General features: G+C 31.8%; 13 protein-coding genes and 1 long non-coding RNA gene across 24 annotated transcripts in view; 6 read left to right on the top strand and 8 right to left on the bottom strand.

The window, feature by feature from the left end:
- Positions 1-33,766: 33,766 nt before the first annotated feature.
- Positions 33,767-76,160, bottom strand: LOC115879755. Its single transcript, XM_030896739.1, has 4 exons — positions 75,974-76,160; positions 39,430-39,663; positions 39,150-39,373; positions 33,767-34,720 (listed from the first exon to the last, which is right to left on the bottom strand). Exons 2-4 carry the CDS (start codon positions 39,653-39,655, stop codon positions 33,845-33,847), a joined length of 1,326 nt encoding a protein of 441 aa, XP_030752599.1. The 5' UTR covers positions 39,656-39,663; positions 75,974-76,160; the 3' UTR covers positions 33,767-33,844.
- Positions 76,161-83,265: 7,105 nt separating this feature from the next.
- Positions 83,266-83,715, top strand: LOC115879783. Its single transcript, XR_004049754.1, has 2 exons — positions 83,266-83,367; positions 83,458-83,715. It is a non-coding gene; the product is annotated as an uncharacterized LOC115879783 (long non-coding RNA).
- Positions 83,716-90,067: 6,352 nt separating this feature from the next.
- LOC115879753 (acyl-CoA dehydrogenase family member 9, mitochondrial) lies at positions 90,068-105,033 on the bottom strand. The gene is made up of 9 exons (XM_030896737.1): positions 104,529-105,033; positions 104,153-104,468; positions 103,407-103,626; positions 102,647-102,843; positions 100,265-100,369; positions 96,821-97,006; positions 92,497-92,666; positions 92,305-92,441; positions 90,068-90,377 (listed from the first exon to the last, which is right to left on the bottom strand). Exons 1-9 carry the CDS (start codon positions 104,888-104,890, stop codon positions 90,154-90,156), a joined length of 1,917 nt encoding a protein of 638 aa, XP_030752597.1. The 5' UTR covers positions 104,891-105,033; the 3' UTR covers positions 90,068-90,153.
- Positions 105,034-105,537: 504 nt separating this feature from the next.
- On the top strand, positions 105,538-106,551 carry LOC115879802. Its single transcript, XM_030896800.1, has 4 exons — positions 105,538-105,766; positions 105,847-106,007; positions 106,066-106,197; positions 106,247-106,551. The coding sequence occupies exons 1-4, from the start codon at positions 105,682-105,684 to the stop codon at positions 106,520-106,522; spliced, it is 654 nt and encodes a 217-aa protein (XP_030752660.1). The 5' UTR covers positions 105,538-105,681; the 3' UTR covers positions 106,523-106,551.
- A 10-nt stretch (positions 106,552-106,561) lies between these two features.
- On the bottom strand, positions 106,562-115,110 carry LOC115879804. 3 transcript variants are annotated; one of them, XM_030896804.1, is made up of 4 exons: positions 114,942-115,110; positions 114,682-114,856; positions 106,835-107,083; positions 106,562-106,758 (listed from the first exon to the last, which is right to left on the bottom strand). In XM_030896804.1, exons 2-4 carry the CDS (start codon positions 114,834-114,836, stop codon positions 106,698-106,700), a joined length of 465 nt encoding a protein of 154 aa, XP_030752664.1. In that variant the 5' UTR covers positions 114,837-114,856; positions 114,942-115,110; the 3' UTR covers positions 106,562-106,697. The 3 variants fall into 3 exon arrangements, with proteins under 3 accessions (XP_030752664.1, XP_030752663.1, XP_030752662.1); XM_030896803.1 differs by having other exon boundaries at positions 114,682-114,889; positions 114,947-115,110; XM_030896802.1 differs by having other exon boundaries at positions 114,947-115,110.
- Positions 107,594-112,424, top strand: LOC115879800 (E3 ubiquitin-protein ligase parkin). Of its 2 annotated transcripts, none has more exons than XR_004049760.1 (7): positions 107,594-108,041; positions 108,101-108,376; positions 108,437-108,833; positions 109,029-109,124; positions 110,387-110,576; positions 110,765-110,961; positions 112,181-112,313. XR_004049760.1 is itself a non-coding variant. In XM_030896797.1 (7 exons), exons 1-7 carry the CDS (start codon positions 107,783-107,785, stop codon positions 112,337-112,339), a joined length of 1,470 nt encoding a protein of 489 aa, XP_030752657.1. In that variant the 5' UTR covers positions 107,594-107,782; the 3' UTR covers positions 112,340-112,424. The 2 variants fall into 2 exon arrangements, 1 of the variants encoding a protein (XP_030752657.1); XM_030896797.1 differs by having other exon boundaries at positions 110,387-110,472; positions 112,181-112,424.
- Positions 115,111-118,221: 3,111 nt separating the features above from the next.
- LOC115879806 (U7 snRNA-associated Sm-like protein LSm10) lies at positions 118,222-119,047 on the bottom strand. Its single transcript, XM_030896805.1, has 2 exons — positions 118,551-119,047; positions 118,222-118,492 (listed from the first exon to the last, which is right to left on the bottom strand). Exons 1-2 carry the CDS (start codon positions 118,750-118,752, stop codon positions 118,278-118,280), a joined length of 417 nt encoding a protein of 138 aa, XP_030752665.1. The 5' UTR covers positions 118,753-119,047; the 3' UTR covers positions 118,222-118,277.
- A 558-nt stretch (positions 119,048-119,605) lies between these two features.
- Positions 119,606-122,282, top strand: LOC115879801 (polycomb protein eed-like). 2 transcript variants are annotated; one of them, XM_030896798.1, is made up of 10 exons: positions 119,606-119,976; positions 120,032-120,177; positions 120,233-120,404; positions 120,468-120,549; positions 120,612-120,750; positions 120,804-120,882; positions 120,944-121,134; positions 121,194-121,395; positions 121,448-121,992; positions 122,042-122,282. In XM_030896798.1, exons 1-9 carry the CDS (start codon positions 119,905-119,907, stop codon positions 121,646-121,648), a joined length of 1,284 nt encoding a protein of 427 aa, XP_030752658.1. In that variant the 5' UTR covers positions 119,606-119,904; the 3' UTR covers positions 121,649-121,992; positions 122,042-122,282. The 2 variants fall into 2 exon arrangements, with proteins under 2 accessions (XP_030752658.1, XP_030752659.1); XM_030896799.1 differs by having other exon boundaries at positions 122,049-122,278.
- Positions 122,283-122,294: 12 nt separating this feature from the next.
- LOC115879803 (protein NDUFAF4 homolog) lies at positions 122,295-123,178 on the bottom strand. The gene is made up of 4 exons (XM_030896801.1): positions 122,996-123,178; positions 122,857-122,942; positions 122,574-122,799; positions 122,295-122,516 (listed from the first exon to the last, which is right to left on the bottom strand). Exons 1-4 carry the CDS (start codon positions 123,138-123,140, stop codon positions 122,359-122,361), a joined length of 615 nt encoding a protein of 204 aa, XP_030752661.1. The 5' UTR covers positions 123,141-123,178; the 3' UTR covers positions 122,295-122,358.
- Positions 123,179-123,407: 229 nt separating this feature from the next.
- LOC115879720 (ubiquitin carboxyl-terminal hydrolase 1) lies at positions 123,408-131,126 on the top strand. 3 transcript variants are annotated; one of them, XM_030896681.1, is made up of 8 exons: positions 123,408-123,892; positions 124,210-124,341; positions 124,396-125,399; positions 125,459-125,600; positions 127,903-128,069; positions 128,129-128,278; positions 128,912-129,157; positions 129,693-131,126. In XM_030896681.1, the coding sequence occupies exons 3-8, from the start codon at positions 124,443-124,445 to the stop codon at positions 130,044-130,046; spliced, it is 2,016 nt and encodes a 671-aa protein (XP_030752541.1). In that variant the 5' UTR covers positions 123,408-123,892; positions 124,210-124,341; positions 124,396-124,442; the 3' UTR covers positions 130,047-131,126. The 3 variants fall into 3 exon arrangements, with proteins under 3 accessions (XP_030752541.1, XP_030752539.1, XP_030752540.1); XM_030896679.1 differs by having other exon boundaries at positions 124,119-124,341; XM_030896680.1 differs by having other exon boundaries at positions 124,089-124,341.
- A 5,835-nt stretch (positions 131,127-136,961) lies between these two features.
- On the bottom strand, positions 136,962-178,902 carry LOC115879725 (aminopeptidase N-like). Of its 3 annotated transcripts, none has more exons than XM_030896685.1 (16): positions 178,710-178,902; positions 164,068-164,230; positions 158,782-159,022; positions 153,397-153,598; positions 150,311-150,628; positions 146,418-146,515; positions 146,189-146,364; positions 145,978-146,129; positions 145,742-145,922; positions 143,157-143,361; positions 142,814-143,091; positions 140,783-140,988; positions 139,791-139,958; positions 139,589-139,729; positions 139,442-139,523; positions 136,962-137,385 (listed from the first exon to the last, which is right to left on the bottom strand). In XM_030896685.1, the coding sequence occupies exons 2-16, from the start codon at positions 164,227-164,229 to the stop codon at positions 137,233-137,235; spliced, it is 2,763 nt and encodes a 920-aa protein (XP_030752545.1). In that variant the 5' UTR covers position 164,230; positions 178,710-178,902; the 3' UTR covers positions 136,962-137,232. The 3 variants fall into 3 exon arrangements, with proteins under 3 accessions (XP_030752545.1, XP_030752546.1, XP_030752547.1); XM_030896686.1 differs by lacking the exon at positions 178,710-178,902 and adding an exon at positions 166,539-166,829; XM_030896687.1 differs by lacking the exon at positions 178,710-178,902 and adding an exon at positions 164,513-164,606.
- Positions 178,903-189,518: 10,616 nt separating this feature from the next.
- Positions 189,519-207,670, top strand: LOC115879782 (trithorax group protein osa-like). The gene is made up of 8 exons (XM_030896769.1): positions 189,519-189,565; positions 198,955-199,185; positions 200,482-200,514; positions 202,264-202,292; positions 203,057-203,561; positions 205,662-205,748; positions 205,804-206,502; positions 206,562-207,670. Exons 3-8 carry the CDS (start codon positions 200,487-200,489, stop codon positions 207,560-207,562), a joined length of 2,349 nt encoding a protein of 782 aa, XP_030752629.1. The 5' UTR covers positions 189,519-189,565; positions 198,955-199,185; positions 200,482-200,486; the 3' UTR covers positions 207,563-207,670.
- Positions 207,671-208,946: 1,276 nt separating this feature from the next.
- On the bottom strand, positions 208,947-226,125 carry LOC115879770 (glutamate dehydrogenase, mitochondrial-like). Its single transcript, XM_030896757.1, has 10 exons — positions 225,841-226,125; positions 224,097-224,293; positions 222,272-222,469; positions 222,131-222,217; positions 221,256-221,434; positions 221,089-221,205; positions 215,975-216,155; positions 215,759-215,915; positions 210,533-210,698; positions 208,947-209,082 (listed from the first exon to the last, which is right to left on the bottom strand). Exons 1-10 carry the CDS (start codon positions 226,041-226,043, stop codon positions 208,966-208,968), a joined length of 1,602 nt encoding a protein of 533 aa, XP_030752617.1. The 5' UTR covers positions 226,044-226,125; the 3' UTR covers positions 208,947-208,965.
- A 3,940-nt stretch (positions 226,126-230,065) lies between these two features.
- LOC115879784 (glutamate dehydrogenase, mitochondrial-like) overlaps positions 230,066-263,025 on the bottom strand; it is a 40,791-nt gene continuing 7,831 nt past the window's right edge. The window contains exons 3-10 of one of the 3 annotated variants that reach the window (XM_030896771.1): positions 254,046-254,246; positions 252,216-252,392; positions 251,056-251,270; positions 250,827-250,985; positions 246,521-246,725; positions 244,989-245,134; positions 233,673-233,817; positions 230,444-230,581 (exon numbers count right to left, since the gene is read on the bottom strand). In XM_030896771.1, coding sequence (XP_030752631.1) covers positions 233,701-233,817; positions 244,989-245,134; positions 246,521-246,725; positions 250,827-250,985; positions 251,056-251,270; positions 252,216-252,392; positions 254,046-254,246 — 1,220 coding nt within the window. In that variant the 3' untranslated portion in view covers positions 230,444-230,581; positions 233,673-233,700. Of the gene's footprint in view, positions 230,582-233,672; positions 233,818-238,772; positions 239,006-244,988; positions 245,135-246,520; positions 246,726-250,826; positions 250,986-251,055; positions 251,271-252,215; positions 252,393-254,045; positions 254,247-263,025 lie in introns of those variants that run through there. The other 2 variants (XM_030896770.1, XM_030896772.1) reach the window with 2 other exon arrangements.

Raw genomic sequence — 263,025 nt, 5'->3', positions numbered from 1 at the left:
TCGCCATTTCAGAGCCTGCTGTGATACCATTTTTGATTCGATCTTATGACTAGTGATGGGAAAAACCGATTAATTTTAATAATCGAGTACTCGAGTATCAAGCGATTGCAATAACCGAGTGATCACTCGAGCGAAATATCACTCGTATTTAAAAATACGGTTTTTTGTCCGTCGCATGTTGTAAGTCAAATACGTTTAAATAAAATATACGACGGCCTCCCCATAAGAGCAATGAGAGGATTTACGTCCCAGTATTGAAGAAGGACAGAAAATCGAGTCGAATGGTTTCAAGACATAGGCTCATCCTTGTTTAGTCAAACCTCCTACAAACCAAGGATAGACTTATGTAGGAAATGCATTGAAATTCTATAGCCATCCTTCAATATCGGGACAGGAATTTAAGCGGTACCCTCCGTATACTTTATTTTAAACGTATTTGTTGTAAGTAGTAAGTACTCGTTAACGCCAAGCGCCAAGCAGTAAGCTGCGTGCGCAAGGCACATATTCTTTCGGTAATGAACGGCAAGTAGTAAGCGGCGAGCCATTCGCGTGATCGCCTGATTTAGTTTATTTCGAAGCATTGTCGATGTAGGTCGTAAAATTTTGTCTCTCAGATACGCAACGGATAAATATACCGGATGCGTCTCAAAAGTGGATCATCCCTATAACTTTTTATTTTTTCAGATAAAACAACGAGATTTGGTATGTTAGTATACGACATAAATTAGAATTGATTGACATATTCAATCGTTTTCGGTCACTTCCGGTTTCACCGGAAATGACTGCAACTTTTGATTTTTAAATCGCACTCTCGGTATATACTATATCACATGTCAACTTTTGACATTCTCGCATATGGTTTATTTGAAATTGTAACATGCGGTTCATAACGATAAATTTGACTCGAAGTACCAAGTGTGTGGTATCAAATTATTCGTAAAAAAATTATTTTTCGAAATATGCTAATCATCCACCCTCGTTCCATTTGAAAAAAATTGTGATATGATCAAAAATACGATTTGAGCATATTTTAACCGGCCAGGGCAAGACACTAAAAACATTAGACGATCAAATCTATTTTTCCAAGGCTCCTTGATTAAAAATTAGTGTTTTTAACACAGCCATGGCACTCTAGATTGAAATTTAAAATACAATTTGTTTTTAAGCGAATATGTCAAAAGTTGACATATGATACGTCATTCTATTTAGAATGTCATTTTCTATCGAATAAAGTAAAAAAATACCGAGGATGCCATTTAAAAATCAAAAAGTGTAGTCATTTCCGGTGAAACAGGAAATGACAGAAAACAATTGAATACGTCAATCAATCCTAATTTATGTCATATACTAACATACCAAATCTAATTTTTTTTACCAAAAAAAAAATAAAAAAGTAATAGGGGTGAGCCACTTTTGAGACGCACCCGGTATATACGGCGTCGTATAAATTTGCTACCTGCAATGTATGTAGAAAATTCGCTCGGCTTTTTATCGAGTAGGTCAGATTAAAATCGGATTTCAATTTATTTCATTCTAGGATCGCTTGCGTTCGTCGCTTGGTACTCGTCACTTGCATCGCTCGTTCATAATCGAGCGATGTCGGTTATTTCAATAATCGAGTACTCGAGCGAATTTTCGCTCGAGTTATCCCATCACTAACTATGATACATTATATGAATTTAAAAAAGGTGCAGTGGTCAAAATATAATCTTTTATTATACGTTCATTGTGTCCTACTACATTCGTATTTGTATAATTCTACCAGTAGGTAATAATAATGTTATACCTTGTATAGTAAATAATAAAAGCTCGTATATTAAAATGTACATATTTAAATAAAATATGAACAAGAATTAAGTATTTATACATATAAGCATTCCTTACAAAGTAATAAATATAATATAAAATGATTGTAATTAATATCTTGTTAATAATACCATGTATCATTTGTAAATCAATTTCTCGATAGGTTCACTTATTAATATGTAAGTAAAAATGTTTTTGAAGTATGTATAGGTTGTGATTAAAGATATACTCAAAATATTTTATAATAATTTACGAAATACTAGTCTAAAATTAAAAATAAATTGTATGTTATATCCTTTTGATATCATAATTTTATATAATTGTGTCATATATTTTTTCTAGATTATATTGTTTTCTTATTTTTAACCTAAATCATTATTAAAGAGCAAAATAACATCATTGGAATTCTAAGCAGCAGTAAATGCGTAATATAGCTTTAATAATAATATACTATAATATATAGCATGCCAAATAAACTTTTAGTCACGTGATTAAGCTTGGCCGGCACAGCGTCGCCCACTTTTACATATTTTCTTTTTATCAAAATATTTTAGAAAAGAAAAATAAATTAATTATAAATATATAAACAGTTATTATTTACATCAATAAAACTCACCTTCTTAACAGCACTTAAAGGACATGAAGGGCCATTGCTACCGCTTTCCTGTTCAAAATATTCTAATAAAGTTGCGATGAGTTTTTTACGGCTATCAAGCTATCTTGTACATTTCGCAATAAAAGAAGTTCCAAAAAGAACAATGTTCGACTGCAAGGTCTGCTAGTAAAAAAAAATTAAGCTTAATTTAAACTATTACAACACAATGCATTTAAACCAAAAAACTAAAGTGTCAAAACGAATGACAATGTCAAGATAGAAAGAAATAAAATAAATGTGGCAACTTGACATTTTTTACATCGTTTTACAGAGTTACCAACTGAATCCCCAGCGGGAAATTTAAATTCCAGTTAATGAGCCCGGCGCCGAATACGTCCATGATTGGCAACAATGAATTTACGTAACTAAAAGTTTAATTGGTATGGAATATAGTAGCACAGATTATACAGATTATAAACTTTGTTTTTTCTTTATTGTTTTTCGTGGTTCCAATTTTACAATCGGGCACTAGTTAGGTTACTAGTTTGCGCACATAGCACGCCCATATACGTATTACTTTTTACAAATATACTCAGGTTCAAACCTATTTAACCCCGTGTGCAATTTCTGTGCCGTAAGAAAAAGACAACATAACCCAGCTCCATATTAAAACTGCATAAGTCTATTTCACCCGGATATGGATTAAACTGCGATTGCGCCAAACTCCGATTGATTGTTGTTTTAGTTCTGTTTGGATTACTTTTTATTTATGCGCGTAAAAGAGTGATTTTGTTTAGTTTATTGTTTCCAACTATTTTTTGATATTTTTCCAACTCCATGATAATGTATTATAAATAATAAAAATATAAATAAAATTGAAGGTTAGGGGAAATGTCAGTCAACCACTTCCCTTTAAAAACATCGACCAATGAAAACTTCTTCAGGTGAGGCATGCTCAGTTAAATGAATATCCGGGTGAAATAGACTTATGCAGAATTCCATATTGTTCTTTCACTGTTTGGGCTTCACTTTTTGGAGATTAGGCTGAATATATTTGTAAAAAGTAATACGTATATGAGCACGCCCACTTATGGCCTCTAAAATTGTACACAGCGCCTGACCGGCACAGTTATTAGAGAGATATCGGAAAACCGAATAGCGTCATGCAGTATTTACGCGTACCTTATCATATCATGGTTACGATATGCGCGAGTCAATTTTTAACGCATCGCCCGCTAATAACGTTACCGCCTGACGTAATTTGCGGAATGGGCATGTGCGGGTATTTGACAACCGGGGCCGACCGGCGAGATCTTTTATTTTAGGTTATGTTTGAATTGTTTTGAATTATTGCTTTAGTTTTATTAGATAATTTGATATTTAAGTAGCTGGGATTAGTTATAATTAAATAAATATGGCCCAAAATATGGATTCCACCTCTTCCAATATTAAAGAACCTATAATGAGGCTTAGGTTTACAGCAGATGACGATTTAGCTTTTGTAAGAGAATTTAGGAAAGAGATTTTTCTTTCTAAGAGAAACCCCTAAACCCACTGGCAGACGTTGAACAATAAAGCACTGGAAATAAGCACTTTAGCCCTTTAGTTTTAAAATACCTAGTAAAAACAAAACAATTTCAAAGTTTTAAATTCAAAGTTCGGTTAAGTTTAAATAGCGGACTCGACGCGAACAGAATTCTTTCCGATCCGATAACTATAAATGAAGAGAGTCAATACCACCTCACGTAAAGGAAATAACACCTGGCCTTATTAACGTCCATGCACGCTATTCGGTTTACCGATATCTCTCTATTACGCTGTTTATTGTTATTTTACGCGAGTTTATTTTTGCGCATAGGAAATTTTACTCGTTTGCTCATCTTCATAAAAAACAATTTTCGTACCACGAATTAGGGGTAAGATTTTTATCTGTATACATATAGTATACCTAATCTGTGATAGTAGAATGTATATGGCATATTATTTTTATTTTTATAACAACATAAGTAATATTAAATTATTTATATTGATTATATAACAACATAAATAATATGACATATATGTACATGCAATGCCACACTGTAAAAAAAAATGAGTGAAATTTCACTCAGATTTCACTCAATACTTTCTCAATTTCTGTCCACACCCGATTGAGTGAAATTTCCACTCTACAGAACCGAGTGAATCTTCAATTCTCAGAGTGAAAAGCACTGAGTGTTTTCACTCAATCGAGATTAGACGAAAGACTCCTTTTTTACTCATTATTGTTTACCTTGAGTAGGATTTTGATCGATTTTGATAATTTATTCACTTTAAAATGAGTGAACTCACTAAGTGTTGAGTTCAAGACACCTTTTATTGAGTGACTTTTACTCAAATTTGTGTTACACTTAACTCGATTAGTACTCATATCTGAGTATTAATTTCACTCAGTATTGAGAAATATATTCTAAATTATTTTTTTAAAAGCTATATGTAAGCTAACTTGTTATTTTATAACAGGTGGGCAGGTGCCTTTCAAAGGTAAGTTTCAGTTTAGGACATGGTCTCGAACATGTCCATTTCCTAAAATTCACTTTTGGGAGGCATCTGGTCACTTGTAATAAAATAACAAGTTAGCTTACATAGCTTTTAAAAAAATCATTTAGAATATTTCGTTTTTTTTAACAAACCAAATAAAAAACTGTAGAACCTTCAAAAATATTTTTATTTGTCATTTTTATTTGACAAAAAAACAAATAAAACCAAATATAACACTATTATTATAATATCAAAAACATTTTAAAAAGTTTTCAACTCTTTTTGGAAAAAATACAGGAACTTTTTAAGCTAGATGTCTAGAAAAGTTGCATCACATCGCAAAAATCCGCTTTATTAAGAGCATTCGTCAGCTCGGCTACCAACATTCTCGAATATTTCTAATTTCTAAACTAACTTTTAATAACGAAAATCCTCCGGAAAATCCAGATACTTTTCCTCCTGAAAATTAAAAAAAAATGTTATTCTGCCAAATGTTCCAGTTCCCAGTTCCAGATTGAGGGAAAGTACCTAGATTTTCGCTACGCTAATTAGTCCAGGAAACATCCGAGCATTGCGGCAATCAGTAGACGCAGTCGAATTTGAATATATGTTAGGCGGATTTCTGCGATGTGAAAAAAAATGTTCTTAACATAAAACATATTTAGGAGTTATGAGTTCGTATTCGCTTCACCACGCCACGCGGCCACTGTCACACTTTACATCACACACACATACACTATGGACTTGTAACCTGGGCACCTTCGAAGGAACAAGACAACCTACGACTCGAACAGATAATTAAAAACTGAGGAACAGGGAAATAGCTTATTCGGTATCGAAGAAGCGCGTATGACGTATGATTAGTAATGAGCGAAAATACTCTAAACTGGGTGATTTCACTCAAATTTTTTTGTGTAAAACTATAACATGAGTTTTTAAGTGAATTTTTCTATTCCATTACTCAAAGATAGGGGTTATAACTCGAACATGAGCTTATTCAATAGCTATTGATTAAATAGAGATCATATTTGAGTAAAATGATGAATTTACTCTATTTTAGATAAAAATGTACTCAATTATTTCACTCAAAAAATTCACTCCCTGAGAAATATGTGTTCACTCAGGCTGATTTTTTACAGTGCATATACAATGTTATTTTAAGTTATATTACATGAAGTCATAGTAAATAACAAATTTATCATAATAAAACCATCGCAAAATACAATATGGTAACAAATAGAAAATAACTCTAATGTCAAGAATTTGATGACACTCCTAGATAATAATCAATATAAATTTATCAATGAAAAGGTCAAACAACGAGTTTACCCAACCCGAGATTTTATCTCATAAAACATATTTCTTCAGGTAATAAATATCTAAATTTTTTATTAGACAGGTCTTCGTCTCATAATTTATCTAAAACATCCCCTCCTATTTCTTTTCAGCGGCGGAAACAGAAATTGTGAAATATTGGGTAATAAATAATCCGTCTTCAAGCGTCATTTTACAGTTTTCTAATAAATCCTAAAATATTATTGCATAAACAATATACAGGGTGGCGCGGCGCCTCTCATACGACGCGGAAGCTCCAAGTATAATGAAATATACAGGGTAGTCCGAACTGTATTCCGGAAAGTTCGGAAGCATATTCTGCAGATAAAAATAATTAAAAAAGTTCCTATAAATGTATGTCCTAAAATGCTTAGTTTCCAAGATACAGGGTGTAGAAGTTTAATTTTTATTTCAATTTTTTACAAATAATTTCTGAAGGAGCGTCAATATTTGGATAAAAGGTGGTGTCTGGGAGTTTTTTGACCTGATAAATTTGATTTTGATGTCAATATGACTCCTACTTGTAGAGGGCGCCACTTACATATTTTTTTACTTGGTTGAAGTGTAAGAACTCTTTGTCCGTACCTGTATAAAACTGCCGAGTAAAAAAATATAAATTTACCACGTTTTTTACGTAAAAAAAGTCTCTTGGTAAAAATCGCTACGAGTAATGGTTCTCCAAATATTTAGAATCGAAATTATCAATACCTGTCATCATTGACATAAATTAAACATGTTGACTATAGAGTTATTAGACATTAAAATCAAATTTCTCAAGTCAAAAAACTTCCAGACACAAATTTTCATCCAAATATTAACGTTACTTCAGAAATTATTTGGAAAAAAAACGAAATAAAAATTAAAGTTCTACACCCTGTATCTCCGAAACTAACCATTTAAGGACATACATTTATGCGAACTTTTTTAATTATTTTTATCAGCAGAATATGTTGCCGAAGTTTCCGAAATACAGTTCGGACCACCCTGTGTAGGGTTTTACAGGATGTCCCAAAAAAAGTTACGCATCAAACTTTGTTTTTTTTTGTTATAGAACACCCTATATATTAAGTGATTTTCGGATTCGAGGAAAAAAATAAAGGTGAGTTTTATTAAAGAAGCTTATGCCTAAAATTAAGGTTTTTGTGTTATTTCAAATTTTGTGAAAATAAAGAACAAACACTAAATTTCAATAACAATTACCTAAATTGTAATTTACCTTGTATAACCTGATATTTAGTTAAAATAATCACTGTATTTTAAGCCAAATTAAAATTTGACCCCGAAAGTTATACAGGGTGAGACAAAATTAATATTGAGCATTGGTTACTTATAAGTAAGTTACTCCGATATTTTAAATGGATCACCCAGTATATTATTCCGACATTCAATGGAGAATTCATGTATCTTCAAAATATTCTTAAAGTTGCCTACCCCTTAGAAAATAAATTTCCTAGATATTTTCATTTTTATGATTTAACGTTAACGGATCGTTATTATCTGATAAAATCTAGGTGGCTGTGATAAAAATTAAAGAATGTAGAGTAACATATTCAACGCTAATATAAAGATACACGTTTAAAACATAATATTTTAATTATTACAAAGTTGAAACTAGATATAAATGTGGCAAGAGTTAGCTAGATAGAATCAAATTATCAAAACGCTTCCTTTCCTGTTCACTGCATAAAATGATTCTCCTTTCTTGTTTTATGATGGCCTTGCTACAAGGCAAAATATTATATTCATTCTCCTGTCAAAATATTTGTTCATGTTAAAAGGCGAATAGAGAATTAATATTGATTAATTCTCTATTCATTAGTTTCCATTTTCTGCAAATTTCTGAGACTTTTTTTTGTTACTACTAGTGGAACTAATTTGACAACTATGTTGAAGTAACGTGACGCATATCACAAGCACCTAGATTTCATCAAATACTAAAGATCTACTGACAATAAATCATAAAAATAAAAATATTTAGGAAAATCTTTGTTTGAGAGGTAGGCAACTATAATAATATTTTGAAAAGACGTGAATTATCCACTGAATATCGGGATAAAATACGGGGTGTTCCATTTAAAATAAAAGAGTAACTTGCTGTTGAGGTGACTAATGTTAAATATTAATTTTGTCTCACCCTGTACAACATTTTGTGTCAAGTTTTAATTTGATTTAAAGTACCTACAATAGATATTTTAACTACATATTAAGCTATAATGGGTAAATTCCAAGATAGCTTTTATTGAAATTTAAAATTTGTTCTTCATTTTAAATAATACAATATAATAAGTAATAATACAAATCAAATACAGTAGAATTAAGTACAACTGCCGGAACGTGTGCAAAGTCGACACCGATTTTGCCGGTGTGTGTGCAAGCGCTTTGAAGGAGCTAATTTATTTATATTGCAATAGATTTCAGCACTGGTAACAGCACCGATTTTGCCGGTATGTGTGAAAGCGCTCTTATAGTTGAATTTTGCAAACATTATTACAGATAGATGCATTGAAACATAAAAAATAATATCAGTTATCAATAATTATAAGTTAATAACTGGAGGCGCGGCAGTGCCTCCGCCAAGTCGAGCACAGCTGTACTATTCTTTTCTCCAAGGTAGGTATTAACGGCACTTTTGACCACCCTGTAACTGTGGATAAAGCGAGAATATTAATTTTCACTAAACATGAAGACATAACTATAGTTGGCTAGGTTAATAAAATATCTAGTAATTATACCTCATAGTTTATGATTTATCGCTTGTCAAATTTCTTTAATTTTGACATTGACTCACTGACAGATCATCAAAATTCTAAGATACTTCTAGATGTGTCACAAACTTCAAATTTCGAATTTTAGGTACCTTTAAGCTTATAATGGAAGGAAAAAATGAAACAATTTATAAAGTATGTGTAAAATTAACAAAAACATAATTTTGAATAAGCAATGGTAAAATCATAAATTGGACACTTTTAAAGTTGATATTTAGGTTATAACCAAAGTCGGAAGCACAAGTCGTTAGAAAACTAGAATTAATCCATTCGATATTATCTCACTTTATACGATAATTCAAAGTCCATTGCTGGAAGTACACACTCGCCAAGACGACCCGAGGCGCGACAAAAAAGGACGGTTCTAACCAAAAGCCGCACGTACACCGTTAATTTTTTGTCGCGCCTCGGGTCGCCTCGGCGAGTGTGTACTTCCGGCATATGAATTGTTGCAAAATATGATATTCTATTCTAATTAAAAAAAAATATTTTTAAGGGCACTGTTTAGATTTACTTAGTAATCGAGATGATAGATTATATTCTTCTATATAATTATTGTGCTGTGCAATTGCCAAATAATTATTATAATTATTACAGAAATAAAGATAAATAATATTCATGCTAACAATTTGTAACAAAATTGTTGAATAGGTGCTTAAAGAGAGCATAAATAAAATAAACTGACTTGGTTTTACATGAGATCTCACAACTTTTATAGTGAAAGAATTGTGTTGCTAGACTTTGCATTTTTTACATTCTATGTTTTTGATGGGATTATAACTTACACGAATATTTTGTAATTTTGGTATTGTTCAAAAATCAATAAATGATGCAAAATTACCATATAAAACACTAACACAAACGTCCAAAGTAGTAATGAACTATCGATCCCAAAATTTAACGGTAATATGGTTCCGGTGAGAGTCACTCCGGGCACCGTTGCCACGTTTCATGCAAATCACTGTTAGTTCAGGTTATCTAGAGCTTTAAAATACGTACGAATCTTGTAAATATTCACACATGCTCTGGATTTTATGAATATGGATAAGCAAATATTAGAGCGGTTCAGCGATCAACGGTCCGTTTGAAATCAGACCTGCGGGTGAATAAATAATTTTGCACTACAACATAAAACTGAACGTCATTTTTAACTATGAAGAGACTATTTTGAAATAACTATACTGGGAGATAACACAATTCGTTGGTTGTTTAATCTACTAAATAAAAAAAACTTTTGTTTTCAAAATACAGTTCAACCAAACTCATAATTTACATTTAATAGAAATTGGGTCTCATAGCTGATTGCATTGTGTGAAACTAAGCAAAAAAAATCAGATAATATACAGGGTCCGGCAATAGTGCGTCGGTATATACTAGGATGTATTTCAGGAAAATATTTTAATTTCTATCGGGTGGATCAAAAAAGTATGAGTGGATCGGGATGTTTTTTTTTGAATGGAACACCCTGTATATTATTGCATTTTTGGCTTCCCATCAGATCACCTTACATCCTAACCTAAGATACTAAAAATACAAGAATTGTCCTGAAATCAAAATTGTAATAAAATAGTAAATACTAATATAATCTATACTAATATATAAAATCCTTAAGTGACTGACATACTGATTAATCACGATCCTGCTCAAACCACTCAACGTAAGAAGCTCAATTTTGGCATACAGGTTGATTCTAGGGTGTAGAGGTTCGATAATAAGGGATTTTTCGAAATTCCAGTTCCAAGAGGGTGAAACCACCCCTCAAATATTACAATATTTTGTATTTAAAAAACGGTCAAGTTTCCGAAAAAACGCTTAAACACGGATATTTTATTTTGTTTTTTTACATATTTTAAGATTTTTTAAAAATGTATACAGGGTGTTTCGAAAAATCTGGTCATTGATTAATCACGATCCTGCTTAAAGCGCTTTGACGTAAAAAGCTGATTTTTGGAAAACAGATTGACTTTAGGGTGTAGAGGTTCGATAAGAAGGGATTTTTCGAAACTCGAATTCTAAGGGGGTGAAACTATCCCTCAAATATTAAAATATTTTTTTTAAAACCGGTGAGTTTTTCGGAAAAACTCTTAAACACGTATATTTTATTTTGTTGTTTTACATATTTTACGATTTTTTATAAATTTATACAGGGTGTTTCATAAAATATGACCATTAAGTAATCACGATTCTGCTTAAACTGCTTGACGTTTAAAGCTGATTTTTGGCAAACGGATTGACTTTGGGGTGTAGAGGTTCGATAAGGAGGGGTTTCTCGAATCTCAAATTACAAGAGGGTAAAAACGCCCCTCAAATATTACAATATTTTTACTTAAAAAACGGTTAGTCTTTCGGGAAAACGCTTAAACAAGCATAATTTATTTGTTTTTGTTTACATATTTTGAAATTTTTTAAAAAATCATACAGGGTGTTCCAAAAAGTTGGGTAATTTCTTAACCACGATTCTGCTTAAACTGCTTGACGTAAAAAGCTTATTTTTGGCAAACGGATTTTTCGAAAGTCAAATTTTAACGAGATGAAACTACCCCTCAAATATTACCAAGTTATATAATAATATCGCCATATTGTTTTTTCTCATGCTGACATAAATGTGAGAAAATTTTATCCAGTTTGTATGTTAATGGAAATTCTTGCTTTGCTTTATCATCATCATTACAAATGATTAATTCGACGCGAACGAAGTCGCTGGTACACGCTAGTAGTAATAATAAAGGACTTTATTTGTACAACAGTGCCATATACAATTATTATAGAAGAAAGAGAAAAAAAAGTAATAAGTGTACAAAAGGGCGATGTTCAGTTGAGTAGATTAGATATCTGCCCTCTGTTCAACTAACCCAAAGAGAAGAAAATATTTGTTAACAATAATAAAAATTAATGAAACTAAATCTTAAATAAATCTACAAATATGTAACCTTAAAATTGCATAAACAGTATAAAAATACATTTATTTACGGCATGAAATACAATAAAATTTATATAGAAGAGAAATATATTAACAAAAAAAATAATACAAGTAAGTAAATTTAATAACATTGAACATGCTCATTATAATTATAATCCATCTATTTATGCTGTCCTACCATGTGCTGAAGAACAATTCTCTTAAATGTAGCACTAGACATCCTGTTAATATTTTCGGAGAAGTCGTTTAAATATTTTGCGATTAAATAAAGAAAAGGATCGTTCATACAAAGTTACTTACTATACTAGGTATCTACTTTGGATGGTCTATACTTACTTTGCTATAGATAATTATGGTAATCGTAAATCATACAGGATGTTCATAATTCTACGCTAAACTTTCCAAAATATAAAATAATTTATCTTTGTTTTTTTAATGGAACACCCCGTATATTATTTTTTCAATAGATGGAGAATTAAAAAATAAACATTTTTTGTGTTATGATTATTTCAAAACGGTTTTGCAGATATTCGGTTTTATATTTCATGGCATTTTCCACAGTAAATTTTTACCAAAGCCAGCCAGTGATTTTTCTCGCGTATTTTACCATTAAAAGTGCCATATGAAAATAATACTGCGTGTATCTGCGAAACCATTAAAAATTTTGAAATACTTTAAAGGCAAAAAATGTCAATTTTTTAACTCTCCACCTAATAAAAAAATAATATATAGGGTGTTCCATTTAAAAAACTATAGAAAAAATATTTTACATTTTAGAAAGTTTGGCTTAGATTGTTGAACATCCTGTATGGTTTAAGGTTATGATATTTATAATGAAGTAAGTATAGATCATTTAAAGTAAATAGCTAATATAGTTTTGATTTCAGGACAGTTCTTGTACTTTTAATAATTTTTTTAAGAAAGGCTGAAAAAAAGTATTATTTATTTATTTATTAATATCTCTAAAACTATCGAAATATATTTACTCATATCTTAGGATTATGTAAAGTGATCTAAAAAAAGTCAAAATTATACTGGGTGTTCCATTTAAAAAAACATACATACATTCATACATTCGATCTACACACACTTTTTTTGAGCCACCCTATAAAGGTTACAATATTTTCCTGAAATACATCCTCATAGATAGGTACTTTATGTGTGCACTTAAACAAAATTCTCAAGTTTTTTTATTCTAGGATCTACAGATGCCCGACGCACTATTGCCGGACCCTGTTATACATGGTGTCAAAAAATAGTCTGTATAGTCTTCGGTGAGCGATTCCACAGATAAAAATAAAACAAAAAGTTCCTATGAACATATGCTCTAAAATGCTTCTTCAAAAATTTACAGCGTTCAAAAGGGTAAAATTAATATATTTTGATTATTTTTAAGAACATTTTTTGTAAACCGTATTTCATGAAATTTGTACCCTTACACACATTTTATGATCATGTCACGATAACTAGATAGTATAGATATAAATACATATAGAAATAAAAAAATCTGTTTTATTTACAATTGTTTAATAATTTCTATAGTTTCAATAGTACATATTTGTTGCGAAACTTTTGGCGGTCGTTGTATAGGCAATCAGCAAACCGTAAATAGGCATATCAGAATCTCTGGAGCGCGATGACTGCACAATTGACAAATCCTTATTGTGTCGGCGAGAAGAGTGATTTTTCAGAGGAAAATCGCCCCACGGCAAAGCTATATTAAAATCGGGGTGCTATTCTGAACAGATGACTCTCTCAAAGAGAACCGAATCCGGTTTAATTTGGAAGGGTGACAGAAAAGAGATCGAGAATTAGTAATGCGCATGAGTGCCTTGAAAAACAAAATAATTTAATTCAAGGTTCAAACGTCAATTTTTTTCATTGCAGTCCTAGCAAAAAATACAAATTTATAAAATAGTTAATTCATAATTACTATTTTGAATAAAATGCCATTTATATTATTTGATAAAAATAAAAATAAGTACCTATTTTGTTTGGTTATTTTTAAATAAAGAAATTTAAGAAAGGAGCAAACAATCGACATACTTGGGTAATTCCGGTTTATCAGTATAAATATAGTCTGGTCAAACGACAAGATCCTTGACAGTGATAGATGTGTCTATCATTTTATTTTCAAAGTAATTTATTTTATTTTACAAAGAAATAAGTTGGTACAACTGGAATGCATAGCAGGAAATGAATATATTCTCTGATATATCTGGATATATATTCAAAATTCGACTGATAAGTGATTACTTCAAAATATTGTGAAAAAAAAAACTGTATAAAACTGGAAAAAAATGTAATTGAGTTATTTTATTTAATTTTTTTTTATTAATAATAACTCTTACCAAATGTTGTGTCCATTATTTACCTATCGTGTGATGTCGATATTTTAAAGCTACTACAGAACTACAGTAGTATATGTTTAGTACGATGGTATACAAACTTTATTGATGTATATTTTTTACAGACTTTATTGGTGTATAAGACTTTCTGCCTGGGTACCGAGTATTAACTATAAACTGTGCTCGGGGTCTACAGTTAATTTTCCTCGATTTTTCCTCCACTTGACTTCAAAAGACACAAAACACACGTAATAACACGAATCAAAATGCATTATCTTCCAAAACGCAGATATTTGACATAAGTTGACACAAAATTATATCCTATAATTTGGAGACTTTGACAAGCCTCAAAAATCTAAAGGCAAGTTCATATGCATCGGCGGCGGCGCCCGTTTGTCGTTCATCGTTCCTTCAAACCAATAAAATTGAAATATGATCTGTCATTTTTGAAACAAACCAATAAAACTAGTTAAAAACAACAAGAGACGACGCATGACGGATTTATATTTAAACCCATCCATAGTTAACTTAAAAAATATTACAAACTTTTTTTAGTAAAATAAATAGATTGGTATGGGACGTCATCTGCTTTTCTTCTGTCATCGTCTCTCGAAATCTTACCTGAAAAAAAAACAGAGTTGATTGCTTCGAATGTCTTGAATTTAGAATTTTTGTAACTAGGGCAACATCGCTTAATATCGTCGCACTGCGCAAGATCGCCGCGGGGCAGTTTTAAAGAACCACTTAGCTAAGTAGCTAGCACGTGGCACTCGGTTGACAATGGCACAGGGTTGTCGATGAAACGTAGTACTCGCAACTCGTAACGCCAAGCAGTAAGTGGCGTACGCAGAGCACATATTCTTTCGGTGACGAACGGCAAGTCGCAAGCGACGAGCGACGAGTAATTCGCTTGATTTTTGATTTAGTTTAATTTAAAGCATTGTCGATGTAGGTCGTAAAATTTTGTCAGTCAGATACGCAACGGATAATGTCGTCGTATAAATTTGCTACCTGCAATGTAGGTATGTAGAAAAATACTCTAATTACTTCCTAATGAAAATTTACAAACGATCCTGTAACACAATAAGTCATAACACAATATCTTTCAAAATATGTCCACTTTGCATAAAACCAATTAAAAAATTAACAAAGAAAAACTATAAAATAAAATATTGTGAATGAAAAATAAATTAGAAAAATTTGCTATGATATTTTGAATCGCTAAACAAGTTTTTCTTTTGTTCAAACAAACAATTTGGACATATCGCAAAAAAATCAGCTATAAATTTTAGAGCCAATCATGTGCAACCTAACGGAAAAACTAGTAGGCGTTTTTCGCACCACCAGCATTATTCGATTATTGTTCAATCGGCTATCGGCGAATTTATACCAATGAACAAAATGATAAATAAAACGCGGTGTAATAATTTAAATAATGCCGAGCTAATCGAACATTAATTTGGATCGCGAATAGATAATCCAACTCTAAAATAATTTAATAATTTGTTCGAAATCAAAATTCATTAACAAAATTTTTGATACACACACACAACCAAACTTATATGGAATCATCTATTATTTTTCATAATTTTTGAGACGTATGAATAAAACTCAGTTCTTACCAAAAACTTTTAATGAAAAATAATCCATATAGCAATAAAAAAAATTAAGCAGGTCCCAAAATAAACACAATAGTGTTTTTTTGGTTTCTGAAACGAAATGAGATTTAAATTTTGAATGGTTAAAAAGCAAAAACAAAAAGAAAATTGATAATTTTAATAATCCTTTTGTTACCTCTAGCCCTTATGCAAGCTTCTATCCGCGCTAGCATGCTTCTTATTAAATTATCAACGTTGTCTTGGGGTATGTTTTCTCATTCTGCTAATGCTGCATCAATAAGCTGTGAGAGATTTCCTGGTTGTTTCGACGGGATCTAACCCTTCTTTTGAGCTGGTCCCACAAGTGATCGATAGGGTTTAGATCTGGTGAACATGCATGGCCAGTGCAAAACCATGACACCTTCCGTTTCAAGCCATTCTTTAGCCACTCTGCTGGTATAGGGAGGTGCATTATCGTGCATGAAGTTAAAATTATGCCCAATTGCCGCTCTCCAAAGCCTAACGATTGGTTCTAGCACTAAATCAACATACCTCCAACCCGTTAAAGTGTGTTGAAGTGATAACAATGGAGTTTTTTTTCTCCCAGCATAATACCTCTCCAGAACATTACAGTTCATCCTTTTTATCTTGGTACAAATCCGTCAGCCTGGAGTAGAGCTCCAGGAAGAAGAGCGAGAAGAGCGCTCTTCTTCCTGGAGCTCTGAGAACCCGAATTCGATGGTCATCTGGTTTTAGGCCAATTCTGGTCATCCAAAAAAAGACAATTTTGCCAATTCCCAATTGTTCTGTTTTGATGTTGAAATCACAAATTTAGCCGCTCAATTTTACTTTGCCGAGGTAACTGTGCGACCCGTATCTCTCTCCTACTCTATAACTCTCAAGCACAAAGCCTTTTTCTTATGGTTTCAACTGAAACGTTTACACCTGTAACTGTCAGAAGTTGTCTTTGTAGCTGTCGATGAGAAACATTGGGATTTCTTCTAGCAATTTGGCACACAAAGCGGTCTTGTTGTTCTGCACACAAAGCGGTGCTGTGACTCTTTGACGACTTTGTCTGGGCCTGTTCTTGACAGTTCCTTGTTCCAAGTACCTTACATATGTTTACGATACAACACCCTCGGTAACGCCTACTATCTCTGCTACCTCTCTTTGGGCAGCCCCGGATCTAAGGGGGGGCAAACCGGGGCACCTGCCCCGGGCGCCAGTGGCAGGGGGCAAATCATAATATAATATGGTTGAAAATCACAAAAATTGCTCCACAAAGCGACCAGTATGCACCTTACGTTCTTCTATCAAGTATTCATTTAATTTTAAAACGTCCAGTTAGTTTTTGAACATATCCTAAAGGCTCATTCTCTCCCGTTTACGAAAAATGCCTACCTATATTTCATATCAATTAAACTTTTAGTTACGTAATTGAGAGCACGATTTTTAAATTCATTGTTGCCAACCATGAACATATTCGGCACCGAGCTGACTAACTGGAATTTAAACTTCGCTCTGGGGATTCAGGCGGTAGCTCTACTGTAAAAAATGTCAAGTTGCCGCATTTATTTATTCATTTCCTGACATTGTCATTCGTTTTGACACTTTAGTTTTGTATTACGAGTTTTTGGTTTAAATAAATAGTGTTTCGATACTTGTTTCTCGAAAATGTTTACTATTTTAGCAAACCTTGCAGTCGAACATTGTTTTTTTTTAGAACCTCTTTTAGTGCGAAGTGTACAAAATAGCTTAATAGCTGTAACAAAGTCATCGTAAATTTATTAGAATATTTTGAATGGGAAAGTAATGGTAATAATGGCCCTTTATGTTCCTTAAGTGCTATTAAGAAGGTGAGTTTTGTTGATGTAAATAATAACTGTTTATATAGATATCTATAATTAATTTAATTTTGTTACCTAAAATATTTTGATTAAAAGAAAATATATAAAAGTGGACAAAGCTGTGCTGGTCAAGCTTAATCACGTGACTAAAAGGTTATTTGGTATGAACTGTATATCTAGATGGGGTATTCCTTGTAAAATGAGAGCAATAATTCTTCCCCTCTGTACATCTATTAATCCAACATAAGGAATTTTTTTATTTTTTTTTGGATGAAAATTACCGGACAATCGTGATTTTACCACTAAACAGAAAATTCACAAAAAAAATAAATTGCAGCTGTCGTTTGTTCTTTATTGTCATACCAGTACCCAGTACCTCTCGCACCAGCAGTCGACACACTCCTACTGATTATTACTTCAATACATATATTAATAATCTTATTTAGTACTAACCCTAATATTTCTACTTATTGTTGGGTGAATATTATATAAAAATAAGTCTCAGAATACAACTAATTCTTTGATATAGGTCTATTTTAGAGAACCTCTAGTTAGATTAACATTTTTTTTCCAATATTAGAATCTGTGTATCAGGTCCCAATAAATTATGTTAAGTTATAAATGTAAATTATTCTTATCCAACTTAGGTACTAAAAACAATTAAAAAATTAATCTCCAAAAATGTTTTTTGAAAAAAAGAAATTTGCACACATTTATCTATTTTAACTATATAATAGAGAAATGTGTGTCTATATTTAGTGAGAAAGAAAATTTACCAAAAGAATGAAAGAAAACCGTCTGACGAATAAATTTGTCAAGTGGGAATGACAACCGATAATAATTTTGGCGAGGTCAATCTCTTGACTTTTATTTAACAAAAATTGACATAAAACTTGTAAAAAATGGCACTAATTATAGAAAGATTAAAAAAGGATGGAACGTTTCCAGACACACAACTCGAGTTTTAAACTACATACACCATTTAAAAATAATTTTTATTCAATATAAAAAGAAATTACAACTTTAAACGCCATTAAAAAATAATGAAAAGTACGGCCTCAATAAATGACGTCTAGGGCTTGGCTTCGCCAAAATTATCATCGATTGTTATTCCCAGCCGTGTTTGACACCGTTTTTTCGATCGTATGGTTACATAAAACAACAAAAAACCAATATACAGGGTTGTTCACCACATACGACACGGAGTATTGTAGCTAAATGATTAGATTTTTGCAAATTCTAAGTGTTGGGTTCGTTGAAGGACTATTAGAGCTACAATTTAAACATATTATTAAATTAATTATTTATTTATTTCTATATTTTTACAAGTTACAGAGTGTCCCAAATAAATTCAGTACATTTACAATAATTTGTACATTTTGTACATTTGTGGCTTTAAAAACAATCTAGAATGTCAATATTCCATGGGTATATTGATAAATGAGGTCTAAATTATAAGAAAATGCATTTTCTACGAAAACTTGAAGGGATAGGTAAAAATTCCATAATACAATTTGATAGACAATTTGATAGACAATTAAATTGTGCATCTGATTCTCCTAAAATATACAGGTTGTTCCATTTAAATTAAACAAGTTATTGCCGTTTAAAGCTAGTAATTATTTAAAATAATTTTTAGACGCTCTGTATGAGGTAGTATTATTTTTATTATTGCAATACAATAACTGATAATAAATAAACTTCAGTAAATATTTAGCATTAAAAGCATTGATACCCTTGGAGAAATGGAAGCCTTAAAATTTTTACTGCAATTTCACAAAATTGAAAATATTTCCAAAACGGTAAAGTTTAAGTGTGATAAATCTTAATCAAATTTACCTTTATTTTATTCGTAGGAACTAAAAATGTAATAATATACAGGGTGTTCCATTTAAAAAAAATACAACTTGATACTTTTTATTTATTTGGGACACTCTGTATCTTGCAAAAATATTTTTAAAATTTACTGTCTGTATTTATAAAATTAAAAAAATTATCAAAAAATTTTAGTCAAAACCGAACACACGTTATAAAGATGATATTAATAACTTAACAAAAAAAAGTCTTATAATATCAAAATGTTTTATTTTCTAATTTCCCCTAACCAGCAAACCAAGTAATTAAATACAAAACATCGGCGCTCCGTGGCGTTAGTTTTTATTTTTCTATACGTACGTGAGCTGCTTTAATTGAAAAATCCCCCATAACCGATACGAAATGCACAAAAACAATAATATTAAAGCTCAAAGCTTTTTCCACCCTTTTGAATATACATATTTTTAGTAGAAACTGGACCCGCAAAGGGTTCAAGAGTTATCCGATACGGAATATCCAGCCGTTGTATAATGTCCTCTCATCCATATTCATCGGGCTTTTGGATGAAGTGTGTGAAAATGTGTCTGTAATTTTTTTTTGTCCGTGAGCACAAAAAATCTGTTATGATAATAAGAAGACGTATGAAGAATTTGAATGATGTAATATAAATATAGTTTAATTAATATTGCTTGAGCATTCAGAAATCAAAATTAGTGGTAGTAATTTTCAATTAGTAGAAAAACTTTAAAAACTTTAAGCTTCATTCAGAACCTCGCAATTAGTGGAATAAATTAATGGCTTCAATTAGTAGAAGTTTGTTTCTTTAATTTTAATGTAAGCACTCCGAACGTCAAAATTAGCGGTAGACATTTTCAATTAGTAGAAAAAGGTATCAAACTTTTAACTTTTCCACTAATTATACTTCAAAATTTGCGAGGAATGCCATTTTGGCCTTTGATTATCTTCCGTCAAAAGAAATTGTTGTTAGAAATCAAAAGTTGATTAATTGTTTTATAAGCTAAATATTTTTCAGTATCGCCATTTGATTTAGGGTCAAAATTTATGGCAGAGGATTTTTTTTCGAAATTTTATCTCGTTTTTTAAGCCTACAATTTTAAAACAACCGTTTTTTAAATTCACCATTTCAGTGCCCCTAACTCCCTTAATATGCATTTTCCGCCCTATACTTATGGAACTTTTTTTACTATTTTTAGGAGTACTATCACCCATAAAATAATTAACTAGAAAGAAGTGTCAACTCTGTGTTAAATCGTGGAAACACGATACGCCACCGAAAGCCTTCGTTGTCGTCTGGAGAACTAATTTTCAATTGACAGCTTGACATGATGGCTTCATTTTTATTTCCGTTTCCGGTTATTCAATGGCGGGCACCTCTTTTAGTTTAAATGTATTTTGTACTTTTTCTTATCATAAATAAAACAAAATAAAAATTTATTCAAACATATTTATTTGAAATGTGAGACAACGTGACTAAATAAATATAAAAAAATAAAGAATTGAATGATTTCTATATCAATTACTTAATTATATGCAGTTTTAACGTAAATTAGTAAGGTATAAGCATAACTTACAGTAATTTGTAAATAAATACACGTATCACAGCCTTCAGAAACAGAAAACGGGGGCAGGAACATGAAAACGGGAGCCTTATACCATAACAAACCAAACCTGAAAACAGAAAAACACATTTTTTTATACTAAAATTAACAATGTAAAAATATCAATATAGGTATAAAATATAAATATACTAATTAAAAAAGCTCCATTATTCCCAAAAACACCTGGTTTATGAATCCAAAAGAAGTAAAAATAGACTTTTAATCGGATAACAATCAGATTGTATCAGACAGATTTATTGTATTATTGACAATAAATCGCACATATTGGAGATAATTAATATTGGCTATAGTTAAAAATGATCTTACCTTGCTGTAAATTGTTTCCATTTTCAATAAAATCGTCGATCATAAACATATAACAAAATTTTCTTGCATCTAAAAAACATGGAAATAGTGTTTATTTACTACCTATTTTTAATATACATGGGACATACCTAGTACTGCAGAAACGTCTTTTTCTCCAGGATTTTTCATGTAATATATATTTTATATGCTTTATTACCTTTATATTTATAAATTTCAGGCGAAATATCAAATTGAATTTACAAATCAAAACTAAACGGAGAGAATTAAAATAGCGTCGATATTTATTCGATTTGTTCTAGAACAAATCTGTCAATTCTAAACTGTGAAGTTAGACAATAGTTAGACAGAAACATTGTTGTCCTTGTCTAGGCGGCCATACTTGTCGTCAGGAGATGACAGGAATGACACTAATGACTGTTTCCAATTTTCCTATTTCACTGTCACCCCCCTGCTATCCCCCTCCGATTCTTTTACACCATTTCAGTGACACCCTGTATATGGTTGTTATTAATTTTAATTAACGTCATATTTTTTGCAACTGTTAATGTATCACATTTTCCGATTCACCCTTTCCGTAGCATTGAACTAAATAACTTTTGTGCTCCTTTAACATTTTAAAACAGCAAAATATATGACGTTACTTATAATTCTGTCAATAATAATATATCAAAGAATTGATTTTTTTTAAGTTCACTCACAATTTCCTTCTAGATTTAATACCTTTAAACAACTATCAGTAGTAGAATAAATAATAAATAACATAAAATAAGTTCAGTAAAGACTAACAAATTTACAAAATTTCAAATCAAATTCAAATGTGCCAAATGAACATCCAAATGAATAGTTAAACAGAACTGTCAAAGATCCCCACCCTAGGGAGCTCTCTCTGTCTACCATGCATGAATACATTATACACCTTACAAAATAAAACACTAAATCACCACAATACACCAAAACGCTTTACTTTTTTTTTAATTAAAACTCAAAAAAGTGTTTTGGTGATTTAGTGTTTATATTTTGCTGTGTAACAAGGTTCCAACCTCAACTGTAATTATACTCCTTCCTTAATTTTTTTATTCAAAGATTTATAAGCTGATTATTAGGCTTTCTCTATACAGGGTGGTCCGAACTGTATTCCGGAAACTTCGGCAGCACATTCTGCAGATAGTAAGTAAAAAAGTACGTATAAATATATGTCCTAAAATGCTTAGTTTCGGAGATACAGGGTGTAGAAGTTTCATTTTTATTTCGATTTTTTCCAAATCATTTTTGAAGTAAAGTCAATATTTGGATGAAAATTGATATTTGTGGGTTTTTGACATGAAATATTTTAATTTTGATGTCAATATGACTCCTATTTGTAGGGATCGCCACCTACATATATTTTAACTGGTTTGAAGAATAATAACTTTTCGTTTGTACCTGTATAAAACTACTGAGTGAAAAAATATACATTTCCGTGACTTTTTATGTAAAAAATGTCTTTTAGTAAAAATTACTACGAGGAACCGTTCTCAAGATATTTAAAATGGAAATAGTCAATACATGTCATTATTGACAAAAAATAAACCCGTTGAGTAGGTAGTTATTTGACAGAAATAATTAATTTGGAACATTTTTATTTTTTTAAATTAATCAACAGTTTAAAACAGTTTCTGTTGAACAAGCACAAAAACATTTCAAATTTATGATTTCAGTCTAATAACTGTTAGCTGTTAGTCAACATGTTTAATTTATGTCAATGATTATAGGTCTTGATAAATTCGATTCCAAATATCTCGAGAACCATTACTTGTAGCGATTTTTACCAAGAGACCTTTTTTAGGTAAAAAATGGCGTAAAATTATATTTTTTTACTCACTAATTTTATACAGTTGTGGACGATAAGTTATTACTCTTCAAACCAGTTAAACAATATGTAGGTGGCGCCCTCTGCAAGTAAGAATCATATTGACATCAAAATAAAATTTCTCATATCAAAAAACTCCCAGATACCAATTTTCATCCAAATTTTCATCCACGTTAGTTCATAAATTATTTAGAAAAAATCGAAATAAATATGAAACTTGTACACCCTGTATCTCCGAAACTAAGCAATTTAGGACATACATTTATAAGAACTTTTTTACCTATTTTTATCTGCAAAATGTGCTGAGGGAGTTTCCGGAATACAGTTCGGACCACCCTGTAGATACCTACAACTGATTACCGCAAGCTCTATCGGCTATTAATTTTAATTGTATTTTTAGATATTGTAAATGATAAGCCTGAGTTATCCACCTTATTGAAAAAAGCCTAAGTATGTTAAGCGTTAAAGTAAAGAAGCCAATAACATATAAACCATAGCATCTGCAGCAATTCAATTATTGAAATTTCGAAGTTGGACGAAAAGTTGGCAGTTCGTTTTACGTTCAGCGGAGTTCAAAGATGGTCAATGTTTATGTCGGCAGTTGCGGGCAGTTGGCGACCGCTGGCGACGTTCGGCGACAGCCAATGAATAAGCGCCTGTCGATCACGTGAAGCACAGTACCCCGGTGCATTGGAAAATGACCCTTATTGTTGTTTCATAATTTCTGTTAATGTAATGTTTATATTTTGCGTAATCTTGGATTAATGTGTTTGAACTTTGACAAATATCAAAAGTATTTTTAAATCGAAAGAAAAACGTTCGAAATTTTCACAATTACAAACCTAATCTACAACCGAAACTGACAGTTTATAAATGCAAAAATATTGAACCTCAACTGTCGCGAACATCCAACTGCAACTGAACCTCAACTGAACACCAACTCCCGAGTTTATAAATCCAGCTTATGTGAATGACTGTGCACACGGTCCCACCCTGCAAAGTTGGTTACGACGTTTCGTTTACATCTTCATCAGGGTGGGACTAAGGATTTGATATTGAAGAAAAATGTGGGTCGATTTCGGCATAATTGGGGAGGGGCTACAGAATGACAACCTCGACGATTCGAACCGATGCCTCTAAATGGACGAAATCGTCAGGATTTTTCTCTCTTAATTATGGGTCGATTGGAACCAAAATCGACACATAGATAGAGGTACCCGAATGGAGTCCTCAGACGGACAGACGGTCATTTTAACACAAATTTTGTGAAAGTGAATTAAATTATGTATTACTTTTTCAACATTTCAAACTACATTTTTTCAAACATGTCCTTAAAATACTACAGTTTAATAGCTGTCAGTAAGAAGTTTCACTTCAAATATGCGCACATAGTGCACACAATTTTTTTTTAATGTCAAACAATACCCGCTACTTGATCTACACGCTGTAACAATATTTCCAATTGCAGTAGCAAGCAGATTTTCAACGTAATTTATGCAACCCTGGGCTTACGCATTTATCGTACGTCACCCAGAAGACCCAATGCACAATGGGCCGATGTCACGTCGTCAAGTCTAAATTGAATAATGCCCTCTGTCCCCCGAACGCAAGTGATTGGCATTGTCGGCAGCCCGATCAGAAAGGGGGAAGGTTAATTTTTAGACGCAGATATCACGTTACAACATGACCGCATCCATTCAATTTTTGATGTTCGACATTATCGGTTTAATAAATAATGGTTGGTACGAGTAGCAGTTATCCCATATATGAAACTTTGATTTGAAGATTCCATCTTTTTTCTGTATAGTATATTTTTTTTTCTAATAAATATCTTCAGGCTTTTATACACAAAAAGAGCATAGTACCTTTAATAAAACGAACAAATTATATTGAATACAAACAAAAAGTTTTTCATATACAGGGTGTCCCAGGCTAAGCGTGCATTAAAAGTTTCTAGAGAACTACAATATCATCTAAATCGAAGATTTTTTGCAAATAATTGTTTCACAATGAGATCTATCAATTAAAAATAATTTCAATATGGCGGCACTTCCGGAAATACCGGCAGTTGACAGCAACTTTTTTATTTTAAATGGGTACCTACACCAATTTTTTACTATATATTAAATATTATATATTTAAATTCTCTGTAAAATTCTATGTATTTTGATATTAAACACTCTATATCTAACATTAACCGTTTTTGAGAAAAAAATATTTAAAATTTTTGGACGAAAAAAGCTACCTGTCAAAAAATGTGTATACCCTAAACGTCAAATTTAGTTATTACCACAGCCACTGTGACATAAAGAGAAAACATGTGGTTATCTATTCCAAAAATTAAATTGTTCGAATGTCATATGAAGGTGCGTCCAGACTTGTGACAGAATCCCGTGTCGTAACACCGCCGCGAACATTTTCCAGATAGGGTGAACTTCGTCGCGTGTCCTCGTGTCATGACATCGTCGCGTACATTCCTGCGAACTTTTTAGTGTTCCGCTCAAAACGCAGTACACAGTCATCATGGATTTTTGCTGTCCCATGATATTTCTGCTTTCCTATACATGTCAATAAACTTTAAAGTGAGCTCCTGTGTCCAATCTATATTGTTATTTTTTCCACTCCACACACCACCTCGAACAAAATGAAAATAAAGCGAAAATTTCGTCCAGACTTGCCGTACCAGATAGCGTGTAATTTCTTTGATGCGACGCCGATGCTGAAAAACCGACAACGCATGGAACGGTTGGGACACGCTGCAAACCATAGACTTAAAATAAAATATAGACTGAGCATCTCATTCATAAATAGCTGGAACATGCGGTCAGACACTGTCTTGTTATTGTTGTGTTATTGTTTTAGGTTATAACGAGTGCGACACGAGCGATAGATAGGTTGTCTCTGTCGTAACGGTCGTTCCCTGACGACTCTGCCGAGAAACACAACACTATCTTTCGTTTCTCAAGTACACCTGAACTCTCCGTATCATAGCCGGGTAATTTTTTTATTTTAATGAAGCTATAATTAAATTAAAAATATATCGTATTTAAACTTTTTTATATTTTATTAAGATTTAGGACAGGTTTTTTAAATAAAAGTTTAGAAAAAACAATTTCCAGAGTCCAAAAAGGATAAAAATAATAAAATACACGTTATAGAAGAAATTTTATAATCGAAATTACGTAATTTTTGAAATTAATAATAAATTATTAATTTTAGTCAAACATTTACAACCCCTAATATTAATCAAAACAGGATCTATTCCACAGATATAATAGAATCGGCGACAGGGAGAGAAAAAAATAATATATGATTGTTGTAATTTTTTTTCTGGTTAAGTTATGTCTTATGTAAATTAGAGAAAACATAAATCCAATCCATTAAAGCAAGGAAGGTGATAGGAAGTGGATAAAATGAAAACTACAGTTATTTAACTCGGTACTGTCTTTATTATATACCCGGGTGCGTCCCAAAAGTGGCTCATCCCCATAATTTTTTTATATTTTCAAATAAAAACTGAGATTTAGTATGTTAGTATATGACATAAATTAGGATTGATTGACGCATTCAATTGTTTTTGATCACTTCCTGTTTCATCGGAAATGACTATAACTTTTAATTTTTAAACGGCACACTTGGTATATTTCTACTTTATTCGATAGAAAATGACACTCTGAATAGAATGACATATGATATGTCAACTTTTGACATTTTCGCATATGGTTTAATTGTAATTGTAACACGCGGTTCATAACGACAATTTGACTCGAAATACCAAGTGTGTGGTATCAATATATTCATAAAAAAATGCTTTTTCCAAATATGCTAACGAGTCACCCTTGTTCCATTTGAAAAAATTGACATATGTATGATTAAAAATACGATATGTACATCTTTTAACCGGCCTAGACAAGACACGAAACCTATTTTTCCAAGGCTCCTTGATTAAAACTTAGTGTTTTTAACAACACCATGGATTGAAATTTAAAATAGGATTTGTTTTTAAGCGACAATGTTAAAAGTTGACATATGATATGTCATTCTATTCAGAGTGTCATTTTTTATCGAATAAAGTAGCAATATACCGAGGGTGCCTTTAAAAATCAAAAGATGTAATCATTTCGGTGAAACAGGAAGATACCAAAAACAATTGAATACGTCAATAAATCTAATTTATGTCATATACCTACTAACATACAAATCAGTTTTTTTTTTTATCTGAAGAAATAAAAAAGTTATAGGGGTGAGCCACTTTGAGACGACCCGGTATATTAAAAAATATTGTTTCATAATGTAATATCATTTTAAAATTCTTGTATGTTATTTTAGATTTTGAAGATAATTTTAGAATAAACCGGAATATATTTTTTTAATAAAAAACATTATTAATTATTAACAGGGTTATAATTATGATTTTGTTACAATGTAAGTAAGTAAATAATTTAATGTAAGAGAAAAAATTCAGATTTTACATTTTACTAAAATATTATCTAAATAAGCGCCTTTCTACAACAACGCCACTGACTCCCAATGGGTAAATTGAAAGTTGCCTACCGGTCAAAAGTCGTTTCAAGACTTAAATGTATTATTTAAGTCAAATTTCTTGCAAATTTGGCACTGGCAAACCATATTTTATAGTTCTTGAACAGAAAAGTAAGAGACAAGCTAAGAAAATGCGTTAATACAGCCGGAGAGATAGCGGCAACAAAGCTTTACCGCACACGTGCGACACGTACTACAAGGTAATAAATGAATGAATAGGCTCCCTCCCCTCTAATCGGTGTTGTCATATTGTCAAGAACTTATCCTTTTTAAACAGTATCCGACTTATAATTTAGTAGTATAAGGACTATTTAATACATCTATGGAATATTAAAACCTACTTTATTAAACTGTAGTATTAATATCTCAATATATGTGTATAATAAGAAAAAAAATATTGATAATATTAAAGACGTGACAACATAGGCTGGATGAGGAAGGCTCGGTCGACTGTACCCAGAAGTAAACATGTGTACAAAAAATATTGTTTGTCCGCGTTGAGATGTAAATAGTGTAGTCTATATTTTATTTTAAGTCTATGCTGCAAACGCACCGATGTAACGGGTTGAAGTTACGGGGCACCGTCCAGACCATACGCGACGAGGTTCGCGGCGGTGTTACAACACAGGATTCTGTCAGAAGTCTGGACGCACCTTAATAATGACCGCAGCAGTCACGGAATTGAGCGATTAAAACATTATCATAAATATTTTTTTTTTCAAACGGGCACCCTTTTTTTATTTCCCTAGTGAAAAGGTTTTTTAGTTCGTTACTTTTTGCCTATACATGTTCATATATATGTACCTAAAATAAATCGTTTTTAAGTTATTTAGACTTTAAACGTCAACTGATGTAAAACAATAGATCTGGTCATGTCATATTGTGACACTTTGTTTAAAAAGCAGTATGTTATCGATCATCATTTCCAAGCCAACTTTGCGAAGTTTTTTTTGGATCATACGGCATATTATTAGTAATATTAACTATTAGATATCACTAAAGAGCGAAAATACGAGATATATTATGATAAATATACTTTTTGAACTCTTAAGCAGCAGTATTTATAATATAGGAAATTCAAATAATTCGTTTTCTGACAGATGGAAATAAATTGCCTGATTGTTTGACACTTATTGTCAAAGAAAGGTAAAAAAATGATTTATGGTAATTTTTTAATCTCTCAATCCCATGACAGCTACCGCCATTATTATATGACATTTGAACAATTTAATTTTTGAAATAGATAGCCACATATCTTCTCTTTATGTCACAGTGGCTGTGGAAATCACTAAATACGTTTAGGTTTTTGACATTTTTTTGACAGGCAGTTTTTTTCCTCCAAAAATTTTAAATATTTTTTTTCTTAAAAACGGTTAATGTTAGGTATAGAGTATTTGAAATCAAAATTCATAAAATTTTACAAATAATTTAACTATGCAATAAAAGATAAGGGTACCCATTTAAAATAAGGAAGTTGCTGTCAACTTACGGTATTTACGGAAGTGCCGCCATATTGAAAATATTTTTAATCGATAGATCTCGTTGTGAAATAATTATGTGCAAAAAATCCCCGATCTAGATATTATAGTTCTCTAGAAATTTATAATAAACGCTCAGCCTGGGACACCCTGCATACTCTCTCTAAAACATACTTACCAATAAGATATTTCAAATTAGCGATAGGCTCAATGGGACCTATGGCGGTGACAAGTCACCCCTTATTACAACCACAGTGAAGATTTAATAATGAAAAGAGTGTGGACAATAGGGTAGACCTTGCTGCACCCTGTAACATGTGTCAATTACACGTGTGCGCTTTATTAAAGCAGTGAGAGTCACGCCGCAAAACTACTAAAACTAACTAAACTACTTAATACCATAGATTTCACCACTTACGAAATAAAACCCAAAGATGCAAATAATTAATTTTAATACAGATTATAATTACATCAACATTGACTAGATTAATTGTGTTTAAATTCAATAAAATATTAAACTAATTAAAAAGTATTTAATTTAATGCTTATTAAGTACTTATTTTTATATATTAGCTTAAAATAAATGGTGTTTCTAAAAATCGATCATCAACAAAATCTAATTAGATGATACTATTGAGATCAAGACAATATACTAGGAATTCTTAGGTAAAACAAAGAGATTTAAACTCTCTTAAATTGTTAATATTTCCAGTATTTTTATTTGAAACAATCGGACATTTAAAAAAAATCGATATAAGTGAAAAATATTTGTTTAACTAGCATCTGAAGAACATTTAGAACAGTTACGTATACAGGGTGTTTAAAAAACATGTACCATCTCTGGTGTGGAGATTCCTCACGTAAAAATAAAATTTATTTTTCATATCAACATAGACATAGATAGATTCTGATTTATTTTGTAGCTACAGGGTGTTAGAGTCTTAATATTTTCTCGATTTATTATAATTTTCTCCCAAGTACTTTTAGCGTTTCGAATGAAATTTTGAGGGTAAAAGTTACTATAAATGCGACATATATTAATGCTAAAAAAGTGTCGACATATTCACCAGGGATGGAATAGATATGGAATATCACTAGAATATTTTTCTAAAAAAAGCATGTATGCTACTGACTTTTTTCTCTTGCGAAATAGTGTAAGCGGTTTAATGCCGATTAAATGTTGTCTCTTGATATTTTGTCGATTTCGGCCTCCTTGATGAGATAAACGCAATTTTATTAATTTGCCTTGATCCAGGACTAATAGCAACCTTTATAAAAATTTTAATATCATTAACTTGTAAAAGTTTTAAATAAGTACTCATTGATTCTTCATCAACTTTTTAAGATTAGGTTGTAGTTATCTTAAATACCATTATTTTTTTATTTGAAATTGTAAGTTGGACTATCTGAACTGTAAGTTGGACTATCTCATCAAAGAGCCCGAATTCAACAAAAAATCAAGAAATAACTTTTAATTGGCATTAAACGGCCTACACAATTTTGATATCTAAAGAAAAAAGTCAGTGGCGCACATGTTTTTTTTTGAAAAATATTCCAGTGATAACCCATATGCACGTCCCTGTTGAATTTAACGACACTTTTTTAGCATTAAAATATGTAGCACTTATAGTAACTTTTACCCTCAATATTTCATTCGAATCACTAAAAGTACTTGGAAGAAAATTATATAAATAATAAACCGAAAGCTTATTAAGACTTTAACACCCTGTACCTACGAAACAAAGCAGAATCGGACCTATGTTGATATGAAAAATAAATCTTATTTTTACGTGAGGCATCTCCCCACGAGAGATTGCACATGCTTTTTTAAACACCCTGTATCTATATAAATACATCATCGACGACTGATATGCACTTCCACATTTATAACATACCTTTTTATTAATAAAAATCAAGCAAGGATAAACAAAACTTAATTTTAACTATATTCACAGTCAGTTTCTATCCAATACCGCAGACAAAATAAATAAAATATAAATAAATTGATAAATAAAAAGGATTTAAATTAAATAGAATAAAACAGGACGGTATCCAATTACATCAATATTAATGTGTCAAATTCTTAATGAAAACAAAAATGTAAACTTTCTCTAAAATTAATCTCTGCCTCGAAGGTATAACGGGTATAACCCTTGTACAGAGTGGCCTATCGAAAACGTTCCGCAAGGCATAACGGCCAGGGTATTTTTTTTTTCAAAAAATCCAAAAACACGTCAATTTTGTTTGTGAGGGGGACAACTATTGTCCCAAAAATGATGGCAAAATCTTCAACCCTCTAAGCGGGGATGTCATCCCCCAACTTTTTTCAAATGCGAAGGGGAGTCAAGTGGCGCCGCAATGAAAAGGGCTTTCTATTTTCTATATTTCCCCGCTTGGTTTTTAAAAATCGGTCGAGTCATTTTGAAAATATGAAGAATTGAAATTTGAAAAGTACTTTTTGCATAAAAACGCATAAATTGAATTAATTTAAAAAAATTTACCTTATTAATGTAGCAAACGCTGAAAATATTGCCCGTCAACCCTCCATATAGTAATACAAATTATTTTCAAACCGTTCTCGAACATTCTGAAGAACTTGCGGGGTCACTTCGCGACAAACATCAATAATTCGTCTTCGCAGGTCTTCTAATGAGGCGAGTGGAGTGCTATACACTTTACTTTTTATGTGTCCCCATAGAAAAAAGTCTAAAGGAGTCAAGTCGGCTGACCGGGGAGACCACTCAATTGCACCCCTTCGACCTATCCAACGACCGGGAAAGTTAGTGTTTAAATAATTACGCACATCTTGAGAGTAATGTGGAGGTGCACCGTCTGGTTATTAGTTCCGCTTCAACGTATCCAGAATTGTTCTCTATGATGTCAGTTAGAGCTGGGTCGATGGCATTTTCCAGTAAATCCAAGTACATATCACCTGTTAGATTTCCAGGAAGAAAAAAAGGACCTACAATAGAATTTCCAAAAATACCAACCCACACGTTGAATTTCTGAGGGTTTTGTGTGTGCACCGCGTGAAAAACCCTGGGGTTGTCCAGTGCCGATAGTTGTGCCGATTAACTACACCGTTCAAAAAGAAAGTACACTCATCCGAAAAACACACATTAAATAGGAAATTATTATCATTCGCCACTCGTTCACTCATAGTTTCACAAAATTGCAAGCGACGATCAAAATCGTCTTCGTTGAGTTCTTGTACCAACTGAATTTTGTACGGGTGGAACTTGAGTTTTCTTAATATCCAGAAAAATCACAGATCTTCCTGGGTCTGAGTAAGAACAATCTTCGGATTGTCACGGGGTTTTTAACAGGACACTGTCTCCTCAATGAACATCTCAGTAGATTGAAACTAAGAAGAAACGGCGAATGCAGATTCTGTGGGGAAGATGGGGAAACACCAGTACACCTCATCACTGAGTGCGCCGAGACGACAACCATTCGTGCCATGAATTTTGGTACGACTGATATTGGAGATGGAGAACTACCCTCTATAAACCGTCCCAGATACTGGCTTTTGTAAAAGCCCTGGGACTGTATGATGAGTTATGATTCAAGAGAGGGGGACACAATGGATCTGTAAGGTCGAAGTGATTAACCCCCCTCCCACTCATTCTAAATTCTAAAAAAAAAATTCTAATATCCTTTGGACACTTGTACGATTCACGCCGGTTTCATTGGCTAATTATTTCCACTTTTCCTGCAAGTGAGTTCACAATAATTGTTAAAAAGTTTAATGACATTGAGAATAACTTCAACGCACAAGTCACAAAACAGCTATCTAGCAACTACCGCACCTGATCGTTCAACCTTGTGACAAGTGAAAAAATGCGTAAACATCTAGAAATAATAAGAAAAAACAACAAATTGGTTGAAGGAATTTATCCTTATCATTTACTCTCATAAATGTTTAAATAAACTTTTCAAATTTCAATCCTTCATATTTTCTCAATGACTAGACCGATTTTCAAAAACGAAGCGGGAATGTATAGAGAATAGAAAGCCCTTTTCATTGCGGTACCACTTGACCCCCTTTCCCATTTGAAAAAAATTGGGGGATGACACCCTCGCTTAGAGGGTTAAAGATTTTGCAATCATTTTTGGGGAAAAGTTGTCCCCCTCACAAACAAAATTGACGTGTTTTTGACTTTTCTAAAAAAAAATTACCCTGGCCGTTATGCCTTGCGGAACGTTTTCGATGGGCCACCCTGTATAACTAACATGAATCAAATAAAATATTCTAAGAAAAAAAATGGACAAAGAATAAAAACCTAACACAACATTGCAGTCTTTTAAAAAAATTAATATCAAAAAATAAAGAAAAGAAATCTTTATAGATATATATTTTGACTACTTCTCTAAAAGCAATCTGATTTTGTTATACTTCAGTTTTAAAATCTTTTGGAGTATCAAAGTGCTACACGTTTTAACAACTTTACGATAAATATGACATTTAGATTAACATGGCCTAAGCATCATCCTGGATATCTACAACTTCAAGTGGTGGACTACCAATACTTTCAATTTCCGAAGCACTAGCTTCCCCTTCAGAGTACGAAGAATCCTGATTGGAAAGCGGTAAAGGTTTCTTATGACTCATATAATCAACAACTAATTCTAAACCAATCAAAGCCCTTAAATCTTTGACTCTTTTTTCCTTTTCAGCTTCCGTTTCCGCATTCTTCTCATTAATTTTTTCATCATTTCTTGTGGTTTCTAGATTATTTTCTGTAAATTTGGCCGACGCATTGTCATCTAAATCTGTTTGGTTATTTGGACTAATACTGGCCTCCTGTTTGGACGAACATTGCTGAGCGTTATTTAGTTTTTTATATATTTTATTGATATTACCCATAACGTAGTTTATACCGGTTGGATTCGGTGTCTTATCGAAACCCATGGCTTTAACATCAAAGCTTTTCTGAAACTTCTCGCTCGAACGATTTTTCATTAGTGTATTGGCATTTGGTACTGAAAACGCAGAAGTGTTACGTCGTTGCTTAAAAAAATCTATATGCGATTCTTCAGATTTGACGTTTTTTTCTTGAAAGTCAGTTTTCTCTATTTGTTTTTCACTAACAACCGTACTGGTTGTGTCGTTTGTGTTGTTAACGGAATCTTTGAAGTAATTGCCGTTTTGTCTATCGTAAATATGGCCCGAAACTCGCAAATCGATAAAAAAATGCAGGGGATCGATTCCGTAGGGTGTATTTGAATAAATAGGTGGATACCAGAATGGTGGTGGTGGTGGCAAAACTAGGTTAGTTGAGTTTTCTGGCTGAGGGGCGTATTGAGTGGATTGTTCTTCGATTTTTGGAGTCTTCCTTTCCCCGTGTTCTGCAAACTATATTTCAATAACAAAAATCTGCACTACTTTTAATTATCGCACTGGCTAAACAACCACCGGCGGTATTGTTAGTGTATATGTTACAGTGAAAGTCCGAAATTCAGTGAAATGTTGTTAACATTCACTAGGAAATCTTAGCAATTACGCATTGGACAAGTGAATGTGATATTTTAAAGAGATTTGTCGATATTTCCTAATAATTTCTAACATTCACTAGTGAAAGTATCATTTACTAAAGGTTGCCAGTAAAAGTTATTCCATTTTACAGGGCAAGGTTTTTCAGTGGTGAGGAAGAATGTTGATGTAAGTTAGAACAAATAAAACTTTTAAGAAGATTACCTCAATATTCAAGCTGATCCACATATCTTAAAATTACAATTTACTTCTTTAGTATATTTACTAGTAGTGGGAACTATCGAATGAATACTATCGAAACATTCGATAGTTGCAATTCATTCGAATAATTCGATAGCTAGTAAAAAAACATTCGTCGAATACTATTCGAATAAAAATTATCGAATAGATGCGTTATCTGCCTTGAAATATTGTATTCTAGTAATTCGGCAGCAAAAACCATTCATTTATAAAATTCATTCATTTATCAAATTCATTTATTCGTCAGGATCGATTTTAATGAAATATAAACTGGATTTTAGTTGTCGTCCGGCGAGGTAGGTTTCTTTCCTAGAAACCCGACAGCGCAGCGGTCGGTGGCAATGCTATGAAAGAAGCCGGCATCTTTGATTTTTTGGGGAGTCAAATAAAGATAAGGACACATTATTTTTTTATTGAGGTGCTAGTATTTACACAGAAAATACATTATGAAGGGCGCTGTTGCCATATATTCGTATTAGTTGGTATTAGCAAAGAATATTATTTTTTAGCATTAGTTAGTTAGGGATAGTATGTCTAATGTTTTGCATTTTTTTATTAATATTCTGTTATTACACTGCAATAATACTTTTTATTTTAGATGTAGGAAAATGATTTTTAATGTTTTTAAGCAAAGACTGGTTTAATAGATAATAATAACAGTAATAATTTGTTATACCTATTAACAACAAAATATAAAATCATTTAATAATATAAACATTTTTTTTAAGTAGTAGCAAAATATCAACAACAAATAGAAGTCAAAAGTATTTATATTAGATCCTATTTAAAAACAATATAGTCTCTAAATGGCAACGTTGGTTTATTAAATAATAATAATTACAGAACTAATTTGTTATATTAACAAATTTTAAAATCATTAAATATAAACATTTATTAATTTTCTAAGCATGCAGTGTAATGGAAGGAAAATATAAATAAAAAATTAGAAATCAAAATTATTTATATTACTTTTTATTACTATTTAAAAATAATATTTACTTTTGCTGGCATTTACTTTAAAAAATAAATGACATATTTCTTCGCCAAAAACTACATGTAAGAGAATTAGCATAAACAAAATACAAACATTGTTAACTTTTTTTTAAATTGGCACGTGTAAAACTTTCAATTTAATTTACTCACCCCAAAATTTGAGTTCGATAACCATTTACCTAACCACATTACTTAAATATTATTATTAAGTTCAACTAATTCATATTATTAAAACATCTAAAATACAAATATGTATTTTTAAAATTAATTGTAAGTTCATCTCATCTCTCTTAAAAATTGCTACTTCTCAAAATTTCCCATAAAAAAAATGCAATCTAACCTAACCATAATATACCATATAAAATTAAATAATTGAAAGATCGGGCTACGGAAAATCACACAAATTTTCGGAAAAATTTTGACCACTTCGCACACAATCGTCAATTAAAAAAAACCTACTATTTTAGTATTTTAAATATTTTAATAAACGCAAAAATAGCATAGTATTTACAAGGCGAAGTTATAAAAATTTGGAAGAACTAATAATGCACTGACGCACACAAAAATCCAACGAATACTAAATTTCATTTATCAAAAACATTCGATAGTCGTGGCTCGTGGCGCAACGATAACCATTTAGTCGCACGGCGTGGTTGTCACTTATGCTTTAGTATACAAATGAATGAATGATTTTATTCGAATAAAACCATTCGATAGTTGAAATCATTCATTCAGTAACCATTCGATAGTCTAATTCATTCGATAGTTCCCATCGCTAATATTTACTAACAATTATAGAAAATAGCGACTAATTTAAAATTCTAAATATTAAAAAGGAAAACATGGTAAAGATTTTAAAGTGAAAAAAACAATTAAAAAAAAAACATTCACAAGCATAAGATTACTTTTATTGGTATGAGGTTTTTTCAATAAGGTTCTTCATCGTGGATAAAATAAAGATGCCCGAATTTTCTTCAATGGAAGTGTCTTCAAACGCTACTTCAAGCATATCAAAACATTTAATAAGTTCATAGTCACTAGGTTCGTTAATATATTTTTCTCTTGCATGCTTAACTGTTGCTATGACTTCATTATATTGCAAAAATGAAAAATAAACTGTATTACATTCTTGCGAGTGCCTAGTTTTCCATAATTTTTTACAGGAAATTTCTTCCTTAGGGAAAGTACCGCACAGCATTTTTTACAACGATAACAAAACAATTATACATAACCACAAAAAACAAAGTGAATTTACGTGTTGCCAACGTTTAGCCCAATTTAATGCTATCCTTATATTGCCTATTATTCAACGTATCCCTATTTATCCTTATATTTTACAACATGTGGCAAATTCACTAGTAAAAGTTGGTTTCAAAAATAGCTGTTATTGGCGTAGTCTTAGCAAATCAGTGAATGTGAGCTTTTACTAGTAATTGTTAACAATCACTGATTTCCAACTTTTACTGTAACATATACAAAAGAATACCGTCATCCGACAACATGATATTTGTCTACACACAGATGCAAAAACGCAACGGAATCATTTTTGGTCAAGTTTAAAATGTTATATTTTTTTTTTATTTTTAGGCCTATTTCCTTATTTTAGCAAGCTGTATATAAATATATCAACTTTAATTCGTAAATTCAGTTTATTATAAACTTTAGTATTTGACTTATTGTACAGGGTTAATCGACGAGTTATTTTTTACCTTATGTTTAAGCACCCTGTGCTATCATTTGCAAATTTCCCTAAAACATTATTTTTCGGTCAGAAACATATCTCCGAAATATTTTCTTTTTGACTCATGCCTTGGTTAATTTTTAAGAGCAAAATTAACTTGCCACAAACATTTCGAATTTTTTTCTATTATTGTTACTTTTTGATGTTCATAATGATTTCATAATTCATAATGACGGGGTGACTGGTGATTATTGTTGTGTACGATTGAATATGGCCCTTAGTGTGGAAGATTGTACAAAAGTCATTGATCTTGTTGAAGATAGCCAAAATTATGAATATGCGCTTGGTCCTTGGAGAACATGGTTCTGATCGAAAAATAATGCTTTAGGAAAAATTACTTGCAAAATTATTGCATAGGGTGTTTTAAAATTAGGATAAAAAACAACCCTTCAATTAACCCTGTTTAATAAGCCAAATACTAAAGTTTATAAAAAACTGAGCTCCATTATTCAGATTATTTTTTTTTTCGTATATATATCCACGTATTGTTTTTCTTATTATATTTATAAGGATAATTTTAAAAATTACAAATTTTTCCATTGAACTAGAGTAGTACAAGCGTTACCGAAAACTGATGCAGCTTGCACCTTTCGTGGAACGCAAAAGAGTGTCATTTACACACAGCACAGCCATTTGAATTTTTTCTACTGTCAATAATATACGAAAAAAAGCTTGCAATAAACTTAGAAATTCATAATTTAGAATATCTGTTTTGTTAAAACTAAAAAAAATCCTTTCTTGATATTGCAGGACTGGTATAGAAATCAGTCCGACTCCCAGCAAATAAAAGGGTGATTTTTTTATACTTGTATCAACATGCATTAGTGATTTTAATTTTATTAAATTAAAAGCGGAATTCCGTGAAACTCATTACTATACCTCATTATGAAAACAAAATAATCAACCAAAATAGTGTGTTCCAAATATTTTATCTGTATTCAAAATAGTTCAAATTTATTATATTGATGTTATTTAATTATACTACATGTCTGTAGCTATATTGTCAATAATGATAATTAATTTTCAAATGGCTGTGTGCTGAGTGTAAATGACACTCTTTTGCGCTCCAGGTTTGTGCTTCCCAGAAAGAGCAGACTCCATCACCTTTTGGTAGCGCTTGCACCGTTATAGTTGATAGGAAAAAATTATAATATTTAAAATTAAGTCCATAGATTTTATAAGAACGACAGTGAATGGATGAACATACGATAAAAAATATTTGTAATTTAGAATTTTGTCAAGTTAACCATAGCATTTTGCCGTGTGTGGACCGGCAGTAATTTAGCCAGTGTTTAATTAAATATTGCAAAAACATACTTGTTGACCGTGTATATGTTCTTGCGTTAACTCTACAGCAACATCTTCAGATTTTCGCATGCTTTTTATCATCCATGGTTCGTTATTATCATTTTTATCATTAGATTTGTCTGTTTTGATTTCGACAGAGCTAGAGCTCTTGGGAAATATATCACGTCCAATATTACCCCAAGTACGTTTCTTGGATCTTCGAGGTGGCTGACCAAAATACATATTCTGATTTCCTATTAATCCAAAATTTTAATATAATCTGAAAATAATGCTAAATTTGTTAACGCACCTGTGAATCCGAGAGTATTACGTTGATTATTCTGATCATTTTTAGCTTGCACAAATGATCGTAACATTTCGCTAAAGAAATATGTATTTGACAATAAAGACATGTTGTACAGATATGGAGGAGTGGCAGCAAGCAATCTTGATACTAGATCAGTGTTCCTAAGATCTAGTGGTGAAAGTTTTGTTTTGCTGGATTGGATTACATGAGCTTCTTGCGTCGATGACATAATGTAATCTGAAAAAGAAAACGAATATGATTTAGAAGAAAATCTTGAAATAATATAGGGTTATTTAAACATACGACACGGAGTATCGCAGCTAAACGATTAGATTTTTACAAATTGTAAGTTTTGGGTTCATTGAAAGACTACTAGAGAATATTTTTACAAGATACAGAGTGTCCCAAATAAATAAAAAATATCAAAATTGTGTTTTTTTTTAAATAGAACACCCTGTATATTATTACATTTTGAGTTTCTACGATTAAAATAAGGGTAAATTTGATTAAGGTTTAAAAAATTTAATCTTACCATTTTTGAAATATTTACGTTTTTGTCAAAATACAGTAATAATTTTAATACTTCATTTCTCTAGACGTATTTAAGTTTTTAAAACCAAATATTGTGAAGTTTTTCTATTTACTAAATTTTGTGTTGCAATAATAAAAATTATACTACTTTTACCTTATACAGAATGTCTAAAAATTTATTTTAAATAATTACTAAATTTAAAAGAGAATCTCATAAGAGCTCATAGAGAAAAGCTCATGCAAGAAAACGCCTTTCGTGACCATCTTCTGATGCGTGTCAAATACTCGTCAACGAGTAATGGCAGTATATACAGGGTGGTCCGAACTGTATTCCGGAAACTTCGGAAGCATATTCTGCAGATTAAAATAAGTAAAAAAGTTCGTATAAATGTATGTCCTAAAATGCTTAGTTTCGGAGATACAGAGTGTAGAAGTTTCATTTGAATTTCGATTTTTTCCAAATAATTTCTGAAGTAACGTCAATATTTGGATGAAAATTGGTGGATGGGTGTTTTTTGACATGAGAAATTTGATTTTGATGTCAATATGACTCCCATTTGTAGGTGGCGCCACCTACATATGTTTTAACTAGTTTGAAGAGTAATAACTTTTTGTCGGTACCTGTATAAAACTACTGAGTAAAAAATATACATTTGCGATTTTTTTACATAAAAAAGGTCTCTCGGTAAAAATCGCTACGAGTAATGGTTCTCGAGATATTTGGAACCGAAATTATCAATACCTGTCATCATTGACATAAATTAAACATGTTGACTAAATAGTTATTAGACTGAAATCTTTTTGTGTCAAAAGTTCAAAAGAAACTGTTAAATCATCTTTTTTTCATAGAGAAACTTATGATTAATTAAATAAAAATAAAAATTTATTATTTCAGTCAAATAAGGTGTGCTTATGTGTTGTCAATAATGACATGTATTGACTATTTTCATTCTAAATATCTTGAGAACGGTTGCTCGTAGCGATTTTTATCAAGAGACATTTTTTACATAAAAATTCATGGAAATGTATATTTTTTTAGTCACATGTATGTGGCGCCCCCTACAAATAGGAGTAATTTTGACATCAAAATCAAAATTCTCGTGTCACAAAACTCCCAGATACCAATTTTCATCCAAATATTGATGTTACTTCAGAAATTATTTGAAAAAAATCAAAATAAAAATGAAACTTCTACACCCTGTATCTCCGAAACTAAGCATTTTAGGACATACATTTATACGAACTATTTTACTTATTTTAATGCTGCCGAAGTTTCCGGAATACAGTTCGGACCACCCTGTAGATTTAAAAGGCAATAACTTCTTTAATTAATAGAACACCTTGTATATTTTACGAGAATCAGATGTACAATTTAATTGTCTATCAATTTGTATCATACCATTTTTTACCTATCTCGTCAAGTTTTCGTAGAAAATGCATTTTCTTATAATTTAGACCTCAGTTATCAATATACCCATGGATTATTGACATTTTAGATTAGAGGTAACAAATAATATTTTCGAAGAGTATAAAAATCCAATTCGCTTATTTCTTTAAAAATAAAAAAAACTGTTTAAATATTTATTAAAGAGGACCAATTAATATGATGGCAGTATTCAAACTACATTAATTGACTGTTTGCTGTTTCTGAGTGGTTCTGGTACACAAATTTTCCTAATCAAAGTAAAACACTTAATGGTTTAAAGAGTAAAAGAATAAAAATATAGAAATATAATAATTCCATATTAAAAAATATTTTATCAACACTATCCATACTTATAAGCCATATCTCAAGTTAAAAAAATGGTAAATTCAAACTTTACATACTAACTTTTAATATATAAACGTCAATTCAAACACTCTCTAGAATTAATTTATCTATGAATTCTTAGACAAGCTCCCCGACATGTAGAAGACAGAACATGATATCAAGGACTTGAGCAAACAGTCTTAAATTAATTGCTATAGCCCTTCCCTGAGACATAGCATACCACTGCGTTCTAGAATGCATACTAGTTCTACGAGTATATTATCTAAAATAGCAAACTCATTGTCTGCATTTACATAACTTTGATATAATTCTTTGTTACATTTATTCTTGTAAAGTAATGTTCTTATTTAAGATTTGTACCATTAAGTCGGTAAAATCACATCCTTTAAATGAAAATGTACTAATATCTTCAAGTATTATCATAATTAAAAGAAGATAATGTTAAAAATTTCAAAAATAGCAGGTCAATAAAGGACTTATTACGTTTGAGAATAAAGAAAGAAAAAAAACTAAATTCGCAACACGTATTATTAACGAAGTATTAATTTTTAACGAAGAAACCTGAAACTATAGTTCATATCAAATAAAATTTTAGTCACGTGATTAAGCTTAACCGGCACAGCGTTGCCCACTTTTACATATTTTCTTTTAATAAAAAACTATTTTAGGAAACAAATTAACTATAAATATATAAACAGTTATTATTTACATCAACAAAACACCTTCTTAACAGCACCTAAGGGACATGAAGGGCCATTACTACCGTTTTTCCGTTCAAAATATTCTAAGTTGCGATGAGTTTTTTACGGCTATTAAGCTCTCTACACTTTGCACTAAAAGAGGTTCTTAAAAGAACAATATTTGACTGCAGGGTCTCCTAGTAAAAAATTCTAAGCTTAAAATATCAGAATACATTTCATTTAAACCAAAAACTAGCATACAATATACAAATCAAAATTTATAGGTAAAATTTTAAATTGCAAAAATGTGAAGGGTTTTCGGAATGCAGCTGTAAGGCATACGGTATGCGTGCGTCTCAATCTTAAATCCATTAAGTGAAATTATTGCACGTCGGGACATTCGAAGATATTCCCTATTGAATTCAAACGCAATTTTAGGGCTATACTCGTTTCGTCAAATTAATAAATCATTTGCAGAGTTGTCAGACTCGGCGACAACTTCAAGTCCTCGTACCTTATGGTATCTATTGTACGTCTAAGAAAATTAATATCAGTAAAGTGATGAAGATGAAACCAATTAGTATGCTGCGGCGAACAGATTAGAAAGGATTTAAAATTGAATGGATAAAGAGAACATTTTCTATCTAAAATACAGGGTGGTCCGAACTGTTATTCCGGAAACTTTGGCAACATATTCCCCAGTTAAAAATAAGTAAAAAAGTTCGTATAAATATATGTCCGAAATACTTAGTTAGAAATATCATTTTTATTTCGATTTTTTCCAAATAATTTCTGAAGTAAAGCTAATATCTGGATGAAAATTGGTGTTTGGGGTTTTTTTGACATGAGAAATTTGATTTCGATATCAATATGACTCCTAATTGTAGAGGGCGCTACCTACATGTGTTTTAACTGTTTTGAAGAGTAATAACTTTTTGTCTGTACCTGTATAAAACTACCGAGTGAAAAAATATACATTTCCGTAATTTTTTACATAAAAAAATGTCTCTTGGTAAAAAACGCTACGAGCAACCGTTCTCAAGATATTTAGAATGGAAATAGTCAATACATGTAATTATTAACAAAAAATAGACATGCTGAGTAGATAGTTATTTGACTGAAATGATAAATTTGGTAACTTTTTAATTTTTTAAGTTAATCATAAATTTTTCTTCGAAAAAATGATGATAAAACAGTTTCTGTTAAACTTTTGGCACAAAAACATTTCAAATTTATGATTTCAGTCTAATAACTATTCAGTCAACATGTTTAATTCATGTCAATGATTGCAAATATCTCGAGAATCATTACTGGTAGCGATTTTTACTAAGAGACATTTTTTACGTAAAAAATGTTGTAAATGTATACTTTTCAACTCAGTAGTTTTATACAGGTACGGGCGAAAAGTTATTACTCTACAAACCAGTTAAAAAATATGTAGGTGGCGCCCTCTACAAGTAGGAGTCATATTGACATTAAAATAAAATTTTTCATGTAAAAAACTCCTAGACAAATATCGTTCTTTTTTACTTATTTTTATCTGCAGAATATGCTGCCGAAGTTTCCGGAATACAGTTCGGACCACCCTGTATAAAATTCTCGTGTCACGGTTTTAGTTACCGTACTTCTCCGAAACGGCTTGATCGATTTTGATGAAATTTTATATGTATATTCATTAGATCTGATTATAAGAGTGATCCACCCCATTTTTTTTTTTAATTTTTTGTAGAGTGGGACCGTCTGCACCGTCGCTCACATAGCCTACCCACCAAATTTGGTAGCGATCGGACGATATCAACTTTTGACGTTTCTTACGTCATAACTAACAGTCACAGTGACAGGTGTCTGCACGGTCAAGTTGGCCTTGGTTCAATCTATCGACATACCAAATTTCATTTAAGTGGGACGATTTATTGATCTGATTAATTTTTCATCTTATTGATGATGGGCTTTCATAGTACCATGAAACGTCGTTAAAATATCATGAAAAGATAGAGATCATGTAGATGCAATGCTTTGAGCCCATTTTCAACACTTCTCATTTTTCATTTGTTGAAGTGCGTACTTAATTTCTGCGGTTAATATTTCTGGCATGTCTTCTAATACTACGTTTGTAATGTTATTGTGCTTTCTCTTTGTTTGGTATAACAGTTTAATTTTCGTATATTTATTATTTCTAAAAATAAGTTTTTTCGTCTGAAAATTTGTCTTATAGCATCTCGAAAATTATTCTCGTTTCAGAACTGCCGCTGGATCTTGCCAATTTCCATGATTTCTCTCCCCACTCGGCCAGCATCTGAATTTTAAATGTCTTTTATTCTCCGGCTAATTTCTTATGGCCGCGTTGTCTCTGTTTCTTTATTTTCGTAAAAGTTTACTGGTGGGGCTTCGAGGCGAGGATGGTTTTCTTTTAATTAGAAATATTGTTTTGTCATTTTCGAATGGAACGAGTTTGGAGATTCTGAATGGACGAGTTTGTACTTAGATTGAGAGCTTTTAACAGCTTGTTTGGGACGGGCGAAGGATTACTTAATACAGTAGAGTAAGGGAGATAAATATGAATATTTTTTTGATAAAAAAATTTTAGAGATAATTATTTGTTGGTTAAGCTTCATTCAGAACCTCGCAATTAGTGGAATAAATTAGTGGTTTCAATTAGCGTAGTAGTTTGTTCCTTTCATTTCAATGTAAGCATTCAGAACGTCAAAATTAGTGGTTGACATTTTCAATTAGTAGAAAAAGTTGTCAAACTTTTAACTTTTCCACTAATCATACTTCAAAATTTGCGAGGAATGTCATTTTCTCCTTTGATTATTTGGTAAAAAATAAAAAGTTGATTATTTTATAAGCTAAATATTAGGCTCTCTTTATGGATACAACTGACTACCGCAAGCTGTTGCTAGAATAATCTATTAATTTTAATTATGATCGTAAACTAAAAAATATAAAGTGTAAATGGAACCACTAATTTATTGCACTAAGTGCGAGGTTCTGAATGAAGCTAAAAAGTTGTTAATTATGAATTATAATTTGTATTTAAACAACAAACAGTTTTCCAAGCTCCTGAGCTAACAATTATTTCAGTATTGTTTCCCTCAATGACCATTCTAATCATTGTCACACATTGGCATATCTACCGATCATAATGTGCAGTGGTGTTAGGTCCAGAATGACCTCCATTGTTGCTGTTGTATATGTTATCATAGCTCCTGTGATGCAGATGCATACCAATCTTTGCAAAAAAAATCCACACCTCCGTCTCGTCCCAATAAATGACATACCAAGAATTTAAGTAACACCCCACTATAGTGTTGAGCAATAAAAAGGATCGGAAGAGAGAAACGTTTGCTCTACAGGTAAAAGACCAAACCATAAAGTGATATACTGATGCTTCCAAAACAGAAATAGGAATAGGAGTATTTGAGCCCAAAACTAAATACTCTGAACCAATGGGCACCAACCCCAGGATTTGTACAACTTATCTTAGATAGTAACTATCGGAAGCAAAAAATAAACATCTTATCCGATAGTTATAAGCAGCATTTAAAGCGAAAAAGCGAACTCAGTAACCATCAATTCGAAGGCAAAGAAAATAATGTCCCCCTACTCTGGATACCAGCCCACCAAGAGATAGAAGATAATGAAGAAGCAAATGATCTAGCTAAAAAAGAAGCGAATATTCCACTAACTTGACCAGAAGCGGAACTCAAGATCTGGAAGACTCCATCCGTAACCTGGAATGGGAATGCTCTAACGGTCTAAGACACTCAGAATTTGGGGAAAAATCAAAACAAGAAAAAAAATATTTTCTTTGATTAAGTAAGAACAATCTTCGAATTGTGACGGGATTTTTCCTCAATCCTTTTTCCTGTTTCCTCAATGAACACGTCAGTAAATTGAAGCTAAGAAACAACGGTGAATGCAGATTCTCTAAGTAAAATGGGGAAATAACAGAACACCTCTCCACTGAATGCGCGGAAACGTGGTAGAATCATAAATAAACATCTGTAAATCCATCTCAGAAATCTGTCTGAGCTTTTGTCAAAACCCTGAGACTGTATGATGAGTAATAACTCAATAAAGGGTGAAATCGAATTTTTCGATTAAACATATACAGGGTGTCCCAATATACCGTGGACATAGATCTACTACCTATTTTTGGAATCAAAATGAGTTCGTTAGGGATGAGGGTAGTTTTCACCCTTCCCGTACATTTTCTTGATTTTTGCAAAAAAGCGCTTAGCAAAACATAGTCACCCAAAATCTCATTCCAATCGGAATAACAGTTCTTAAAATATCTTAAAAAACGTGTTTATTTTTATTAAAGTTTAATGCATGCCCTCTAGGTGACAAATGAAGCACTTTTGTATATAGGTAAATTGTGTCCAATAAATTTATTTTGATTCCAAAAATACGTAGTAGTTCTATGTCCACGGAATTTTGGGACACCCTGTATATTAATACAAGGAAGACCGAACTGTATTCCGAAAACTTTGGCAGCATATTCTGTAGATAAAAATAAGTAAAAAAGTTAAGTAAGTATGTTCTAAAAGGCTTACTTTCGGAGATACCGGGTGTAGAAGTTTCATTTATTTCGGTTTTTTCCGAAAAATTTCTGATTTCCAAATGAATTTCTGAAGCAACGTTAATATTTGTATGAAACTTGGTGTCTGGAAGTTTGTTGACATGAAAAATTGGATTTTTATGTCAATATGACTCCTACTTGTAGAGGGGGCCACCTACATATTTTTTTCACTGATTCGAAGAGTAATAACTTTTTGTGCGTACCTGTATAAAACTAGTGAGTGAAAAAATATACATTTCTGTGATTTTTTACGTAAAAAATGTCTCTTAGTAAAAATCGTTACGAGCAACCGTTCTCAAGATATTTAGATGTCAATACATGTCATTATTGACTAAAAATAAACATGTTGACTAGATATAGTCTGTCCAACGAGAAGATCCTTGACAGTGATAGATGTGTCTGTCATTTTAATTTCAAAGTAGTTTATTTTATTTTACAAAGAAATAAGTTGGTACAACTGAAACGCATAGCAGGATATATTTAAAATTTGGTTGACAAGATGACAAGTGATTACTTCAAAATATTGTGAATAAAACTGTCAGAAACTGTATTTAATACAAAAATCAAACATCTCAAAAGATACTACATACCAAAAACCAATATGAAAAAACTATTATTTACTTTCAAGCTTTATGAAACTACCCGAAATATTTATGATTATATTTATCAATATTAACTTATGTACAAATACAAATTTGTAATATTCCACAGGAATAAATAAAACAACATAGGTAAATAAAACAAACTATTTTATTAATAATAACACCTACCAAATTTTATACCTTAAAGGTTGATTAATTAACTTTAATCTTAATTTTTTTAAACCAGTACCTTTTGACATTATTTTTCTGCAGTACTAAAATCCATTATTTACATATCGTGAAAGATATCGTGTGATGTCGATATTTTACAGCTTCTCCAGTTTTTAGTATGTGTTTAGTTTGATCCTTCTACCATATACGAGATGCACTTATCTACGACGAAATGGTATACAAACTTTATCGATGGCAACTTCATTGGTGTATAAAACTTTCTGCCTGGGCAGCGAGTATAAACCATAAACTGTGCTCTGGGTCTACAGTTAATTTTCACTCGATTTTTCCTCCACTTGACTTCAAAATACACACAAACACACGTAATAATACGAATCAAAATGCATCATCTTCCAAAAACGCAGGGTGATTCGGACAAAAGTTGACACAAAATTCTAACCTATAATTTGGCAAGACTTTGACAAGCGTCAAAAATGACAAAAATCTAAAGGCGAGTTCATACGCATCGGCGTTCGTTTGTCCTTCATCGTTCCGTCAAACCAATAAAATTGAAATACGATCTGTCATTTTTTAAATAAACCAATAAAACTGGTTAAAAACAACAAGACACGACGCATGACGGATTTATATTTAAACCCCATCCATAGATAACTTAAAAATTATTAGAAACTTTTTTAGTAAAATAAATAGATTGGTATGGGACGTCATCTGCTTTTCTTCTGTCATCGTCTGTCGAAATCTTACCTGAGAAAAAAAACAGAGTATAGTCATTTGATTGAAATGATAAATTTGGGAACTTTTTATTTTTTTAAATTAATTATAAATTGTTCTTTGAAAAAATTATAAAACAGTTTATGTTGAACTTTTGACGCAAAACAATCTTGAATGATTTCAGTCTAATAACTATTTAGTCAACATGTTTAATTTATGTCAGTGATGACAGGTATTGATAATTTAGATTCCAAATATCTCGAGAACCATTACTCGTAGCGATTTTTACCAAGAGACATTTTTTACGTAAAGAACGTCGTAGATGTTTATTTTTTTTACTCACTAGTTTTATACAGGTACGGACGAAAAGTTATTACTTTTCGAACCAGTAAAAAATATGTAGGTGGCGCCCTCTACAAGTAGGAGTCATATTGACATCAAAATCAAATATCTCATGTCAAAAAACTCCCAAACACCAATTTTCGTTAAAATATTGACGTTACTTCAGAAATTATTTGGAAAAAATCGAAATAAAAATGAAACTTCTACACCCTGTATTTCCGAAATTAAGCATTTTAGGACATACCTTTATACGAACTTTTTTACTTATTTTTATCTGCAGAATATGTTGCCGAAGTTTCCGGAATACAGTTCGGACCACCCTGTATTTATTTTCTTGTCTCCCACACTTAGATTTTGAAATAATGAACACCGTCATTTTATTTATTCGTGCCGAGGTGAAGTTAACTCTTCCCGTTTAAGTGGAAAAAACAACAGTTGCTAATCCAACACAATACGTCTTCCGCCTCTTTATACACACCTGTCTGTTGATTAGTGTTTGCCGAGCCGAAAATAAACCCTCTTGGCAAACATATTATGCCGGAAACTTTATATTTCCATCGGAAAAGTTGCGCGCGGAAAGCGGCATTGAAAAGCGCGGGGCGACGAGAATCGGCGCTATATGCAGATGATAAGTCGGTCTTGTTTTCTAAAGGATGGCAACTTATTAAAATTAACGACGCTTATTATTTCTGGTGCCAGGCAGCGTACAGCTCGCGGCGAAAAACTCGTCTCATTAAAGAAAAACGTTTTAGCGAAGGAAAGTCGATGCAACAAATGACTTTAAGTCGTGTTTACACGTTTTAGAGTAATTGAAATTAAAGTTTGGAGGTAGATGGAATAGCCGATATATTTTTTTAAAAGCTAATTTAAATTATTTCTCATAAGTTTTCTAGTACAAAATAATACAGGTTGTCCCAATATTCCGTGGCACTTGAACTACTACGTATTTTGGGAGTCAAAATAAGTTCACTGGAAAAAATCAATGGCAAAGAATACAAGGACTAGTAATACCCGAGACCAAGGTTATTAAACAGATTGCCTCGTAACTTCCCAAGTAAGAAAAATATCTCTGTAATGATCGTATATCACGCTATAAAACAAAATGTTATACAACAGATTTGTTCCCAAAACATGATATAGTGCTTTATACGACATCTACCGAAGCAAAATAGGCCCAGGTTTATACAGCTCTACAGTTGGCATAGGCTTCTGTAAGCATGCTATACACATATTATAAAATAAATATTGATACGCTTATACAGCTATTATAAGACAAACTTTTTTCTACTTTATGTAAGACTTATGTCTGATAAGGGGGTTGTTAGGCTATTATTATAGAATGACGACTAACAGTTTTTAGAATATCTATAAAAGCCTTAAAAATCAGTTGCAAGAATGCTATTTAGGTTGCTATACAAAACCGCTAGAAACGATATTCGTTTATCCTTTTTGTCATCTTAAAAGAACCATTTGGTTCATTTTAAAATAACTATACGATAAAAATATTTCCTAAGCCAATACCTATACGATTCTTTATTTCTTTACATATTCTATAAAACTGTCAGAAAATAATAAATAAATGGCGATGGCAATTAAAAATAATATACCACCATGATGAATATACCTACTATCTAACTTAAAACAGAAAATAAATAGGTTACAAGTTATAGATTCTTCTGCGCAACACATTTTTCTGATAAAATATATATACATTTTAATGCACAAAATTGAAGCGCCTTCTCTTTTTTATCATTTTAAATATTCGTAAAATTTAACTATATTTTTTTTAAAAACCTATTAGAAAAGGTATGAAACCTTTTCTAATAATCAAATTAATAATCGCCTTTTGCAAGAAACACTTACTAATTAGTTGGTTTTTATGTTTTTAGTTTGAATTGAGAAAATTTGCATAAGGGCGTCAGAAATAGAAAAACCTATATTATTTCTAATATGGAGGACATAGTTACAGAACGAACATTCGTTACAGAACTCTTACAGAATCTTTTGATTCTGTAATGCTATTTAAGCTATACCTTAAAAGATGTTTGTTGACATTTAAATCGAAATATTGAGTTTGATTTTTAGACGTTGTCAAATTTCGACCAGAAACTTAAAAGAGTTTTTGGGCGGCTTATTTCAACCACATTACCCGTAATCCGTTATACTTCTCATGCGCAGTGATAAAAAAAATAACCGATCCAGCCTTATTTTGATAGGTATGACACAGTTTATACCGTATACGAATCAGTTATTTAACTCTATTGGATATGGTGAATCCAGATTTGATTTTTTATCCAAGCCTCGTATTTCGCGCATGCGCTTCATGGGCTGAAAATATTTGCGGCGATCATGGTAATCTCTCTTGGTTGTAAAGTAATAGAAAAAGACAAAACTACACCGAATACCGGACCAGAGCTGTTAACCTCCCCACATTATTTTGAAACCATACTATCCAACCAATAGGAACACTTTCCTCATATTTTGCATTTAATAACAATTCCGGTCCAGTATTCGACGTAGTTTTCTCTTTTTATATTACTTTACAACCAAGAGAGATAAACATGATCGCCGCATACATTTTCAGCCCATGAAACGCATGTGCGAAATACGAGGCTTGCATAAAAAAATTAAATATGGCTTCACCATATCCAATATAGTGATTTCTATACGGTATAAACTGTGGGTATGATGTACGTATATTTTAATATTTAGTGAATTGCAAAAATTGTACGCGCCCTTTAAGTAACGAATCGATATTATTTTACCAATATAGAATACTTTTATTACAATCTGGCAACAATGTGCCGAAAGTTTCTTTGACCATCCTTTAACGCGGCGGTTTTCAACAGTATACAACAAAACGGTTCTGTAGTGTTTGTTTCTATATTATTATACGATAATTGTAAATGCGGAGTGCAACGTTATATTATCAGTACTATTATAAGCATTATGAAACAAAATATAACCTTAAAATCAAAACAGATTTTTGCAAGTTTATTTATTTATCCCAAAATGTTTAAGATAGTGCAAACAATAGAACGGGGAAAAGATACATTAAAGATAGTACCAATAGCCTGGGAACTGGGAACAAAAGGAAATTTTATTATGGACTAAGACTGGGGCATCAAAACTACAGAAGGAAAAAAATTCTGTCTCTGATGACATCAGAATACACAAACTCTGAGTTCTTTGTGTATTCTGATGGTTTGTTCAAAAACAGATATATCTTCTTTTATGATGCCTTCATCCGTATTATTATTTGCTCACTGATGGTCGGTTGGTATAGCAGACGGTGGTAATATATTGAAGTCGGTTGGAAATAAAAACTCTGGCTTATCTTCGGTGTTTTCTTCATATGTATTTAAATTACCTTCTCTCTCAACACTAACCGAGATTGAGAGAAAAACTGGAATTATTACCTATTTTTAATAATTTTAGCATACCTACTTATTTGCAACTTTAAGTTTAAAATTTCCACTTTGCTTAATTTTATGGCCGCAAACACCATCAAGATTCATGTTAAAACTTATTTAAACAAATACAAGATTTTACTGTGATTGTTTGTTTTATTAAGCAGCGTTTAGAGACATAAGACTTTTATAGTGCAAGCATCCAACTACGTTAAAATCCACATCATAAATATTTCTATAACGTATTTTTAAGGTATTTTTTAATCAATGATATAACGCTGCTATAATATAGTTCTAAAAATACTTATACAATGTTTTAATAGAATACCTACACAACTATTTAAAAGTTTTTGTATTACAGTTCGTGAGAATAATTATACAACGTTTATAAGCGCTTTATATGACCACTATAAAATTGTGTTATAGGAAGTCATAAGAATATTTATACAACCTTTATAAAACTTTTAAATTTATAGAATAAATTGGACTTATAATTCAAATTGTAAGAATATTCTTACTGCAGTGGTATATCACAGTTAGGTTCTCTTAATAAATTAGTCCTAATAAAAGCGCTAAATGATAAAATTATGCTATAAACAACATTAAAAAGTACTAATACGATAATTCGTTCCTTTAGTGATTCCAAATTGTTACTTGGGTTTGGACCAATCACAGTATTTGGCGCGATTACGTCAGCTAATGGGATATTTAAAATAATTATTAACAAAACGTTTAATAATAAGAACAACTGCACAAGTTAAATTGTTTTTCTATAAAATCTTTATTTGTTTTTCTCAAATTTTGCTAACATTTAACATTTTTAAGCAATACTTGTATTCGAAAAAAAAATAGTTTTAACTTTTTACCATGTTAAAATATCGAAACCTAGTCGTAATAATTTATTATATTATATAATTATTTTTATATTATTCAATAATGTTTGAGACATATATTTTATATGTTTTATTGTCAATTATTATTTCCGTTTGTATTCTTTATTTATGTGTATTTTTTATGATATTAAATATTAAGTTTTCATATTCCATTTTAACAATGTTTCTTGCCTGCAAACTTTTGTAACTTATGTTATTCGAAACAAATAAAAATAAAAAAAGTAATGTATGTAATAACAAATAGATACGTATTTATATTTTTTCAAATGATATGTTACTTAAATAACTAAAATCATTTACTTTATAAACTTAAATCATTTACTTTCTGGGGAATATAAAAGAAGACTTGATAAAATTCTAAATGTTGTCGGAATATCACTGGCGATGAAAAATCTCCATCTCTTATGCAAATGTACATTTTCTCCCCCAAATTATTCTAAACTCGATCTGGGAGATTTGTAACGGTGTATTATGCCAGAAGTGGCTTTTCTTGTATAGGATATTTGGAGATAGCTGAGAAAATACATATGTCTTATCACTTTCTTTTTCTTCTTTGCATCTTTCCATTCCCATTACGGTATTTACCTAGACAAAAATACGTGTCTTGCGGATTTCAGAGACGGGAACGGCTTTTTTACATGTAGAGATAAAAATGGCATTTTTAAATTGATTTATTTTGATTTGGTTTGGTAATACACCGGAGATGCAATAAAAATGCAACAGAGAAAATGTTGTCAAATATTTAAAGTGATATATTTTTGTTATTTTTAGCCCTATTTTTATGAACTTTTAGCAAGCTGTATATAATTCTATCAACTTTAATTCGTTTACTCAGTTTTTTATAAACTTTAGTATTTGGCATATTATACAGGGTTAATCGAGAGGTTGTTTTTACCCTAACTTTAAAACACCATGTGCAATAATTTCGTTTGTCAATTTTCCTAAATTATAATTTTACGGTCAGAACCATGTATCGTGAGCATTTTGTTTTTTTGATTTATGTCAATACATACAATACATGTTTTGGTTAATTTTTAAGAACGAAATGAACTTGCCACCAACAATTTACGGGTACTTCTATACTAAATTAAAAAGACCAAAACGTTAAAAACTAACGATACAGTCCGGGTTTTAATAAACATTAATAACAATAACAGAACTAACGATATTAAAGAAAAAATATGTAATACTCATGTAAACAGAAAACAAAAATTGTAAAAATTACCCTAATACTTTGTATTGCCTCTCTTGGCTGCTATAACTGCCTGTATACGTTCGTTCATACTGTCATTGAGGCTGCATATATCATATTGCGTTATGTTGTCCTATTCTTCTTTAAGAACCAAGCGAAGTTCATTCGAACCGATGCCTGTAAATGGACGAAATCATCAGAATTTTTCTAAATTATTGGTCCATTGGAACCGAACTCGGCACGTGGATAAAGGTACCCGAATGGAGTCCTCAAACGGACAGACGAAAGTAAGAAGAAGTTTCACTTCAAATATGCACACATAGTGCACACACAATGTTTTTTGTTGTCTTAAGCTTTCTTCAGTTGTATTAATCCACGTATTAATTAAATATACAGGATGTCCCAGGCCGCGCGTGCATTAGAAGTTTCTAGAGAAGTACATTATCTAGATCGGAGATTTTTTGCACGATATTGTTTCACAACGAAATCTATCGATTAAAAATATTTTCAATATGGTGGCATTTCCGGAAATACCGGAAATTGACACCAACTTTCTTATTTTAAATGGGTACCCCCATTTTTATTATACACTTAAATTCTCTGTAAAATTTTATGAATCTTGATATCAAACACTCTATATCTAACATTAACCGTTTTTGAGAGAAAAAAATATTTAAAATTTTTGGAGAAAAAAACTGCCTGTCAAAAAAAACTGTATAACCTAAACATCAAATTTAGTGATTACCACAGCCACTATGGCATAAAGAGAAGACATGTGACTATCTATTTCAAAAATTAAATTGTTCGAATGTCATATAATATTGGCCGTAGCTGTCATGAAATTGAGCGATTAAAAAATTACCATAAATCATTTTTCGAAATGGAAACCCACTTTTTTTATTTCACTAGTGAAAATGTTTTTCAATTCATTATTTTTTGGTTATACAAGTTATTTAAGATTTAGTTTTAAAGCGTATTTTTTTCTTGATTTTATCTAGCTTCCTTTGACACAATAAGTGTCAAACCATCAGACAATTTATTTCCTTCTGTCAAAAAAAAACAATTATTTGAATTTCGTATATTATAAATACTGCTGGACTACAAAACCTTATAAAGTGTATTTATAAAAACATATCTCGTATTTTAGTGATGGAAATATGACATGGCCAGATACGAGCCCTAACAACTAAATATTCGGACAAACAAAAATTTATTAAAAAATTTTATTTTCATTAACTAAATTATTTACATTTAAGAAATACATTTAAAATATATTAAAATCTAACATTTCTAATGAGTATTTAAATAGTTTAGTTTCTATAAACATTAAAATAAACTGTAGGCCAATAAATAAACAAAAATATTGCACAATATCGTGACAACTAAATGTTCGGACACTTTGAAAAATAACTGTTCTAATATGGCGTTACATCGGCATGAACTTTTGCAACCACTGCAAGCCTGTTTGGCATTGTTTTTATTAATGGACATGGACATTGTTTTTATTAATGACATACGCCAGAATAAAATTTTTCACATAATTCACTTAATATCATTGTCAAATGGGCAACGGTTTCTTGGGAATCGTGGCACAAATGTTGTTTTGTTTTATGCCGCATATCTCGATAACATTAAGGTCCGGACTGTGCGAAGGCCATGAGGGAACCTTGATGTTCATGTCCCTAAGCCATTTTTTAGTAGTTTTAGCTGTATGGCATGCCCCGCCATCCTGTTGAAATATAAAATTATTGTCCTGGCCTTTACCATAACAATTTGTTACAAGGACCTTTGTCCTTCCCATTTGACACAAGAATATTTTTTAAAATTTTTGATTTTTTGACGCATCAATTATGCCTTCTACCACCTCATACTTTTCTGGGCCTATTTTGGACATACACCTTCAAATCATAATGCCTTTAGGAAATTTCACTGTCCTCTTTTGAGGCAATAATCTTTATCAAATAGACACTCTAGCGGTGTTCGATTATATTTATTATATCGATATTAAGGTGGCTCATATGCACATGTAATCCGTGCACTTGCCATTTGCGATTGGAATTATTAGCGTCGGATTAGGAAATAATTAATTTTTTTACCTCTACTCATAAGAAATGTTAGATTTTAATATATTTTTAATGTATTTCTTAAATGTAAATAATTCAGTTAATGAAAATAAAGGTTTTTAATAAATTTTTGTTTGTCCGAACATTTAGTTGTCAGGGCTCGTAGAATTTAGTATTACATCGCGTGACGTTAAAGTCATAAGCTACCTAGTGATTAAAGAACAAAAAATATACCCTTTAAAACTAAATCTTTAATAACTTAAAAACATTATAACCAAAAAGTAATGAATTAAAAAACCTTTTCATTAGTGAAATAAAAAAGTGTCTTCATTTGAAAAAAAATGATTTATGATAATTTTTTAATCGCTCAATTCCATGTCAGCTACGGCCAATATTATCTGACATTCGAATAATTTAATTTTTGAAATAGACACCCACATGTCTTTTCTTTATGCCACAGTTGCTGTGATAATCACTAAATTTGTCGTTTAGATTATACAGAGTTTTTTAACAGGCAGTATCCTTGTCCTACAAAAATTTAATTTTTTCTTTCGCGAAAGCGGTTAATGTTAGGTATAGAGTGTTTAATATCAAAATTCATAAAATTTTACAGATAATTTAAGAATAGTATCACAATGGGGATCCCCATTTAAAATAAGAAAGTTGCTGTCAACTTCCTGTACTTCCGGAAGTATCACCACATTGAAAATATTTTTAATCGATAGATCTCGTTGAACATTAATGTGCAAAAAATCTTCAATCTAGATATTGTAGTTTCTAGAAACTTCTAATGCACGCTCAGCTTGGGACACCCTGTATATTTCTAGATGAAAATAATCCTATTTAAACCGAACTCGAAAATACACCCTACAAAAACAATATTTATACAGTTTAAAACGCTTATTTAGAATTACAAGATATTTCTGTATAACGTGGAAAACAATGTCGTCAAACTTGACCAGAGTAGGGCCCTTTTGTCGAGGTGTGTGTCACTTGTTTCCGGCGCGACCGACACAATAGAACCGTTTTGACCATTCAGGCTATGTACCTGGAACTTCACTGAAATTTACTTCATTATCGGCAAAGTAACGGCGTTCAAATGAAGTTTAGAAAGGCTCTTGATCGAATCAAGTTTCGTAGTTGAGGTTGATTTCGACATACGGTCAATTTCAGAAGAAAAAAAAGCTTAATAAAAACAGAGTTAAAACTACGAAATATTCATCGTGTTTTAAAGAAATATTAGGAATCAATATAAACATAACAGGGACAATTAATTTTCTTCATTCTTCAACAGAGAAATTCCATCAAAGACATAAACTGGAAAAAATGCCAATTCTCGCAACGCAGTTATTCCACTACAAAAAGTTGCGATATCTTTTGTAAAACCAAGTCACTTATTTTAACTAATGTCTATGAAAGCACCTATTCAACAATTTTGTTATAAACTGTTATACAGGGTCCGGCAATAGTGCGTCGGGCAACTGTAGCTCCTAGAATAAAAAACTTGAGAATTTTGTTTAAGTGCAAACCAAAAGTATGTACCAGAATGTATTTCAGGAAAATATTTTAACTTCTATAGAGTGGCTCAAAAAAGTGTGAGCGGATCGGGATGATTTTTTTAAAATTGAACACCCTGTATATTATTTTTTTATTAGATGGAAAATTAAAAAGTAAACATTTTTTGTATTAAAAGTATTTCAAAATGTTTGATGATTTCGCAGATACACGCAGTATTATTTCATATGGCTCTTTCAACGGTAATATCCGAGAGAAAAATCATTGGGAGGCTTTGATAAAAATTTACTGTGGAAATTGCCATATGAAGTATAAAACTGCGAATATCTGCAAAATCGTTAAAAATTTTGAAATACTCAAAATACAAAAAATGTCAATTTTTTAATTCTCCCTCTACTGAAAAAATAATATATAGGGTGTTCCACATAAAAAAAAACAAGAAAAATATTTTATATTTTAGAAAGTTTGGCATAAAATTTTGAACATTCTGTATGATTTACGATTACCATATTTATAGCAAAGTAAGTACAAACCACCTAAAGTAAATACCTAATATAGTTTTGATTTCAAGACAGTTCTTTCTTGTTCAGTATTTTTAATATTTTTTTTAAGATTTTAAGACTGTGTTGAAAACTATGGTTATAAACTTTTATTGATAAATACAACAATTTTTTTTAAAATGGATTAATAGCAATTACAACGAGTACAGTTTGTAATAAAAATCGACAATCTAATTCTTTTATTTTTTCGGAGTTGGTGTGGCTTTTTGGCGTGACTTATGTCTTTTTGGGCCTGAGGATGGAAAGTGTAAAACTTGGAAAATAAGTTCGCTATAATAGTGTTTTATTTATTAGTAATGCTAAAACACTCAATAGCATGATCAATAGTATGATTCATTGGCAAGCGATGTAAATATTTGTGATCAGGTAAAATTGTGATGTAAGAGGAGGCTTAGCTTGCCGGCGGCGGGTCAGTAGTAGACGGGCCGGCCGGCAGTAATGTTGTGTTTTGTCACCTCCCTGGTTGCATGTCGTTGACTGTAAGGCACCGGGTCTTTTGACCATTCCTTCCTGGTTGCAAGTCGACTGTAAGGCAACGGGTCGTTTGGCCATTGAGAAGAAAACCTCTTGTGACGTCTTCGAGTCTTCGAGGTTGGTCTTGAGAGTTTGACGTTTCCCTTGTCTTCTCGATTGACACGATGCGGCGTTGGGGTAGTGAGGTACCCCAATTAGCCTATTCGATTGGGATGCGAATCTGTTTAGCGGCAGATTTGCGTCCGGGGGAAGCCCCTATACTATTTCAAGTGACACTAGCTAGTTGTTGAAGATTATTAACCAATAAATCCGAATAATATTTGAATTAGATGGAAGATATAGAATGGGATATATTGAATAGAATGTCAGTGATGTCAGTGGCTAGGGGGCGGAGTACCCCCGGGTGAGTTTTACTATTTAACTATCAATTTTAACCAGATCGGTAAATGTTTGTTTTGTTATTTTCATGTACAATGAGAGAGTGATTGCCAATGCCCATCTAAATGGATATTTGAGGTGAATTTACATTGTGAGACCCGGTTGAGTAAGCCCCAGAAATAAGCGATTTTACAAAAGTAACTGATTCCCGAAATATGTTGCCCCATTTTTGAACAAATTAATTTTTGAAATAAAAATTTGAAAAGATTGGGAGGTTTTGAAACCCCTACCCCTCGTTAGAGGTTTTGCGATTGAAATCTACTCACTCTGGGTTGGGGAACGTTTAGAAGTTAAAATATTTTCCTGAAATACATCCTAGTACCTACATGTTTTAGGTTTGCACTTAAACAAATTTCCAAGTTTTTTTTATTCTAGGAGCTAGAAGTAAGACGCACTTTTGCTGGACCCTGTATAAGGTACCGAGATATAAAAAGTAATTATTATTCCTGATATTATTTCACTTATACTTTCGAAACTAGTACTAGTAGTAATAGTTGTAGTAGTAGTAATAGTACGTTCGAGACTTTTTTACTATTCCACTAAAATTGCAGGTTGACCTATCTCACTATTACAATAATTAGTAGATATTCCGATTCACTGATAATTAATTTATCAAAATTTTACAGTGATCAATGCCGCTATTCAGATTTATATTTTAAATTTAAATTCTCTACCGATCAATTAATTACTGAACGGGAATGATTTAAATTTAATCAACCGCAAATTTAATACTGATATTTAACGGGCAAACTGAAAACTTCCAATGGCGCAATATAAATCTCGACAATGAACTCGCACAGGTGTGGTAGCGAAGTAGTTTTAAACGAAATCATCTTTAAAAGAAGAACACAATGGGACCACTTGTGCGAAATGCAATTTCCAGGGAATATCTGGCAAATGGTAAGCCGCTTAACGTTTGCACAGATACGGACTCAGTAGAATGTTTAAATTTATTCAAATTCAATATTAAGGATATGATAATATAATAATTATTATTTTCGTACTTTGTCTATATGTAGGTGTCGATCAACATTATATGCAGGGCATAATTAGTGTTAAATGTGCACTAGTTTAAACGTAAGACACAGTAACAATAAGTTTGCTGCAACAAATATGAGATTGATATAGTCAAACAATAGTATATTGTTTTATTAGGAGAAAGATTAGGAGTATCAATGATACTTTTTGTGGCGACTCTGTACGTTTAACATACAGCCTAGGCACAAATAGTATATTAAACAACGAGTTTCGAAAACGACGTTTTGCTCACGAGTTCTGTTCGACAGTTTGTTGGCTCGAGCCGCAGGAGAACGAGTATACAGGGTGTCCTTCTAAGAATAGCTCTCGGCTGTATCTCGGAAAGTATTAGCCGCAGGGGCTGCGGAAAAAAATATTTATAACTAAAGAGGCGATGGAAAATTGCTGGAAATTATTTTCAAGTTTGTAAAACGACCGCTAGGGGGCGCAACTGCAATAAAAAATAAGAAAATGGAGTTTTTACACAATTTTGCCTAGATAAGGTGTACTATAAGTTATAGCTTCATAATCTTCAGTAAATTTTAAATATTTTTTGTTAGAGCCATTTTCCCCTATCTACCAAAATAAAGTGGTTGGGGAAGGTTAGGTCTGTTTTTATTTAAATATTAATAACTCTGGACTGGATGATCGGAATCCAACAAGCGAGGGCTCGTTTAAAAGAGCGTTTCTTACTCTATATTGCACTATATAAACAATAATAATAAGCTTTTGAACGTAGACGCTAGGGGGCGTTGTCTTACAACTTAACAAACATTGCGCGTTTTTTCAAAAAAATTAAATGCAATAGTATATGTAATTTTAGCTGATAGTAAAGAGTAGCAAAAGCTTAAAAAGTCAGCGAAAACCGCATTTTGATATTCAGTGAAGTCATGGTAGGCTTTGGAAAAAAGTTGGTTTTGACGTAATAGCACAGATAACATATAATTATGTGTTATCTGTGGTAATAGTATAAACGTTAAATTAGATCAACATTTTGATAGTCTTATCAGCGTTTTTTTATCTTTTAATTGCTTTTTCAAAATGCCAACAACTTCAACTATTTCAAATAATGAAGGCATTTTGAAAAAGCAATTAAAAGATAAAAAACGCTAATAAGACTATCAAAATGTTGGTCTAATAACAATTTGACGTTTATACTATTACGTCAAAAACAACTTTTTTCCAAAGCCTTTTTCCTTTTCTCAATTCCATGACAGCTGTGGCCATTATTATATGACATTCGAACCATTTAATTCTTTATGGGACAGTGGCTGTGGTAATCACTAAAATTGACGTTTAGGCTATACACATATTTTTGACAGGCAGATCTTTTCGTCCAAAAATTTTAAATAATTTTTTTCTCAAAAACGGTTAATGTTAGGTATAGAGAGTTTAATATTAAGATTAATAAAATTTTACAGAGAATATGAAGAAATATGTAATAAAAATGGGAGCATCGGAGCACCCATTTAAAATAAGAAAGTTGCTGTAAACTTCCGATATTTCCGGAAGTGCTGCCATATTGAAAATATTTTTAATCGATAGATCTTGTTGTAAAACAATGATGTGCAAAAAATCTCCGATCTAGATAGTTTAGTTCTCTAGAAACTTCTAATGTACGCTCAGCCTGGGACACCCTGTATATCGAGAAATTATGGTTACACTCCCTGAATTTGACACTTTATGTCAGTTTAATAATGTATTTTCCATAGATAAATGCAACAAGTTTAGATTGGAAAGCCCGTAAAAATTTTAGGTCGCGAAATTATTTTGGGTCGCAACCGTTATACGCGATCTATCGCTGCTATAGCGGTCGCTAAGAACAACGGCAAAGAAAAACAGAAATAATTTTCTCTTGTCAAAATCAGAATCTTCAAAAATCATAATAATCTTTCAAAATCTAAACCGCTCTCATTAAAGAAATTCCGAAAAGTGTTTATAGGGTCCATTTTCAAAGTAATTATTGCTATCTTGTGAGTTTAATTCAAGTTTTATTTACTCCAACTGCTGATAATTGTGAAAAAGTGACATTAAAAACTTAAAAAGCTGTGCTGTGAACTGTGAACTGCAAAAACTATCGTGGATCGTGGCATATCGTTGGTTTCCAATGTTTCATAGGTATTTCATACATGCGTCCTTATATAAAATAAAGTTTCTTGTATGCAACACACTGATTATTTATAAAATTAAACGAAAATAATAAGAAATTTGAATAAACAATATTTAGCGATATAATTCCGGAAAAAGCCGAACCGCTCACCGTCACCCAGCTCTCACCAAACTAGCCAGCGCGAGAAGGCTGGTTTTTCTGGTTTTGTTTGTCAATCAATGTCATTTATGTGACAGAAATCAAGCAAATATTGGAAGTTTGAGTAAAATTCTCATTTAATTTCTAAAATTTGTAATAATATTTTGTATTTACATCCAAAAGCAATGGAGGTAGGCAGTAAAGGTAAATAAATTTCATTAACTAAATAGAATTACTTTTTAGGACCATTTAAACTTATCATGCAGTCATTGTTTCTTAAAGTCAGGAACATTTAAAGAAAATATGAAAAACAAGACAACAAGTAATCGTGAATGTTTTGTACGCTTTAAAAATATAAATATTGATTAGATTTGTTTATTTCTTATTGATCTCTTTTAATATTGGACCTGCAAATCTTCACTTGAGCTGTCTAACGAGTTTAACAATTTATTAATAAAGTACTTTTCAATATTAAACTCCATTGAAAAGAAGAAGCAAACGTAAAAGCAGAGAATAGGTAGCAAAATAAAAACACTAAATCACCACAATACACCAAAATACTTTTACTTTTACACTGGACGCGCGTTTCGCTAACCATGTAAAAGTAAAAGTGTTTTGGTGTATTGTGGTGATTTAGTGTTTTTATTTTGCTGTGTAACACCAAAGGTTCCAACCCTCAACTGTAATAGAGAATAGGTACATTAAAAATGTATAAAAGATAAATTTTATAATAGAGGTAGGTATTGAAATTTAGAAAACGTCAACATTTGACTTTTTCCAATATTTTACCAAACCGTTCGGTATAAAACCGATGTTTTCCAGGATTTTAATTAGTTACTCTTTACCGTTATTTACCGGTCTGGTTCGCCTGGTTTTGCAACAAAATACAGCCTACTTGTGTGACGTTTGAAAAAAAAAACATATTTTTAGGCGCTAAATAATTAAAATGTAGTAGTATTTTAATAACGCAACAACTAAGAATGTAAAAACTAATCTCAATCTAATTTTAATAAACAAGAATATAAAAATATTTGAATTTTCAAATACGCCCAAGCCGGTCCTGCATTTTCCCTCTCGGCTCACAATTAAAATCGGAGTATGGCTACATCGAGATTTCCACCGGATTCTAATACTCGGTTAAAATTTACTCGTCAAACTTAATAATCTTTTGTTGGGAGGATCTTTTATGTTGCGTTCAGCGGCGGACATATTGTGACGTTCAAGTAAAATTCAGAAGGAGGATTTAATCCACTTCTCGAGTGAGAGAGGGAAATAAAGGGATGGTGGGGATGAATGAGGAATCGGTTTACATAAATTGTGATGATCGTGGTGGAGGAGGATTGATATTAAAAAGCACCTAAATGCAAAAAGCATATACAGGGTAAAGCTTGATTTGCATGCATCCGTTATCCGATGATACGATGATACGATATTAATTTTATTGGTTGAATATAAAGACTTCTATTGGTTAGAAAATTACGCAGTTTATAAATTTATTGCATTTTCATGCTTCCGTTCATCGGATGTACGATTTGCTTGTGATTGGTGTCATGTTGTCATTTTACATTTTCATTTCCATAACGATTTCGCTGTTTTAGTTATAATCTAAGAGCTAACAACGTTTTCGAGAGAGAATTTTAAGAAATCTGGTTCTTTAATATACACTCACCGGCAAAGAAAAACCGGCCACTAAAAACTAGTCCCAATTTCAGAGTTGGATTTCTCGCGAACCACTCATTAGATTTGTTATATGATGATGATTTGTTGATGATTTTGTTATAAATTGTAAATTAATTCGTTCTTAACGGAAAACAAAAAAACTTGATATTATATATTAGGATATTTCGGATTAAAAAAATAAAATGCTCACAAGAGATGAGGATGAGGCTACAATGTGATTTGATTTAGCAATAGCTACTACAGCTGCTGCACCCTACAGGGTGTTACAAAGTTCGGGCAAAAAACTTCGTCTTATTGTTGTGCCCTGTATATGCTCAAAATAAATTCGGAATAAAAATTTCTGACATAGCATCCGTTAAGAACGAATTAATTTACAATTTAAAAAAATCATCAAAATCTAATGAGTGGTTCGCGAGAAATCCAACTTTGAAATTGGGACTAGTTTTTAGTGGCCGGTTTTTTTTGTCGGTGAGTTTATATTTTGTTATGATCTCCTGAACAGAGTGTGGACCATCTGGCTGCCGGTATAGACGTTGCGTTCACTACTGCGCATCATATCTGTATTCAACATTTGTTCACTACTGCGCATCACAAATTCGCGCTATATTTCAGGAACTAAGGGGGCTAAGACAAACATGTGTAGCATATTTAGTTTCATAAAAAAGTAGCAAAGCAATGTGAAAATCGCATCATTGTATTTCTACTCATAAATGAGAAATTCCATAAAACACACGAAAATGGGATACCCTGTACAGATGTGATGCGCAGTAGCGAACCGCAGTAGTCTACCTACAACCAGATTTCCCGGACTTTGGTCAGGAGAGCACAGGAGAGCATAGCAAAAGATATATTAAAGAACAAAGAACCAGCTTTCTTGTTTTCCCGACGTTGTTGCTAGTTCTTGTACTATTATATTTTTATTAAGGTTAGATTAAATTTGTCAAAAGTGTCAAAATGTCCGTTATCGTACGAACTTGAAAATGCTATGACCAATCAAAGCGCCGCGCCGTCGGACCATCGTATCAACGCATAACGGATGCATGAAAATCAAGCTTTAATCATACAACCCGTCCATTCTTCTTCTTCGGGTTCCTTCTCCTAATGGAGGTTGGAAATCATCATGGCAATTCTAACTTTGTTAACGGCTGCTCTGAATAACTGGTTTGAAGTCATTCCAAACCATTCTCTCAAATTCTTGAGCCATGATGTTCTTCTTCTTCCTTGGCCCTTCTGCCCTTTATCTTTCCTTCTATTATGTTCTGCAGCAGGGCATATTTAGGTCCTCTCATTATGTGTCCAAAGTACTCAAGTTTTCTCTTTTTAAGGGTGTGAATCACCTCTTCATCCTTCTGAATGCTGCGTCGCATTTCTACATTTGTAACCCCGTATGCTGAGGATCATACGCCGATAACACCATCTTTCGAATGCCTCAAGCTTCTTCATTTCGGCCTTTTTAAGTTCCCCGTCTATTATCCATATACAAAATGGAAAAATTCATAAGAACTCATTACTCTGGGGACTATGTTGACCGTTCCCAAAATAGCTGCTTTAATACATTGATTTATTAGAAATTCAGGTAGTTTCAACTTCTTTAAGTTCTTCTCAAAATCAATGTGAAACAGACAATGAGGAAAATGCATGTTTTTAAATAATCGTTTTAAAAAATAGTTCATACAAATTGGACAAAAAAAATCGTTGATATCGGTTAAGAAATGCCTCTAATATAAAATAATTAAATATTGGTAATTTAAATGGCCGGGCAAACGCTCTCTACCGCGCATTACCGCTGTGACGTCACCCGCCGTTCTTCTGGTTGAGTGGAGCCAGACGCGTATTTATTTTACACAGTTTGCTTTTAAACGCTATTGAATCCGAGTCAAAATTTTAGTTATTTGTGTTAATTAATACATAATTAGTAATTAGTGATAATTATAAATAGTAATGGATGAGCGAAAACAGAAAAAAATGGTCCAAGGCCATGAGAAAAGATGAAAAGAAAAACGTTAAATTATCCTCTATTTTTACGATTTATTGTTGTGAAGATCATTTTGATGTAAGTTCATATATTTATGTATATTGTCTTACAGTATATAGGTATATGAAAATTGAATGTACAAGGTTATTCATTATATTTTGACACCCACATACAGCCTTAAATGCAAGTTTTAGAAGAAAACATTAAATAAAAAAGTTGCATGGTTTTTCATATACTCTCTTTTAAAATTAATTCTAGTTATACAGGGTGTCTCAAAAAAGGTGGTCCAGAAAATTGTAGGTATCTTTCGCTTTTCAACTAATTTCGTAAACATTTGAAGATAGGTATAGGATATTATACATGAAATATATCTAGAATATCTAGAAATTTCCGAAGAATCCAAAAATATATAGGGTGTTTCACTTAAAAAAGTAACTTAATTTTGGCGTTTGCTTATGGAACACCTTGTATAATATTTTCATTACTGATAAACAATTTATTTCCTATAATTTCGTAAAAAAAAACAATCTTTCAAAATAACAAGGGTAAGGGGGTATCAATATATATAAAAAAATTTTCTTTTTCACGTTATGCTCTGGAGTTATTTTATCACGTACTAAACAAATATTTTTGTCTCTTTTGACTTCTACATAACTTACAGCATTATCTCCATACGTCTCCCTACCTGATCTGAAAAATAAGTTTATAACATTAATATTTATAACTATATAAAAGTTCGTAACAGTAGGTACCTACTTATACTTAAATATGCCTCAGTACTACAAAGAATAAATGTTACATACCTCTCTGTTTTTCCTCGTAATTCAGCACCAATAAATTGGGAATTTGTATTTATAAAAGCAGCCAATATAAAAGCATCGACTTTTGGCAAGTTATCTGATTGTGCTTTTACAAACCCGGAATCTGCCATTCCTTAAAAAATTCTCAGAACACACAACACATACAAATAATAACTGCACAAAAAAGCATAAAAAGCTCTTTCAATCAACGCTAAAAGCAACAAAAATGTCTTAGTACGCCACCTAAATACGTACATAAATGGAACACGTCTGGCTGCTGCTGAGAACGGCGGGTGACGTCAGACCAATAGAATATCGTTTCAATTCCCGAGGCGTCGTTTGCGTTATCCATAGTATTTTTATAGCCCGTTTTATAAAATTGTGGTACTGCTTTCAAGAAAAAAGTTTTTTTTTGCATTTACACATATTTATTCTAATAAATTGAACAGTTTCTGGCGAAAAATAAAATATATGCATCTTCCTCATTGCTTGAAATAATAAGTGGTATTACTCAGAATTATTATTTTATTTATTAACATCTTCATAGGATGTTTATGCAGTTCTTGGTTATACAGGGTGATTCACGGCGATGGCACATTAGACGTTTTATGGAGAACCGGGGATAGGATTTTTTTGAAAATTTGGATTTTGAACCTATACCAATCTCTAATAGTTTTCGAGATAACAAATAAAACATCTGAAAAATTGACAAAAACATTATCTTGAATAAGCATTGGTTAAATCATAAATTCGGCATAGGTATTGAAAGCTAAAATGTGGTTTATAGGTTAAGGAAAGTCGACATATTCGATTTGTCTAAATGAAGTGATTGGATATCAAACAGGAAGGTGAGAAAAACAATTATTTCCCATTGTTATAAAATCGTTAAAATTATTGTTATTTTAAATTCAAGCCTATGTATATTATTTAAAAAATCGAAACCCAAATAAAATTGATTTTCAACGATATATCATGTTCCTATACCTAAGACCTAAACCTTCTGATTTCTTCAGTAAAACCATTTAAAATATAATGATTCTGTTATAGTTTTTTCGTTTAAAGGAAATCGTTACTAAATATTCAAACTTTATACCTAAGTATCAATTAGAGTTTACGTGCTAAATTCCTAAAATTGTCATGGTAACGAATTTCTTAAAATGAAACAATAATAATAGAATTATTGCAAAATAAAAACACTAAATCACCACAATACACCAAAACACTTTTACTTTTACACTGGACGCGCGTTTCGCTAACCATGTTAGCATCATCAGCAGATGATATTATAAACTTGTTTAACACCAAAGGTTCCAACCCTCAACTGTAATAGAATTATTAATTTTTAAATAAAATTAAAAAAACCGCAAGGATAATATGAACATGATACATTGTTTTTTTTTATTAGCAATTTTATTTTTTTTATTTAAAGTAATTTTATTACTTTTTTGCTTTTTTAAATAATATACATAGGGTTGAATTTAAAATAACAAAAATATGAGCAATTTTACTACAAACGGAAATAAATAAAACGGAAACTTCCTGTTTCACCGGAAATGAATACAACTTTTGATTTTTAAATGGCGCCCTCGGTATTCATAACGACAATTTGACTCCAAAAATGCTAATAAGCCACTTTCGTTCCATTTGAAAAAATTGAGATATGATTAAAAATACGATTTGGGCATTTTAACCGGCTAGAACAACACACGAAAAATATTAGACGATCAAAACTATTTTTCCAAGGCCCCTTGACTAAAAATTAGTGTTTTTAACACAGCCATGGCACTCTCGATTGAAATTTAAATTACGGTTTTTTTTAAAGCGAAAATGTCAAAAGTTGACATATGATGTCATTCTACTCAGAGTGTCCTTTTCTATCAAATAAAGTTAAAATATACAGAGGGTGCCATTTAAAAATCAAAAGCTGTAGTAATTTCCCATGAAACAAGAAGTGATCATAAACAATTGAATACGTCAATGAATCCTAATTTATGTCATATACTAGCATTTTCTCAAGACTCCTTGATTAATAATTAGTGTTTTTAATACAGCCATGGATGGCACTCTAGATTGAAATATAAAATAGGATATTTTTAGGCGATAATGTCAAAAGTTGACATGTGATATGTCATTCTATTCAAAGTGTCATTTTCTATCGAATAAGGTAAAAAAATAACAGGGGTGTCATTAAAAAATCAAAAGTTGTAGTAATTTCCGGTGAAATAGGAAGTGACCGAAAGAAATTTTAAATGTGAGCGAAAACAATTTAATACGCCAATCCAAGGGAAAGTTATGGAGCTGAGCCACTTTTGAGACGCACCCGGTATGCTGCCTTTATCCTTTATATCAATAGACGGTGTTCGTGTTCGTTATAAAAATAGGAAACAGCCTAAATCTACCCAAAAATTCTAAATGTGTAACATAATTCCCTTCCAAAAATGTTAGGTTTTAGGTAAAAAAACGACGTCACTTAGCAGACTATTTTTAAAATGTTTATATAACATTTAAGGTTCTGTCAAAGCTTAAGTATTTAAAATCAGAGTGAAAACGAAGTTATATATTATTTCAGTAACTGTAAAATAACTATCTTTAGAATTGGGGTATTGAATAGTTATTACTATATCCCTATCATTCTAATTTTCTAAGTATAAACAAAATTGTCTTGAAGCATAAGAAAAAACTATTATATTTTTAAAAACTCGATTTGATTAATCGAATTTTTGTTTTTTTAATGCGAACAATTTTTTAAATAACATTAAATCACATATTGTTATATTGGTCCACCCTTATTTTTATCACCTTCTGAATTTTTTTGCACTTACTCATTAAGGTACACCCTATAGACTCTATAAAAATATACAGGGTGGTCCGAACTGTATTCCGGAAACTTATTCTGCAAATATAAAGCATATTCTGCAAATATAAATAAGTAAAAAAGTTCGTATAAATGTATGTCCTAAAATACTTAGTTTCGGAGATACAGGGTGTAGAAGTTTCATTTTTATTTCGATTTTTTCTAAATAATTTCTGAAGTAACTTCAATATTTGGATGAAAATTGGTGTCTGGGAGTTTTATGACACAAGAAATTTGCTTTTGATGTCAAAATGACTTCTATTTGTAGGGGGCGTCACCTACATGCGTTTTGACTGTTTTGAAGAGTAATAACTTTTCGTCCGTAAGTGTATAAAAAAAACTATTGACTAAAAAATATACATTTCCGTGACTTTTTACGTAAAACGCGTCTCTTGGTAAAAATCGCTATGAGCAACCGTTCTCAAGATATTTAGAATGGAAATAGTCAATACATGTCATTATTGACAAAAAATAAACACTTTGAGTAGAGAGTTATTTGACTGAAATAATAAATTTGGTATTTTTTTTTAAAGTAATCATAAATTTTTATGCGAAAAAATGACGATAGAACAGTTTCTATTGTACTTTTGGCACAAAAACATTTGAAATTTAAGATTTCAGTCTAATAACTATTTAGTCAACATGTTTAATTTTTCAATGATGACAGGTATTGATAATTTCAATTTCAAATATATCGAGAACCTACTTTATATATAAAAAGTTGCAAATGTATATTTTTTTACTCAGTAGTTTTATACAGGTATGGATGAAAAGTTCCTACTCTTCAAACTAGTTAAAGCATATGCTACCTGCGCCCTCTACAAGTAGGAGTCATATTGACATAAAAATCACATTACTCGTGTCAAAAAACTCCCAGACACCAATTTTCATCCAAATATTGACGTTACTTCTTAAATTATTTGAAAAAAATCGAAATAAAAATGAAACTCCTACACCCTGTATTTCCGAAATTAAGCATTTTAGGATATACATTTATACGAACTTTTTTGCTTATTTTAATCTGCAGAATATGCTGCCGAAGTTTCCGAAATATAGTTCGGACCACCCTGTATACAAACTCTATATATTTAATTAATATTTCTACACAATAATATAAAAATTATCAATGTTTTATTATACAATTATTTCTTTGTTTTTACTAAATTGTATTTATTATTTTTGTACGTACTAACAAATATAAAATTACTTAAACCCATACTAACATAATACGAAATCCATTTACGAAAATGACCTTTGACAGGATTGTGGCAAGGGTGCAACCTTCCCCCTTTTGTTCACTTCCGTACGTTGACCAGTGATGTCATTTCCGCCAAATGTCTACAAATAGACGTGGTTTTTTCACCCCTCTTGGAACTCGTACATTCGTAACGGTATTGAATTAACACCCTTAACATATAAAATTCAATAAACCGAAAAGCAGACATGTTTAAGTACTGAAGGAAAATAATACTATAAATTTATATGATTATAATGCAAAAAAATCAGCATACTATGTAAGCTGAAAGATATATTAAAAAACTTGATTTAATCTGTTAAGGAAATAATATTAAATTATGTCAAGTTAGAGAAGGGACGATTTTGGATATCCAAAATTTGATGAAAATAAAAACTTTCTAAGTAGTTAATACGGAACAAATATACCGTATGATCCAAAAAAAACGGCGTTAAAGTCGGCTGGGGAATGACAATCGCTGATAATTTTGGCCAAGCCAATCTCTAGACATCACTTACTATCAAACCCAACGGAGAATGCAGATTTTCTGGGGAAAATGGGGAAACACCAGAACACCTTATCACTGAGTGCGCCGAGACGACGACCATTCGTGCCATGAACCTTGGTACGTCTGATGTCGAGGATGGAGAGCTGGCCTCTGTGGAGCCGTCTCAGATACTGGCTTTTGTTAGAGCCCTGAGACTGTATAATGAGTTATAACTCGTTATCATTAGACTTTTTTATGGTATTATCACCTCCAATGTTCATATAATGAACCTTCACAACCTCAAGCATGTACATTTACATATCTGGTATCTATCTAAATATCACCATATTATGTTATTCATTGTTCAGGTCTGATTATATTGTAATGATAATAGAAATATGTGATGTTTTTGCATTCGACGGTAAATTCATCCTATATCAAGAAGAAAAGAAGAGGTAATGCCAGGAAAAAGTGTTTCCAGTGAAAAAATATATGCGCCGCGCCGTAACTAATTAGTTTTAGTTTTACTCTTTTTATATTTTTGATCTTCAATAAGAAATTCATAACGTTACAAATATCTATATAGGGTGGTAACAATTTCGATGCTCAACATTGGCATCTCAGAAACTACGAAAGATAGGAATTCGGTTAAATGGGAATGGGACAAAAGTTGCGTAATTAGAAGTTTGACAAACACCTATGAAGAAAACCCCGGTATCTTGATTAGTTTCGGATTTATGTAAAAAAAGTTAAAATAGTACATTTATTTTAAATGACAATATCTTCAGAACTATTGTATCTATTGCAACGTAAGTTGGTAGTTTTATATTTTTAACCTCGGCCAATTAAATGCCGTTTCCAGAAAATTTCTAAGCCTTCTAGATTTCGCACAACAGTCAAGTTTTTGTTTTTTTATGGCCGCCATTTTGAATTTTTATACTATTAGATAGAGCAAAAAATAATCTATACGGTGGTATCTAATTTTTATTCATTATTATGTAAATTCACTAAAAAATTTAAATTTTTTAAAAATTCGCTCAAAAAATCAGGTCTGCCTTGGAAATTCCATTGACACTTTATATGACAGCAAGTTAATTTTTGTTTACACTATTAAGTGTCAAAATTCAAATTTCAAAGGATATGAGACAGTAATTTTAATACATTTCCTTGTATTGATCTTTATTTAACTTTACTATACAATTTTTGTTCGTCCAGATTTGACACTTAATAGAATAAACAAAAAACAACTTGCTGACATATAAAGTGTCAATTGGATTTCCAAGGCAGACTTGATCTTAGGCTGATTTTTAAAAAATCTATTTTTTTTAGTGAATTTACATAAAAATGAATAAAAATTAGATACTACCGTATAGACTTTTTTTCTCTCTATCTAATATTATAAAAATTCAAAATGGCGGTCATTAGAAAACAAAAACTTGGCTGTTGTGCGAAATCTAGAAGGCTTAGAAATTTTCTGAAAACGGCATTTAACTGGCCGAGGTCAAAAATATAAAACTACCAACTTAAGTTACAATAGATACAATAGTTTTGAAGATATTGTCATTTAAAATAAGGTATTATTTTCATTTTTTTGATATAAATCCGAAACTAATCAAGATACCGGGGTTTTCTTCGTAGGTGTGTGTCAAACTTCTAACTACGCAACTTTTGTCCCATTTAACCGACTTCGTATCTCTCATAGCACAGAATATCTAGCTACGCTATTCTGTGCTCATATAGTTTCTGACATGCCAATGTTCAGCATCAAAATTGTCATCACCCTGTACAGGTACTACGTTATTTTATAACACATTGCAACATATCTAGTTTTAAACTTTTTTTTTTTTCATAAAAACTGATTCATTATCTACCTATATGTCTTTATTAATAGAAGATATATTTAATCTGACTCAATACCAGTATGTGAACTCTGAGTTAGATGACCAGCTAATATAATATCCGATAAACAATTACTTAATCAGAAACGAAAATATATTTGGGCATCGATCTGGGGTCTTGGGATTTACAAATAAAAATATCTAAAAATCTGGTCGATAGCTGTGAAAGAAATGATGAAGAACTGATGAAAGAGATGCTGAAGGCTGTTGAGGCAGCAAAATCAATAAGTATGTATGCAGATAAAAATCAATTATTTTTTTTTAAAAACCAATTAGTTAAAATCAATCAATTCAAATTAAATATTAATTTCACATTTGTTGACATTTTTATGCAAGTATTTAAGCGTATTAAAGTGCGTAGTTACGCAGATCTAGAGAGTAACTCTAGAGATAATGATCGTAGTAGGAAAGCCGCAACTAGGGTGAAATAGATTACGAGTAATATAATATCACACAAATAACTAGTGTATTTGCATGGGTAGGCTACCGAGCGCTCCTGAAGGCATTCGTAGTTATTGCATTGTCAAAAGAGATGAGCTGTGTCAAAAGACACTTAAAGTAGTGGTACGAAAGAGTTGACAGATTGACTATGAAGGTGCAGGGCTAGACCAGGCCACACCAGCTTATTGCTTATGCTAACGATGACCGATAAAATGGGAGACATCACAAAAAAACTCGTAGAAATACTGGAATAAAACAAGAAGTTTCAAATAAGCTAAATAAAAAGCACATCCATATTGAAGGAAGAATGGATGCATTTGGTTTGTAAGATTTGTCTCATTTGTAGGCCTTACATTTCGATAATTTGACTGGACGCGACTTGACTGAATCGGAAATATCATGAGTTAGAGAATATTTAATCCTAGATTATTGTTAAAAAGATTATGCATTGAAAAGTTAATACTTTAGTGTATTTGCACTCATTCTATATCTACGTGTAACTCCTAGTATTAATATAGTGTACGCAAAACAGTATGTTTTTTTTTGCTTGCTTCATCTTGCTTTTTTCTCTAGTCCGCAAGAAAAAACTGCTTGAAAAGGCACATTACTTTTCAAGAAAACCTAATACATTTTATTTCTTAAGCTTGTTCAATATGAAGACCGTTGTTTTCGGTAATTTGACTGAATGCAACTAGACTGTAATAGTATGGTGAGAAATCAGTCTCAGAGGCCCAATGTGACCAAAAATCTCAGAAGTTTAAAGGTATGAGTTGAATTAATCACTCGCTAAGTTGATAGGTCGATCAGCTCAGTAGATTGAAGGTAAGAAACAACGGTTCTAAGGTAAGAATGCAGATTCTGTGGAAAAAATGAAGAAAATCTAGAACACTTCATCACTCAAAAACATTTGTGCCATAAACTTTGGTATGACTGATATCGGAGATGGATAACTAACCTCTGTACCTGTCGAGACCGTCTGAGATACTGCCTTTTGTCAAAGCTATGAGACTGTGTGATAAGACTAAAGAAAGGGGACACATAATTTTTAAGAGCGAAATGAACTTGCCCCCAACAATTTGCAATTTTTTCAACTATATCATGATGTTTTTTTTAATATCACGTGGTGGCTTTGGTGACTATTGTCGTAATATCATATCGACACTAATTAGAACTCAATATTAAAATTTAAAAAACGTTAAAAATTAATGATACAGCCTTGGTTTTAATAAATATTAGTAACACTGACAAAAATTATACATGTCGACTAAATGGTTATTAGGCTGAAATCAAAAATTTGGAATATTTTTGTGCCAAAAGTTCAACAGAAACTGTTTTTATCATCATTTTTTCGCAGAAAAATTTATGATTAATTTAAAAAAATAAAAAGTTCCCAAATTTATCCATTTCAGTCAAATAAATATCAACTCAACATGTTTAGTTTTTGTCAATAATGCCATGTATTGACTATTTCGATTCATGCCTTGAGAACCGTTGCTCGTAGCGATTTTTACCATGAGACATTTTTTACGTAAAAAATCAGGAAAATGTATATTTTTTCAATCAGTAATTTTATACAGGTACGGATGAAAAGTTTATTACTTTTCAAAACAGTTAAAACACATATAAGTGGAGCCTCCTACAAATAGGAGTCATATTGACATCAAAATCAAATTTCTCATGTCAAAAAACTCCCAGACACCAATTTTCATCCAAATTTTGATGTTACTTCAGAAATTATTATTTGGATAAAATCGAAATAAAAATGAAACTTTTACACCCTGTATCTCCGAAACTAAGCATTTTCGGACATGCATTTATACGAACTTTTTAACTTATTGTTATCTGCAGAATATGCTGCCGAAGTTTCCGGAATACAGTTCGGACCACCCTGTATAACATTTTAAACTAAACCGAAAATTTTTCCGACGTCTGAATGTATAAAATGGATATATAAGGTAATTAAAAAGTTACTTACATTAAATTTCAAAATACTTCACGCACTGTCGAGCTTCGCGTAAACGCGCCCAAATAACTTTAATCACGCTTACAGAGGAACTTTCAAAACAGGCGCAGCCGATGGATTTCAATCGTTGTGCTAGTTATCCCAATAAATTGGAGCGTCGCGACGCGCGGATTTTACACCGCGATAGGGGAAAAACGATGATGACGATGTTCGGCGTCTCGTCACCGACGTTGATATACGAGGAGCGGACTTCGCGCCACGTGTTCCGCCGGTTTCGAACACCCCCCTCGATGGGATAATAATGTCGGGGGTGGAGTCTGGAATAGGGAAAAGGCGGGAACAGCCACAGGTGACGCGGATTCTACGAGGCAGAACTGAATCATTTTTTTTATTTCGTACTATATCCATAGTACAGTCAATCTGGCATCAATAAAGGTCTAGACTCTAGAGGTGGGCAAAGATAGAAGAGTCGTTCATTTGAACGAGTATTAAAAATGAATCGTGAGATTCAATTCACTGCTTCGAATACGGTTCGTTCAAATGAATCGTAGCCAGCACTGATCCATACCATTTAAACGATAAGCCGTAAAAAGAATCGTAAAAATTGAATCGGATCACAGTGCGATCGTGCGTTCAAGGAGTCGTGAGAATTGATTAATTGCTTACAATACGGTTCGTCCAATTAAATCGTGGCCAGCACGGATCCATATAAGATTTGAACGATGGCCTGTAAAAAAGAATCGTGAGAATTGAATCGGATCACAATGCGATCGTTCGTTTCTACGGCGCCGGCGCACAGTAGATCGACGCAATGCATTTGCTGGACATTCAGCAATTATGCAAAATTTCTAACTTAAGACATTTTTTGAATAAATGTGATTTAAATCTTCAAATTTGTTAAAAATAGTCATAACTTTATTATAGATAACTTACTGAATAGTGCAGGGTGTTTTCCAGAATAGATATTTTATTTGAATTTCCGTATTAAATTGACTATTACAAATTAAACTGCATAATTTCATACTTATTCCAAAACTTAATGAACTTTTTATCATATTTTTATTTTATATGAATTATGACCTTGCGATTTGTCCAGTTCTTTAATACCAACATGTATTCAATAACAATAATTCCTTAATTATTGTATAGTGTATCACAAAAAAATAAATTTTAAACAAAATTTTCCATAGCCATCTTTGCTGCAAGCGGCTGCAATAAAACTTTGTATTCTTAAGTTTAGCATAAAATAGAGAAGTCATACCCACCAACAAATAATCGGGACTCGGTGGGACTTTTTGATAATTACGAAAGAAAGATGCAAACTATAATAAATTTCGCCGAAAAATGTATATTTTCACGGAGAATAGAGTTAAATAAACACCCAAGTGTTTCAAAATTTCTTTTAAATTATTCCTTAAAATATGGGCTAAAACTTTTGTATGGGGCACATGAATTAAGTCATTTATTTAATCCATAATTTGCTCTATAAACTTCCCACATATTAAATATCTTTAACAAGAAACGCATATATTGTATACCATAATAATATATAGCTTTGGGTGAATTTTTCAATAAAATTCGATTTTAGTTGATTAAATTATGGCCTTCTAAATACATATTTGAAGAAATTTGTATTAAAAGTTTAAATACGATTTTAAATGTTATGTCCAGCATCAAACATACGATCGTTCAATTGTGCGGCGCACAGTGTTTTGAAGTATAGGGGGTGGACAAAAATGGAAAACTCGATTTTCACCGCCAGAAAATGTATTTACTTACATTACTAATAAAAGATAACATAATATTTTATATTTTAAACCAATTTTTATGATATAAAAATAAACTAAAAATATTTTTGGCAAAAAAAAATTTAATTATAATTTTTATAAATATGAAAAAAATCTCTTGCAGTCCAAAGGGTAATTATTTCTCATTATTAGTAAATAACAAATTAAAAACAAAACGTTCTCCAACCCAGTGTGAGTACATATCAAAGTAAAACCTCTGACAAAGGGTAGGGGACAAAAAACTCACAATCTTTTAAGATGTTTATTTAAATTTAATTTGCTTCAAAAAAAGAAGGGGGCGACATATGTTTCGAGACTTAACAATTCCTATCTTCAGGCCCAAGAAAGCTAAAATAATTACAATCAGAATAATAAACAAATTCCAGTAGTCATACAGAGGTCAAAAAATATAAAATACAATCACAAAACAAATTAAAAGGTTATTTTTTTTCAAAAACGGCTAAAAAGTTATTTCCATCACAATTATTCAATGACAGATAACATTATGGCAAGCTCAGTATGAAAATTAAAACAATTAAATTAAAATCATAAAGGGCAATAATTTAAGTTCAACAAAAAACGAAAAAACTTTAAGAACTTTCTCACCTGGAAACGACTTTCTTCTTGTAACGAATCAACTTCTTCAGAACAATCTTCTAAATGTAAACATAACTTAATTTTTTCACAAATTTTTGCCACTCTTTCACTTTTGGCATTAATATACCATTGTTTAAAAATATCTTTTATTTTAAGTACTGGGCATTCTCCTAAAAAAAATCGAAATCTTAAAATATCGCAGTTTTCCGCAGAAACTGAAATAATGGTTTTGTACAAGTACAATACTTGGGACAACATTACACGAAAAATCTCGTCTACTATTTTATGCCATTTTTTTAAAACCTTAAATAAAATTACACTACTAATTTTCATTCAGACTCGATTTGACTTTTTGTAATGGTCATGTATATAAAAGCAATGATCGAATTCAACAACAACTAATATTGAAAAAGAATGTACTTACTATAAGCACAGAATATCTAGCTACGCAACAGAAAAATACTCGAAATGAAAGAGCTAAAATTGCACAAATAGAATACTAGATGGCGCGACAATATCATAATCAGAATATAATTAGAAATTTTGAACTTTCGGTTTTGGATCGACGACTCGTCGACGGCCTTATAGCTCGGCTAAATATGCACAGTTGCCAGATTCAAAAAGACTTGAATTGGCATCCCATTCTTTTTATTGTGTATAATGCAGTATGTGTTTCTTTCTATTCTTCTTTTCTTGTCAGATACACTTATATTAATTATTTTGTCTATTAAAAATGGTTTAAGTATATTATTACAAAACATATACATTTTTAATATACACAATACCTTATAATGTTAACTAAGAAAATACCTTTTAATTACTTTTAAAATTAATAATATACAGGGCGATTGATAGTGATATTTATTAATGCTGGAACGTTAGTAATGAAATATAAGTTTAATAATAATGGAAATAATTTATTAAAATGCAGTACAAAAATGTTAACTGACTAAAAATACTATAAAAAAAATTTCTTCAGTTTGCCACGTTATTTATATATACCTAGGTAGATTTTAAAAAGTGACACAGGTACAATTAATAATTTATTAGTTCGGCATAAAAAGTTGCTGTCACGACATCGAACAATAAATTAAAATTTAAAATAAATTAAAATTATTAATTAAACAAATCTTTATAAAGAAACGCAAGTATACCAAATTTGGGGCCCTAATCGAACTCCAGGAAATTATATCATAATAGTGTACTATATTATGGTACCACTCGATATACTTTAAGGTACCATAATATTGCAATGTCACCGAAGATCCGTAGTGTATACCAAATTTAAGAACAATCGAACGGCCATGAAATGGTATCGTAATATGGTACTATTTAATACCACTTTTATACATCATAGTTCAATCATATTACAATGTAACCGAAGATACGTAGTATACCAAGTTTGAGCCCAATCGAACGCCAGGAAATGGTATCGTAATATGGTACTATATTAAGGTACCACTTTATATGCATCATAGTACCATCATATTACAATGTCACCGAAAATACGTAGTATCCCAAGTTTAAGCCCAATCGAACGCCATGTACGTAATATAGTACTATATTACCAGTTGATATGCTTCATGGTACCATAATAATGCAATGTCATCAAAAATACGCAAGTATATATCAAATATGAGCTCATTCGAACGCCAGGAAATGGTATTGAAATATGGTACTATATTAAGGTACCACTTTATATGCATCATAGTACCATCATATTACAATGTAACCGAAAATACGTAGTATAACAAGTTTAAGTCCAATCGAACGCCAGGAAATGGTATCGTAATATGGTACTATATTATGGTACCTCTTATTATGCTCCATGGTACCATGACTTATTACGTGAATAACATAGTGACATATCACCGAAGATACGTAGTATCCCAAATTTAAGCCCAATCGAACGCCATGTACATTAATATGGTAAATATATTATGGTACCAGATGATATGTATCATAGTACCATGTTTACAATGTCACTAAAATACGTAGTATACCATTTAAGCCCCTATTGCCGCCATGTACCTAATATTGCTATGTCATCAAATATGGTACTATAGAAGGTACCACTTTATATGCTCCATGGTACCATGATATTACAATGTCACTGAAGATATAGTATACTAAGTTTAAGACCAATCGAACGCCATGTGTCGTAATATAGTACTATATTATGGTATCACTTGATATGCTTCTGAAAAAAACGTCCAGTTGATGGAAAAAGGACGATCGATGACATTTCCCATATAAATATGGAGTATAAATGACAGTGATATTAATTTCATAGCTATCGCTAACGCCGTTTTTTCCGATTATACAATATGAACTTGGTATGAACACAATCGAACGTCAGTTGCCGTGGTATCATAATAGTAGAACAATACTTATTATATTGTCGCCGAATTACAATGAAAATTCAGGATTCAATTATACAATCAAACGTCAGGAAGTGATATAGTAATTTAGCTCATAAGATTTAATTCCAACTAACATGGCAAACTGAAAAAATAGCTCTGATCTATTTTAATATGTTTAAATGAAATAGCAAATTTTAAGGTAGCAGTTTTATCAGGAAGAAATACGATATGAATTACAATACTTGGGACAACACTGCACAAAAATTCTTTTTAAATTTTGTTTGTAGAAAACTGTTTTTTAAATTTATTGCCCTCTATTATGTAGTAGCGAAACTAGCACATCAAAAAATCTGATTTAGAGACAGACTTTTAAAGCCTGTCTCCTTTTGCTACCTACAATTTTATACATGTAACGAGGCTTCTGTTGCGTAGCTAGATATTCTGTGCTATAAGTGTTTTTCTCCATTTTGTGCAGCTAGGAAATATTCTTTTCGTCTACACAATATTCACCCCAATTTAATTGAAAAATGCGGTCACTTAAACACACTTCCACTATAATAAAAATACTGATATTCAATTTTTGGTATTTGCATTGCTGCTCATGTATCAATTTTTTTCATATATTTTTTGGTAATTATAGACCTTCTTAAGGCGATAAATAATAATATTTGTATAAATGCGAAACAGGTTTTATCTGGTTTTTGTCCATAGAGCGCTACACTGTGCGGCGGTGATACATACATCAAACCACAGAACACACTAAAGCATCAAACTACTACGGGAGTATCTGTAAAGGTATTTAATTTTCATTCGTTAACATTTTTGTTAAAATAATATTACCGACTATTAAATGTCGGACTAAAAGACGAAGTCGTGTTTTTATGCAACTCCAAATAAATATTGTTGGCCTCTGCTCAATATGATAAAAAACGGCGTTAGCGATGTTATAAAATGAAGATAGCTGTCATTTTATATGTAAAATTATATGGGGAATGTCATCGATGTTCATTTCCAAGCCAACTAGACGTCATTTTTTTCGAACATGCGGTATTATATACTACCGTATGATCGAGAAAAAACGGCGTCAACGATGGCTATGAAATGAAAATCGCTGTCATTTTATATGTAAATTTATATGGGAAATGTAATCGATCATCATTTCCCAGCCAACTGGACGCCGTTTTTTTTCGATCATACGGTATTTGTTATGAATATTAAATCGGAATTAAAATATGGCTCTAAAATTATTAAATTGGTATTAAGAAATCTTTAATAAATAGTATACAGGGTGCTTCAAAAAACATGTGCCATCCCTCGTGGGGAGATTCCTCACGTAAAAATAAGATTGATTTTTCATATCAACATAGATCCGATTCTGATTTGTTTCGTAGCTACAGAGTGTTAAAGTCTTAATATTTTTTCGATTTATTATAATTTTTTTCCAAGTACTTTTAGCATTTCAAATAAAATTTTGAGGGTAAAAGTTACTATAAATGCGACATATTTTAAACCTAAAAAAGTGTCGACATATTCACCAGGGACGTGCATATGGGTTATCACTGGAATATTTTTCAAAAAAATGCATGTACGCCACTGACTTTTTTTCCCTTGTTAGCGAAATATTGTAAGCAGTTTAATGCCGATTAAAAGTTGTCTTTTTATATTTTGTTGATTTCGGCCTCCTTGATGAGATAAACGCAATTTTATTAATTTTTGCCTTGATCCCACCAGTCTAATAGCAACCTTTAAAAAAAATTAATATCATTAACTTGCGAAAGTTTTAAATAAGTACTCATTGATTCCTCATCAAAAAATATGAAAAAAAGTTTCTATAAACATGTGTATGGAAATGCATAGTTTTAGACTGACAGGATGTTAAAACTTTTTAAAATTAGCTTTTTGTAATTATCTTAAATACCATTATTTTTTTATTTAAAATTGCTCTATAGGTTAGACTAATAGTAATAATAACTAATAATAGTAATATTTAATAATAAATTAGATAAAATATATAATTTATTAATTTTATTTTTATTTTAATTTTATCAATTGTGATGAATACATTTGCGTTTCTCATCAAGGACGCCGAATTCGACAAAATATCAAGAAATAAATTTTAATTGGCATTAAACGGCCTACACAATTTTGATATCAAAAGAAAAAAGTTAGTGGCGCACTTTTTTTTTGAAAAATATTCCAGTGATAACCCATATGTACGTCCCTGATGAATTTATCGACACGGATCGACACTTTTTCAGCATTAAAAATGTAGCACGTTATAGTAACTTTTACCCTCAGAATTTCATTCGAATCACTAAAAGTACCTACTTGGAAGAAAATTACAATAAATCGAAAGAATATTAAGACTTTTAACACCCTGTAGCTACGAAATAAAGTAGAATTGGACCTATGTTGATATGAAAAATAAATCTTATTTATACGTGAGGAATATCCCCACGAGAGATGGCACATGTTTTTTGAAACACCCTGTATAAAATAAATAATTTTTGCCAATAAAAAAGTAGTTTATTAATCAAACAATACTTTGACATTTCTGTCAATTTTACAGGTTAAAGACAAATTTAATTTTTTATAGATCCGTTGAATAACAATATAAAGAATAATTTGCTATAGAAAGAGATATTAGAGTAAAACAGAGGTCAGTGTCCTCTTGCTTTTATCTTTGTAATAGTTTAGTTTAGCGCAAACTTCAGCACAGCCATTTTTTAAAACATGTTTTATATTGTAGGTAATGTCTAGATGAATCGACTCAAATTCAGTGTGATGGTTAAACTTATCTATACTCTGTTTTTATGATATATATAAGTAATACAAAATAGACATTTATGCCTGAAGAAAACGAGGATCCAGGATGCATTTTTAAAAGATGCAAAAATAAGCGTCCAGGAGTCTTCCGCGCTATTCTAATAATAACATGTACACTTCTTATTATTTCTATTGTAATTATCTTTTTCCGTTCTTAAACAATACAGAGAATAAAACTAAAGTATTTTATTAAGTTAATACCTCCCATACACCAAAAGATTTGGACTGCTGATTTGGTCTGCGTACTTGGTCCGCGGAGTTGGTGTGGACTTAGGGGAAGCCGGGGGAATTCCGCGCACATCAGCAAAATAGCTCCTAGATTCATGTTAATTTTTTTATGGGGTATTTTTTGTATGAGGAGTATTGATACAATATACAAACTATTGCAACATCGAAAATTAAACATTTTTGTTTTGTTGTACCTATTAACACAAAAAAATAGTCTGGGGGAATGCCACGCATTGAGGTATTTTAAGGCAGTTTAACTAACACTTTATTGTACATAAAATACAGGTATATAGATAACACAAATAATAAAAAAGATGCGAGTGAGAACAAAAGTAAAGATACATTATTGTATATTAACATAAAAAACACATTCTAACACAGATATTTATATAAAAAATAAACTGTTACCTAGCAACAGTAGTCACAAAGGTAGATTTTTCCTTTCTCCTTTCCACTACAAGCAGCATGGGCCCACTTTGAGCAGGAATTACAGCGATACCAGACCTCGTTGTCCCTTCCAAACTATCCGCAAATTAAACAGATGTCATCTTCATGGGTTGGGAAAGGATCAAACAATTAGACGAAAGTCATCATCAACACAAAGCTGGCGTTCAGAATAACTCTCAGGTTCAGTATCATCGTCATCAAACTTAATATTGCGAATGTGCTTTGGCTTCTTGTTGATTTTTTACTTATAATACAATATTTGCTTCTCTTTTCTGCCTTTTGTCTCTTCTCTTTTCCTTCATATTTACATTACTTGCTTCTTTTTTCTCTTTTCTCTCTTCTTTTTTCTTCCATAGTTTTCAATTCTGATTTAAGTGCATCCGCTGACCATTTGCCTTTCTCTGATGCTCTTTGGTATGTTCTGGGTATCATAAACTAAAAAATACAAGCTATAAAATATAAACAAGAAGAGTGTACATTTGGGGTAATACCGCGCAGCGCGTTATTGTTTGTTTTGTTTTTGCGCGGTATTTCCCCGCGAGCCGTTTTTTACCTAAAAATTTATTTTAGCAAAAGTTCTTACATTTTATTGGTGATCGCTTGCGATAACACTTATAGGTGAACTGGTGAGGGAATAAAATCAAGCTGCTTTTAATAATCACAGGAACTACTAATTATCAACCGATTAAATTGCCGAAAAGATAGATGAAAAAACCCATCTAGCACTAAAATACTCGTTATTGGTTAACGACTGCCGGCAATTATTCCAAACTTTTGGAGCAAACTTCATATGGCTTATACAACACTTCCAGTCTCACACCTGTGTATTACTAGTTGTACTTTTTTCTACAGCGGCGTGCGCGGTATTTCCCCGTGCGGGGGCGGGATTCCCCCGGTTTCCCCTACAGTACACGTCTATCCGTTCTGTAGCTACGGGGCATCCATAAGGATGTATTATATTAATATTACCATTTAATCGATGTTTCTAGTAAAAAATTAGACGACGCGTTTCATAAAAATTCGACAAATTTGCAAGTAGCCAATGAAACGAGTGGGCGGAGTGTTTTACGGTGACATAATCGTCCACGTGGGCTCCCTGTCGCTTCTATATAGGTTGCGATTTATAAAATATATTGCTGTTTATTTAAATGTCTTTTGTCCGGCGCATTCTTTTCTTACACACATATTTTCTTCGATTTAAGTAAGAACAATCGTCGGATTGTCACCGGGTTTGGTCACCACCAACAGGACACTGTCTCCTCAATGAACACATCAGTACAGGGTGTCCCACTAAGAATAGCTCTCGGCTGTATCTCGGAAAGTATTAGTAGCAGAGCTTCCGGAAAAAAATATCTATAACTAATGAGACCATGAGATATTGCTGGAAATGATTTTCAAGTTTGTAGGACGGCCGCTAGAGGGCGTAACAGCTATGGAAAATAACAAAATGGAATTTTTAAGAGATTTTGCCTAGATACGATATACTATAAATAATAACTTCATAATCTTCAGTAAATTTTGGATCTCTTTTGAGGGAAAATGGTTCTAATTTTCCCTTACCTGCTAAAATAAAGTGGTGGGAGGAGGTTAGATCTGTTTTTATTTAAATATTAATAACTCCGGACTGGACGATTGGAATCCAACAAGCGAGGGTTCGTTTAAAAGAGCGTTTCTTACTCTATATTGTACCATATAAACAATAATAATAAGTTTTTGAACGTAGACGCTAGGGGGAGTTGTCTTACAATTTAACAAATATTGCGCGTTTTTTCAAAAAAAATAAATGCGATAGTATATGTAATTTTAGCTGATAGTAAAGAGTAATAGAAGCTTAACAAGTCAGTGAAAACCGCATCTTGATACCTTTTTTCAAACCAACTTGATACCTTTTTTCAAACCAACCCTTAATTACCTTATTTTTCTAACACGGTATCACTAGCCCTCTTGTATGAACATTCTAATAAAAAATAATATAGAAAAGATTATTTTATTCAAAATATCGACAATGAACCAGAAAGCCATAATACTTAGGTGTATTAATATCTAATAATTAAGATACCAATAACGGTGGATAAGAAACGACACCTCAGTGAATTCATGGTAGGCTTTGGAAAAAAGTTGCTTTCAAACGGATAGTTTAAACATCAAAATATTATTATATCAACATTTTGATAGTCTCAGCAGCCTTTTTTTATCTTTTGGTTGGTTTTCTAAAAATGCCGTTCTTCAACAGAGAAAAAACGCTGCTAAGACTATCAAAATGTTGATCTAATAACACTTTGACGTTTATACTATTACGTCAAAAGTAACTTTTTTCCAAAGCCTACCATGACTTCACTGAGGCGTCGTTTCTTGTTAACTGTCATTGATATCTTAATTATTAATTATATTAGATATTAATACATCTGGTATTATGGTATTCTGGTATATAGTCGATTTTAGAATAATCTAATAATTTCTATCTTATTTTTTGTCAGAATGTTCATAATCAAGAGGGCTAGTAATACCGTGTTAGAAAAATAAAATAATTAAGTGCTTATATTTTCGTGTTTATTATAATTTTGTTAATAACTTTGGGTTGAAAAAAGATATCAAGATGCGGTTTTTGCTGACTTTTGAAGCTTTTATTACTCTTTACTATCAGCTAAAATTACATATACTATCGCATTTAACTTTTTTGAAAAAACGCGCAATGTTTGTTAAATTGTAAGACAACGCCCCCTAGCGTCTACGTTCAAAAGCTTATTAATATTATTTATATGGTACGATATAGAGTAAGAAACGCTCTTTTAAACGAACCCTCGCTTGTTAAATTCCGATCATCCAATCCCGAGTTATTAAAATTTAAATAAAAACAGATCTGACCTCCCCCCACCACTTTATTTTGGTAGATAGGGGAAAATGATTCTAACAAAAAATATTCAAGATTTACTGAAGATTATGAAGCTATTACTTATAGTACACCTTATCTAGGCAAAATTGTGTAAAAACTCCATTTTCTTATTTTTTGTGGCAGTGGCGCCCCCTAGCGGTTGTTCTACAAACTTGAAAATAATTTCCAGCAATTTCTCATAGTCTCTTTAGTCATAAATATTTTTTTCCGCAGGCCCTACGGCCAATACTTTCCGAGATACAGCCGAGAGCTATTCTTAGTGGGCCACCCGGTACATTGAAGATGGGAAACAACGGCAAATGCAAATTCTGTGGAGAAAATGGGGAAACACCAAAACACCTTATTATCACTGAGTGCGCCGAGACGACTACCATTCCTGCAATAAACTTTGGTACGACTGATATCGGAGGTGGCCTTCTGTATACAATAAGACGCCAACGCTTAGCCTTTGCCGGTGATTTAGTTATCTTAGCAAGAGATCGGAAAGAGCGGATATCGGTGACCAAGAGACTAGAAGATCAAGCGCAAAAAGTTAAACAATGAGAAGAAAACGAAATTTATGGAGTGGTCAGATAGGGATTTTGAGAAGGGAAGATGTCTACAATTGAACTCTGAGACATAAACGATACGATTGAGGAAGTCTTAGACAAGGAAAGAGAGGGGACAGGTAACACGGCAGCTGAAAGTGAGGCCACTTGTCACCACGCGAAATTCTCCAATGGCGTAGCATCAGAAATTAGCTTGTCCTAGACGATAAAAAATATTTATTAAAACGTTAATTAATAAATATATCGTTTATTTTTGAGTAATGCATATACAATTTTGTATTTTACAGTCTCACCTTTATAATATTAGAATATCTAAGCCGATAATGCAAAATTTATTTAACAGTCACAGTGAACTGATTATCAAGATAAGATAATTATTTATTTATTAACGTGTGTATAAGGTATAATTAAATGAAAAATAATGTAAATATATATGTTTTAAATGTGTATATACATATTACCGTATGATCGAAAAAAACGGCGTCTTGTTTGTTTGGAAATGACAATTTCACAAATTAATATTAAAAATTACATTATTCATTGAATCCGTAAGCAAGTGTGAAGGGGATTGGCTAGATTCATTATTATACCGTATGATCGAAAAGAAACGACGGCCAGTTGGCTTGTAAATTACGATCAATGACATTCCCCATATAATTCTACATATAAAATGACATAAAAACTATACAAAACGACATCGAAAAAAGACGGCGTCAGCGATGGCTATGAAATGAAGATCGCTGTCATTTTATATGTAAAATTATATGGGGAATGTCGTCGATCGTCATTTACAAGCCAACTGAACGTCGTTTTTTTTTGATCATACGGTATAATATAATGAATCTAGCCAATCCCCTTCACACTTGCGTACGGATTCAATGAATAATGTAATTTTTAATATTTGTTACCTTCAATCATAAGAATATTCTAATTTTCCACAAAAAAAAATAAACAATTCTAGAAGCTTTTGTATTATTTTATTTATTTTTAAATTTTTATTAATTACTTACTGAAACTGTTATTATACACCTAAATTAGCAAATTTTTTGAAAGAATATTTAAAAAAAATAGTAACAAGTATCCCACCACAAGTTTGTCCACCCTCAGCAAATCTTGGCAGGTAAATTTAAGTTTTATATAACAACTATACGTATAGATTTTTTATCACTAGAATTTTTCATTTTTTTATAGTTTACAATTATTTTCCTATTTGATAACAATACTTTATACATTTTTTTACATGTAAAATATGTAAAAAAATGTTTGTTGCAGAAATTGTATTTCTCTAATTATAATTCCCTACGCCACTGGAGAAATCCATGCTGAGTAGCATTAATTATGGTTTCAAACATTAATTATAATACAGGATATTGAAAAATACAGAATAATGAAAATACTACTTGGAATTATTAAAAATAGTTTTGTTAGGATGTGGTACAAGACATATTAAAAGCATTTAGATATTTTTACTGCTATAATGAAAAAAATGTACATTTTATGACCACATAACAAAAGTTGTGTGACGATTTTTACCTGTGAAATGTAATTCCAGCCACTTTTTTCTCGCTTCGGCATTTGTAGCCATACGCTGAACATTTCACCATACTAAACAACACAGTTTATAAATTTAAAACAAAACAGTATTCACAAAAAGCATAAATATTCGCTTGGTGTCACCTCGAAATCTTGTCACCAAAGTATGGCCGCCGATCAAATTTTGGCCTCAAAAATGTTTCACTGCAGAATATGCGTGTTAGCTGTCCCCTCTCTTTCCTTGTCTAAGGAGGAAGTAAATGCATTCACATATTTCCGTATTTCTAAGGAATCCAAATGTACTCAAGAAATTATGGCAAGAATAATGGCAGGAAATAGATGTGTCAGCGCACTACAGAAAAATATTGAGAGTAAGAACATTCCTAGAAATTTAAAAATCAAAATGTACCAACAATGAAAAGACCAATAGTGCTATATGCATGTAAAACGTGGACGTTTAATGCAACGGAAAGTTCGAGGCTAGAGATTTGGGAAAGAAAAATACTGAGAAAGATTTTTGGTGGAAAGAAGATAGACAACATATGGACCAGAAAAACAGATGAAGAATTAAAGCAACTATATCGGGCATCGAGTATAACGGGAGTAGAGAGAATGTAGAGAGATAGCTGGGACACATTGAAAGAATGGCTGAAGCAAGAATTCCTAGTATGATAATGAAACGTGAAATAGGTGGAAAGAGAAAGAGCGGTAGACCGAGAATCAGATGGAAAAAGGATGTAGAAAAGGACGTGAGAAGGATAAGATTGGATGTGTGGAGAATAAGGCGAAAAACAGAAACAAATGGAGAAAGATAACCAATCAAGCCATGAGCCTTTTAGGCTTTTAGAGCTGTTATATATAAGAAATGATAAGATATAAAAATCGATTATGTTACTTAATAAAAAGTTTTATTTCAGACATTATTTACAATAAATATATTTTGTACATCTTACAAATAACTAAACTAAGGTTAGAAATTTCTAGTTAAAGGATTTTTTATAAAGTATTCACCTCTTTTCGTCATTTGCTTGCCTACGTCAATAACATTTTGATCAATATTCTTATGAACATAACTGTAGAGCGATATAACAGTCTTCTGAACGCGATCCTTTGCCGCATTACAATATGCCGCAGCTAATAACAACTCACAATCACTATTCTGAAGTCCTATACAATATGATCTAGAAGCACGTGCTAAAATTTAAAGAGAAAATGCATCAGTAATAACACTATTTAACCTTAGTTTCTAAAATATTTGCAATGAACACTCTGGTATAGGTAAAGGTATCTCTGGCTGTAATAAATCAAAATAATAAAATGTGTTTAATTCATAAAATAAATTGATGGATTATCTTGTAGATTATTTGTATATTTTCTCTGTTGTAGATTAAGCATGTGCTCATTGCCTTTTTATATATACAGGGTGAGTCTTAAATAAGTGCAAATATTTTTAAGGGTAGTATATTTCAACCCCAGAAACATGAGTTTTTTTCGCAAAAAAAATGACAATTTGGGATTTTTTGAAAAAAAAATTGGTGATTAATTGTAACTACGGCGTGTTTTGATTGTGTTGGTTAATATCTGGGGTTATTTTTTTTGTTTAGATTGTACGCGAAATACCCGGCCCAAAACCGAGAATACGCGAAGCTTTCGGGAATATATTGTTGGGGTGTACCCAAATACGTTTAAAATAAAGTATATGGAGGGTACCGCTTAAATTCCTGTCCCGATATTGAAGGATGGCTATAGAATTTCAATGCATTTCCTACATAAGTCTATCCTTGGTTTGTAGGAGGTTTGACTAAACAAGGATGAACCTATGTCTTGAACATTCAACTCGATTTTCTGTCCTCCTTCAATACTGGGACGTAAATCCTCTCATTGCTCTTATGGGGAGGCCGTCGTATATTTTATTTAAACGTATTTGGGTGTACCTAGACGCTTGTTCAAACTAGCTTAAAAATAACGATTGATGATATTCACATTATAAATTTTCATATAAAATGGCAGCGGTCTTCTGTTAAAATCCAAATCCGACGCCGTTTTTGTATATTGTTTAGTACTTATCCTACGATATATGTATACTAAAGTCTGGCAAAGGTTAGTTTTATGTAGAGATTTCCATATGTAAAAAGAGTACAATCCGTTTATAATGTACTGAACAAAGAGAGAACGGTAAAAACGTTGCCAAACGTATGAAATAAACCGAGAAACTGCTTATAATGTATAAATAAACCGAGAAAACATTGCTGAGAGACGTGGAAGGGGATATAGCAGATTCGTCGCGATCGACCCAAATGAGTATTTAAAATTCTAGGAAAGGGTGATACTTTATTTGTTTATTTATTAACGAGTTGTTGTGATTATCCTTATATCTTGTAAATTTTTAAGTGCAAGTTAGAATCACTTGCACTTTTGGTAAAAATAAGTGGAACTGAGTTGGTGTTCGGCAGTGGTCGCGCTATTAGAACTCTGAATTCAAAAATTGATATCTCGAAATCCATTAGAAATAATTGATTGTAGTTTTTTCAAAACCGCTCTTAGTATTTCTGCTATATTTTCGTTGCAGCCAGTATGTGAAAATCTTTATAAATAAAAAAGTTACACAATTACTGAAAATTGCATTAAATGCACAAAAGTAAATGGATATTTTTTACAATTTTTTATGGAAAAAAACAAGCCATCTTGTAAAAGATCCGAATTTCAAAATAAAAAAAAAGTTTCAATATCTAAAGTAGTTCTTGAGTTATCGCGTGTTGTGTTAAAAAGTTTAGTTTTTAAATTATCACGATTACTGACGTTTTCTCGTTATAAAAAAATGGACACCTTAATAACGATTTCGTTATAATTCCATTTCAGATGCTCAAAAACATATCTAAAGATTTTATCTAGTTATCTTTTCGAAAAAAAAAATGTTTTTTAAAAATAAGCGGTTTGCGATCGTGATTTTACTTTACTTAATAGGGAAAGGCGTACCGGAGAAATGTGGCAACGCCGCAATAGCACACCGTTACATTTCTCTCACTCCGACTTAAAAAGATCCCTATGCGATTTACTTTCACACATGTAAATACCGACCCAAAAATAAGAGTTGCCAGCACGGTACAAAACCAAAACCTACCTAAAACTGCAGTCATTGCATAACACTCTATAATCACATTAGCTAAGCGACACAGATCAACATGTTCATTAATAACTTCCAATCCGTATTTAGAGAGAATATTTTCTGTGGCAAATTCCAATCTTTTAATTCCATACCTAAAAAATCAATTATGAACGAAATAGTCAATGTTTCACTTAACTTTCATTATACTCCAAATGCTCAGAAGCTGGTCCCAGAGAGGGATGTAAATAATGCTTTAAACCTAAATTCAATTTGGGGTCATCTGTCAAATCTCTTTGGCCAGCAAAAGCTCTCATTAAGGTAAATGCACCGTGGAATAGTGGATTGCGAATTTTCTTAATTTTTTCAGCGAGACTCAACTAAAATAAAAAATAAAGGATCACCATCAAAACTTTCTATAATGTTCTACAGAGTTTGGAATAGTATTTTCCTGATGAACTATAAATTATTAAAACTAAAATTAGTTAAATACAGGGTGTCTGAATATTCCGTGAAAATAGAACTACTACCTATTATTCGAATCAAAATAAGTTTGCAGGACACAATTTACCTCTATATAAAAGTGCTTGGTTTCTTCGCTAGAGGGCATCAAACTTTAAGTAAATAAACACATTTTTTCAGATATTTTAATAACCGTTATTCCGATTTGAATGATATTTTGGGGTTCTATATTCTATTTATATTTTATAATTAAGTGCTTTAACATTTAACATTTACAAAAAAAAACAAGAAAGAGTACGGGAAGGGTAAAAACTACCTCCCTTACATAAATTTTAGTATAAATATTTTCCAACTTAACTGACAACAGATTTTTTTTCGTAAAATTGTCCGTCTAGTATTTACTACATTTTTTGTCTCTTATAAAAAAATGCCACTGCGCATACTTTTTGGGGAATAAATTATTTTTCCGATGATGACTTCCAAAAAATGTTTTTTTGTCACATCAAGCTATAAAACCTATTATGCTCTAATAATCTAATTAGCGAAAATATGGTATTTTATGTTAGTATCACATATTATACTAAGGAACCAGAAATGCTGACATTTCTGGTCTTGGGTGGGGTTTTACGAGATTCTCGAAATTCGAGATTTCTCATCTCGTCTTGATTTCGAGATGAGATCGAGACGAGACTGAGAATTTTTTTTCGAGACGAGATCGAGAAAATGACTTCGAGATATTTCGAGATCGAGAAATTTTTTCGAGATTTCTCGATCTCGAAAAACTTTAGATGCTTAAAACAACTCAACAGCTCATAAAAGGCTAGAAAAATGGAAATAAAAAACTATGTTGGAAAATATTTCTTTATATGCTAATTTACATTTCTTTATTTACAATTATTACAAATAATAATAAGATAACTTCCCCAAAACTGTTCGATCAGTCGGTCTTTTCAGAATAAAGAAATGCCGTAAATATAATATATTCGTGTTCTTATGGCACCATTTTTGTATAAATTTCACTATTAACTCCTATTGAGTTAAATAAATTTAAGTAATGTCGAAGAAAAAAAGTTTTTCAATAAAAGACTGTTTCGAGTAAATAAAACTCGAGTTTGTTGCACAACGAAGTAAAAATTTTAAACTTTCGTAGATAGCTAGGTAAATTTTAAATCCATATGGATAAAAGACTAAATTGAAAAATAAAGGAATCGTTTTGATTTTCGCTTTTTAAAATAATATATTTTTATTTTTGGGATTTTGGGCCAAAGTCTGCGTTTTTTTGTTACACATGGCTTTTAGTTCATACCATACCTATAATAGCTCTGTATTCTATAACGTACCTTTTGAACAGAAAAAATTTACCCTATATTTTTTGGTGCAGACTTTATAACATGATATTTTTAGCCGACCATACCAATAGGTATGGTAGGCTATTAAGATCGGCAAAAAAAAAAGTTTTTTTAATTTCACTCAAAATGAGTTATTTCGATCATAAATGACCTAAATACAAAATATTTTCATGGTGTCTGTCTGTCTGTCTGTAACACGATAACTGAAAAACAGCTAAACCGATTTTAACCAAATTTGGCTCAAAAATACTGTGGCACCCGAGAATCTGGCCATTAGTTTTTGGTGGGGGTGGGGGATTTGTAAGAGGGTATGGGAGGGGGTTAAAAATTTTAAAAAATCGTAACTCCAAAATTACAGTAGCTAGCGAAACGCAGTTTTCAATTTAAGATTAGGAATAATATTTGCAACAAAATTTGCAATAACATCAAAATCAGTCAAAGTCGCAGTTTTTGAGATAAAAAAAATTGAAAAAATTCCTTTACTTTGAAACTAAAAGAACGGCCTACCAACTTTTTATTAACATATTTTAGTATGGGCGGCTATACGTGCCTCCCGGCGCCAATTTTTTTATTAATAATAAATCAGTTATTTATTTTCGAGAATCTCGAATCAAATTTCGAGATTTCTCGTCTCGATGAAACCCTAGTCTTGGGTGCCGATTTTCGCGTGTGCGAAGACTAGTCAACACGCTTAGTAAAATAAGATGTACTGAATAAAGACAGAAGGCAAGTATTTTTCCAAGCGCATGAAATCTAGCTGCAAATTAAGAGATTGTCATAGCGATTCACTTCTATACATATAAACGCCTACCCAAAGTTTCTCTTGCCAGCAGGGTATATGACAATAAGCTTCATAATAAGCTTAAAAAAAATAAATTATAAATTAATTAACGTTGGGGTTTATTTTCGATTGGTGCCCTCTAACGGGCAAACGAAGCACTTTTGTATAAAGGTAAATTATGCGCAATTAACTTATTTTGATTCAAAAAATACGTAGTTGTTCTATGTCCACGAAATACTGGAACTTCCTGTATATTTTGTAGGCCTGCTTTGGAAAAATAAATTCTCTAAAATTTTTTTTCTCAAAAACTATGCGACGCCGATGTGGCGTTTTTTACAGAGACGGAAAATGTAGTAAATACTAGAGGTACTATTTTACCAAAAGAAAATCTGTTGTTGCTGGAGTTGAAAAATATTTACACTAAAATTTATGTAAAAGTGGGGGTAGTTTTCACCCTTCCCGTACTTTTTCTTGATTTTTGTAAAAGTCAAATGTTAAAGCACTTAGCACCAGAGACACAGACACCCAAAATCTCAATTAAATCGGAATAACAGTTCTTAAAATATCTGAAAAAATGTTTAAATTTGTTTTAAATGCTATCCATGTATTCATGCATGGTGGGCGGAAAAAGCTCTCTAGGGTGGGGATCCTTGACAGTTCTGTTTGACGATTCATTTGACACATTTGAATTTGATTTGAAATTTTGTGGATTTGTCAGTCTTTACGGAGCTTATTTTATGTTATTTATTATTTATTCTACTACTGATAGTTGTATAAAGGTAGTAAATCTAGATGGAAATTGTGGCAGAACTTAAATTAACAGCGACACTATCGCGATTTATCGAAAAAGACTCTAAAATAGTTGGTTGTGTAGCGTGCGGTAGATCTCGGCAAAAATTGAGTGAAATAATGGAACAACTTTTCGCTAGTAAGTGACTATATAATATACATACGTGTAGTAAACCGATCATTTATGAAATTCACTTAAATTAACTAAATTACATATTTTTCTTGCATTTTAGCTTTTATTTATTACTTTTTAAAGATTAGATGTCAAAGAATTTAGATACGTTAATTTGACTTTACCTGCTTCAGTAGCGTATCGGATGTTTGTGTTAATAAATACTTATTATAACTTATCTATTTTTATTAGAATTATATATTTTTATAACAATTTTAGTAACTACCAACATTTATTCACAACGTAAAATAAAACAACAAATTATTGAGTCTACCCCACGTCTACCCTACATCATAGTTTTACATTTTTTAAATAAAATTAGAACGACACTGATAAACCGGAATTTAAGTCGGCCATATTTGAGGCCCATCGCGGTGTACCTAAGATTTTTGATATGCTCCTTCCTTAAGGTCGATTTATAAACTGAAAACGTTGCGGTTCGACGCCCGACGTTACGGTCGGTAAAAAGTTTGTTTATACGCAGGATGTTTTGTTGATTATAAATTTTTCGGTTGTTGTTGCGGTTGACGTTTTACGTCAAAAATTAACCAATTTTTAACTTCGACAGGAACGTTGACCTTGAAACGTTAGTAATAGTCAATAGAAATAATCGCAACCGCAACGTCGAACCGCACCGTTTTCAGTTTATAAATCGACCTTGAGTCTTCTTATTCAAAGGTTTACAGTTTGATGCCCTCTAGCGGACAAACGAAGCACTTTTGTGTATAGAGGTAAATTGTGTCCAATGAACTTATTTTAATTCCAAAAATATGTAGTAGTTCTATATCGACGGAATATTGGAACACCCTGTAGTAACTAGTCTTAATATACAGGGTGTCCCCGAAACAAGTGCAGATTTTTTAAAGGGTTAAAAAAAATAAACATATCTCTCTTTACCATTTTTAAAATAAATTCAAAATAACCGAGTTATTTAAATTTGAAAATGTATAATATTATGTATATTATATAAAATAGTCTTACCCCGGCATGTTGTAATCCCGTTAAAGCTATAAACAGTCTTTGATTTTCATTAGTTTCGTATAATGTCAGATAATCAATTGCCTTTTCATGAAGCGTTCTTGTCCAGTGATTTTTAGACACTGCAGATAGTCCAACGGCATCTAAACAAATAGTGGAAGCATTGTATGCTGCTTCTGATGACAACACCTATTCAGAAATATAAGGATCGCTAAATATGTAAGTTATTTTTCCAAAAATAGCAGAACTGGTTTTTAAATATATAATTCGCGCCGCTTTTTCCAATGGTGTGGTATATTTTAATGATATGTAAAAGAAATGTTACAGTTATGTAGTGATGGGCAAAACTGTTATTTTTAGATAACAGTTGAAACTGTTATAGTTATTTATAAAAAACAGCTTAAAATAACAGCTTAAAAATAACAGGTTTCTTTATTTTATTGCTAAATATCTGAAAGAGTATGAGGCGGTCACCGCCAGGCGTATTAACGCAGTTGCAAGTTGCAAACAATGACATGCTCGGTGGTAGTATTTCCAGGGTGTCAAACATTTCTAAATATCGATTGTTATCTAAAATACCTCTCTAAAACGGTGGTTGTTTACAAATAAGCGCTGTTTACAAATTGCGATATAAAAAAGCCAAAATTCCGCCACTCGTCTATACCTATACATTCCGATCTACCTACGCCTTGCCCCTCGATCCGTGTAGATCCTGAATTGCGTAGCAGTGTACAGGGTGCATCTCACTCGACGGGCGAGAAGCTCTTAGTTATAATTTTACCATTTGCGGTCAAAAAATAGCAATATATGAAAATGTGTAGTATATTCTTCATAAGTAAACCAACTACACACTAGAGTTCGAATTAATTTTACACTTAAACTAGCGTGTACCTGGGACTTCGTTCGCGTCGAATTAATAATTTGTAATGGTGATGATAAAGCAAAGCAAGAATTTCTATTAACATACAAACTGGATAAAATTTTCTCACATTTGCCAAAAATAAGCTTTAAACGTCGAGCAGTTTAAGCAGAATCGTGGTTAATCAATTACTCAACTTTTTGGAACACCCTGTATGATTTTTTAAAAAATTTCAAAATATGTAAAAAAACAAAATAAATTATGCGTGTCCAAGCGTTTTCCCGAAAGACTAACCGTTTTTTTAAATAAGTAGTTTTCACCCTCTTGGAATTTGAGATTCGAGAAACCCCTCCTTATCGAACCTCGACCCCACAGTCAATCCGTTTGCCAAAAATCAGCTTTAAACGTCAAGCGGTTTAAGCAGAATCGTGATTACTCAGTGGTCATATTTTATGAAACACCCTGTATATATTTTTAAAAAATCTTAAAATATGTAAAACAACGAAATAAAATATACGTGTTTAAGAGTTTTTCCGAAAACTCACCGGTTTTTAAATAAAAAATATTCTAATATTTGAGGGTGGTTTCACCCCCGTAGAATTCGAGTTTCGAAAAATCCCTTCTTATCGAACCTCTACACCCTAAAGTCAATCCGTTTTCCAAAAATCAGCTTTTTACGTCAAGAGCTTTAAGCGGGATCGTGATTAATCAATGACCAGATTTTTCAAAACACACTGCATACATTTTTAAAAAATCTTAAAATTATATTCTGAAAATTTTTCAGAATAAATAAACACCTAAATATTGAAACTTAATAACGTACTGAATCATACAGCGCCATAATATCTCGACCTCCGCCCTTTATGCTCGTAACAGGTTGAAAAACAATGTATCTAAAACAACTGATGCGTTATTCTCCAACCTGTTTCGAACCTCCATCGACAATCGACCGATGCAGCAGCGTTCCTTTCCCACTCCGATTATCTCGACCGTCGCCCTGTTATGCTCGTAACAGGTTGTATCTAAAATGACTGCTTCTCCAACCCGTTGCGAGCCTCCATCGACAATCGACCGATGCAGCAGCGTTCCTTTCCCACTCCTGTTATCTCGACCGCCAAGCGTTATGCTCACAACTGTTTCAAAAAACCTGCTTCTTTTATATCCCATTATTTTTAAGCTGTTGCAAACCCAATACGACCACCGACGGCGTCGACCGAAGCAGCTACGTTCGCCGTAGCGCATTCCCCACTCCGTTGCCCGTTGTCTCGCCACCTGTATCGATGGTTGACGAAATAACATGTTTTAAATCCATACTAGTTGTTTTTTGGAATTGCTTCGAGCGGCATAGAATTTCGTGGCGGTGCAGAGCGCTGACTTCATTTTTCGTTTCACGAGCGGCCGATCTCTACGTGTCGTTATTTTATATCTGTTATTTTTTAGAAGTAGTAACGGTTGCGTTATGTTATTTCTAAATAATTGTTATAAAATAACAGATAGTTAAATAACAACCCATCACTACAGTTATGTAACAGTTATCAAGTGTGCTATTAGAAATAGTAATAATTGCCTGGAATTTGAGATCTATAGGAAAAATACCACTACACGCAGATATATTCCTAATGAATCATATCATAGTGTTGAACATAAAATGGCTAGTTTAGATTTCTTAGTTCATAGATTACTTAGTTTTCCACTTACCAACGAAAGATATGAAATAGAAAGAGATTACATTAGGAATGTAGCGGAGTGTAATGGATATTCTCCTTCACTAGTTGATAAAATAATTAGAAAACGTAGGTATAGGTTAATGATTTCTGAAAATTCGACTTTTCAAGTGGAGAAAGATAGGTCAAAATATTTTTCAATACCGTTTGATAGAGAGTTATCCCGTGGTCTAAAAGGAATTTTTCAGAATGTCAATTATAAACTTGTGTATAGTGCTAATAATAAATTACAACAATTATTAGGTAATCCAAAGGATAAAACACCTCCACTGGAAAGGTCGAGTATTTATGAAATATCTTGTAAAGATTGTAATCAGAAATATGTTGGGCAAACTAGAAGAACTAGATTTAAAGAACATTTAGCTCAGATAAGATATGGTAGACCGGATAAATCTTGCGTTGCTGAACATATTGATGATAAAGAACATTGTATAGATTTTAATAATTTAAAATTAATTAAACAAGTCTCAAATTACAGGCAATTAGATGCATATGAAAGCATCAGAATTAATAAATATAAAGATAGTATGAACTGAGACAACGGTTCAATTCCGTCAAGTTCTTTGTTCCTACTACTCTAGTGGCGGAAACCTAACTGTTACGCTCGGTGGGCTCTGACTCGGTTGGCTAGATCTTGCCACGCCCACTCGGTGCCCACTGAGCGAGTATATAAACGCTCAAATTGTAGATTGTAGTTTAGTTTAATCATCTGATGATGATGCTAATATGGTTAGTGAAACGCGCGTCCAGTGTAAAAGTAAAAGTGTTTTGGTGTATTGTGGTGATTTAGTGTTTTTAATTTGCTATTTTTGAAGTGTGCTTTTTTTTATCATAAAGCTTTTTGGTCGCACAGTATATAGTTACCTTAACGATAGCGCTCTCCACAGCAGTATCTTGATTTTCGTACCAGTCTTGCAATCCAGCTGTTAAATAAGCAGCACTTTCGGCTGCATAAAGATTCGCTGCAAGCTATTAAATTATCACATAATAAAAGAAGTATTAAAAATTAAACTACAATCATTATGGCAAAAAATATTAGTTTGTGTTCACAGAAATTCAGTATCAATTGGGATTTTTTATTGAAAAGCGTTTGACAGCCGTACACCTACTTTATGTACGAATTTCTAAAAAATCCAAAAATGTCGTCATAATTGCGAAACACAATTTACCTGTCAAATTTTACATTTCTTAATAAAATGTCGAAAATTATCATCCGATCGAAAAAACGGCATCATAGACAGTTAGCCATTTACTTGGCCCGTACTCTTCTTTATTTTTTTCGCCTTAAAAAGGTTTTAGTTATTTTATTTTTCCGTTAAGTTATTCTTATACCGAGTGCGTCTCAAAAGTGGCTCACCCCATAACTTTTTTATTTTTTGCAGTTAAAAAAACGAGATTTGGTATGTTAGTATATGACATAAATTAGGATTGATTGACGTATTCAATTGTTTTCGGTCACTTCCTGTTTCACCGGAAATGACTCCAACTTTTGATTTTTAAATGGCACCCTCGCCTCGGTATTTTTTTTTTACTTTATTCGATAGCAAATAACACTCTGAATAGAATGACATATCATATGTCAACTTTTGACATTTTCGCATATGGTTTATTTGAAATTATAACTTGCGGTTCGTAACGAAAATTTGACTCGAAATACCAAGTGTGTGATACCAAATTATTCGTAAAAAAATGCTTTTTCCAAATATGCTAATGAGCCACCCTTTTTTCATTTGAAAAAATTGAGATATGATTAAAAATACGATTTCAGCATTTTCTAACTGGCCAGGACAAGACACTAAAAACATTAGACAATCAAATATATTTTTCCAATGCTCCTTGATTAAGAATTAGTGTTTTTAACATAACCATGGCACTCTAGATTGAATTTTAAAATCCCATTTTGTTTTAAGCCAGAATGTCAAAAGTTGACATATGATAAATCATTCTATTCAGAATGTCATTTTCTATCAAATAAAGTAAAAATATGCTAAGAGGCCATTTAAAAATCAAAAGTTATAGTCGTTTCCGGTGAAACAGGAAGTGACCAAAAACAATTGAATACGTCAATCAATCCTAATTTATGTCATATACTAACATACCAAATCTCGTTTTTTTACCTGAAAAAATAAAAAAGCTATAGGGGTGAGCCACTTTTGAGACGCACCCGGTATAGTAAAATTTATTTTTAATAGGTGTAGCTTAAAATTCGACAAATAATTTTTTGGAAATAGATTTGTGTCTGGAAACGTTCTATCCTTTTTTAATCTTTCTATAATTAGTGTTAATCTTTGACAAGTTTTATGTCAATTTTTAGTAAATGACATCTAGAGACTGACCTCGTCAAAATTATCATCGATTCCCCAGCTGTTTTTGACGCCGTTTTTTTTCGATTATACCTTCACATTTTTTATTACCCTTCCAAATTTTGTCACTCTACGATAATTTCTATTCTTGTCAATTTTTTTTTATTTTGAGCAGTCCCTGTATATTAAATTTTACATATCAATACTAAAATATTTAATACGACTTAATCTGGCGCACTATTATACAGTACGTCTGTCCGTTCTGTAGCTACGGGGTATCCGTGAGAGGGAAACGATATTCTCTCGATGTTTTTCGTAAAAAATTAGACGACGCGTCCCATCAATAAAAATTCGACAAATTTGCAAGTAGCCAATAAAATGAGTGGGCGGAGCGATTTTCGGTGACATACTCGTCAAGTGGACGTATAAAATATATTGCTGTTTGTTTAAATGTTTTTTGTCTGCATTCCTTTCATAGACACAGATCCAGCAGATGTACTGTACTAAAAACTATTTTCGCAGATATTTTTTAACTACAACATAACTATTTATTTTGCTAAATATAAAATATACCAAATATTTGTTCATCAATATGTAAAACTTTACAGGGCCTGGTCAAAATATTCGAAATTTTGATACAAAATGGAAATAATTGTAAAGTGGGAAAATTTGACTTTCAAGAAAAAAAAATAAAACTAAACAACTATTTGTAACAACATTTACCAAAGTTTTAATAAGGACCCTTTCCGACATTTTAATAAGAAATACCAAATTTAACATGCAAACCGAGTCGCTCAAATACAATAATGTACTTATTTTTCGTTTTTTAAAAGGCAAAAACTAACTACGATGCCTAATTTTATCCGTCTATAATAAAAAAAACATCCCATTTGATGCAGACCTTTATGTGGACACTTTAAATGGAAAAAAAAATGAAAAATACCTCTCCAAGTTTATATCTTTCAGTTTGTGTTTTGTATAACTCTAAATTATCACTAGAATCCTCAAGAATTTTGTTTAGTAATTTATTTATTAGGTTTTTCGTTAGAGTTGAACAAGCAGCCCCGCAACTTAATCGAAAATCAGTTATGATTGTATTGATTATACCTTCTGCATTATTTACTTCACCAATAACATTTTCTAAAAAAAAAACAGTGGTATAGGGAGATACATTTTAGGCAATTGCATTATTTAATTATGTATTGATTTGTACCAAGAGAACTACAATAATTGGGATTGTCAATTTCTTTGAAAAATCTATCTAATTATCTTTCATGCTAAAATCATAGCTAAAAGAAATAAATTTAAATTGGAATGCTCAGCCACTGCTTGGCTTTCCACCAAAACAGTTATTGTTTTGGATTACATATGTTACAGGGCGCTGCTATAGTAGTTGCTAAGAACAACTACAAGCAAGGACAGAAAGCATTTTATTTGTCTGTGCTTTGACAATCAAAGTCAGTAGGTATCTTCATAAATTCAAATAAAAATATCAAAAAATTCTTGTTAAAAAAATACCGAAAAGTGTATAATGCACTCTTTGTCAAAGTAATTGCTATCTTGATAAACTAACAAGTGATTGTCATAATTAAAATTGGGTTTTGTAAAGTTTCTGTCCAATGTTTCTGTCACAAAACTAATTAGTTGTATCGATTAGTTGGTAGCATACATAGTTCAAAATCCAATAACAAATTATTACATACCACAAGGTACTTCAGTATTTTCAAAAACTATATTTGCCAACTCAATATCGCTGCCCTCTATTTTCTCCCATTTAACTCCTTGAAAGTCCTTCTCAACCAAAAATCCTGTTAGTTTTACTTCTTTACCCGAATCCTTTATCACAACATCAGTAAGAGCGAAAACTATTAAATAGTCAGCAGATATACCATTTACAACATAGGATTTCTGTCCATTTAAAATCTAAAATAATTATTAAAATTCTGATTATTTGCCCTGACTGTCATTATCTAGTGCACTTACGACCAATATACTACAAACATACAAACAGTATTAAATGGCATAGGTTTGGCACACTGTTTTATTAATGGTAATATATTTTATAAGTAATGACAGCATTGGCACTATTTTGTTATGCTATATTTCACACAAAAATTTCGAAATTTCTATTATTTGAATTGAATAATTATATTTTTAATCTTTCTTAATTATAGAGAATGACTAGTTGTAGTAGAAAGGAGAGAATTTAACTTAACATCAGTGTCATGGCTATTTGGCGGAGTAGTTGTACCAGTGCTCTAGGTTTACAAAGAAGAACAAATAGAGATCATATAATAATAAATAAAGATAATTATAGGTGTTATAAGCAATTATATATACTATTTATATTTACTATAAATATGATATTACTTTATGATTAGCATTATAGCATTATGTGACAACCTATGCTGAAACATACTGGTAGTATGCCTAGATATCATGCTCTCACCCAATATTTTTTGTCTTTTGACAGTTCTGCTTTAGTATTTAAACCCTGAATATCATTAATTTTGTTTTCATTTAAACAAAAAGCTAACAACTTTTCTCCTTTTATAACTGGATACAAATATTTCTTTTGAAGCAATTCGCTACCGTATTTTACTAATGTCTGCAGTCCCAATTGTTCGTGGTGAATAATACTATCCCCTAAACGATGTTCAGAAAACACCTGCAAATATTTCATAACTTCTAATGGCGTCGATTCGCGTCCATCTAAAAACTGGGACGCTTGAAGTCCTATCGCCTTAACATCAGATAAATTTTGTCTAAAATATTTTCATGTTTCAAAAAACCAAACAAATCTAAGTTAGAGTTAAGTTACAAACCTAAAATTTTTATTAGACAGCGAATTTGCACCTATCATATGTTTCTGTTTCAAAATTTTTCCCAAATTATCAGTCTCCTTTTCCACATTTTGTACTTCCTCTTTTTCTAATTGTGGAAAAGTTAATATTTCAGTATCGAAAGTACCTAGAAGAAGATTTTTAACAAACGGTGGTCTTTGAGATTTTTTCTGCCTTGTTCTTTTCGTTATATTCGTCAAAGTTTCAAACTGTTTCAACTCTTTTTCGTAATGTTCTTCGTTTTCTTTTGAAATAGGTTTGATTGATGTCGAGTATTTAAAGAGGAAAGATTTAGGTAAGTAAGTTCTATTCAAATGTTGTCTTAAGCAAAACATATTAAACATTGATATTTAAAGTAAAAATGAACCGAAAAACACCTTACTGGTATTTTATAAGTAATTTAAAAACTCATAACCCAACATAACCTCTTAAAATGTCAGAGTTCAGAGTTGCGGATAGTTGCGGTCAGCGGCGAGTGTCATGAAGTTTGATCAATATTTATCCATAGACTATTAAACATTTATTTTTAATCGGCCTAAGCTGCTAGAACTATCCGACCTACTGTTAAAACATCTAATCAAAACCAATGAATCTGTCAAAAGCAGGGATGGCCTTTAAAAATCAACAAAGCTGACACACAGATACTAGACGGCACTACGCACTAACATTTATTTTAGGCATTATAAATGACATATTTTTCCCCTATATAATCAAGTTCAAAATACAACAAAAGAATGTAAAGTACAAACTAAGTAAAAAAATCCAGCGGTTGGACCTATTAATAATATACCAATATTTGTTTGGGCGAAAATAGTCGCCTTGGCAGCTCAGGTCATAAACTAATTATCCCTATTGACAGGTCGGATAGTCTTAGTATCTTTGATCTTTAAAATAATTAAAAAAGAGGGGAATCCATCCTTAGCAGCATACCCTTGAATCTCGGCCGGACAACCCCAGCAGCTGTGGCCATTAATATACTATAACCTTGAATTTTTGAAAAAAACCGTTATTGTATTTATGATGGACTAATCATTTTTGAGCTAATCTAATTTGATGTTTATATTTATTTTTCTGTGTTTGGTCAGTGTTTTTACCTATAATTTTGTTCCTGCCACTACTATTTATTGTTCAAAAAATGATATTAGATAAAAAGAGAATTCAAAAAGATGAAAATGAGTTATTTCATTATGGCGTTAGTTCTACACAACTGTATTTGAACTGTAAGTTTTAAAAATTTTTGTTTGAAATTAATACACTTACTTTCCTGGTCAAAGTATTAATTTAGTATATGTTATTTCAGATAGGGAATGTATAGATAAAAGACTGAAACTGGTAATGCTTGAAGTTGCTAAAGTCTACGAAGAAGAGTATTCAGAGGATTTTGACATCATAAACAATCATTTGCTTCAACAATATAAAGCCTTTTGGAATATTGCCGAATCTATTTTTCAAAAATTTTACGTATTTATCTTTTGGACATGTTTTGCTTAACAAACACTTTCATTGATTTGGTTTTCAGGAAGAAATACAAGAAATATTATCACTAAATGATGTGATTTTACCCAAAGATTTGTTAAATTCAAATAATATTCTAACTGGTACTAAACTAAGTGAAAGTGAAATTGAAAGGCTAGAAGAGAAATACTTAAAAGTTAATAATGGAATATTAAGACTAACTTATATTTATATTGTTTTTTTAGGATAAACTTTATTGCCAATCCCTAAAAGAACACAAAGAAAAAATAGAAGTGGCTTGTATTCCATTACAGGATAAAATAATCTCAGCTTCAAAACTTCATAAAGAATATATGACAAAATTAAAAAATGTTCATAAATTAAGTGAAAAAATACAAGAAACTACCGAAACTCTTACAAGCAACAATACTATATCTTGTTTAAGGCCTATAGATAGCAATGTCAATTCTGCAGTAAGAAAAAAAACATTAAATAAACTTCTTCGACAGGCATGCCAATAATTAATTTTTTATTGAATAATTATTTATAATAATGCCAAATGTATTGAGATAATTTTATTGAAAAGGTAGGTATATAATAACAATAATGAGTAAGTTTTCCTTATTCTCCTAGAGTCCAAAATTATATATTTGCTTTGTATAAAAATGTACTAACCAAAATTATTATCTTTTTATCTCAGTATAATATTGATTCTAGTTTAGATATTGCTTCCCTTTCGCTGCGTTCTAATGTATCTCTAAAAATAACAAATAAATTGTTTTATATTTTGATTTAAAATATCCGATGGCTTAGTAGGTATATTATGTACCCACCTTTCTAATGGCAAATCATTTTCGTATTCACTCTGCAGATAGTTGTCATCGTTGTTCATCAAGTGATTGTCATAATTAAAATTAGTTTTTGTAAAAAAGTTTCTGTCCAATGTACCACCATCTTTGACATTAGGATTAGGCGTTTCAGTATTCTTAACATCTTTATTAGATTCAGCTCCATAATGCTTAAAACTTGAACTGACAGAGCTAACTTGCCCATGAGCTCTCTTAATGTATAATGACGGACCTCTGATAGAAAATGAAACCATTGGCTAATATGTACATATTTTTATCATAAACGACTTTTTAAAATTCTAGTTAATAAGTGTTTAAATAAATGTTACTATGTATATTTATATTTTTATTTAAAAAACCAAGGAAAAGCTTTTATCCCATATGTAGTAAATTAGAATAGAGAATATATATATTTAAGAAAAACACTGGATTAGGTATGTTATGCTTAGGTAATACCATAAAATGGTAATACCACAAATATTTTGTGGGTAATACTTTGGTAATACTGTGGTAATATATAATCTCTACCAATCTCTCAACTGACGCTCTGCGTAAAAAAGAAAAATATGTATTATTATTAATAAATATCTCTTATATTTTAATTTACCCGCTTTTATTTCGATAAAGCACAGATAACATTAATTACTATGTTATCTGTGATAAAGATAAAAATAGGTACCTATGAAATGGAGCAGAGCACAAAATGAAAAATATGACAAAAAAAATATTTGAGGACAATTTTTTTTCCTTTGTTTTTAGTTTTTAGGGTTATGTTTTTGATTTTTGATTGTGGTTCCAGATTCCAGAGGTAGTTTGTGGTTTTTAAAAAAAAATATTTTCAGTTTAATTTTCTGGGATTATTAAAGTAGTTTGGGGCTTACTATCTAATGTATTATAAGATTTACTGTATCATAAATTAACCATTAAGCACCAATGTTAAGGTATATTTTATCATTTTTGAGAATAATAGCTACAAAAATGTTACAACTATTAAGTTCGAGAAAACATTTAATAGAAAATGTACTAAGGATATACATAAAGACTACAAGTGGAAGTACTTTATCTATAGAAATAGATCCTAAATATGATATAAAACAAATTAAAAATTTAGTTGCTTCAAAAATAGGAGCACAACCCGAAGAATTAAAAATTATATTTGCAGGGAAGGAGCTAGGAGATAATATAATTATAGGTATATTTCTTTGTATCTTATCTTTTATTAAAAATGACTTGTAACTTTAATTATTGTAGAAGAGTGTGATTTAGGCCAACAAAGTATTTTGCATGCTGTAAAAATTAAAAGGAATGTACCTACAGACCAGAGCAGTTCTAAGATGAAACCATTATGTGAAATATTAGATGACGAAATGTTTTCTTCCAATATTACCAATAGTAGAAGTAATTCTTTCTCTACAGATAATGAAGTTATTAATATATCAAACAGTGTGATGCTTGAAAACAGTACAATCAGATCTAAAAAAATTCATTTCTATGTTTATTGTCCAACTTGTAAGGATCTTAAGCAAGGTTTATAAAATTTAGAATTGCAAAATTTATGACGTTATTTTTGGGTTAATATATTTTTAGGGAAACTACGAGTTCGATGTCATTTTTGTAAAAGTGGGGCTTTTACCGTACATGCTGACCCACAAAATTGGATTCACGTTTTGGAACCGAAGCAAATTACTGGCACTTGTGAAAATAATCCTGAATTATGCAAGGACATTCTTCAGAACAAAGAGCCAACCTTTGCAGAATTTTATTTTAAATGCTCTGAACACATATCATTAGGCGAAACAGATCAGGCTGTTCCATTGGATCTGATTCGTCCAAACTTGAAACAAATCCAATGTATGGCCTGTTTAGACACTTCAGACACTATATTTGCCTTTCCATGTCCAGATGACCATGTCATGTGTTTGGATTGTTTCAAACAATATTGTTTGACTAAGCTAACAGAGAGACAATTTTGGCAACATCCAGAGTAAGTTTAGATGATGTGTTCATACATTAAATGGTGTAGGTAATTAATCCTTTTCCGCTTATACTGAGCAAATTGCATGATTAAAAAATACTGATTATTGATTAGTATTTAAAAAAAATCATTGAGTTTATATAATAATATAAATTCCTATCAAAATCGATAGACCCTTCTCTTTTATTTCATTAATTTTTCCAGATATGGATATACCCTTGCATGCCCTACTGGTTGCCCTGATTCTTTCATTAAAGAAATTCATCATTTTCGTTTACTGGATGATGAGAACTACAATAGGTAATTATACAAACAGAATTTGTTCATAAATAAGCATCTAATTCTATTTACTTAATTGCCATTTTTAGGGTTCCGTACCCAAAGGGTAAAAACGGGAACCCTATTACTAAGACTTCGCTGTCCGTCCGACTGTCACAAAGGTCTATCTTATGAACCGTTATAGCTAGACAGTTGACATTTTTCCAGATAATGTATCTATGTTGCCGCTATAAGAACAAATACTAAAAACGGAATTTAATAAATGTTTATAAATAAAAAAGTACTTTGGAGCCGTAATAAGGCAGGTTCGAATCCTAGTCAAGGCGACTTTTTTTTAATCGTTTTTTTTTTTAATTTTTACATATTTTTACATATTTATTTTTACTTTTTACATATTTATTATTGATTAATACAATTTTTAGTAATGTGTTTCTTAATTTTTTTTTAAATTACTTATACGCGCATTCAAAATTTCAGCTAAATCGGAAAAAAAGTTTATAATAATATAGTGTCTAATGTTGTGTAGAAGATAATGAATGGTACGGAACCCTTCGTGCGCGAGTCCGGCTCGCACTTGACCATTTTTTTTTTTTCATTAAAAAAGATAACATCTGCAGAGTAGTATCTAAAGAATATAACAGCAATACAGGTCTCAGCCTATTCATTGCCAGTCGTCTTTGTTATTTTAGTACTACTTATACAGTCTCAAAACTAGAACTATAGGACCTCGCGGCTGCAGTGGCCACTCTTAGTGAATACAAATACAGTCTCGATAGATGGAGCAATGAAACATGAAGTTCAGAATCTGACTTGTGTGTGTTACTTAACATAAGAGAATATCTAGATACTTAGGTACGCAGATGCAATGTAAATGATCCTAAGTTGACTGTCTAGTGAATATGCTGTGATGATACAAAATTTCATTAAATTGATTAATAATTCATTCTCTTTGCAACACCATGGTCGCCCGTTTTTTTTCCAAATGTCAATCTAAAACAACAATCCTGGAGCATAATAACAATATAAATGAATAATTGCCAAATAATTCTCTAAGTCCAGATCGATCTCTGGACCACCTTTTATCTGTGATCTGGATCTAGTTTTGCTAAATGCTGCTAGTCAGTTATAGTTAATATGTAGTTAAAAGAATAATTTCGTCCATTGCGTCACTTATTGTGTTATTTTGCGAAACACTTAAGTAGATTATTAGTTTTAGGTATTAAAAACTAAATTAAGTGTATCACTAATAATTAGAAAATCAAAGTCCCTTAATTGAATTTTAGATATCATCATTTTGCAGCTGAAGAGTTTGTGTTGCAATCTAACGGCTTGTTATGTCCTCAACCTGGGTGTGGAATGGGTATTTTAGGTAAGAGACGGCAGTATTTTCCTAAACGACTTCTAAATCATAGAGTAACGAGACTATCGCACCGACAAGCTCTTCATACATGCGTTTGCTTCCATAGAAAAAAAGTTAAGTCATTTGTTAAAAATGCACATTTTTGAAAAACACCCCGTAATTCCGAAATAGTAATGAAATAATATTCTTTAAAATGGTAACAGAAAAAAATATGTTAATATGATTAAATTATTGTTTTTTTGAGCACTCAGGCAATATGTACTTCTTACAATATTTTACCCATTTTGATCTTCGTTTTTAGCTGAACCCGAGTGTACGCGGATATCATGCCAAAATTGCAAATATGTCTTCTGTCGACACTGTCGTCAAGGTTTTCATATAGGAGAATGCGACGTTGTAGAAAATAACGACACCGCTGGTCAAAATTTCAGTTGCGAGTCGGACATGAATTATAACAATGGAAATAGTGGCGAATTAGCTTCTCGAACAACTATTAAGGTAATGTTATACTATTTATTATATTTTTAGTAGCTGTTTTTCTCTGGATTAAGTGCAAATACTTTAAGGGTGGAAGGGTGTTATAAATACAATATGATCGAAAAAAACGGCGTCGGCGACGGCTATAAATTGAAGATTGATAACATTTGAAGACATAACTTGGGCTATTTCAGCTAGATCGAAATTTTTTGAAGGTACATAATTACAATTTTAGAAGATATTCATAAAAAATTTAAGCACTAGTTGATAAAAAAAGAATAGAGCATTAATATTGCAAACTATATTTTATCCTGTCATAGTATGTCTTATTTAATTTTTTGATTGTGTAATGGGCACTTTCTTTACTCACTTGTTTCGTCGAACTGCTTGAATCCATTTTTGCTTTTGATAAAATCGGTTTGAGAAGCTGTGAAGCTATAAAATATTGATTCGGGAAAGTTGAATATCTGGGAAAGTTAAGTTATTAAATGTTATTGCACCCAACAACCACGTAATTACGCCCTCCTTTACGCGTTAACATTTTTTCGGCAATTTTATTAACATTTGAAATTGTCAGAACAGAACGGAACGCCCATTTCGAGTTATTTTTCACTTAATTTTTACGACCCGAATCAGCATTACATCACACAAACCCCGCACCTGAGTGCTTTATAGTTTCAATAACTGCACTAGCAAAAAACTAAAATACTTAAATATTATAACAAAGCCACGATTTCAATATTATTTTAATGCGATCAACATGAACTGTAACCGGGACGGCGTGAAATACATAGTGAAAACTTCTGATTTCTGCCGAACACAGCGCTGCGGTCCGTCGGAATTTTTTGAAATCAACAGAAATGCACCAAGCCTATAGAAAGATTGAAAACGGATAAATTCCGGATACAAAAATTTATTTCTAAAAAATTATTTTTTCTAGAATATCAAACCACACCATTTGAAAATCATTTTTACTCAATATAAAAGGCCTTCTGTTCTGTAACAGTAATAAGAATCATTAAAAAATAAAGAAGGACAGTGTGCGGGCCCAGTAAATGATGTAAAGCTTGACCTCGCCAAGATTATCATCGATTGTCATTACCCAGCCCTCTTTGACGCCGTTTTTTTCGATCGTATGGTATTAGTCATTTTATATAAATTATTTATCATATTATTTAAAATTTTAAGTGGTTATTTTCATAAAAGATACTAAAAAACTGAATTATTATCTTATAATTAGATTATGACTAAGCCTTGTCCAAGTTGTAAAACACCGACAGAACGAGATGGGGGTTGTATGCATATGATATGCACTCGAGCAGGATGCAAATTTCACTGGTGTTGGGTATGTCAAACCGAGTGGACTACGGAATGTATGGGAGATCACTGGTTTGGCTGAGTTAGTAATATTTTAATTGAGCTGTGCAATATTTTTTTTGTGATATTTTCTGCGATATTGATATTAAATATAGGCTCTAGTTTTACTGGTGTATTTTTATTACCACATGTTCAGTACATATTCCTAATAATAAAAAAAATATTTTGGCGTTGGTAGATCTCGATAAAAGGAACATATTTTCTCTTTACCGTTTTTCAAATAAGTCCAAAAAAACCGAGTTATTTACTTTGAAAGTTTCCAAAAAAAAATGTTTTTTGCTTAAATTTTGAGAACCACTGGAACTTTTCTGGATTTTCTTTCTTATACATTTATATTTAACCAATACCCCAATGTTGCCATGTTATCAAAAAGTTATGGTTTTTAACTAAAAACTAAAAAAAATCCAAACTTTCAATTATTTTTCGCGAAATAAACCTCATAATCGTGTTTCTTGGGTCAAAATATACTATCACTAAAAGAGAGATTCCGTGGACTTTTGATTATGAAAATATATGTTTAGAGAACTCATCACAACGCAAATAAAATAAAAAAGTATATACCGGGTGCGTCTCAAAAGTGGTAATAAAATAAATTACGATTCATTGATGCATTCAATTTTTTTCGGCCACTTCCTGTTTCAACGGAAATGACTACAACTTTTGATTTTTAAATGACACTCTCGGTATTTTTTTACTTTATTCGATAGAAAATGACACTCTGAATAGAATGACATATCATATGTCAACTTTTGACATTTTCGCTTAAAACAAAATTGTATTTTAAACTTCAATCTAGAGTGCCATTGCATGGCTGTATTAAAATTACTAATTTTTAATCAAGGAGCCTTGGAAAAATAGATTTGATCGTCTAATGTTTTTCATGTCTTGTCCTGGTCGGTTAAAAGATTATATTGACATCGGTTGACATTATGATATGTCATTCAATCAAAAGTTGTCGAAATCGAATAAAGTAACAAAATACCGAGGGTGCCATTTAAAAATCAAAAGTTGTAGTCATTTCCGGTGAAACAGGAAGTGACCGAAAACAATTGAATACGTCAATAGAGAACAACAGAATCGGCACGTATACGTAGACGTAAAGAATCATTTACGTGTAAAAATATAACAAGTGCGTAACGTTTAAGTGTTTGTAGGCTGTGCCTTTGTTCTCTAATCACTCCTAGTTTATGTCGTATACTAACATACAAAATCTAGTTCTGTAATCTGAACAAATAAAGGAGTTATATAAGGGTGAGCCACTTTTGAGACGCATCCAATATAGTGCCTCATATAAAAATAAGCATAAAGCTTGATTTTCATGCATCCGTTATACGTTGATACGATGGTCCAACGGTGCTCTGATTGGTCATAGCGTTTTCGCGCCACTTTTCATCCGTAAATATTTTACTTCAGTCCGTCATAACGAACCCGTTCTTACGATAACGGACGTTTTGACACTTTTTGACAAATTTAATCTAACATTAATAAAAATATAAGTAAAATAGCAAAATCGTTATGGAAACGAAAATATAAAATAACACCAACGTATATCCGATAAACGGAGGCATGAAAATGCAATAAATTTAAAAACTGCGTTATTTTCTAACCAATCAAAGTCTTTAAATTCTACCAATAAAATTAATATCGTATCAACGTATCGTCGGACAACGGATGCATGAAAATCAAGCTTAAGTGGCCATATCTCAAAAATGACACAGCTTCTAACGAAAAACTATTTATACGCAATGAATTCTACGTGAAAACCTTAGAGTAAGTGAAAAACCCTATGGGTTTGGTTTGAACCCTATATTATAAAATAACCGAGATACGAGGGGAGTCGAAAAATGCAACAATTTATTTTTTGCCCTCTATTTCAGGAACTAAGAGGGCTAGGGCAAATCTGTGCGTAGTATGGTCCGGCCCACAAACGGTCAAAGTGTTTATCCGCAGGCCAAAAAATCTTCTTGTGTTGCTAATCATTAAATAATAAACCTGAATTTTATTTTCACTCAGATAACTTTAAAAAAAATATTATCTTTTTAGATCTACTTATCTTAGCACATTAATAACAAAATAAAATAATGAATATTTATGTCATATAACTGTCATAAATACATAGATAAATAAAGTACTGGAAAGATTTATCATTTTAATTTAGTAATCAGTATAAATAGAGTTATGATGGATACCCATGCCATAAATCCTGATAAGTGATTTTTTATTTACATTAAAAGTGTTTTATTTAGTATGTGAATCTTTAAATTGAGAGTAATATAAAAAATGAATATTTGTAAGTTTACTGTGTTTTCATAGGGATTTAAAAACATACCTAACATTGCTTATATTATTATTGTAGGTACTTACACTTTTTTATAGGAGCTCATAGGGTCTAAAGTTTTAATTCTCTTATATAGTTTCGAAATTAGATAAAACTGGACTCCAACGGCTATGGATATAAGCAATATTAACACTCCTATTACCGAAAAAATAATTATGAGTAGGGTATTAGATATTTCCATCTTTAAAACAACTTCTCTTCCTAAAAATGATTGAACTTATTTTGTGTGTCAACCTATAAGTATAAAAAAGCAAAAATTCCTGTGTTTTTTAGAGATCTGTTTTACCTTACCAAAATAATGATCACTTATGAATACATAGAGTATAAATATATAGAATCAGTTTTCAATATTTTTAAATTCCACGATCGAAACAATAATTTTATAAAAATCAGATATTTGCCAGTGCTAGGAAGCTAATCTATTCTATTCTGAGATTAGATAAGAATGAGCCTTTAAAAAATCTTTTGTTCTTTATGCTAGATTTTTTTGAATCTTAGAATTCTTCAAATACCGTATAATCGAAAAAAAAACAGCGTCCAACGTTGGCTTGGAAATGATAATCGTGTACGTATACCTACTTCATTTATACCGTATGATTGAGAAAAAAAACGGCGTCAGCGATGGCTATATAATAATCGGCGTCAGCGATGGCTATAAAATGAATGGAAAATTATAGGGGGAATGTCATCGATGTTCATTTCCAAGCCAACCGGACGCCGTTTTTTTTTCGATCATACGGTCCGTATGATCCGTTACTTGGAAATAGGGAATGCAATCCCTCACCAAAATCTCAATCCCGCAAACCCGCGGGATTAAAGCAGTCAATCCCGCGGACTGTAAACAATAGTCATACATTTGGTTCTAAGTGGTACGCATTGTACATTTTGCATAGGCCCACAATATATTGATATAGCGTGTATCTTAAACTAGCTGTACAGAAATTGGGACCGATGTATACAGGGTGTTGAAAAAATATATTTAATATTAAATAAACTTAAATTTTATTATAATTTATCTACTTATTTTATAAATAAAAATATTATTCTGATGTTGAAGTTTTTTTAACTTGTGTTAGTTATCTGCTTTTTTTTTATATCAATAATTTTTTGGCATATGCAGAATGTACAAAGCTTTTTGTACCATTTATAGGACCATACGTATGACTAAAAATGCATATTTTTCAAAAAAAACGTCGTATTTTCCATAAAACAAAAAAAAAATAAAAAACCTATCAAATTGTTTTTTCTAATTTCATTACAGAATAGCCGTACTTGGTTTTTAAAAATTGTAAATTTGCGGTAAAAAAGATTCTTGACCGAATTTTCACACTCTTATAAAACACCCTGCGTACGAGAATTCGCTAAATATATTTTCGAAAACCATATAGCATCGTAATCACAATAGATGCGTCTAAAACCTGGTCCGAACCGCATCCCAAAATCTTTTTTAGTTCAAGAGATACCTATTCAACTTTAAATTTTATATTAAAATTTTGCTTGTCCCGATAATTACATATGTCCGGCAGTTTATTTGACGAAATTGTCCACAAGTACTAGTTAAACGCTTTTCTTCACTTACGCACATAGGCCAGAAAGAAATCTAACAAGTAACCTGTTTGTTTAACTTATTTTTAATGGCCAAGCCGTAAGGGGAATCCCCGGAGTTTCGACCGTCGACGCATCGGCCCGGAACGAAACGGTTTGACCCTGATCGAGATCAATTCGGTTACCTAGTAGTAATGGGTCGATCTCGCGGATCCCGCATGGTAAATCCCGCAACTTTGATCCCGCGGAATCTCTGAGGGATCCCGCATTTGCGGGATTGCATTCCCTACTTGGAAATGACGATCAATGACATTCCCTATGGCATTTTACATATAAAATGGAAAATAAATTTCTTGCAGTTTTTAGGTATATAATAAAATTATATAAGAGTTTCTTGCCTTGAAATGCTAATATAGAAATTAATTCCACGCTGTGTTCGTCATAATGTGGATCAACCTGCTCTCACTACCTGGGTATTTCCACAAAACGACGAACACAGCGCAGAATATATAAATACGACTTGTCGTAAAGTAGCGGTAAGATTTTAAGTCCCGCATAGCGAGATAGCGGCCTGCGTGCTATGGTAGTACTTTTGTACCACCGAGGCACAACTATCGATATTAAATAAAGGCTTTTTCGGCTAGCCCAAAATATATAATGGAAAATATTCTGCGCTGTGCTCGTCATTTTGTGGAAATACCCAAGCTCACCTGATGATGGGGTAGGGCCCCGAAACCGGTACTGAGAGCAGGTTGATCCACATTATGACGAACACAGCGTGGAATTAATTTCTATATTAGCAGTTCAAGGCAAGAAACTCTTATATAATTTTATTATATACCTAAAAACTGCAAGAAATTTATTTTCCATTATATATTTTGGGCTAGCCGAAAAAAGCCTTTATTTACTATCGATAGTTGTGCCTCGGTGGTACGAAAGTACTACCATTGCACGCAGGCCTCTATCTCGCGATGCGAGACTTAATATCTTACCGCTACTTTACGACAAGTCGTATTTATATATTCTGCGCTGTGCTCGTCGTTTTGTGGAAATACCCAAGCTCACCTGATGATGGGGTAGGGCCCCGAAACCGGTAGTGAGAGCAGGTTGATCCACATTATGACGAACACAGCGTGGAATTAATTTCTATATTAGCGAAACTCTTATATAATTTTATTATTTACATATAAACTGACAGCGGTCTTCGTCACTGACGCCGTTTTTGTCGATCATACTGTATCGGCTTGGTGCATTCTTCGCCGGTGCTGCCGCTATCGGAGAATATCGTAAACAATCGGTATATACAAATGCACGGGTTTAAAGAAGGAGTATACAAAAAATGGATTATATTTATAGTTATTCTAAAAGTGTTAGGAAGTATAATTTGTGAAAATTCTGAAAATGAAAATAAAAAAGTTAATATTTTAATATCTTCAGAAGGTCTAATTTGTATTATAATTTATTATTGAAGCTAATAAAACTTTTTAGATGAGTTCAACTACGGTAGCGAACATAGTTTTACGCACCGGTTTAGCTAGTGGGGACATAACTTCGGCTATTTCGGCTATAACGAAATTTTTTGAAGGTATACATAATTATAATTTTAGAAGATATTCATAAAAAATTTAAGCATTAGTATACCTTTTAATGGTATTACTCTTAAATTTGCTCTTTGTACTTATCACTCTGGTAACAAAATGTTAAATGTTAAATAAAGTCTGACTAGAGTTAATGAATATTTCGACAGACGACATCCAAAATATGACAGAAAATTCAATTTACATGTGAATCAAAATGCTTGTCAACATCTGCCACTGTTTCGTTGGAAAGAATATACCAATATTCTTTATCTATGGACTATACTTCCTAGTATTAGTTTAAGAGATAGGTTTAAAAGTAAGAACAAGAACAATTTTTAAAAATTAGTAATTGGGATTTTCGCCTAGACAAGAAATTTTGTCATAAAAGTGTTTAATACATATCAGGGAATACAATGTAACCTGGCAATGTAAAATACAAAATATTCAAAATACTTTATTTTGAAATTAATAGTGTTTGTAGAAACAATAATTATTAGTTATTTTCTGCTTCTATTGTAGGCTTCAGCTATTGTTTTAGCATTTTGCTTTTGGGCCCTCGAATTCTTAAATGATCGTTTAGGGGGTCCTTTTTTCGGAATCATAGGAGCCACAACTTCATTTAATAATGTAGCAACATCTTTTTGTGGTGATATATGAACATACCTGATATTCCTAGCACATAGAAAGAAACTTTCTAAAGAGGTCTTATTACCTAAAATATTTTATGTATATATTTCATGCGATCAGAGGAATACCAGCCAGTTATTTACCTGTCATATCATAGCAAATAACATCTTCCATTTCGACATTCATAAATGCATCTACTTTGGTGATTTTTCCCGTTACACAACATTCATTTCGAAGATCGATTGTCGTGTAGGAATTTTCCATACCTTTTACTAAACCAGACAAAGTATTATAAAGAAAATATTTCTCCTTTTTCGAAATCACATCTGAACGAGCTATCGCCATTTAGTGGTAAAGTATATAAACTTTTTTAATATTTATATATATGTCCTGGATCACTATCTGAACTTTTATTGGCGCCTCTGGCGGTACCGTTTTTCTTCACAGGAATCAGCAGAAATCCAAAATTATATCAAAATGTAATTTTTCAAAATTTCTCACATTTTTAATTATGCACATATTTTGTTAGGTATTCAATAAACATTCAGGTTTTTGCTATTTTCTGTTACTTTTTTAACCATATATTTTCAATTTTTGCTAGAAAATTTGCAAAAACAAATGAGTAAACAATCCGAAGTCACGTGTTAAACAGGTGTTGAGTGACATTTAAAGCCATGTTGCCAAGTCTAAATTCAGTGGGTACACGGTACAATTCCCAAATTAACGAAGGAAATTATTTTCCGCACTTTCCAAGCAATAGCTCTGGCAATAGAAAACATCCTGTTATCTATACGGTAGTTACGGTACGATCTGGTACGGTAGGCTTTTTCTTGTTAAGATCATGATTAACAAAACAAGCACAAATAGCAGATCAAAACATTGAAAGCCATTAGAAGTGCATTAACAAAAAAACAGAGAAAAACAAAAGAGTGAACCAAAGTAATCACAAAACATTTGATTGCTAGAGTTATAGCAAACCTCTAGACATTAATCTAATCCCACCAAGGAAGAGACTAATACATGCCGTCTTGTTTTTTTAGGTGTGTAAGGTTTTGGGTTACATAGGTTATTAGTGTGAATATACAATATACAAGGGTAATATAAATAAACATTTTCTTAAAAATCTCTTATCAACCGAAAAACTACAAGACATGACAACGTTACAAATATTTATCTCTCTCATTGCATAGGAGAGAGAAAGATGCATATATGAAATGTCAACGTGATATCAATCTTCCATCTTGTTTTTGTTTATTTTGTTAAAGTGTTTTCAGTAAAATTTTGGATATTTTTCTATCCCCAATCAAGTGTGGCTTTTAGATAAACTCTAATATAATGAAATTATTACTTTATACGGCTTAAATTAAGAAAAAAATCAATTGAATATATAAACTTTCGTTTTTCTGAAAACGGTGAGACCGCCAAAAAAAGTTCAGATACGGTGCATACACATTTTTGTAAAAATCGGACGATTTCCAGTTTTTCTAATAATTACCAATGAAGCAACAAGAGGTGAAAGTGAAGAGCAAAAATGACCCTAATATGATTGGGGAATCTGGTGATGAAGTGGTACTGAATTTCTAAATTTGTAATATGACATAGTACTTTAAAATAGTCATTTTAGGACGAAACTTCAAGTATAGGCAGTGCATCTACTACAGATAATACTTCCAGAAGTGCAACACCAACCAATAGAACAAGAAAAGGACGAGCTAATAAAAAAAGATTTAGTAACACGCCAAAGGTTTTGAAACCAATTTATAAATATGTGTAAGATATTGAAGATATTACCTAATAGATATTAAATTTATAAACAAAATTTCAGATGTAGCATTAAAGAAGACCATGGACAGCCTTTATTTGGTGTCCAGTTTAATCATCATTTAAAAGAAGAACAGCCGATGATATTTGCTGCTGTTGGTAGTAATAGAGTTACTATTTATGAATGCCCAGAAGATGGTGGGATCAAATTATTACAGTGTTATGCTGATCCAGATGTAAGAGTATTTAGTTGTATTGATACAATAATTGTAAATCAAACCTTTTTCAAACTTTTTCAGCTAGATGAAATTTTTTATACATGTGCTTGGTCATATGAAGAGGACTTAGGTAAACCACTGCTAGCTGTTGCTGGCTCAAGAGGTAAAGTATAATTTTATAGAATGTTTTTCAATAAGAATACTTTTATTGTATCATTTTTACAGGTGTAATACGGATATTAAATCCAACAACAATGAGCTCCCTAAAACATTATATAGGACATAGTCATGCTGTAAACGAATTAAAATTTCATCCAAAGGATCCAAATTTGCTACTGTCTGTATCAAAGGATCATTCTTTACGGTTAGGTTCTTCCAATATTATTTTGTTTCCTCTCAATATTCTATTAATTTTAGATTATGGAATACCAGAAGTGATGTCTGTATTGCAATATTTGGTGGTGTCGAAGGGCACAGAGACGAAGTTTTAAGTGCTGTAATTTATACTACTTTTGTGAACTTGTAAAACTATATTTTTAAGATTAATATTTTTTTAGGATTTTGACTTATTGGGCAGTAGAGTGATGTCATGTGGAATGGATCACTCTTTGAAGTTATGGGAGTTGGACAAAGATTATATGAAACAAGCCATAAGGCAGTCTTATAACTGGAACTCCAATCGAAGTTCAAGACCGTTTGATACCCTTAAAGAACACTTTCCATATTTTTCTACAAGAGATATTCATAGGTAATGCAATATAATTTTTCTAAATCAATTTTTACCTAACACCTTATTTTCCTTTAAAGAAATTATGTTGACTGTGTAAAATGGTTTGGCAATTTCTTATTGAGTAAATCTTGTGAAAATTTTATAATTTGCTGGAAACCTGGTAGATTAGAAGATGAACATCTAAGACAGGGCGATACTACATCAACAATTATACACAAATTTGAGTATAAAGAATGCGAAATTTGGTTCGTAAGATTTGCCATGGATTTTTGGCAAAAGGTTTGTAATAATAGGTATTTAGTTGATAATCTGAGTCTTATAATTAATGTAGATTTTAGCTCTGGGTAACCAAAATGGTAAAGTCTTTGTATGGGATCTGGATGTATCGGATCCAGCTGAAGCTAAATGTTATACATTACAGCATCCACGATGTACTACTGCCATTAGACAAACAACACTAAGCCGAAATGCAAATATACTATTGTATGTTTGCGATGATGGTACTGTATGGAGATGGGATAAAATAGTCTAAATTATAAGTGTTCATTAAGGGTATCAAACCCTTAAAAAAACACCTTATTAAGGGCATCAAACCCTTAAGGAACATTTTCTTCAAGAGATATTCATATATTCATAGAAATTGCAATAATTATGTTACAGTTTTTTCCTATCATATTGTCATTTAATGAAATTGTTTGATTGTGTTAAATGGTTTGGCGATTTCTTATTGAGTAAATCTTGTAAAAATTGTATTATTTGCTGGAAACTTCGTAAATTAGAAGATGATCATCTAAAAAAAGGGTGAAACTACATCAATGACTATACAGAAATTTGCGTATAAGGAATGTGAAATTTACCTCGGATTAATGGCAAAAGGTTTGTCATTAAAATTTGGTTGATAATCTTAATCTTATAATTAATATAGATTTTAGATTTGAATAAACAAACTGGTATTTTTTGTATGGGATCTGGATGTCTTAGATTTGGTTATACATTACAGCTGCTACAGTTTGTGTTATTGCCACAAGCCTAACATGTGAATGTACTATTGTATGGTGGTACTGTATACATATAGATAGGATAAAGTAGTCTGAATAATATTATTTTGCGTACTATGTATGCTTTTTCTATTTAAGAATAAAACCAACAATTATTTGTTATATTTATTTACATATTTTACTAATTCGAATTCTAATAAATAATAATTTTCATCTTGCTATTACAAATCTACAGACAGCAGTTTCAGCTTTCATCCTTCTTATTTTTTACTGGTGGGGGCAAAAATCTCTCCAAACTTGTCAGTTTGTAACTTTCAGGAATACTAGGACCAGCGAATTTTGCATTTGTTTTTTTATCAGGGAGATATATTTCGAAAATCCTATAATATTTTAAAACATTCTCTAAAAAGTTAAAAATCAAATGAGTATATCCGGTAGAGCAAATATGTATAAGCATACCGACTGTTTCCTTTGAAAGTTTATAATCTTCAGCAATTTTACTGGGCGAATGAGTTTTGGGGTCATTTTGATGTTGAGATATAAAAGTTAGAGCATCTTTGAGAATTACTTTACCTATTGGTACTCTGTCTGGGTCTTTATGACCAAATAAAAATGGTCCAGATTGAGTTCTGTCTTTTGGTAAAGGCCTGTCTGGGTTTTCCTTTATTTTCCAGTCGTGGACCCTCTGAAATGTAATGGTTAGCTATACCTATAAAACGATTTAGTGTTGTTTTAAACTCACGTCATTGGACACTACATATACATCTTTGAGATGCTTATCTAGTTGCTCGTTTTTCTTTAAACTCTCTTCGAACGCTTCAGAGTAGTCTAAAAATAATTAAAAAGCTACACGAAATTTTCACTTCCTTTTTCCAGCCTACCTTCTTTCAGTCTTTGTATATCAATTTCATCTTTAGCATGTCTTGGTGCAGGTATAGGTTTAGATTGACCTATGATTTTATGAGCTCTATCCTCTAAATTAAAATTACGAAACGGATGTTTTATACTTGACAAAACCTTCCCCATTTTGGGGTTAATTTTATAAATTTGGTAAGGTTACTGTTAAAAAGTTCTTCTTTTTTATTTTAACGGCTTCAGCTGCAAAAAATCCTCTTAAAGTTAACGTCCCTTTTTTGCTGCTAGGTTAATCTGAACGTGACTTAGCCTACTTTGTTTACGATTTATTCGAACTGTGGTTCTAAGACAGAAATCATTATTTATCTTATACGAACTCAAGGATACGAACTGCAGTCCTCAGTCATATAATAGCCTACCCATTTAGCGAATGTATTTGACCCTTAGGGATATCCGATCTCTTACCGGAATCTAACCGCCTCAAATCTGCGGTCTCTATCAGTTTCAATCTCAATACCATCTCAAATACAATAGATTCAGAGATTTTATACTCCTGCTCATGGACCAATAACTAAAGACAGAGCATATATTCAATGCAATTTCAAAACCTCTTACCTTGTGCGCTGGCACAGTGCGACGGATTGCTAGATCCTTTTCAAAGTTTATCTAGGCGCCGCCGGATGACGGATGACATAACCGGTTGTCTACATATGTCATACGCGTCAAACCATTTTTTTTTCATTTTCCATTATAAAAAATAAAATTGGGAATTGAGAGCATACCAGCATACTCATGTTAAAAATGTTAAATTATGGTAATCATTTTTCAATTAAATTTTCTATTTTCTAAACTAGTTACCAGAAGTAAAGAATATTTACGCGGTAATATGGTCGTCTTTTGCTGAGAGGCCCTTATACCTATTTGTAAGTATGCTTTTCAAATTATTCCTAGTAGTTTAGGCTGAGAATTGTAAATTTATTAATTGATTATATTAAACCTATATTACCAGTATTTTCTCTTGATAAATAAACCTTTGACTTTGTAAAATTTGAGTTTGGGTTATACAATGTTTGGTTATATATTTGTAAGTTGTTATTTTCTGGGAAATTTATAATAAAGATTAGGAAAGTTTCAAAATTGTTGGCATAGGTTTAAACGAAAAAGATGAGCGACCATACGAGTTTAACTCAACATTCATTATTTGCATCCAAGCCTAGATATAAATATCGAAGTTTTGCAGCACAACAGTTTGATTTTGTATTTCACGGTTTGCCTTATACTGATATAGAAGACCCAACAAGAAGACTTGTTATACATTTCCTAAAACAAACGGCCGATAAATTAGACAAAAATGTGACGGAAAATGAAATAGGTATGTATATTAACTTAATAAAGCTATATGTGCTTAAAGACATTTCTTTCTCAGAGAAAAGAGCTAAAGCATTATACAAGAAACATGGATTATCCTGGTTCATGCCAGTGGGCAATGAAGAAAAGGCTCAAGCCATCGTTAAGGAGTCTATGAAAAAGGAAAACTTTGATATTGACATTAGCGACCTCGATATAGAAGAACATCCTTCACAAGAGGTTCAAAAAAAGTTAAGCTTACTTCTACAGTCAGCACACAAAGATGAGAATTCACCAGATAAGGAAAAATTCCTGTCATATGAAGCCCCTCCAATAAAGCAGGAGAAAAAAAGACTGACAAGTCAAAGCTTTGAGGATAGTGATGACAATTCTGTCTCAGATAAAGAAAACAATTTGGAGCAATACACAACATGCTCCTTAATGAAGTCAGACACTACAAGACAATTAAGGGAACGGAATTATAAATTGCCCACAGTGCCAGAAGGGTCTCCAATTAAGAAGCTACGGCTGGATACTATGGCCGACTTCCAGGAAGACTCGTCCCATTCCTGTTTGATAAATGGAGATGGAGCAACTAATTGCAACATTGCTACGCTGTTAAACATGGGCAACACTTGTTTTTTTAATAGCGTTTTATATGCACTAAGATTTGCTCCGACATTTTTGCATAATTTGCATCATCTATTGGCAGATATTAATTTTGTGACTGGAAAGTTAAAAGAAACCAAGACTAAAACAAGTAGCTTGGGTAGAAATGGCAGTGCCATAAGTGGAAGTAGCTGGAGAAGTTCGAGTAGTAAAGATTTATTGTCTATAGGTAATAATGATGTTATTCCAAAATCAAGAGATCAAATAGTGACTGAGAAACTCCACGCGCTTTATATGACAATGAGTAATCTGGAAACAAAGGATTCTCCAGACCCTTATCAACCAGAAGCTTTATTACAGGCAATCAGAGATGCCAAGTCATTATTTGAAGGAAATCATCAGCAGGATGCCCATGAATTTTTTGTGGAATTACTTAGTTGCCTGAGGGTTACCTGTGACAAACTGAACCAACAGGTAGTTAAAAAGAAATTTGCTCACGTTTTATATTCCGTTTTAAAAATGATTATTTTTAGATCGATCAAAATCCAGAGTTATTGAAACCATCCGAGACTGCTTCAGCTAACATAAACAACAGCAATAGCAAGTTTTTTAATGTTAGGACTTCACGAAAGAAACCTCTGAGAAAGGCAGAGAAAAATAATGTGAAAGAAAATGGTAAGTGGTAACATTTAAAACAAATATATTAAACACCATATTTTATTTATTTTTAATAAAATACGAGAAGAATAACAAGACCTTAAGGCCCGCCGCAAATTGAACCCAGCCCACGCACAGCACACGCCCAACCCATTCTTGATTCCACGCACACGTTTTCCTTAGCACCGCATATTGAACACAGCCGAGATCCAAGTTTTTAGTTTCGATCATGAGTAAATACGAGCAACTTCTTGATTTAGAATCAGGATCCGAGAACGAAGAAGGGCTTATTTTACTTCATTTGCTTAATAAATAGAGAAAAAAATGTAAAAAACGCATATTTGCGAAAAAAGCAAGCAAAGGAGAGTTTAGATTGTCTAGCGAAGTTCCAGACAGTCTATTTAAAGAGTCTTTTCGATTGAACAGGAGACAGTTTTTTGAAGTGTATGAACTAATAAAAACAGACATTACCGGTAAGGAATGCAACGCCCGAAAACCTATTGCAAGTGAAGAAAAACTAGCGGTTTGTCGCAAAAGTCGCAAAAGTAGAAGGGGAAGGAACCCACGAAAACTGTGTCTGAACGCAACTAGATCCACGAAAAGGCTGTGCTAGGCGTGGAGTGTGTTTAATTTGCGGTACTCCCTTCTTTCCTGTGTTTTACAAAATTCCCCACTCATGGGTTGGGCGAGTGCTGTGCGTGGGCTGGGTTCAATTTGCGGCGGGCCTAAAACCGATTTGTATATGTCTGTTCAGCTAGAGATGGGAGGATTTTAATAGACATCTAAGATTTGATTGAAAAACATTGAGTTTTTAATTAAAATGATAAAATGTGTATTAAAAAATATATTTTCGGTGAAATGTGATAACTGCTAACTCCATTATTCCTAATTTTAGAGGAGAGAAAAGAAATAGCACAACAAAATATGTACACATGTAATAAGTACCGTATGATCGAATAAAAACGGCGTCAGCGGTGGCTATGAAATGAAGATTGCTGTCATTTTATATGTAAAATTATATGGGAAATGTCATCGATCGTCATTTCATGGCCATCGCTGACGCCGTTTTTATTCGATCATACGGTATATTCATGCGTTAATATGATAAAGAGATAAGAATAATATTTGTTCGAGAACAATAAAAACCATTTTTTTTGTTAAAAATTTTACGTAAAAATGATGTATTAAATTATTTACTTTAAATCAAAAATGGAGTTAGCACCTTATCACGTTTCACTGATGATATAATATACCGGGTGCGTCTCAAAAGTAGCTCACCCCTATAACTTTTATTTTTTCAGATAAAACAACGATATTTGGTATGTTAGTGATATAAATTGGGATTGATTGACATATTCAATTGTTTTTGTGTCACTTCCGGTTTCACCGGAAATGACAACAACTTTTGATTTTTAAATGGCACCCTCGGTATTTTTTTATTTTATTCGATAGAGAGTGACACTCTGAATCGAATGACATATCATATGTCAACTTTTGACATTTTGCGATATGGTTTATTTGAAATTGTAACAGGCGGTTCATAACGACAATTTGACTCAAAATATTGTGCTATCAAATTATTCGTAAAAAAATGCTTTTTCCAAATATGCTAATGAGCCACCCTCGTTCCATTTGAAAAAATTGAGATATTATTAAAAATACGATTTGGGCATCTTTTAACCAGCCACGACAAGACACTAAAAACATTAGACGATCAAATCTATTTTTCCAAGGCTTCTTGATTAAAAATTAATGTTCTCTAGATTCACTCTAGATTGAAATTTAAAATAGAATTTGTTTTTGAGTGACTATGTCAAAAATGGACATATGATATGTCATTCGATTCAGAGTGTCAATTTCTATCGAATAAAGTAAAAAAATACCAAGTGTGCCATTTTAAAATTAAAAGTTGTAGTCATTTCCGGTGAAACCGGAAGTGACCGAAAACAATTGAATACGTCAATCAATCCCAATTTATGTCATATACTAACATACCAAATCTCGTTGTTTTATCTGAAAAAATAAAAATGTTATAGGGGTGAGCCACTTTTGAGACGCACCTGGTATATGTATTTTATTATTATACATTTAAAACTTTTTTTTATGGCAATCTGTAAAACATTATATTTAGTTATTAAATTTGCATGTTCTGGTTAAGTCAGTAGCTATTACAGCTAGACTATGCCAGACTTGCAATTTTCTTATCATTTTATGTATTTCTTTTTTTTTCGTGAAATAAAGGCAATTTATTGTTATTATTATTTTTTAAAGCTCTGTATTTGACGACACGTAAAATAGATAATCTCAGACTTTTCCTTAGGCACTTCCGGAGAGACAGTGTCAAATGGATGCAGTCCCGAAGCAGACAGGAAAAAGTTAGGTTATAATTTTATAACTGAAGAGTTTGAAGGAGTCTCTATCCACCGAACGAAGTGTCTAGAGTGCGAGGAGATTAGCGAACTCAAAGAGCCCTTCTTGGAGATTCAGGTCAGATATATTTTTTTGTAGTCACAAATGGTCTTACTAAAATCATTTGAATCATTTAGGTTCCAGTCAATGCTAAAGATGAGGATTTTCTCTCAAACTGTCCCGAGAATTCTATTTTCGGCACAGTGTGCGTATCTTCCGAAAAACTATGTGATCAGAACAAATATTTTTGTGAGATTTGTAATCGTTATAATGAAGCTTCCAGGATGGTAAGTTAAGACATCCCAATAGAAGTACTACTGTTAAATTTTTTGTTACCTATTTTTTTATTGATATATAGATCATATAGATCATTTACTTAAACTAAGTAGGTGTTATAAATAGGATAAACATTAAGTGTGGGAGAGTGGTATTCTATGATATATGATTGACAGATTCAAAGCAGCGATCTATTCTTTCAGTAGACACACTAATTCTTTTTTAAATTGTCGTTTTATATTTTGTTTTTCATCTGTTTAAATCCACTCTAAATAAGTGAAATTCAATTTTTTATAATTAAATTGTTAAAAAGTAATGGTGGGTTTATACTTAGTATACTGAGTATTAGCACTAACCTCACCCTTATCATTAACCCTAAAAAAGCAACCTTAAGAACTTAAGGAAATACCGTTCATATTTCTCTTACTTGTATTAAGAATATTATAGTAAGCGCTTGCGCTCATATGAAACATGTTTTCAATATCACAAACATTTTTAGAATTTGAAATACTAGAGAGATTAATTTTTACCTTAATCATTTCTAGACAAAAATTAAATTCTCGAGCATTTTACAATACTAATTGCCACCATTATTTGTTTAAGAAAAAAATATGGGGAATGCTATTATTCTGATGTTTTTGTAGGTTGTTTACGAGAAATTACCGAACACGATGGTCCTTCACCTGAAGAGGTTCACCACCTCATCATCAGGTGTGGCAAAAGTGAATTCGTTTGTTCCGACACCTCTAGAAATTCGATGTTTTTGCGAGGGGTGTAATAAAATTGAGAGAAATAGGACGACTCCTCACAAATACCGACTAAGCTGCGTTATCATGCACTTGGGCACCAGTATGGCCTCGGGCCATTATATTGCCTACTCCAGAGCTTCGGTAAGTCTGCTAAATCCCAATTTAAACAATATATTACAGGGGTTTACACAAATCCAAGGCCACATTATGGTGCCCAACGTGGGGCCTTAGTTTAGAGTCCTAAATATTATTCTTATATTCCTACATTAGAGATGGAAGCTATGACATAGGAACACGTTCTGTGTTAGTTTTAAAATTTGACATCCCCATTTGACAGCTCTTAATAAATTTAATTTTTTGCTAGTTTGAAATACCATAGTTTATTTTATATTTGGTAGGCATTGTATAAACCTGAAAAGCAGAGGTGGGCAGAGATTGAACGTGTCGTTCATTTGAACGAGTATTAAAAATGAATTGTGAGATTCAATTCATTGCTTAGAATATGGTTCGTTCAATTGAATCTTGGTCAGCTCAGTGTTGTATTATTGTTCAGAGACTCGGCTTGAGATTGAGAATAAACCAGAAGTAAACGCAAAACTTAGTAAACTTTTATTGAAAACTCTTTTTAAAAGTTTGACATTTCAAAGAGTATAATGTTTGTTTTCCTTTTAATCAGCCACAGGCCGGAGACTACACCGACTGCTCTAGAAACATCCCAAAGGGGTACCAGGGCAAGGAAATCTCTGTGAGCTTCTTGAAGTTCTTCAAATCGAAAACCTTGGGGGCCAATCCGATTAACGAGACGGCCCAGAACGGTTTAGGACCGAAGAACGAAGTGCAAGTGTGCCAAAGCATCGGTTGTTGCGGCGTCCGCAAATTAAATATAAACGCAGCATCGAGGTCGGGCGATTGGCTGGAATTCGACGACGAAAAAGTCAAGATTTTGTCCGACAAGGAGTTCATGGAGATGCTGAGCAGGAAACACAACACTACCAATACTCCATACTTGTTATTCTATTCCAAGGTCTAACCCTCACGTCTATGCAAGTTTGTACGATTTCTTTCTCGTTTGCGTTCGGCATTACACTTTTTTTAGTAACGCTAGTTGTTATGTTTTTTTTTGCGTTTCTTTTGTTGTTAGTTTATATTCTTGTTGTATATTTATTGTTCGTTTGAAAACAGTTTGGTAATATATTCTGGCCTGTTGATTATATATTTCTACTAACAGACGCTCATTGTTTAAAAATGTTTGAAACAATTCAGGGCTTTTATTAATTTGGAAATAACATAAAATATATATATGAGTATATTCTCTCCAGCAAGAGATATAAAAGAAGCAATATGTAGCTAAATTATTTTACTTTTCACTACCTCTATTTAAATTAAAAATAAAAGTTCCTATCTGTCGATTATATGAGTGACACCCTGTGGAATATGTTAAGACAGTAAGGTATTTAAAAATCCTTTTATCATCTATGTTCATTCTTTCTCGATAGTTTGTTTTTTGGTTCATCTCAATAGCTTTATTTTTGTAGGAGATATTTGCTTTTGAAGAAGACACTAACATTTTTTTTTAATTTTTACATTAAAACCATGCGTTTGCTTTTGGTCATAGTAAACAGACTAAGTTGTGGTCACGAAGTAGGTGTTCTTAACGTAAAATTTGCTTTGCTTAATCGTCTTCTTACAGTCCGTTCGTTTATATTTACGTTCCTTAGTTTACTATAAATTTGAAAAGCTGGCAAACGGCGTGACGGTTTCTCAGCAATAAACTTACAATAAATCGATTGTCTCGATTCGAAGTTCTCATACGAAGGTTTCTAAACGTCCAGCGTATGAACCTGTCTTGAAGAAGCGACTGCACTATACTTCACGCACATCCAAATCTGTTAGCGACATAATTTTGATCTCTCATCATCAATTAAAGAATCTATAGCGGATACAACTTCTGGACTAAAAACCATCTCTGCTAGACTAAGTGCCTAAGAGCCAACGGACAATAATAGTATGATTTTTCAATAACAGTGACATTACATAAATCATAAACACTATTTAATAGGTCTGTTGACTGGAACCAAAAGCAAAGGCATGGTTTTAATGTAAAAGTTACGAAAAAATGTTAGTGTCTTTTTCAAAAGCGAATATCTCCAATAAAAAATAATGCTATTCAGATGAACCAAAAAGTACCGAGAATCAAGAAAAAATGCACCTAGATGATAAACTAATTTTCCAATTCCTCGCTTTTTAACATATTCCACAGGGCGTTCGAAACTTTCACCAAAATAACAATAACAACATTTTGTGTTCCCTCGTTATAATTGATAGATGGGAACTTAGTAAAAGGACCACTCTCACTTGATGTAAGTGACAGTTTAACGGAATATAGAAATAAAAAAGTCATAGATTTTGGGAAGTGGAGATTTAAATGTTTTCATGTATACAAATATTTTATTCAAATTGCTTGGCTATTATTTTGTTGGAAGAACGCTAATTCTTCTAACTTTGTAAACTGAAACTTCTAATATTTGTATTATCGCAGGAATTAATTCATTATTAATTATTGTTATATAAGGTATTACAAAATAATCTACTAATATAGAGGGTATTCCAATAAGAGGTTTCGGATGTTGATAACAAAGAAAATAAAAGTTTCATAACATATCTAAAAGTTATTCATGGCAGTGCGTAGCTGGACAGTTTACAATTATACATGGAACACAATATTTGCCAAATAGCTACTAGGAATTCTTTGGCAACACAATTCCTTTGTTGAAATGTTCCATTACTGCTGAACATATTTCTGGAGTTATGTCACGAATTATTCGCCTAATTTCTTTCAGTTGGTGAACGGTTTGCGGATTGTTTTCGTAAGCTTTGTTTTTCACATACCCCCCAAAAAATAATCTGGCGGCGTCAAGTCGCATGATCTTAGTGGCCAATTTACATCCTCATTCCTGGAGACAAGCTTCCCTCCACACTGTGTACGCAATAAATTCAATGTTTCACCTGCTCTATGACATGTCGCACCATCTTGTCGAACCACATATTCTCTCTATCCATGTCCATTATTTGATCCCATAAAACAACATTAATCATCGTTCGGTATTGTTCTCCGTTTACTGTAACAGCTTGTTCGTTTTCATCTACTTGATGCTTGGCTTGATGCCGCTAGATTATTTTTTGTGGGGCTATGTGAAAAGTAAAGCTTACGGAAACAATCCGCAAACCACTCAACAATGAAAGAAGAAATTAGGCAAATAATTCGTAACATAACTCCAGAAATATGTTCAGCAATAATTTTCAGGAAAATTTCGACAAAAAAAATGTGTGTTCCCAGAGAAGTCCTGGTGGCAATTTGGCAGATATTGTGTTCCACGTATAATTGTACACCGTCTAGCTATGCACTGCCATAAATAACTTTTAAGTATGATATGAAACTTGTATTTTATTCGTTATCAATATTTTGAATAATTATAATTAACTGGCTGGATATATTATAAAAATATAATAATACACTGTTTTAAAAGTCTCAAATATCTATCACTTTTCACAGTATATTTTAGTTGCGGTAATAACCTTTTTTTATGCTCTAGTATTAATTTTGAGCGACCTTCAGTCAATATTTCTTTAATACTTTTAGAGGTTAAGCTACATGACACAGAAGACCGCCTGTGTGTCTTTTAACAAATGAAATTAAAGTGACTTTAGTTCAAGTAATGTCTGTTCAGCAAGAGAACAGAGAAATACTTTTCTTTGGCAGGTGATATCCAAAAATTGACAAGAAAATCATGTTTTTTAATTAAAGTAAAAGACAACATTCACTGCCATGTATTCCCTCTTTGGATGGACTATTTTTGTCCAACGAGAAAATATACGACATAGTTGTCAGTCATTCCTCAAGATTTTTTTCTGACAATTTTTTGTATGTCGTCTGTAAAAATCGTCCATTATCTCTAACTATAGTTAAAACTATAATAGAGTGTCTAAAATATAAAGTGTCTGTTGTTACTGAAACATAAAATATACTGTACCCTTCCAATAATTGAAAATAGCTTTTTTGATAACGATTATTCAAACAACTCGCCTACTTCTAATAGTACTTCAAATATTTTGAGATGCCTCAACATCTAATAATTTGTCTAATGTTGTTTTGTACACTTTAACCGCGTGATTTATTGAATTGTTTGTTTTTCTAGGTTGTTTAAGTAATTGTTGAAGAAAATTGAACGTTGTAAACGTTGTTGATTGCCATTTTGATATTTTTTTCTTCTAGGTTAAAATTTAGTTCATAGTTTCGTATTAATTTCGTTCCAAAAGGTTATACGTAAAAACATACTCGTAAGGGCTTTACTAAATATCCTATCGCTTATAAACAATGTACCTGCGAACCTCGAACATTTCTTCCAAAAAAAAGATACTTTACTGAGTGTTATATTATATTATACAAAATACTGTATTAATTCGTACTAATTCCTGTTTATTTATTTTTACGACCGGGTATTTCAAAAGCATTCCATAATTAAATGATACTACATTATTTTTTACCAAATATATTATAAGAATATATTGCTAGTAACGAACAGAAATTGAAGCCAAATTTTTGAGATGGCGCTATACAAAATCCACATAAGTCTGTCCTTTTTGTTCAACAGCTTGGAACTACGCAAGCGTGAGAAGTGCTTCGCGATTAGTTGATTTATTTCATACTAACCAATTGAAGTAGTTTTCTAAGTTTCTATCTACCACGTAAATCAATTTAGCGTCTGACTATTCCCGCCTTTGCTTATAAATTTAAATTTAATCTCTGGCATATTTAAACAAAAACAAGAAACGGATAGATATGATGAATATTTAAAATAACAGGTTGAAATAATGCCATTACCATTAAAAAAATAATATATTATACGTTATTAATATTTAGAGTTTAAAATAGTGCGCGGGCAGATGACAGCGTTCACCGATGAAGTAGACGAATCAGGTCGTTTTATTTCGCGCGTGCGTACGAAAATACTGTTGAACCAAAAGGATAGACTTATGCAAGATTGATATTCCTATTTCTTTTCTTTGGCTTCACTTTCCACTCATTGTGGAAATGCGGTACTATAGTCTGTAAAACGAATAACTTTGAATTTGACAGTTCCCGCGGGCTTTTCTAGTGTTAATTTTATTAGGTTAGCAACTTGCGGCCATGCTGACGCAATGCCGTCTCTAATAGAACAGCCAGGAAGCGAGATTTATGACGTCACGCTAGTTAGATACTACGGATTAATAAATATGTTGTAGAATACATGGAAAACATAATTATTCCTCGTATTTTTGGTTTGTATTTTAAAAATGATATAGTTTATATGAAATATACATAATATACAGTTAGCGCTCCGTGGCTGTTCTATTAGAGACGGCATTGGTCTAATATTTAGAAATGTCAAAAGCTGATGACATTTTACTTTTGTCAATTATGACATTTCGTGTTGATTTTTGCAAGAAAAGGAAGAACTATCACTTGTTTTATTATTTTCCTTTTCTATTTCACCAAAGTAAAAAGAGTTACCTATCTGATTCGTTCAGGCTCTCAATTTAAAGAATATCAGTAACTTTTTTGACAGAGGGATTTTATATTTGCCATCTTGGTAAAAAATAACGGTCAAAATTCAAAGTTATTCCTTTTATAGACTATAGCAATATATTCTTATAATAAATTTGTTTTTTACCTACAAGTATATATACTGGGTGGACCAAACTACAGCAATCATATTTAATAACAAATATTTATTTTATACTTATACCGGGTGATAGTTTAGTGAGGTACAGGTTTATTTTCAATCAAATGTTATTCTTATATACATTTTTTTTATATTGACGTAGGAAACGTCAACTTGTATATACATACATAATTTTTTTTTGAGATCACACTAACGATATTTTCACTCCACTCTGTATATATGATTCGTGAGCACTTCTCATCATTATTTTTCTTATTCTTTAGAACACTAAGATATTATAGAAATAGAGCATTGTGAAAAAAAAATTAAGAAAGCTTTTAGGAATACATAATAAAATTTTTGGGGAATGTGTATTTGGTGTATGATCAAATTTGAAGATGAAGTATTTGGCTACCCCAATTTTGTGATTCGATCTACTCAGACCAGTATTACACTAGGATAGGTTTATGGTGATATTAGATTTAAACTTTTGTAATTGTTAAAAGGAAAATATATATAATGAACATTGTTTGATACGGTCTTTTTCGTCGCGTGATTTAATATAGATAGTATTGGTTTAATAGATTGTGTTTCAGAGTAATATTATTGAACGAAAAAGACCGTAGGTTAATCAAGGGCAAAATACTATTGGTGGAAATTGTTATATTCTCCCCTAACGCTGTTGTACAGGGTGGTCGAAATTGGTCTGTTTTAACAGAGAAAACCTATTTCCTGACTAGATAGAGCAAAACCGACATAGATGTCATGGGCTCCATTTCTGAGACACGTTTAATGGCGTAAACCGCCTGTTGATATTTTCACTACCAACTGAGATACGGGGTCTTTTTGCATTTTTTACTATTTGGAAAATTGCCCATAACTTTTGTATTTCGCGGAATAATAAAATTCTGTAAAAACGTTCTTAAGGCACTTTTTTATGCACAGTCCAGTGGCGTAGTCAGTTTTTTTCTATACTTGTTCTTTTTGTCAGAAATAATTAAAAATATAATTTTTTAAATGGAAATCATAGTTGGCTATGAACTTAAAAAAATGCTGGCGTTTAACCCTTTTCAACGATATAAAGTTATGTGTATTTATTTCTAAGAATGAGAGAAATATTAGGGTTTTTATCTTTGTATCGAAGCGGGCCATGATTTTATGTTGATCTAGTTGCCTAATTATTTTTTATCACAATTTAATATTCTATATTATTATTTATCTGTATAATTAAAGACTTGAAAGAGTAAATCAACATTCAGTATTAGTATTACCAATTACAATTAAAACGCAGGGTTACAACTGAACTATTAAATGGAGAATTTAGAAAGAATTGGATTGGAACAAGGGGCCCATATTTTGGTACTAGATCTTGTAGTTTAACTCCTTTCGGCTTTTTTATGGGGGAAATTAAAAGACCTTATATATAAGGGAAGAACCATTGGGACGAGAGAAGAATTGCAGAAGGCTAATAGGCAAGCTTTTGGAATTATTACACCAGTTCGCCTAATAAATCGTTGTAACTCTTGACGATTTCAATTACTTTTTTTTGAAAACTATATTCGTCACTCAAAAAATACTTTTTAGTTTTGTTCTTTATTTTTTTTTATTGTATAGATTTCAATTGTAATTACTAATACTAATATAGAATGTTAATTTACCTTTTCAAAAGTGTTTAATTTTCAGATAAATAATAATATAGAATATTAAATTGTGATAAAAATAATTAGGCAAATAGGCCAACACAAAATCAAGGTCCGCTTCGATATAAAGATAAAAAACCTAATATTTCTCTCATTGTTAGAAATAGATACCCATAACTTTATATCGTTGGAAAGGGTTAAACGCCAGCATTTTTTTAAGTTAATAGCCAACTATGATTGCCATTTAAACAATCATATTTTCCATTATTTCTGGCAAAAAGAGCAAGCATAGAAAAAAACTGACTACACCACTGGATTGTGCTTAAAAAAGTGCCTTAAGAACGTTTTTACAGAATTTTATTATTCCGCGAAATACAAAAGTTATGGGCAATTTTCCAAATGGTAAAAAATTCAAAAAAAAAACGTATCTCAGTTGGCAGTGAAAATATCAACAGGCGGTTTACGCCACTTAACGTGTATCAGAAATTGAGCCCATGACATCTAGTCGATTTTGCTCTCAGTCAGGAAATAGGATTTCTCTGCTAAGACAGATCAATCTCGACCACCCTGTACAGTTATATATCTATATTTATTGAGTCATGATTTGTTGTAAATATCTTTATTTCCTCATCTCACACGTGCTGATATGTAAAAATTAAGTACATCTATCACTAATTAAATCGATACAAAATATACTATTATATATAAATATGTATAAAAGAGAGAAAATCGGAAATTTTAAATATTTGTAATTTTTTCTTTACGAATCAATAATTTAATTTAAATAAAAAAATATCTTTTTAAATAAGGACTCTTGTCATTTTCCCTACCAACAGTCACTTGTCTCATTAAAAAAACCACCACGTAAAATTCCTTATTCTTTCGAGAATTTTTTCAGGATTTCTTCGATTTCTTTGGCGTGTTTCTTTTGCCATTGAATGTTGATTTTGACGGTCTCTAAAGCTTGGTCGACGCCCTGTTTCACCTCGGAAAATTTCTCCTTGTGGGCATGAATGAAGTAGTCCAGCTATTAAAAGAAACACGTCAAAATTACAATATGATAGGTACGAGGGTAGCCTGAAAAGTTTTACTCCTATCAACGATACCTAACGGGTTCGTCTCAAAAATGGTTCACCCCCTATAATTTTTTTATTTTTTCAGATAAAAAACGATATTTGGTGTGTTAATATATGGCATAAATTAGGATAAATTGACGTATTCAATTGTTTTTGGGCACTTCCTGTTTCACCGGAAATGACTACAACTTTTGATTTTTAAATCGCACCTTCGGTATATTTTTACTTTATTCGATAGAAAATGACACTCTGAATAGAATGACATATCAATTTTTGACATTTTCGCCTTAGAAAAATCGTATATTAAATTTCAATCTAGAGTGCCATGGCTGTGTTAAAAACACTAATTTTTAATCAAGGAACCTTGCAAAAATAGATTTGATCGTCTAATGTTTTTCGTGTCTTGTTCTGGCCAGTTAAAAGATGCCCAAATCGTATTTTTAATATTTAATCACATCTCAATTTTTTAGATGGAATTAGCATTAGCAAATTTGGAAAAAGCATTTTTTACGAATAATTTGATACCACACACTGGGTATTTCGAGTTAAATTGTCGTTATGAACTGCATGTTGCAATTTCAAATATACCTTATTCGAAAATGTCAAAAGTTGACATATGATGTCATTCTATTCAGAGTGTCATTTTCTATCAAATAAAGTAAAAAAATGCCGAGGGTGTCATTTAAAAATCCAAAGTTGTAGTCATTTTCGGTGAAACAGGAACTGACCAAAAACGATACGTCAATCAATCCTAATTTATGTCATAATATACTAACATGCCAAGTCTCGTTTTTTTATCTGAAAAAATAAAAAAGCTACAGGGGTGAGCCACTTTTGACGCACCCGGTATAAAAGTTTTTATTTGATAATTTACTATTATTTTTCCAGATAAGTTCCCGGCCACACATAACTTTAGTTGTTACCTGTTCAGTCAAAACGTATCAAGTAAAACCTTGTGTGTGGACAAAAAAAAAGGACGTTTTAAGGTGCGTTCACACCGCGCAAATCATTTCTTTGACATATATTTTATCCTTTTGTGCGCGCTTAAAAAAAATACACTTCAAAAGTATTTGTTAAAAAAATGTTTTGCGCGGCGCGGAGCGGCGCAGCCGGTCTGAACGCACCTTTACACGAACTGAATTAAGAAGAAAGACTATCTAAAGAACTGCCGTTTTCATTTAAAGGTCGGAGACTTCTCAGACTACCCTCCTTAATGTAATAATTAAAATATTCGGTAATGTGTTTAATCCACATAGTAATCTGGTGCTTGGTGCGGTCGAGTAGATAAGGATTATAGGCCTGGTGCATTTCAGTTCATTTTAAAAAGTATAAAGGGTATAAAGTATTTCACGCAGCCCATTTACCGTTTTTTATAAATTGTTGTTTTGTCATAATATTTAAGTATTTGATTTTTTACTAGTGCAGTTATTGAAATTATAAAAACACTCAGGTACGAAGTATGTGTGATGTAATGCTGTTTCAGGTAGTAAAAAATAACTGAAAAAGATCTCGAACTAGGCGTCGTCGCCGTCGTGTTATGTTGTGACAATTTCAAATGTTTATAAAACTGACGAAAAAATGTTAACGCGTAATGGAGAGCGTAATTAGAGTGTTGTTGGGTGCGAGAACATTCAATAACTCAACTTTCCCGAATATTCAACTCTCCCAAAACAACATTTTATAGCTTCACAGTTTCTCACACCGATTTGATCAAAAGCAAAAATAGATTCAAGCAGTTCGACGAAACAAGTGAGTAAACAAAGTGCTCATTACATAATCAAAAAATTAAATAAGCATATACTATGAGAGTAACTTAAAGTAACCTGAATAAGTACTGGGAAAATGGCCATAAAACCCGTGTATTTGTATGTAATAGTTATTTACGGTATTCTCCGATAGTACCAGCACCGGCGGAAAATGCACCAAGCCTATAATGCCCATGGGCCTCATAGATTTATTTAGCAATAACCCTCCAACAATTATGATGTAAAATTGTTTCATAAGTACCTCGTGTTCTTCTTTTTCTTGTGTCATTTTATTGGCCACCGATGACAGGTATCCGCTAATTCTCCTATTATTTGGTGCTAAACTGAAAGAAAGAAAAAAATCGTGCCTTTATGTTGATTTAAAAAAAAATAAAAAATATTAACTTACTGTTTAAAGATTTTCTCGACATTTTCAAACAAGAAATTCTTGGCGATGAAGTATCCCACTTCGTTGGAAGCTACTGTACTGAAAACACTACCAGCATCTTGCCGCCTAACTTTTGAATCGTCCAAAGACCATTCTAAATATCTGTAAGGATGGTTCCAGTTCTATTAACAGTTTTTTTATAATATAAAAGTAAGGAACTTACCTGCTTAAAATCCAAAGTTCGTTTGTACATCCTAAAACGCTGAGTAGTGTGCTTTTTTCTGTAGCCACGTTGGAGTGTTGATATTTCTCCCATAAGAAGTTCCATTCTTTTTCTCCGCCATGTTCCAGAGCAGTACAGTACACCACGCTGCGTAGGTCTTTTGGTATCCTAAATAATGACCAAAATAGGGAAAAAATCGTTAGTGTCAACTTTGCTTTGAACGCACCTTAGAAAATTTTACAGTTGCGAATCAATATAATTAATTGTCCAAGTTAATGTTAAAGACCATATTTAAGAAATTTAGATATATAGGGTGTCCCAATACTCAGTGGACATAGAACTACTACGTATTTTTGACACAATTTACCTCTATACAAAAGTTCTTCGTTTGTCCGCTAGAGGGCATGAAACTTATTTAAAAAGAAATGATTTTTTTTGAAAAAATTTTGAGAGCCACCATTTTGTAAAGCCGTAACTATAGTAATATCGGAGATTAAGAAATTATACCGTGGAAAAATTTGCGGTGAACAGGCAGTTCTAAAAAGTTATATAGAAGTAGAATATAGTTCTAAAAAGTTATATAGTTATAGAAAAATATACAGGGAAATTTAACAGAAAATGCACGATTTTCAACATCTTGTTTTTGCGAAAAAACCTCATAGACGTGTTTCTGGGGTCGAAATATACCACTCCTGAAAACATTTGCACTTATTTAAGACTCACCCTGTATATGTAACTACTAATATACGTATTTTTGGAATCAAAATATACACCTATAGAAAAGTGCTTATAGTCGGAAAAATCGGTGTCACAGAGTTATTACAATTAGTCAGTAAGTTACAATATGATTACAATCGATGTAGTTTCGAATCTGTCATTTTGCAAACTAATAAAATATATTGCGAAAGGCGTTAAATATCAGTTAGTAATAATATAAGTTAAGTAGTAATATATTAATATTAAATTATTTTGGATGTTCAAAAGGATCTTACGGATTGTGTCCATCGGGAGCGTCTTGCCATTGTTTAAATAACTGGACTGCTTCATGTATACAACTTTCTACGCCAAATTTACAACTTCTGCCGGCCAGCAAGCTATGAAATTTAACATTGTCTAGTTGATCAGACTCGTCTTTTTCAATGGAACTTAAACCGTTGGTCTTTTCGTAGGCCGGAGTCAGTAAATGTTTCATGTAATTCTAAAAGCAAAAACAGATTTATCGTTTAAAATTCATACGGAGTTTATAACGTAATATACAGGGTTGTTCCCCACATACGACACGGAGTATTGTAGCTAAACGATTAGATATTTGCAAATTGTAAGTTTTGGGTTCGTTGAAGGACTATTAGAACTACAATTTGAAAATATTTTTACAAGATACAGTGTTCCAAATAAATAAAAAATATCAAAGTTGTATTTTTTAAATAGAACAACCTGTATATTTATTACATTTTTAGTTTCTACGATTAGAATAAAGGTGAATTTGATTAAGGTTTGCCGCATTTTAATCTTACTGTTTTTGAAATATTTAGGTTTTTGTCAAAATACAGTAATAATTTTAATGCTTCATTTCTCTAGGTGTATTTAAGTTTTTAAAGCCAAATGTTGTACTGAAGTTTTTCTATTTACTAAATTTTGGGTTGCAATAATAAAAATTATACTAGGCACCTTATACAGAGTATCTAAAAATGTATTTTAAATAATTACTAGCTTTAAACGACAATAACTTGTGTAACTTATATGGAATACCCTATATATTTTATGAGAATCAGATGCACAATTTAATTGTCTATTAAATTGTATTATAGCATTTTTTACCTATCTCTTCAAGTTTTCGTACAAAATGCAATTTCTTATAATTTAGACCTCATTTATCAATATACCCATGGAATATTGACATTTTAGATTATTTTTAAAGATAGATACTAATATTGTCGATATAGTTCGTTTGTTTCATTAAAAAAATAAAAAAAAAGTTTAAATATTTGTTCAAGAGGACCAATTAATACGATTCCAGTATTCAAACTACATTAATTGACTGTTTGCGTTGATTAATAATAATTGCTCCAAATACTAAAAAACTGAATTTTGTATGTGTAATAGACAGTGTAGTAAAAAGTAATACCTTAAAAATTGTATTTCATTTTTTGACAACAGACGTTCATTTTTATAACTTATTATATCGATTTCTGATTAAAATCCAGATTTATTTAGAATAATTTATTAACTAACACCATTAAGTATGTAATTAATTAATATTTGGGCGAAAATAATGGTGGTATATTTAATTAATGGTATACTCTTTTATAAAAATTTAAATAGTTTCCTTTTTGTATCCAAATGGGCTAGTAATATTATCGTTTTTAGCACCTGTACATTTTGTAGGTAAAAAATGGTATAATACAATTTGATAGACTACTAAATTGTGCTTCTGATTCTTCTAAAATACACAGGGTGTTCTATTTAAATTAAACAAGTTATTGCCGTTTAAAGCTAGACTTATTTAAAATAAATTTTTGGACGCTCTCTATGAGGTAGTATTATTTTTATTATTGCAACACAATAACTGACCAATAAATAAACTTCAGTAAATATTTAGTATTAAAATCTTTGATACCCTTGGAAAAATGAAGCCTTAAATTTTTTACTGCAAAAACGGTAAGGTTTAAGTGTAACCTTAATGAAATTTACCTTTATTTTAATCGCAGAAACTAAAAATATAATAATATACAGGGCGTTCCATTTAAAAAATACAACTTTGGTATTTTTTATTTATTTGGGACATTCTGTATCGTGTAAAAATATTTTTAAATTGTAGCTCTAATAGTCCTTCAACAAACCCAAGACTTAAAATTTGTAAAAATCTAATCGTTTAGCTACAATACTCCGTGTCGTATGTGGTGAACAACACTGTAAATAAAAACTAATCAAATAATAACAAATAAAAACAAAATAATAAACAAAAAAAATCGTGCTATAATTACGGATATATTAAAAACTTATCACATGACCAGCGTTCTTACCTTGAAAGTACCATACGATGGTGATTTCTGGAGATAAGTTTTGATAACTCCCGTTTTTCCTAGTGCGGTGCTCCAAGGCAAATACTCTGTTTCGTTGGCAAGATATGTGATCAAATCGAAAAATATTTCGTAGTTTTGTTTTCCTACAAAGGCTAAATCGGCTGAGTCAGCAATCAGTTGGACGCGGTTCAAGACAGGAATTTTATCGGATTCTTCCGATTTCAACGCCTCGGTCAGCAAGTGCCAATTCTTGTCATCATAATTGATCTTGTAAATACCTAAATCAAGTAGCAACTTATATTAATAATCAAATTTAAATTTTTGGCGTGTAACATTCATTTACCAGCCATTTTATTGTTGAAAATGACCCATTCCTCTGGACCCGCAATGTGTTGGATTAGCTGATTTTGGTCATTTGGGCAACTCAGCCAGTATTTAGGGGTGGTAATGTTGAATTCTGGATGGGACTGGCTGGAATAACTGAGAGGCACCCACCAACAGGGTTTGGTATCATCTTTGACTTTAATAGTGTCCTTCAGAAATCGTTCCTGATAATAGGAAAATGTAAATTTATTTATCAAGCAAATACATATTTTTTCATAGGAAATAAATAATTGACGGCAGTCCCTTCGTCAGTCAACTATTTAATACATATTTTATTGATCTATATTTGATACCAATTAAACTTTTAGTTACGTAATCGAGGGCGCGATTTTTAATTTCATTGTTGCCAACCATGGAGATATTCAGCGCCTGACTGACTAACTGGAATTTAAATTTCCTAGTGACGATTCAGGTGGTAGCACTGCTGTAAAAAATGTTAAGTTGTCACATTTATTTATTTATTTATTTCCTGATATTGTCATACGTTTTAACACTTTACGAGTTTTTGGTTTAAATAAATAGTGTTGTGATACTTTAAGCTTAAAACTGTTTACTAGCAGACCTTGCAGTCGAACATTGTTCTTTTTAGAACCTCTTTTAGTGCGAAGTGTACAAGATAGCTTAATAGCCATTGCAAAAACTGATCGCAACCTTATTAGAATATTTTGAGCGGGTTTGCAGTAGTAATTGCCCTTTATGTCCCTTAAGTGCTGTTAAGGAGGTGAGTTTTGTTGATGTAAACAATAACTGTTAATATATTTATAACTATATTATTAATTTATTTTTGTTTCCTAAAATATTTTGATTAAAAGAAAATATGTAAAAGTGAGCAACGCTGTGCCGGTCAAGCTTAATCACATGACTAAAAGTTTATTTGAGATAAACTCTGTTGAAACTAGAGATTGAGTGGAAGGAGTAGAGACAATATTTGAGTACATTACTAGATTTAAATTAGATTTATAATATACTTTCTAAGAATAACCTCCTAGTGATGTAAAGGGTAATATTACCGGTAATTTTAGCAATATTACGTAATATTACCGCAAGATCGGTAACATTGGAAATATTGCTTTTTTTCCGCTCTACCCCTTTTTCATTTGCCAGCTCTAAAATAAGTATGTTGGCTGTAGACATTTTAAATTTACCATCGTTAACAGCCGCAACCGAAAGAACCTTCAGTACTTATGGATTTGTTCATTGGCCAAGAAGAAACAGACTTACCTTTACCGTGGACAGCTACCTTTTCGACCGTTTACCGTTGAAAGGACCGTAAAACTAACTTATATTGCCCATAATTATAACTTACTAAATAGAGAAGAATATCCCGAGTTTAAATATCTTTGAGAATATCCAAGAATGGTAGAAGCTGCTGAGAAAGAAATGGAAGAAGAAGATGCTATCGATTTTAATGTAATAGACTTGACTCAATTAACGAAAAAGAATGAAGAACAAGATGACGAGATTGAGGATGATTTACAATAATCCATTATATTACGTACATGGGTCACTCTGACTCTGACTAGTTTAAAAAAACGTTCTTTTCTTTTTTGGTAATGTTTTACAGTTTTAAGAAATAAAAAATAATATTATTTAAAAAGATATTTTCTATAAATTACCAATGTTACCGTAATATTACCGGTAATATTACCAATTTATAAATTACTGGTAATTGTATATCACTATTACCCCCTTTATCACTCCTATACCGGGTGCGTCTCAAAAGTGGCTCACCCCCTATAACTTTTTTATTTTTTCAGATAAAACAACGAGATTTGGTATGTTAGTATATGACATAAATTGGGATTGATTTACGTATTCAATTGTTTTCGGTCACTTCCGGTTTCACCGGAAATGACTACAACTTTTGATTTTTAAATGGCACCCTCGGTATTTTTTACTTTATTAGATAGAAAATGACATTCTCAATCGAATGACATATCATATGTCAATTTTTGACATAGTCACTCAAAAACAAATTCTATTTTAAATTTCAATCTAGAGTGCCATGGCTGTGTTAAAAACACTAATTTTTAATCAAGGAGCCTTGGAAAAATAGATTTGATCGTCTAATGTTTTTAGTGTATTTTTAATCATATATCAATATTTTCAAATGGAACGAGGGTGGCTCATTAGCATATTTGGAAAAAGCATTTTTTACGAATAATTTGATACCACACACTTGGTATTTTGAGTCAAATTGTCGTTATGAACCGCATGTTACAATTTCAAATAAACCATATGCCAAAATGTCACAAGTTGACATATGATATTATATGTCATTCGATTCAGAGTGTCATTTTCCATCGAATAAGGTAAAATAATGTCGAGGGTGCTATTTAAAAATAAAAAGTTGTAGTCATTTCCGGTGAAACCGGAAGTGACCGAAAACAATTGGAATACGTCAATCAATCCCAATTTATGTCATATACTAACATACCAAATATCGTTGTTTTATCTGAAAAAATAAAAAAGTTATAGGGGGTGAGCCACTTTTGAGACGCACCCGGTATATGCGCCTCTCAATGGATGGAAGTATATACTTGCCTGGGTGATTTCAGCAGTCTCATTTTCGTAGTCTCTATGAACGGTGATAACCGGATATCCAGTTTGAACAGTCCACGTGTCCATGATAGTCTTTACCGTTAGTTCTTTAGGCAATGTGCCTTTTTCATGTGCTGATTCTGTTAGTGCTTGCCATAAGTCGTCTTGTTCAGCGTTGTGGTACCTTGAATAAAAAAAATTAAGGTAAAATAAAATAAAGCATTTATTGAAGTACTTACCGGTGATCTCTAAGGTACTTGCTGACTCCGCTACGTAAAGTTTCCTCACCCAAAAACAAGCTCATCATTCTGATCAAGGAAGAACCTTTTTTGTAGGAAATTGTATCGAAAATTTCATCGATCTGTTTAGGATTTCCAATGGGTACTGATACCTGTCGGGAAAATAAATAATTTTAATGTAAAAACCTTATATTTTAAGAAATTGTCTTACTGGATGAGATGACCTTAAAGCATCAAAGGAAAATACGCTTAAAATATTTGTAGCACCTTCGGCATCTAAAGAGTTCCACTTAGGGAATAGATGATCTACAGCTAAACTAGCCATGTAGGTCGCGAAACCTTCATTTAACCAGAGGTCAGTCCACCATTTCATCGTTACTAAGTTACCTAGGAAAGCCACAATTAAAAATACGCATTAATTATGGTTTTAAGTAACTCACCGAACCACTGATGAGCTAGTTCGTGAGCTATAACACTGGCTACTCGGTGCTGGCTAACTTTAGATGATACCTGAGGGTCGTAGAGCAAATAGGCTTCCCTAAAATAAGACTTTTTGGGTAGAAATGTAGGAAATATATACAGGGTGTTTTAAAAAACATGAGCCATCTCTCCTGGAGAGATTCCTTTTGGAAAGATTTATTTTTCATATCAACAGAGGTCCAATTTTGCTTTGTGTCGTAGCTACAGGGTGTTAAAGTCTTAATATTTTGTCGATTTATTATAATTTTCTTCCAGCTACTTTAGCGTTTCGAATGAAATTTTGAGGGTAAAAGTTACTATAAATGCGACATATTTTAAAGCTAAGTGTCGACATATTCACCAGAGACGTGCATATGGGTTATAACTGGAATATTTTTCTAAAAAAGCAGGTACGCCAGTGACTTTTTTTCTCTTGTTAGCGAAATAGTGTAAGCACTGTAAGCACTCTAATGCCGACTAAAAGTTGCTTGTTGATATTTTGTCAATTTCGGCCTCCTCGATGAGATAGATGTGCAAAAGTTTTGCATGTGCAAAATGTGCAATTTTATTAATTTGCCTTGATCCAAGTCTAATAGCAACCTTTAAAAAATTTTAATATCCATTATGATTTTTGCCAGTTCCCAGTAATTAATACGCAGAATAAAAAGCGAGGATGTTTGGGAAGGCTCGAAAGAAAACAATTATGTTTATTGCAACGTTTCGCGACTTTATTGTCGCCTCTTCAGGCCCAAAACATATATTAATCCAACATAATTAATTAAAATATATTTTGGTGCCTGAAGAAGCGACAATAAAGTCGCGAAACGTCGCAAAAAACATAATTGTTTTCTTTCGAGCCTTCCCAAACATCCACGCTTTTTATTTTGCGAATTTTAATATCATTACCTTGCGAAAGTTCTAAATAAGTACTCATTGATTCCTCATCAAAAAATATGAAAAAAAGTTCCTATAAACATGGGTATAGAAATGCATAGTTTTAGAGTTACAGGATGTTAAAACGTTTTAAAATTATTTTTTTTGTAATTATCTTAAACTAGCGTGTACCAGCGACTTCGTTCGCGTCGAATTAATCATTTGTAATGGTGATGATAAAGCAAAGCAAGAATTTCCATTAACTGGATAAAATTTTCTCACATTTATGTCAGCATGAGAAAAAACAATATGGCGATATTATTATATAACTTGGTAATATTTGAGGGGTAGTTTCATCTCGTTGGAATTTGACTTTCGAAAAAGCCAAAAATAAGCTTTTTACGTCAAGCAGTTTCAGCAGAATCGTGGTTAATCAATTACCCAACTTTTTGGAACACCCTGTATGATTTTTAAAGAATTTCAAAATATGTAAAAAAAATAAATTATGCGTGTCCAAGCGTTTTCCCGAAAGACTAACCGTTTTTTAAATAACAAATATTATAATATTCGAGGGGCGTTTTCATCTTCTTGGAATTTGAGATTCGAGAAAGCCCTCCTTATCGAACCTCTACACCCCCACAGTCAATCCGTTTGCCAAAAATCAGCTTTAAAGGTCAAACAGTTTAAGCAGAATCGTGATTACTCAATGGTCATATTTTATGAAACACTCTGTATAAATTTATAAAAAATCTTAAAATATGTAAATCAACAAAATAAAATATACGTGTTTAAGAGTTTTTCCGAAAAACTCACCGTTTTTAAATAAAAAATATTTTATTATTTGAGGGATAGTTTCACCCCCTTAGAATTCGAGTTTCGAAAAATACCTTCTTATCGAACCTCTACACGATAAAGTCAATCTGTTTTCCAAAAATCAGCTTTTTACGTCAAGCGCTTTAAGCAGGATCGTGATTAATCAATGACCAGATTTTTCGAAACACCCTGTATACATTTTTAAAAAATCTTAAAATATGTAAAGAAACAAAATAAAATATACGTGTTTAAGCGTTTTTTCGGAAACTTGACCGTTTTTAAATAAAAATATTGTAATATTTAAGGGGTGGTTTCACCCCCTTGGAACTGGAATTTCAAAAATCCCTTCTTATCGAACCTCTACACCCTAGAATCAACCTGTATGCCAAAATTGAGCTTCTTACGTTGAGTGGTTTGAGCAGGATCGTGATTAATCAGTATGTCAGTCACTTAAGGATTTTATATAGCAGGCTTCAAAACAAATGCGAAAAACTTCAGGGGGTGATTCCTTGTTCAAAATAAAGGGTAGTTTGCTTCATAAACGTTGGGTCAAAGTCAACCATTAGGGAGATATCGCGGTGGTACAAAGATGGCGGAAAAATAATGTTCTTATTTTTTATCTTGAAAAAAAAAGAGATAGACTAATGAAATTTTATGGAAGCATTACTGTTATGAAAACACACTTTCTGGTAATTTTTCACTTTTTTTTAAAATGAGTGGAAGGGGTTGAAATAAACTACCCTTATCATTCTTGTTAACGAAATTTAAAGAAAAATCTTATCAAACACATGCAAAAAATAATTTGGATAGTTTAGTTTGTTTAGAAACTTTTTATCTCTTGTATTTTTTTTTTATAAAACTCACCGATTTGAAATTAAAAATAAAATGTAAAGCATTACATGTCAGGACTAAAAATATTTTTAGATTAAGAATCTAGTGATAATAATGATAATAATAATAATCTAGATAATAACGTATTGCAGTAGGGTAATGTCAAATAAAACAGTATTAGAAACATCCTAAAAAGTGACAGCGACCGACTAGATTTTTTCCTAAAAAAATTACAGCTGCCCACTAGATTCTTTATCTAAAAATGTTTTTTGTCCTGACATGTAATGCTTTACATTTTATTTTTTAATTTCAAATCGGTGAGTTTTATCAAAAAAACACAAGAGATAAAAAAGTTTCAAAATAAACTAAACTATCAAAATTATTTTTTTTTGCATGTGTTAGATAAGATTTTTCTTTAAATTTCATTAACAAGAATGATAGGGGTAGTTTATTTCAACCCCTTCCACTCATTTTAAAAATGTGAAAAAATTACCAGAAAGTGTGTTTTCATAACAGTAATGCTTCCGTAAAATTTCATTAGTCTATCTCTTTTCGTTTTCAAGATAAAAAATAAAAACATTATTTTTCCGCCATTTTTGTACCACGATATCTCCCTAATGGTTGACTTTTGACCCAACGTTTATAAAGCAAACTACCCTTTATTTTGAGCAAGGAATCACCCCCTGAAGTTTTTCGCATTTGTTTTGAAACACCCTGTATATTAGTAGAGATAGTATATAATATATTAGTATAGATAGTATAGATTGAAACACCCTGTATATTAGTATAGATAGCATTATTTTCTTGTATTTCAAATTGCTGTAGATTGGACTAAATAATAATTACTAGTAATAATATTTAATAACAAATTAAGTAAAATATATATCATTTATTAATTTTATTTTTATATTTTAATTTTATTAATTGTGATTAATAAAATTGCGTTTATCTCATCAAGGAGGCCGAATTTGACAAAATATCAAGAGATAACTTTTAACTGGCACTAAAGGGCCTACACAATTTTGATGTCAAAAGAAAAGAGTTAGTTGCACACATGTTTTTTTAAATATTCCAGTGATAACCTATATGCACGTCCCTCATGAATTTATCGACACTTTTTTAGCATTAAAATATGTAACACTTCCACCCTCAAAATTTCATTAGAATCACTAAAAGTACTTGGAAGAAAATTATAATAAGTCGAAAGATTATTAAGACTTTAAGACCCTGTAGCTACGAAATAAAGCAGAATCGGACCTATGTTGATATGAAAAATAAATCTTATTTATATCTCCCCACGAGAGATGGCACATGTTTTTTGAAACACCCTATATAGTTGTCATGATAAAACGCATACCTGTATGTTATCAAACCCCAATTCTCCATGGCACCAGCACTGAAGTCGGGTATGGCTACCATATCTTGCTTTGGCAGGGGGTAGTCGATGTTAAAGAACTTTTCGAAATACCTCAAGGCTTTTGGACCGACTTCTTTAGCGAAATCAACCTGGTTCAGAGCGTCAGATCTGGCCCATATCCTGAACGTGACGTTGTTCATGTCTTTCAAGGGCTCGGCTTCTTCGTAATGGAAATCGGACACTACGTAGGCTACTAAATAGGTCGACATTGGGACGGAAATGTCAAAACGGTCCCAGTACCATCCGGTTTTTTCTTTCCTGAGAAAAATGAAAGAAATAGTCCATTTCACTTGTCCGAAAAAGTAGCAAAATAAGCGTTCGGCATTTAACGATTTATGTGAAACTGGCTAGGTATTTTTACACAAATGAAGAACGAAATTAAAGATAAAGGATTATACTATATCCGTATTGTAGCACATTTTTAGACAACTTCTTTATTTTTAAGATTTTGATGGTCAAACATCAACAAAATATTCCTTATGTTTAGACTAAATTTTCTCGAAAATAAAGACAATTTAAAATTCCGTTACAATACGGAAATAGATTGAAGTTTTGTGATCATTTATTTGGTTTTGTAACAAATTGCTCTCTATTTTGCAAACCTTAATCAAGCCTTAATCAAAGCACGTGTGTTTAGAATTTTGGATGTGGCTTAACACGACAGGATCGGGCTAAGCCTTAGGCAGCTTTCTAAAATATATTATATTTATTATATTTCTTTCGGCCACATACCCACTTTACCCGACCCCTGTGAGCGACCCGAACAGTACAGCGTAATAGACTTATGGTGATATCAGACAGTTTATTTTTGCTTTCTCCTACTAAAAATGAAATGTTTGGATACAAAATTAATCATTGGCAAATCAATACAAGAATTTTCATACCAGTTATTTTTGGAGCAATAATTATTGCGATTGTTTAATTATTTCCAAATATCCAAATAACAGTTCTAAAATTATAGATTTTTATACAGGGTTGTTCACCACATACGACACGGAGTATTGTAGCTAAACCATGAGATTTTTACAAATTGTAAGTTTGGGGTTCGTTGAAGGACTATTAGAGCTACAATTTAAAAATATTTTTACAAGATACAGAGTGTCCCAAATAAATAAAAAATATCAAAGTTGTATTTTTTTAAATAGAACACCCTGTATATTATTACATTTTTAGTTTCTACGATTAAAATAAAGGTAAATTTGATTAAGGTTTATTATACTTAAACCTTACCGTTTTTGAAATATTTTTAATTTTGTGAAATTGCAGTAAAAATTTTAAAGCTTCATTTCTCCAAGGGTATCAATGTTTTAATACTAAATATTTAATGAAGTTTATTTATTGATCAGTTATTGTGTTGCAATAATAAAAATAATACTACCTTATACAGAGTGTCTAAAAATTTATTTTAAATAATTATTAGCTTCAAACGGCAATAACTTCTTTAATTTAAATGGAATGCCCTGTATATTTTAGGAGAATCAGATGCACAATTAAATTGTCTATCAAATTATACCATTTTTTACCTATCCCTTCAAGTTTTCGTAGAACATGCATTTTCTTATAATTTAGACCTCATTTATCAATATATCCATGGAATATTGACATTTTAGATTGTTTTTAAAGCAACAAATGTACAAAATGTACAGACTAGTAATATTATCGTTTTTAGCAAAACGATAATATTACTAGCCCATTTGTATGCAAAAAGAAAACTATTTAAATCTTTATGAAAGAGTATACCATTAATTAAATATAACACCATTATTTCCACCCATATACTAATTTATTACATACTTAATTGTGTTCGTTAATAAATTATTATAAATAAATGTGGATTTGAGTCAGAAATCAATATAATAATAAGTTATCAAATTAAAGTCTCTGTTGTTATAAATAAGCATTTATTAAAAAATGAAATATCATTTTTAAGGTGTTACTTTTTATCACACTGTCTAATGCCCATACAAAATTCAGTTTTTTAGTATTTGGAGCAATTATTATTAATCGACGCAAACAGTCAGTTAATGTAGTTTGAATACTGGAATCATATTAATTGATCCTCTTTAACAAATATTTAAACAGTTTTTTTTTTATTTTTTAATGAAATAAACGAATTATATCGACAATATTAGTATCTGTACTCTTTAAAAATTTGGTACATCTTTAAAAATAATCTAAAATGTCAAAAGTCCATGGGTATAATGATAAATAAGTTCTAAATTACAAGAAAATGCATTTTCTACGGAAACTTAAAGAGATAGGTAAAAAATGGTATAATATAATTTGATAGACAATTAAATTGTGCATCTGACTCTCGTAAAATATACAGGGTGTTCTATTTAAATTAAACAAGTTATTGCCGTTTGAAGCTAATAATTATTTAAAATAAATTTTTAGACACTCTGTATAAGGTAGTATTATTTTTATTATTGCAACACAATAACTGATCAGTAAATAAACTTCAGTAAATATTTAGTATTAAAAACTTTGATACCCTTGGAGAAATGAAGCCTTAAAATTTTTACTGCAATTTCACAAAATTGAAAATATTTCAAAAACGGTAAGGTTTAAGTATAATAAATCTTAATCAAATTTGCCTTTATTTTAATCGTAGAAACTAAAAATGTAATAATATACGGGTGTTCCATTTTAAAAAAATACAACTTTGATATTTTTTACTTATTTGGGACACTCTGTATCTTGTAAAATTATTTTTAAATTGTACCTCTAATAGTCCTTCATCGAACCCAAAACTTACAATTTGTAAAAATCTCATCGTTTAGCTACAATACTCCGTGTCGTATGTGGTGAACAACCCTGTATAACAAGTCTCTAGTGAGGTGACAGTGATTTCACTGATAGTGAAATGTATGAATACAAAAGAAGTACTTTAATCTTAGTTTCTGAATCTTATAGTAAACGGTTCGATAGTATCGGCAATACGCGCTTTAGAATATAAAAGTTCTCGGTCTATAATAGTCTATAACTCCTCTCACCACATAGACAAATATACTATTTGTACTTACATAGGTTCAGTAGTAAGAAGGGGCATATTGCTGATTGCTCTGTAGCCGTCCTTTCTAGCTACAGAAATATCGAATGTAGCTTTCATTTCTGGCTCGTCGAAGCAGGGGAAAGCTCTCCTAGCACTAATAGCTTCGAACTGAGTGACACCCAGCCATTTCTTTTCCTTGGTGTGGCTATCCACATAGCTGCTTCGGTAAAACCCTTCAAATGATTAAAGAAAACATAAAATTGTGTTAGACATCTTTCTTCAGGCAATTTCGCATATTTAATTTATTCTATTTTTATATATTATACTGAGTGGTCCGAACTGTATTTCGAAAACTTCGGCAGCATATTCTGCTGATAAAAATAAGTAAAAAAGTTTATATAGTATGTCCTACAGTCCTAAAAATGCTTAGTATCGGAGATAAAGGGCATACTCATAGAAGTTTCATTTTTATTTCGATTTTGTCCAAATAATTTCTGATGGAACGCCAATATTTGGATGAAAATTAATGTCTGGGAGTTTTTTAACATGAGAAATTTGATTCTGATGTCAATTAAACTGCTATTTGTAGAGGACGCCACCTATATGTGTTTGAACTGCTTTGAAGAGTAATAACTTTTCGTCCGTACCTGTATAAAACTACTGAGTGAAAAAATATACATTTCCATTATTTTTTACGTAAAAAATCTCTCTTGGTAAAAATCGCTACGAGCAACCGTTTTCAAGATATTTAGAATGGAAATAGCCAATACATTGACTAAAAATAAATATGTTGAGTAGATAGTTATTTGAATGAAATGATAAATTTGGGTTGTTACTTATTAACCTCGTTATTAACTTAACTTTTTATTTTTTTAAATTAATCATAAATTTTTCTTCGAAAAGATGATGATACACAGTTTCTGTTGAACTTTTGGCACAAAAACATTTCAAATTTATGATTTCAGTCTAATAACTATTTAGTCAACTTGTTTAATTTATGTCAACGATGGTATTGATAATTTCGATTCCAAATATCAGAAGAACCGTTACTCGTAGATTTTTACCAAGAGATCCTTTTTAGATAAAGAACGTCGTAAATTTATATTCACTCACTGGTTTTAGACAGTTACGGACGAAAAGTTATTACTCTTCAAACCGGTTAAAAAATATGTAGGTGGCGCCCTCTACAAGTAGGAGTTACATTGACATCAAAATCAAATTTATATGCTAATAAATTTTTCATGCAAAAAAACTCCTAGACATTTTCATCCAAATATTGACGATACTTCAGAAATTATTTGGAAAAAATCAAAATATAAAATGAAACTTCTACACTCTGTATCTCCAAAACTAAGCATTATAGGACATACATTTATAAGAACTTTTTTACTTACTTTTATCTGCAGAATATGCTGCCGAAGTTTCCGGAAAACAGTTCGGACCACCCTGTATATTAAAAATATTGAGCAAAATTATTAATGTGATATTTTCTTTGGATTAGAAGTGTATGCATTTAGGAATAGGAACAATGTGAGTTTTAGTGAACTAAAGTCTGTCCAACGTGTCAGGGAACGCTTCGATAGACCCCATCTAATACCTGTATATTAAAATGAGAGACCATTACTTCATATGTCCTCTAGTTGAAAAGATTATATATTCTGAACAAGAGTCTCATTCTTATTCCATAAAAATCATCAAATGAGAAACACACATTTTTTACAATCATATGCAAAATAACGCAACGGAATTTTTTTTCGTTAAAGTTTAAAGTGCTAAATTTTTTTAGCCCTATTTTCATAAATTTTTTAGCAAACTGTATATAAATCTATCAACTTTAATTCATAAACTCAGTTTTTTTTATCAAACTCTAGTATTTGGTTTATTATACAGGGTTAATTGAAGGGTTGTTTTTTACCCTAAGGTTAAAACACTCTCTGCAATAATTTCGTGAGTAACTTTTTCTAAAACATTATTTTTCGATCAGAACCATGTGTTCTGAGCATTTTGTTTTTTGACGCATATCAACACATGCCTTGATTAATTTTTAAGGGCGAAATGAACTTGCCACCAACAATTTGCAATTTTTTCAACTATCATAACTTTATGATGTTATTTTTTAATATCACGAGGTGGCTTTGGTGGCTATTGTCGTAATGTCATATGGGCATTGATTAGAACTTTATATTAAAATTTAAAAAATGTTAAATTGTAACGATATAGGCTTGGTTTTAATAAATATTATAAACACTAACAGGACTAAGGATAATAAAAAAAGTAACTGTAATAACTAAGGATACAAACAAACAAAAAACTTGTAAAAAATAATCTTATACTTCGTGCTGCCTCCCCTGGCTGCTATAACCGTCTGTAGACGTCAGTTCATATTGTTAATGAGGCTGAAAATATATTGGTTTATGTTTTCCAATTCTTCTTCAAGAACCAAGAGAGTATTCATAATTTTGGCCATCTTCAACTTCAATGACTTATGCACAATCTTTGACACTAAGAATCATAGTCAATCGTACACAACAATAATTCAGGCAAATTCATTTTGCTCTTAAAAATTAACCAAAACATGTGTTAACATGAGTCAAAAAACAAAATATTCAGGAAACATGGTTCTGGCCGAAAAATAATGTTTTAGGAAAATTTGTTCACGAAATTATTACACAGGGTGTTTTAAAGATGGGGTAAAAAACAGCTTTTCGATTAACCCGGTATAGTAAATGAAATACTAAATTTTATAATAAGCTGAGTTTACGAATTAAAATTTATATATTTATATACAGTTTGCAAAAAAATAAAGGAAATAGGACTAAAAATAAAAAAATATAACATTTTAAACTTGACGAAAAAATTTTCTGTTGCCTTTTTTGCATCTGCGTGTATTTTCACCACTCATATTGTACAAGATAAATGAACTACCATTATTTGCTTTTCTTACCCTGATATGCAGGGTGTCCCAGAAATAAGTCCAAGTATTTTAACTGGTAGTATAGTTCAACCCCAGAAACACGCCTATGAGCTTTTATTCACGAAAAAAAAAAATTGAAAATTCGAAATTTTTTGGAAATTTTTTTAGCTTTTAGTTAAAAAACATTAATGATAATGGATGGGTGTTTTAAAGATAAGGTAAAAAACAACTTTTCGATTAACCCGGTATAGTAAATCAAATACTAAATTTTATAATAAACTGAGTTTACGAATTAAAATTTATATATTTATACAGGGTGTTTCAAAACAAATGCGAAAAACTTCAGGGGGCGATTCCTTATTAAAAATAAAGGGTAGTTTGCTTTATAAATGTTGGGTCAAAAGTCAACCATTAGGGAGATATCGCGGAACAAAGATGGCGGAAAAATAATGTTTTTATTTTTTATCTTGAAAACGAAAAGCGATAGACTAATGAAATTTTATAGAAGCATTACTGTTATAAAAACACACTTTATGGTAATTTTTTTACTTTTTTAAAATGAGTGGAAGGGGTTGAAATAAACTACCCTTATCATTCTTGTTAACGAAATTTAAAGAAAAATCTTATCAAACACATTCAAGATGCATTAATTTGGATAGTTTAGTTGATTTAGAAACTTTTTTATCTCTTGTGTTTATTTGATAAAAGCCACCGATTTGAAATTAAAAAATAAAATGTAAAGCATTACATGTCACGACAAAAAACATTTTTAGATAAAGAATCTAGTTGACTGCTGTAATTTTTTTAGGAAAAAATCTAGTCGACCGCTGTCACTTTTTAGGATGTTTCTAATATTATTTAATTTGACATACTCTACTGCAATACGTTATTATCTTACGATCAATTAATTATTCCGAAGCCTTTTTTCTTTATCTAAAAATGTTTTCTGCCCTGACATGTAATGCTTTACATTTTATTTTTTAATTTCAAATATTTTTTGAGAGTTTTATCAAAAAAATACAAGAGATAAAAAAGTTTCTAAATAAACTGAACTATCCAATTACTTTTTTGCATGTGTTTGATACGATTTTTCTTTAAATTCCGTTAACAAGAATGATAGGGGTAGTTTATTTCAACCCCTTCCACTCATTTTAAAAAAGTGAAAAAATTACCAGAAAGTGTGTTTTCATAACAGTAATGCTTCCATAAAATTTCATTAGTCTATCTCTTTTCGTTTTCAAGATAAAAAATAAAAACATTATTTTTTCGCCATCTTTGTACTGCGATATCTCCCTAATGATTGACTTTTGACCCAACGTTTATAAAGCAAACTACCCTTTATTTTTAACAAGGAATCACCCCCTGAAGTTTTTCGCATTTGTTCTGAAACACCCTGTATACAGTTTGCAAAAAAAATCAAGGAAATAGGACTAAAAATAAAAAAAATATAACATTTTAAACTTGACGAAAAAATTTTCTGTTGCCTTTTTTTGCATCTGCCTGTATTTTCACCACCATATTGTACAAGATAAATGAACTACCATTATTTGCTTTTCTTATCCTGATATGCAGGGTGTCCCAGAAATAAGTCCAAGTATTTTAACTGGTAGTATAGTTCAACCCCAGAAACACGCCTATGAGCTTTTATTCACGAAAAAAAACATTGAAAATTCGAAATTTTTTGGAAATTTTTTTAGTTTTTAGTTAAAAAACATTAATGATAATGGATGGGTGTTTTAAAGATAAGGTAAAAAACAACTTTTCGATTAACCCGGTATAGTAAATGAAATACTAAATTTTATAATAAACTGAGTTTACGAATTAAAATTTATATATTTATATACAGTTTGCAAAAAAAATAAAGGAAATAGGACTAAAAATAAAAAAAATATAACATTTTAAACTTGACGAAAAAATTTTCTGTTGCCTTTTTTTGCATCTGCGTGTATTTTCACCACTCATCTTGTACAAGATAAATGAACTACCATTATTTGCTTTTCTTACCCTGATATGCAGGGTGTCCCAGAAATAAGTCCAAGTATTTTAACTGGTAGTATAGTTCAACCCCAGAAACACGCCTATGAGCTTTTATTCACGAAAAAAAAAAATTGAAAATTCGAAATTTTTTGGAATTTTTTTTAGTTTTTAGTTAAAAAACATTAATGATAAATTATTTCATGATAATATGGCAACATAGGTATTAGATTAAATTTACAAGAAAAATAATACCCAGAAAAGATCCAGCGTTTCTCAAAATTTTAGCAAAAATTTTCAAAGTAAAATAACTCCGTTATTTTGGCTTATTTGAACAACGAGATGTACCACCCCTTAAAATACTTGCACTTATTTCTGGGACACCCTGTGTATAGTCTTTCTAACCACAGGATTCATAAGTGACAATTGTGTCTGTCATTTTAATTCACAGTCAAATTGTATTTTCTGTCATTTTTTGGAAGGGGTCTGTCGAAATCTTCCCTGATTCGTAACATAGACTATACATACCTGCAAGTCCATCGTTCAGTTTTCCTTTGAAAGGAATATAAATTTCGTAGCGGTGGTCCTCCGTGAGGGGTTGATCCAACAAAATGATCAAAAAGTCGTTTTCTTTATCGTAGGTCACTTTCAGCTCCTTGATTTCTTTGATGACTTTGCTGGAAATGTCCTTGAGAGCCACTTTCTCCTCTTCGATTTCCAGGTCTTTGGAGTGCAGAGTTATGTTTTTTGTGGGAGTTACGCAAGATGTCTGAAAAATAGAGATGAGTTCGTAGTATATTTTTTCTTGCACAAATAGTTAATTGTTTTATTAGGAGTAAAAATAACACTTTTTGTGGCGATTTTTGACATACAACCGAGGCACAAAAAATCATTTTTACTCTGAATGGAACATGTTATTGTTTTTTCAAACGCCACAAATAATTTTTTAAACAATTTCAAACGTTCCAAATAATATAAAAAGATTTAAAAGTCCTACCTTGTATGTAATTATATATCGAGAAGCCGTTACTCTCGTTGAATTTGACACTTTATGTCAGTTTAATAATACTGTATGATCGAATAAAAACGGCGTCAGCGATGGCTATGAAATGAACATCGATGACATTTCCCATATAAATTTGCATATAAAACACAGACAGCGATCTTCATTTCATAGCCATCGCTGACGCCGTTTTTATTCGATCATACGGTATGTTCGTACTTATTCGCAAAAATTAATACTTTTGTAACGTTTAAAAAAATTATTTGTGCGTATCTGTATTAGGAATTTTATTACAACTGGACATTAAACAAGGAAACAATATAACTTTTAGGCGCCTATCAATATTTTCAAACGCAAATGGTCTAATAATATGAATATGACATTACACTCCTTGTCTAGTAAATAACATGCTTGTACAAATTAGGCTATGGATGTATATTGTTTTTGTAGTTCATCCATGGCTAGATCAGATTTTTTTAGAGGTGGTTATCAGCCAGTTCAGTTCATAATCAACTTGGAGACTGAGCCCTCTATACCGGGACCGGGTGCGTCTCAAAAGTGGCTCACCCGTTTAACTTTTTTATTTTTTCAGATAAAAAAACGAGATTTGGTATGTTACATGTCATAAATTAGGATTGATTGACGTATTCAATTGTTTTCGGTCACTTCCTGTTTCACCGGACATGACTTCAACTTTTGATTTTTAAATGGCACCTTCGGTATTTTTTTACTTTATTCGATAGAAAATGATACTCTGAATATAATGACATATAATATGTCAACTTTTGACATTTTCGTATATAGTTTATTTGAAATTGTAACATGCGGTTCATAACGATAATTTGACTCGAAATATCAAAACGTGTGATACCAAATAATTCGTAAAAAAATGCTTTTTCCAAATATGCTAATGAGCCACCATCTTTCCATTTGAAAATATATGAGATATGATTAAAAATATGATTTGGCCATCTTTTAACCCGCCAGGATAAGACACTAAAAACATTAGACGATCAAATTTATTTTCCAAGGCTCCTTGATTAAAACTTAGTGATTTTAACACAGCCATGGCACTCTAGATTGAATTTTAAAATACGATTTTTTATTAAGTGAGAATGTCAAAAGTTGACATATGATATGTCATTCTATTCAGAATGTAATTTTCTCTCGAATAAAGTATAAATATACCAAAAGTGCCAATTAAAAATCAAAAGTTGTAGTCATTTCCGGTGAAACGGGAAGTGACCAAAAACAATTATTGAATGCGTCAATCAATCCTAATTTATGTTGTATACTAACATACCAAATCTCGTTTTTTTTTTATCTGAAAAAATAAAAAAGTCAAAGGGGTGAGCCAGATCATTGCCTAAGAATCGCATATTTGCTAGGCGGTCGCACTAACATAAAATCATAAAACGCTTTCTGTCATTTCCTCTTCAGATTAACAAAATCTGTACGGCTTCTCTAGTCAATCCTAGCCATGTCAGTAGACGTACTACAGCTTAACAGTCTTTCTGTCTTATCAGATCTGCCGTTAACTTTGGCGAATGTTCCACTATGACTTTTTCGCCTCTCTCTGACCTGATGAATTCCTCCACCATTCTAGAAATTTTGTTGACCACCCACTATTATGGCTATGTTTGTAACTACATTTGCAGCGCCGCACAAGAGTTCTGAGGCTGTAAATGACATTAATCAGCCTTGTTTTGCCATGTCATCTGCCTTTTCGTTACCCTTGAGACCCTCGTACTCCGGTACTCGTGCTTAACCCGTGGTAAGCAAGAAAATAACTAACTTTCAAACGCAATTACCTCCTGACTTTTCGCGTTTATTCATTTACACCATGTATATGCAGATATGTCTTATTTTAGATATCGACAAAACCAAAATACGATTTCGAAATAATATAGGTCAATGTTTAAAATCAAAAACTGCGAAGGCTAATCGATTCAAATCACGAAACTGGCGAACCGAGTCAGGTCTTTGACTAGTTTTGTTTGCAAACAGAGGAGCGGCGTGGTCGGCGCCTTGCAACAGACAGCCTTTACATCGCTTTATTTTAAAGTTCAAACAATTATTTTAATTATTTATGTACATTTCTCTAGTGTTATATTCAATTAGATATCGAGAAATTCGCTTGAAATGCACGCTTTTTTAAGATCAAACTTGGAGTGATTAATTACATGAGCTATTATCTTTCAAAACTTCCATAAGCTCAAGATAAATGGACTATGAACAAAAACGCCAGTATCCTACAACTCGGTGGTTTTATGGCAAAAGATCCTATGTCGAAACCTTATTGCGATATCATTGTAACACGAAAAACGTGTTTTGTCCAAAATTTTGAATTCCATAAAAATAATATGGTTTCATTTGGCTTAAAAATGTTCCATTTGACTTTTTAAGCCACATGGAAACAAATGATTTTTATGGATCATAGAACTTATTGCCATATTATAGGTAACAAGAAAAACGCCAAAATTTCGACATAGCACCTTTTGCCATAAAACCACCGAACTATCATATAATATCTCATAGAAAAATTATAGGTAAACGCATCAGCATATTGATAGAGAGTGGGCCAGTTATTATAAACATAAACCCTACAAAGCTTCAAAACGACTACTGGATAAGTTACAGCACTTATTATCTTACAAAACTTAAGTTGACTCAGGATAATTGGATAAAAAAAGAAGCCAATATGCCACAAATATTATTTTGTAGCATATTGGCTGTATAGCGCCACTCTGTATATACGAATATATACTGGGTGGCGCCTTTCATACGACGCTGAGGCTCTAAGGAGAACGACAGTTTGTATTGAAATGAATTTTTGTGAGCAAATACAGGGTGTCCCAGAAACAAGTGCAAGTATTTTAAGGGGTGGTAGATCTGGTTAAAAGAAATATTTTTTATCTTTACCGTTTTCCAAATAAGTCCAAAATAACCGAGTTTACTTTGAAAATTTGCAAAAAAATTACTTGCACTTATTTATGGGACACCATGTATAGGTTAATTTAGAGCATTTTTTAAAAATAGAGTTTTACTACAGGGCGTCCCCCCCCAAAAAAATACACATCAAAGTTGTGTTTTTTAAATAATTGAATAAAAAAATTGGAATTTACCGGTATAGCCTAATATGTAGTTAAAATAACTATTGTACTTTAAATCAAATTAAAACTTGACCCAAAAAGTTATACCGGGGGTGAGACAAAATTAATATTGAACATTCGTCACCTTTAAACGCAAGCTACTTTTTATTTTAAATAAAACACCCAGTATATTATTTCGATATTCAATTGGGAATTAATGTCTCTTAAAAATACTCAAACAAAGATTTTGCTAGATATTTTATTTTTTTTATTTAGTGTCGGTAGATCTTTATTATTTGGTTAAATCTCTCAACATAGCTGTCAAATTAATTCAACTTTAACAACTAGTTCTCATGTTGTGACAGTACATAGAGATGAAGGAAATAAATTTAGATTGGAATGCCCGTCAAAATTTTAGGTCGCGAAATTGTTTTGGTTCGCGACCGTTGTACGCGGTCTGGCGCTGCTATAGCGGTTGCTAAGAACAACCGCAAACGAAAACAGAAATATTTTTCTCTTGTCCATATCTCTTGTCAAAGTCAGAATCTTCAAAACTCGTGATAATTGTGAAAAAGTGGCATTAAAAACTTAAAAAGCTGTGCTGTGAACTGTGAACTGCAAAAACCATCGTGGATCGTGGCATAATGTCGGTTTCCAATGTTTCGTAGGTATTTCATACATGTCCTTATATAAAATAAAGTTTCTTGTATGCAACACACTGTATTTTATTTATAAAATTAAAAGAAAATAATAATAAATTTGAATAAACAATATTTGGCGATATAATTAGTTAAAACAAAAAAAATCCCAGAAATTTGCCGAAAATGGTAACTTTCCTACATCAGGGAGAATTGATATGATTGTATTAGTTGGCTACTGCAGTGTGCATTCAACAATTAATAGAATACTTAAATGCTTCTGATTTATCTATTTTAGTCAGGACCTTTTTATGGGGATAAGTTAAAGACAGTATTTACAAAACTCGACCAACTATTGTCGACAACATGAGAGAAAGGATTGTAGCTGCTTCTCGAAGTAGAACTCCACATAGGTATAGCTTTTAACATAAAAATATATTTTGAAAAGAGAATCATTTTACGTAGTGAACAGGAAAAGAAGCATTTTGAACATTTTATTTCATCTAGCTAATTTTTGTCCCAATTATACGTTTATATCTAGTTTTAATTCTGTAATAATTAAAATATGTTTTAAACGTGTATTTTTTTATTTCCGTTGAGTATTTTACTCTAGAACCTTAAGATCACCAATAGGCCCAAACGCTTGGTCAAAAGACACACACAATATACCGTATGATCGAATAAAAACGGCGTCAGCGATGGCTATGAAATGAAGATCGCTGTCATTTTATATGTAAAATTACATGGGAAATGTCATCGATCGTCATTTCCAAGCCAACTGGACGCCATTTTATTTCGATCATACGGTATTAATGACAAATGACAAATACCTACAATATGATCGAAAAAAACTGCGTTAACAATGGCTATGAAATGGAGATCGCTGTCATTTTATATGAAAAATTGTATGGGGAATGTCATTGATTGTCATTTCCAAGTCAAATGGTCGCTGTTTTTTATTTCGTAACAGCCCTGTAAGATATCGACTAAAACCGTGTTAATAAGAGGGACATTGTACTAAGTGCCACATGTCTTTTTGCACTTCGCTCCATCCACCAAATAGAACAGAACAGAAACTTACCTCTATCCATACTTTTCCATGGAAGTCAAAATTGTCTTTCTCGCCCAGCGGAGTGATGATCTCCAATCTGTAATTTTCGGGCATCACATTTTTCGGTAATCTGTAGTCGTGTCCATTGACAAACGTCAAAAATGACAGCACAGCGATAGCCGCTGTTTTCATTCTGAAAAATTATATAAAAAATAAAAACATGTTAAAAAAATAAGACTGATACGTAAATGAGGTGATTGACAAATTAAATTGACGTATACCTGACAGTTTTTATTCTTTATATATTTTATAAATATAAAATTTAATAAAGAAAAAAAAATATAAAAGCATTTATAAAATGATTCCACTTTGAGGACACCATTTAAAAATATTTTGCGATACGTGTTCAAATTTGGATAGTACAATATTTTACCATAGTAAACAATACAATTTAACTGATTTAATCGTTACTTACTTGCTAATTGCTTGGTTAAAACTTCCATAAATTTAAAACAAATAATTTGCATCTACAATATTTCCTTGTTATTTCTGTCTCTATACTAAAAACAATTTCTTCGAACTGTTTTTTTTACATCACATTACAAGGGTAAGTCTCATTTTACTACATTCATTCTATAATAAGCATTTTTTTTCGCAGATAATGCAAATTTCAATTGGCTTTTTTAATTATTAACTATTAATTAATTATTGAATTATGTCGATGTCTGGTTTATTTAAAATAGATTTAATAGATTTCAAATAAAACTGTTTTAAAGAAACGTTTGAAATAACGAAACATCACAATAACAGAGATACAGGAGATGTTCCAAATTGCAAAATTTTTAAAAAGACCCTGTAGCTCAAAAACGAAGTGTGCTATGGAAATTTTGTTTACAGCATCTTCCGTTTGACAAAAAAGTGGGACAGGTTTGTGCAAACCGCATCCTTATATCTTCACATAATATGGTATGATTTCAACCAAAATGGGACATTCTGTATACAAAGCGTTCTTTATTTTTTAAGATTAATAAAATGAAAAGTTGTAAAAATACTTGTTTCTAATTGAAATATTAGGATTTTTATGAGCACCTTGCATAATATTTAATATTTAGTCAACTAGATAGGTACTATAAAAATTTAATAGAGCCAAACTTATCATACAGGGTCCGGTTAATAGTGCTTAGGTCATCTGTAGCTCCTAGAATAAAAAACTTGAGAATTTTGTTTAAGTGCATGCCTAAAGTATGTACCAGGATGTATTTCAGGAAAATATTTTAACTTTTATAGAATGGCTCACAAAAGTGCGAGTGGATCGGGAAAGTTTTTATTTAAATAGGACACCCTGTATATTATTACATTTTTGGCTTCCTTTCAGATCACTTTTCATAATCCTAAGATATGAACTTGGATGTGAATAAATAATATATTTCGGTAGTTTCAGACATATTAATTAATAAATCAAAAATATATATTTTTCAGCCTGAACTGTTCTGAATTCAAAACAATAATGGATATTTACTTTAGATGGCCTGTACCATAGAGTTAAAAGCCTGTACTATGCCTGTACTTACATTATTATAAATCTGGTAATCGTAAATCATACATGTTCAAAATTCTACGCCAAACTTTCTAAAATATAAAATTATTTTTTAAATATTGAAATGTTTTAAATACAAAAAATGTTCATGTTTTAATTCTCCATCTATTGAGAAAATAATATACAGGGCGTTCCATTTAAACAAAAAACGAAGAAAAATAATTTTCTATTTTAGAAAGTCTATTTAAGAAATTTTGAACATCCTGTGTGATTTACGATTAGGTACCGTATTTACTGCAAAGTAACTACAGACCATCTAAAGTAAATACTTAATATAGTGTTGACTTCAGGACAGAGGTTCTTGTATTTTTAATATGTACTTTTTTAAGAAATGCTGACAAATATATTTTTTTGTTTATTTATTAATATCTCTGAAACTAACGAAATATATTTAGTCATATCTTAAGATTATGTAAAGTGATCTAAAAGAAAACCAAAAATGCAATAATATACAGGGTGTTCTATTTTAAAAAAAATCATCCCGACCACTCACACTTTTTAGAGCCATCCTATAGAAGTTAAAATATTTTCCTAAAATACCGTATGATCGAATAAAAACGGCGTCAGCGATGGCTATGAAATGAAGATCGCTGTCATTTTATATGTAAAATTATATGGGAAATGTCATCGATCGTCATTTCCAAGCCAACTGGACGCCATTTTTTTTCGATCATACGGTACATCCTAGTACATACTTTAGGTTTGCACTTATGCAGAAGTCCCAAGTTTCTTAATCTAGGAGCTACAAATGCCCAACGCACTACTGCCGGACCCTGTATATAGAAAATTTTATTTTTTTAAACGGCTTAACTTAGTTATCTGTTATCTACTTATAGAAAGAACATTTTACACTAAATGGTTTAAAATTTCATTTTATTGTATAAAATATATCTTATTTACTTACTAATTTTCTGTTAAATCCAACAAATTTCTAATTAGTAATTTAGTGATGTATTGCACGGGTAAGAAAAATAAATATTCTGCACGTACAAAGTTTACATAATCACTTCCAATCCGGGAGATAGATTCACAACAATATTATTTTTATACTGACGTATGTTTGAAGTCACTTTCTAGTCGCAATAATCTAAAAACTTCTACTCTCTGTTTAGAAAAGACTGTCTGAACCGTGAAGCGCTTCAGCTGTTGAGGCTTCTGTCTGCTTTTTCTCATTCTACATCGGCTGATTTGCACCCAAAACACGTAGCCAATTTGCGGATCGAGTTGTTTGCTGTAGTAATTAACGTAGTTTTACAAATTCGTAACATATAAACCGGTCACTAAGAGAAAAACACAGGAAGCAATGTTGTTTTTAACAAAATTCTGTTACAGATTAATAACAATTGATTGAAACGGTTTATTTTGTTGATGAGAGATAAAATATATTTGCAAATATCGCCATGATTTTTGGCTCAAATGATACATACAGGATGTTTTTTACGAACTGATTCTATCAAATTTAAATAAAATAATTAAAATGAACGTGATTCATAATCCTAAGTAATAAACTGCAAATGTTTTCATGGCTGCTAGATCTCAATAATATCTTCATCCGATTTTCAAATGGCCAAAATTAATATTAAGTTGGTCTCTAAGATATAAGTCTGTCCAGTTGGCTTTGAAATGACGATCGATGACATTTCCCATATAATTTTACATATAAAATGACAGCGATCGTCATTTCATAGCCATTGCTGACGCCGTTTTTATTCGATCATAGGGTATTATATTGATCTGTTTTGACCCAATATATACAGGGTTGTTCACCACATACGTCACGGAGTATTGTAGCTAAACGATGAGATTTTTACAAATTGTAAGTTTGGGGTTCGTTGAAGGACTATTAGAGCTACAATTTAAAAAAATTTCTACAAGATACAGAGTGTCCCAAATAAATAAAAAATATCAAGTTGTATTTTTTTAAATGGAACACCCTGTATTACATTTTTAGTTTCTACGATTAAAATAAAGGTAAATTTGATTAAGGTTTATTATACTTAAACCTTACCGTTTTTGAAATATTTTCAATTTTGTAAAATTGCAGTAAAAATTTTAAAGCTTCATTTCTCCAAGGGTATCAATATTTTTAATACTAAATATTTAATGAAGTTTATTTATTGATCAGTTATTGTGTTGCAATAATAAAAATAATACTACCTTATACAGAGTGTCTAAAAATTTATTTTAAATAATTATTAGCTTCAAACGGCAATAACTTCTTTAATTTAAATGGAATGCCCTGTATATTTTAGGAGAATCAGATGCACAATTAAATTGTCTATCAAATTGTATTATGCCATTTTTTACCTATCCCTTCAAGTTTTCGTAGAAAATGCATTTTCTTATAATTTAGACCTCATTTATCAATATATCCATGGAATATTGACATTTTAGATTGTTTTTAAAGCAGCAAATGTACAAAATGTACAGACTAGTAATATTATCGTTTTTAGCAAAACGATAATATTACTAGCCCATTTGTATGCAAAAAGAAAACTATTTAAATCTTTATCAAAGAGTATACCATTAATTAAATATAACACCATTATTTCCGCCCATATACTAATTAATTACATACTTAATTGTGTTCGTTAATAAATTATTATAAATAAATGTGGATTTGAGTCAGAAATCAATATAATAATAAGTTATCAAATTAAAGTCTCTGTTGTTATAAATAAGTATTTATGAAAAATGAAATTTCATTTTTAAGGTGTTACTTTTTATCACACTGTCTAATGCCCATACAAAATTCAGTTTTTTGTATTTGGAGCAATTATTATTAATCAACGCAAACAGTCAGTTAATGTAGTTTGAATACTGGAATCATATTAATTGGTCCTCTTTAACAAATATTTAAACAGTTTTTTTTATTTTTATTGAAATAAACGAATTATATCGACAATATTAGTATCTGTACTCTTAAAAATTTGGTACATCTTTAAAAATAATCTAAAATGTCAATAGTCCATGGGTATATTGATAAATAAGTTCTAAATTACAAGAAAATGCATTTTCTATGGAAACTTAAAGAGATAGGTAAAAATGGTATAATATAATTTGATAGACAATTAAATTGTGCATCTAATTCTCGTAAAATATACAGGGTGTTCTATTTAAATTAAACAAGTTATTGCCGTTTGAAGCTAATAATTATTTAAAATAAATTTTTAGACACTCTGTATAAGGTAGTATTATTTTTATTATTGCAACACAATAACTGATCAGTAAATAAACTTCAGTAAATATTTAGTATTAAAACCTTTGATACCCTTGGAGAAATGAAGCCCTAAAATTTTTACTGCAATTTCACAAAATTGAAAATATTTCAAAAACGGTAAGGTTTACGTATAATAAACCTTAATCAAATTTACCTTTATTTTAATCGTAGAAACTAAAAATGTAATAATATACAGGGTGTTCCATTTAAAAAAATACAACTTTGATATTTTTTACTTATTTGGGACACTCTGTATCTTGTAAAATTATTTTTAAATTGTACCTCTAATAGTCCTTCATCGAACCCAAAACTTACAATTTGTAAAAATCTCATCGTTTAGCTACAATAATCCGTGTCGTATGTGGTGAACAACCCTGTATAATCAAAATGTAACCAAACCGTTTTTTTTATTTACATAGTGATGATGATTGTGTTTTTTGTTTGACTTTTATTCCAAGATTTGACGTCCTAGTTTGGTGAACAGTACGTGGTGAACAGTATACCGGGTGCGTCTCAAAAGTGGCTCACTCCTATAACTTTTTTATTTTTTCAGATAAAAAACGAGGTTTGGTATGTTAGTATATGACATAAATTAGGATTAATTGGCGTATTCAATTGTTATTGGTCACTTCTTGTTTCACCGGAAATGACTACAACTTTTGATTTTTAAAGGGCACCCTCAGTATTTTTTTACTTTTTTCGACAGAAAATGACATTCTGAATAGAATGACATATCAAATGGTATTTTAATTATATCTCAATTTTTTCAAATGGAGGTGGCTCATTAGCATATTTGGAAAAGCATTTTTTTAAGAAAAAATTTCGTTACGAACCGCAAGTTATAATTTGAAATAAACCATATACGAAAATGTCAAAACTTGACAAATGATATGTCATTCTATTCAGAGTGTTATTTTCTATCGAATAAAGTAAAAAAAAATACCGAGGATGTCATTTAAAAATCCAAAGGTGTATCAATCCTAATTTATGTCATGTACTAACATACTGTAAAATGGGGGGAATAGAAACATAGTGGTGAATAGAAACAAAATTTCTGAAAAAAATCAAATCACGATTAAAAATATTCAAAGTAAAAAGAGTCGACATATCTAATTTTTCTATCATTGGTAATACACAATAAAATGTAGAAACTATATTTTTATCTGTGGCAGCACTGTTTCTGTCAATCAGTTGATCAATAAATGTGAGATCGATTTATCACCTATTTTGTATGGCGCGAAAACTTTATAAATAAAATATTTATTTTTAAAGTAATACATAAGCTGGCACATGTAAGTTGTTATATTATATGTATTGTTAATTATTGTTAAACCTACTTAAATATGTAATAATTTACTGTTTCTAATCACTTTGTTGGAAATAGAATAGATAAAAACCTTAACATCAATGTGTGTTTCTATTCTCCCGAATAGCAGGTGAATAGAAACACAAATGTTATTTTATTTAATATTTATATGCATATTTTTCAAAAATCAAATTATATGTATACACAAAGAACAAACAAAGACCCATGTTTTAAAATATTCGGGAAAATAATACCACATTTTTATTAACCGGTATATCGCTAATAGCCTACGAAACTGTTTCTATTCACCCCATTTTACGGTACCAAATTTTCTTTTTCTAACTGTAAAAATAAAAAAGTTATAGGGGTGAGCCACTTTTGAGACGCACCCGGTATAATATCAAATGTATTTTAAATCAATCTATATGATCCAAACACAATATACTAGCGGTAAACTGATGGAAGTTTATATTTTAATTTTTGTTGTAAATTCCACAAATTATGCACTTTGTAAGTACCATCGCACAGTATTTTTGTCTTCGGTACTTTGATAAAAACCAGTGTCCAAGCACACATATTTTTTTACAAAATGTGCTGCAACTTAAAAATGCAAACAAAGCAAAAACTCCCCGTACATTTTGAAAACATTAGCTCTGAAAACCATATTATGTCTGTCCACATATATGTTTTTTAACAAAAATTTTAACTGATTGACTACCAGTAAGTAACTTGAAAATTGCACCTCAAGGTTAATAAGGTATATAAAACTTATTAACCATTTACTGTCATCATTAATAATAATTATGATTTTATTTCCAACTGATTTGACAACTCCCTGTACATGATTCTGAATTGAATACAAATTGATCCGTATTACAATAGTTTAACGGTAATAGTATTATTATAATTCCAACAAGGTGAAAGTAGTAACATTTAACCACTATTAAGTTTTTTCATTGTTTAGCGTCTGGTGGGCTGAAATTATCTGTCTATTATTGCAACACAATCTAATTTTGTTTGGTTAAAAAACGTGGAAATGTTAACACGGAAAGGTTAGAACCGTTTATTAAAAATACAGTTTTCTAGCACGTTATTGAAGAATGTACAGAGTGCAGAGTAAGAGTAAGAACATTGAAATAAGAAGTCATAAGGAAGCTCTAGATAGCACAAAGGTCTATGGAATGATGTGTACCAGGAATTACAAATAAGGGATAGGCAGCGCTCTCCATTATAGTGGACAGCACAGGTGGACAGCAAACTGCAGGAAAGAGGAATGGGCATTAGCTCTGGCATTAGATACAGATACGATGGCGCCGGCGCGGCGGTCTGTTCAACATAAAAAAAGACTCGCAGAGCAAAATCACATACAAAATTCATTACAGAACTTCAATACGCTGATGACTGCGCTCTAGTTGCAAAAACGTTAAATTTAATGAATTATGATATCAAACACGCTATACCTAACATTAACCGTTTTTGAGAAAAAAAAAATTTTTTGGAGGAAAAAAACTGCCAATCAAATAAGATTGTATAGCCTAAACGTCAAATTTAGTGATTACCACAACCGCTGGGACATGAAGATAAGACATGTGGCTATCTATTTCAAAAATTAAATTGTTTGAATCTTTGAATGTCATATAATATCGGCCGTAGCTGTCATGGAATTGAGAGATTAAAAAACAATCATAAATCATATTTTTTCAAATGGAAACCTACTTTTTTATTTTATTAGTGGAAAGGCTTTTTAATTCGTTATTTTTTGATTATACATGTTCCTATACCTAAAATAAATCGTTTTTAAATTATTTAAGATTTAGTTTTAATTTTTAAAGCGTATTTTTTTTCTGGTTTTTAACCAGTAGTCTATGACTTTAAACGTCCAGCGATGTACAGGGTGTCCTATTTTGGTTGAAATCATACTGTATATCCGTTATTAGTGAAGATAGAAGGGTGCGGCTTACACAAACCTGTGCCTTTTTTTTGTCAAACGGAAGATGCTGTAAATAAACTTTTCATAGCCCTCTTCGTTTCTGAGCTACAGGGTCTTTTCAAAAATTTTGCAATTTGGGACAGCCCTCGTATCTCCGTTATTATGGATAATATCGAGAAGATGAAAACTGATTATTGTAGAACTTTTTACGTAGAATACAGCGGCGTAGTCTGTTTTTCTACGAAAAAAATATTTTTGAAAATATCAACTAAAGTTATGTTTTTTCAAATAGAACACCCTGTATATTTATAAATCATATGAACCGCCTTGCTATGAGCTTCTCAAAAATATATATCACTTTATATTTATTTTCACTATTTACTGCAATATTTAAAATATATAATGTTCTTATTTAGTAGGCCGTGATAAATAACAAAAAAATCAAAATGTTATTTACTAAAATAGTCATACACATATTAAAATTTTATTTGGGATTGATAAATTTTACTTTTGAACTGTTAGCACTAAATTTTTGAATATATTTTTCTTTTCTTTTATAACCGAATTTATTATAACGGGATGGTCTTGCAAATATATAAAAGCTTGCATTATTAAAGCATTTTCCAGGTGTTCGACATTGTTGTAGTTCCCACGATTTATTTCATATTTCAAAAATCCCCAAAATCAAAAATCGAGAATGGAAAAATCAGGGAATCAGGGAGGCCATCATATGGGTCCATTGGTTCCAATTCATTGATTTGAGAAATAATAATTTAACAAAATTCTAATATTTTCAAAGTTGAGGGAGAGCCCTATCTTGCTGAAAGTATATTTCACGTAAATTAGCTAAAGGATAATCTAAAATTTCTGGTACGATTGTCTGCTTTTAGCTCTTCGATTAGCTTCTGGTTTGCAGCACTATGCGTTTGGCTTATTGCTGCTGACCGTGAATTAACCTGTGCATGACAGATCTGGCTTCGCCTTGTATGAAAATATGAAGTGGTGGTAAGTTCAACAAGACTTCCATCGCATTTGTGGTTTTTATGGCCCCAGTTACACACAGGCACGCAAGCCTTTGTGTGGAACTTAACAGCCTTACCGCACCCACTTGCGATGTCTTTGTCCACCACGCCACCGACCCGTAGGTTATCAAGGGTTTTACTACCCTTGTGTATAGCCATAGAGTCATTTTAGGGTTAAGTCCCCAGTTTTTTCCACACATCCTTCTGCACCTACCTAAAGAGATGGCAGCCCTCTGTATTGCTTTCGCTATGTGAGTATTCCATGTAAGCCTTTGATCAAAAAATATCCCAAGATACTTTGTTTCTTTGGCAAATGAAATCTCCGTTTCTCCTAGCACTGGTGGTTTTAGGCCTTTTGGTGCTATCTTTTTTGTAAAATTGACAATTTGTGTTTTCTGAGCATTGACTGTCAGTCTCTCTTGTTTGCACCACTTGTCAACTTTGTTTAGGACTGTCTGCATTCTTTCTGATATCATACCAGCAAACTTGCCCCTGACCACAATTACGATGTCGTCTGCATATCCTAGGCAATAAAAACCTTGTGTGGACAGTTCGTTGAGGAGGTCATCTACCAAGGTTGCCCAAAGTAGAGGAGATAACATTCCTCCCTGTGGACAACCTCCACCCGCTACTGCTTTGATAGTAGCTTGCCCCAGAGTGGAAGTCACTATCCTGTTTTCTAAGGCGGCCCTTATCCATCTACATACCACTGCAGGTGTACCTCTTCTACTCATTGCATTTACTAATGAGTCGGTAGTAGCATTATTGAATGCTCCCTCGATATCTAAAAAAGCGGCCATTGCTATTTCTTTGTCCTCTATCGACTTTGAAATAAGCCTATTTAAATCATCTAATGCAGCATCCGTGGATTTACTTGGTTGGTATGCATATTGACGATTGCTTAGGGGACTATCCCTTAGCACTTCGTCCCTTAAAAACCTATCCAAGAGCCTCTCTAGCGTTTTCAGTAGGAAGGAGGATAGGCTTATCGGTCTATATGACTTTGGTGTAAAGTCCGATACCTTGCCTACCTTAGGAAGATATATGACGTCAACCTTTTGCCATCTTTTTGGTATGACTCCCCATGCCAGGCTAGCTTTGAGAATCTTACATATGTGAGGTATTAATTCCTCTATTCCCATCTGTAATAGTATGGGATATATACCGTCTGTACCCGGAGATTTATACGGCTGGAATTTATTTATTGCCCATCTAATTCTTCTTGGTCTGGTAACTTCTGTGGCAATTTTCCAATCCACAGGCCTTGGCCTCGCCAGCCTTGGGTCTAGGTTGGTTTGCCTAGTAGAGTCCCTCAGAATTAGCGAGGCCGGAAAGTGAACTTTTATTAATTCTTTAAGACTTTCCTCTTTAGTTTCTGTATAAGTGCCATCAGCTTTCTTAATGAAACCTATTTCCTTGATGGTTGCCTCATCTTTTGCCAGGACTTTATGGATACGAGAGCATGCCGGGACATCTGTAATTTCCTCGCAAAATTTTCTCCATGAATTCCTTTTGGCTTTTCTAATTTCTTTATTGTATTGCGTGAGCTTATACCGGTAGGTAGCCCAATCTTGGTTACTTTTGGCCTTGTTAAAGAGGCTTCGAACTTCCGATCTTAACCTCTTCAAGCCGTTGCTCCACCAGACTGTATTGCTACCCGTGTTTTTCTTAGTTTTTTCTGGACAGTTTTCATGATAGGCCGCCACAATTGCTTCGCTTAGCCTTTCCACTGCCGAGTTTAGTGCTTCTACGCCCTTTATCTGTTCCGTATTACCGTCTAGATACCTACTGAGAGACATTCTAAATCCTATTCAGTTTATATCTCTTTTATGTCCCAGTGGCTATGGTTTTCACAAAATTTGACGTTTGGGCTATACAAATTTTCTTGAGAGGCAGTTTTCTTCATCCAATTTTTTTTTCTCAACAAGGGTTAATGTTAGGTATAGAGTGTTTGATATCAAAATTCATAAAATTTTACAGATAATTTAAGTATGTAATAAAAATAGCGGTATCCATTTAATATAAGGAAGTTGATTGACCATATTGAAAATATTTTTAATCGATAGATCTCATTGTGAAACAATGATGTGCATCCGATCTAGATATTGTAGTTCTCTAAAAACTTCAAATGCACGCTCAGCCTGGGACACCATGTATACCTCGCGCCTGTTGCGGGTCAGAGGCGCGCACCGATGTTTTTTCATTCTCCATCCACGCGCTCTCTGTCGTAATTAAATTAGCTCGTTATTTATCGGGAGCTGTGGAAGTGGTCATCGCAAATGAATTTAATAATTTTTGATTAGGGGGTCTCCACGGTGGCGTAACACCGCGTAGCGAAGTAATAAAAAGCAAATAACCAATTAAGTTTAGCCGCAGCGTTATTGTGTTTATTCAGCGCGTATGACGATGCAGATCGATTTTTTTCGCTGTGGGAATACGAAAACAAGGTTGAAACTATTCCCGACAAGAAAAAAATGACCAGCAAACTGGTTCGAGACAAGTGTTTCCTTGTTCTTAGCGGGGCTACAATGCATCGGGAAAAATGGTCTAGAAAAATTAACAAGGTTGGATTGAGATAGACATACCTGCCGAGTAGTTTCAAGTCGTAATTAGAAAGAAGTATTCTCTTGAAATCATTTCTTTGTCATAAAAATTGTGGCATTGACTTAAAATAGATACTGCCATGAAGCATTTACATCTTTTATATACCGGGTGCGTCTCAAAAGTGGCTCACCCCTATAACTTTTTTATTTTTTAGATAAAACAACGAGATTTGGTATGTTAGTATATGACATAAATTAGGATTGATTGGCATATTCAATTGTTTTCAGTCACTTCGGGTTTCACCGGAAATTATTACAACTTTTGATTTTTAAATGGCACCCTTGGTATTTTTTTACTTTATTCGATAGAAAATGACACTCTGAATAGAATGACATATCATATGTCAAATTTTGATATTTTTGCATATGGTATATTTGAAACTGTAACATGCGGCTCATAACGACAATTTGACTCGAAGTACCAAGTGTGTGGTCTTAAAAATGTGGTAAAAAATGCTTTTTCCAAATATGCTAATGAGCCACCCTCGTTCCGGTTGAAAAAATTGAGATGTTATAGGGTTGAGCCAGTTTTGAGATGCACCCGGTATTTCGTTAAGTCTGTAAGTAACTGTTAACTGTATATGATTTTCCCCATTTTGCAATGATTGTATATATATATTTTTCTGTGCATTTCAAAAAAATAAAATAAAAGAGGAAAACATTATAAGCCTTATTTTATTTAATATTGGTTGTTATGAGATAATAATAATGATATTGTTTATTAGGAGTAAAAATGATACTTTTTGTGGCGAGACTGTATGTTTGATATTACAGGCAAGACACAAAAAGTCATTTTTACTCCAAATAGAATATGCTATTTTTTTCAAACGTCACAAATCATTTTTATTAAAAAATTATTTGTCAATTATTTGTTATAAATATTCTGTATAAAAATGTGGAAAAGACGCAAGATATTTATTGTCTGTCGGAATCTTATGTTCTTTAGCTGGCAATATTGATATTCCAAACTTGCTTAGTTTGTATCACAGCTTATTCAGGCCCAGCTGGTCAATTTTGATTGTGTTTGACTATCCGCGTTTTACCTGCCGCCCCTGTTCTCGTAAACATGCCGACAGTTAGAGCACCATTCTCGACAGTTTTTTTTTCAAAATGGAGTTGTTATTATGACCTGATAATTATATGTTATTTTTGTTATAGTCAGAAAAAGGTCAGTTTTAAGTTTAAGAAACTTCTGACACATAAACAAACATATAATTTAAGTCCGGTGATATGGTAGTATATCTTATAATTCTAGACAAAGTTTCCCTGCAAGAAACCGACAAGTATTTTACCAAGCAAACATGGCTATGAAATTGTCTTTAATGGTGGCAATTATATACTGGCCAAAATAGGAAAATATATAAGATTACATCTCAGTATGGTTCGCTCAGGTAAGTCAAGATTGAAAGGGAAAATAGGTATAGGAATATACAAGCCAAATTTTAGGCTAAGTAAACAACAAACGGCACAAAGAATGCCAGCTCCGGCAGCCAAGTTAATATAATATTCATTAGTAAAGCTGTTTTAGGACTAAATACTTTCAAATCATATGCCTCTACATTCGAGTTTACATTGGAATGTTTAAAATCTTTAAAGCAACTGCCCAGACAGAATTAAGTATCCCTGGCTTGGATACCAGGTAATGCAAATATCCAAACCATTGAATTGGCTGATTCTCTTTACGAAAATACATCCAATCTCCCTTTCCGTGGACTCGAACCTTTCATTGGCATTATTAAAAGCCCATTTAAAGAAGAAATTTGTATTGGGAAATTGACCAAATGGAATGCGACAGAAAAAACATCTCAAGTCAAAGACAAGTAAAGTAAAGTATAACAACACAATTCATTTAAACCAAAAACTCGTAATACAAAATTAAAAGTGTCACAATGAATGACAATGTCAAGAAATAAATAAATAAATGTGGCAAGTTGATATTTTTTACAGCAGAACTACCACCTGAATCCCCAGCGGGAAATTTAAATTCCAGTTAGTCAGCCCGGCGCCAAATATGTCCATGGTTGGCAACTATGAGTTTAAAAATCGCGCCCTCGATTACGTAACTAAAAGTTTAATTGGTATCGCTTATACATTGTATGGTGACATACAACATATAAGAGAAATTTCGGACAAGTCATATTTTTGGTTTAAATAAAATCACTGTTTTCATGTATAGTACCCTCTATTAAATAAAAGACTGTCCGACGAAAAGATACATGCTTGGTTCACAGGTAAATTGTGTTTTCTGTCATTTTTTGGATGCCATTTGCCAAAATCTTTCCTGAGTCGCTGGATTCATGTGATGTTTCTAATATTTACCAAATGGAAGAAAATTAAAAATTCATAAGTTATTAATTTTCTCGTATTTATTAACTTTCCTGTTAATAATATTCAGTAGAATTCTGTACTGACTTTTCAGGTACACCTTGTATATATATTGTTTTATCTATTTTCTTATCTATAGGTATTCCTGTGCCCCTTGAATTTATTTCAATATTTTATATGATTTTTATGGAAATATTTGCATAACTTCATGATACGCAGAGATTAATTTTTATTACGATTTTATACATTTCATATAATTTTTATTATTGTTTTGAACCATTGTTATGAACTATCATGGCGTAATCATTCAACCCGTTCATAAATTATAATTATTTGCTGTGCAGTGGTGTATGTATCTAAATATTTATATAAAATAATAACTGGTACTCGTAGATAGTGCAGTTTATACAGGTCTTTTTTGTGAACTAGTGAAACGTTTCATAAGTTTTTGACCACGAAAATAATACCACAAAGAAAACATAATCCTATAGGTGTTTGACCTTTTTTTCACGTATGATTGGGTCACTGACCAATTAGGTAACTGTTACCCGTTTCAAGATGGCAAAAAAGCAAATAAGAAACCGAGATTTTTTTCAAAAATAACCGGATTTTCGAAGTTAACGTCTTTTTTATCGCGAGAATGAAAAGGAAAGGAAAAAGAAAACTCACCTGCTTCTGGTCGATTCGGTTCTTGTTCGTTACACTGTCGCGCGTGGGCCACTGTCCAGTTGTTTGACCGGCGGATTTGTTTTGGTTTGGCTTTTGTATCTGTCTTGGGGCCGGCGATCCCCACTTTTGGGAGCAGGGGCGCAGCCTGGGGGGAGAGGATACACGGATCGGAGAAGCTTCGTAGGGATTGTGGTGGTTGCAGGGGCGCCACGCCGACTGCGTAGGTTGTAGTGCAAAACAGTAGGTGCGGAACACCCATAAGCATATTAACGTCAAGACTAATGATTGATTGTCACTCAATTTACGTAAATGAAATGTGATATGTGATAAATTTAGATTGGAATGCTCGACTTCCCGCCATAACAATTGTTTTGGATCGCGGACGTTGCAGGTCGCTGCTATAAGCTTGGTGCATTCTCTGCCGGTGCCAGCCACCATCGGAGAATATCGTAAACAACCGGCATATACAAATACACGGCTTTAAATTGCGAGTACACAAAAAATGTATTATCTGCCAAATCAAGCACAGCCGTACCATCCTTTTCTCGAAGGTATCAGCGGCACTTTTGACCACCCTGTAACTTTGTTGTGGATAAAGCAATAATTTGAATTTCCACTACACATGAAGACATACTATATCTGGTTAGATTACCAAAATATCGAGCAATTATACCTCATAGTTTATGAATTATCGCTTGTCAAATTTCTTTAATTTCTACATTAACTCACTGACAGATCATCAAAATTGTAAGGTACTTCTAGATGTGTCACTAACTTCAAATTTCTAACTTTAGGTAGCTTTAAGCTAAGGTAGCTTTTTTTTATAATAGAAGGAAAAAAATGAAAAATCGTCTAGCCGCTACCGGTAACCGACTTTCTGGCGATGGTAGTAAGAGGACCGTTGATAGGATTGTTTTGAAAATTTGGATTTTTATACAGGGTGAGTCTTAATTAAGTGTAAATATTTTCAGGGGTGGTATATTTCGACCCCAGGAACACGTCTATGAAGTTTTTTTCGCTAAAAAAAGATGTTGAAAATCGTGCATTTTCTTTTAAATTTCCCTGTATATTTTCTGAAAACTTTTTAGAACTGCCTATTCACCGCAAATTTTGCCACGGTATAATTCATTAATCTCAGATATTACCATAGTTACGGCTTTACTCTATGGTTACGGCACTAAAAGAGATGCAAATACAGAAAAAAGCCGGTGGCTCTCAAAATTTTTCCAAAAAAATCATTTTTTTTTAATTTTCAAACTTAAATAACTCGGTTATTTTCGACTTAACTGAAAAATGGTAAAGAGAAAATATGTTTCTTTTATCGAGACCTACCAGCCCTGAAAATATTTGCACTTATTTAAGACTCACCCTGTATAAAGGCTCCTGCTCCGTGTACCTAAAATATTATTACAAGATATCCTAGATGATATCTTGTATTAAATAACCATTCTATGAGTATGTTCAACATTTTTGTTTAATCTCCAGAAGCTTAATGACATCATTTAGCTTCTTCAATGACCTACTTGTAAAAACGCTTTTTGCCTCCCACGAAGCTTAAAAATGACAGGTTTGTTTTCTGTACCCTATATATGTATAAAACTTGTTATTTTTTTAAGTTCAGTGTTAATTCAAGTTTAATTTAAATTTTACACCTGCATTGGAGCGGTAGGGTAATCCCCATTTTTTCTTAGTTATTTTTCTTTTAGTTTTAGAATCTCTCGTACTTGATCTCTAGACTAGTTGAACCTGTATCGGCTTTCCAAAAATTCACGAATTTCTTTGAATTATTTTTATTTTTATGTTAGAAATGAAATTTTGAGAATTTATCAGAGAAACATAATTATTTTAATTTACAGATTAATCATTTTTAAGAACATTGGTAAACATTTTTTCTTAAAATTTGGTACTTTTATAGACATTTTAATGCCAAAGCGAATGGCGTAAAGGTACTTTCTGTTAGAGTAGGGAGTACTACTAGTGGTACTTCTTTTATCTGTATAGATACAGTAATTTCAATAAATCAAAATTAAAGCTAGGACTTTTTTTTTATGTAAAAAAGGTGTTCATCGTTTAGTTCGAAACAGTGAACGGTTTTCAAGATATTTGCGTTTAAAGGTTCCGATGCATCGATTTTAGCATTAGTGAAACCAGGAGATCAAATTTTTTATTTAAATTTTCTTTACATTTTATCATTTCACTTATACTAAAATCGATGCATCGTAATCTTTAAACATAAAACCGTTTACCTTTTCGAACTAAACGAAAAGCACCTGTTTTACGTAAAAAAAATTGTTGAAATTACTGTAGCTATAAGAATAAAAGAAGTAGCATAAGTAGTATTCTCTACCCTAATGGAAACTACCCTTTCAATTAATTTACCAATGTTCTTAAAAATAAACAAACAAAATACATAATATAGTATTTATAATTAACCTTTCGAGGGCTAACTTCTTCGGGAAGTATTTTAGGGCATATGTTCATAGAAACTTTTTGTTTTATTTTTATCTGTAGAATCACCCACCAAAAAGTTAGATACACTATTTTGTTGACACCCTGTATATTGAGAACATTTAAAAACTCAATAGAAATTACCAATTTTAATAATGTAGGTATATTTTGGTTCATAGATTCATAGAAGCCGAAAAATAGGCACAACTACTATCTTTCATTTTTTTCTGCCAAAGTAAATTAATTATAATAAACTAAGATTAGGAACAAGGCTAATAAGTGACAATCAAGTACAAAAAAGTCAATAATTTTGCAGTACCACTCCCGCTAAACATTGATCTAATTTCGATTTAATAGATCTTATTAACATTCACCCTATTTAATGTACCAAAATATATGCAATAGGTACAACAAAATTACAAAATGAACTTTTATGGCGTCAAAAAAATAACATTCCTTATAATGTTTATTAATCATTTTACGCTTGAAAAATCTTGATTATTACTTTTAGCATTCAATTAGGACTAAAATTATTCGCGAAGAATATTATGCAATATCGGAATGGTTAAATAAATATCACAGATAACACATAATTTATTATGTGTTATGTGATTATGTGTTATCTGTGTAAATATTAAAAACACATCGATAACGCTAAAAATAGATCTTAAATGCCATTTATAACGGTACTTGAATTAAACGAGTTCCTTGCTTTGAATTTCAAGAAAAATTGCTAGGTGTGAATTATGTTTGACTTTTCTATTAGCAATAAATTATGGTGTTTAAATTTATTGCAATATATGATTAAATTTATTCAAAAAGTTAAATATAAAGTTAAATAAGACGTATATCGCCATCTATTATTTTATAGACCAGACTTATATTAAGACCATTGTATAAACAAAAAGAAATCGTGTAATTCTCATTTTAGTTTTAACATAAATTATTAGATGTCCCCTTTTTGTGTTTTCTACAATTTCTTACTGCGAGCAGTGGCGGATAGAGAGGGGGGCCCATGGGACCCGGGCCCCCCCTAAAGTCCGTAAATTGGGTTAAATATTAGGCTTTTAGGTCAAAAATGGCGCACTAAAAAGCTTATTCTACATTACGATTTATTTTGGGCCCCCCATAAAATAAATTTCTGTATCCGCCCCTGACTGCGAGGGTAATTTTTGCTGCGAGTATGATTCCCTTTTTAGCCGACCATACCAATAGGTATGGTAGGCTATTAAGATCGACAAAAAAAAATGTTTTTTAATTTCACTCAAAATGAGTTATTTGGATCATAAATGACCTAAATATAAAATATTTTCATGGTGTCTGTCCGTCTGTCCGTCTGTCTGTCTGTAACACGATAACTCAAAAACCGCTAAACCAAATTTGGTACAAAAATACTGTGGCACCCGAGAATCTGGCTATTAGTTTTTGGTGGGGGTGGGGGGTTGGTAGGGGAGTATGGAAGGGGGTTAAAAATTTAAAAAAAATCGTAACTCCAAAATTACAGTAGCTAGCCAAACGCGGTTTTCAAATTAAAATTAGGAATAATATTTGCAATAAAATTTCTAATAACATCAAAATCAGTTAAAGTCGCAGTTTTTGAGATAAAAAAAAATGGAAAAATTCCTTTACTTTGAAACTAAAGGAACTGCCTACCAACTTTTTATTAACATATTTTAGTATGGGCGGCTATACGTGCCTCCCGGCGCAATTTTTTTTTAAATAAATTGGATTATGACTCAGGATACTAATCAAATAGGTAGTATGTGTCGTATTTCCTATTTATTTTTAAATTTTTATAAAGTTTAATTTATAGGTATAGCAAAAACAAAAATGCATAATGTATGATAATGATAAAAAATAACGTCATGGCGATTTTTGATGATTTTTTTGGCCCAACACTGTATATTTATTAAAAATCGTCATAAATATTTTTGAAAAATTTATATTCAATGTACATAATATAATTATTGATATTGTTTCCCCTAAATTTAATATTACTTTTTGACGAATGTTTATGTCAATTATTAATAAATTACATATGGGTCGAATCCAGAATTATAGGTCGGATCTATTCTTTAGCTTAAGAAAATTCATAAAACCAAGTCTTTGTTGATACCACAATATTTAAATATCACAAAATAGGGAATTCTTTTGAGGTAAGTTATTTAATACTGCTGAATTTGAATCTGAGAAGAATACAGATACATTATACGAAAGTAAAGATTTATTATAGCCTGTATATTGAACTAAATTAGAGAAATAAAATAAATAATGAAGCCAGTAGACGACGAATGCAGAATATAGACGGAGGCTATAGATTTTGCAGAAGATAAGTTACGTCTTCGTCCTATTTCGATCTTTTTAGTATAAAACTCAAGTTAGAAGTATGTTGTAATAGAAAGTATGCTGTATCACTTTCCAAGAGAAAAACTGGAACTCCCTGTAGTATCAGCTATTAAGATAGTTTTCTTTCAAATGTTAATTAACGCACATCTATTAGGGATGGGAAGCACAATATTAAGGGCTCTTATCTACAGAACTTATATATTTACAATAATTTCGTTGAATATAGTAGACAATGATTCAAAAGAATTTTGGACTTCTATTGTCTTTATTTATTTTGCTTACACAACGTTTCGGTCAGAAGTATCACCGTTATTAAGTGTGAAAATTGTCTCCATTTTTGGCTTATTTATTCATGAGCAGGTTTGAAGTGGAGGCTAAGAATCACTTTGAGTATTTTCCAAGAGTATGGTTTAGGTATGTGGATAATATTTTTTATTTTTGCTGTTTTTGACACACATTCAGACACCATAGATAATTTTATTTCTAAGTTAAATAATCGCTTTCCTTCCATTAAATTTACATATGAAATTGAGAACAACGACAGATTACCTTTTCTAGATGTATTAGTTATTAGAAATACTAATAATTGCCTGGAATTTGATATCTATAGGAAAAATACCACTACACGCAGATATATTCCTAATGAATCATATCATAGTGTTGAACATAAAATGGCTAGTTTAAATTCCTTAGTTCATAGATTACTTAGTTTTTCACTTACCAACGAAAGATATGAAACAGGAAGATATTACATTAGGAATGCAGCTGAGTGTAATGGATATTCTCCTTCACTAGTTGATAAAATAATTAGAAAACGTAGGTATAGGTTAATGATTTCTGAAAATTCGACTTTTCAAGTGGAGAAAGATACGTCAAAATATTTTTCAATACCGTTTGATAGAGAGTTATCCCGTGGTTTAAAAGGAATTATTAAGAATGTCAATTATAAACTCGTGTATAGTGTTAATAATAAATCTTGTAATGATTGTAATCAGAAATATGTTGGGCAAACTAGAAGATCAATTTTAACTAGATTTAAAGAACATTTAGCTCAGATAAGATATGGTAGACCGGATAAATCTTTCGTTGCTGAACATATTGTTGATAAAGAACATTGTATAGATCTTAATAATTTAAAATTAATTAAACAAGTCTCAAATTACAGGCAATTAGATGCATATGAAAACATCAGAATTAATAAATGTAAAGATAGTATGAACAGAGACAACGGTCCAATTCCTTCAAGTTCTTTGTTCCTACTACTCTAGTGGCGGAAATCTAACTGTTACGCTCGGTGGGCTCTGACTCGGTTGGCTAGATCTTGCCACGCCCACTCGGTGCCCACTGAGCGAGTATATAAACGATATAAACGCTGAAATTGTAGATTGTAGTTTAGTTTTAATCATCTGCTGCTGATGCTAACATGGTTAGCGAAACGCGCGTCCAGTGTAAAAGTAAAAAGTGTTTTGGCGTATTGTGGTTTGGTGCGAAGTCAGTTTTTCAGTTCACACTTCATAACGGTCAGTGATAAGTACTTTGTGTAAGCAAAATAAATAAAGGCAAATGGAAGTCCGAAGTTCTTTTAGTTTTAATTTACAATAATACTGGATTAGATTTAACTATAACCTGTATTACCTCAAACCAGTTAGTGAAAAAAAAAACACACTAAAAACTATATAATCTAACAAGTCAAATACTCTGATATTTTATATTGGTTCAATGAAGAGTTATAATGAGAGTAATTTAATGGAGATGTTCATTTCATATTTGCTAGTTGAATCTAACAAATTTGAAACAAAGTGTAAATCTGGCCACTTTTAATAGCTTCTTCTAGTAACCTGTCCGCTATGGACGCTGGCGATCATTCTGGCTATAACGATTTTTTGATGGCAATCCGGAAAAGCTGAGTGGACATCTTTCTGAACCAGGATCTGCAGTTCGCGAGTCAGTAAATTCTCCTGCGTCCTGGACGTCGTTTTCCCTAAATCTTGACTTGGAGGATGCACTGGAGCAGCTCATACCTTCCTTCAACCTCTTCGGGGTTGTTTTTATTCGCCTCAGGACCTCGATGTTTGTGACTTTGTCCCTCCACGGTATTCTCAGGATTATCCTATACAGCCAGAGATCGAAGGCTTGGAGTTTTGATATGGTGTCCTCCTTTGGGGTCCAGATCTCTACGCCATACAGGAGAACCGAGTAGACATAACATTTTAGGAGTAAGAATTTAATTTTTAAGAATGCGCTTTTGGCTTTTCCAATTCTGCACTTGATTTCTTGCGATTTGCCTCACGAATCATTGACCATAGTGCCCAGGTAAGTGTAATGTGAGACTCGCACGATTCTTGCTTGGTTTTGAGGCTTGGTACAAGTTAACTCTTTTGTTGATAATCATGAATTTGGTTTTATTTGTATTTATGTCGAGTCCATACTTCTTAATAGTTTCTGTTAAACTGTTCATCAAATTCCGCAGGTTTTTGATGGTATCGACAAACACTATTGTTCGAAATATCGAGATGCCTTCAGCTATGTCTTGTAGTGCCTCCTTAAAGATGTGTTTAGAGTACGGGTTGAATATTATTGGTGAGATTATGCACCTCATCAGAAAAAAGAAATTTATTCATATTCCTAAAACACTGAAGTAGTTCTCATGAGAAGACGGTGAAAAATAAGTAATAAGTCACTCATGATATGCATTTAATTCTAAAATCAATAATATAAAGTTACATAATATAATTAAACTATTCGTAATATTTTACATACAAATTACACGCATATTGTGTGTATTTTAAATGTATACGTGTCAAAATACGTGAACTATTTAACAATCAATTTTTATGGTGTTGTTACGTTTTTATTGGATAATTAAAAGTCTAATTCAACTAACGAAGTTTATTACCACAAAAGAACAACATTAAAAGCTATTTTATACTTTTAACAACTAAAAAACCAGGTCAAGCTGATGCGTGGCTAGATAGAAGACTAGCTTCTACTACTGGCCTCAAACTTGGGGTACCAGGGGGCAGCCCATTGTATTCTTGTCTCCCTTACTTCTACATGCGGGGCTCTGTAGAAGAGGCCGACTAACCCTTGCGGTGTAATTGACCTCATATCCAAGGAAGCAATACAGAAAGAGAGATATATCCTCTATTATAGATTCGGGACACCGGTATTAGGTCTAAAGAGAGACTAAGTTAAAGAGGTGGAGAAAATAGAAGCAAATCCTCTAGTCTCCACCTCACGAGTACCTCAGCTGGAGAAAAGCTCCTCGACTGTGACTGTGGAAGAGTGTATACCCTCGTAGGAGGTAGATGCAGATAAGCAGAGAATGAACATTTGTAGTCATTTGTAGTCGTAGTAGTAGTATGTAGAGGAGGATGGGAAATACCCTGTCTTCCCTACAACAGTAAGATCTCCATGTATGATGAGTTATAGATCTATGATGAACATAAATCAAGAAAGAGGGACACAATAGTCACACTCTCTTACTCATTCTACATTCTACAAAAACGAGGATGACCAATAGTTCAGTCATTTGGGGATTTTTGCTTGGAAAAAAGTCCGGAAGTTTTGCAACTTTGCAGGTTTATAGGTTTTGGGGTCCCTAACTAAAATCCATAAAATGCACATCGCTAAAGTCAACCGTTTAGGCACAAAATCCCTGGAAATTTTACAATTTTGCGTAAAATATGATATACTAGTTGAAGCCTGGCGCATCCGCCACGACATCAGAAAAAAAAAACTTTTTATTTAAATGAAAAACAAAAAATCTGGCGACGACAGTTTTTAGAAGAGCAAATTAGCTATCTTTTAGTAAAAAAAGCAACTTTCTAGAGCAAGTCGTTACTTCAGTAGAGACGACACAGATAAACATTACCATTTTATATATGTAGATTATGTATAGTCGATTTTCCGAAATCAAATGTCGATTAGGGTTCACTAAAACTAGTTTTAGTTTAGTTTCTTCAATTTTGTCATAAAACCGTGGCGTATCATTAATTCGCAAATTAATTTATGAATAATTAATTTTAATTATTGAAAATGTGTACTTGTTTTTGCCACCCAAGAGGTAAAGTACATGGCGCGTTTATTTTAACGTGGTCTCCCCGGAGGCCTACCCCACTAGATAAATTAAAAACTTTAACTTATCTGCACAAGCCCGACGGATCTGGCCCATTGATATCAAAGTCGATCGTGTCTGCTGTGCTGGACTCATCAAGGTGGTCTCCATCATACTCCATCACAAGGTGGTCTCAATCATACGTCCAACTCTTCATCTTCAGCCGCCAGAGGGATATCTACAGGCAAGTCCAACTCCTCTTCATCGGATTCGTCGAGTGACACTTCAGTGACATCACAGAATTTCCCATTGCAAAAAAATGGGAAAATCATTGAACATTTTAATCCTGCTTTTCTGCATCCGCGGGTTTTACAATAGTTGTTGGTTTTGCATTTACAGGATAAAAATGCCAATAGGGATTTTGGAGCTGAATCTTTCAACGTTGTGACTGGAGTAATGCCTGTTTTTGTTTTCTTCTTTTTCTTTTGTTTTTGTTTTCTTCCAACCCCATTCTTCGGCATCTTTGGTACGTACAACTAGACCAATGCTGAAACTGGTGGTAAGTTCGCAATGAATGCTGTCCAGCACGACATTTAATTATTCATAAATTAATGAGCAAATTAATGATACGCCACTGTTTCATGACAAAATTGAAGAAACTAAACTAAAACTAGTTTTAGTAAACACTAATCGACATTTGATTTCGGAAAATCGACTATATGTATATCCTACTTTACGCAAAATTGTAAAATTTCCAGGGATTTTGCGCCTAAACGGTTGACTTTAGCGAAAATTTTCATTGATCTTAATTTCTATTCTCTTTAATTTTGCTCTCTTCAAATTTTTGCAAAAAAGCATAGTTTTCGACATATTTACAAAATACCGATTTTGGGCGCCATCTTGGCAAGATGGCGACGCCGGCGGCAAGTCTGGGAATGTGCGTTTTATGGATTATGATTCAGAATTTTGATCCCCAATGACTGAACTACAACTGGTGCTGAATATAAGATGTGGAGTTAAAAATGTGCAGTTAGAGATATATTTCTGGTTTGTACAGTGAGACTAGTAGTTTTTAACAGACGGCGTCTAAAAAGTTGCTTAGGACATCTACAACTGTTAATACTAATATTGTCTTGTTAAGGTACATTCAAGCTGAGAGCGTCGAGCGTCGCGTCGCGTTTGAATCGCGTCCGCATGTCGAAATGGAATCAATTCACTTAACTTAAATTAGACCGTTCAGGCAGACAGCGTCGCGTTTGGTTTGGTTTGGCTATCGTCCGCTGAGTGTCGGGGTTCGAGTTCAATGGGGCGGACGCGACGCAAACGCGACGCAAACGCAGCGCAAACGCGACGGGACGCTCGACGCTCTCAGCCTGAATGTACCTTTAGACCGACTACAACTTATAGATGGTGGAACTAAGTGGAGTATTCTGTTTATTTCCCTAATACGACGTCAAATTCTGAATCATGTTGGCGACATTGTGCGAGCGAATAACGCTATCTCTTTATTATAATGTCTAAAGTTCAACACAATAGGCATCTCGATAAGATCGCATATTAAATTATTTTCCTCTCGGAATGAAAAACAGCTCCGATTTGATACGTTTTATTACGATTAATCATACGATTACTTAGTTTTTCGTTCTCGTTGAAGAGATTCCTTTATTTTTTCTAATCTCAGATTCGTTCGAAAGATATATCCAGATTGCGGTATTTCACATCAGGTATTATGCAAATACATGGCGTAGAGCAAACTTATGTAATTGATGTTGTTTTTTGCGTCTAGGCACTTTACGTGACAATAGACGACGCCGAAGAAAAAATAACATTGAAATACTGAGCTGTGAGTGGATATTGATGGGAATATCGATTTTTGATGAACTCCACGATTGCTATCAGTTTGCAAGCTGTACTTTTATTATCTATTATAATTCTAAAGAATGGAGATTTGTATTATGTCTGTAGATATTCACAAGTAAAAGTAATAGAAAAATGATGTGTATAGGTACGTATGCCCCATGCAAGTTGTAGTTAAATTCCAGCAATATCGACATTTATCTTCATTATTATTTATTATTTAATTATTTAGAGAACGTTTCAAAATGACTTGAAAGCATTGCATTTAAATTATATTAAAAGTTCATGCAATAACTTTGGCTGAGCTTATATACAGGGTGGTCCGAATTGTATTCGGGAAACTTCGGCAGCATCTTCTGCAGATAAAAACAAGTAAGAAAATTCGTATAAACTTATGTCCTAAAATAAATGCTTCCTTGCCGAGATACAGGGTGTCTCATAAAATAATGAGTGTATAATACATAAATATCAAATTAATATCTAAAAAAGAAAAAATTAATATCTAATATAAGTAAAAAATATCTAATTGTTTATGCATAGATATACCGGGTGCGTTTCAAAAGTGGCCACACCTATAACTTTTATATTTTTTAGATAAAAAAACGATATTTGGTATGTTGGTATATGACATAAATTAGGACTGATTGACACATTCAATTATTGTTTTTGGTCACTTCCTGTTTCACCGGAAATGACTACAACTTTTAATTTTTAAATGGCACCCTTGGTATTTTTTTTACTTTATTTGATAGAAAATATCACTCTGAATAGAATGACATAGCATATGTCAACTTTTGACATTTTCGCATATGCATGGTTTATTTGAAATTATAACTTGCGGTTCGTAACGAAAATTTTACTCAAAATACCAAGTGTGTGATATCAAATTATTTGTAAAAAATGCTTTTTCAAAATGTACTTATGAGCCACCCTCGTTCCATTTGAAAAAATTGAGATATGATTAAAAATACGATTTGAGCATTTTCTATTTGGTCAGGATAAGATACTAAAAACATTAGACCATCAAATCTATTTTTCCAAGGCTCCTTGATTAAGAATTAGTATTTTTAACATAGCCATGGCACTCTAGATTGAATTTTAAAATACTATGTTTTATTAAGCGAGATTGTCAAAAGTTGACATATGATATGTCATTCTATTCAGAATGTAATTTTCTATTGAATAAATTAAAAAAATACCGGAGGTGCTATTTAAAAATCAAAAGTTCTAGTCATCTCCGGTGAAACAGGAAGTGACCAAAAACAATTGAATAGGTCAATCAATCCTAATTTACATCATATACTAACATACCAAATCTCGTTTTTTATCTGAAAAAATAAAAAAGTTATAGGGGTGAGCCACTTTTGAGACACACCCGCTATAAATAGTTTAATTATCTTGATAAATAAATGAAACCGCACGTAGTTTTTTCCCCCTATAATTTTTAATTCTCAATAATGACTTTGAACAGATTATTTCATACAATATCCATTAGCACAGTTTTTGTCACGATCATATTTTTTCCCTCGATTAATAGGGACATTAATTATTATACTTGTAATACACGACTTTGATTTTGTCAGTAAATGTCAATTGCTCATGCTCATGTAGATTACTGCAATTTTTTTAACATAATTTTTGTGCGATCACTAAATTTATAATTTTTTTTACTAGGGAACTAATTATAGACATAATTTAATTTAGTAATTTGTACAGAGTGATTCTATTTTAAATGAACAAATTTATCAAGCGTTAAAAATATCTACAAGGTTAAAAGTAATCACACTCTGTTCTGTTGTAAGTAAAGGTGGGTCCGAACTTCATGGACCCAGATCCAGGTTCTAGTTTGGCCGGATCTATATCATTCTACAGGGTGGCCCAAACTGTATTCCTGAAACTTCACCAGCATATTGTGCACATAAAAATAAGTAAAAAAGACTGTATAAATGTACTAGCGTATACCAGCGAATTTGTTCGCGCCGAATTAATCATTTGTAATGGTGATGATAAAGCAAAGCAAGAATTTCCAGTAACATACAAACTGGATAAAATTTTCTCACATTTATGTCAGCATGAGAAAAAACAATATGGCGATATTATTATATAACTTGGTAATATTTGAGAGGTAGTTTCATTTCGTTGGATTTTGATTTTCGAAAAACCCGTTTTCCAAAAATAAGCTTTTTACGTCAAGCAGTTTAAGCAGAATCGTGGTTAAGAAATTACCCAACTTTTTGGAACACCCAGTATGATCTTTTATAAAATTTCAAAATATGTAAAAAAACCAAATAAATTATACTTGTCCAAGCGTTTTCTCGAAAAATTAACCGTTTTTTAAATAACAAATATTGTAATATTTGAGGGGCGTTTTCACCCTCTTGAAATTTGAGATTCGAGAAACCCCTCCTTATCGAACCTCTACACCCCACAGTCAATCCGTTTGCCAAAAATCAGCTTTAAACGTCAAGCAGTTTAAGCAGAATCGTGATTACTCAATTGTCATATTTTATGAAACACCCTGTATAAATTTCAAAAAAAATCTTAAAATATGTAAAACAACAAAATAAAATATACGTGTTTAAGAGTTTTCCGAAAAACTCACCGGTTTTTAAATAAAAAATATTTTAATATTTGAGGGATAGTTTCACCCCCATAGAATTCGAGTTTCGAAAAATCCCTTCTTATCGAACCTCTACACCCTAAAGTCAATCTGTTTTCCAAAAATCAGCTTTTTACGTCAAGCGTTTTAAGCAGGATCGTGATTAATCAATGACCAGAAACACCCTGTATACATTTTTAAAAAATCTTAAAATATGTAAAAAAACAAAATAAAATATACGTGTTTAAGCGTCTTTTCTGAAACTTGACCGTTTTTTCAATAAAAAATATTGTAATATTTGAGGGGTGATATCACCCTCTTGGAACTGGAATTTCGAAAAATCCCTTCTTATCGAACCTCTACACCCTAGAATCAACCTGTATGCCAAAATTGTGGTTTGAGCAGGATCGTGATTAATCAGTATGTCAGTCACTTAAGGATTTTATATATTAGTATAGATGTCCGAAAATGCTTAGTTTTGGGGATACAGGGTGTACATTTTTATTTCGATTTTTCCAAATTATTTCTGAATTAAACTAAACATTACATATTTGGATAAAAATTGGTGTCTGGGAATTTTTTGACATGAGAAATTTAATTTTTATGTCAATATGATTCCTATTTATAGAGAGTGCCACCCAAAGAGTGCCACCTATACATTTTTAACTGGTTTGAAGAGTAGTAACTTTTCCTCCGAACCTGTATAAAACGAGTAAAAGATATACATACATTTACGACGTTTTTTACGTAAAAAAGGTCTCTTGGTAAAAATGGCTACGAGTAATGGTTCTCGAGATATTTTGAATCGAAATTATCAATACCTGTCATCATTGACATAAATTAAACATGTTGAATAAATAGTTATTAGACTGAAATCATAAATTTGAAATGTTTTTGTGTCCAAAGTTCAACAGAAACTGTTTTATCATTATTTTTTCGAGGAAAAATTTATGATTAATTTGAAAAAACAAAGAGTTCCAAAATTTATCATTTTAGTCAAATAATTATCTACTCAACATTTTTATTTTTTGTCAATAAAGACATCTATTGACTATTTCCATTCTAAATATCTTAAGAACGGTTGCTCGTAGCGATTTTTATCAAGAGACATTTTTTACGTAGAAAATCACGGAAATGTATATTTTTTCACTTAGTAGTTTTATACAGGTACGGACGAAAAGTTATTACTCTTCAAAACAGTTAAAACACGTGTAGGTGGCGCCCTTTACAAATGGGAGTCATATTGACATCAAAATCAAATTTCTCGTGTCTAAAAATTTCCAGACACCAATTTTTATCTAAATATTGAAGTTACTTTCTACACCCTGTATCTCCGAAACTAAGCATTTTAGGACATACATTTATATATAATTTTTTTACTTACTTTTATCTGCAGAATATGCTGCCGAAGTTTCCGGAATACAGTTCGGACCACCCTGTTCGGACCACCCTGTTCGGACCATCAACTAAATTTTGTTTTGCATGAAGCAATTCGCGTTAAAAAGTTTTGTTGTTCGTTAAGAAAATCTAATGTTTACCTTTTGTCAAAATCTTACGACCTGATCTTCTGAGCTGTTCTATTTATTTAGTAGAGGTACCTTAAGGTTCAAATTTAAGGCCACGAGGCAAAGTTTTACGAACTTTACATTCTAGTGAAAGATAGTCGAGACACAATTACAGCCTTCTATCAAAACTACCGCATAGGAATTGCTTCACAACTATGTAGTTTTGTGAAATATAACAGTTAGCTGAAAATCCAAAAATATTATGAAATTACATTTTCTAACTGTTTCTTCCTTTTCGCGTAGTTTTGCCATTAACTGATTTCGTCTCTCCTGTCCTTGACTGAGATCATTATAGATGGTACTGATGGTATCTAATGATAACCCCATTACATGCCGATGATGCCAAAATACCATACCACTTATTGCAATTAAATTGAATTTTGAACTATAAACATATCTAGCACCGAGGTCGATAGAGCACTTTAGACCTAGTACGGGTCATCTACTATAATTTCTTCGTGACACACGTTTGGCACCTTGTGAAGTGTGAAGAAGACTTAATTATATACAAAAAATATATTTTAGGATCGGAAAAAAATAGAGTGGCCTTTAAAATATTAAATGAAAATCTATAGTAGTTTTTCTTGGACTGGTCCTTCAAAAATGTTCAGAGTGAAAATAGATTTTAGAAATATGATTTTTTAGGTCCTTACTTAATAACTTAAAGAATACATTACTTTATTTATTTTTTATAACTTATTATCTATTATTATTATTTATTTTTATAGAATTTTCATTTATTTTTTTTTCTTTAATGAAAGTAAATTCGTCGCTTTTCTTTTTTTACTGTTATTTTTGAACTGGAAGATCGTGTTTGCGGTTCTTGACTTCGTGCCCTGTCAAAATTCTAAACGCGTTGTCGTCACAAAATAGATTGCACGCTTTTGCTTTCCCAGAAAGCCCTATAACCACTGGCGTAGAGACAATATAGTACAGTATATAATACATAAATGCAGATAAGATAATATACATGCAGATAAGATGCAGATAGATAAAACAATGCAATTTTTGATTGTTGATCAGTTTTTTTTTGTTGACACAATAGAATATACATCTGATATAAATATTAGCCCCGCCACAAAAAGTATCATTTTTACTCCTAATAAAGCAATATATTATTTTTTTCAAACATCACAAAAGTGTTAATTTTTGCGACGTCATATTGACAATATAAAAAAAGTCATTTTAACGCCTAGGCATAAAAGTAATAAAAGTACGAAAATATACTATTAAACTGACATAAAGTGTCAATTTCAACGAGCGTAACCATAGTTTCTCGATATATAATTCCTTACGACATATTACTTTTAAATCATTGTATATTATTTGGAACACTTAAAATTGTTTAAAAAATTTTTTGAAATGTTTAAAAAAAATAGCATGTTCTATTCGTATTAAAAATGACTTTTTGTGCCTCGCCTGTAAAAGTAATTTTGACTCCTATGCATAAAAGTAAAGCACTTTTACGCCTAACCATAAAAGTACAAAAATATATTATTAAACTGACATTAAGTGTAAATTCAACGAGTGTAACCATAGTTTATCAAACCAATTATATGCTTACAAGATGTTACTTTTAAATCTTTTATATTATTTGGGACGTTTGAAATTGTTTAAAAAATTATTTGTGACGTTTGAAAAAAATAGCAAGTTCTATTCAGAGTAAAAATGACTTTTTGTGCCTCGCCTGTAATGTCAAACGTACAGCCTTGCCACAAAAAGTGTCATTTTTACTCCTAATCAAACAATTTTTTTCCAAAAGTCACAAATGTATTAATTTTTGCGACGTGATTGAAAATATATAAAAGTAATTTTAACGCCTAGGCCGAGGTCTAGGCATAAAAGTAAAGAACTTTTAGGCCACAAAAGTACGAAAATATATTATTAAACTGACATAAAGTGTCAAATTCAGTAAGTGTAACTATGGTTTCTCGATATATAATTATTTGCAAGATATTATTTTTAAATCTTTTATTATTTACAACGTTTGAAATTGTTTAAAAATTATTTGTAAACGTTTGAAAAATAGCACATGTTCTATTCAGAATAAAATTACTTTTTGTGCCTCGCCTTAATGTCAAACGTACAGCCTTGCCACAAAAAGTGTCATTTTTACTCCTAATCAAACAATTTTTTTCCAAAAGTCACAAATGTATTAATTTTTGCGACGTGATTGAAAATATATAAAAGTAATTTTAACGCCTAGGCCGAGGTCTAGGCATAAAAGTAAAGAACTTTTAGGCCACAAAAGTACGAAAATATATTATTAAACTGACATAAAGTGTCAAATTCAGTAAGTGTAACTATGGTTTCTCGATATATAATTATTTGCAAGATATTATTTTTAAATCTTTTTATTATTTACAACGTTTGAAATTGTTTAAAAAATTATTTGTAAACGTTTGAAAAAATAGCATGTTCTATTCAGAATAAAAATTACTTTTTGTGCCTCGCCTGTAATGTCAAACGTACAGCCTTGCCACAAAAAGTGTCATTTTTACTCCTAATCAAACAATTTTTTTCCAAAAGTCACAAATGTATTAATTTTTGCGACGTGATTGAAAATATATAAAAGTAATTTTAACGCCTAGGCATAAAAGTAAAGCACTTTTAGGCCACAAAAGTACGAAAATATATTATTAAACGGACATAAAGTGTCAAATTCAGTAAGTGTAACTATGGTTTCTCGATATATAATTATTTGCAAGATATTATTTTTAAATCTTTTTATTATTTACAACGTGTGAAATTGTTTAAAAAATTATTTGTAAACGTTTGAAAAAAGAGCATAAAACAATGTTATTATCATATACTTTTGTGCATCATTAAATGATACCTTACAGCATACAATTACTTTCACCTATTAAATTAATAATTTTTAATAATATATGGTACTAAAATAATCATAATATCGTAGACTGATCTTTTTTCATACGCATTGACCGTTATGGTACGACTCTGGTTAGGTATACCCAGAAGACGGTACTCTTTACGCGCTCAATTACACTATTATGTCATTGGTTGACAGTCGATATTTTTCAACCAACTGACTTGAAATTGGACCAAAGCTGATTAGAAATTTAATTTATTACCCTGTAACTTCATTTAGACCATCGCAATTAGTGGTTTTAATTCAGCTTCATTCAATGACATTTTAGTTTACGATCATTCACAATGTCTAGTGGAAAATACAATACAGTATTATATATACTATTATAGCACAATAATTAGTGGAAAAGTTAAAGGTTTGATAACTTTTTCTACTAATTGAAAACGTCTACCACTAATTTTGACATTTGAATGCTTACATTGAAATTAAAGGAACAAACTCCTGCGCTAATTGAAACCACTAATTTATTCAACTAATTGCGAGGTTCTGAATGAAGCTTGTTAGTAAATTCCTTCTTTCAAGTGTGTATAAAATATTTTGACTTAAAGCTAAATAAATTAGTGGTTTCAATTATCGTAGAAGTTTGTTCTTCTAATTTGAAAGTATGTATTCACAATGTTAAAATTAGTGGTAGGAATTTTCAATTAGTGGAAATCCGTCAAGAGAAAATGTTGTTAGAAATTAGAAATCAAAAGTTTATTGTTTTATAAGCTAAATATTAGGCTTTCTCTATGGATACAACTGCTTACCGCAATCGTTGCTAGGATTCTATTAATTTTAATTGTGTTTTTTAGACACTGTGAATGATCCTAAACTAAAAAGTATAAAGTGTAATTGAAACCACTAATTGTGAGGTTCTAAATCAAGCTTAATTACACAGATACACCCGGTGCGTCTCAAAAATGGCTAACCCCTATAACTTTTTTATTTTTTCAGGTAAAAAACGAAACTTGGTATGTTAGTATATGACAAATTAACATTGATTGACGTATTCAATTATTTTCGGCCACTTTCTGTTTTACCCATTGAATAAGAAGACTAAGGAAGGAGCATATCAAAAATCTTAGGTCCACCGCGATGGGCCTCAAATATGGCCGACTTAAATTCCGGTTTATCAGTGCCGTTCTAATTTTATTTAAAAAATGTAAAACTATGATGTAGGGTAGACGTGGGGTAGACCCAATATTTTTTTTTTATTTTACGTTGTGAATAAATGTTGGTAGTTATTAAAATTGTTATAAAATATAAAATTCAAATAAAAATAGATAAGTTATAATAATTATCTATAACCATAAACATCCGATACGCTACTGATGCAGGTAAGTCAAATTGACGTATCTAAATTCTTTGACATCTAATCTTTGACAAGTAGTAAATAAAAGCAAAAATGCAAGAAAAAATATATAATTAGTTAATTTAAGTGAATTTCACAAATGATCGGTTTACTACACGCATGTATATTATATAGTCACTTACTAGCGAAAAGTTGTTCCATTATTTCACTCGATTTTTGCTGAGATCTACCGCACGCTACACAACCAACTATTTTAGAGTATTTTTCGATAAATCGCGATAGTGTCACTGTTAATTTAAGTTCTGCCACAATTTCCATCTAGATTTACTACCTTTATACAACTATCAGTAGTACAATAAATAATAAATATCATAAAATAAGCTCCGTAAAGACTGACAAATCCACAAGATTTCAAATCAAATTCAAATGTGTCAAATGAATCGTCAAACAGAACTGTCAAGGATCCCCACCCTAGAGTGCTTTTTCCGCCCACCATGCATGAATACATGGATAGCATTATGCTCCTTCCTTAGTCTTCTTATTCAAAGGTTTTACTGGAAATGAATACAACTTTTGATTTTTAAACGCCAGCCTCGGTATTTTTTACTATATTCGATAGAAAATGCCACTCTGAATAGAACGACATATCCAGACATATCATATATGTCATCTTCTGACATTTTCGAATATGGTTTATTTGAAATTGCAACAAGCGGTTCATAACTACAATTTGACTCGGAAAACCTTGTATTTTAAATTTGCTTAGAATAACATAGGTACCGAACGATTCTATCTGTGTTTGCTGACTGGGAAAATAAGTACCAAAAATCGTCACTGGCTCCTGGACTATAAACGAAGATAATTAATAATTATTGTCAGGTATCGCATGATATTCTAGATAGTTATCGAAAGAAGACCTGAAAATATATATATAATATATATATATATATATATATATATATATATATATATATATATATATATATATATATATATATATATATATATATATATATATATATATATATATATATATATATATATATATATATATATATATAAATTTAACATTTAACAATTCTTTGTTCTTATATTAATGACAAAATTTATTGTCCTTCTATATGTATTGTTTATTTTACTTTATACTGTACATAAAACGATACATACATGAATGTCTATTATTTCACAGTAGATACTCTGATTTAAAGAGATGATGAGCGGGAACCATCTTCGAAGATCTTCCCCACCGTATACGTCAGTTGTTCTGTGACGAATATTTTTTCTTCGCTCCTAGTGGGTGATCCGCCGAAGAAAATGGGGCAATTTCGGTTCATATATAAACAAACGGATCATCTTCGACGTTCAGTTGTCAATTGGGTTAGGATTACCCTGAGTGGTTCATTATACAGGGGTGGCTAGGGTGAGTTTCATTTATTAAATCATTTATTTAATCAATTATATTTTTGTCGTGGTCTTTTAATCACAGGTATTTTGTTTTTGTTTATAGTTTTCTTTTTTTATACTTTATACTGTGCGAGTTTCTATCTTAAATAAGTTCAGTTAATAATCAATTAAAAACATTTTGAGGGTAGGCATGTCAAGTTATACCTGTGCGACAAATATCTACCAAACTTTTATTTTTGTACTTTAAAATATACATATTTAATGAATATTATTTAATCAAAAAAATCTAATTCAAATTCATATTTGTAATTCAATTATTTTTTTTATCATTTTATACAGGGTGCAAACCTAAAGTATGTATTTCAGTAAAATATTTCAACTTCTACAAGGTCACTTAAAAAATTGTGAGTGGATCGGAATGATATTTTTTAAATGGAACACTCTGTAAGTATATTTTTGGATTCCTTTCTGATCACTTTACATTATCCTAAAATATTATTAAATATGTTTTGATAGTTTCAGAAGTTTCAGAGATATTAATAAATAAATTAAAAAAATATATTTTTCCACCTTTTATAAAAAAAATTATTAAAAATACAAGAAATGTACTGAAATCAAAACTATACTAGATATTTACTACTACAAACTTTCTAAATTTATAATAGTTTTTCTTCGGTTTTTGTAAATGGAACACTCTGTATATTTTTTTTGAATAGAACATTTTTTGTACATAAAGTATTTCAAAATTTTTAACGGTTTTGCGGATATTCGATGCGAATATTTTATTACATGTGGGTTTTTCAACAGTAATTTTGTATCAAAGCCACCTAATGATTTTCTTTCTGGTGTTTTCCCGTTGAAAGAACCATATGCAATAAAAACGCGAATATTTAGGAAACTGCTAAAAATTTTAAATAAATATTAAATTTAAAATAAAAACGAAGAAAAATTATTTTATATTTTAGAAAATTTGGCATAGAATTTTGAACATCCTGTATGGTTTAAGATTACAATATTTATAACAAAGTAAGTACAAACTAACTGTAGTAAAGACCTACTATAGTTTAGATTTCGGGACATTTCTTGTATTTTTAATATTTTTTTTTTAAAAAGGCTGAAAAAATATATTTTTTATTTATTTATTAATATCTCTGAAACTATCAAAACATATTTAATAATATCTTAGGAAAATGTAAAATGATCAGAAAGGAAGCCAAAAATGTAATAATATACAGGTTGTTCCATTTAAAAAAAATATCCCGATCTTCTCACACATTTTTGAGAAATAAATAATATTTATTTTTTATTGCAGAAATCATGAAGGAATGGAAATATTTTGGAATAGGTAAAACAATGACAATAATTATTTTGTATATAAATATATATGAGATATACAGTGTGATCGAAAAAAAGTCCAGTTGGCTGGGAAATGACGATTGATAACACATTTCCCGTATAAATTTACATATAAAATGACAGCGAACTTCATTTTATAGCCATCGCTGACGCCGTTTTTTTTTCAATCATACGGTATAATATTTAAATTCAATATGTACATTTTCTCAAATATATTCTTCTTTATGTAGTCTGTCCAACGAAAGGATCCGTGTCTGTCATTTCACTTTACATCAAAGTTTTATTTTCTGTCATTTTTCGATGCTGTCGTCTATCGAAATTAATTCTGACTCGATGGACAGACTATACCTGGCAATTTATTTTCAGATATGTTTAATAAAACATATCTACTGTATAATTTGGCATTATAAAATGACAATTTATTGTTAAATATATGTTCATCTTATCAAGTTCTCATGTAATATTAGAACAATCTTTAAAAAGTTCAATTTCAATCTTCTAAAAATTATTATTCAAACTTATTCAAGCCTAATGCTTGTTTTTTGTGTACTATTTTCAGGACATCTAATTATACAGGGTGAGTCTTAAATAAGTGCAAATATGTTTAGGGGTAGTACATTTCGATCCCAGAAACACGTCTATGAAGCTTTTTTCGCGAAAAAAAAAATTGTGAAAATTTAGAATTTTTTTAAAAAAATTTTGGAATTTTTTTAAATTTTTAGTTAAAAAACATAATATCCTTATAATATGACAACATAAGTAGTAAATTAAATTTACAAGAAAGAAAACCTTGAAAAGATCCAATGGTGCTCAAAATGTAAGGAAAAAATATATATTTTTTTTGAATTTTTCAAAGTAAAATATCTCTGTTATTTTGGACCTGTTTGAAAAGCGGCGAAGAGAAAATATGTTTCTTTTATCGAGATCTACCAGCCATGAAAATATTTGCACTTTTTTAAGACTGACCCTGTATATGATACTCTTCTTATGAAATAATAAAATATAACATCTTAAATAAATAAATAACTAACAGAAAATGTATATAATGATTTTAGATTATCTTTTATTGGCTATTGTTAGATCTGATAGGAAGTGTCTAAACGATGCTATCTTTCAAATGCCTGAAATCATACAGTTACATAACTAAAAATCGTTTTCAGTGTTTTTATTGAACTTCAATCGAAATTTGATCACGAATATGTAATATCTTCTCTTTGTTACATTATTTTCTATTTTTCTTCAATAAGAAAATACGAGAGATTCATTCAAACATTCCTCTTGTATGTGAACTAGTGCAGTAGCTTCACGATTTGATGTTAATTTCACTAGTCTAAGTAAATATTTATGTTGCAAAAGAATGAATGATTTTTTATTATTTCGATAACAGTATTCTCACGTATTACATACGTTATATAATACCGACGTTAGTTTATTTATATTGTATACCAAAGACATTCAGAGCATTTTCTATAACTTCCATACCGTTATGTCGAAAAGGAAAACGGCGTCACAGTAGTCTTCGAAGTGACAATCCAGTATAATCTGTCTAACTGAATAAAAATTACTAATTAAAGACAAGAGATAAACAATATTTTTTGAATATTTTGGATTCTTCTCTGGAAAAGTTTTTCTTTTTACCAAATAAGATATTAAATTCGTAAGTTCAAAAGCCTCTGTGGCGCCTTTTTTAAAATAGGTACAGCATGTTTTAATAATGTTTATTTTTGTGTTTATATAGCTCTGTTGGCGATAATCACTCCAATATCGGTAAGTACAGTAAAATGTATCTAATAATGTATATTCGATACCAATTAAACTTTTAGTTAGCTAATCGAGGGCGCGATTTTTAAATTCATTGTTGCCAAACCATGGACTTTTCGGCACCGGGCTGTGTAACTGGAATTTAAATTTCTCGCTGGGAATTCAGGTGGTAGATCTGCTGTAAAAAATGTCAAGTTGCCGCATTTAATTATTTTTATTTCCTGACATTGTCATTCTTCTTGACACTTCAGTTTTGTATTACGATTTTTTGGTTTAAATAAATAATGTTGTGATACTTTAAATAGATATATTATACGGATACTTAAAAACTTTTACTAGCAGACCTTGCAGTCGAACATTGTTCTTTTTAGAACCTCTTTTAGTGCGAAGTGTACTAGATACAGTTTAATAGTCGTAAAAACTCATCGCAACTTTATTAGAATATTTTGAACGGGGAAGCGGTAGAATGGCCCTTTCCGTCCCCTAAGTGCTATTAAGAAGTTTTGTTGATGTCAATAATAACTGTTTATATATTTATAATTAATTTATTTTTGTTTCCTAAAATATTTTGATTAAAAGAAAATATGTAAAAGTGGGCAACGCTATGCCAGTCAAGCTTAATCACGTGACTAAAAGTATATTTGGTATGAACTATATATAAAAATGTATCTAATAATGTATAGCTTATATCGTTAATTTAATCATTTGCCTAAAACTATTAAGCTTTATTTTATTATCTTCCTAACACTAATCCTCAATTTTTTGTTTAGTCTCAACAAGGGTATAATTACCCCACTCCTTCAAAACCATTCAATGGAGGAGCTAGCCAAGCACCCGTTGACTATACTCCACCTACCAACGGTTATCCATCATCAACAAATGGAAGTCCACATCCGCCCACACCTGGTGGTTTCCCAACACCATCTTCTGGAGATTTTTCAAGACCATCTTCTAGAGGATATCCAAGTTCAACCGCTAGTACTTCTTCTGGAGGGTACCCTACACCGACATCCAGTTCATATCCTGACGTAACACAAAATGGATACCCTAGTCATTCGAATGGACATCGTCCGGGGGGTTATTCAAGTCAAGGTGGTAGTTCGTATCCAGCTCAACCAACAGGAGGATATCCAAGTGGTCAGAATGGATTTAGAGATGGGCAAAATGGACATGGAGGTTCCACAACACCGAAATATTCAGGAAATGGTTATTCTTCCCAAAACGGATATTCAAGTGTTCCTCGAGGTCCTACATCACCAACTTATACTTCTTCAGGTATGTTGATGACTAAGGAATGAGTATATAAACAAAGTTTACTAGACAATGAAGGAGTTTCAATATGGCTGATTTGATTTTCGGTTAGTCAATGGCAATCGATTATTTTTGTGAATTTCGATATCCAAATAATAACAATAGTTTATTGTTTTATTAGCAGTAAAAATGATACTTCTTGTGGCGAGGCTGTACGTTTGACATAACAGTGACAGTGAGCAGTGAGTTTTTAAACAATTTCAAACGTTGTAAATAATATAAAAAGATTTAAAAGTAATACTGTATTCCGGAAACTTATATTCTGCAGATATATTCTGCAGCATATTCTGCAGATAAAAATATGTAAGAAAGTTCGTATAAATGTATGTCCTAAAATGGCTTAGTTTCAAAAATACAGGGTGTAGAAATTTCATTTTTATTTCGATTTTTTCCAAATAATTTCTGAAGTAACGTCAATATTTGGATGAAAATTGGTGTCTGGGAGTTTTTTGATATGAGAAATTTGATTTTGATGTCAATATGACTTCTACTTGTAGAAGGCGCCACCTACATATTTTTTAACTGGTTTAAAGAGTAATAACTTTTTTTCCGTACCTGTATGAAACTACTGAGTAAAAAAATATACATTTACGACATTTTTTTACGTAAAATAGGTCCCTTAGTAAAAATCTCTACAAGTAATGGTTCTCGAGATGTTTGGAATCGAAATTATCAATAGGTACCTCTCATCATTGACATAAATTAAACATGTTGACTAAATAGTTGTTAGACTGAGATCATACATTTGAAATGTTTTTGTGCCAAAACTTCAACAGAAACTGTTTTATCATCATTTTTTTCGCAGAAAAATTTATGCTTAATTTAAAAAAATTAAAATTTCCCAAATATATAATTTCAGTCAAATAACTACCTATCTACTCAACCTAAAAACCTCTAAATATTTCGAGAACGGTTGCTGGTAGCAATTTTTACCAAGATACATTTTTTACGTAGAAAGTCACGGAAATGTATATTTTTCCCACTGTAGGTTTATACAGGTACGGACGAAAAGTTATTACTCTTCAAAACAGTTAAAACACATGTACGTGGCGCCCCCTAAAAATAGGAGTCATATTGACATCAAAATCAAATTTCTCATGTCAAAAAACTTCCGGACACCAATTTTCATCCAAATATTGACTTTGCTTCAGAAATTATTTGGAAAAAATCGAAATAAAAATGAAAGTTCCACACCCTGTATCTCCAAAACTAAGCATTTTAGGACATACATTTATATGAACTTTTTTACTTATTTTTATCTGCAGAATATGCTGCCGAAGTTTCCGGAATACAATTCGGACCACTCCGTATATCGAGAAACTCCGGTTACGTTCGTTGAATTTGACACTTTATGTCAGTTTAATAATGTATTTTCGTACTTTAATGCCTAGGCGTTAAAATTACTTTTTTATATTGTCATTGTCAATCACGTCGCAAAAATTAATACTTTTGTGACATAATTGTCTGTAAATTAAGATGACAGATAGCTGTCACTGTAAGAGATCATCTCATAAGAAAAACTATAATAACTAATAATAACTACAATTCCTTCAAAGAAAAAGTCATAAATTAATGAAATAAAAACATAAAACTAGAATAAAAAAATAATTTGCTAGTTCTTGGTGTACTCTTCATAACATATAATTACTTACTAATGAAAAAAAAATTCCACTATACTCCATTTCTTTTTGTCTGCAGTCTGCACATTGAATGAACATAATCGCATACTGAACAAAGTAATTATATTTGAAAGGTCTAAGATTCACAATAATCTTAGATACTGTAAATCAAGTCCTAAGCAATGTGTTTCCAGCTTTGTACACTTTCCATAAAACCAATTATGTATAATTATTATAAAAATACACAAAAAATATAATATAGAATAAAGGCAGAAAAAAACTCGCAAAAATTTAAATTTACAAAGAAGAAAGTCTGAAAAGGATATTTCCAATTTTTTCATTTATTATGTATGATTTTCGACCTCTTTCATAGTACTTTTATTCAGTGTTCTATTATAACGCAACACCACAGCAAGACATTCTAACATTTAAATATATTGTAAAGGTTATCCAGCATCTCAGCCATCTCAAGGAGGACCATCTTCTCCAACTTCTTATCCTGAACAATTCAACAGACCTAGTCAGAATCAAGGTATTAACGTTTGAACTTTCTAAATCGTACGTTAATAATTTATTATTTTCTTTAGGTCAATTCCCATCACCCTCTCCCGATTCTACGGAATACCCATCACCCACAGTTTCTGGATTTCCAAGTGAACGACCTACAAGTTATCAAAATGGCCAGACTGGATATTCAGGTGGTCATAATGGTCATCCAGCTGGTCAAAATAGTTTTCCAAGTAGTCAGAATGGAAAAGGGGATATTTCTGGACAAACTCGACAGTTTATTGAAGAATTTGAGCCTGCTCCAGAAGCTGAAAGTTCTTCCCCTAATGAACCAGACACAAACGAAGTCGATTACTCGGCAATCTCTGGCCAACCGGATGTTGATTATCCAATATTAGCATCTGCGCCAGAAACGTCGTTCCGATGTGACCAACAACAATATCCTGGATACTACGCGGACCTTGAAACCAGATGCCAGGTTTTTCATATATGCACCAACAATAAAACTTACGATTTTCTTTGTCCTAACGGTACTATTTTCCACCAGGAATTCCTGGTATGCGTGTGGTGGCACGAGTTCGATTGTAACTCGGCACCCTCTTTCTACGGAGTCAACGCGGATCTCTATGACTACTCTTTCACCGGCGCGCAACAGCAAACAGGTGCCATTCCCGCAGGAGACGATAGTTTCGGAGGACCCTCCAGAGAGTTTGAACAAAATCTCGATGCTCAAACGCCTACAAATGGACATGGGCCTGGTGAACCTGTGAATGGTCAAGGTAGTTTTGTAAAATCAATATAAGTTACAAGATCTAAAAATTATTTTTCCGATTTCTAGCTTCACAAGGCAAATACGAGCCTCAGGGTCCTAGCAGCCAGCAGGTACCTTTCCAATCTACTCAAGCACCTAGAAGATATGAAGGAACTTCTCAAGGATATCCTGGAAGTCAGTTACAACGCCAAAATGGTCATCAGACCACTCAACCACCTGAAAGATACGATGGAGATATTCAAGGATATCCTGGACGTCAAAGCCAAAGTTCTGATAGGCAATATATCCCTCCGCAGTCAACTCAGTTACCTGGAAGATATGATAAAAGTCAAGGATATCCTGAACAGAGGCCTACACAGTCAACGCAGTTTGCTGGCCAAAATGGAGGATATCATGATAATCAACCACAAGGTTCTAACGGCCAACAGAGACCTTCACTGACTACTCAAATTCCTAGAGGTCATGAAGGTGCTTCGCAGGGTTATCCTGGACAACAAAATGTTATTCCATCGACTCAGCCACCCAGACAGTATCAATCTCAAGGCGCTAATGGTCGACATAGACCTTCACAAACAACACAGACGCCGGAAAGATATAATGGTGTTTCTGAAGGATACCCATCCGGTAGACCTTACGAGGACTCTGGACAGCAAAGACCTATTCAGTCGACTGAAACACATGGACAATATCCAGAATATCCTGGAGGCCAGCCGGGACAACAACCTTTCCAATCTGGTCAAGCACCTAAACAGTACAAAGAAACTTCTCAGGATTATCCTGATTCCTCAAATGAAATATCTAACGGACACCGTAGACCTTTGCAAACAACTCCGTCATCAAGAAATGGATATTTACCACCCAGACCTAGTCAAGCACCTGGGGATGACCGATATTCGACCAATCGACCATCCCCACAACAAAATGGTTATTCTAGAAATGGCAATGGACACAATGGGCAATATCCAGCTTCGGAAACGTCTAACGGTGGGACATATCCGACTACACAGGGTCCTAGAATACCAACACAAATTCCTGCAAGAGATTATTTACCTCCATTACGAAAATAAGAGGTAATATAGAATAGTGTTTACTAGTAAATAAGTATAAAATCATGAAATATTACTTTGAGACTTACTTACATTCTACATGATATGATTTATTCTTCGTTTGGAACATGAGATTTCATGACTCATTTTGATGCATTTTTTATGATTGTATACTATTCTCTCTCTTGAGATTGTTTGGTTCCTTATTTTTGTTTAGTTTTTGTTCCAATTAGTTTCAGTTATTTTAAATAGAATAATAGAAATAATTATAATTGTAATGAATAACTCTAACTGAAATATCCCAGTTTAGAAATAGATCTAGGATCTAGGTTCCTCGCTATGCCAGGATATTGGCAAGAACACTGATTAAATAATTGTTGTTTTATCATAGCAACAGTATACAGGGTGTCCCAGGCAGCGTGCATTAGAAGCTTCTAGAGAATTACAAGATCTACCAATTAAAAATATTTTCAATAAAGCGACACTTTCGGAAATACCGGAAGTCGACAGCAACTTTCTTATTTTAAATGGGTACCCCCATTTTTTATTACATACTTAAGTTCTCTGTAAAATTTTATGAATTTTGATAGCAAACACTCTATACATATAGAGATATACAGATAGAGAGATATATACATAGCATTAACCGTTTTTTTGAAGAAAAAAATATTTAAAATTTTTGGAGGAAAAAAACTGCTTGTCAAAAAAATTTGTAGCCTAAATGTCAACTTTAGTGATTACCACAGCCACGGTGGCATAAAGAGAAGACATGTGGCTATCTATTTCAAAAATTAAATTGTTTGAATGTCATATAATATTGGCCGTAGCTGTCATGGAATTGAAAGATTAAAAAATTCTCATAATTTTTTTCCCAAAAACGGCTAGTGTTAGATATAGAGTGTTTGATATAAAAATTCATAAAATTTTATAGAGAATTTAATTATATAATAAAAAATGGGGGTACCCATTTAAAATAAGAAAGTTGCTGTCAAAAACTTCGGTATTGCGGCAAAAACTGCGCGCCATTTTGAAAATATTTTTAATCGATTGATCTCATTGTGAAACAATGATGTGTATGTAGTTGTATGTAGTTCTCTAGAAACTTCTAATGAACCCTCAGCCTGGGACACCCTGTATAAATGCTGACGATTTAGAGTTGCTGACTGCTTTAAAAATTATTTTGGATCTAAGTTAATTTAATACAATCATACTCCTCCATTTTTAAAATAGATAATAAATAATGCCTCTCTCACTTGGATAACTTTGAATAAATAAAATTAAAAAAATAGTATTATTTATGTATTATATAAGATAGTATATTGTTCTCTAATATGTATATAGTAATAAATGTTCAATATATTTTATTTTGCGTACGACTATTACTATTAAAAGCATAAAACTAAGATGTAAATGTTGTTTTTTTATTAAATTAATTTTTTTAAATTATAAATTTGTTCAAACATATTTTTAATGACAATTATATAAGCTGCTGTCCTAGCGTCTGTCCCTAGACGATGCGATCGGATATTTTTGAGGATTTCCTAAAAATATGCACATCAAAAATAAGGTAGAAATTAGAAATAAAGTTAAAATTATCAAATATATTCGATACCAATTAAACTTTTAGTTACGTAATCGAGGACGTGATAGCTGGGGAATTTAATTTTTTTTTGGCTAACTGGAATTTAAATTTCCTGCTGGTGATTCAGGTGGTAGCTCTGCTGTAAAAAATGTCAAGTTGCCACATTTATTTCCTGACATACTCAAGTTTTGACACTTTTTTTGTGTATTACAGTGACTAAAGAATCCAAGGACAAATAACACCTGAGAGCAAATTGTGCCGATGTCACCAAATAGTGCCGTGACACATATTTTTCTTAACCTAGCTGTTTGAAGCAATATTTATATTTTTTGATAATTGTTTTGACAACGCCTATGGTGTATCATACTAATTAATTACGAAAAAAACGCATTAAAATGTTAACAAAAGATACAAAACTAATATCGACGTATAGCACATATCAAGTACATATAGATGTTAATTGAAATTGAAGAACAATTATCGGAATGCAATAAGAAAACGCTAAAAAGTTGGAGTGGACTGTTTATTTACTTATGAAACGTAACTCCTGGCTCTTTCTTATCGCTGCTGCTTTTACACTTGAAAGCTGAACAACTAATCACCATTGTAATAAAGTTTATACAAAGTTTACTACACTACAAAGATTACTCATTGTTTGCCATCAAAAGAATGGCCTCTAAGGTCACAAATTCTGCTGCAGCCCGTATATGGGCGTTAATGTCCTTATATTCTTTATAGTCATTGGTATATTACTTTGCGTATTACAAGTTTTTGGTTTAAATGAATTGTGTTGTGATATTTTAAGCTTAAATATTTTTAATAGCAGGCCTTGCAGTGGAACATTATTCTTTTTAGAATTTTTTTTAGTGCGAAGTGTACAAAATAGCTTAAAAGTCGTAAAAAACTCATCGCAACTTTTTAGAATATTTTGAACGGGAAAGCGGTAGTAATTGTCCTTTATGTCCCTTAAGTTGCAGTCTTTGCTTAAGTGATGTTAAAGAGGTGAGTTTTGTTGATGTAAATAATAACTATTTATATATTTACAATTAATTTATTTTTGTTTCTTAAAATATTTTGATTAAAAGAAAATATATTATGTAAAAGTGGGCAACGCTGTGCCAGTCAAGCCTAATCACGTGACTAAAAGTTTATTTGATATGAACTATAGTTTTCAGATTACGAATTCTACTCATTAAGATTTGAATAGCTGTAATATTTATTAAAATATATTATGTAATATATTCTAATAAATAAGGCCATAAAAAATGTCCAACAATAGAATGATATTTTAATTCAAAAGTAAATTGTTTTTTTTTTCTGTCAGTTGTCTGACTGTATTATTTTTTTATACTTGTGCCAACAATTTTGTATAATAATCTTAACGAGTAATTCCTGTGTATTGTGTTTACCTCTCCCATTTCTGTAAATATGCATTCAATGGTACTTTTCGTCGTATGGAAATCTAACGGTGCAAAAAGAGTGTGCACGTTTTTGCTGTGTGCACCACCAGCCATTTGTTTCTGATCCTCCATCGATATTTTTTCGATTATTTTCCCGTAGGTTTCGTTACTAAATCTTATAGAAAAACATTAATTACTAAATAATGCCTATACATTTGCCGCGGCTAAATTTCTTCAAAAAAGTCTTTTGAGTATTACGCCATTGTAAGAAAATCTACAAAATACAATATGATGAAGTTCTTTTTTGTGAACCCCGCTGCTGATCCAACCAGGGGCGTAGATAGGTGTATGCTATGGGGGTGGTACTATGATTAAGTCGCAAAAAAAATCACCGTCGGAATTTTTTTGTCGAATTAAAACGACGGCGATTTTTTTGTCTTCAAAAAGACATAAAAACATAACACAAAAATTAAAATATAGATTTGTAAATAACACAAACAAAAATGAAACAACGACGTTTATTAGTTAATTTTCTATAAACTATAAATAAAAAACTCTAAACTATCAAAAAAAAACTATAAAAACTATAAACTATAAATAAAACTACAAAACAAAATCAAGTTTTCTAGTGCGCTGTTTGGAAAACCTATTAATAACAGCATCAACATTTATTTCAATATCTTTATGGATATTGATTAGAGTTAACCCCACTAATCTGTCCTGGCCAATAAGAACACTTTGTGTGCTTTTAATTAGGTCGAACATATTATAAACGATAAATCAACATAATTAAAAGCATACAAAGTGTTCTTATATGTCGGATATTAATTAAAAAAAATCCTTTCATAGTCAATGACTATTTCAATTCTCGTATCTCGTCAAGCGTCAGGGGGGGGGGGGTACTGTCCCCCAGTACCCCCCCTTATCTACGCCCTTGGATCCAACGGAGTAGGGGCGGATACAGGAATTTATTTTAGGGGGGGGGCAAATAAAAAGTAATGTTAAATATTTTTTAGGATGCCATTTTTAACCCAAAAGCCTAATTTTTAACTCAATTTATAGATTTTAGGGGGGGCATTGGCCCCATGGGCCTCCCTCTGTATCCGCCACTGCAACGGAGACCAATTTGTCGGCGTTATTTTACTAATAAAACAAAATTACAAAATTACTAGGACAAACAAATACTTAACGTTTCACGAGGTGAATCTCCTCCCGTCTTCAGAAGCAAAAAAAAAACAAAGAACAAAGAAAAAACTCTTTAAAATATCGAAACATAACTATTCAAGAACACTTTCTTTTTCAACAGATACGTCTATTAAAAACAGTTGGCGTTTTATTAAAATGACATATCAAGTTAAATTTAAAAATTCACAATTATTGATAAGGTAAAACCAAAAGCTTCAAACTTTCTGTATAAGATTATTTCTTATTTGTTTTTTATTTTTACTGATGTTATGCTTTTTAAAATCAAAGAAGCGATAGCAATACATTACTAACTTCTACAGATGACTGAGTAATACATTTATATTAGACTGTATTAAAAAAGCCTCTTTTATGTATTTTTTGTTTAGTTTGATTTTGTTTGGTGGTATCTATCGGTTCTCTCATCATAATTTTTGCGATGTTAAAATCTACTCTGTGCCCTGTGTCATATGAATTGTAAATTGACATTCGACCGCACGATCGAAAAAACCGCGTCCAATTGGCTTAGAAAACTTAGAAATTCCCCTTATAATTTTACATATAAAATGACAGCGATCTCATTTCATAGCCATCGCTGACGCCGTTTTTTTTCGATCATATGGTAGAACTACCATATGAAATAGGGTCAGGGATGGCTATGAAATGAAGATCGATCGTCATTTCCAAGCCAACTGGACGACGTTTTTTTTTCGATTATACGCTATTAATTAATTGTAATTGTTTAAGAGTCAAAGATAAAAGTCCATGTCATGTTGAAATGTGCATTGGCATGTTTCATTATAGAACTATTAACTGATTGTAATATTGTTTGAGCCAAAGATAAAAGTTTACAAATAAGAAAGGTATATTTGGTACTAATTAAACTTTTAGTTACGTAATCGAGGATGCGATTTTTAAATTCATTGTTGCCAACCATGGACATATTCGGCTGAGGGCTGACTAACTGGAATTTAAATTTCGCGCTGCGGATTCAGGCGGTAGCTCTGCTGTAAAAAATGTCAAGTTGTCACATTTATTTATTTATTTCCTGGCACAGTCATTTGTTTTGACACTTTAGTTTTGTATTTCGAGTTTTTGATTTAAATAAATAGTGTTTGTGATACTTTAAGTGCTTTAAGCTTAAAAATGTTTACTCACTGTTTACTAGTAGATTTTGCAGTCCAACATTGTTCTTTTTAGAACCTATTTTAGTGCGTGGATCGTAGATAGCTTATATAGCCGTAAAAAACTCATCGCAGCTCTTTATTAGTATATTTGGAATAGGAAAGCGGCAGTAATGGCCCTTTATGTCCCTTAAGTGCTGTTAAGAAGGTGAGTTTTGTTGATGTAAATAATAACTGTTTATATATTTATAATTAATTTATGTTTGTTTAATAAAATATTTTGATATATTGAAAATATATAAATGTGGGCAACGCTGTGCCGGTCAAGCTTAATCGCGTGATTAAAAGTTTATTTCACATGAGCTATAAAGAACTAGTCTAAACATTAATTTTAAATATATTGTTGAAATATAAAGGGTATACAAAAAAAAAACACAAGAAAAGAAAACATTTTTAAGCATATTTCCTGATTTGTATTCGGAATTTCTAGGTTTTACTCTCGTAGATTGGCGGTGGCTTGTGTTCTAATTTGTTTTAAAGTGTTCTTGAATTGTGGTATTTAGATGTTTTAAATAGTTTTTTTGTTCATTGCAGTTCTTTGTCTGTTAGGTAAATATGTTTTATTAGTAAAATACTGCTGATAAATTGAGCCCCGTTGGGTCAACGCAGCGGTGTTTGCAAAAAATAACTATTTAAACTATTTTATTTTGTAGATATTCTTACAGTGGCGTAACACCCAGCAAACTTTTCTGTAGCAATGGGAAATTTACCTAAAAAATTATTATTAATTTTGATAGACAATGGAAAATAAATAGACACGTATTTTTTCTTTTTGCGTACGTTGAATATTGACAGAAATATAACGTTTTGAAAAAAATACTCAAGCGTGGTATATGACGTCACGCCACGCTCAGTATATCTACAGGGTGGTCCGAACTGTATTCCGGAAACTTCGGCAGTATATTCTACAGATAAAAATAAGTAAAAAAGTTCGTATAAACGTATGTCCTAAAATGCTTAGTTTCGGAGATACAGGGTTTAGAAGTTTCATATTTATTTCGGTTTTGTCCAAATAATTTCTGAAGTAACATCAATATTTGGATGAAAATTGGTGTCTGAGAGTTATCTGACATGAGAAATTTGATTTTGATGTTAATATGACTCTTCGTATTTGAAGGGGGCGCCACCAACATGTGTTTTAACCTTTGAATAAGAAGACTAAGGAAGGAGCATATCAAAAATCTTAGGTACACCGCGATGGGCCTCAAATATGGCCGGCTTAAATTCCGGTTTATCAGTATCGTTCTAATTTTATTTAAAAAATGTAAAACTATGCTGTAGGGTAGACGTGGGGTAGACTCAATAATTTGTTGTTTTATTTTACGGTGTGAATAAGTGTTGGTAGTTATTAAAATTGTTATAAAAATATATAATTCTAATAAAAATAGATAAGTTATAATAAGTATTTATTAACACAAACATCCGATACGCTACTGAAGCAGGTAAGTCAAATTAACGTATCTAAATTCTTTGACATCTAATCTTTGATAAGTAATAAGTAAAAGCTAAAATGCAAGAAAAATATATAATTTAGTTAATTTAAGTGAATTTCATAAATGATCGGTTTACTACACGTATGTATATTATATAGTCACTTACTAGCGAAAAGTTGTTCTATTATTTCACTCAATTTTTGCCGAGATCTACCGCACGCTACACAACCAACTATTTTAGAGTCTTTTTCGATAAATCGCGATAGTGTCACTGTTAATTTAAGTTCTGCCACAATTTCCATCTAGATTTACTACCTTTATACAACTATCAGTAGTAGAATAAATAATAAATAACATAAAATAAGCTCCGTAAAGACTGACAAATCCACAAAATTTCAAATCAAATTCAAATGTGTCAAATGAATCGTCAAACAGAACTGTCAAGGATCCCCACCCTAGAGTGCTTTTTCCGCCCACCATGCATCCTTAGTCTTCTTATTCAAAGGTTTTAACTGTTTTGAAGAGTAATCACTTTTCGTCCGTACCTGTATAAAACTACTGAGGGAAAAATATACATTCCCGTGATTGTATACGTAAAAATGTCGCTCTCAAGATATTTAGAATGGAAATAGTCACTACATGTCATTATTGACAAAAAATAAATATGTTGACTGAAATGATAAATTTGAAAACTATTTATTTTTCTTAAATAAATCATAAATTTTTCTTCGAAGAAATAATGATAAAACAGTTTCTGTTGAACTTTTGGCACAAAAACATTTGAGATCATAAATTTCAGTCTAATAATAACTAATGATGACAGGTATTGATGAATTTTCGATTCTAAATATCTCTAGAACTATTACTCGTAGCGATTTTTACCAAGAGACCTTTTCTACGTAAAGAACGTCGTAAATGCATATTTTTTTAGTCAGTAGTTTTATACAGGTACGGACGAAAAGTTATTACTCTCCAAACCAGTTAAAAATATGTAGGTAGCGCCCTCTACAAGTCGGAATCATATTGATATCAAAATCAAATTTCTAATGACAAAAAACACCCAGACACCATTTTTCATCCAAATATTGACGTTAATTCAGAAATTATTTGGAATAAATCGAAATAAAAATGAAATTTCTACACCCTGTATCTTCGAAACTAAGCATTTTAGGACATACATCTATACGAATTTTTTTACTCATTTTTATGTGTAGAATATGCTGCTGAAGTTTCCGGAATACAGTTCGGACCACCCTGTATATACATACATATAAAAAACAAAAACTCTTGTAACTTTCGAAATAATTGAACTAGGAGAAAATTAAAAAACACGTATCCATTTTTTTCAGTTCACCACAATATCAAATAAAACTTAATTTATTTTTTTAGGAAAGTTCCCCATTACAAATTACTAATTTCCTATTCTTTACACTCACTTTAAAATTGTCTCTTCTCGTACACCCATTTGTTGCAAATTCCTCAAATACTCCAAATACGATGCTACATTGGAACCAGAACAGGCGTAGATATCGGGAATTACTAATTTTGATTTGGTAGTCAGTATTTTATGAGCTGTAGGCGTCGTAGGTCCATCTACAAACAGTCTCTTTTTAAACAATTGTCCCTAATTTTTGTAATAGCGTTATTTTTACCGGAAGCCTCTAGAATTATTTTCGCTTTGACTTCCCTAGCAACGTAACATACCAAACTTTTATGACAAGCGCTCAAGACCAAAATGTCGCAGTCTTCTTTGAAAATTGAGTCGGGATTGTCCGTTTTGGTTAGCTTGTATCTTTCTATGGAGCCTGTTTCATCTTTGTGTTTCAGTAATTCCTATAAATATTTATTTTTATATCGAATGTTCAGTAGTGTGAGCCAAAAAAACTATTCTATGGAATTTATGGGTTAGAATGAACCTAACACCGAGAAAAAATATCTCTGGAAGGCAGGATTTTTAGCTCAATTTTAAGTGGTGTCGGTGAATATTCAAAGTTTGCCATTTAAATAACACGTAAAAAAAATTCCATTAGAAGTACCATAACATTTTATTATTTTTTATTGGGATTCTTTGTAGAGCATAAAATTTACTAAAAAATCTATCTGAGAGTATTTTTTTCAATTCAATAATTCGTATAGTTGAAAGCTTTGAAAAGTGACAAAATGCGGTTTTAGTGTTTATTTAGTGATTTTTTTCAGTGTCTAAATTTAAAGAAGGCGTTCATTCTTCTCAAAGAGACCTGGTTTAAATTAAAAAGAAGTAGAAAAAAGACTCAAAGACCGAGACTTGTATATTTGTACTATGATAATTTGTATATTTCAATCATGATTTTAAAATTAATCTTTAGACTATTTAAAAAGAAGTAGAAAAAAGACTCAAAGTCTCGGTCTAACATTTATATTAAATTGAATAGTGACACGTGTTTCACTCATACGATCATCATCAGACAAAAGCAATCAAAGTCAATGACACTTAGAGTGTTGTTTTAATATGTAAAATGTGAACGTGTTTGTGGATTGAGTTTGATTGTTTTTGTCTGATGATGCTCGTATGAGCGAAACACGTGTCACTGTGTAATTTAATATAAATGTTGAGACCGAGACTGAGTCTTTTTTCTACTTCTTTTTAAATAGTCTGAAGATTAATTTTAAAAATCATAGTTGAAATATACAGGGGTTCTATTCTAGAAGCTACAGATGCCCGGCGCACTGTTACGGGACCCCTGTATAATGACAATCATTAAATATTCTTAATATCGCACGATCGAAAAAAAAATGGGGTCAAAGACGGCGCGGCGGGGGAATGACAATCGATGGTAATCTTGGCGATTTCAAGCCCTAGACGTCAAACTTGGTCCGTACTCTTTTGTCTAAGGTACTCTTTTTTATTTTCTAATAGTGTTTATTGGCCGGTTGGCCCTAATAAGCTTGTAATTTATTTTTATATTGAGTAACAATGGTTTTTAAATGGTGTAGCACAAATCCAAAAAAGTTTTATTCTTTTTTAATCTTTCTATAATAATTGAGGAGCGGACTTTCTAAATGCATTTTTTTCGAATTTTGGTCATTAGCGTAACTAGCAATTTATCCTGGGGTGGGCCTATGGGGGGGGGGGCTGGATTGAGCCCAGGGGGGCCTAGGGCTTTTGTTTTTTTAAAAATGAAAAATCATTTAAAAAACACATTTTTTGAATAAAACGTTTACATGAATTTCTCTATCATTAAATTTCATAGACTTGGTTATCAAACCGTGTTCCCGTAGATTACTTAAATACCTACAAATTTTCTAAAAAATAAAAATTAACACATTTTTTGAACAAAAAAAAATAATATTAACTAAACAAAACTAGAAAACGTCATTTTTACTGCATCACAAGCAAATTAAAATTAATACGTAGCCAAGAGTCATAATTCAGGATTTCTCTGAGGGGTGCCCAGCAGTACCCCCGGGGACCCCTGTGGTTACGCCAATGTTTTTGGTAAACAAACAAAGAAACACTGCCACGCTTTTTGCAAGAAACTTACCGAAAAACTAGTATCTTTGAAAAATGGATAAAAAATCATAAAAATAGTACACCTACATGTGAAAAATCTAGTTTTGATGATATCTGAAAATATAAAAAAAAATGTTGACTGTCCTTAAAGCGGCCCATACATTATTAAACAAATTGCGCAACGCAAGCTGTTGCGCAACGAGTTGCCAATGTATGGTAACGTTTGATGCGTTGCGCAATTGTTTGATAAGTTTCAAGAATGTTTGAATTCTTTTGAGCAACAGGCGTTTGCGGAGCGCGTTGCGTAGTGTATGTGTGTGTTGCTCTTCGTTGTGCACTATTTTAGTTCTTTCATCCAAATTCTTTATTTTCTTTTTCGTTTTTTGGTATCATTGAAATCATCTAGGGTATATACGATAATAAATGACGCAATGGCAATTGAGGACATGATTGTTTCTCAAACAATGCACAAGTTTTAATAAAAAGTTTGATCAAAATTTTACTAAGTGCATGGGTGATACAGTTGTGCAACGGAACGTTGCGCATCGCTTCTTTGCGCAACTTGTTTGATAATGTATGGACCGCTGAATCAGTTGTGCAACGCAACGTTGCGCAATTTGTTTGATAATATATGGGCCGCTTTAGGCGTGAAATTTCTCTTTATTTTTCTGCTACCACGGTCCGCGGTCTGTAGCCCCAACTACATAGTCGACAGTGTCCACAGTCGTAGTTCTATTCATTATTTTAAGTAGTATTAATAAAAAAATATAGAAGTTGTAGTACAAAAAAAAATTCATCTAGCATGACAAACAAACAGCAGTATGTCCACAGTACACAAGGACTAGTGATGGGGTACTCGAGTATAAGAATCGAATACTTACTCGATTCTTCAAAGTACTCGTTGAACTCGAGTACTCGCGATCCGGTACTCGAATACCAACGAGTATTATTATTATTATTAAAATTTAAAGTAAATATGACACGCGTTACTACTTTCGTGTCCGAGTCTGAAATTTTCGGTCACCGGTGAATTCGAAACTGGATTTTTGCGATTACGAGTTCACGCCTTTAGCTTTTCAAATGTCAACCTCAATGATTTGACCAAATATATTATGAGGATTTGACATAACTTTAGTGGTTATGTCCTAATTCTTCCCTATTTTATGTATTTTTTTATTAGTTGCAATCACGGGTGGCAATTGAACAATATGGATTTTTTATATGGCTTAGTGACGTCACAGATGATATGCGCAAACTGAATGAAATTGGAGCCGCTATCGATCATACCTTGTTTTCTTTGTATCATGATTAATACCGATCAGTATATCTCTTTTCTATGAATAACGATCAGGCAAGCACTGCAATCTGGCTTGACGTTAGTTTTGAATTCGAGTATTCGGTACTCGGAAAAGTATTCGATCCTTGATAGTTCTCGAATACACAGTACTCGATTCTCAAAAAAGACGATTCTGCCCAACACTAACAAGGACATATTTCTGTTTGTTTTGCTACCGCTAATGGACATACAGCACATATAAAGTCTAAGGTATTTTCGCCATTCAATTCGAATGGTATAAAATGAAGTGAAACAACACGTCGTTTCTGGCATCATATTGTAACTCTGTGTATGTAGTTTGCGATGCCACCTTGGTTGAAAATCTTAAAAATGGATAAAATGCATTTAGTAAGTGTGCTCCTGAATTATTGTCAATTTTTGATAACTTTTGTCAGTTTTTAGGAAACGACGCGTAGATACCAATCTCGCGAAATTATTAGTGATGGGAAAACTCGAGCGAAAATTCGCTCGAGTAGTGGATTATTGAAATAATCGACATCGCTCGATTATGAACGAGCGATGCAAGTGACGAGTACCAAGCGACGAACGCAAGCGATCCCAGAATGAAATAAATGGAAATCCGATTTTAATGTGACATACTCGATAAAAAGCCGAGCGAATTTTCTACATACATTGCAGGTAGCAAATTTATACGACGCCGTATATACCGGGTGCGTCTCAAAAGTGGCTCACCCTTATTACTTTTTTATTTTTTTAGATAAAAAAATGAGATTTGGTATGTTAATGTATGATATAAATTAGGATTGATTGACGTATTCAATTGTTTTCTGTCACTTCCTGTTTCACCGGAAATGACTACAATTTTTGGTTTTTAAATGGCACCCTCGGTATTTTTTTTACTTTATTCGATAGAAAATGACATTCTAAATAGAATGACGTATCATATGTCAACTTTTGACATATTCGCTTAAAAACAAATTGTATTTTAAATTTCAATCTAGAGTGCCATGGCTGTGTTAAAAACACTATTTTTTTAAGGAGCCTTGGAAAAATAGATTTGATCGTTTAATGTTTTTAGTGCCTTACCCTGGCCGGTTAAAAGATGCACAAATCGTATTTTTGATCATATCTCAATTTTTTTCAAATGGAACGACGGTGGCTCATTAGCATTTTTCGAAAAATAATTTTTTTACGAATAATTTGATACCACACACTTGGTACTTCGAGTCAAATTGTCGTTATGAACCGCATATTACAATTTCAAATAAACCATATGCGAAAATGTCAAAAGTTGACATGTGATATGTCATTCTATTCAGAGTGTCATTTTCTACCGAATAAAGTAAAACAATACCGAGGGTGCGATTTAAAAATCAAAAGTTGCAGTCATTTCCGGTGAAACCGGAAGTGACCGAAAACAATTGAATATGTCAATCAATCCTAATTTATGTCATATACTAACATACCAAATCTCGTTGTTTTATCTGAAAAAAATAAAAAAAAGTTATAGGGGTGAGCCACTTTTGAGACGCACCCGGTATATTTATCCATTGCGTATCTGAGGGATAAAATTTTACGACCTACATCGACAATGCTTCGACATAAACTAAATCAGGCGATCAAGCGAATCGCTCGCCGCTTACTACTTACTACTTGCCGTTCATTACCGAAATCATATATGTGCCCTGCGCACGCAGCTTACTGCTTGGCGCTTGGCGTTAACGAGTACTTACAACAGGCGACGGACGAAAAACCGTATTTTTTAAATACGAGCGATATTTCGCTCGAGTGATCACTCGGTTATTGCAATCGCTTGATACTCGAGTACTCGATTATTGAAATGAATCGGTTTTTTTCATCACTAGAAATTATCATCGATTGTCATTCTTCAGCTGTCTTTGACGCGTTTTTTTTTTTCGATTAAACGGTATAATCCCTGCTGGTACTAGTATTATCCTAATTCAAATATTCAAACTAACTTGTAAGTCTATTCCTTTAGAGTCATACAAATACGCGTCTTGTTCCTTAACTCCAACACAAATAGCCCCGTGTTCCACTAGCATCAACGCCAAAGGTCTTCCAACTTTCCCTAAACCCTACAGAGAAATCTCGATTTTCAAGAAAACCAAACTTAATATATCATCACCTGTATAATGAATTTTTTGTTTTTCATACCGACGTTGGATTTCATGTAATCCATCGTTGGGACGTCTTCTAAAAATACGTCCAAAGCTTTCAGCGCGCCAAGTGCTGCTGTTTTTTCGTAGTCTTCTAATCCGCCGTATGCTAACGGTTTTCCGACAGCTGCTACATTCATATTTTGCCCTAGAATAACATAGATTTCATATACAACATACCATGTGAATGTGATAAATTCTATATTGGTGAAACATCTAGACCCTTAAAAGTTCGAATTAAAGAGCATAAAGATTATTTAAGGGCGACTTTCACAAATCTAGATACTTTTATATTTAGATATTTTAAATAGTTTTTTTCTTTCTTCTTTGTATTTTTTTTACTTCCGACGACGGCAAGAGATTCCTTCTTTCCGAAACGTTAAGCATTTTTTTTGTCCTTTAGGCAAATTTGTTCATTAGTATACCACTGCTGACAATTAGTCTTCGTTGGATTAACGCAGCAGTCAGTGTTTACAAAAAATAACTATTTTATTTTGTAGATTTTCTTATAGTGGCTTGGTTTAGATGAATCCGCCACATAGGTATAGAAATTTTTATAGATTTGATAGTTCCACAAGTAGTTTAGTAAAGTTTGGACAAGAATTTAAACGGGGCTTTAGCATCAATTGACATGTACCATCAATGGTACTAGATAAACGTTTTAGAAAAGAGGAAAAACACCAAGTACTAATTGGCATATTAAAGAGATCGAAATATAGTTGAAATGAGTAGATTTATAAGGTAGAAAAATCACTCTAAACTTTTCGCAGAAAAACATTGAGTCTTTGTTAGATCTGAAAATGTGTAGTCCAGTCTTTTGCCTACAATAATTTAAAAAACTTACCCGAACATTTCGCAAAACTCTCACTTATCCACTGCATTTCTATCTGACCGGTATTGATATCTGGATGTATTACATCTAAATGTCCACCTAAATATATTTTTCTATTGACATCTATATTTTTATTTAACACCAAACGCTTACAGTATCCTTTGTTGAATAGTTCGGTTATGTAGAGGTCCACTATAGTCCTTAATTCATTCTTCGAATACTTTCTAGGGTCTATTTTTATTCCCCCGTGAGCTCCAGACATTCCTATGCCCATACAGCAGTTCTTCATGGTCGATAGCAGCGACAAGGCTTTCATGTGGTCTCTAGTAATGTTTTCATCGATTCTCAATCCTGAAAAGTTTCTAATATGGTAGATTCCTAATTGGTGTTTTCAATAAACGTATAATTTTGAGATCTTATTTCATTTTTTTAATACATAAGGTTTGACTACACGCAAAAGACTTGGTGCACTCTCCGCCGGTGCTGCCACCATCGGAGAATATCTTAAACAACTAGAATAAAAGTGTTAGGAAGTATAATTTGTGAAAATTCTAAAAAAAATAAAGTAAATATTTTAATATCTTCTGGTCTAACTTGTATTATAATTTATTATTCAGTCCATAGAGTTAAGAAATAAATTAATATAAAAAAAATTGTTTTAGGAGAGTTGAATATCCGGGAAAGTTGAGTTATTGAATGTTATTGCTCCCAACAACGACGTAATTACGCCCTCCTTTACGTGTTAACATTTTTTCGACAATTTTATTAACATTTCAAATTGTCACAACACAAAGCGACGCACGGTGGAGTTTTAGCATGAAAAAGATGATCGAAATTCGAAAAAGCAAATGTGTTTAAGATTTTCCAAAAAAAGATAAATGATAAGTTAAATCATGTCTGCCATGAATGGCGTTGCTATGGGTGTGTTTAGTTGCATTCATTTGTTTCAACGAAACGTCAAAGTTGTTACTTCTCACAGATAAGAAATGGCTCAATTTTATGTTTAAAATTATAAACTGTTGTTGTTCTTGTGCTCTTTTTACGTTTATATTATTGTTTTGATTGAAAATGGCTCAGCAAGCTGCAGGTATGTATTCTACATAAACGTATTATTTATTTTGATATTCTCTATACTAACGATTTTTTTTGCAACTAAAAGTTAGGCGTTCAGAAAATTTGATTAAATTTATGACATTTTTATTATACTTAGAGATTTAGTTGCGCATTTCGAAGAATTCAGCATATTGTCTATATACGTTTTACTTAGTAAACATTGGGCTTTCATACAGTAAAATAAAATACTACGACTTTTTGCGACTTTGCTGATAAAATGAGAAAAACATTCTTGGTTTCCTCTAATTTGCCAATTGTGTGCCAGTGATATACTAATGAAGGTGTAAACCGCGATGGCATTGTTGTGTACAAAGCGATCGCATTAGTGCCATTAGCAGTATAGCACAATTAGGTATTAGTAGCGACTTATTAGTGGTATGGGCATTGCTCGCGGATCAGTCGTAGCATTAGTAGTATTAGTTGCGATATTACTACTGGTATTAGTGGCATTGACCGTGGAAACACTGGAACAGTGATTTTTCTTTCTTTTTTTTTAGAATCGATTCTTTTTTTTTAGAATCGACGAATTATCCTTTATTTTGTTCATATTATTTCCTCTTTAACTGAAAATAGCAATAATTTATATAAGGTCTACATAAAAAAAATTTGATCAACTGTGTCAAATACCCCACTGTGCGACGCCAAGTTCGGGTTCTTTTTCACTAAATTTTTACTACCCGAAACAGCGTTACATCACACAAACCTCGTAGCTGAGTGTTTTATAGTTTCAATAACTCCACTATTAAAAACTAAGATTTAAATATTATGACAAAGCCACGATTTCAATATTATTTCTACCGATCGAGCGCTGTAGTCGGAATTTTTAAAATCAACTGAAAAGCACCAAGCCTAAACTTGCATTTACCTCCTAAACAAGGGCTTCTAGCGATATTTTCGCCGTGATGTGCTCGAAAACCTCGGATTAGTTCTAAAGTTCCATCATCTTTTCTTATAGGGAACCTAACATCTATGATAGAATTACATTGGTCCAAGACTTCTATGACGTTTTCAAGTTTTTCGTGTACCCTCCGATCACCCACTGCTTCGTCTTTGAACCTCGACCTAAAATTAACGCAACATGTATCCCAATCCCTTCAAACAGGCCGTTATTTAGATTTTAGTCACGTTTTTATCACCTAAATACTATATAAATCTTATAGTTCAGTCATTGGGGATTTTTGCTTGGAAAAAAGTCCGGAAGTTTTGCAACTTTGCAGGTTTATAGGTTTTGGGGTCCCTAACTAAAATCCATAAAATGCACATTTCCAGACTTGCCGCCGGCACCGCCATCTTTGCAAGATGCCCAAAATCGGTATTTTGTGAATATCTCGAAAACTATGCGTTTTTCGCAAAAATTTGAGGAGAGCAAAATTAAAGAGAATAAAATTTCCTATAAAAAAGGTTTCATGAAAATTTTCGCTTAAGTCAACCGTTTAGGCACAAAATCCCTGGAAATTTTACAATTCTGCGTAAAATATGATATATTGTGTATAGTCGATTTTCCGAAATCAAATGTCGATTAGGGCTCACTAAAACTAGTTTTAGTTTAGTTTCTTCAATTTTGTCATAAAACAGTGGCGTATCATTAATTCGCTCATTAATTTATGAATAATTAATTTTAATTATTGAAAATGTGTACTTGTTTCCACACCACCCAAGAGGTAAAGTATATGGCGCGTTTATTTTAACGTGGTCTCCCCGGAGGCCTACTCCACTAGATAAATTAAAAACTTTAACTTATCTGCACAAGCCCGACGGATCTGGCCCATTGATGTCAAAGTCGATCGTGTCTGCTGTGCTGGGCTCATCAGGGTGGTCTCTCAATACGTCCAACTCTTCATCTTCAGCCGCCAGAGGGATATCTACAGGCAAGTCCAACTCCTCTTCATCGGATTCGTCGAGTGACACTTCAGTGACGTTGTCACAGGATTTTCCATTACAGTATGCACAAATCATTGAACATTTTAATCCTGCTTTTCTGCATCCGCAGGCTTTACCATAGTTGTTGGTTTTGCATTTACAGGATAAAAATGCCAACAGGGATTTTGGAGCTGGATCTTTCAACGTTATTGTGACTGGAGTAATGCCTGTTTTTGTTTTCTTCCAACCCCATTCTTCGGCATCTTTGGTACAACCAGACCAATGCTGAACCTGGTGGTAAGTTCCAATGAATGCTGTCCAGCACGACAATTAATTATTCATAAATTAATGAGCGAATTAATGATACGCCACTGTTTCATGACAAAATGGAAGAAACTAAACTAAAACTAGTTTTAGTGAACCCTAATCGACATTTGATTTCGGAAAATCGACTATATATCATATTTTACGCAAAATTATAAAATGTTATCTCTTTAATTTTGCTCCCCTCAAATTTTCGCGAAAAACGCATAGTTTTCGAGATATTCACAAAATACCGATTTTGGACGCCATCTTGGCAAGATTGCGGCGCCGGCGGCAAGTCTGGAAATGTGCATTTTATGGATTTTAGTTAGGGACCCCAAAATCTATAAACCTGCAAAGTTTCAAAACTTCCGGACTTTTTTCCAAGCGGGCCCCTTTTTTGATCCCCAATGACTGAACTATTAAAAATGAATGAATTCAGTAACCTGTAATCGTTTTTTAATGCTGGAAATGCTACTTCATAAGCCCTATGAAGAAACCAGCTGGTACTGTCAAAGAACGCAGCATTCGCTAGATAGAAGGCGTTCTGGTATCTCTCCGGAATTTCGTAGCTTAGCCTGGCATACTTATTAGAAATCTGAGATATGGATCTGATTTGCGATGTGTTCGATTTTCTTACTAACAGCATTGTAAAATTTTGTTTCAAACAGTTTTTTTCTTAAATTTGATAACGTCAACTTTGATTTTTCTGTCGAAAGTCGTAAAGAAAGGTAAAAGTATGAAGCATTTGTTTAAATAATAATTACTTACTTACCTTTACCTGTATTGATCTATTATCTTTCCTGTTATGAATTATATACAGGGTTGTTCACCACATACGACACGGAGTATTGTAGCTAAACGATTAGATTTTTACAAATTGTAAGTTTTGGGTTCGTTGAAGGACTATTAGAGCTACAATTTAAAAATATTTTTACAAGATACAGAGTGTCCCAAATAAGTAAAAAATATCATAGTTGTATTTTTTTAAATGGAACTCCCTGTATATTATTCTATTTTTAGATTCTACGATTAAAATAAAGGTAAATTTGATTAAGGTTCATCATACTTAAACCTTACCGTTTTTGAAATATTTTCAATTTTATGAAATTGCAGTAAAAATTTTAAGGCTTCATTTCTCCAAGGGTATCAAAGTTTTTAATACTAAATATTTACTGAAGATTATTTATTGATCAGATATTGTGTTGCAATAATAAATATTTTACTACCTTATACAGAGTGTCCAAAAATTTATATTAAATAATTACTAGCTTTAAACGGCAATAACGTGTTTAAGTTAAATGGAACACCCTGTATATTTTACGTGAATCATATGCACAATTTAATTGTCTATCAAATTTTATTATACCATTTTTTACCTATCTCTGCAACTTTTCGTAGAAAATGCATTTTCTTATAATTTAGACCTCATTTATCACTCACTATACCCATGGAATATTGACATTTCAGATTTTTTTTAAGCAACATATATGCACAAAATGTACAGGTGGTAAATATTGCAAGCCTATTGGTATACCAAAAAAACTATTTAAATCTTTATAAAAGAGTATACGAATTAAATATACCACCATTATTTCCGACCAAAAATTAGTTAATTACATACTTTTAAATTGTTTTAATTAATAAAGTATTCTAAATAAATGTGGATTTGGCTCAGAAATCAATATAATAATAAATTATGAAAATAAACGTCTGTTTTTATAAATCAGCATTCGTCAAAAAATGAAATAAAATTTATAAGGCCGTTACTTTTTACCACACTGTCTAATACACACAGAAAATTCAGTTTTTCAGTATTTGGGGCAATTATTATTAATCAACGTAAACAGTCAATGTAGTTTGAATACTGGGATCATATTAATTGGTCCTCTTAACAAAAATATTTAAACAGTTTTTTTAATTTTTTTTATGAAATAAGCGAGCTATATCGACAATATTAGTATCTGTACTCTTGGAAAATTTGTTACATCTTTAAAAATAATCTAAAATGTCAATATTCCATGGGTATAGTGATAAATGAGGTCTAAATTATAAGAAAATGCATTTTCTACGAAAACTTGAAGAGATAGGTAAAAAATTGTATAATACAATTTGATAGACAATTACATTGTGCATCTGATTGACGCAAAATATATAGGGTGTTCCATTTAAATTAAACACACTATTGCCGTTTAAAGCTAGTAATTATTTAATATACATTTTTGGACACTCTGTATAAGGTAGTAAATTTTTATTATTGCAACACAATATCTGGTCAATAAATAATCTTCAGTAAATATTTAGTATTAAAAACTTTGATACCCTTGGAGAAATGAAGCCTTAAAATTTTTACTGCAATTTCATAAAATTGAAAATATTTCAAAAACGGTAAGGTTTAAGTATGATGAACCTTAATCAAATTTACCTTTATTTTAATCGTAGAATCTAAAAATAGAATAATATACAGGGAGTTCCATTTAAAAAAATACAACTATAATACTTTTTACTTAGTTGGGACACTCTGTATCTTTTAAAAATATTTTTAAATTGTAGCTCTAATAATCCTTCAACGAACCCAAAACTTACAATTTGTAAAAATCTCATCGTTTAGCTACAATACTCCGTGTCGTATGTGGTGAACAACCCTGTATATGTTGGAGGCAGATGCCGAATTTGGCCTATGTCCGAAATAATTATATAGACCTATGGCGATTTGTCCATACTAAACTTGCCAGATGCGTGCAACTGCGTGGTTATAAATAGTCTTTATATAACTTTTTTGCGGAGGGGGTTAATCTTTTTTTGGTATAATAAAGTATTTGTATAATATAACAACAAAAGATTAACACCCTCCGCATAGAAGTTGAAACCAATGCAATCAAAACTCTTCCGCGTAATTTTGTAGATATAGGTAGGTATATTTAATTATAATCGCCATATGTCTAATCATTTCGGACATAGGCCGAATTCGGCATCTGCCTCCAACATATACAAGGCCGGCAAAGACTAGCTTAGGTTATTTCCGCTAGCCAATTTTCGCGTATACGAAAAGTAAAATCAATCGTCAATGTGTTCATTTCAATAACATGTAGTGAACTCTTTGTTCACTACTACTTATTGTATTTCATCCTATTCTCTTTAGTAGTACAGGGGTTCATATACGGGAAGGTTAATGGGAATAATACCCATCCCAGGAAGAAATTTATAAATAAGGTAATATGTGGTATAAGATAAACAGTTCCACATAAAAAAATTATAAAACCAATCAAAATAGAAAATCCAGACCTGTCACAATATTTTTCATCGCAAATTTAATTTAAAAATTTAAACCTTAATACTATACTTTAAACCTTAATACTATACTTAAATACTGTCGACCTCCCAGACCCCTCCCAGACCCAATCCCAGACCCAATCTCTAGAGGCGTCACTGAATATGCAAATTCCAACAAGACACTTTCTTGCCGACTCTGTATAAATGAAATATACATATACCGTATGACCAAAAAAAAATGCGTTAGCGATAGCTAAGAAATGGAGATCCCTGTCACTTTATATGTAAAATTATATGGGGAATGTCACCGATGTACATTTCCAAGCCAAACTGGACGCCGTTATTTTTTTCATCATACGGTATTTCGACCCCAAGTGATTCGTCGGTATAAATATATTCATTGTTTGTCTTTGAAAATATTTAGTTCTAATATATTTGAAAACGTTTGATCTCTTTCTGGATTATACAATTCTGGTTTATACATTTCCGTGATTTACTACGTAAAAAATTCCTCTTAATAAAAATCGCTACCAGCAACCGTTCTCAAGATATTTAGAATGGAAATAGTCAATACATGTCATTATCGACAAAAATAAATATGTTGAGTAATTATTTGAGTGAAATGATAAATTTTGGAACTTTTGGTTTTTTCAAATAATCATAAATTTTTCTTCGAAAAAATGATGATAAAACAGTTCCTGTTTAACGTTTGGCTCAAAAACATTTCAAATTGATGATTTCAGTCTAATAACTATTTAGTCAACATGTTTATGTCAATGATGACAGGTATTGATAATTTCGATTCAAAATATCACGAGGACCATTACTCGTAGCTATTTTTACCAAGAGACCTTTTTTATGTAAAAAACGTTTTAAATGTATATTTTTTTACTCAGTAGTTTTATACAGGTACGGACGAAAAGTTATTACCCTTCAAACCAGTTAAAAAATATGTAGGTGGCATCCTGTATAAGTAGGAATCATATTGACATCAAAATCAAATTTCTCATGTCAAAAAACTCCCAGACACCAATTTTCATCCAAATATTGACGTTAGTTCAGAAATTATTTGGAAAAAATCGAAATAAAAATGAAACTTCTACACCCTGTATCTCCGAAACTAAGCATTTTAGGACATACATTTATACGAACTTTTTTACTTATTTTTATTTGCAGAATATGCTCAGTTTTCAGAATACAGTTCGCGCCACCCTGTAGTATAGTCTTGTAATAGTCATTGATGAAAAGGAAGGAGTATAGTCTATTCAGCGAAGGGGGGAAAGTATGACAGTTATTGTCGGTAATTTTTATTAAAGAGTAGATTATTTAGAGATTATACCTCATACTTTCTTCTTAACATTTACGGTGAAAATATAGGGATTCAAAAATAAAACCAACTTATTTTTAGGATATTTATTTTATATAGTACTTCACAATAATTTTCTGATCATGAATATCATAACCTTAAAACCTTATATAATGAATATTTTTTAATAGAACCATAAAATATTTGAAGAAGATAATTCGGCAACAATGCATGTTTGTTCCAGTGGTACCCAAACAACACTTTTTAAAATACTTCTTTCTATGTACTCTTAAATCATGTTAGGTTATTTCGTAACTTAAGCATAGAATAAAAATAAAATTTTGCATCAAGTAAAAAATTATGTTTATTCTATGAAGCGTATAGACGAAGTTGGGAATCACCGAAACATATTTGATACAGCGATGTTGCCAAAATTTCGATTTTTGCGTGTAGTTTATGAATAAACGTGTTTCGATGATGTAGTATCCACACTAGAATGTCAAACCGGCCGTTGTGGTTGTAATAAAGATTTTTTCCACGGAATTGATGTAAGCGGCAGACCTCAGGTCCATGCCCAAGTTGTACTGTTGCGCTGTCCTCATAATGGCCTAAAAAGTGTTTAATTTATTATTTTTGTTCTAGGTATCCTCTTTTGAGAAAAAACAAGACAACTATTATATTTACTTCGAAAAAGAAAATTAAATATTTTCTATCGCCAGATAAAGAGAAATAAATTATATTTTAAAGGTAGGATTGTATGCCTATGTTGCCTATAAATTTGTTTGTAATTTTGATATACTTTCTTTTTCTTATAAAACATTTAAATATGATGCAACGTTGTTACAAGCTAAAAAAAGTTGTTAAGATATGAGTGGATGTATATTATTACAAGTCAATAGAAAACTCAACATATATTTGATACCAATTAAACTATTAGTTACGTAATCAAGGGCGCGATTTTTAAATTCATTGTTACCAACCATGGGCATATTCATTTAGACACTTTCGTTTTGTATTACGAGTTTTTGGTTTAAATAAATATAATGTTGTGATACTTTAAGCTTAAAAATGTTTACTAGGAGACCTTGCAGTTGAACATTGTTCTTTTTAGAACCCCTTTTAGTGCGAAGTGTACCAGATAGCTTAATATCCGTAAAAAACTCATCGGCAACTTTATTCGAATATTTTGGACGGGAAAGGGATTGTAATGGCCCTTTATGTCCCTTATTTATTATTTTTATTTATTTATTTATTATAAGTTAAAAGTGCTGTTAAGAAGGTGAGTTTTGTTGATGTAAATAATAACTGTTTATATATTTATAATTAATTTATTTTTGTTTCCTAAAATATTTTGATTAAAAGAAAATATGTAAAAGTGAGCAACGCTGTGCCGGTCAAGCTTAATCACGTGACTAAAAGTTTATTTGATATGAACTATATAATCTCAGTCTTGTAGTAATAAATCACTATACACCTATATTGTTATGTCAATATTTCTATCAGATGAATAATCAATTAAGCCATTACTAAATTACAAAAAAAAATATCTGACAGCATGTTAAAACTTTATTTGGACGTTTTTAGACTAGACACCTAGTATGGAACAAATTTTTAGTAATTTTTAACTAGTAGCAAACACCTCTCAAATTTGGAGACAAAAAATGGTAATTCGTTTATCATTAAAATTATTTTGCGGCAATACAATTATTTAAGTTTATTCTATCAGTTATATTGGCTTATAATTCACAGAGGACCAGAAGAAATATATTTGTCACGCGATGGGTATTATCATAACGTGGTGCATACAAAATTTTATTTCTTTCCTTCATGATTTCAGTATTTTTCGATATTTTTTATACAAAATGGAACAATAATTAATAATTATTGTTTTTCTAGATATGGAGTGAGTCTTAAATAAGTGCAAATATTTTTAGGGGTAGTATATTTCGACCTAGAAACACGATTATGAGTTTTTTTTTGAAAATTTAGAATTTTTTGAAAAAATTTTGGATTTTTTTTTTAAGTTTTTAATTAAAAAACATAATTTCTTGATAATATGGCCACATAGGTAGTAGATTAAATTACAAGAAATAATATCCAGAAAAGATCCAGCGGTTCTCAAAATTTAAGCAAAAAATCATATTTTTTGGAAATTTTTGAAGTAACAACAAACAGTAATAACTCGGTTATTTTGGCCGTAAAACGTTAAAGAGAAAATATGTTTCTTTTATCGTGATCTACCAGCCCTGAAAATATTTGCACTTATTTAATACTCACCTTATATATAGGAGGGACACGCCCCGACACAAGCCCCGGGCTGCAGTTTCAAGGGGCGCCAAAATCATAATATAATATGATTGAAAATAAATAACTTGCTCCACAAAGTGCCTAGCATGCAGCTCACGTTCTTCTATCAAGTATTCATTTGATTTTAAAACACCCAGTTAGAGATTTTTTAGAACACGGTGCACAATAGCCATGGGTGTTATAGCTTTAAGCGTTGAATGAAGAAATAAGAAGATACGCAACCTTATGGACGATTTCGTGGCATAAAATATGTCTGATATGTAGCTGGCGTTACCGTTATATGTCCGAGATTTAGTTTAGCTCTGCACCGCTGCACGCTGATGTTCGTTTACAGCGCAGCGAATAAAGAATACTGAACCGTATTTCTATTTTCAGTCGCCAGAGGGGGAGACTTTTCGGTACTGTGCGTTACTAATACGGATCATTAAACCATTTAATATAATATTATATGATTAAACAAAGAACGGCGTCAGAGTTGGCTTGAAATTGAAGATCGCTGTTATTTCATATGTAAAATATTATGGTAAATGTCAATAGTTCATTTCCAATTCAATTAAACGATTCTTTTCGATCATACCAAATATTCAGTACCTATAAAAGAATTTTTATTTTTGTTGTTTATTCTATATTTAACACGAATAAATTTTCAATACATAAATGCGGATTTTTCATCCAAAGATATTTTCGTTAAACTTATTACAGATATTACATATTTTAATATGGCAACAATGTCGCTTTCAGTTCTACACCGTCTTCGATATGCCTTCACTAGCCGAATTAGAGAAAATGAGTGTTGTTGGAGAAAATTATGCGTTGGCAGCACAACGAGTAGAGGCTCCACCGTACAGCACTTGAGACGTCAGGGGGAATCAAATCATCCGTCACGAATTCGCTCATTAGGTTGCTATCTTCCCTATTCTTTCAATCCACGGTTTAAGTCTATGTTTTGTTCACATAGTACTATCCTGTCATTAATGAGCAAAAAATAAAATAATTTGAAAATTAACTGTAATGATAGGAAGTATAGAAGTCATTCCTGTATTTTCAGATTATATATTTTATTCTTCCCTCTAGAAACCTTTCCCATATTTTAATTTCTACACATACTATTAAAAATTAGACAATCAAAGCTTTAATAGGCAATCAAGAGTTATTAATAATTTTACTCTTTCATATGTTAGATTCTAGTGATACAAAACAAAATATGCATGAAATGTATATCCAACCCAATTGTCTCACTTAATTTTTATTTCATTACTGATTTAATACGAGTAGTACAAAAAAACCAAACCCATTAATAAAACATCTACTACTAAGGTAGGTTATGTTACGTGTTTGGATTAAAACAAAAAAATGCACCGCACACAGCACACCACATAAAAAAAATTCTACCGGTTAGAATGAACAAAGTCGTCAGCCCTTAGAATGTGAGGCCAGCGGTAGTGGTAGTGGTAAATATTTTTTGCACTGAATTAATATAAGCTGCGGATCTAAGGTCCAGACCCATACCGTAGACCTGCGCTGTGTCCACTATGGCCTGCAAAATATAACTGTTAAGAAGCCTAAGAAAAAGCGATTCGTTTCTAGGTTAGGGCACACGAAAACCTACGACATAACCTATTTTCTTTCAATTTGTTTTCCGAACACTTACCTTTTATCTCTCTTTAAACCCTTAAATTTAGAACAAAATAAAAGCCAAAATAGTACTCAACAATTTTTATTTTTAAAATACAAGATTTTTCTTTAAATGCACTTTTTAACGGTAAAAATAATTCGTGGTCAAATGACAGCTACTATTAACAACTGTCTCGAGAAAAATATATTTTTTTAATTATGTATATGTATTATTTTATAGTTTCTGTATAAAATATATCTTATAGTCGTTTTTTTGTATAGTAAAATTAGTAAAAATATATTATGTAAAATTGTACAGAAAAAATACTATAATGTACCTGTAAAGTACTAAATACATTTTGGTAAAGTATATGTTTGGCCGCATTTAAGAACTATAAACAGTTTTAGAAGTGTAGTATTTTTAGGCAGTGTCAAAAAAACATACGGGCACATTAAAATTTTGATGTATTTTAAAGTTTTATAAATTTTGTTCTAGCGGGCCGATTTGGATGATTTTTTAAGAAATTTGTAGCTAAATTATTTGACTTTTTAGTATTCCTTTCTAAATTAAATATGAAAGTTCCCGTCTGTCAATTATACGAGGGATAACAAAATGTTGATATTTTGGTGAAACTTTGAACCAGCAGCCTGTGGAATATATTAACAAAACAAGGATACAAGGAATAATTTAAAAATTATTTTATTATTTAGATACGTCTTTTCTCAATAGTTTGTTTTTTCATTCATCTCAATAGCTTTATTTTTATCGGAGATATTCGCTTTTGAAAAAGACAGTAACGACATAGTTTAAGGAAAACAGTAGTTGCACTCTCGCAAATATTTTCTGCCAGTTTTTGCAAGCTGTCGAATATCGGCAGGTTGCATAGCGTTTCAGTTGAATTCGGTCCGTCGAGCTGTGAGGTTCGAGCGTTGCGTCCGAGCACAGGGACGGATTGACAAAAAATGAGTGCCTTACTGTGCGCTGCTGTGGAAATAATTCAAAAAATTGTTCTTTGAGTCTTTTTAGATTTCCATCGGATGTAAATCGGCAAGTAATTATCAATTAACATTAAATTATATTTGTTTATTTTAGAGGCTGAGATATTATGTAATTAATTAAATGTTATTATTTTTTTTAGCATATGGGCAGATTTTAAAAATAGTTTTTTAGAGATACAGTTTGTCTCAAATATGCGCATGAAAATATTTTTTGGTCAGGGGTTTTCCATAAAATTTTCATTCCAATAATAATTTACGAGATAATTTATATAAATTGGTTTTTGAAACAGTTTTAGAGTAAATATTTTGTACATCTAAAGTCTCCGCAAATTATTCATATTTTTTAATTGAAAGAATTTTATAATAGCATAATCTCTTATAAATTTAGTGGACTGTATTTTTTTATGTTTTTTTATTTATTTTTTATTATAAGTGGTCGTAATATAACAATATTCAAAATATTATAAACAAAATATTGAGTTTATATTTGAGGGAAGAAAAGTGCCACACCTAGCTTTAAACCATATAATACAGGGTGACCCATTAGTGCGAGGAAGTTCAATATCGTCGTCGTTGTCGAAGATGTGAAAAAAGTTTTATTCATATGTTTCAAAGTTTATAAAGGGGTGTATCCTAAAATATTTTGTTATATACAGGGTGTCACAAAAAAAGTTATGGTAAAGTTAGTTTGATTTTTTTTATTATTTTACATCATTCTATATACATTATTCTATATTGCGTATTTTTTATGGCGTCACCAAACTCGCAATATTTAAATTGGTATATCTCAATTTTTTTAAATGCGACATTCTGTATATTATTTTTCTGTCAGATGCAGAATTAAAAAGTGAACATTTTTTATTAATTTAAAGTGTTTCTAAATTTTTACCGCTGTCGCAGATATTCGCAGTATTATATTACATATGGCTCTTTCAACAGTAAATTTTTTTCAAAGCCACCTAATATGATCTTTGTCTATCTTGTCTTGTCAAAAAATGTTCACCTTTTAATTCTACATCTGAAAGAAAAATAATATACAAAGTGTTGCATTTAAAAAAAATGAGACACAACATTTTTTAAATATTAGGATTTTGGTGACGCCATAAAAAATATCCTGTATACGATAAAGTAAATTTTTCTACACGAATTTATTCCGATATCCTTCATGTTTAAGAAAGCATAGCAAAGTATATAAAGTAAATTTTTCTACACGAATTTATTCCGATATCCTTCATGTTTAAGAAAGCATAGCAAAGTATTAATAGAGTTATATTCACTCTAGTTTTTTACCACTTTTGGTATATAATGTTTTTAACCAAAGTTTTAGTAAATAAGAAATAGAATGGCAACACCGCAGTGTGCTTTAAATAAAGACAGTGTACTATAGCATAATTTTATGCCGAATCCAGTTATCTACAGAAAATTAAACTTTCTTTAAATCAAAAAAAAGTCGTAGAAAATCTCTGAAATAGATAATAATATAAAAATATGTCATTATATATTTTTTCCGCATTTCTATCCATCAGAAGATTTTCAGATACAGAAGAATTGTTACCTACACGAAATGTGAAAATATTTTGTTTTCAAGCAAGTTTTTACTTGATGATCATTTTTTTTATTTTATTTTATTGTGAACTCATATTTTCCTAAATACATATCTGTGAAACTATGGCGAGTGCCACGTCTATACTTTGCCTAGTTAATAGACCACGACTATACAGCTACGTCGTCGGCTACGGAGGCGAGAACAAGGTCATATAAAGTGGCAGAAAAAGAACAAAGGATTTGACAAGGAGTAAAACTACTAGTTTCCTTATACTATGGTAACGATTTACAGCAATTTTTGCAATGAAAGCATGCCTTTGCTTTTGGGTTCTCATCAACACACTTATAAAATAGTATTGTTTGTTTTTGTAATGTCACTGTTATTGAAAAGTTATATTATTATTGTTTATAGACGTTTACTCTAGTAGAGATGGTTTTAAGTTCTGAAGTATCGGCTATTGCTGCTTTAATTGATGATGGTAGACATCAACTTTTGGACTTAAAATCGTTTCTGCTAGAGTAACCGCCCAACAGACAATAATAATATAATTTTTCAAAGACAGACATTACATAAATCATAAACACTATTTTATAAGTCTGTTGACTAGGACCAAAAGCAAAGGTATGGTTTTATTGTAAAAAATACGAAAAAATGTTAGTGTCTTCTTCAAAAGCGAATTTTTCTAAAAAAAATAAAGCTATGGAGATGAACCAAAAAACAAACGATGGAGAAAAGATACATCTAGATGATAAAATTATTTTCAAATTTCTTGCTTTGTTAACATACTCCACAGGGTGTTTCAAACTTTCACACTAAAATATCAACATTTTGTTTTGCCTCGTATAATCGACAGATGGCAACTTTCCTTTTTAATTTAGAAAGAGATATTAAAAAGTCAAATATTTTAGCTACAAATTGTTAAAAAAAAAGGATCGGTCCACTAGAACACAATATATAAAACTTTAAATTACATGAAAATTTTAAGATGCCCGTTTTTCGTGTCAGTCAGTGAGTGTAGCAAGAGTACACAAACACATTGATAAGCCAATTGAAAAAAACTGTACGAAATTTAACTTTTTCAGTTATCCTAATTAATTAGGTTAAACTATTTTTAGGTTAACAGAAACATGTTTCTAACTTTAAAAATATTAATTTGAATTTGACAGAACTGAAATTTAGAAAATGGAGAGAGTAAGTCACTCTTTTCAACAAAGTTCTATGGATATTTTCCTACTGTGACAATATACAAAATAAAATAGTTATTTTTTGTATATACTGCTGCGTTAATACAACAACAAAAATTGAAGAGATGAATCCGCCACAGAGGTATAGACATTTTTTGTAATTCACTCTTTTGAGAACAAATGTTAACCTATGATTTAAAATTATAATAGACAAGTGTCTTCATCATTTATCCTCTCGTCGGACAGACCAATAATTATAAATCATTTATGAAGTGTCAACACGAACCTATGACTAAGGCTGTATTGCGTTGCAAAACCAGGCGAACCAGACCGGTAAACTACGGAAAAGAACGGTTACTGAAAAACATCGGTTTGATACGGAACGGTTTGGTAAAATACTGGAAACGTCAAATGTTGACGTTTTCTAAATTTCAATACCTCTATTATAAAATTTATTTTTTATGCATTTTTAATGTTTTTGCGTTTTAAGTTCTTTATTAATAAACTGTTAAACTCGTTAGACAGCTCAAGTGAAGATTTGCAGGTCCAATATTAAAACAGATCAATAATAAATAAACAAATCTAATCAATATTTATATTTTTATAGTTTACAAAACATTCACGATTACTTGTTGTCTTGTTTTTCATGTTTTCTTTAAATGTTCCTGACTTTAAGAAACAATGGCTGCATGATAAGTTTAAATGGTCCTAAAAAGTCATTCTATTTAGTTAATGAAATTTATTTACCTTTACTGCCTACCTCCATTGCTTTTGGATGTAAATACAAAATATTATTACAAATTTTAGAGATTAAATGAGAATTTTACTCGAACTTCCAATATTTCCTTAGTTTCTGTCACATAAATGACATCGATTGACAAACAAAACCAGAAAAACCAGCCTTGTCGCGCTGGTTAGTTTGGTGACAGTTATAACCGAATTTTTCAGGAACCGTGTTCCGTAATAAAAAAAACTTTCAGAAAACTGATAGAAACGGAACATAAAACCATAACCAAGGTAAGCAACGGAATACCCACCCTAATATTCATGACTTATTTATTAGGTCATGTTCCTTGAAAATAACTAGTATTCCTAAATGCAGCCATCATAACTTTACCTTCTTTTTTTTTAATAATATAAAGCCATAAGTATGAGAATCACATCTGTATTTTACTTTATAGTACAATTGTTCTGTCTCAGGAATGAATAAAAGAGGTACGCGTTTTAATGGAATGTTTTTTTTTGTTTTCGGCGAAAAACCGGGCCTAATATGCGAATCCTGCGGTGCTCGTGGTATGGAAGATTTTTTGAACGGAATTGATATATGCGGCCGACCTGAGATCGTATCCTAGACAGTACTCCTCCGCGGTGTCCCGAATCGCCTGAAAATCAAAAAGGTCCACTTTTCCAGATAGATCTTTTCAATCAAATGATTTAATCCAGTTATTTTATACCCGGAGTAGAAAATAGGCAACCTATATGAACGCATAGACCGGTTTAGATTAATTATCATTTTGTAACATATAATTAATCTTATTATTTATTATAGGCCAGTCAAATAAGATCTATTATAGGGGTCACTTGGAAAAAGTGTTGGAAAGCTAATTATGGTTTTGATTTGTTCAGTTGGCATGAAAGATAATCCTATCCTAGTTTTGCACGGTTGCTCGACCGCCGCTCAATTCAGGAGGACCAAAAGATGGTGAAATTTTTGGACTTTTTTCAAATGTTTGCCTATAGTTTCGAAACGTTGAGTTCTAGCCAATATTTCACTATTACAAAAATTAAAGACCATTAAATTCTGCATATAATCAATATCAATTCGGTCCAGTACTATGGCATAAATTTTCTCGGTATGTAAAAAACTTTTATTTTTTAGATTTATATTTCAATGACGATTTTTTTTCAACCTAACTTAACCTAACCACCATGCAGATATAGACATTAACGTGACTGTGGCTTTAGAAGAATATTTCGGTATATATTATGTAATATTAGCAAAATTTAGTATATACTAATTTTTATGTTAATTAAATGTGGTACATGTGTATTAGTTTAATTCGGAATACCACATCTTAAGTAATTTCATGGAGAGTTGGACACAAACATTTTCATTTCCTCAGCATCTATTATTTGATGTAAAATGCTAATTTGGTGCTCTGCAACTTTCATTGTATGAATGTCACTTTAATGCGTTTATCAGCAAAATAGGTTTGGTTTGGTTTGGAATCACCATTCTTCATCTTTCGATTCCTGTCATACTACAGGACCGAATTGAATGAATTTATATTCATTATACGCAGAATTTAATGTTCTTTAATTTTTGTAATAATGAAATATTGGCTAGAACGCAAAGTTTCGGCCGAAAATAGCCGAAAATCTGAAAAAAGTCCAAGAATTTTACCTAAAAACTAGGATACTCATCTTTCATGTCAACTGAACAAATCAAGACCATAATTAGCTTTCCAACACATTTTTCCAAGTGAAGCCTATACTTTGATTGGCCTATTACATTTATCAGCATTTTTAGCAAGACGAAAACTATACGTTTAAAATTTCGATGGTTTAAAACATCATAAGTCGACTGAATATCTAATGAATAAGATATGATAATAATACACAGGGTGATTTATGAGGAAATGTTCAGGTACGCGTTTAAACAACTTTTTATGAAATATGATAATTAATGTTGAATGAGAAATTGAATCGCGTGATTCGATTCAATAAAAAGAATCGTAATGCCCATCGCTACCCTACTGGCAAGCGAAACCTTGCTTGGGTCGGTGTTTACATGCTAGAAAGTCGGAAAGAGCAAAAATTCAGAGTATTCATTACATAACCACTTAAATCCGCCGCTAGATTTCATGCGCTTGGGAAAATACTTGGCTCTTCTATGCAATTTTATTTTGGTGAGCGTATTGATCATACTCTTCGTACATACGAAAATCGGCATCTAAGGTCAGAAATGCCAATGCCGGCACGGTAAACTTTTAACTAACTTTGGATCCTGAATGCGTACCTACTTCAAGTAATGACATTTCCTCATGAATCGCCCTGTATATACATATTGCTCTGTATATGTTAACAGACAAAAATGACCAAAAAAGTAATAGAATCGCATTATCTACATATAGAGTTTGATTATACAGGGTCCGGCAATAGTGCGTCGGGCATCTGTAGCTCCTAGAATAAAAAACTATGGGAATTTTTTAAGTTCAAACCTAAAGAATGTACGAGGATGTATTTCAGGAAAATATTTTAACTGCTATAAGGTGGCTCAAAAAAGTGTGAGTGGACCGGGATGATTTTTTTTTAAATGGAACACCCTGTATATTATTGCATTTTTGGCTTCCTTTCAGATCACTTATGATGAGTAAATATAGTTCGATAATTTCAGAGATATTAATAAATAAATAAAAAATATATATTTTTCAATCTTCCTTAAAAAAAATATTACAAAAAAAGAACTGTCCTGAAATCAAAACTATAATAGGTAATTACTTTAGATGGTCTATACTTACTTTGCTATAAATATCGTAATCTTAAATCATACAGGGAGTTCAAAATTCTACGCTACATTTTTTCTAAAATACAAAACAATTTTTCTTTGTTTTTTTTTAATGGAACACCCTGTCTATTATTTTTTTATTAGATGGAATGTTAAAAAATTAACATTTTTTATGTTTGAAATTTGAAAATTTTTAATGGTTTCGCAGATACACGCAGTATTATTTCATATGCCTCTTTCAACGGTAAAATACGAGAGAAAAATCATTTGGTGGCTTTGATAAAAATTTACTGCGGAAAATGCAACATGAAATATAAAACCGCGAGTATCTGCGAAACCGTTAAAATTTTTGAAATACTCCAAAAACAAAAAAAGTTGATTTTTTAATTTTCTACCTAGTGAAAAAAGAATATACAAGATGTTCCATTAAAAAAAACGAAGAAAAATTATTTTATATTTTAGAAAGTTTGACGTAGAATTTTGAACATCCTGTATGATTTACGATTGCCATATTTATAGCGAAGTAAGTACAGACCCTCTAAAGTAAATATCTAATATAGTTTCGATAATCTCAGAATAGTTCTGTATTTGTAATATTTTTTTTTTGAGAAAGGCAGAAAAATACATATTTTTTTATTTAATTATTAATATCTCTGAAATTGTCGAATTGTATTTACTCATATCTTAGGATTACGTAATGTGATCTAGAAGGAAGCCAAAAATGCAATAATATACAAGGTGTTTCATTTAAAAAAATCAACCCGATCCACCCACACTTTTTTAAGCCAACCTATAAAAGTTAAAATATTTTTCTGAAATACATCCTCGTACATACTTTGGGTTTGCACTTAAACAAAATTCCCAGGTTTTTTATTCTAGTAGCTACAGATGCCCGACACACTATTGCCGAACCCTGTATAAGAACCAATTCTCAGGAAGTATCTAAAATATTTTTGTTTAAAAAAAATGTATGCGGCCTTATCCGCTCATAGTAGGTAATGTTATTTATTTTAAATTATGTAGTACCTTCCGAATTAGTTTTTACAAATGCCAGTCTTAGAGATAACTAATTTTCTGTATTACAATTTAAATTAGGAAGAAAATAGGTTGACACTACTACGCAAACTAAAAGACAATGTTAGTGATAAAATAATAAAGGCAAAACATAAAAAACACATTGTTAGTCGTCACAACCAATAATAGCATGCAAACATACACAAATTTAAATGGCAAATAAAAAGAGATAAGCGCGTTCTTGCACGTGTGTGTTTTTTGTCGCGCGTGACATAACAAAAATAAATCTTTCTACGCTATTCCTTGGCTGCCAAAACGTCAATATGAGGTAATTATTTTTGGCAAGCTAACCGATCCTATTTTTTTAGCCAGGGAGCGTGCATTAAACTCAGACACAATAGAGACTGGGATGAAAGCAGGTGCTTGAATGTCATCATCAATAATAAAATTCAAAACTTGATTATTTATGTTTGAAAATTATTTAATTTTAATAATGAAATAGACTACAAAACATTTTTGATATACATATATGTATGTGGTATAAAGGTATACATTAAATTAAATCGATATTTAAAAAAATGTTTTTTTTTTCGATTTGACGTTTCGATATTAAATAGCTCACCCCCCTATAACTCTTTTATTTTTTCAGAAAAAAAAACGAGACATGGTATGTTACTTATGACATAAATTAGGATTGATTGACGTATTCAATTGTTTTTGGTTACTTCCTGTTTCACTGGAAATGACTACAACTTTTTATTTTTAAATGGCGCTCTCGGTGTATTTCTACTTTATTCGATAGAAAATGAAACTCTTAGAATAGTTTATTTGAAATTGTAACATGCGGTTCATAACAATTTGACTCGAAATACCAAGTGTGTGGTACTAAATTATTCGTAAAAAAATGCTTTTTCCAATTCTGTTAATGAGCCACTCTTGTTCCAATTGGAAACATTGAGATATAATTAAAAATAAGATTTGGGCATTTTTTAATCGGCCAGGACAAGACATGAAAGACATTAGACGATCAAATTTGTTTTTCGAAAGCTCCTTGATTAAAAATTAGTGTTTTTAACTCAGCCATGACACTCTAGATTGAAATTTAAAATACGATTTGTTTTTAAACGAAAATGTCAATAGTTAATATATGATATATCATTCTACTCAGTGTCATTTTCTATCGAATAAAGTAGAAATATACCGAGGGTGCCATTTAAAAATCAAAAGTTGTAGTAATTTCCGGTGAAACAGGAAGTGACCAAAAACAAATGAATACGTCAATCAATCCTAATTTATGTCATATACTAACATACCAAATCTCATTTCTTTAAGTGAAAAAATAAAAAAGTTATAAGGGTGAGCCACTTTTGAGAGGCATCCGGTATTATGTCTAAAAATACTATTTAACTATCGGCATTCGATCACGATAATAATGTAACTTTAGTTAACACTTTATAAGCTGGCAACTACAAAGGAAAACGCCAAAAACGCCATTTAATTTTTGAAAAATCAGCTCCTATATTTTTTTATTATTATTCATATATACACCCGGTATTATATGTTATATACACCCGGAACATACACGTTGTTAATTTGTTTATTACTCGCGGCAAGAGCTTTATGGTTGAAATATGGCAACCTCGGCCCGGTCTATAATAATATAAATAAGGTAAATAAGCTTAGCTTAGTACTCATTTGGAATTGGATGCAGTGTTGCTATTCTGTTCCCCAATAAGAAACCGTCCAGTTAACAATCTGTATAACAGTAAGTATAAGTAATAAATAAATCTGATTAAGATTATAGATTTCTAATATAGTTACCTATTATAATATTATAGTTTATTTGACTTCCCAAAGACATAAGTAAACCCAGAGGGGTTCTAAAATGTATACAGTGTCACAGATAAAGTCCACATCATATGGAACTTTTTTATTTATTGATTTAGATGATTTTACTTCGGTGATCGTTTCTGCTATAATTTAGAATAAAAACAACTTATAAAAATGTAACCTGTTGACAGTTACCTGAGGGCAAAAGGCAAGATTTCCTTATGCTAGTTTTAATTTAAATCAAAGCAGAAACTATTGCTCAAGTCAAATCTCACATAAGTCAATAAGTAAAATAAAGTTCCATATGATGCGGTCTGTGTCTGTGAGACTGAGTATGGATTCAACTATCACCTTTTTTGTTTAAACCCTCAGCAACATTTAATAGAAATATCAGCTTTTGGTACACGTTTAGTGGTTTCAATTAGCGTATAAGTGTGTTCCTCTAATTTCAATGTAAGCATTCAGAACATCAAAATTAGTGCTAGGAATTTTCAATTAGCGGAAAAAGTTGCCAAACTTTTAACTTTTCAACTAATTATTATACTGCAAAATTTGCGAGGAATGTCATTTTGACCTTTGATTATCATCCGTCAAGAGAAAATGTGGTTAGAAATCAAAAGTTTATTGTTTTATAAGCTAAATATTAGTATATGTGTCTCTATGGATATAACTTATTAACGCAAATTGTTGCTAGGATATTCTATTAATTTTAATTGTACTTTTTAAACATTGTGAATGATCATAAACTTTAAAAGTAAAAAGTGTAATTGAAACCACTAATTTCGAGGTTCTGAATTAAGCTTTAGGTTTAAAGAGTGTGTTGTTGATTGTTCATCGTACATTAATACAGTTAATTATTTTTTTGATCTTGAAACGACATCCCAAACTCTATTGGATCGAAGTGTAACATACGGTTTAGCAAAAAAATCACGATGTTCTAGTTAATTAATAAAACGATCGATTGCTGTTTTGAATATCTGATACGTTTTCCGGTCAATGTATTTTCTACTCACCTTAGCGGATCTTTCCATGGTGAAGTTGAGTCCAGAATGGACAATATCTTTTTCTGAAGCACCAGCTATCCTCTTCTGGAAAGCCTGGGACGGAGTTACGGAGATCTTCTCGCCGAATTTCCGTTGAAGAGATTCCTCAACCGACTCTAGACAAGAGAAACATTATTACAAATATGTCTTTATGGAACTTTTATTTATGGATCTTAGATAGAGGAACTATCGAAAACAGGAAATAGCCATCTAACCCGATAGTCAAGCAGCTCTAAACGCGATCAACTCAGTAATCATCAATTCGAAGTTGACCAAAGAATGCATAGAGAAGCTGAACAAATTAGGCAAAGAAAATAAAGTCCTCCTACTCTGGGTGCCCGCTGACCAAAGAATTGAACGCAATGAAAAGGCAAATGATCTAGCTAGAAAAAGGGCTAACACTCCATTAACTGGACCAGAACCGTTCTGTTTTCCAAGCGGAAACCAACTAAAAGCGGAACTGAAGAACCTGGAAGAGTCCATCCGTAACCTGGAATGGGAGTCCTCCAACGGTCTAAGACACTCGACAAAGTTCCTCAGAACTTATGACCAAGAAAAATCGAAGATTTTCTTTGATTTAAGTAAAAACAATCCTCCGGATTGTCACGGGGTTTCTAACAGGACACTGTCTCCTCAACGAACACCTCAGTAGGCTGAAGCTGAGAAACAATGGCAAGTGCAGATTCTGTGGGGAAAATGGGAAAACACCAGAACACATCACTGAGTGCGCTGAGACGACGATCGTTCGTGCCATGAACTTTGGTAAGGCTGATGTCGAGGATGGAGAGCTGGCCTCTGTGGAGCCATCTCAGATACTGGCTTTTGTTAAAACCCTGAGACTGTATGATGAGTTATATAACTCGTTATAACTAAAGAAAGGAAAACACACAATATATCTGTAAGGTCGCGGTGATTAACTCCTCTCATAAACATACATTATACATTCTATGGAACTTTTGAAAGTAAGTAGAGTAATAATTTCAAAAAGAATATATACTGTATGTAAAGACTATTCAGGGATTACATTATTCACATTCACCTTACGTCATCCTCATTTGTAAAATATTTGTTTTGAGTAGCTCTAGTTTAACTACTACAAGGCAATATGTAAATACAGCCATATTTGCCTTCGACAGCCATATTGAATCGATTTTGACAGGTCGATGGAATGCCAGAAACAATTACTGTCCTCCATTCACGTAGTTGTGCAGCTCTGAACTGTTCAAGAACGCGATACTCTCACTACATTCAATTGAGTCGTAAAGTTCAGAACTGTTCCGCGCCATATGAAGGCACCAGGCTATCGCGCACAGCTCCTTTCAGAACCGTTCTAGCCCTAACCGAGTAGCCCAGGGCGTAAAGCTCTGGAACTTGAAATTCGCGAATAGAGGACAGCAAATGTGCAGCAATTTACGAAATGCTGTAATAACGTTACCAATCTCTTTCATTGATCTCTTCTTTGAACAATCACTGAACAAAAATTACTAAGCAAATCTACTTACGGAACAGATGGTAATTGGAATCTTTTTCGTATTTGAAAGTCAGTCTTCCGTATGATACGTGGTTGATGTTCTTCAGCCATTCGAAGTAGGAGACGGTGACACCACCCGCGTTGACGTAAAGATCGGGAATAACCAGGATGTTCTTCTTGATGAGGATTTTATCAGCCGCTGGAGTTATTGGACCGTTGGCAGCTTCGGCAATTAGCTAAATAAACATTTAACATATCTCAAATTTACAATATTATAAAAAATGAATTTTAAAGTACACGCTGCCGCTGGTTTATTCCAAAAGTGACAGATCATTTCAATATTATTGGAGCGAAGCAACGATGAACGATGTATGGACGCTGAAACGTATGAACTAGACTTAAAATTTTTGAAGCTTGTCAATTTCTTGTCAAAGTCTTGCCAAAATATAGGTTATAAATTTGTGTCAAATAACCTGTGTTTTAGGAGATTATAAACATTTGCAAATTGTTTTTGCATTTCGGTTCGTGTTATAGCGTGTGTTTTGTGTCTTTTGAAATTAAGTGGAGGAAAAATCGAGGGAAAATGAACTGTAAACCCAGAGCACAGTTTATAGTTAATATTTGATGCCCAGACAGAGTTTTATACACTAATAGAGTTACCATCAGTAAAGTTTGTATACCATCTCGCATATGATACTAAAAACAGGAACAGGGGTAGGGGATAGCTGTAAAATAACGTATCTCAGTTCACCTATTGGTCGGTCCTTGAAAAAGCTAACTGCGAGAGTATTGAAGTAATGGTTACAAAATCCCGCTTAAGATGGGCTGGTCAATTATGCAGAATGCAAGAAAATCGCATGCCAAAATATCTGCTTTACGGTGAGCTTGTAGACGGTAAGAGGAGGCCGGGTGGAGAACTCAAAAGGTACAAGGACATTTTCCACGAAAATTTAAAGGGGATTAACATGCAGAATCATTGGGAAGAAGCAGTTCACAATAGAACTCAATGGAGAACAATTGTAAACTCAGTTAACAGCGACAACCAAAAAGTAAAGAGGCAACAAAGCAATGAGCTTTTTGAATGTCCGGAGTGCGGTAGGCAAATAATATCACGTATAGGGCTTTTCAGTCACAGAAAAATGCAGCTCATGAAAGAAAACGCCTTGCGTGACCATCTTTTGATGCTTGTGGAATACTCGTCAGCGAGTAATGGCAGTATGTATGTAGCTGTAAAATAACGTCATCACACGATAGGTAAATATTAGATTTTAGTACTGCAAGAAAGATAATGACAAAAAGTACCGATTAAAAAAAATTAAGATTAATATTAATCAACTTTTAAGGTATTAAAATTCAGTGTTATTATTAATAAAATATGTATTTTTACATAGTAATATATAGTAATATTTATTCCTGTGCAATATATTTTTTTTATTTGTACATAAGTTATATTGAAAAATATAATAAAAAGTGCAGGAAGTTTCTTGAAGGTTGAAAGTAAGAAATAGTTATTTCTTAAAATTTGGTACATATATGTGGTATTTTGTTTAAAATACACCCTTGTTTGTTTTGTGTTAACACATACCATATTTTTTTGAAATATAATAATTTTCAGTTTTATAGTTTTCTTTCACAATCATATCCACAATATCTCGAAGTAATCACTTGTCACTCAAATTTTAAATATATTAATTTCCTGCTATGCGTTCCAATTGTACCAACTCATTTCTTTGTAGATTAAAATAAACTACTTTGAAATTAAAATGACAGGCACATCTATTGCTGTTCTCCATTCACGCAGTTGTGTAGCTCTAAACTGTTCAAGAACGCGATACTCTCACTCCATTCAATTGAATCATAAAGTTCAGAACTGTTCCGCGCCATATGAAGGCACCAGGCTATTGCGCACAGCTCCTTTCAGAACCGTTCTCGAGTAGCCCAGGGCGTAAAGCACTAGAACTTGAAGTTCGCGAATGGAGGACAGCATATAACTACCAAAGATTCTGTCGTTGGATAGACTATACTAGTTTAGCTCCCCGTTGCCAACTACAATGCTGTTCATCAAATATATCTATACAACAGTTAAAGCGCAGGAGTTTAGAGTATTGAGTAATAAAAGTAGAGACAATAATCTAAGAATATAACTGTAAATATTGATGCCATATTTATCTCTGTCGGCAAATCTGATTTTTATATAATGAGACTCATGCAAAATATTTTTAGAAAAAATCCATAAAAATAAATCAAGACTTATTCACATTATCAAGAATATTATGACGAAAAATACATTGACAGACACGAGTAGAATGAACACATATTTTGTAGAGATGCCAAAAAATAAGTGCACTGAACTCACTCCAGATAACAGTCAACTTATCTCATACAGAGGAGTTAAAAAGCGTAAATATTCTGATTATAAAAATATTACTAATCGAAAAGATATTTATACGTATTTTTTTATTTATTACTATCATCTCATAAGTATATAATATATGCACTATTAATTATTATATTTCACAGATAATATTTTGTTCTTTTTCTGTAACTGCTAATGATTAAGTAAATGTATTAAGAGGTTGTAATTTTTCTAGTATTCCTAATACTTATCTCAGTTCTATTATAAATATTACGTTTCATCACTCGGGGTCTTGATTAGTACGTGAAATAATTATTTGTTATTTGTATATCACATTAGTCCAAATTATTTTCTTTTGAATAAATATTTACTTCGGTTATTGTTAATTGTTTAATAAAATTAAATATTGCTATTTTTTCTAGTTTGCCTATCAACTTTTACGGCGATTTAAATCAAACATATGACGATTTGTCATTAGGGGGTCTTAATATATAAAAGTATAATAAATATTTGTATATTATATTAGAACAAATATAATTCTGAAGTTCTGTATCACAAAATGAAATATTTATCACCTTAACAATTTTAAATAGTTACAGTTTTTATTCAGCAAATAGAAATATGACATCAACAACAGTTGTCATTTTAATTACAGTCGGGTAGACTCTCGCCAAAAACAGATCAGATCATAAATGCCAAATAATCTGTAAAAGTATATGAATGTGCAGGAAGTAAAACTCATTGCATATGTTCCATATAATAAAGAAATACTTATACTGTGCTGGCAACTGTTAATTTTGGGTCGGTATTTACATGTGTGGAAGTAAATCGGAAATAATAGGGATCTTATTAAGTCGGAGTGAGAGAAATGCGACGGTGTGCTGTTGCGGCGTTGCCGGTACGCTTTTCCCTATCAAGCCAAACCAAACCAAACCAAATCAATAGACATGTTTCTGAGCATCTGAAATGGAATTATAAGGATATCGTTAAGGTGTAATTTTTTGTATAACGAGAAAACGTCAGTAATCGCGATAATTTAAAAACTCAACTTTTTAACACATAACACGCCATAACTCAAGAACCATTTTAGATATTGAAACTTTTTATATTTACATAAGAAAAATTCGATAAGGTTGTTTTTTCCATTCAAAAATTGTAAACAACCCATCCATTTACTTTTAGAGCATAGCAATTTTCAGCAATCGTTTAATTTTTTTATTGATAAAGATTTTCTCATACTATCTATGAAGAATATACAGCAGAAATATTAAGCAAGTTTTTGAAAAAAACTACAGTCAATTATTTCTAATAGATTTAGAGATATCGATTTTTTGAATTCCCTAATAGCGCGACCACTGTCGAACACCAACTCAATTCCACTTATTTTTACCAAAAATGCAAGTGTTTCTAGCTTGCACTTAAAAATGTTCAAGCTATAGGGAAAATTACGACTCCTTGATAAATAAACAAATAAAGTATCGCAAGACGTAATTAAATCGTGAAGCTGAACGCATGATGTGGAACTCTCTAGAACTTTAAGTACTGACAGAGGTACTGATTGGGTTGACCGGTCAACTGAGACAATTCTGCTATATCCCCTTCCACGTCTCTTAGCAATGTGCACCGTTTCTCGGTTTATTTCATACGTTTGGCAACGTGTTTACTGTTCTCTCTTTGTTCAGTACATTATAAACGCATTGTACTCTTCTTACATACGGAAATTTCGACCCAAGACTAACCTTTGCCAGCCCTTAGTATATGAAACAAAATACTAATAGCGATATTCTGCATTTGATTACATAGAGGTTATAAAAACAATATAACTTGACCACAGCCTATTAATAACCAGCCTGTCTTACTACGATTATTTGTATGGAAATCATATCATATAACGCTGTAGTATTAAACAGAAAATGACAAGACAATTTTCCATCAAAAAGATCTATGAAACAAATACTTGGAAATATTATTCTGTTCTTACCTTAGCCTTTATTTTATCAGCGTTGCCTTTATGTATAACCTTCTCGGTAGCAGCGGGCACTAGAATGTCAACTTCGTGGAACAGCAAATCTCCATCGTATTTCTGTGCTCCTGGGAATCCCACAACTGTTCCGTTGTTCACTCTCCATTCTTCCAGATCCTAATAGTAAAAAAAACAGTATGCTCAGTTTACATGCTAAAAACATGCCACGGATTCGAAAAAGCCTTACTTTAGGACTGATGCCTTCGGGATTGTAGATGGACCCATCGTATTCGACAACGCCTATACATTTGGCACCGGCTCTGTCAAGGTATCTCATCGTGTGAAGGCCCACATTACCAAAACCTTGGATGATAAATGTTTTGTCTTTCCAGCCGGTCTTTAAGCCGCACATTTGCATGTAGGACTCTTCGTTGATAAAGTTCTCGATACCGTGAAATACGCCTAATTTTCAACATGAAATATCATATATTTAACTTGAAATGATGTATCTATGTACTATATTTATAAAAATGACAAATATAACTTCAACTATATTCGACACCAATTAAACTTTTAGTTACAAAATCGAGGGCGAGATTTTTAAATTCATTGTTGCCAATCATAGCAACATATTCGTCGCCGGGCTGACTAACTGGAATTTAAATTTCCCGCTAGGGATTCAGGTGGTAACTCTGCTGTAAAAAATATCAAGTTGCCATATTTACTTACTTATTTTCTGACATTGTCATTCGTTTTGACACTTTAGTTTTGCATTACTAGTTTTTGATTTAAATAGTGTTGTGATATTTTAAGCTTAAAAATGTTTACTGGCAGACCTTGCAGTCGAACATTGTTCTTTTTAGAACCTCTTTTAATGCGAAGTCTGCAAGATAGCTTAATGGCAGTAAAAAAACTCATCGCAACTTTATTAGAATATTTTGAATTGGAAAGCTGTAGTAATGACCCTTTATGTCCATTAAGTACTGTTAAGGAGGTGAGTTTTGTTCATGTAAATAATAACTGTTTATATATTTATAATTAATTTATTTTTGTTTCCTAAAATATTTTGATTAAAAGAAAATATGTAAAAGTGGGCAACGCTGTGCCGGTCAAGCTTAATCACGTGACTAAAAGTTTATTTGATATGAAATATAGTGACAGTTCAAGATTCAAGAGTAAATAGATACATATTTTTAGTTTTTCCCGCTAACAGCAGGAGTGATTTCCATATGTCTTTAAACGTTAAGTGTTTCTTTTGTTAGGCAAATTTGTGTTGAAGTAAAAAGCCATTGATTTAAGTGTTTTTTTTTGTTGTGAAAACAAACAGGAAAAATAGAAAATTTTATTTATTTCCCTTTACTAGCGCAACAATTTGGATTCTGAAAGGAAATACTTAAAAAATTATACCTCTTCCAGTTGCGGAGATACGCCCATGGATACCACCCTGGTTGATCGGTTTCCCCGTTACGCACGCATGGCTGTTAATATCTTGGTACCCTATCGTTTTGGAGTAAGTGTCCGCTAACCAGGACATTTCACGTTCGCCGGTACCCATATCAGGAGCTGGTACGTCGATACTAGGCCCTAATAACCAAAAGAAACGTTAAATAACAAATTTTCATTTTGATCAACCCCATAATACCAAGCCATCAAGTCTTTTGGAGGACTGAAATTCAGTTATGGTTGGTTCATAATTCGAGTCCTAACCTTAACCTTAACATTAACCCAAAGAAATTAACCTTAACAACTTAAGAGTCTATTACACTATACTTTCGAGTCGCTCTCTGGGGTCGGGTAAAGCGGGTGTGTGGCCGAAGGAAATATATATTATATTTCAGAAATCTGCCTAAAACTTAGCCCAATCCTCAGCATTTGCCACTCAGCGTTACAAAACCATATAAATTATATATCATTGTAATCACAAAACTTCAATCTATTTCCGTATTGTAACGGAATTTTAAATTATGTCTTTATTTTCGGGAAAATTTAGTCCAAACATAAGGAATATTTTGTTGATGTTTGACCATCAAAATCTTAAAAATAAAGAAGTTGTCTAAAAATGTACTACAATACAGATATAGTATAATCTTTTATCTTTAATTTCCTTCTTCATTCGTGTAAAAATACTAGCCTGTTTTACAAAAAACTGCCGAACGCTTATTTTGCTACTTTTTCGGACTAGTGAAATGAACTCTCAAGGCAATCTTGTCTTAAGAATATTCTTAAGACACGAAAAGAGATTTGTGTGAAAGATGTTTTTACTTTGAGTGAACCTAATTTTATATTTTTCGAATTTAAAAAACTGAGTGAAGACTAATTTTTATAATAATAACAAATAACATTTACTTGTTTGTAAATAAACATAAACAATTTCGAAACCAAAAAAAATAGGTAATTATTAACATTTATAAATCTTCAAATTCAATATATCAAAAAATATTATTTAGAAATTTCTTAAAACCCTAATTTTGAGCATGAATGAATCGCAAATGAATTTTATGCAGGATCCAGACTCGCGCCGTGAAAAATACCGTGAATGGCCTTGAATTACGCGGCATTTACACGAACTTCTCATCCACACTCGCAATTGTTCGCAGTAGTGTTCACGCCCTATGTTCACGCCTTCGAGAAGAATAGATAAAATAATAATATAACTGCTAATTCTATTTTTTTCGTTTGTTATGTCTATGTATGATATCCCATAAGACAGGTTCTGCCTGGTACTGTTCCCGAAACTGTAATTCTAAATTATTATCCCACGTAGTCAGATTAAAAACAAGATACAAAGCTAAAAAATTACACCAGCGACACACACTATAAACATGTAATTTCTAAATAGAGGTTATGTACAGCACGTCGTGAGTGTGGAGAGCGTTCACGTTTCACGGGCGCGAACTCTTTGAAGCGAGCAAAAATACCGACTTCGAACGGGAAACGAGCCGCGAACGTTACGTGCCGTGAAAAGGCGTGAAATATATCCACATTCGCGTTCTCTTCTCTTCGCGGAGGTTCGCGGCGCGAATCTGGAGCTGGCATTATAGTAGCATTAGCATTATCCATAAGAATATAAAATATCCCATATTTCTTATGACCCATTAGGACTAAGACTAATGTTAAGATCGAATGTTTGGAAGTAAGAACGCTAGCATAAATCAGCCAAGAAACTCAGTTAATTTCGAGTTTGTAAGCGATTTTTGTATTTATTTTGAATCACTTCCAGATATCCACAATGCTTACCAATAAAACCCTTTTTAACCAGTTCCAAGGTGAATCTTCTTGTAATCTTCTCTAGCTCGTGTTCGGAATACTTTTTAGGGTCGATTTTGACACCGGCTTTGGCACCGCCAAAAGGTACGTCGACGCAGGCGCATTTGAAGGTCATCAGGGCCGACAGGGCTTTCACTTCGTCTTTGTTTACATCCATTGAATAACGCATGCCTAGAACCAGTATGTATTTATGAAATAGACACTACATCATTGGATAGTTTTTTAGGGACTTATTTTTAACCTCCTACTGTAAAATTATTAAATTAATAAGTTTCATAAAACAGGTAAAGGGAATTAAAAAAACGTATAAATTAATTTATAGAACGTATAAACTAAAAAAACGTATAAACTAATCTTATTATCAACAGCATCTCGTTCTCAAAAAATCAAAAAATAAAAATACAGGAAAGAATAAAATACATTTTTCCATAGCAACTGTTAAAATTGCCTTATATCTATCAAAAATAATAGATAAAATAGTACTTTAACCGCAAGGGTAGATCTGGGGTAGATTAAATGATACTCAATGATACTTTAACAGCGAGGATAGGTTAAAAACTTTATTTCTTCTCGCACGTTTTTTAATTGCTTCCATTTTTGAAAATGTTTATATTCCTTTTCATAAGTTATTCGGGATTTAAATGGGAGTAGTTTGGATATGGCGTTTGTCGCCTCAGCCTGAATATCTGTTGGTAATTTAGTTATTTCGTTTTGAGCCATTTCTGGCTCCAATTCAATCAGCAATCGACCAAAGAAGAGCACCTTAGGGATGCATGATTCGAATCGATTTTAATCGAAGATCGATCTTTTTGCCGAAAATATCGATTAAAATCGATCGATTTTTATCAAACGATCTTTTGGTAGAATCGATTTTTTTTCAAAATCGAAGATCGATTTTATTTATACATTTTTACAGGTTTATTTATTTGTTAGAATAAAAAAAACACTTTAGTTTTGCTTGAATATTTGATTCCGGTGCATCTCTAATAACAACTCCAAAATTCCGCAATCCAGCAATGAAAAATTAAGTGTAAGTGCTCGCTACCGCATGCGCCGATGTCTGTTTACCACTTTGATATTAGGTGTCAGATTTTTGTCGGTGATTCCCATATTTTTATATTTTAGATAACAGAATATTTTTTGATTTTAGCTTCTTTCCAACCGACTGATATATCAAAATTACAGAATTTACCGGTACATATTCTGTGTCAAAATCATCATAAGCATGCAAAAAGCCGAATAATTATATTTTAACATTGTTATAGTATTTTTAATTTTTACAAGTATGTCTCGGTTTGTGGGTGTTTCTGATTCAGTTTGGGATGACTGTTATTCAGTTTCAATTTTAAATGTGTTAATAAACGGTTTTACGATTTTTATGTATCTAATTTTTTTATGATTATATCGTATTTTTATTATACCAGTACACCAATACATTCAGAATCGAATATCGATATTTAATAAGATCGATCTTTTGTTGCCGATTTTTTTCTGGATCGATCTTGTTATGTCCGATCTTGAATCGATTCAAAATATCGATTTATTTTATTTTTGCGACATCCCTAGAGCACCTAGCTAGAAAAAGAATGGACTCTGCCATACTGAAAAATGGGCCTACACAAGTGGCGCCATCTATTGAGTAGGGCTTGTTTCAAATGGATCGAAGCGCGGGCTTTTTAAATGAGCGTATTTATTGAATTTTACTCTAAAATAATTAAATTTGATTATTACACAAATTCAACAATACTAATACAAGTATCGTTGTGATGTGTAAAAAATAAGATTTAACAGTATAATTTATATAATTATTAAATAAAATTAAAGCCAAACATGTGTAAATATTATTTAAAATTTTTATTTATAAGTCAAATATTTACAATCGACACGAAAGAGAATTAAAAAATATTGACTCAAAATTGACAACTAAAGAGACAGCTTTATTTATTTGTCAAATTACATGGAAACCAACGCCAACCCAGCACAATATTTTTTCTAGTCATAATAAATTCCTTGAAATCATAGAGTTAAAAATTACTTGAAATAATAATTTCTGAATATTTTTTAAAACGTAAAACGCTATGAAAAAAAGATTGTTTTATACACGGCGATAAAATTGCATTATCGCCTTGTATAAAAAATAACTATATGGTGCAGGTAAATTATTATTAAAAGCAGTTCTAAATGCATATTATTGTTGACTTATTATTTCATACTGGTTTGGATACTCTTATCTAATCTGATTAGAACAACCAAAATCCTACAAAATGAACATGAAAAATAAAAACTTAATATCTATTTCCAGTGTAAACTACTATAAATATATCATTCCAAATCATCAAATAAGTTTATCACGAGTTTAGATTATATTATAAGCGTGCTATTATTTCTACTGCATTACGTAAAAGAAACCTTAGATTGTTAGATACTCTTAAGTACGTTAAGTAGTACTTTAGTACCTTAGATTGTTAGATACTCTATGAGAAAAAAGGGTACTCTAAGAGAAGTACCTTAGCGCGTGTTTCTTACAGTATGACTTGAATGAGACAGCATAAATTTCAAATAATTAAAAACTATTGTTAATGAGATGGCCACTGAAAATTATATATTTATTTAAATCTTTGGGCTAATTCTAGCAAATTTTATTCATAAATCATGTTTTGAATCTGTATTGGAATAATTTTGACCTCGTGGCAATTGAAACTACAGGATATAGGTATAATCACTATTCATCTTACATGTTTAATAGATTTATGCTGATATTTGCATAGGTATTGATTTAATTTACATAAAAAAAAACTATTTATCATAAAAGGATTGAGAAATTACTAAGAAGTAATTTTCGTCATTTGGGGTTCCATTTTTAATTTTCCAGATATCAAAATACTTGTCATTTATTAAATATATTTTATCCCTAAAATGCCCCTTTTTGTAATCGTCGCTTGATAACACTAAAGAAGTGTGGCCAATGGGACAATGTAACACCACCATTTCTGCAATTAAAATATTAGTTTCTAACAATTTTTATGTCGATTTTCAATGAATATCATTAAACGGAGTTTGACCCGACATACTATCATTGGTTGTAATTTCAAAGGTCACTCTGATGCCGTTTTTTTCTATCGTATGGTATTTCTAACGCAACAGAGTGCTAATACAGGGTGTCCCAGAAATAAGTGCAAGTATTTTAAGGGGTGGTAGTGTGGTAGATCTCCATAAAAGAAACATATTCTCTCTTTATCGTTTTTCAAATAAGTCCAAAATAACGGAGTTATTTTACTTTGAAAATTTCCAAAAAAAAATGATTTTTTGCTAAAATTTTACCAAACCAAACCAAACCAAACCAAACAACTGAATCCTATCTGGATTTTTTTTTGTAAATTTAATCTAATACCTATGTTGCCATATTATCAAGAAATTATGTTTTTAACTAAAAACTAAAAAAAAATCCAAAATTTTTAACAAAAAATTTCGAATTTTCAATTTTTTTTTTCGCGAAAACAACCTCATAGACGTGTTTTTGGGGTTGAACTACCAGTTAAAATACTTACACTTATTTCTGGGACACCATATAAAGCACATTATATCCAATAAGTTCCGAACTGACAAAGGAGTACGACATGCGACAGGGAGACGCAATATCTCCAAAGCTGTTTACAGCAACACTAGAAGAAATCTTCCGTTAACTGGACTGGACCAAGAAATGATTAAAAATAATCTTGAAATCGAATAATAGTCCAAAGAGTGAATAAGTACTGAAGAACTACAAGCACAAATTAACGAACTAAATACAGCCAGCAATAAAGTAGGTCTCAAAATGAATTAAGCAAAAACTAAAGTAATATACAAGGAACTGGTAGATAGAAAAGGCAACACAGCACTGGAAATTGTAGAAGAATATATATATTTGGGACAACTAATACACAGCTCGGGATCTCTACTTCCAGAAATCAACAGAAGAATTAAGTTAGCAAGGAGTACTTATGGAAGAAACTCAATCATATTCAAATCTAGAATGCCACTTTACCTAAAGAAGAAAACATTCGACCAATGTGTACTACCAGTCATGCCTTATGCATGCGAAACCTGGACACTTAAAACGAACATTATTAGGAAACTGCATAGATGTCATTCACAGAATCAAATCCCTCAAATGACAATGAGCAGGATACCTGGCAAGGAGGACGAAAGAGACCTAGAGGAAGACTGAACCTGAGATGGGACCATGATATTATAGGAACTAACAGGGATAACTTGGGCCCGCATAGCCAAAAATAGACAACCAATGGGCCCAACTACAAAGAGAGTATCTAAATATGTGATTTGGCTTGGTATGGAAATGGTTGAATAAGCTGAGAGTGATGATGATGATGAAGATGATATCTAATAAAATGAAATAAAATCAGATCATTATTGTCTATTTGAAATGAAACTTTAAAACCTTTAATTTTATTTGAAGTAATTTATAATTGACACCCTGTATTATTTAGTTTATGCACAAGCCATTTAAAAATATAAATTAACCAAGCGTTTTATTAATATTAATAGATGACGCCGCATCTATATATAAACTAATTAGATTAATTTAGCCTTAATATAAAGCAATAGGAATGCGTATATTTGTTAAATAAGACAAACAGGTTCGAAATAGGTTCTAGATCGGAGCTAATAATAAAAATATATTTGATATCAATTAAACTTTTAGTTACGTAATCGAGGGCGCGATTTTGATTGCCAACCATGGATAGTGTTGATATTGTGCTGATAGTGAGGATAGTTAGTCATGCGGACTGCGCCGGGCTGACTAACTGGAATTTAAATTTCGCGCTGGAGATTCAGGTGGTAGCTCTGCTGTAAAAAATGTCAAGTTGCCACATTTATTTATCTATTTCCTGACATTGTCATTCGTTTTGACAGTGTAGTTTTGTATTACGAGTTTTTAATAATTAAGATAGCTTAATAGCAGTAAATGTAAGAATAACTTTTTTTGTTAAATTTCGCCACCCTTGTTGCATGATGTGTAATAATATATGTAATGTTACACATCTTTTTTTTTCTTCAATAAAGACGATTATTATTATTATGTTTCTAGTTACTCACTATTGTGGTTTTAGAGTATATGACGGGTTAACACCAAGTCTCTCTATTGCATACATTTTCTTACTATAGTTGTAGTTTTTAAGATTACAGCTTTCTGCATGTTAGTGTGAATGTATGGGGGTAGATCTATTGATTGTATATGTTGAGAGAATGCTTTTGTAGTTAAACCTGTTACTGATATAACTATAGGTATAATTGTTACTTTATTTTGTTTCCACATTTTCTGAATTTCTATAGCAAGTGGTGTGTATTTTTCAATTTTTTCTCTTTCTTTTGATGTTACATTGCTGTCGTTGGGTACAGCGATATCGATAATAAATGTTTGTTTATCTATTTTATTGATCAGTGTTATGTCAGGCCTATTGTTTATTATTGTTTTATCTGTATGGATTGTTCTGTCCCAGTACAGTTTATGTGTTTCATTTTCCCTTACGTTTTCAGGAGTGTACTTATAATATTGCAACCTTGTTATCATTAAGCTGTATTTGAGTGCCAGTTCTTGATGGATTATCTTTGCTACCGTGTTATGTCGATCAGTGTAATCTGTCCCCGCTAGTATTTTGTAACCCCCCGTTATATGCTCGATTGTTTCTGGATACTGCTGACATTTTCGACATTTATCTGTATCCATTCTCTCTTTCAGTATATATTTCCTATAATTTTTGGTTGCTATGACTCTGTCCTGAATGGCTAACAGAAACCCTTCAGTTTCAGGGAATAGTTGCCCTACCGACAACCACTTGTATGATAATCCGACATCTATTTGTGAGTTTTGCATTATGGCATAATGCGTCCCGTGTAGTGCCTTACCTGCCCAGGTATCTTTCTTTTCTTGTTTTGGAGTTGTGCATCTAATTATTATTATTAGTATTATTAAAAAACTCATCGCAACTTTATTAGAATATTTTGAACGAGAAAGCGGGTAGTAATGGCCCTTTATGTCCCTTAAATGCTGTTAAGAAGGCGAGTTTTGTTGATGTATAATATACAGGGTGGTCCGAACTGTATTCCGGAAACTTCGGCAGCATATTCTGCAGATAAAAATAAGTAAAAGAGTTCGTATAAATGTATGTCCTAAAATGCTTGGTTTCGTAGATACAGGGTGTAGAAGTTTCATTTTTATTTTAATTTTTTCCAAATAATTTCTGAAGTAACTGACTACTGACTGAAGTGTCTGGTAGTTTTTTGACATGAAAAATTTGATTTTGATATCAATATGACTACTACTAGTAGAGGGCGCCACCTACATATTTTTTAAGTAGTTTGAAGAGTAATAACTTTTCGTCCGTACCTGTATAAAATTACTGAGTAAAAAATATACATTTACGACGTTTTTTTACGTAAAAAAGGTCTCTTGGTAAAAATCGCCACGAGTAATAGTTTCAAGATATTTGGAATCGAAATTATCAATACCTGTCATCATTGACATAAATTAAACATGTTGACTAAATAGTTAATAGACTGAAATTATAAAGTTGAAATGTTTTTGTGCCAAAAGTTCAATAGAAACTGTTTTATCATCATTTTTTGCAGAAAAATGTATCATTAATTAAAAAAAATAAAAAATTCCCAAATTTATTATTTTCAGTGAAATAACTATCTACTCAACGTGTTTATTTTTCGTCAATAATAACATGTATTGACTATCTCCATTCTAAATATCTTGGGAACGGTTGCTCGTAGCGATTTTTACAGAGATATATTTTGCGTGAAAAGTCACAGAGATGTATATTTTCTTCCTCGGTAGTTTTATACAGGTACGGACAAAAAGTTATTACGCTTCAAAACAGTTAAAACACATGTAGGTGGCGCCCTCTAGAAGTAGGGGTCATATTGACATCAAAATCAAATTTCTCATGTCAAAAACTCCCAGACACCAATTTTCATCCAAATATTGACGCTACTTCAGAAATTATTTGGAAAAAATCGAAATAAAAATGAAACTTCTACACCCTGTATCTCTGAAAGTAAGCATTTTAGGACATACATTTATACGAACTTTTTTACTTATTTTTATCTGCAGAATATGGTGCCGAAGTTTCCGGAATACAGTTCCGACCACCCTGTATATTTATCATTAATTTATTTTTGTTTCCTAAAATATTTTGATTGAAAGAAAATATATAAAAGTGGGCAACGCTATGCCGGTGAAGCTTAATCACGCGACTAAAAGTTTATTTGGTATGATCTATAAAAAATGTCTCCCATGTAAATGTAAATCCTGCATATAAATCTGAACATCATAATATTACCATATGATAGAAAAAACGGCGTTGTTGGTAGCATAACGGTATGTGTTAATTAATCCTATTATTCTCTGTCAAGTTTTATAAAATCTGGTCTATCTAATTCGATACACTATGTATAAAAAGACTACTTAATTCTTTTCAGTCCTAGGAAAATCAAGTATTTCAACCTTGACCGTTACATTCAAATTTTAAGTAACATATTTCGACTTCATCAATAAACATTATTTCATAGATTAAAGTGAATATTAAGCGTCTGGCAATGAAAACCTGAACGGTATTGAATTGGTGCCAACGCTGCGTTTATTTTGGCATTTCATTTCACACAATTTTCAGCTTTATATTGATAAAAAAGTATGATTGTTTTAGTATGTGTAACTTGACTTTAATGTTGAAAGATTACATTTAAGTTGGTAATAAAGCTGAAATGGTTGTTCTTATCATCAATGTCGTAAGCTTATATGTTGATAACAATATTTTTTCCCAATGTTTCATGTGACTTAAATTAGAACATATTTCAATAAAAGGTTAATGTAGCATTAAATAACAAACAAAACATGTAAAAAACTTTGTTATAATAAAATATTTCAATAGATTATAACCGCTTTGATTGATAATTTTTGTATTAAGGAAACAAATATAAAGTTCTATTTTAAATATCCTTATCAGTACAGAGGAACGTTTTTTGTCGTAATAAAATACTGAAACGGCGTCATGGTGGGCTATGAAATAGTAGGTATTCAATGATAATATTGATAATTTATATCAGGGAATCATCAGGATCTTAAAAAGAGCAACAGGAACCTGTTGCTCTTACAGGCTTAAAAGCAATATCCTGGAAGTAATTATATATCGAGAAATTATGGTTACACTCGTTGAATTAGACACTTTATGTCAGTTTAATAATATATTGTCGTACTGTGCTTAGGGGGCAAACTTAAGCGTTAAAATGACTTTTTTATATTGCAATCACGTCGCAAAAATTAATACTTTTGTAAAGTTGAAAAAAAAGAACGTTTATTTAAGTTTTATAACATGTTTAATTATATTTGGATGAAAGGAATATTGCTAGTTGCTGTAGATAACTTTCCCAGTGAAAATACGTAAATAAAAAAGACTTTTTCAGGTTCAAAAAAAGGTCAAAGGACAATTTGTTTCAAAAAAGGACTGTTCTTTTCAAAAAAAGGATAGGTGGGAGCCCTAGGCTGGTGGGCCGGTGGTAGCTCTGCTGTAAAAAATGTCAAGTTTCCACATTTATTTATTTCCTGACATTGACATTCGTTTTGACACTTCAGTTTTGCTGTTAACTGAGTTTACAATTCTTCTCCATTGAGTTATATTGTGAACTGCTTCTTCCCAATGATTCTGCATGTTAATCCCCTTTAAGTTTTCGTGAAAAATATCCTTGTACCTTTTGAGTTGTCCACCCGGCCTCCTCTTATCGTCTACAAGTTCACCGTAAAGCAGATATTTTGGTATGCGGTTTTCTTGCATTCTCCATACGTGACTAGCCCATCTTAAGCGGGATTTTGTAACCATGACTTCAATACTCTCGCAGTTAGCTTTTTCAAGGACCGATACGTTTGAGACATGATGGAACCACCGGA

The sequence above is a fragment of the Sitophilus oryzae genome, unplaced genomic scaffold (assembly GCF_002938485.1).
Source record: "Sitophilus oryzae breed Bouriz unplaced genomic scaffold, Soryzae_2.0 scaffold_1586_pilon_pilon, whole genome shotgun sequence".
Lineage (NCBI taxonomy): Eukaryota > Metazoa > Arthropoda > Insecta > Coleoptera > Curculionidae > Sitophilus > Sitophilus oryzae.
The sequence above is the reverse complement of the archived record's forward strand: the minus strand, read 5'-3'. Positions and strand labels throughout refer to the sequence as shown.

What these genes read in the sequence shown, in the direction of transcription:
- LOC115879801 (XM_030896798.1), top strand. Translation starts at nt 119,905, where the DNA reads ATGAAGCAACAAGAGGTGAAAGTGAAGAGCAAAAATGACCCTAATATG. An exon ending in AGTGTTATGCTGATCCAGAT is followed by an intron (nt 120,405 to 120,467) that starts GTAAGAGTATTT and finishes AAACTTTTTCAG; the next exon opens with CTAGATGAAATTTTTTATAC. An exon ending in GAGACGAAGTTTTAAGTGCT is followed by an intron (nt 120,883 to 120,943) that starts GTAATTTATACT and finishes ATATTTTTTTAG; the next exon opens with GATTTTGACTTATTGGGCAG.
- LOC115879725 (XM_030896685.1), bottom strand. Translation starts at nt 164,229, where the DNA reads ATGAAAACAGCGGCTATCGCTGTGCTGTCATTTTTGACGTTTGTCAAT. An exon ending in CTTTAAGGTCATCTCATCCA is followed by an intron (nt 146,130 to 146,188) that starts GTAAGACAATTT and finishes TTTTCCCGACAG; the next exon opens with GTATCAGTACCCATTGGAAA. An exon ending in AGACTGCTGAAATCACCCAG is followed by an intron (nt 143,362 to 145,741) that starts GCAAGTATATAC and finishes TCCTATTATCAG; the next exon opens with GAACGATTTCTGAAGGACAC.
- LOC115879770 (XM_030896757.1), bottom strand. Translation starts at nt 226,043, where the DNA reads ATGCTGTTAGTAAGAAAATCGAACACATCGCAAATCAGATCCATATCT. An exon ending in GAGTTTTGCGAAATGTTCGG is followed by an intron (nt 221,435 to 222,130) that starts GTAAGTTTTTTA and finishes ATGTTATTCTAG; the next exon opens with GGCAAAATATGAATGTAGCA. An exon ending in ACAAAAAATTCATTATACAG is followed by an intron (nt 221,206 to 221,255) that starts GTGATGATATAT and finishes ATTTCTCTGTAG; the next exon opens with GGTTTAGGGAAAGTTGGAAG.
- LOC115879755 (XM_030896739.1), bottom strand. Translation starts at nt 39,655, where the DNA reads ATGTCATCGACGCAAGAAGCTCATGTAATCCAATCCAGCAAAACAAAA. An exon ending in TAATACTCTCGGATTCACAG is followed by an intron (nt 39,374 to 39,429) that starts GTGCGTTAACAA and finishes TTGGATTAATAG; the next exon opens with GAAATCAGAATATGTATTTT. An exon ending in AACATATACACGGTCAACAA is followed by an intron (nt 34,721 to 39,149) that starts GTATGTTTTTGC and finishes ATTGAAATATAG; the next exon opens with TTTGCAGAACACGGGGAAAG.
- LOC115879800 (XM_030896797.1), top strand. Translation starts at nt 107,783, where the DNA reads ATGTTAAGGTATATTTTATCATTTTTGAGAATAATAGCTACAAAAATG. An exon ending in TTGTAAGGATCTTAAGCAAG is followed by an intron (nt 108,377 to 108,436) that starts GTTTATAAAATT and finishes ATATATTTTTAG; the next exon opens with GGAAACTACGAGTTCGATGT. An exon ending in GATGATGAGAACTACAATAG is followed by an intron (nt 109,125 to 110,386) that starts GTAATTATACAA and finishes ATTGAATTTTAG; the next exon opens with ATATCATCATTTTGCAGCTG.
- LOC115879720 (XM_030896679.1), top strand. Translation starts at nt 124,134, where the DNA reads ATGAGCGACCATACGAGTTTAACTCAACATTCATTATTTGCATCCAAG. An exon ending in TGTGACGGAAAATGAAATAG is followed by an intron (nt 124,342 to 124,395) that starts GTATGTATATTA and finishes TTTCTTTCTCAG; the next exon opens with AGAAAAGAGCTAAAGCATTA. An exon ending in GTGACAAACTGAACCAACAG is followed by an intron (nt 125,400 to 125,458) that starts GTAGTTAAAAAG and finishes GATTATTTTTAG; the next exon opens with ATCGATCAAAATCCAGAGTT.
- LOC115879802 (XM_030896800.1), top strand. Translation starts at nt 105,682, where the DNA reads ATGATATTAGATAAAAAGAGAATTCAAAAAGATGAAAATGAGTTATTT. An exon ending in TACACAACTGTATTTGAACT is followed by an intron (nt 105,767 to 105,846) that starts GTAAGTTTTAAA and finishes ATGTTATTTCAG; the next exon opens with ATAGGGAATGTATAGATAAA. An exon ending in TAGAAGAGAAATACTTAAAA is followed by an intron (nt 106,198 to 106,246) that starts GTTAATAATGGA and finishes TTGTTTTTTTAG; the next exon opens with GATAAACTTTATTGCCAATC.
- LOC115879782 (XM_030896769.1), top strand. Translation starts at nt 200,487, where the DNA reads ATGAAGGAATGGAAATATTTTGGAATAG. An exon ending in ATGGAAATATTTTGGAATAG is followed by an intron (nt 200,515 to 202,263) that starts GTAAAACAATGA and finishes GTGTTTATATAG; the next exon opens with CTCTGTTGGCGATAATCACT. An exon ending in TGAACCTGTGAATGGTCAAG is followed by an intron (nt 206,503 to 206,561) that starts GTAGTTTTGTAA and finishes TCCGATTTCTAG; the next exon opens with CTTCACAAGGCAAATACGAG.
- LOC115879806 (XM_030896805.1), bottom strand. Translation starts at nt 118,752, where the DNA reads ATGGCGATAGCTCGTTCAGATGTGATTTCGAAAAAGGAGAAATATTTT. An exon ending in TATTTGCTATGATATGACAG is followed by an intron (nt 118,493 to 118,550) that starts GTAAATAACTGG and finishes AAAATATTTTAG; the next exon opens with GTAATAAGACCTCTTTAGAA.
- LOC115879753 (XM_030896737.1), bottom strand. Translation starts at nt 104,890, where the DNA reads ATGTTTAATATGTTTTGCTTAAGACAACATTTGAATAGAACTTACTTA. An exon ending in CTGTCTAATAAAAATTTTAG is followed by an intron (nt 104,469 to 104,528) that starts GTTTGTAACTTA and finishes AAAATATTTTAG; the next exon opens with ACAAAATTTATCTGATGTTA. An exon ending in CCAGCTTCTGAGCATTTGGA is followed by an intron (nt 92,442 to 92,496) that starts GTATAATGAAAG and finishes TTGATTTTTTAG; the next exon opens with GTATGGAATTAAAAGATTGG.
- LOC115879804 (XM_030896804.1), bottom strand. Translation starts at nt 114,836, where the DNA reads ATGGAAATATCTAATACCCTACTCATAATTATTTTTTCGGTAATAGGA. An exon ending in ATGAGCTCCTATAAAAAAGT is followed by an intron (nt 107,084 to 114,681) that starts GTAAGTACCTAC and finishes ATTTTCTATCAG; the next exon opens with AGGTCCGTCATTATACATTA. An exon ending in AATGATTTGCCATTAGAAAG is followed by an intron (nt 106,759 to 106,834) that starts GTGGGTACATAA and finishes TGTTATTTTTAG; the next exon opens with AGATACATTAGAACGCAGCG.
- LOC115879803 (XM_030896801.1), bottom strand. Translation starts at nt 123,140, where the DNA reads ATGGGGAAGGTTTTGTCAAGTATAAAACATCCGTTTCGTAATTTTAAT. An exon ending in TATACAAAGACTGAAAGAAG is followed by an intron (nt 122,943 to 122,995) that starts GTAGGCTGGAAA and finishes AATTATTTTTAG; the next exon opens with ACTACTCTGAAGCGTTCGAA. An exon ending in TATATGTAGTGTCCAATGAC is followed by an intron (nt 122,800 to 122,856) that starts GTGAGTTTAAAA and finishes ATTACATTTCAG; the next exon opens with AGGGTCCACGACTGGAAAAT.